This window comes from Urocitellus parryii, chromosome 5 (assembly GCF_045843805.1).
Source record: "Urocitellus parryii isolate mUroPar1 chromosome 5, mUroPar1.hap1, whole genome shotgun sequence".
NCBI lineage: Eukaryota > Metazoa > Chordata > Mammalia > Rodentia > Sciuridae > Urocitellus > Urocitellus parryii.
The window spans coordinates 204,779,066-205,067,423 of NC_135535.1; the positions used below are offsets into that span (position 1 = coordinate 204,779,066).

The window sequence follows — 288,358 nt, forward strand, 5'->3', positions numbered from 1 at the left end:
ACATGGCCGCGGCCCGCCTCCTGCGTCGGGAAAGAGACTGCCGCCCATTGGCTGCGCCACCGGCGGCCTCGGGGCCAATGACAGGGCGGCGAGCGGCGGGGTCTAGCCCTGACGTTGTGCTGCCGCCGCGGGGTTTATTTGGCTCCGGGTCCCTGGTCGCCGCCATTAGGAGTCCGCAGCGCCCGAGGCCGCCCCCCTCTCCGCCCCCGCCCCCCGGCGCCCCCCCGCCTCCGCGCCTCCTCTCCGCCCCTCTCCCCCCGCCTCCTGCAGTCGGGAGCCGCACGCGGGCCCGCGGAGACCATGTCCTGACTGAGGCGGGAGGGCGGAGGCGGCAGCAGCGGGGCGGGCGGCGGCGCCGAGGGAGGCGGAGAGGGGCCGGGCTCGGCTCGTCGCCGCGGGCTGTGCGGGAGTCGCCGCCGCCGCCGCCGCCGCCGGGCGCTGAGCCTCGTACGGGGAGGAGGAGCGGGAGCTGGAGGAGGAGCCGCCGCCGCCGCCGCCAGGTAACCGGGCCCGGGGTGCGGGCGCCGGCCGCAGGCCCCTCACCGCCCCGCCGCGGCCTGCCGGGCCTTGGCGGCCTGCGGCGCCCCGGCTGCCGAGCCTCCCGGGGCGGCGGCGTTGTGGGCGAGGGCGGCAGGCCGGGACCGCCGCTGGGCCGCGTCCATCTTGGGCTCCGCCGGCGCGGGGAGGGCCCGGCTCCGTGGGAGGGCGGGCGCGCCCGCTTGTTTACCGACATAGGCGGCCGCCCCGCCGCCTCTCTTCCGCCAGATTACCCCTCCTTCCCTGCTGGTCCGCGGCGGCGAGCGGGGTCTCGCGCCCGAGCTGCGCTAGGCCGTAAATACACGGGCCCGTCGCCACAAGTTGGTGCTGGTCTCTAAACTTGTATTTTGGTCCCTTGACCGCTTTCTCTCTAACTCCCGCGGTGGCTTCTTGTTGTAGCCATTTCTAAGAAAATCCAGGTGGGGAGCGACGAGGCGGATGGCGAGGAGGAGCTGGAACTCGTGGAAAGATTATCTGGCTCTCCGCTTGCAACAATGATTGCTCAGTGCAAGTATCTGTTGTTTCTCTGCTGTAGTTTGGTGCGGGTCATTTTACAGACAAAATAGCTGTAATTTTTAAGAACCAAGGGCAGGAAGTTTAGGGTAACTGCCTAAGTTTGAAGTTAAACCGGCCCATTATCTTTGAGAATTACAGGTGTTTTGAAACTCCGTTGCTGAGAATTTTTGTATTTCACTCAGTTCTCCCTTTCCTTAACTATGTAGATTAAGTGCCGGCCGTGTTCCCAATGCTTTGGTGTCACGATATAATCTATTTATGATAATGTAATAAAGGTAATGTATAAAATACTATTTTGAGAACACAGCTGAAAAGAGATCTTAAATTCTTGGAAGTGTTATGTAATGAATGGTTCCTGTACCTGCGGTCTCTCTTAGTTGACTTCCTTATCACTTGTGTAACCTCCAGTGTACCCCTGTGTTGATCAAACAGTTTGACTAGGTGGACAGACCACAAGCCTAGGGGACCGTCAGGAATTTTCATCTTGGCTGATGCCACAGGCCTTTGGAAAGTCATCCAGAGAGAGTTTGGGAAGAATAAAGCTGGATCTCGCTTCCTGGTTGTTATTGTTTTTAATTTAATGAGGTCATTCTAAAAAAGGTTAGAGCTCTACTGCCTCTTAATCTTTGGCTCTTAAGGTAGGCAGTTGTCTTATACTAAAATTTTATAACATTGTTTTTATTGGGCCATTAGGGGGGCAGGGGCTAGTAGGATAGTAATGACACATTTTACTCCTTGATGGAGGATGTTATTTTGGGAAGAATGTCATGAGGGATTTTTATTTCTGTTGCTATTTCACACCTTTTTATTAATGTCTCAGAGCATTGAGACACTCGTTTATTTACTCTTAAAATGTGCTTGGGTTACTATGATGAACTCATTCACAATAGTATATTTTAACCTCTTGGCCTTGATCCAGATCTGTACACTGATAGGTGCTATGGCATTTCACATTTAAAGTCTGAGAATTCACAGTTTTGGAACTCAGTTCAGTTGTAAAACATTTGAGGTAAATTTGCTTCATATGAGTAGTTGATACAATGAGAGCCATTCCATGTACCTTATACTTACTGCTTTTATGTAATAAATGTAAACTTTAAGAAATGGGAGGTGCAAAAGTAGAACTCTGTAGCTTTTTATTTAACTTGGTTCAGTTTTATTTATGTGTTGCTGTTCTCTCCTCCTCTTGACTCTATCTGCGCTTTCAACACTTTTTCTCCCAGTTAGGTTGTATTTCATTTTGAGTATTTGTGTTTCACTTATGCTTTGAGTAAATGATATCTGTGTATTTGAAAACTATCACCTATACAGACCTACAGTAAACTCCTTAGTAAATATAGAATAAAGTTCAAGCTCCTTGGTGTGGTGTTCATATTACTCTGTAGTAACGCCCTGACTTAGTCTTCAGTTTTAACTTGGTTTTTTTTTTTTTTTTTTTTTGTGAATCCTTAGTTCCAGCAGAAGTACATTGTTTGTGGTTTCTGTGAAATATCTCTAGAATCTTTTTTATGCCATTCTTTCTCTTTGATATTGTGAATTCATGGATACTCTACTCTGACTTATTTAATTGCTGTCTCTTGAGAAGTCTTTTTGATGACTTCAACCCCAAGAGATCTGTCTGCTCACTCTGTGAGTCTTTCTCCTTTTTTTCTTAATCTATTCTAACCTGTTCTTATTTTTCTGTTTTTATTCTGCTTCCCATCTAGATTTTCAAGACCTCTGAGAAATGAGTGATATAGTCAGCACTGAAAATATGGATATACATGTCTCACAAAGTATTTTTGGTTATAGAGGTAGTCTGAGATATAGTGTATAGACTCCTAAGTATTGGAGTTTCTAGGACTTCAGTATTCTGAGACAAAACACTTGAAATTATGGCTCTCTTAACAAACATACTAACCAAACTCTTTTTATCAGCTCAGTTCATCTTGTAGAGGAATGGTTGGCATTTTCAAATGAAAATAAGTACCACAATTGTGTGGTTTACTTTATATTTGTGTTTGGAGCAGATATTTGGTTTCGAGTTTGGCACCAGTGACTAAAATTTGCTATTCCATATTTGTATATGGGTAACATTTAGCATCAGAGAAGGAGAAAATCAGTAGCCTCAGTTCACATTCTTAACATGCTGCCAGCATCTGAGGTTATCATTGATAATAAGGCATATGGGACATCAGAATATGTGATTCACTGCTACCTGTCAACATTGTTGAAAGAAAACACAAATGAGCTGAATCAAAGTATTGTTATATTCCAAGAATAATACATGTAATTATGTACTTAGGTGGATGCTGATACATTTGGAAAATAGATAGTGTTTGTGAGAATAGGAGGTATGGTGTTTTATGGATACATAGTCTTTTTGCAGTAAACCATCCCAATTTACTTACTGTATCTATGTGAAAACTTGTTCTTTCTAGTTCATCAAAATAGTTTTCCTCTTCAGACTGTCCAGTTTTTTTTTTTTTTTTTTTTTTTTTTTTAATTAGAAAGTAGCCTATATGCTCCCAACCCTCCACTCCTTTCTGGTATAACTAAAGCTAAAATTAACATGTTGCTTTGTGGAACTAGTAGGCATTTTTACTTAGGCTTCTTGCATTCATAAAAGTCACTTTTATAGAATTGTACTAGTAATTTTACTGCTTGAGAAATATAGATCCCCTAAGCATTCTTTGCTCTCTGAGTGGTGGTATTTTGGTTAAGATGAAGTTTTTGATAAGAGCTGTCTGTTTGAATTTCAAAATGGAGATTAGCCAGCTAAATTGAATATAATATTGATAATTTTTCCGTGGCCTACTGAATGGAACCAGTAATAAAAAAGTGAAGTTTCCTTTGTTTTTATAATTTATATGTTGAAAACCAACTGTCCCTATTCCTTTTCAACTAAGACTATACAATTTTGGTTGTTTTGTCAAGTCATATTTTTATCCATAGATATGCATTACTGGAATTGGTTGCTTTTTTTCCAGTTTTATCTTAATTTTGTTTGTTTGTTTGGTGCTGGGAAGTGAACCGAGGGCCTTGCACATGTAACCATATATTCTACCACTGAGCTACACTTTGAGCCCTAGTTTTTTTTTTTGTTTTCTCTTTTTAAAGCAAGGGTTTCATTTAGGTATGTTTTATAATGCCATAAAATTTACCCTTTTAATGTATACAGTTCATTGGTTTTTAGTGAATTCATAGTTATCCAACCATCACCGCTATATAATTCAAGAATATTTTCATCACCCCAGAAAGCAAGCATGTACCCATAAGCCCCTATTGCTCTGGACTCATGGCCACTACAAACTGATTTTCTGCCTCTATAGATTTGCCCATTTGGAGATCTCATGTAAATGGAATCGTACAGTATATGGTCATTTGTGTTTGAATAAGTATCTTGTTCATATTAAGAATGAAAAATATTCCAATGTATGGATAAACCACATTTTGTTTTTCCATTCATTCATTTTCACTTTCGTTATTGCACCATATAATGCTATTAACATTGTGTACAATTTTTTGTGTGGACATAGTTTTCTTGGATGATGTATATCTGGGAGTGGAATTACTGGGTGATTGGGTAACTATGTTTAACCTTTGAGGTTTCCAAAAAGTAGTTGTAGCATTTTATATTTTTACTAGCAGTGTATGAACACTTATTATTGTCTTTTTAAAAAATTCTAGTGCTCCTAGTGGAGTGGCATATCCTTGGTTTTATCTGAATTTCCCTAATGAGTGATTATGTTGAACATCTTTTCATGTGCTTATTGTTGGTCATTTGTTTATCTAGAGAAGTTTCTATTCTGATCCTTTGCTTGTTTTTTTCCCCCCCTCCTCAGTTAGGTTTTGTTGTTGTTTAGAGTTCTTTATATATTCTAGATACAAGCATTTTTTTTATGGGGGAGTGCCAGGGATTGAACTCGGTGGCACTTGCCCACTGAGCCACATCCCCAGCCCTATTTTGTATTTAGAGACAGGGACTTATTGAATTGCTTAGCACCTAGCTTTTGCTGATGCTGGCTTTGAACTTGCAATCCTCCTGTCTCGGCCTCCCAAGCAGCTGGCATTACAGGCGTGCGCCATTGACCATAGGCATCTTATCAGATTAATGGTTTGCAATTATTTTCTTCTATTCTTTGGGTTTTCTTTTCAGTTTCTTGATGGTGTCCTTTGAAGCATAAGTTTTTTACCTTTGATGAAATTCAGTTTATTGGTTTTGTTACATGTGCTTAATCCAGAGTCATGATATGTAACTTTGTTTGCATCTAATAGTTTTATAGCATTAGCTTTTAAATTTATATCTATGATTATTTTGAGTTATGTTTTTTTAAATATTTATTTTTAGTTATAGCCAGACACAATACCTTTTATTTTATTTTTACATAGTGCTGTGGATCGAACCCAGTGCCTCACGCATGCCAGGTGAGTGCTCTACCTCTGAGCCACAACCCCAGCCCTTGGGTTAAGTTTTGTAAATAATGTGAAGTAGGGTTCCAAGGTAATTTTTTTGAATGTGGCTATATATTTGTCTCTGCACTGTTTGTTGAAGTTTACTTTACTTCAACGGTATAATTATTCTCAACTATAAGTTGGTTATTGTAAGATAAAATTCCTTGGATATATGAAATTATTCTTGTTCTACAGATGCAAAGGATTTTAGTGTTGTACATTAGGTTGTAGCAATACACTTGTGATTAGTTTCTGAAGACAGGGTTATTTCTGTGATTTATTTATTATTTTGTTACTAGTGATTGAACCCAAGAGTGCTTTACGACTGAGCGACACCCCCAGCTCATGGTTTTTTTGAGGCAGGGTCTTGCTGAGTTGCTTAGAGCCTTGCTAAGTTGCCGAGACTGGCATGCCTGGCAATTTCTGTGATACATACATATACATATATATAAAATATGTATTTTTTTTAATCACTTCCAAATCTTTTCCTTTTTTTGTTTGTGTAATTTTATTTTTATTTTCTTGGTAATAGAAGTATTTCTGACTAAATTTTTTGGGGGAATACTTTTCCTTTGATAACAGCAGAATATTGAGTTGCATTTTTTGACTAAATGATTAGTAAGCAGCTGTCACATGCAGATACTATTTATAGAGAGAGAAATAAATTTTCACAGTTGAGTGTTAGGGGAAAAGAATAGTCCACTAAACTAAATGCTGTGGTAGGTATTTGTCTTGCTTTGTTCTTGGTCCTAGTGGGAAAGCCTCTCACCATTAAGCTTGATGTTACTGTTGGTTTTTTGGAGATTTACTTGTATCACTGAGGAAGTTCTCTATGCTGATGGTTGATCATTGTTTCTTTCTCTCCTGGGGATGGAACCTGGACCTCAGCCTCACACATAAGCTGTATACCTCCAAGCTGAGTGTTTTCTCTCATTAGTTATACATAACAATAGAATGCATTTTGACACATCAAACATATATGGAATGTAACTTTTCATTCTGCTGATTGTACTTGATATAGAGTTACACAGGTCATGAGGGTAGTAATGTCTTTGATTCATTCTATCATTTCTAGCCCCATGGCTGTTGGTTTTTTTTGAGATGAATGGGTGTTGGACTTTAAGTGCTTTTTCTGCATTCATTGATTGATATGATCATGATTTTTCTTTAGCCTGTTGATACGATGGATTATATTAATTGATTTTTTAAAATTATTGAACTTGCCTTGCATGCCTGCAATATGATTTGATTTGCCAACATTTTGTAGAGCAGTTTTTCATACATATTCATGATAGAGATTGAGAAGACAATTTCTTCAGTTTAAGTCTGTCAGGTCTGAAGTATATTTGCAAAAATTTAGGATGGAAGAAACTTTGGTTTCTTTTCTTTGAACCATACCTATAAGTTGTAAAAAGAATCTATAGTCTTCAGTTTTCCCAAATGTTTTAACATTTCTTCTCAAACCCAAACTCTTGTTTTATTACTAGATTCAACAGTCGTACCATTATTCTGTAAAATTGCCATGAAAGTTTTTAGATCCTTTTAATTCTCCACAGTTCAGTAAATAGTGAATACTACCACAGGTCCCTGGACCACACTTTTGAGTAGCACTGTCCTAATATACAGTATTCTGATCCCTGTTCCTTTTTTAGCATTAACATTCCAAGTCATAATTGTCTGCCTGAATAACATTTGTTACTGTAATGATAGATTTTAAAACCTGTTTTTTTTTTTTTTCTTTTTTTAAATGTGTAGATGTGCTTGTTCACTGGGGACAAAATTCAGACTCATGCATGATTGGCAAGCACTTACCACTGAGCTATAACCCCAACCCCTAAAATCTTTTTTATTATGAAAAATTTCAACCATATGCATATAGAGAGACTAGGAGAGTGAATCCTCATGTATCCATCACTTAGTTACCAACATAAGGCCAGTCTTGTTTCATTTGTATTCCTTCTTCTCCGTGGATTATTTAAAGGAAATTTTAGGCATCTTATGCTTTGTGTGTTCATATCTCCATTCACCCCCACTGGACCCATGACCTTGTGATGTTCAGATTTGTACTTTTCTCCCCTGCATCTTGTAAACTGGTGTTCAGATATAGAGGCTTGATCAATTTAGATACCATAATTATTACTTGGTGCAAATAAGTCAGTGATCCTTAGTGTTAGTCAACTCCAAATTTTAAAATACTATCAATTTGTTGTAATAAGAGGAGGGAAAATTTAAGTTTTTTTTATTATCTTTGGAAATAGGGTATTTACAGAATCAATAAACAAGATTTTAAAGTGATATTTCACATAGAAAAATAAAGAGATCGATAATTAGCATTTGATACATGGGATGGGAATCCTAGAGAGCATCATATTTGCTCCCTTAGAGAAAATTGAGATTCTGAGATATACATATATTTCACTATTTCAAAGAACAGTAAGCTTTTCTTTAAAACAAGGTCATGCATAGGCCCTGTAATTCATATACATTACATGTGTGTGGACTCCTTTTTCGATTGGCAGAATGAAAATGGAAGGCTTTTCTATTCTTATTTGGTTGACATGGTATGGTTTCTTTGAATTATCTGGATTGATGTATATTAGGCTAAAGAAAGTTAGGCTGACAGTTATAAATAGTATTTTCTTCGTCAGTGATTGCCTCCAACCAAAAAATACTCAAGGCATTTTATAATCTAAAATTGTTGTGATTATTCCAAGTTGTCCTTTTCCATTCAATTCTTCATGCTAAATTTAGTGTATTTTGTTTTATGAATAACTTTTCTAGGTTCATCTAAATATGCTTTGGGAAGATTCATGTAATTTTGTCAAGTTAAATGTGAGAAAAATCTGTTTAAAAAAATTTTTTTTGAAAATATTCATTTAAATATTGCCTATTAGTAGTTATCTAAGAGGTACTACTCAGTAAGATACTCATGTGGTTTAATAATCCAAATTTTGGATGGTAGGAATAGGAAACTATAAGCAGCAGTATGTACATGTATTTATACATAGTGTATATAGTGCAGACTTGAATACAGAATGCCTGGTTTAAACTTTGGCACTGCCTTTTAGTACCTTGTGACTTTAGGAAAGTTACTCAACTTTTGTGTCTGTTTCCAGTCTTTAAAATTGGGCACAATTGTCTCAGGGTTCTGAGAATCAAATTAGTAAATATAGATAAAGTGTTAGAACTATGTTTAGCACATAGTAACTGCTTAGCAAGTTTTAGCTGTTGTTTTCTTTTTTTAATTAATAAGGCTGACCCTGGCAAAACTATGAAATTGACAAAGTTGGCCTAGGTATTTACCTACCTCTAATGATTTGAGTAAGCGGGGCCTTCGCTTTGTTGCTGTTTTTGGCATTTCTTTCCAGTTGCCTTTTATTAAAGTTTTACCTACCTGTTCTTGTACATACAATGATAGAAAAATCCTTATCCTATCTTTGTTAATCATCATGTCAGAAATAATGAGGAAAGTGATGTAACAAAATGACTTTATATTATTAATAAATAACATTTGTAAAATAGTTTTTTGAAATCAAATGACTTTAATGGATTAGAATTTAGGCAAAATAACAGCATTGGAACACATAACAGCGTTGGGGAAAAATATACTTTTGGAACCAGATGGTAGGTCTGAATTGGTATTAATTTTGAATATTTCATCCATTTGGTTCTGTCTTATTTTTGCAGCTTTTTCTTTCTTTTATAACTGATAAATTATCTAAAAGTTCCAAGTTTCTACCCCTCCTTTCTCTGTCACACAGGTAACACCTATAGCATTTGATTAAAAGGGTGGCCTAGAGGGTTAGGTACAGTAAAGACCTTTGGTTCTTAAGGATACTTTGTAAGTTGGAACTAGGGTGTTCACAGTGTTAACAGAAAATGGATAGAATAATGAAAAATTAAATTTTGAATATGGTAAACATGTTTAGAGTCATTGCAAAGGTTTTTTTAAATTATTACTTGTGGTGGTGGGAGTCAAACCTAGGACTTCTCACATGCAAGGCAAGGGCTGTACCATTGAGCTAACCTCTCAGTCCAGTTTTACTGTTTTTTTTTTTTTTCTTTTTTTGAGGGGGAAGAAAGGGGGAGCACATAACTTTTATAAATATTTTCATGCATTAGGATTTCCAGAAAACGCATTAGATACAGGGTTTTTTTAATGACCTAAGGAAATAGAAGGACTTGGAAACCAGCTCAAGGGAGGCCATGTAGACTGACCAGAGTGGAGTGGAATTCCTGGAGCCAGGTGCCATGACAAACTTGGAATGTGCCCTTTTCCAAAAAGTAGATTCATAGACTTGTTGTAGAAGGTGCCCCACTTACCAAAGCCAGAATTGAAGGGTCCTCTGTTAACTCTGTGAGAAACTTGAAATCATTCTAGAAAAAGCCAGACTGACCTCTAAAGTAATTTCTTTGTAATTTTTCTTGTCAGCCAACTTTGAGTAGGAAGAATGGAAACATGGGCTAGTCATTAAGGTCTGTTGAGTGCATGCAGTGTGACCCTTGGCTGTAATCCCACAACTCTGGAGGCCTAGGCAGGAGCATAGCAATTTCCAGGTCAGCCTCAGCAATTTAGTGATGACCCTACCACAGAATAAGAGTTTCAGGCTGCGTTTCTCACAGGGTTCTGTTTTACTGTTTTTAAAATGTTAGATGGAGCTGGGCGTGATGGCGCATGCCTGTAATCCAAGCAGTTTGGAAGACTGAGGCAGGAGGGTTGCAGGTTTGAACACACAGGTTGTGTTCAAACAAATCGCAGGTTGATCACAGCCTCAGCAACTTAGGCTGTGAGCCTCCTAGGGAGACCCTGCCTCAAAGTAAAAAGTAAAAAGGAGTGGGTATGTGGCTCAGTTGTTAAGCACCTTTGGGTTCAATCCTTGCGCCCCTCCCACCCCCAAAAAAGTAGTTGGATTGATATACACTCTTGGGGTGAAATGCTCCATTTCTATACATGTTTAAGGAGGCCATAGTCTTTCATCTAGATTGTAGGTTCCCTGAGCCACAAGGATAGTGTTTTATCTAGTTGTGTTTCTCTATATTCCTGAGTGCATATTGGACCTTTGTTTGCTACATTTAATTTGTTTTGTTTGGGATTATAATTTAAAGTGCTTGACTCTGTGGTATTGTAAAGTACCTATTATGCTAAGGTGAGTTCCAGCATAGCTGAAGACATATATGTATTGTTTCTGTTCCCTTTTCTTGTAATTCTTGAAGAACTAAAGTGTTTAATTTTAAAAAAATTGATGTTCTCCTGAAATGACAGAAGATACATGAAACGAAAGAATATTATTTCATGTTAGATTTGACACAACTGTAAAAAACTTCTAGATCTTATTTTATTCTGATCAAGTTTCTAGTAATGTAAAAGGAAAAGCAACCTAGTGTAATTATAACTCATATTATTATAGTTTTCTTAATTGATGCATTCTTTTTTAATGTAAAATTTAAAAAATATATACATATATGTATATATACATACATACACATATACATATACATACACACATATATATACATATATATTTTGGTTATAGTTGGACACAATATCTTTATTTTATTTATTTTTTATGTGGTGCTGAGGATGGAACCCAGAGACTCACACATGCTGAGCCACAACCCCAGCCCATTTGATGTATTCATTCTTGACAGACTAAATTGTAAACTTTAAATTCTTTGTTATACTTTAAGGATTTAGGATTGTTTTGAATGAGGTAGATGGAGTAGTCGAAGGGTGATTCCTTCAGTTAAGTATAGCATAGTTCAAGTAAGGCCAAGGTAGGTGATAAATTTCCTTTGTCTTGCTTGTCTACAAATTCCGTGGAAGAATTCACAAGCATGCTTAATTCAAATCTACTCATTTGAATCAGATATCATGGAAAATAGTGACCTTTTTGTACAGGAAGGCCAGCTCTCTTGAAATATACTTACTGATCATTGATTATTTGTACACAGTTTCACATAAGATTTAGTACTATTATAAGACACTTAGTGATTGCAAAAGTTTTGTCCTTGTCCCCTTTACATAGCAGAATTGGTTAATCAGTTTATAGGTTTTCACATTTTGAAGGTATAAGTTTATTGTAGAATGATGAAGTTTTGGACAATGAGGGGAAAATTTATTGATCGACTTTATGGCTCTTAGTGGTCTAATCCCTTCAATTTGAAGATGGGAAAACTGAGGCTGAGAAACATGAAATTCTGATAAAGAATTGGGTTTTGAATATGTTGAGGTATTTGTTAGAATATTTGAATGGAGGTGTCAGGTAGGCAGCTGGATTCATATATCTGGAATTGAGGGAGAGATCCAGCCTGGAAATGTAAATTTGAGAGTCATCCCCTTATAGGTGATATATTAAAACCCAGAGGTGGAATGAGATCCCCAAGGGTGTTGGTGCTTAGAGAGATTGAGAACCAAGGACTGAGCCTTGGGAGCACTTGGCTCCTTAAGTCAGGAGTATAAGATGAAGCTTAACTTACCTTTAAAGTGGTATAGGATTTGCTAGAAGCGAGCCTGTCTGTTGTGCTTGTGTATTGAAGGCAGTGCCTTCATGTGTATTATCTTCAAGGGAGGTGACACATTTATGAGTTGGATATGTGTGCGGTGTAATTTGGAGTGAGTATGTGGGCTGTTAGTGTAATGGTAAAGAGTTGAGAGTTTATGCAGTTAGAAAAGAGCTTCAAAAAGAGGATTGTCTAGTCAGCTGGATGGATTTAGAAAGCTAAGATGCTTAGGAAGCTATTATAGTAGTACTGACCTGAACTGAGAAAGGTCTGGTAGCAGTGGGGATGGGAAGGAAATAACCGAATGGATAGAACCAGTGCACTAGAAAGCATGTATGGGCAAAAGGCAGGATTCAAGGTGATTTTGAATTTCTCTCTTGGGAACAGGGATATGAATGGTGTTATTAATGTAAACTGGAGAAGTTAGGGTAGGAGTTTGTTTTGAGAGGAAGATAAAGAATTTAATGGAAGATTTGACAAGCTATTGGACCCCTAAAATGTAATCGGATTTCTAGTCAGTGGGCTAATCATATCATCATCTCTAGGATCCTGTTCTAACTCAGGTGTTTTTCCTGATGATTATTGTCAGAAAGATAAGTAGGAAGATACTGGTGAAAAAAGAAGAAATGACTATGTGGGAGTTTTAACTTAAGAGTTAACTAGTACTTTCAATTTTTTTTTGTTTATCTAAGTTTTGTAATTCAGAATTACTTCATAATATTTTCACAGAACTTGAAAATTGAGCATGCTTGGAATATCCTCTTTAGATTTATCTGTATTTCCCTAAGAGGTTTTCTGAGCATTTGTAAACCTCCACAGATTTATATTAGTAAGTATTTATGTTAATAAAACTAATAAAAACCCTTAAGAGGGCTGTTAGCTCGTTCTTTGGATAATTTCTCATCATTTGAAACTAACTAACTGGCACCTGAGCTTATCTCAGTTTGTTTAATGGGTTTGTGCTTGATGAAGATTATTTCACTTCCCTAGTTTTTTTTCATAGATTTTTTTTAAAGTACGTATTTGGGGGCATTTGTGGTATAGCTACAATTTTGAGGAATTGACGTCAGTGTAGCTAAATTTCTTGTACAGTGTTAGTGCTTTGTAAGTATGATTTAATTAATTAAACATGATAATATAAAAATGTATATACTAGCTCCTTCCCAGCCATTAATTATATAGACCATAATATTATTCTCTTTTATTATTATTTGAGTTGGGAAGTTTGTAATTAAAGGAGTTATGAATTTAATACTGGAAAATGATTGATATATTTGGAGACATTATTATTCTATAGGTAGAGCTTGAAGCACAAATGGATTTCCTGGTATTGTATTTGAACCAATGAATATTTAAGAGTAGCAGTTGTATCCAGTTTTCCTTAAAGAAGTCCTGTTTAACATTTTATTGTACCAGACAATTTGGCACAGACTAGTTATATTCCTATGCCCAAGTTAATTTATGTTAAAACAATATTTAGTTTTATTTCAGGGTGCAGCATTAATTCTTAGAACTGATTGCTTTGAGACTAGTTTTATATACCTTTTAGTATGTTTTGACATTGGGAAGAAAAAGAATACTCAGTGTTAATTTCTTCTGAATAATATAAAATTACATAGTTGAGTTGATGTTATCCTTCTTCCATTTCATTTACTAATGGCCACAGGTACCAGTGGCTTTCTCAGAAAATCTTCTCCAATGAATTTCACCTTTCAGTTAGTAAAAGACAATATTCCCACAAAGTTTCAATTCTCCACAATGGATATACATCATCATTTAGTATAATGCACTCCTCTTAAAACTCTTGAGCTTGGTTTTAGTATTGCTTAGTTACCTGGATTTTCCAAAACAGGCTTATCAGGCAGCTGTATGTCCATCATTTACCAGGCATATTTGGTGATTATCATGTTTTTGTGTTGCAGATTGAACCCAGGGCCTTGCAAATGCTAAGTACATGCTGTACCACTGAACTACACCCCCCAACCTCTATATGATGATGATGATTATTTTAATATGTATATATTTTTTAGTTGTCAATGGATCTTTATTTTCTTTTTGGGTGGTGCTGAGGATCAAAACCAGTGCCTCACAAATGCTAGGCAAGTGCTCTACCACTGAGCCGCAACCACAGCCCTGTATGATTATTTTTATGACAATATTTTTGTTTTTGTCAGCCTTGGAAATTTAAGTATATATACCTATACATTAGTTCCATGAAGATTGGCTAAGATAATGTAAGGTCACAGGCTGTTTAGTGAAGTTTACAGGTATATCATAGTAAGATTTATCAAAGCAAGTATGGAGTTTTGAATGTGAATATTAAGTGAAATATTGAATTTTCTTGCAGTAGTCCTTAATATACGTTCATTTGTTCTTATGGTGTTTCTCATGCTTGTTACAATTTCTGGTAGCATGAATAAGTAATTTACTTACATTTCATATCTGAGAAACTAAAGGAAGAACTGGCTAATAAACATGAAAATTGCCATTTAATTTCTACTGTCCACTTTATGAATGCTTATGATTATCGTTCCCTGCTCTTAAACACATATTTGGATTGCTGTCAGATTTCGAGTAGTCTTTGTGTACAAACTAAATTTAAAAAAGTCTTAAGTAAGAAATTTAAATTACCTGGGTATGAGGGGGGAAAAAAGCAAAAGCAAAGACAAAAACTACTGAAGGAGAAAGATTTCAAAGTTAATCAATTTTTTTCTTTTGCTCTCTACTTATTTGGATATACCACATCATATTCCTACTCAGTAATACAAATAAGGATAATATTAGTGCTTGTGTGTATACACACATTTAAATTATATAGAAAAACAACATTCTCATTTAATTTGGCTGACCAATGAATTAGCTATTTTTATTGTTGTTCAATAAAAATTTAAATGTAATAGTCTTATTAAAATAAGTGAGAATAATTAAATAGAACTGATTAAAATTAAGCCTTTAAAATACTTATGGATTAATTAGCAGGCTATAAGTGAAATTCAGTTTTGGTCTCCTTTACAGGAATAGCTATTCAGTCAGACAGAACCACTTATCACGTTTTGCAGTATCTCCTGAGGAAGTCAGAATCTGAGCCAGCATGAAGACTGAATCTTGTCTTTGGTCTGATTTATAACTGTGCTTTTATTCTAACCATGTGCAAGGTGGAGGTTATAGCATGGAAACTAAAACCTTAGTAAGTGTGATTTTTATTTTAGCTATTAAATAATAGCCTTTCTAATAGTGAAGTTGTCTTAGAGTTCACACTACATGGGGTGTGGGCTTGGCAGGCAGGAATATAAAAGACTTCCAGAGTAAAAAGACAGCTTTCCAGTTTTGGGAAGAATCCCTGAGAAAGAGAGGGAAAAGTATCTGTTACTCTACCTATGATTTCTTTCTCTTTTTTAATTTAAAATTGGTGGGAGCCAGGTTAGTGGCATATGCCTGTAATTAATCCCAGCTACTTGGGCAGCTGAGGTAGGGAATCTCACAATTTGAGGCCAGCTCCGGCAACTTAAGTGAGACCCTGTCTCAATGTTCTCCCTGCCCCTAAAAAAAGAAAAAAGAAAAATCGGTTAAGATCAGTAAAGAAAGGATTTAAGGAAATGAAAACATTTTAATGTCTAAATTTAAGCCATTAAAGAAGTCTTAAATTGGGGCTGGGGATGTAGCTTAGTGGTAGAGTGCTTGCCTACCATGTGCAAGGCCCTGGGTTTGATCCCTAGTAATTCATTGTTTAAACTTGCCATGTAAATTTCTTTATTTATGAATTAGTAAGCTCACTGTAGGATTCTAGAAACTTTTAAATAATGAATATATTTTAGTATGAGTTGAATTTTGAATATATTTTAAAATTTTAAATGTTAAATAATAGTCAAAATTATATTGGCATGATTATGCTGATAGTTATTTCAAGAAATGTTCTATCAATTTGATTTTCCCAAGTATTGGTAATATGGGTTTGATTTTTTTTTTTAAAGGCATTCTTTTTAATTAATTAATTAATTAATTAATTAATTATGTGGTGTTGAAGGTCAAATCCAGTGCCTCACATGTACTAGGCAAGCTCTCTACCACTGAGACACAACCCTAGCCCATGGGTTTGCTTTTTGTGCTCCACAGAGAACTAGATTTTTCAGATACAGGATATCAAGAAACAATCTATTTTATAAAGTTACTTTGTTAATTATGATGATTACTCCTCAGTGTCTTTTTTCTACTTGTGCTGATTAAAAGCAGTGAATAATTGATATTTTTAAGCTGCTTTTCTTCCATACCAATGAGGATAGAGATTACTTTGATCTTCTGTAGTCGTGAATCAAACATTATAGTAACCTAGATAGCATGATTGTTATATTGTTATGTTGTTTATAATTTGAGAATGATTATGTTTTGAGGTATTATTTAGTTTGTATGCTTTTCCTTTGAGTCTTTTTAACTATTGGATACTTTTCTAAATTGATGGTGATGACCAAGCTGAAATTATGACCAAGCTTTCCTATTATGACTTCCATGTTTTAATTTCTTCCCCTTTTAGAATAAGTGTCTTTATCTCTTGCATTCCAGAGTACAATTTCATTAAATCCTGAGATCTAAGAGTTTTCTTTGGAAATTTATCCCCTGTATCTCTATAGAAATCCAAAAAGAAAAGTAAAACAATTTAGTATAAAATCTTGCATTCCTCTTTTGAGAAATGTATATTTTATAAGTTGAAGGATACATTTATTTTGGGGGCAGATTTTAAGAGGTGGAAATAGTATTTTTTTTAATAACCATGTCCTAATTATTTATAGCTTCCTGCTTGACATAACTCACTTCAAGAAGTGCACAATGTCAGAACGTGGAATTAAGTGGGCTTGCGAATATTGTACGTATGAAAACTGGCCATCTGCAATCAAATGCACTATGTGTCGTGCCCAAAGACCTAGTGGAACAATTATTACAGAAGATCCGTTTAAAAGTGGTTCAAGTGATGTTGGTAGAGATTGGGATCCTTCCAACACTGAAGGAGGAAGTAGTCCTTTAATATGTCCAGACTCTAGTGCAAGACCAAGAGTTAAGTCTTCATACAGTATGGAAAATGCAAATAAATGGTCATGCCACATGTGCACATACTTGAACTGGCCAAGAGCAATCAGATGTACCCAGTGCTTATCCCAGCGTAGGACCAGGAGTCCCACAGAATCTCCTCAATCCTCAGGATCTGGCTCAAGACCAGTTGCTTTTTCTGTTGATTCTTGTGAGGAATACAATGATAGAAATAAACTGAACACAAGGACCCAGCATTGGACTTGTTCTATTTGCACATATGAAAACTGGGCCAAGGCTAAAAAATGTGTTGTTTGTGATCATCCCAGACCTAATAATATTGAAGCAATAGAGTTGGCAGAGACTGAAGAGGCTTCTTCAATAATAAATGAGCAAGATAGAGCTCGTTGGAGGGGAAGCTGCAGTAGTGGTGGTAATAGCCAAAGAAGATCACCTCCTACTACAAAACGAGACTCTGAAGTTAAAATGGATTTTCAAAGGATTGAATTGGCTGGTGCTGTTGGCAGCAAGGAGGAACTTGAAGTGGACTTCAAAAAACTAAAGCAAATTAAAAACAGGATGAAAAAGACTGATTGGCTATTCCTCAATGCTTGTGTGGGTAAGTTTCTCTTTTCTGCATTTTTAAAATTGAGATGGGAAAAAGTATTAAAAATTACATGAAATAGAAGCAGGGTTAATAGAAATATTAAGCTCATTCCGTGTGATAGTTGTACTTAAAAGTATTCATACACAAGAATTTATATTTGTGATCTTGTCAATTTGGTGCTAAATTGCATACATTTAATTGTGTACATGTCTCTGTATCATTAGGGGAGAAGTTTCGGGTTAAAGCAAACTTTTTACACATTGTTAGAAAAATATACCTGGAGTTTGAAACTGCTTCTCTATTTATTGTAACAAGATGTGACTGAGAAACACCAGCTGCTATTTCTCAGTGTTTGTAAACAGTGTGAGCATCTTGTGATGAGAGGCTTTAGTCAGATGTTAAAAATATCATAAAAATGTGTGACTCCAAGAAGTTGAACAAACATAATATTGACCTTGAAAGTGCTGATGTTAATTTAACATGAATGCCATGTAGTAAACGTTTGCAAACTTCACGGAACAGATGTCATGTAGCCAGCTGATCCTATAGTTCAAATCATGATTTGTGTATATTGTGTTTTTTAATGTTTTTGTAAGGAAATTTGAAATTTTCGACCCAGACACTGGGTCATAGTTGGTAAAGGACAAAGACATGAGATCAGGGTTTTCATCCAGTTATTGACATAGTTATTTGTGAGAATTCATTATTTGTGATATAATACAAAAGCTAAGACTGTACTTTTCTGTACTATACCATAGTTTCAAGGATTATTTCTGTAGTTCACTATAAAAGGTAACAAACGTACACACATATCTTGAGTAGATTGGATGTTTGAGATTTTATATATAAATTTATATATAAATTTTTAGAAACTAGGAGATACAAAAGGGATTTATTTACTGTCAGATTTTGAGATCAGATTCATATAACAAACCACACCATTGTAAAAGTGAATAATTCAGTTTTGTTCATATTTATAGTGGTATGCAACCACTACCTCTGTTTAGTTCAAAACATTTTCATAACCCCAAAAGGGAATCCTGTACCAATTAAGCAGTTAAATTCCCATTCCCTAACTGCCAGTCTACTTTCTGTCTCTGAGTTTACTTATCATGGATATTTCATATAAATGGAATTTTACATTATATGACCTTTACTTGAATGGTTTGGAATACTCTCAAAATAATATTTTCAGGCTTTAGCATACTATGCATCCTTTTACTACATGGTGGTGTTAAAATACATATATGTTTACAGATAGAAATGAGCTAAACTTCATTTTTAGTGATTCTTAACATTTCGGTGTCATAGAATCTTTTAGGAATTAGGTTTATAGTTTTTTAATTAAGTAAATCTCAGGTTGAGAACTGCTTGATATTATGGTTTATTGAAGCCTTAAAAAGCAATTTTCAAAGTATGTATACTAAGCATCAAATTGTATACTGAGTGTAATTTATAAGACTTTCTTGTTTAAAATTGGAAAAAACAATTCCATCCTCAGGCCAACTTTGTAGCTGATAAAATGGAATGAGGAAAGTTGAATTGTTGAGAAAGCAGAAATAAACTAAGCATCAGTAGTACTGAACGGGCATTTCTTACTAGTTGTTGTGTATGTTTCTCACCAGTCATCTTTATGTGGTGAGAGGATTGTGGGGGATGGGGGGATGGCAGTGCAAACCTGACATCAGCAAAAGAGGATTCTGGGAGCTAGGATGGTAAAGTCAGAGATGAGAATTTAAATTCAGTTGACTCTGGAATGTCTGTTGTTGGTGCCAAGTGTTTTCAGGGAGCTCACTTCAGCACTCACTGTAGTCTGCCCTTCCCACTGGATAGACAGCATTGTACTGAGAGAATATGGCAGCACTACTTACTTAATACATCGATTTTCTTTTGTTATTGTTTGGAATCATTCCCCTCTGGCCACCTCTCCCCCAATCCCAACGCTAAAGTGCTTTACTACTGAGCCTATCATATCCCCAGCTCTTTTTATTTTGAAATAGGGTTTCTCTGGGTTGCTGAAGCTGATCTTCAACTTTCAATTGTCCTACCTTAGTCTCCTGAGTTGCCACTGTTCCAGGCTCACTTTCCTTTTAACAGATGAATCTCTGTCTCCTTGCAGGATTTGCTATGTTGCCTCCTTTGAATCTTCTCAAATGGTGCCTTCTCAGTGAGATCCTCTTGACTGCTTTATCTAAAGTTTCATCCCTGTCCTATACTCCTTGCTCCCAGTTTTTTTTTTTTAATATTCTTAAGTTTAGGTGGACACAATATCTTTATTTTACATTTATGTGGTGGTGAGGATTGAACCCAGTGCCTCGTGCATTCTAGGCAAGCACTCTACCACTGAGCCACAATCCCAGCCCCTCCCAGTTTTAATTATATTCTTAACAGTCACTTTCTGGTACATTTGGTAATTTTGGTTATTATTTGTATCTCCTCTAAAATTTAAGCTTCCTCTGAGTATCAGGAATTTTATGTGTTTTGTTCACAGCTATGTCCTGATGCCTAGAACAGTGCCTGCTGTGTATCAGATATTTATTAACCAGTGAAAAGGCTTTTTAGAAACTGAGGTTTGAACAAACAGACCTGTAAGGATCCTGTCACTCTTTTGAATTTCTAGATTCATTGCTTTCTTAGCTTTCTCTATCTTGCACTTTACAGACTACTTGGACTTGACCCAGTAAAGCAAACTCTACTTTTCTTTGGCTGTCAGGATAACACTGAGGTAGTCAGTACAATAGTTTTTTAGTGGTTAAGGGTAGAGATACCTTAGTTCATTACCAGACAGTTCGTGAGAAGAGAATCTGAATTCAAGGTTTTTTTTTTCTAACATTAAATTTCTTCATCTTTGTACTTGCATTGATGGCAATATTTGATTTTAAAAAGTTATTCTGTGTGTTTCTTAACTTAAAGTTGTATCAGATAAAATTTTTACATGAAACCGTATTGTCATTGGATCTATAACTTCATAGTTAGCACTTTGTTTTCACTTTTTTTTTTTTTTTTGACTATGCTGGGGATCTAATCCAGCTCAAAGCTCTCTACCACTGACACACCCCCAATTTTGTTTCGCTTCTTAAACAACAGTTTTTCAGTAATCTTTGTTATATTTAATTCATCTAGTGCTCCTGCTAATGAAAATGTGAAGGAGTTGAGATGTGAGGGGTGTTAAAGGTATAGGGAAAAAGAATTAAACCAGGCATGGTGGTGCATGCCTGTAATCCCAGTTATTCAGGAGCTGAGGCAGGAAGATCCAAAGTTCAAGACTAACCTGGACTGCATAATGAGACTGTGTTTCAAAATAATAAGCTCTGTGGTGTAACTCAGTAGTAGAATGCTTGCTTACTTAACCTGTAAGGCCCTGGGTGCACTCCCCAGCTCCACAAGAAAATAACAGAAGAAAAACCCTTACAAGCTTAAGGGCTTGGTGGTGTGGCTCAGTGGTAGAATGATTGTCAAGCAAGCACAAAGCCATGTTTGATTTCCACCAAACACCCATATACATGTGGGTACATGTATACATGCAAACACAGAAGAATCAAGCTTATATAGTAGGTACGTGTTGAAACTGGAATTTTTATGCTCAAGTGTTTGGTTGCTCAGTAGCATGAGCACCTTTCAATCAGTGATGCCTTCTGGTGCTCTGAAGTTTTGGGGTTACCTGTATTGTGCACTAATATTTTCTGTTGAGAATCACTGATTTGTGGGCTAAACTCTTTTATGGAGGAGTAGGCTGAAATGGAATCATGAAAATTGTAATCTTGATCACTTCTGAGCAAGATTGGTCACACTTCCAAGATTTTGACAAGTCTAAAATATAGAAAATATCTTGGAATTGAATCTTTTTTTCTGTCAGGTTGTCTATGAAAATATTTGTTGGATTTGATCTAATTTCCTTCTTTTATAACTTGTTGAAAATTAGTATTTGAGGTATTTTCCATATTGGTGCCAATTGTATTTTTGGCCCTTTGCTAGAAACCTGTGTACTATGTCATATGCAATGTATCCATGTTAAGAGTGCCAGATGTAACTGTAGAAATATCTACATGTGAATAGTATTAAACATATCTGAAGTTTTTTCCATCATAAAACGCTATACTCATTTTAACAAAAATTGGCAATCCCTGGGCTTATTACATTTTAGAATATTCTTTCTGATTTTTTTCTGGTATCTGTATTAAGAAGTGTGTATATGGGTCAGGTGTGATAGTGCATGCCTATTAATCCTGGTGGTTTGGGAAACGGAGGCAGGAGGCTGGTGAATTCAAAGCCAGCCTCAGCAACCTCGCTAGGCCCTAAGCAACTTAGTGAGATCCTGTGTCTAAATAAAATATTAAAAAGGGTTGGGGATGTAGCTCAGTGGTTAAGCTCTCCTGGGTTCAATTCCCCAGTACACCCCCCCCCCCTCCCAAATGTGTATGGATGGGCGTTTGCGATTTGTCAGTTGAAGGTTTTTCTCAAGGAAACAAATTGTTAAAGTTGTTTTGGTGTTATTTTTCTTTCTCTGGAAAACTGTTGTAAAACGTAACCTTGTATATTGATTTTTTTTTTCCCCCTAGTTTTTTTTTTTTTTTTTTTTTTTTTTTGTACTGGGGATTGGAACACATGGACTCTTTTCCATTGAGCTACACCCCTAGCTCTTTTTACATTTTTATTTGGAGAACAGAACCTTACTAAGTTGCCCAGGCTGGCCTTGACCTTGCAGTTTTCTTGCCTCAGCCTACTCATTTGCTGGATTACAGATGTGCGTCATGTGCCCAGCTAATTCTTAGTTTTGAAATTCACGACTGGTCAAACAAAGGGGATATTGTACAGTCCAAAGGAAATTAGGTTGACCTTTAAGTTAGTTTTGGGAGATGGTTTTACTATGAACTTTTGTGATTAAAAGGTGATTTATATCAAAAGTACTATGTCAAAACAAAATGAAATTCCTGTGGTGATTTTACCTATTTAAGACATCTTTGGGAAGATTTTCTAATTTGAGAAAACTGTGGACATATAAATGATTTTGTAGAAATGAGAGAAATTGTGCAGAAATAGGAGGCTTCTATTCTTGAGTTCTCCTTAGCTTTAGAAGTTATTGATCTGCTTCACAAAGATATTTTTATCAAAGCCTTATCTGAAGATACACATAGTAGGGGGCTGGGGATGTGGCTCAAGCGGTAGCGCGATCGCCTGGCATGTGTGCAGCCCGGGTTCGATCCTCAGCACCACATATAAAACAAAGATGTTGTGTCCGCCAATAACTAAAAAATAAATATTAAAAAATTCTCTCTCTCTCTCTCTCTCTCTCTCCCCCTCCCTCCCTCCCTCTCTCACTCTCTTAAAAAAAAAAAAAGATATACATAGTAAGTATCTTGAAAAACATATTAATGAGATGAATTAGTGTCCACATTTGTATTTTGTTCTTGCCTACTATTGATCTTATAGGTTCATTTCCCCAGTGTACCCCTATGGTTTTTTTGGTGATTGACATGACTGATTCAAATAGCTGGGCAGGTAGGATAATATGTGGTTTCCCAATTATGTTCACAACCTCATCTCCAGAAACTATTGGTTTGCTACTTTACATGGCAAAAGATAGTTTTGCATACATGATTAAATAAAGGATCTTGAGATGAGAGATTATCTTGGATTATCCAGGTGGCAATGTAATCACAAAGCTTTTTCCTTACAAGTCAAAGAGGGAGAGAGGAGAGTGTGTGTCACCAGAGATGTGAGAGTGGAGAAGTGGAAATACAGGGCTATGAGCTTAGAATGAGGGTAGCTGCCTTTAGAACATCCTTGGCTTTTCTTCTACAGCTTCCTGAAGGAGGAATACACTTGCCAACACCTTGATTTTAGTTTGATGAGACCCAGGTTGAACTTCTGATTTTTCTCAGTAAGAGAAAAAGTCTGTATTGTTTGAAGTTAGTAAATTTGAAGTGATTTGTTAGGGAAGCTATATGAAATAAATACAAATAGCTGTTTATCTTAATTCGACAATTTCAGAAAGCATTTACTTCGCTTTCACCAGTTGTTAGTGGGATTGAGTTAATTGTTTTGTAATATAAAGAAACAAGTTGTGGTAGAAAGACTGACTTGCTCCATGTGAAGTAACCATGTCCTCACTCTTTTCTAGACAAAGGCAGTAGAGGTGCTTTTATCTGCTAGCTGTGGTTGAAAGGAACACTGTTACTAGAACTTTTGAATAATGTTTTATGCCTGTGAATATTACTGTTTTTAGTCTTGACTTTAAGTCATCAAAATAAATATGCCTACATGAAGCTGATTGATGTGGCCCAAGTTGATCTGTACTTGTCAATAATTTACAACATTGCAGGATGAGGCCCCATTATTTGAACTTGATTTTTTTTTTTTTTTTTTATGTGGCATTTCTATTCTTTTTGCTTTGTTTGTGTTGGCTTGTTTCCAGCTTGGTATACTAGAGCCATTTGGGCAATCTATTTTTCATCTTTAAGAATTTTTCCTGTTCTGTGAAATTGCATTGCAGTCATATTACTACCATATCGGTGGCTCAGTAGCAGATCTTTGTTGTGGTAAATAATTTTTAGAGCTCATTTTCTGGAAGCTAGAGAAATTGTTCACTATTTTGTTAGATTTAAGTTATGGTTATTTTTTGAATGCTGGATTATGAACTTTGGTTTTTATATTGATGCCAAATTGAGTTTTCTGTTGAAAGATACTCTTCTGATGTAGTGTTCTTTTTCTTTTCTTTTTTTAAATATATTTTTTAGTTGTCGATGGATCCTTAATTTATTTATATATGGTGCTGAGAATCGAACCTAGCTCCTCACACATGCTAGGCCAGCACTATACCACTGAGCCATAACCCAGTGTTGTTTTTCCTAATACATTACATTACATATAAACGAAAGAAGAGCCAGGTAAAAGGTAGCTCTTGGATCTTACTAATAGTCTCCTACATTTAAAACTATCCAAATACACTATGCGTGGTGGTGCATACCATATTGTCATCCCTGCAATTCAGGAGGCTGAGGTAGAAGGATCACAAGTTTGAGGCCTCCCTCGGTAACTTAGGGAGACCCTGCCTCAAAATCAATGAATAAATAAAAAGGACTGGAGATGTGGTTCAGTGTTAAAGTGCCCTTAGGTTCAATCCCCAGTACACAAAACAGCAAAAACTATCCAGTTGCTCCCTTTAAACAACAACAAAACCCCAAAACCAAAATAAAACAAATGTGATTTGATGGAAAATACTGTATTAAATACTTCTAGTAGAATCTAAAATATATGCAGACTCTTCTAACAAATCTTTGGCAATGTATCCATAATAGGAAACTCAACTCCTAGAAATGCTGGCAGTGCTTTGTATGTCCTTGGTTAACTCTGATACTCTAATAGGAGAAGTGTGTGTGTGTGTGTGTGTGTGTGTGTGTATAGTTATAAAAATTGCAGTATCTTTTCACTGTACACATAATTGCTTGTAGATTTGTGCTCTGTTTAAGGTAATTCATATTAATAGGTAGTAGAATTACTTTTAGCACCATGGAAGGAATATTACCTTTAGGTTATTTTTGTCTTGTTTGATATTTGGAACTTGGGATATAAAATAATAGTTTGTCATGATTTTAAAATGAATTGAGAAAATTTCCAGCAATATAAAAGATTCTAACCTGTAGGGAAACATACACATAATTAACTGATGCTGGGCAGTTTATTCTGGGATTTGAAAATATTTCCTGGTATGTGGAATAAAAACTTCTGGGAATTTAGTGTGTCTATTAAGGCAAATGGATGGCGATGGCAGGCATAGAACCCTAGCAGTTGATCTTCTGGTTGTCCCTGGTATGCTAAAACACAGTTTCTAAAATACAGTTGATTACACAGCCTTGCCAAATGGTAGTGTGTGCCTCCTATGCTGAGAAAGAGAGTGTATCTTGTGGTTCTTGATTATATGATACTGACATTTGAGTCTACATCATTGACTTAATAAATGATAATACTGAATTAGGAAATTTGGAAAGTCTTATTAAGTTATGTCTATTATAGTAGGGGGAAATACCAAGAATAGATACTTGAGTTTAATTTAAAGAAATGTAATAGTTTCTCCTTTTTTTTCTCCTCACCTCCAATCCTGCTGGAGATAATCACCTTTCACCATCAGCTGTTTATTCTATAATAGAGAAATTTCATAACACACTGAATACTACATACATTTGACATAGATTTTCCAGATACTACTTTGTTACATTTGATGTCTACATTTGATGTCTGTGTTTCCCTCTCACTGGTGCGTTTTTCCTGAAACACTTGAGAATTAGCTGCAGACGACATAACACATTGCCCTAGAATACTTTTGCATGTGTTTTGCAATAACATGGACATTTTTTCTACATAACCACATATAATCACTCAGGAAATTTAATAATTTAAGTCCATATTTAGTTTCACAAATAGTTTCAGTAATACTGTTGCCTCCATCCTATTCAGTCAAAGCCAATACACAGTACATTGTGTTTAGTTTTATTTGTTGAGTCTCTAATCTAAATCAGTGCCTTTTTAAAAAAAATTTACTCTTTTATAACAATTGGATTTTTGAAGAGTCTAGTTTTGCAGAATGATTTTCAATTTGAATTTGGAGGTTTCGTTGAGTCCTCAATAGTATTTTCTCCTGCCCTTCTCTCTATATATTTGTATAATTTTTTTTTGTTGTTTATTTTTTGTTATGGGTGAATGAGCCCTAGGCCTGCACATACCAGGCATGGCTCTGTCTCTGTGCCACATGCCTAGACCTTTTTAAAAATAGTTTTTAAAAATTTGAAATGGGGTTTAAGTTGCTGAGACTGGTCTTGAGCTTATGGTCCTCCCACCTTTGCCTCTGGAATAGCTGGGATTACATGTGTATGCCAACATTTTTTTTTTTTCTTAAAGGAGTGAGAAGAATACTACATGGGTAAAATAGTTTTGAGTGCAATGTCTCTAATATCTTTGAATAATACCCTTGTATCATTGAGTTTTTTCAGTTAGTTGTGGTAAAATATGCATGACACATTTTATCATTTCACTCATTTCAATTTAATTTATGGTGCTGGGCATTGAATTTATAGCCTTAAATATATCTTACCACTAACTATTCCCTATTCCCCACCCTTATTTTTAAGTGTATAACAGTGACATTTTACATTTATGTAGTCTTGCAACCATCATCACCATCCATTTCCAAAACTGTTTTCATCTTGCAAAACATTAAACAGTAATTCCTCATTTCCCCACCCCAATCCCTGACAACTGCTATTCTTTTTGTCTATGAATTTGAGTAGTTAAGTATGCCAAATGAATTAAATTATACAATATTTGCCCTTTCATAACTAGCTAGCATACTTCACTTAGCATAGTATCTTTAAGGTTTGTCTATATTTTGGCATGTGTTCAAATTCCCTTCCTTTTTAAGACTGAATAATATTCCAGTATATGTATATCATGTTTTATCTGTTCATCAGTCAACAGACATGGATATAACATTTTTTGTTTTATCAAAGTTAGAAATTCTGCTGGCTTCCTCTAACAATGTATGAATTTAGTGTTTTTTTTTCTTAATAGAGCAGACTGTGCATATTATAGAATATTTCGATGTAAGAAAAGCTATGAACAAACAAGAATTTATAATCTCACTGCCTGGAGGAAATTTTTGTGTATTTTCGGTCTTTTTATTTACTTACTTTTAATGGTTGAAATTTATATTGTATAATCTGTCATTCATTGAACCTTATATTTTCAGATAAAATGTTTTCATCTTTTAAAAAATGAATGTGAAATATAAAGAGGAGTTTTCGGAACTGAAGTTAACCTATTACTTATTAGCCAGCAGTCTGAGACTCCCTGTGGAGTTCTCTCTGAGGACTATTTGTTACTAAGGGCAACAAGTTATCCCATTTTATTAGTCATTTGTATTTATCTGTGAGTTGTTGATTCATGTCTTTTATTTTCTTTGTGATTTTTTACTAGTTATATGGTAGCTATATAATTATAAATAATATGCATATTAAAATACTACCAGTCATGTTTATTGCAAATATTCTTTTCCCTTTTTGGTGGGACAGTTTATTGTAATTAACTTTTGTCTTTTTTCTTTTTGGATTGGATATTGAATACAGAGGTACTTTACTCCTGAGCTACATCCCCATCCCTTTTTATTTTATTTATTTATTTATTTATTTTTTTAATATTTATTGTTTAGTTTTCGGCGGACACAACATCTTTGTTTGTATGTGGGGCTGAGGATCGAACCTGGGTCGCACGCATGCCAGGCAAGCGCGCAACCGCTTGAGCCACATCCCCCCCTTTTTATTTTTAAGATAAGGTCTGGCTGATTTGCTGAGAGTGTCACTAAGTTGTTGAGGCTAGTCTTGGCTTTTTGATCCTCCTGCCTCAGCTCTTGAGTTGCTGGGATGATAGACATGCACCATCACTCCCAGCTTATTTTAACTAATATTTTATTTTTGTTGTGTGCATTTTTTGGATTGAATTAATATTAAAATAATTGTTCTAAATATTTTTCACTAATATGATATATTAAATGCAAATGTCCCTCATTGATTTGGGTGCTTAAAATTGTTTTTATATCAAAGTTATTTTGAGGCTTTTATGTACATAATTTGCACACATATATTACATATATACACATATTTTTTTCTTAATTTTTTAGTTGTAGCTGAACTCGCAATATATTTATTTTTATGTGGAGCTGAGGATGGAACCCAGTGACTCACTTGTGAGGCAAGCACTCTATTGCTTAGCTACAACCTCAGCTCCTAAATAGTTTTATTTAAAAATCTGACAAAGTCATTTACTATATTTTTTAAATTATTATTTTAAAAATTATTTTGGAAGTAGCTACTCCCCCTCCAGTTATTTCTCTTTTTTTTTCTTTTTTTAAATTGGTTGTTCAAAACATTACAAAGCTCTTGACATATCATATTTCATACATTAGATTCAAGTGAGTTATGAACTCCCATTTTTACCCCAAATACAGATTGCAGAATCACATCGGTTACACATCCACATTTTTACATAATGCCCTATTAGTAACTGTTGTATTCTGTTACCTTTCCTATCCTCTACTATCCTCCCTCCCCTCCCCTCCCATCTTCTCTCTCTACCCCACCCCCCAGTTATTTCTAAAAATTGTCTGTTTTACTTTTTCATTGTTTGTTGGTTCATTGATTCATTAATGCATTCATTTATTCATTGAGTGTGTTCCCAAGCGTGGTGAAAGTCGTTGTGAGACTCAGAAACTGAGTTTATGGTCTGGCAGGAGACTATATTAATTCAGCAAACCATTGTGCTGCAGAAGTGTGAAGTGCTAGTGGAACATGTAATGTGATCTCAGTAAGAGTTTTGGAGAAGGCTTTTAGTGACATCTTGGCTGAAATCTTGGAAGAGGGAATGGTATTTCAAAGGAAATTGCATTAGTGTTAAGACCCCAGAATCAAGAAAGCATGTCATGACTGATAACCTGGGGGGAAAAAAAGCCATCAGAATGAGTGCTATGAGACATAAACCTGCAGAGAATGCTGAACTACAAGGTCTATTTACTTAGGTAAGGACATTTGGCTCTCGGTATAATGACAAAGGTAAATCTTTAAAAAGGGAGGTTCCATAATCAGATCTGTGGTTTAGGAAAACTACTCTGACCATAGTGGAGGAAATTGATGAGGAGGGTCCAGCACTTGAGGCAGGCAGACTGCTCAGGCAATTATAGCAGTTCAGGTGAGAGAACATAGTCTCGGGCTAGGCTAGAAGCAATGGAGTTGGGAAATGGGGATGTATTAAGAGGTACAGTTGGCAAAACTTGAAAGAACTTGGAGGGGAAAAGGAATTAAGAAAGATAACCAGGTTTTTGGCTTGGACGTCTGGGTTGGATAGTGGTGTCATTTTTCACGAGCACAGGAAGAGGGCAAGGTTGTTTTATTTATTTATTTTTTATTAGTTGCTCAAGACAATACAATGATCTTGACATATCATACATTTGATTCAAATAGGGTATGAATTATCATTTTTCCACGTATACAGATTGCAAGATCACATTGGTTATACATCCATGTGTATACATACAGCAATCCTAGTGTCAGTTGTATTCTGCTGCCCTCCCTATCCCCCCTCCCCTCCCATCACTATTCTCTACCCATTCTACTGTAACACTTATCTTTCTCTCTCTCTCTTTTTCTTCCTTTCCCCCTCACACCATCGTATATGTATTTTGTGAACCCATGAGGGTCTCCTTCCGTCTTCCGTGCAATTCCCCCTCCCTCCCTTTCCCTCCCTCCTCTTTTCCTTGTTTCGTGGTAATCATCTTCTTATGCTCTTCCTTCCTACTCTGTTTTGAGTCACCTCCCTTATATCATTTGTTTTTTAGGGATTGCCTAACTTCGCTTAGCATAATCTGCTCTAGTGCCATCCATTTCCCTGCAGATGCCATGATTTTGTTATTTTTTTAATGCTGAGTAATATTCCATTGTGTACAAATGCCACATTTTTTTAATCCATTCATCTGTTGAAGGGCATCTGGATTGGTTCCACAGTGTAGCTATTGTGAATTGTGCTGCTATGAACATTGATGTAGCTGTGTCCCTGTAGTATGCTCTTTTTAGGTCTTTTGGATATAGTCGGAGAAGGGGAATAGCTGGGTCAAATGGTGGTTCCATTCCCTGCTTTTCCTCGGAATCTCCATACTGCCCTCCAAATTGGCTGTACCAGTTTGCAGTTCCACCAGCAATGTACAAGTATACCTTTCCCCCACATCCTCGCCATTATTTGACTTCATAATGGCTGCCTTTCTTACTGGAGTGAGATGGTATCTTAGAGTGGTTTTAATTAGCATTTCTCTGATAGCTAGAAATGGTGAGCATTTTTTTGTGTACTTGTTGGGCTCCAAATTCCTTAATAGGACACCTATAGCACAAGAGTTAAAATCAAGAATCAACAAATGGGACATATTCAAACTAAAAAGTTTTCTTCTCAGCAAGAGAAATAAGAAGTGAGGTAAATAGGGAGCCTACATCCTGGGAACAAATTTTTACCTCTCACACTTAAGATAGAGCACTAATCTCCAGAGTATACAAAGAACTCAAAAAGTTAAACAACAACAACAAAAAGGCAAGGTTGTTTTAAACATGATGTGGTGAGGGGTGTCTAATGTGTTATGCTGTGAGGGCCTGAAACTGTTGGGCAGAACATACCACTCCATTTATGTGGATACATGTGTGTGAGCCATGAGTATTTATGAAACTTGTAGAACCTTCTCTTGCAGTGGCCAATTATAGGGACTTTCTTGTTTTGTGATTCTAGCTGGGGATCTTATCAAGATAATCTAATATTTCTTCTAATTTGGTAATTTTGTGTATATTTTTGACTAGGAGAATTTTAAGTGACTATAATATGAACAATATAAAGTTATGAAAAGTCATGGATTTTTTCCTTTTATTTTCAATAAATAACCCCCTGCCTATTGAAATGTTTACTTACCATAGTTTTCTTAATTGTAAAAGAGGGTGGCTACAGTCTTTCCAGTCCTAACTATTAATACTATAATCCTAATTCTAAAATTTGATTCCAAATTCAGCCAGGATGACTTGACAGTGTAGCAGTGAAATTTTTATTTTGAAGTCAGAAAAACTTTTGGATTTGATGGCTGTGTGAGTGTGACTCTGGCATATACTATTTATGTGAGTTTCAAAATATGCTTTTAGGGGCTGGGGGTTGTTGCTCAGTGGTAGAGCACTTGCCTAGCATGCATAATGCAGCAGCAGCAATCCCTCCCCACCCCCCACCCCCCCCAAAAAAGAAAGAAAAATATACAATTTTTAGAAAAATCTTAATTTCCTCAAGGGACCTTTATAATGTTCCATAATTCATTAGCATGTATACTTCTCTCTGATCACTTGTTCCAGAGATAACTTTTTCCTTTAAATTCTTCCATTATGCTTCCTGCAGTAAATTTTCCTGCTCTTCAGGATCTTCTTTCTTAGAAAGGTGTCTTTCATGACTTTGGGGATATATATTTCCACAGCAGTTAACAGTCAGATCAAAGATGTAAGGAGGTAAGAGCTCAGAAATATTATTGTTCTCTGACAGTTTGTCAGTTAATAATAGGACATTTAAAAGGCCTTAGAGACTATTTGACTCCTTATTTCATCGAGTCTTCTTGTTTTTCTAAAGAGAATTTTAATAATGGGGAAGTGAAATTGTTGAATAGGAGTTACTCTTATTATAGATTAGATTATATTTAATAATTTTTTTCCGATTTCTGATTATCACCCCTCTTTTTTTTTTTTGACAGTGTCACTATTTTATAGCATTATTCTGGCATCAGAAATGGTAAATCGTGTTACTATTAATTATTGTCAGCAGTGAAATAGGAGGGGTTTGTTTTGCTCAAAACTGTTTCTGGAATTTTCCCTCTGTTTGAAGGCAGACTTAAAAATATTGAGGTTATTTAAATTAAAAAGCAGCTTATGTTTGAGTATTGAAAGTTTGCTGTGAATATCTACATCAGGTTTATGATTAAAGTATAAATGATTGAAAAGAAAAGTGTTACTAAGTGGTCTTTTTTCTTATTAATATACAAAAACAATTAAATGAATTCAACTCTGGGTAGAGGAAAATGACCTAGACATTATAGCCAGCCTCATCTGCATCTTTCTACTGACCATGATATAGGACATTCTGAACATTACCACTTAAAACTAACTTTTCTTTTTAAGGGTTCCTGAAATTGTGCCTGCTGACTCCAGGTCCACCCTGACCCCACAGCATAAACCATGCTGTGATGTCACAGCTACCATAGAACTCCAGGGTAGTGTTGAGCTGGCCCATGTGGGCTCAGGTAAGTCCTGGCTTTTTTTTTTACCATTTGGCATTCTTTTCAAAGTGAGTTACCATTATGATTTTATGTCATAAAGGAAAATAAGGCAAAACTTTGAAAACCGTGCCATACATGGGGGAAAAATAAGTCTATTTTCTAAATATCTATGAGCCAGCTTCATATGCTAACCAACGGAGTTCCATAGTAGCTGTGAAGTCCTCGGTGACTTATTCTCTTGTGGCTTCAAAATACTATAAGCTCATGGCCCAGCTCATAGGACAACATGAGCTGCTACGGCAGGTGCCGCCATTTTTTTTTTTTTTTTAACTTTGTAGCTAGTAATGTATAACACAGTATTTTTCACTTACTCTTTAGATCTTCGGTTTTTAAAACTGTATTAATACTTTTCTTTGTAATTATGTGACTCTATTTAGCTAATTATGCATTTATTCAATCCTTTTGAATGAATGATGGTACTGTAGGTTAGTTTTATACTGGTAATCTTCTCAGAGCATCCTTAGTTGTTTTTTTTTTTTTTTTGGTTGTTGTTTGCCTTCATTGCATGGAGGAGGAAGGGACAAAATGTTTGCTAAATTTAAAAAGTATTAAGAGAAAGTTTCTTGAGTTATTCTTTAAGGCATTGTGAGTTGGAAGTAACTTAGAAGAAAGCCATGTACAAGTCATCTCTTTATTTTCTCTTGGAACATTTCAGTACACCTCCCCCCCCTTTTGTTCTATAAAGTGAGATTTTAGCACTTAACCTTTATATGCTATCTTTTCCTGCCTACCATTTCTTCTGCTTTTCTCTACTTTCTTTTTATCCATTATATTAAAAGTAGCTCAAAGTGTATTGTTATGTGAAGAACTCCGATATCTTGTAAGATTTTTTTGAATATACTATGATGTCCTCCCTCCCAGTTTAAATTCTTTGAATATGGTTCGAATTCTTTTAAACATCATGTTTGTAGTGAAGCGTCATGAAGAAATTGCCTAAGCTTTTCAGTAGTTCTCTTTGAACAGTATATAATAAAGACATAACAAAAATTGGGCAGTTAGTGATATTCTCATGAAATTTGTAAAAAGTTTACTGATCTTTGTAGCTGAAAATTCACCTGTCACTGAAACCATAAGTTCTTATTATGGGTAAAGAAAAAGAATGAAATCATATATTCCTCAAACATTAGACAATAAGATATTTTTTTAAAGTTATCTTTTGTCTATACTTCCATGTGTTTGTGCTAGAAAGTTTGGAAAATTTTGTGCTGTGAAGAGTGGAGAAGAGTCTATTCTGTTTTATCCTCATTTTCTATCCTCTTTTATTTATTCTATGCTAAGGAATGGGCACGTTAGCTTTTCTGCAGTTTAATGTAGAGTTTGGGATGAGAAGGAGTAATTGAGTATTTTTGTTATTTTGGATTAGCCAGATAGAAATTTTATGTGTGTGTGTGTGTGCGCGCGCGTGTGTCCCGCGAGTGTGTCTGTCTCTCTCAGCGTTACTGAGATATTGTTTATATACCATGCATTTCATCACCATTTTGCAGGTTTTTGTTTTTTTGAAGTATTTACTTTGAAGGCAGAATGGGTGATACTGTAAATCATAGGATTGTAAACTTCAGTGTGCTGTTTAGATTAGTCTTCATCTTCCTGCCACCCCTAATTTGAGAAATCCCTCAGAAAAGGGCTGGGGATATAGCTAAGTTGGTAGAGTGCTTGCTTCACATGTTCAGTCCCTAGCAACACACACATACACATACACACACACACACACACACACACACACACACACACACACACACACATACAACCCCCCAAAAAAGAAATCCCTCAGAAACATTAGAAAAGAAATAAATTCTTAAGAATTTCTAAGGTGAAATTCTTTTAGACTTCTCCTTTATGGTGAGTTAGCCAGGAATAGTAAAGACAGTGATTGAGAAGATCTCCTTCTTCCACCCAAAGAAGGAAGTCATTTTGGTATTTAGCTTTAGATTTCCTCATGTTTGTCTTTTAGAAATAAATATATTTGAATATAGAATATCACACATACGTAGCATACACATAAATACATATGTATATACAGATCTTCCTCTGTCAGGTGAATTGATCAAACTTGGATTGCTTTTGGGAGAGCATGGAATAATCATATGTAACAAATAAATTTTATAAATAGATATATTTTTAGGTTTAAGCTGAAGACCATAAAACATGCAATGATCCTGCTACATCCCGAAATAGTTATGGCTTTTTTTTTTTTTTTTTTTTTTTTTTTTTTGAGATGGAGAGTCTATATTGTGTAAGTGCTCTCCAGGGTGCTGGGACTATAGATGGTGTGCTACCACGCCTGCTTTATCTTGAAAAATGTATGTCTGGGGATAGGGGTCAGGGGGACCTTTTTGAGGCAAAAGCATATTGACTTGCTAAAAGGGTCCATGATCCTAGAGTTTGCAGACTTTTGAAGCTGGCCATTTATGACTCAAAAGTGTTATTAGAAAGGACTTTTTTGAATATAGGAGGTATGTTTTTATTGTCTTTGTGTTTCTCATATTGCCTTGAACAGTGCTCTTTCAGTAGATAAGGAAATTAAATTAAGTGGGGGTTTGGTGCAACCTGTAAGGAATATCTATTTACCTTAATTCCTAATGAAAAAATACTTTTTAAAAAGCATACTGTTTTCAGCTAGTATTATCATTCTACTCACCAAATTTAACAAATTTATTTTTCCTGCTGTAAGTTAGGAAACAAAATTGTTTGGTTTTATAATCTCGGGTTTGGGGTCCTCCCCTCTTATTTTTAGTAAATTGCAAGCTAATGTAGACGTTTCTTTTTAAAGGGTTGATTTTTATTGTCAATATAGTTATTACTTTTACCTAACATTTTTGTGTTAAGATTAATAAAATGATTCATTGGGAATTTTGAAGTTCTCTGTGGATTTGGAAAAAGTCATACTTGTTTCATTCTCTTGTCCCTAACTTGTTTGTAATGTTTTAACATACCTTATCAAAAATCATCTGGTTTAATTTTTACTTTAATAACAATTATCAATTTGAAATAGGTGTATAGATGTCTTGGCTCATATATATGTAATTGGGATGTTTTCCCACTCTCACTCATTCAGGCTGCTTTTAGAAAAATATGGAATGCTTCACAATTTTGCATGTCATCCTTGCACAGGGGCCATGCTAATCTTCTTTGTGTCATTCCAATTTTAGTATATGTACTGCTGAAACAAGCATTCTGAGATTTTGAAATTAAAATTTTTGCTAACTTCCACATAACAATGAAAATGGTTCCAGTCACTAAGTTGTTTCACAATTAAGAGCAGTATGGAAAACTCAGTTCTCCCTCCCCCTTTGAATTTTGCTTTAAGAATGTAGTATAAGGGGGCAGCAGCAGCCCAACATCTACTGGAAGCACCTCATTGCCTCCTTGGTTTCTACAGTTAGGATGAATGCAGGCCCAGAACAGGGGCTCAGTATGGTCTGTGAAGTCAGGTGTCTCACATTAGGTTACTGATTTTTCATCCATTTACTGTATCCTAACATTTCCTTTAAACTTTACCAGAGCATGGAGCCAGCACTGATGATGGTAAGGTAAGTGCTAACTAGGTAGTTCTGGCAAGAAATTTTTAAAGGGAGGGAAATGCTAATTTTTCTTATATTCTTCAGGACAATAAGTGATACCCCAGGATCCAGGAAGCACAGAGAAATGTTTAGAGTTTGGAGTGAATGCTACAGGTTTTTGCTTTTTGATGAAAAATAGGATTAAATGCTTTTCTATCTTGATGCTTGTTTTAGGAGTCGTAGAAGGTGATTTAGCTGCCATAGAAGCATACAAATCATCAGGAGGAGATATCGCACGCCAGCTTACTGCAGATGAAGTACGCTTACTGAATCGCCCTTCTGCCTTTGATGTTGGCTACACCCTGGTACACTTAGCCATACGTTTCCAGAGGCAGGATATGCTAGCAATATTGCTTACAGAGGTATGTGTGGCATTTTGATTAAATGTTCTTTTTAAAAATATACATACATACATACATAATGTTCTTTTTAAAAATATACATACATACATACATAATGTTCTTTTTAAAAATATACATACATACATATATGCATTTATTTATTTATATGTGGTGCTGTGGCTTGAACATAGTGCCTCCCAAGTGCTAGGCAAGTACTCTGTCACTCTTCACATGTGCTAGGAAAGCTCTCTACTGCTGAGCTACAACCCCATCCCTAAATGTTCTTTTATATTAATTGTGGTGTTAATTTTTATTTTTGATATAATGTTTCTCCAAACATTTCTTATGTTTTAGCTATTTTTCTCCCTCTTTAAAAAAAATCACATTAAACTCTTAACTGTTGATTTCAACAGTATAAATTTCAAGGGTATATTCTTTTTTCTCCTTCCCTTGAAATGAAGTGTGGTTATGATGCTTGGGTTGGCCTTGATCTTGTGGGTTCAAGTAATCCTCTGTCAGCCTCCCAGGTACCTTGGTCTGCAGGTGCACAACACATTTCACCCAGCAGTGTGTGCTTTTAAAGCATGATGTTTTGCAAGAATATTTGAATCATGGTATTTGATGGGATGTGTCTGTTACAAGTTCAAGTTATTGGGCCAGGAACATAGTTTTCAAAATATCAAACCAAATTTGTGATTAATAAGAATGCATTTTATTTTAGGCAAGGAGTTAGTGAAAATGAATAATTTAAATGTAATTAAAACAAAATTTCCATTTAAGTTCTTGGACCCTCAGTGAAGAACTTTTAGCTTAAGGTCTCATAAAGTTGAAGAGGTGAAAAGATGAGAGGCAGCTTCATATCCTGCTTGAGGATGATGGTGAAGGGGAATGCTTGGACGCCATTCTTCTTGAAATGTCTGAGCATTTGGTGTTATGTCCAGGTTATTTTTGGAAAAGTCTTTCTGGTTTTTGAAAGAGTCTGAGGGATAGCCTCTTGGAAAAAGCTATTTTTGAATTTACTTTTGGTATTCATTTTAGCAGTGTTGAAATGAGAGTTGTAGTCTGAAAATGTTTGATGTTTGGTTTCTGTGTGTGTGTGTGTGTGTGTGTGTGTGTGTGTACACACACACACACACATGTATATTTAATTTTGGTACTCGTATTAAACCCTGGGGTGCTTAACCTCTGAGACATATTCCCAGCCCTTTGTAATATGTAAAGTCAGAGGCTTGCTGAGTTGCTTAGGGCCTCATTAAGTTGCTGAGGCTGGCATTGGACTTGCAGGCCTCCCGCCTCAGTCTCCTGAACCGCTGGGATTACTGGTGTGTGCCACCATGCCTGTCTGGTTTCCCATATTTTGAGTGTTTTTTGACTGTTGGATTCATGGAGTTAAGATGCGGGAATTTGTAGCCAGCATAGTCTAGTGTACTTGCATTTTCTTGGTTACTGGTAATCCTGGACAATACATTCTGATAGGACTGAATTTTCATGTAGGAGCTTTCAAAATAGTTATGAATAGTTATGCAGGTGTTGGAAACTTTGTTACTTACAAATGAAGTTAAACTCTCTACATGTAAACATAGATGACATCATCAGTAAAACTTCTTGGAGTGGTTTGCCACAAGATTTGCTGCTCTAGACTCTACTTGTAACTGGAAGGCTGCTGTTAGGTAGGTGATGTTACATGTTGCTGTCACTGAAAACTGAGCTGACTGGCTCACTCAAGGATGGCACCAGACTCTTCTATTCACTAACAGACACCTTTGATTTAAAAATTTTCGATATGTATGTTTTTTGAACTCTACATACCAAATACAACTGAAACCTAAGGTGAAATCTTTGCAACATTTGTTGCTATTTAGAATTTTTTTTTTTTTTTTTTTGCTACTGGGGATTGAACCCAGGTGGGCTTAACCACTGAGCCACATCCCCTGCTCTTTTTTATTTTTTTATTTTATTTTTTTTTTAAAGAGAGAGTGAGAAAGGAGAGAAAGAGAGAGAGAATTTTTTTTAATATTTATTTTTTAGTTCTCGGCGGACACAACATCTTTGGTGGTATGTGGTGCTGAGGATCGAACCCGGGCTGCACGAACGCCAGGCAAGCGCGCTACCGCTTGAGCCACATCCCCAGCCCCTTTTTTATTTAGAGATAGGGTCTTGCTAAGTTGTTTAGGGCCTCACCAAGTTGCTGAGGCTGGCTTTGGTCTTGGCCTCCAGAGCCACTGGGATTATAGTGGCTTCTGCCACTGGGCCTGACGGCTATTGAGCATTTTAAAAGGGGAAGAAAGTTCTAGCCACCTGAGCCTTGTATTTCCTTGCTTTAGAGGCCTCTGTAGTAGTACTCACTGCAACAATGTGTACAGCTCCTCTGCCAGATTTAAACTTAGATTACAAATGCTTTTTTAAAAAATTCTGTGGTAACACATAGGGAGAAGGAAGAGTTTCAAGGCCAGTGTGGAAATAATGCTTTAAATGTTGTTTTCTTTATTCCAAGTCAGAGTTCTTAAAATACATGCAAGAAGAGCATTTGCAATTCCTTATTTTTACAAATGTTTTTAATGATGGCTAGTCCATCTAGGTTTTCTGTTCTCCCTCCCTCTCCTATGATGCACCTTTATAAACAATAGTCTTTTGTATATATTTAAAAATGTGCATCTTTGAGTCTTGGGATAAATATGAAGAGTAGAATTACTGAATCAGAGTAACACACTTGTATTGCTGTTTTTCTGGAAAGATGTACTGATATGTATTTCCACTGGTAAGAAAATAATACCAACACAATATAAGATTAAAAAAACAAACATAGCTTTGAATTATTGGGACATTTTGCTAATTTCTTTTAAATGCTGTGTAATGTTCTTTCACTTATGATAAATGAGATACAGAGGAAAGTTTGTTTTGTTGTATTTAAGGTGTCTCAACAAGCAGCAAAATGTATTCCAGCAATGGTGTGTCCTGAACTGACAGAACAAATCCGGAGGGAAGTCGCTGCCTCTCTTCATCAGAGAAAGGGGGATTTCGCTTGCTATTTCCTAACTGATCTTGTAACATTTACGTTGCCAGCAGGTAATTCCAAAATTTAATGTGAAAAGAAATTTTCATTTTATTATAGTTCTGTTTTTATAGATGGATCAAAAAATGTATTTTTTTAAAAGAAAGCAAATAATATATGTGCACCTTAAATGACCTTACCGTCCTGTTTATGCTGAAAGTAGTCAGTACAAGAGCTGCGTAGAAACAGATGCTTTCATTATCATTATTATTTGAAAGATCAGAAGTAACTGATCTTTGTGGGTCTTGGGTTGTTATTTTTTTCCCCAAGTACTGGGGGTTTAATCCAGCAGCAGGCACTCTACCCCAGCTCCTTTTTTAGTTTGGGTCTTGATAAATTGCCCAGGTTGGCATTGAACTTAAGATCCTCTTGCCTCAGCCTCCTGTGTCACTGGGATTATAGGCAAGCACCACTGTACCCAGTATTGTGTGTGTGTGTGTGTGTGTGTGTGTGTGTTGCCCATTTATTTCCCTCTTTGGTTTTATCTTACAAAGTTCTCTTTTTGGTCTATTTTAATTTTCCCTTTTCATATTCATCTGTTATTTTGAAATTGGTAGTGATTGGTTATCTTGTGTAAGCAGAAAGATTAGAACACAGGACTTTATGGAAAAGGGGTCATTTTTGGTTTAAAGATGCTGGCACTCTTGAGATGGCATTGCTTTTCACTAATTACACTGATTTCTATTATATTTGTGAAACAAATTTTTATTTTTCAATAATTGGCTGTTGAGAAAAATCTTCTAGGATGTCTTGTTAGTGGCATTGAATAAATATACCAAAACTCAAAGGCTTGTAAAATAAAAGCTTTCATATGGGATCTGAGTATTTTCAACTTTCATACTCAGATATAAACAGGGGCATTTATAAATGGTAGGTGATAAAAACTGAGTCTTCTAAAATTTGGACAAATATCATTTGAAGTGCACACACACTAAGCTAATCCTAAATTATTATTAGATTTTTATTTTGAATTTAAAATGCTTTTTTTGGGGGAGGGGGAGTACTGTGGATTGAACTCAAGGTGCTTTGTTACTGAACTACATTCTCAGATTTTAAATTTCTTTTTATTTTGAGATAGAATTTTGGTAAGTTGTTCAGGATCTTGCTAAATTGTTGTGTCTGCCCGCAAACTTGTGTTCCCCCCTGCCTCTGCTTCCCAAATCTCTGGAATTATAGTTATGTGCCACTCCACTTGGCTGACTTGAAAATGCCTTTAAAAAATATTAAGGATAATTTTTCTTATGGGTACAAGTAACCTGAATAGAGCATAGAGAATTTGAGGAAGATGACAAAAAGGCTGGCTATGTGCCACAATCATGCTTCATTTACTTTTAAAGAAGATTCAATTTGGAAGTAATATTTTGAACAGAAGTTTCCAGTGTGAGGAGAAGAAAACAACTAAAAGTTGATTTGTAATTATTGGTGCAAATGTTGTTGCAGTTTATTTATTTGTTTTGTTCAGTGTTGTGTGCTTAACCGCTGAGTCACATCCCCAGCCCTTTTTTATTTTTTATATTGAGATGGGGTCTCACTAGGTTGCTCACAGCCTCACTAAGTTGCTGAGGCTGGCTTCAAATTTGAGATCCTCCTGCCTTAGCCTCCCTACTTGCTGGGATTATATATGTGCAGCACCATATAATGTTATTAAGTATATTAAGAAGTTTTGGTAATGAAATACAGAAAGGAAATAATATACCTATTTTACCTTTCACATGTTACATGTGTTCATTAATAAAAAAATTCTGCTGACCTTCAGTGGAGAGGAAGTTATTTTAGAGGACATGACTATTAGAGGCTACCATAGTTTATCGAATTATGAAATACAAGAATATGTTTTCAGTCTGATTTTCCTTTGTAGATATTGAAGACTTACCCCCAACAGTTCAAGAAAAATTATTTGATGAGGTGCTTGATAGAGATGTTCAAAAAGGTAAGCATGTAATTAATGAATATAATTTACCTTTTATCTGATAAATTAAATTTTGATTTACTTTGTTAGGGTATGGAGTAGTTTGATGTATTTTTGTTTTAGATTAAAGATGTAAGATCCTTAAAATTTCTACTTTACAGTATAAATGTATTTCTGTATTCAACATTTTTTAGAAAATAAAATTATAAGGAATTTTGAAGTTGAATAAACTATTCCAGAGCCATGTTTTAACTACTAAAAATCTATTTCAGTTGATCAAATTTATTTAGGTATTTATTAATAAATTACCTGTTTACATGTAAAAGATGGATTCTTCACCCTACTGAATATTTTGTAACCACATAGGCACGAAAATGAATATGTTATTTAAATTCCTCAGAGTTAGAAGAAGAATCCCCAATTATAAACTGGTCCTTGGAGTTGGCTACACGTTTGGATAGTCGACTGTATGCCCTTTGGAATCGAACTGCAGGGGACTGCTTACTTGACTCAGTACTACAAGCTACCTGGGGTATTTATGACAAGGACTCGGTGCTTCGGAAAGCCCTGCATGACAGCCTGCATGACTGTTCACATTGGTGAGCTGGCATCCTTCCCTGTTCCACCTGGACTGGATTTGCTGGATCATTTCCTTGTAGTAGTGGGGTATTTTTCTGCTCAGTTTTATTTTCTGAGAAACTAAAGAACAAAACTATTGGGTTTTGGAAATGAAGACTGGTTGAGTACCCCAGTACCCCAGTAGTTTTATACCTTTTATCAGAGGTTTAAAATAGAAACAGATGAAGCTTTAAACTGGAAACAATATTCATTTCCATAAAATAGAAACAGTGTATTTAAACATTTCTAATATAACATTGTTAGTTTTATAGACTTAAATACTGATAGGGTTGGGCATAGTTTCGCTCACCTATAATTCCAGTGACTCAGGAGGCTGAGGCAGAAGAAATTGCAAGACTGAAACCAGCCTGAGCAGTTTAGTAACTTAGTAAGACAATATCTCAAAAAAGGACTGAGGATGTAGCTCAGTGATAGAGTGCCCCTGGGGTTCAGTCTTCAATACCCCCCCTCCAATAAAAAGATACCACCTTTGCTCATAATTTTGAGTACTTACTGGTATCATATTATCTTCAACTTTAAGAGAATTATGTTATATATAACTATATATTATAAGCTATTTTTCTTCCTGAGGAAGAGACTTGTAAAATCCCATTTTGCAAATTTTCAAATCCACAGAAAAGTTTAAAAGATAAAAATCCATGTGATATACCTAATGTCTCTTTTATTTGATTGACCAATTATTAATATTTTGGCACACGTGCTTCATCTGTGTAAGTGCTACCCTGTACTGATTTTTTTTGACATCAAAATTTTACCCTTCATTATTTCAACATGCACCTTTTCAGAACAAGAATATTCTCCTGCAACCTTATGAAACCTAAGAAAATCAACATTGATTTAGTTTTCTAGCATATAGTCCACTGTCAAATTTCTCTATAGTTGTCTCAAAATGTCCTTTATATTTTAACCTAGGATCTAGTCAGTCAAGTCTTGTTATTCTTGAAGTATAAATTCACTCGTGTTATCAAGCACAAGAGATAATTTTGTGATTTTCCTACCCTAAGTATTTTCTTGGTTCTGTGAATATATTTATCTCACTTAGCTATCATTTCATAGGTAATAAAATTGAGATTCAAAGAACCTAAATTTAATTACTCATTGGTAAGCATAGAAACCATTTAAAAACTCTTATTTTTCTTAACATTGGTATGAAAATTGCTTTTTCTTATTGAATGCTTAGGAGTAATGCTAATGGTCCTACTTCAGGCAGTGTTACTATCCTTGCATTTTTTTGGCGTTTTTTTCAGCATTTACTAGTTGTGCATTTTGTTATATTTTAGGGTTTACATGAAGTCTAGAATATAAAGAGAACAGGGACCGCCCCCCCCCCCCCCCCCGCCGCCATTGTAGAAGATCTAGTACCTGGAATAGCTTGACACTTGGTGCTTGTTAAAAAAAAAAAAGTAGTTATATGTTCTTGTATTTGAGAACTAAATTTGAAGATCAAAGCTTAATGCAATAGAGTAAAAGTTTGTGATTGCCTGAAAAAAAAACAAAATAGCTCCCTGACTGGCAAGCCTATATGTAAACCTTGACTGGATATATAATATGCTAAAAAAGAATTTGTCACCCAGGCAGATGGTTTAGTCCTTTAGTCTTTGTCCAGGAAAGAGGGCTTTGTGCCTTTCAGGAGAGGTGGGTGCTATATGGATTGATATGAGGGGGATTCATCAGGTTAGGTAAGCCTGATGCCATTAAATGTTCAGTTTTCCTAGCCTGTCTTTGTCAGATTGCATCTTTATCAAGCAGTAGTGTGGTGATTATTTGGCCTGCCTTTGAGAGGATGAGAATGGTCTAATTCCCATGATGGCAGTTATTGGCTCTGTGGTTTTACAGATCTGCCTTATGGGTTTGGTTAATGCGACTGCCCTATAAGGTTGATTTGTGTTATTCCTTGGTATTGACGAAGTCTAGTTTCCTAGCTGGAACAGCAGATCTGGACTGTGATCAGTCTACAACTTTGCAAATGCCCTTTTAAAAAAGCCTTGTAATTTTTTTTCTCTGATGGTAACACCATGATCTTGTTGTAATGTTTTTTTTTTTTTAATTTTTTTTAATATTTATTTTTTAGTTTTCGGTGGACACAACATCTTTGTTTGTATGTGGTGCTGAGGATCGAACCCGGACCGCACGCACGCCAGGCGAGCGCGCTACCGCTTGAGCCACATCCCCAGCCCTTGTTGTAATGTTGAAAGTACCTTGTAAATTTCAGCAGATGATGTTTTTTTCCTAATTGTTTTTTTCTTTCTTTTCTTTGGGGTTCCAGGGATTGAACTCAGGTGCACTCAACTGCTGAGCCACATCCCTAACCCTATTTTGTATTTTATTTAGAGACAGGGTCTCACTGAGTTACTTAGTGCCTCGCTTTTGCTGAGGCTGGCTTTAAACTCTTGATCCTCCTGCCTCAGCCTCCCAAGCTGCTGGGATTGGAGGTTTGTGCCACCACATCTGGCCCCTAATTGGTTTTTTTTTGTTGCTGTTTTGAGGTTAGTAATAATAACTTTGGGCCAACTCAGAGCTGGCAGTCAGTGATTTCTGGATTGGAGTTGCTGTCAGTATTTGTATTAGGACTGGAATTCTTAGGTATTTCTGAGTCATTTGAAGTTGTCAGTGTAGCACAGAGATAGGCAGAAATAGAGTACTGTAATCTGAATGAGAAACAAGGCTGTTTGCTTACAGCCACCAGGAAGTGTTGGAGCAGAACTTTCACTAAGTTGTCCTCACTCTGAAAGGATGCTTCAGGAGTTGGGATCCAGAACTGTCATATGGACAGGATTCCCAAAACCAAGTGTGCCTTGGGACCACATTCTCCGGTGCCTGCCTGTTTACAAAAGTAGTGATATAACAATGGACAAATGTGTGACTTCTTTGTGTATAGACTCAGATGATGTTGATTGTCTTTTTTTTTAAACTTGTAAACTGGTAATAGAAAATTGAAAGTAATTGTTCTCTTCACTAGTGTTTGATCTGCCACCCACCAAATTTTCACCAAATTTTGGCTGAAGATATTTTAAAAGATGTCTGCTAACAGAATGGGAGCATTTTTAATTTGAAAAAGATATTGCAAATAATGTAAAATTGGTCTATGAATTGCCTTAAGATTACATTAAAGAAATATTTAAAGGTAGAGTTTATAGAAGGTTTCTTGTTTTAACTGTGTAGGTTTTACACACGCTGGAAAGATTGGGAATCCTGGTATTCTCAGAGCTTTGGTTTACATTTTTCCTTAAGAGAAGAACAGTGGCAAGAAGACTGGGCATTTATCCTCTCTCTTGCTAGTCAGGTAAGCAAGGCTTGTCTATGAGAAAGGTAAGCCATGTAGTCAAAGTTCCTGATTTGCTTGGGCAAACCATATTGGGATAATGTGGTACAAGGAAAGGTGCTTGACTTGGCACCAGTCAACTTGGGTTTTAGGCGTGACTGCTATTAAATACATGAGCATAGGAAGTCCCCACTGCAGAATTTTGAGTAACAGATGTTATATCAAGTCAAAACGAAAAGTTGTGCAGTGATCTCGAGCACCCTGGTCTTGAGGTTGCTTTCCATATGCCTATTTTACTTACCTATAGGTTAGGTGAGACCTTACCAGGATCCCTTAATCAATGACAGGTGGAGCTGAGCTGTCAGGCCCTGAGGAAGAAGTGTACATTCTTCAGAATGCTCCCCAGTGGTGAGGCTGTACCCAGGAGATAGATATAGGCAAAGGAAAAGGTGCAGTCTGGCTTATTCTGAATTAATCGCCACTGGCAGGACTGACTTCTAATTGATGCAGGAGTGAACTTTTCCTGATAATTTTGCTTGCACATTCTTTAATAGATGAGATTGGTTGGTTCAGTGCGGTGTGTCCATAGCCTGACACACTTATTAAACTCTTGGTTTCATGTTAATTTTATTTTTATTTTGTGAGGTATATTGAGCATAATAAACCACAAAGTCAAGATACATGCATAATAGTTCATTCGAACATTGAGAGACTAGTACCTTCTCTTTGGGCCATTTGAGGGCCCACAGTGACCAATTAACATCTAACATGTAGATTGGCCATGTGTTGTCAGCATCACTAACTCTGGAAGATAAACCTATTGGATATGACAATTTGAGTTAGGTGTTACTTCCATTTAATGATTTATGACATAAAGCTCACTGTTTTCTTGTTGTAAGTTAGTACTTTGACAGTTAATCAGGATGTGATCACAGGAAGCTCCCTTGCTGTTTGAGTCTGTTTCCCAAGATTGAAGGAGTTGTGAGCCTGCATAGTAAAGGGACTTCTTAAAATGGTGTATACCTATATTATTAGGGACTTCTTAAAATGGTGTATACCTATATTATTAATACCTTTGACTTGCCAATATTGTTTTTCTTAAAAATGGACTGAAAGTCATACTGTGGAGATAGTGTTGCTTTTTATATATCACTTTTCCAGGATTGGTTATGTTTTAAAGAAAAAATGCCTTTTTTTGTTGTTCTGTACAGCCTGGAGCAAGTTTGGAACAGACACACATTTTTGTCCTTGCCCATATTCTGAGACGACCAATTATAGTTTATGGAGTAAAATATTATAAGAGTTTCCGGGGAGAAACTTTAGGATATACTCGGTTTCAAGGTAAGCCATTATTCTAGAGCATTTCAGAATTTTTTTTTTTTTAACTATGATGATGTAATTTGCACCATATCCTTAAGCAGTCATTTATGGGGGAGGTGGTCAGAGTGACTCTTGGCTACCAACAATAACAGTGGCCATGGGAATGAGAGGTATTCACCCTTGTGATTTTCTTTTGCCTTTTCCCAGGAGTCTATCTGCCTTTGTTGTGGGAACAGAGTTTTTGTTGGAAAAGTCCTATTGCTCTGGGGTACACAAGGGGCCACTTCTCTGCTTTGGTTGCCATGGAAAACGATGGCTATGGCAACCGAGGTGCTGGTGCTAACTTGAACACCGATGATGATGTCACCATCACGTTTTTGCCTCTGGTTGACAGTGAAAGAAAGCTACTCCATGTGCATTTTCTTTCTGCACAGGAGGTAAGCAGCATATTTCTTCTGTTAACACAAGTAGTAAGCTTTGTAGCAGAATCCAATCTCTGGTGCCTTTCAGGTGTGGTTTTATCTGTACTGCCAGATACATTTCTGAATGTGGTTGTAATGATTGCAGCTTTCTGTAAATACTAGTTGGTCAGACATTGAAATTATCATTTCAAAACTCCTTTGTGGGAGCATAGCAAGGAATTTGAAAAAGCAAGACTGAGGGATTTGTGAGTTAATAGGGTCATGGGTGAAGTGAATCTTCCAGTTTGGAGGAATAGAATTCTAAGAATTGCAGGGCCAGTTACATTAAGGGGAAGAAAGTAAGGAGGAAAGAGAGGATAGGCGACAAGGTGAGGTGATAAGGGTGAGAAGGGAAGCCAGCAGCCAGTGTGCCTTAATGGATACAGGCACAAACAAGCACATGTAGATTGAGCAGGGGAGGTGGGTGAGAAAGTACAAAAGAACACTCTCTCAGGAAACTCATATTCTTGTAAAATTATTGGTCTTTTATTCAGTGAAATAGTAATGATCATAGAATGTTCATAATCACAACATTGAAGGGAAAAAATTAAATACAAGAAAGACCACAGCGTGTAATTTAAGCCTGTTCATAATTTACTAAGTAAACTTACCTTGTTAGGTGTTTGAAGCTGTGACTTTTTTGGTGATTTGTTTGCCTTTTTCTATCCTGTGAAACAAATGATCTTTTGGGATGTTTTTCCCTCTGGCCTTTTCTGATTAATTAAGACTTAGTTTTATGAGGTTGAAAACATGTTAAAAGTTTGTTGCTTTGGCCTAATTGTCTTACCAGCTGTAGGTTGCTGTCAAATCTCTGATGTTGTATTTTCCCCTTTTCTTCACATTCCTCTAAAAGCTAGGTAATGAGGAACAGCAAGAAAAACTGCTCAGGGAGTGGCTGGACTGCTGTGTGACTGAAGGGGGAGTTCTGGTAGCTATGCAGAAAAGCTCTCGCCGGCGGAATCACCCCCTGGTCACACAGATGGTAGAAAAATGGCTTGACCGCTACCGGCAGATCCGGCCTTGTACATCCCTATCTGATGGAGAGGAAGATGAAGATGATGAAGATGAATGAAGAAAAACTTATGGAGCAGAAGACCAAGGCATCAGAATCTGTGATGACCCCCAAGTTAGCTTGGTGCTCCAAGCAGAGTGTCTAGCATGAAATGAACCAAATCTGGCAGGATCTGCTCAGAAGTATTTTTCTGATCCACACCCAGTGGAGATAATTAATGCATCTGCTGCATGAGGAGACAAGAGAACTGGTTGAACTACAGTTTGTATAAAACAAAAAAACTAATTTTATTAAGACAGAACTTTTTTCTTTCAAATTGTAAATCTGTCTATAAATGTAATGCATGTGGTTGTGTAAGAAATTGTGTAATAGGAAAAGTTGTACCAGCATCTTCATATTGAGAACTTTTTTCCAGCATGGGCACTTACAAAAAAGCACATGGCAGACCACTCTTATTCCTTTGAGATGTTCTCTTCATTAGAACCTGGCATTCTATTTTCACCTTAAAAGATCCATTTTACATTTAGTCTGAGATCTGAAAACTTTGTACAAATTGTCCACAGCAAAACATAAAAATAAATAAGCTTATATTTTATTAATTTAGTTCCTGTTGTGCCCAATAAAATCAAACCTCTTAGGAACAAACTTACAAGAAAAGCTAATAATCTTTGAGTGAACTTCATAGCTTCCTTGGAGAGTTTTTAGTTTGAAATTTGAATTTGTCATTTTTAGGTTTTATGATTTGCTCCTTTGAGCATTTAGATTCTTGTGGACTTGTCTGGAAGAATGCCCTGAAGTGAATGTTCTTGCCCCAGACTCTGGGCAGCAGTTGGGAAGGGAAGGGAGCAGGCTCACTTCTCACTGAGTAGATGGTGTCAGATTTGTTCCCTTCAGCTCCATCCACACTGTTCTACTCCTAAATTGCCATGCAGAGAACCTTTGGATTCTTCCCATCTCTTGTTCTTTGCTCTAAGCAAATGCTGTTAGGAGGCCGTGCCTTTGCTTAGACTGATTGGGAATACCATTCAGTGCAGAATAAAGATTTTAAAAAATGCAATAAGGTGGTAAGTGCATTGTATGAATTCTCTTTAAGTCCAAGAACTCTTGCATGTTGGTTAATTGTGGCCATTCTTATTATTTAATAAGTTAAATTATTGTGTAGAAAAACTTTTAAGTGTTATTTGACCACTTCAGGTATACATTCATTCAGTACTGGGTAAAAATTTCTGATCTCAGGAACACCAGACTTAGTTTCCTGACAAGCACTTTGTAACTATTGATATGGCAAGGAATTTGCAAAGAAGCAAATAACATAGACACATGTTTTAACTTTCCTTTGTTGAAAAGGCTGTGAAAACCTTTTAATATTTGCTTCCTGTTTAGATGGTATTGAAATGTGCACATCTTCAAATTTGATGCTGGAATACTAAAAACAGAAAAATACCCATGACCTGTCATGTCTTTGGTTCTTTCTCCTCTCCAAACACTGAGCAAAGTGTTCCCAGGATGATGGGATCATTTTTGCTGCATGCTAAAACCTGCGAGGAAGAGTTATGTTTGCAGTATGATTCCATATCAATGAATTTTGGTATATTACAATAATGGTGAATGTACTGTTCCAAGTGGTTACTGTCTTCTTACAAATTGACTGTGGTTTCCCTTTTCCTTTGTAATAGCCAAGTTTTTAGAAGCAGGGGCCATCATTCTGAGTGCTTAGAGTAGCACCTGTAGTTTACTGTTCTTCATGGATAAGGAGGATTCTTCAGGGGTCACAGATCCTGTTCTAGTTGTTTGGCCACCTCACTTGGGAAGGCAGAGTGCCTAAGAGAGGCATTAGGAAAGCATCTGGTCTCTGGGGTCTGCATTGCACTCATTGTTGAGCTGCTAGGTGTCCTTTCCCCAGAGTTCCCTCTTTATTTATTTATAATTAGTTTGATGGGTACAACATTCTTCCCTGTGGGAAAGCATTATATCTGGTTCCATTTTCTAGGTTTCAGACAGGAAAAGGGGCTTTAAGTGGTTTTCACAACAGACTGGCTGGCTGTTAAAGGCCAAATTTTTTGGTAAATCAATGCTATGTTAAGCTCTTGAACTATTCAACAGCCATAATTATCCTGAGATAGAGTGGCAAAGATTATATATGGCTGGGTAACAGACATAAATGTCTTTAGGTTGACTGTGAATAACAATGCCTGAATTGTGTGGACTTAACTTCATGGTTTTTTTTCCTAGGGTAAAATCAGTATGGTGTCTTCTATTGTTGTTCCTTCTTTGGATTCAATTATATAATAATTTCCAAAGAACTGTCTGAGCAACTGAAATCTAATTAAACAAAACCCAGGCACACCACGGATTCACCTGCCTTTTTCTATTTGACTCGTAGTGTCATCCCATCCCATTCTGAACATGTGAAGGTAAAATAACTTTTGTGCACAAATGGTTGGGGTCTTTTTGTGCATTTCAACATCTGTTTGGTAAGTGGTTATAAAGACAGTTATTTGACCTATTATTTTGGGAAGCTGTCTCCCATGGGAGTTTAAGGTAGTTTCACAGCAGAGTAGGGATGGGGTTGCCACCTACCTGAGTGATAAGAGAAGGCCAGGGAGGGTGATGCCTTACCACAGGATGTTTTGGGTTGTGACTTTGTGGTAGAGCGCTTACCTAGCATTTGTGAGGCCCTGCGTTTGAGCAGAGCACAGCAAAAACAGTTTTCTAACCAGAAGAGAAGGATAAGAAAAAGCTCAGAGGGAGTTTGACCTTGGAATTGTGGGCCTTCATATTACTAATATAAAAGGCTTAATGTTATTTAAAAAGAAAGGTCCCTTAAACAAACTATATGGTTCTCAGAGTAATACTTCTTTGTAAATCAGTTCTTATGTCATTGTCATGGGTCGATTAAGACCGAATTTCTTGAACAGCTTTTTTCTGGAATTGACTTCGTTCCAGTGCAGTGTTGCATCTTGAAGGGTTAGATGATTTAACAGTGATGGGCTTGTGTGAGGTCTTGCTCTATTGGGTAAATGCTGTAGCACATGAGGTAATTGTCAGCGTTTGAATCTGGTAATGGAATAGGTAGGTAGAACCTTGGAGTAACAGAGTTGGGAATTGGCGAACAATGCAGTTACCTCTAAACATCTCAAGTAGAGAACTTTTACATTGGTGAGATGTACTTGAATTTCAGAGCTTAGCAGAAATTTTAATTACTTTTTATTGAAAACTGCACTGAACGCTAAATGTCCACCTTTTACAATAAACAAGTACAGTAACGGTAACTCACACTAAAACAAAACATACTTCTGATAGCCATTTTTCCTTTTGGGACAGGTTAAAGTTTTTCTTTTGTCACAAAAACAGGAATGTACCTATACAAAGGCTCAAAATAGGCCATCTTTTTAAACAAAAAGGCAATGATTCACAAAAGACTATGAATAGAACATGTAACTAGTTGATACAAATCTAATAGGATTTGTTAAAATCAGTCACATCTAATAACACATCTGAAGTGTTCTTGTATAAAATATCACGTGAAGAAAAGAATTTATCAATGTCTAAAAAAGTGGGTTTGTTCATAGACAATCTGACAAGTTACCATAAAAAGTGTTTCCTGAGACATAAGGAAATGCAACATTATTCTTGAACCCTTAGCAGTTCAAGACTTTCCACTCAATAAAATAGCTGAGGATCTGAAACTGAGAAAATATATTTGAGTACAAACAGCTTGTGAAACTTAATACTTTTTTCTTTTTTTTTTTTTCTTTTTTGCATCATCAGAGGGTACAACTGAACTTACAACCAACTTGCCTGCTCGGTATGCAGTTCAGCTGTGAGGGAGACACTTCTGTACAGGAGCCTGTACTGTCTTCAATCCTATGCGTGCAGGTGTCTAACACAGGCAAACAGTTTTTTCCCCATTTTGTAGCAATTTTGTCTTCCTATTAGCAAAAAGAGGTAACAAGCCCCTGTAGACCAAAGGGACTAGAGTCATAAGATGGGGATTTCCTCTTAATATTTTTTTTATTTTGATGTTTGGAACTCTTGATGCAACATTCTAGAGCAAGGTGCTCAGGACCTGCTGTGCCCAAGGAACTGATAAAGGAAAAAAGCTCTATTTATTCTTTGTGATTTGATGCACAGATGGAAAACTTAACACACAATAACAGAAGTTGGTCGTTAATAAATCACGTCCTATTCTTTCAGCGCTTCCGGAAGCAGACGACATCTTCAGTTTTCTAGCTCTTGTAGCTTTTAACACTGCAACACCAACGATGCATATGTCCAGGGTCAGTTAAAAAGACTGTCAAATTCCTTGTCTTTTAGTTCATCCATTTTCACTGTCTCTTGGTCCCAAGTTTATCTGAATGATTACCTTTCAGCATTCTCTGCTATTGCTCGTTGGGGTGCTCTCGATTGTCCCCATGTTTTGTAGGCTGGTTGGGAGAGGGAGCTTGGGAAGGGTGTGCCACGGTGGGGAGGTTGTGAGTCACCGGGATGCCTCCAGGGATGATCCCTTCCATGGCTGCAGGAAGTCCTCCCGGAGCCACGCCTACTATGCCCGGCGGATACCTAAGGAGCACATGGAAAAGGGGCCTTGTGAGTGAGCAGAGTGCCTAAAAAGCTCTTGGCCCTTCAGGTATTACAGGAAATTTGTTGTCCTCTACCCCTAGGGGTGGATTGGGGGGAATAATCACAACATTAGAACTTTAGTTTTATGGCTTATAAGTATGGGCAAATACCTATCCAGGCTCTGAGTTTTCTGGCTGACTTAGGAAAGTGTTCACTAGTTGGGTTGATTTTGTGATTTGCCAACAGATTGTGAAGTACTATCGGAAAAATCAAGTGTGGCTGTTAATATTGACTGAGTGTTTCTTTTCCCAAGCCTTCTGTTCAAATTCTAATCCCCAAGGTGGTGGTACTAGAATTTAGAACCTTTGGGAAGACTTCTCATGAGTCAGATAAGTACCCCAGTCAGCTCCCTTATGTGGACATGGAGAGAAGCTGGTAACTCTCACCAGAACCCAAGCTTGCTGGCACCTTGTCCTGACAGCCTCCAAAACAGAAATTTATGGTTTGGAAGCCACTGGTCATTTTATTAGTGGCACATACTCTCAAGTTGCTGCTCTTGTGAACTGGGACAACAGCAGCAAACTGGTAACCTGCTGTTAGCTCAACTCCTGCCATTTTATGTATGCCAAGATACGGGTTCATGTTACATTGCAGGCAGGACACACAGTTCTTAGGCACAAGGCGACAATATATTTAAAGGGGATAAATAGATGCTTCAGAATGAGCACCAAGCTGTCAGACCCTGTAGCAAGGCCCTGGTTGCCATAGTTAAACTGCTAAGGAATCCCTAGGGTCTCCAGGGCCTTGATTGTTGGGTTCCTTGGCAGCTCTTGACCTTTAGAGCACATGTAATGTTCAGAGCCTTTGAGGGTGAGCCACCAACAGGAGTGAATTTGATTCTGGTTCAGAGATGGGCATAAGCAGTGACGTGATACTTATGAGGCAGAGTGCTTATGAGACAGAGTGGAGGCAGAGCCATGTGACCTGGAAGTAGCTACAAGCAGCAATGTCTGGAGAGACTTTCAGAGAGGAGGGGCTCCCGACTGTCTTTGAGTAAAGGCCCGGGAGGCTCCTGACCACCTTGGGATGCACAGAATGACTCCAAGAGAATTATTTGGCCATAAATGCAAGTGCTGCCAAGGGTGGGAGGTCCCAGGTTAGAGCAAGGCTACAGCTCTTCCTGTGTTCTTTCATTTTGCTGAAACCCAGCAGTAATTAGGGTGGGGAAGGGGACAGAAGACAGGACATTACTGCTCTCTTCTGTCCACCCCCAGTAGTCACACTGTTTATTCAGACTGTGTGCATTTCCCCCCCACCCCCTTTCTGGGGATATGACCCAGGGACACTTGACTTGCTATATCACTGGCCATTTTTGAAAGTTACTGAAGCTGACCTTAAACTTGTGATACTACCTCAGTGTCCCAAGTCACTGGGATTACAGCCATGCACCTAGTTAGAAAAGGCCATTGTCCCTAGTTGAATTTCACATTATTTTGCAAGAATAAACAGGCCTTTCCCCTTGACAGTTCGTTCTTCTAGAAACAGATTTTACAGTGGCTTCAGGAGGAGAGATTCCTGGCATGGTGGTCATACCAGTTTGAGTGACTGTTTCCTTCAAGTTATGTTTATTCTATGGGATTTGGCATCAAAAGTGAGGATAATGTACACAATTCCCAATAAAAGGCTGATTTTTCTTTATTACCAAAATCACTGCAAGTTTGGGCTGTTCTTGCCTCCTTTTGTCCCCAAGGGCACAATGCTAGTGTTCAAGACAAATTCAGTTTCTCTTCTCACCTGTATGTGGCACCATTGAGCTCAGGATGAATTGCTTGCTGGTCTATTACTGACCAAGGAGCTGATGTGACAAAGAATTCCTTGTTGACACAGTTTCTTAAGCTTTCTGGGATGCGACCTAGAGACAAGAGGGTTTAAAATTAATCATATTCATGTGCAAAGAGTGCAGTCACAGTGAGTTCAATATTACTTGGAGGCTTATGGTGCAGAGAGCCTTCAGCTGGATGAACCTCCTGCCCATCTCTGGGGGTCGCCCTCTGCAGTTTGTAACAAGTACAGTGGCTGAGGCTAGAGGGAAGGGATTTCCTCTGAAATTTACTTCAGAATTTGAGCCCAATTCACACACAATTCAATTTATTGACTATAAAAACTCATTCTGTAGCCACCTGTAGCCCTTGGGGAGCTCAGCTGTGTGGCCGTTTTCTCCTTTCCACCAGCTGGGCTGCAGCTGGCTTGGAAGTACGGAGGGCTCACCTGTGATTGCTCGGCGGATCTCTGTGGCAGCTGCCTCTCTCATCTCAAGTGATGCTTGTTCACTATACCAGGCCGTGTGGGGGGTACAGATGAGATTTGGTGCATCTTTCAAAGGACCCTGAGCAAAGCTAGACAAATGCAAAGGCACTCAGTAAATGGGAAAAGTTAAGTAGTACGGTCACCAGGTCTTGTCAGCTGGGAACTCCGGGCCACATGGACCAGCTGGGGGACTCTGTGGAGTGGGTGTGTTCTGTGCTGTATTTCATTGGGGGAATGTTAAAACAGGAGGATCAGACAGAAAAAGAAAGGCCAATTCTATTCAGGGTTGCCTTCCTCTAACCAGAAGGAATATGTCCGCAGAGAAGCGACTGCTGTCTACAGCTCCAAACCACCATATTGTGTTCGACTTTCCCTTCTCTGATGACCTTTGGGGGATCTTTTGGCTCTTTCACAAGCAAACAAGAACATCGCAGTCTTCAGAAGAAAGACCGTAATCTTCATCTGCACAATGTCCTACCCAAAAACTTTTGCCTAGTAAAGTGCCTCAGATTTAAAGTGTAGAGGGTCAGTTCTGGGTCCTGCACACTCCTGGCAGGACGTTAGAGTCAGGCTGGACACACACCCACCTAAAGGGCTCCGATTCATGCACATCAAGGGCTGCCCCTCGTATCCTGCCCTCCTTAAGGGCCTGCGCCAAGGCCTTCTCGTCCACCAGGCCACCGCGGGCTGCATTAACAAGGAATGCCCCTTGCCTCATCTGTGGGAGCAAAGAGAAGCTAGTTATATACTGCTGTCGCTGCTGCTGCAGGTTCTAGAATCAAGGTCTAATAATAGCTGCAGTTAAAGGATGGGAATGGGAGGTCTTGGTGATAGATGAGGGCCAGGGGTCAGTTTCTGTTGATACTGACAGGAGGTTGGATGTGTGGTTACTCACCTGCCTGAAGAGTGGTGAGGGACCAGCTGGGCCCTGGGCTAGCTCTGGGCCACCCCATGTTCCCGCCACCCCAAGCATGGATTTGTCCAAGGGACTCTTCTTCGTGGGTTCACCAGTGTGTCCAAGAATCATTTCCCATTCCCTCTTTGCCCAAGGCAGGTGCCCCTTCCTTTGGACAGAAGTGTCCAGGGTCTGAGGATGTCCGTTTTGAAATTACCTGCTTTATAGTAAAGTCATTGATGAGGTGGTGGTTATGTTCATTGAGATTGCAGTGCAAGGAGACACAGTCGCTCTGATACAGCAAGTCCTGTAGGGTGTAGACCCTCTGCACGCCCAGGGACCGCTCGATCCCATCCTGCAAGTAGGGGTCATAAAATATGACGCTGAATCCAAAGGCCTTGGCTCGAACAGCAACCGCCTGCCCCGTGCGACCTGTGCAGAGACAGAAGGTCCAGGTGAGTGAGATCTCCTGGGGGCACTGTGTGCTGCCCTGTGCTGCCCAACCTGCTGCTCATTACTTCTTAAGCCTGAGGTCACCATCCTTACTAGCAGCTGATGACAAGAGGACTGCACCCAAGACATAGAGGTATCTGAGCCAGCATTACGCCCCAGAGGCCAATGGGGTCAAAGTGGGGATGGGTGTTCTTGGTCAAGTCCATGGTGCTTGTTGCTTATATTTGCCACACAGCAGGAATTTTTTAAAGGACATTTTCAAATCTATACCCAATTAAATGTTCTAAGGACCCACCCATCACTAAAGGTCTCCTATTTCTGTTTACCTCTCCACTTATTGGCACAGCAGGCTTCTCATTATCATCATTACTTTATTGCTCTCAATATCTTTCAGGGAACATTTGTTCTCCAGACTAATTGCCTTTGGGTTTGCTTCTACCAGGAGTACAAGGGTCAAAACTGACCATTACTGTCCACCTTGAGCCTACAAATTGGCTGAACTCACTCTGAGGCAGGGTGTGTGTCTGCCAGGCCTGGCCCTGTCCCGAAGCAGAGCCTCATGTCTGGCTCCAGCATGGAGTCTGAGACTGTCACATAACAGGCAAGAGAGTATCCCCTGCTCCCTGGTGGCCATGATTCGACAAACCTGTAGACCCCTCAACACAGCTTCTGCTTCCCAGAACAGTTTTCAGCTTGAAAATAAAAAGGGATGAGGGATGCTTAGGGCTTAGAGTGATGATAAAATTTATCTAAAACACGTTTTTCAAATATGCAGGCAGGGAAAAAGCAAGGGAAGACCTACATTTCCAAACAGGAAGCCAGTGTTTGAGGGACAACTTGCTGGTAGAAGTCTCCCACTTGCTACAGCTCCATCTAACTGGGACATGGCCGTGGTTGAGGCAAAAGTTTCATAAAGTCATTCTGATCAAGATGGACAGCTGCATGTGATCAGTGGGACATAATCTAGCAAGCCATAACCTATTCACATTACCATGTGGACACAGTGACTGGGGTGGAGGAGCAGGACTGTGCCAAGGTACTGGGAAGTGTAGCACCTGTGCCAGAAGAACCCTCTCTTGGCCACACTTAAGACGCGGGGTTAGTGACCCCATTGTGTGGTTGGTGAGAGTCCATGTTCAACAGGATAATGTCTCCTTCACCCATGATGGCCATCCTTAGCCACCCTCCTGACTCCTGCATATTTTGATCTGAGGCTGTGGCTCTGTCTAGGAGCTGGTGGAAAAGCAGCTCAAGTGCCAAGTCCACATTTAAACAGAAGGGGGCTGGGTGTTAGTTCTCAGCAGTTTTGTTTTTCATACATTCACAAACACCCACGGATTCACCAGCTTCTACTTTTTCTGTGAGATTTTCTGATGAAAGACCTAATTATCAAAACTAGTCCTTATAGCAAAGAAGCCAAGTGCTTGGGCCTCTTGTTTAATTGTTTTTTTCCTTTTTATAATTTAGAGCATGCTACCAGTAGTTGCCTTTTCCTTCAGTTTGTTGTGAATGTGTGCAGCCTCCTCTGATCGGCAGCGTGAGTGGGGCTTTGTGGACTGCTGTGGATACTCCCAGGCTCAGTCCTTTGGTCCCTCACAGGTGGCTGCACCAGTGACTGGGCAGCCCACAACTATGCCTTCCTCTGTCCCCGCTAGTATGCTGGAAGGCTACAGAGACGATGACAGTTTGTGAGTGGGATCCAGGAAGATGGCAGTAGCTACCTATGGTCAGGAAAGCAGGGCTGAAGCCAAGAGGGTGGCCTTGGTATACTAAGAGGGCTCGCAGGGCCTTTAGAAATGGGAAGACAAGGGCACACATCCAAAGAAATGACACCAGCAAGGGGGTCCTGGAAGGAGAGCTGCTGTGGGGGTCCCAGCCTTGCCAGAGACCACACCAGGCCACAGGAGGGGCTTAGGAACTGATGAGGTTCTTAAAGCATCTAGCAACTTCCGCCTCAATTTAGCTACCAGATCCCAGCGAGGCTTGTGGGGCAAGAGGGCACTTGGGTTGTCAGACACTAAGCCAACTATCTAGAGACATGGAGCGTGAGCTGAAGGCTCAGCGTTTGGGGAACATTCCCTATCCCTCCTCAAGAGATGCATCCCACCCCATTTCTATTCACAGGTCAGGAAAACTCAAGGCTATGAACTGGCACGTGTTGAGGCTGTGATTTGGGGGACGGCTGAGGCACCATGAGCTGGGATGGGGTGTGTCCCTATTTTAGCCTCCAAATGGACAACAGCATGGCATCTGGCTGCCCCCTACTGCATCTGCCGGAGACCCTCCCAGCAGCTGCTTGCTGGTCTCCATGACAGCACTGAGGTCTAGGAAGATGCTTCCAACTCCTCTGAAGGGAGCTTCCAGGCTGATGGATAGTCTGCGCCACCCTCTGGCTTCAATCTTTCAATGACATCTAGCTGCTACCTCAGTCTAACATTCAAGACCCACAGAACCCAGGCCACCACTCAACCACCAGCCTGCTTATTGCCCATAAATGTGCCAGGCGTATCCTCCCCACCCTGGCCTCAGGAAAAGTTCAGATGCCTAGTCGTCCTGCAGCCCAACAGTAGAAAATGCTATCCTTGTCATCCCGAGTAGCAGCACAAACCTTGGCTTACAAGTTCGGATGTTACCTCTGAGGTTCCCCAGATTGCTTCTGACCCAGACCTCTCACCCCCTGCAAATTGGTGGTGGCCAGGCACTGGCCCTGCCCTCCTTTGGCAAACGCTGCTCCCTGGCTACCATTGTGAAGGCGAACTCTTGGAGACAGGACATTCCCAGCTCCTTGCGGGCAAGCCAGCTGCATGTTGGGCACATACCGAAGCCGATGAGGCCCAGTGTCTCCCCACGGATTCGTGCCGCTCCTGAGGCCACCTCTCGGATCTGTTCCACACTCTGTACCCGTGTGCCTTCCCGCAGGGCCTGGTACAGCCACGTGTTGCGGCGGTACAGGTTGAGGATATGGCAGATGGTGGAATCGGCCGTCTCTTCCACAGCTGCAGACGGGATGTTGCACACGGCGATCCCTGAAAAGGACAAAGGCAAGGCCCAGAGGTGAGAAAACCCTAGGTTCTATAGGTTAAGTCCCAGGGCTCCCAGCCCACCCTGCTGAGAGCGCAGGTTCCTGCACCCAACAGGGAAGTTAGGCTTCTTTAAACTTATTTCTGGAGCCTCCCATCCTCCTGAGCTTCTGTGCCGCCACAGAGATGGCTCAGAAGCTGGGCTCATGGGGCAGCTGTGGCTGTAGCCAAATGCTAGGGGTGCAGAGATGTGTGAAGCTGCCACTTCTGAGGACCCTGGAGGGAAACTGGAATCTGGGGTGGCCCCTTTTCCTTTTGCTGAGCCACTGCTAGGCAGGATGTGGGGAAGGACCATCTTGTGCCTCTTCCTTGGACCTCGCCTGTGGAGCAGCCTCGAGGGCCGCACAGCACTCAGGCCTGGCTCCCTCTGCCCTGCTCCTACCGCCAAGGCTACACTGTGGCCCAGGATGCTGTCCTCGGTGCAAGTCAGGGGGGCCCACCAGGGCTTCACTAGTGGAAATGCATGGGCACAAGTGTCAGTCGTGTGGGGTGCTCCAGCTCAGGCATGGAGACCCGCCGACCAAGAGGCACTGTGCACATATGGCTGGCCACCCTGGAGCACCAGAGGCCCTCTGGTACCTTGCCAACAGGGATGAGGTGAGGGCTAATTGGCAGGCCCTTGGCCCACTAGGTTGTCAGACCAGGTTGGTGGTTGCAATGCTAGTCATTTGGAAGTGTCCTTTAGCAGCCTCACAATATGGGGCCCCGTGTGCCTAGCGGTGCCACATCTCAGAGGGCCTGTCTTTGGGTAGCACCTGTTGCTTCTGGCGTTCTCTGCTGTCAGGGACTGGGCAGGGGCTGCCTATTTTGGCACTGATCTGGGCCCTGCTTCCCACAGTATGTGCTCCATCCCTAGATGGAAGAAACCTGAGACCCAGAGCCTTCCACACCTTCCTCTCCAGGGGTACATGGGCTCCTTTGGTCTTGGGTCCCTGCAGACCTTAGGCTGCAGTGCGTTCTTGGGGTAGGGGTCCTGGTGTCTGAGGAATGTGGAAATGAAGCCAACGAAGTACATCGAAACTCCCTCGAAGCCAGCCACGTACTCACCAAGCTCGCCGGCAGCCTTGATGTCCACGTTGTCATAGCCACTGCCGATCCGCACGATCACCCGCAGGGCCTTGAACTTCTCCAGGTCTTCCCTGGTGAGGGTGATGGTGTGGTACATCATGGCGCCTACGGCCTCATTTAACACCTGCAGAGGGAGGGCGGAGCACAGGTCAGAGCCCCAGTCCTTAGCAAAATCATGAACTAGAGACATGAATGTTTGGGGGGCGTGCCGGTGACCTGGCACAGCAGGGGGCAAAGGATGGTGGGGATGCCCGTAGTGGGGGCTTGAGAGCAACAGTGACACAGGACCAGCGTGGCCCACCTTCTCGTGGATCTCCTGAGTGGACTGTGCATCGCAGAAGGCCACAGTGGCCAGGTCCTTTAGGATGGGCATCTCCACGGTGCAGTCTCTGCCGTCCAGCAGTGCCACCAAGGGGCGGGGGTGCAGGGGGCCGTTCATGATCTGGGGGCGGATACCTGTGAGGAGGGAGCGGATAAGTGGTGGGTAAACAGGGTCCCAAGTGTCCCCCTCAGGACTCAGGCCAGGGCAGTAGGAAGCAGCAGAGCCTGGCAGGGCAGGAACACGAGGCAGGACCACATGTGGTTAGGACCAGGGCTCCTCCTCACACCACTGCAGGGCTATTTTGAGGACCCAGCAGGCTCCGGACACGGTTGTTTCCCCCGAGGCCTAGAGGGAGCATCTCCTGGCCTGTGGGGTGAGGACAAGACCTCCCAAGGAGCTCACGGGAAGCCCTGGGGAGCCAACTCTACAGCCACTGAGGAGGGCCTGCATTACAGCTGTCACTTTGCAGAGGGACTCTGAAGGTAACTGCCTACCATCAGCCCACAGCCAAAGGCCCCAAGACCCTTGGACCCCAAGGGCACGGCTACCAGGTGCCCCTCAAAACAAACATGAGGAGGGAGTGCTTGAGGACTTGTACCCTGAGGAACCTCCCAGAGAACCCCTCGGTGGAACCAGGTGGCCAGGGCAGTCTCAGTCCTCTCCCTGACCTATGAGGAGCCATAGTCCGTGGTGGGAAGGGCACGAGTGAGGCAAGAGGCCCTTGGCACTCAGAGCAAACTTCCTGAAGGGTCACAGAGCAAGCAGAACCATTTTGGGGGCAGGGCCCTTCTGTGCAGACCAACGCGGTGGCTTCTAGACCCTCAGCAGGGTGGCTGCAAGGCCTGTGCCAGCTCTCTGCCATGTGGCCATTATTCCCAGATATGCAGACAGGATGGACATCCTAGGTCCCCCCCAGGTGCCAGAGCAGGAGTCCAGACCAAGTGGGTGAGCATTCCCTTGCTGGACTTTCAGGGGCGTTGGCAGGACGGTTTATCAGATGGAGTGCATGATTACGAGTTCAAGTTGTTAATTAAGAAGGGGCCACAGTGGGGAATGACACCAGGCACAAGGCAAGGACCCAGGGTCATGTGATCTATCTGGGGAGGCCGAGCACCATCATTCAAGATGCCCAGGCACAGCATCAGTGCAGACCCGTTACCCAGGTAACAAACTCCAGGTTGCCTAGCGATCAGCTCCCTGCGACCCTTGGGCTACCTGACCCAGGTTCAATGCCTGGGTCCCAGCTGGAAGTTCTTTATTATGAGGCAGAGAACGACACAGCCTCAGGCTAAGTAGAGGTGGCGGGTGGGAGCAGAGGGATGCCCTGTGTCCCGAGTGAGGCACAGCGGGGCTGAGAAGGCCACAGAGGAGCCAGCACAGAGGGTGAGGGAAAGCGTAGGGACAGTTTCTGACCCACAGAACCTGTCCACTGCACCCTGGGGAACCCAGAGTTTAATACAGTCTCCTCCCCCACCTACCGTCTCAGTCTTGCCAGAGGCCGAGACAAGGGTCCTAGAGGGCCTCGCGCAGTACCAGAGAAGCTGCCAGCCAGCAGACCTCTTGTATTACCCGTTTTCTGATGTTTTACACAAATCAAACAATTTTTAACATATTAGGACGTAACGGACCCATGACAGAGTAAGGTTCAAATACAACAAGCGGAACACATCCCCGCCAGGACTCTGAGACTGGTCTGTTCCCTCTACCACTAGAAGGATCTGGAGGAAGAGAGTCCAAGGCACCATGGTCAATGAGGAGTCTAAAAACAGGACCAGGTGGAGGGCTCCGAGTCATTAGACGCTGTTAAACCTTTTCCACCGACACCACCAAGACTGACAAGGACCCGATGATGCTGCCACTGTTCCTGTTCCCAGCCGGATGGTGAAGCCAAAGCGGGTCCACAAGGCCTGGCACTCCTCCATGCTGAACAGCGGTTTACCACCTTCCTTCCCCAGGACGGAAGGCCGGCAACTCCCCTGTTGTCAATTACTGGCCTCCGGAATGGGGGGCCACATTCCCCTTCAGGAACACTCTTGGAGCACTCGGTGCTGCAGCTCAGGCCTGGAACTGCTGGAGCTGAAGTCGTGTGTAACTAACATGAACTTAGGGTACCAGCAGGCAGCATCGCTGGTGTTTGTGAACAGTGACCAGTCACCCACGAACGTCCCTGTGGAAGACAATGGTGGCTTTCTTTCTAGTCATCCAGCTGTGGTGCCACCATAGTTGGATTAAAAAAAAAAAACATCTTTTAGGAGAGTGAACATGGGCTGACAGGCTAGAGTCAGCTGTCTGGCGTGGGACTCAGGACAAATGGGACGTGCTCTCCAGGGTGGATCCTGCCACCCAATGATGCATGGTGCTGCTGGGCGTGTGTTTACGTTCTGGGATTGAACCCAGGGGTTCTCTAGCTCGGGGCTACACCCCAGCCCTTTCTTCTTCTGATCCTCCTGCCTGCATTTCCTGCATCACCGGAAAGGACAGTGTGGGACTCCAGGCACGGCAAACCTGCGGTATTCCTGAGGCCTGTGTTCTTGGTCACTGTGTGAGTTAAAGTGAAGAAACCTGCCGCATTAAAAAATGGTTCGAATTGGTTTCTGTCCTTTGCAGGTTAAGAGCCAACCTGCCCCCAGGACGTGACTTTGTTTTTAGGGATTGAGAATCTCAGGTTCACCCCCAAGGCAAAGCAGCCTCCATGGTCAGGTCTGGACATGTTCCGAGTGCACCTCGGAAGCCTTCTTGCACCAACAGTGTGGTCCTCAATGCAGCATGTGAAGAGCTGGGGGCAGCAGGCGGTCCACAGGTCCACCAGGGAGTCCTTGGAAGGGCTTGAATCCATTACTTCTCTGCAGAAGGTTGTTATGAAGAGGGTGAGCGCGGCCCCCTCCCTCTCCTGCTCCTTATTTTGCAATGTTGTCATCTGCTCTTGCAAATGCTTCCACCGTGATGCCATCTGCTGTTTGGTCTTCACCAGAGGCTGGATCCAGGGGGCTGCCCCACTGTGGATTTTCAGCCTCCCAAACTTTCAGGCTTAATAAGCATCTTTTCTTTAAAAAGTCAGCCTGCCTCAGGTGTTTCATTATAGCAAGGAAAAAATGGTCAAATGCAATGTTTGACATGGCAGTGGAGGCTGCAGTTCTGCGAAGACAAAGCTGGCGACATACCTAAGTGCCCCAAGGGCCCCACAGGGGAAAAGGAGCAGCCAAAGCAGTTGAATTCATGAAAACAATTTTTCCAAGTCAGAGAATGGTCTAATAGGTAGAACCCAGATGGGAGCATTGGTGGGCTCAAGGAACTCAAGAGTTCTTGGGGATACTGGCCCCGACCTATCCTTGACTGCTGGCTCTGGATGACGGGCCTGGATTCTTCCAGAAGGGAGGCTCAAACACCTCTTACAAAGATCCCGAGACCAAGAGTACCATCCAGAGTGCTGTGTACCCAGCAAGAAGCTGTCATAGATTAAATGCTTTGCCAGCGCCAAGCCTTGTGAGGTAGCCTGGGTGACAGGAGTCAGTTGGTACAGCCCCCGCCCCTCGCACAAAAAGGTAGAGAGAAGAGACAGCCTCAGCCTTGCGCCACCTTCGGAGTGGCACCACTTCTACCCTACAGAAGCCTTCATGGCTCATGGGCCCATGTCCCCCAACATCCTAAGCAAAGTTTCCCCTAAATTTTGTAGGGCTCCTTAATTCAACAGCCTCTTCTTGTAATCCAGCCAAACGGGACTTACTCTCCTTGGTGAGGTACAGCACCCGGAGAGCTGAAGGCCCCATAGACCCTGAGCTGGGGATGGCAAGGGGGTACTGCAGAGGCCTGGGTTTCACACTACAGACCAGACACGGGACGGGGCTAGGCCAGGGCCAGATCAATGACACGGGCAGGAAAGAGGCTCCACCTGGGACTCGGCACTGAGCAGCCCGGCACAGGGAGGTTGCAGGGGGCCTAGCTGTCTAGCTGAGGCCTACCCTTGTCCCACGGACACATCTGTCCACTTTGTGGGACTTCTGGACATCAAACCTGGGATGTGAACCACAGCACAGGTGCTGGAAAGTGACCCAGGCTGCCCCTGCTCCCACCCCTTGTTGCCGGGTGTGGTGCTGTTTTAAGGCAGAACTGCCACTGCCATCAGAATTAGCTTTATGTCCCTGTGCTTGCCACTGGCCCTCTCACCTGCCAGGTGCGCTTTCCTGCGATGTTGGGGAGGGGGTGCGCTCCAGGGAGGTCCCTGCCAAGCCTCTTGGGTGATCTGGGAGAGCGCCAAAGCCAGGCCCAATTTTGGAGACTCAGTAACCTTCAGATTTGTCATGTGCTTGGATTCTTCTCTGGTTCCCTCCCCTTGCAAGTCTCATTTGACACCTCTGAAGGCTCCGCAGAGCCTCTGCCCACCACGCCAAGCAAACCCACGCTCGGCCTTGTTCTGCGCACTGGGGGTTGAACCAAGGATGCTCTGCCATGGAGCCACATGCCCAGCCTGTTTGTTTATGTGCAAGCTGGCTGGGACTTGTGAGGTCCCCTTGCCCCACTCAGACTCAAGCAGCCGGGTGTGCACAGCTCGCCTTCCTATTTCTGCCTTCACAGTGGACATCACGCTTGATGACCCAGCACTTCCTTCTGCCAGGACTCTGGGCCTCAGAGTCCTGTGGAGCCAACGACACTCCAGCACCACCCTGCCAGGCCAGTTGAAATCTGCCCACCACGCCTAGGGAGCCCAACTGTTCCTGTGATGGACAGAGTGGGATGGAGAAGTGCTGAGAGCCACAGCCGAGTCTGTATGGCCCCTGGCATTTTGCCAACAGTATTGATTGACAGGCAAGGCGTTAATATCCGCCTCTGCCGCTACTTTTGAGTTCTAGCGCTAATTTTGAGTTCTCGCGCTATTTTTAGTTCTCACGGGGATTCCCCGGGAGTTCCCATTGGTTGTCGAAGGGCAGGAGGAGGGTTTTCCCGGATAGTTATTTTCCGGCTGGGGGTTGCTGGAGGAGCCTCGTGGCTTTTCGGGAGGATTCCCCAGGAGCGTGTGTGAGGTTTTTTCTTGCAGTAGAAAAAATAAAATTTGTTCCTGCTTTAGTGGCTCGTGATTTGTGCCCAGCCAGACTGCGGCATTTGGCGGCCCGCACGGGGAACGTCTGAAGCTTCGGGGTAAGTGAAATTGCTTACCCCTAAGGGAAGGCAAGAGAATGGGTGACCATTTTAAAAAACAATATGTTCTTGCTTTGATTTGTTTTGGTTTTGTTTCAAGCTGCCTATCCCTAGAATTTTCTCAGGCAGACTGGGAAAAATGGTTGGCTCAAGGTTTGAAGTTGTTTGCCCCTGAGGAAGAGATAGAAATAGACCACAAATGCACATGTCCAGAAAATAGGAAAATTGATACAACGATTTTTTGTTCCATTTTTGTTTCATTCTGTTTCGGTCTTGTTTTGTGTTATCTTTTTGGGTTGCGTTATCTTTGTAACAGATTAGAAATTAGTAAAAAACAAACTGAAAGAGTGTTAAATAAATTGTTAGAGGTTCAAACCATGGAGAAAGACAATTTAGATCAAGCAAAAGAGAAGGTCTCTCAAGCTAGTCAGACAGAGGAAGAAAATTTAAAGGAAGAAAGCTTAGAGGAGAAACAGCTATCAGGGGGGAAGCAACAACAGGAGGCTGCTACTAACACCGATCTATCACCAGAGGGCGTAATTCAGCCAACAGCTCCACCTATGGAGATAGCTGAGTGGCCCTCAACCCCCTCAACCCCCGTAGTTGATAGATGGGATCCTGAGACAGGACCTCAAAGATTAGCATGCCCTGTACTTGAGCAGGCAGGAGGGCAGCGAATTCACCGTGAGTTAGAGTTCAAAACAGTGAAGCAATTAAAGGAGGCTGTAACAACCTATGGTCCTCATGCACCCTTCACTGTAAGCATGGTCGAATCCATTACTAACTTGGACATGACTCCAGCAGATTGGGCTAGCATGTGTAGATCTGTGCTAAATGGAGGACAATATTTGTTATGGAAGGTTGCCAATGAGGAATTTTGCAGGGAGACAGCTAGACGAAATGCAGCAGCCGGTTACCCTCAAAGAAGTCTAGAGATGTTGCTAGGAAAAGGACCTTATGAGGGTCAGCGGCAACAAATTCAATATGATCCTGCTGTATATGCACAGATTGCTGCAGACGCAGTTAGGGCATGGAAGACTTTACAAGGACATGGAGATTTACAAGGTCAGCTATCTAAGGTAATACAGAGACCTAATGAACCTTACGCTGACTTTGTAGATAGGCTTATTCAAACAGCCTCCAAAATTTTTGGTGACACAGAACAAGCAATGCCATTTATAAAACAACTGGCTTATGACCAAGCAAATCGTTGCTGCAGAGAGGTCATTAGACCATGGAAACATGAAGATTTAAACACATATATTAAATTATGTAGAGACATTAATGAACAAGGACAAGTCTTGGCAGCAGTACAACAGGCTTTAGATGCCAGGCCAAAAACATGCTACAATTGTGAACAAACAGGACATTTTAAAAGGAGTTGCCCCATAGGAGGAAGGTATAACAAAGTTAGGTATCAAAGGAATAGAACACCAGATATTTGCCCACGATGCCGTAGAGGGAGACACTGGGTTAATGAATGCCGTTCTCAAACCACCATAGAGGGTACTCCATTATCAAAAAATGGACAAGGACCAGGTGGTTACCCACGATATCGTGGAGAAAGGCATCAGGCTCCATTGCCAAAAAACGGACAGGGGGGCCCAATGCTCCGGGGCCCACGACCACAAATGTACGGGGCACTGGAGGAACCCAGAAAAACCATGGAGGAACCCAGCAACCCCATCAGGGTAGTACCCAGGACACATTATCCATCCGATCTCTCATCAGACGAACCAGAGGGAGCGCAGGGTTGGACATCTGCGCCTCCGCCAGAGCAGTACTAACTCCAGAGATGGGAGTTCAAATCATTCCCACAGGAGTAAAAGGACCTCTTCCCCAAGGAACAGTAGGCTTATTGTTAGGACGTAGTTCTTCTACGCTAAAAGGACTTATGATAAGTCCCGGGGTAATTGATCCCGATTATGAAGGTGAAATAAAAATTATAGCTAGTTCTCCAAAGGGTATATCAGTAATTTCACCAGGAGATAGAATAGCACAGTTATTAATAATATCCAGCCTACATGATAAATTTTCCAGTACTACTATGGAAAGAGGTTCCAGGGGTTTAGGCTCCACAGGTGTAGATTGGGCTATGCTGTCTTTGAATTTAGATTCTCGCCCAATGCTAAAACTAAATATTCAAGGACATGCATTTAATGGGCTACTGGATACAGGTGCAGACCTTAGCATCATATCTCGTCAAGAATGGCCAAAACATTGGCCATTACAACAAGCCACTCAAACGCTTCGAGGCCTAGGAGTGGCAACTAATCCCCATAGAAGTGCAATGGTCTTAGATTGGAAGGATCCTGAAGGATGTGAAGGAACTATACAGCCATATGTATTGGATCATCTTCCCGTAAATTTATGGGGACGAGATGTCTTAGATCAATTAGGTTTGACATTAACAAATAATATCAATCAAAATGCACCCACTATTATGGCTAGACAAGGTTTTACGAAAGGAAAAAGATTAGAAAAACAAGAACAAGGTATAGCAGCACCAATACAAATAGATCAAAGAATAAATAGACATGGACTGGGTTTTCAGAAGGGGTCACTGAGGCAATAAAAATCACTTGGAAATCAGATAGACCAGTATGGGTTTCTCAGTGGCCCCTGACTAAAGAAAAGATACAAGCAGCCCATGACCTGGTCAAACAACAATTAGCGGAGGGACATATACAACCTTCTGTATCTCCCTATAATACTCCCATTTTTGTCATTAAAAAGAAATCTGGTAAATGGAGATTATTACAAGATTTAAGAGCCATTAATAATGAGATGGTTATTATGGGACCTGCTCAATCAGGGATTCCTCAATTGTCTGCTTTACCAAAAACCTGGTATGTTTTAGCTATAGATATTAAAGATTGTTTCTTTTCAATTCCAATTCATCCTGAGGATAGTCCACATTTTGCATTTACTATCCCTGCACTGAATCATGAAGGTCCTGATCAGAGATATGAATGGAAAGTGCTCCCTCAAGGGATGGCTAACAGCCCAACTATGTGTCAAATTTATGTTAATAAAGCAATCCAGCCACTTAGCAATCAAAATCCTGAACTACAAATATTTCACTATATGGATGATGTATTGTTAGCACACAAAGATAAAAACACATTGTTGGAATGTTATGCCACACTTACAAATTTGTTAAAAAATTATAATCTAGAGATAGCAATAGATAAAGTACAATTAAATTTTCCAATTAATTATTTAGGAGTTCTATTATCCTCAACCATGGTCCGTCCACCTAAAATTCAAATACGAGTAGATCAACTCAAATCGCTTAATGACTTTCAAAAGTTGTTGGGAGATATAAATTGGATAAGGCCTTATCTAGGCATACCAACAGGAGAGTTGGGACCTTTATTTGATATCCTAAAAGGTCCATCAGATCCAAATTCACCCCGCATATTAACTCCTGAAGCAAGAAAGGCATTAAAAATTATTGAAACATATATGGAAAATATGCATTTGGACAGAATTGATATAAGTTTGCCTTTATTATTCATTGTAATACCAACAAAAAATATTCCTACAGGAGTATTTTGGCAAGAAGGTCCATTATTGTGGATACATTTATCTTACTCTCCTAACACTATTCTTACTAGGTATCCTGAGGCTGTAGGACAATTAATACTGAAAGGAATAAAAGCAGCAAAGGGAGTGTTTGGAATTTCTCCCAATAAAATTATTACTCCATATACTATGGAGCAAATTGATGAGTTAGCTAATGAGTTAAATACATGGGCAATAATCATGTGTAAATCAAATGTTTCATTTGATAATCATTTACCATCTAATCCTTTGTTGTCTTTTTGGTCTAAGCATCCTGTAGTTTTTCCTAAAATGACAAGAAAAACACCTATCGTGAATGCTCCAAATATATTCACTGATGGGTCTAATAATGGTACAGCAGCAGTAGTTACCCCTGATCAAACTTTTACATTTTTAGTTCCCAAACAATCAGCTCAAAAGGTAGAGCTCAATGCAGTTTTACAAGCTTTTGTGATGTTTAAAGATTCTGTATTTAATTTATTTTCTGATAGTCAGTATATAGTTAATGCTATAATATCCCTTGAAGATGCTGGTAGGATTTCCCCTTCCTCTACTGTTTTCTCTTTGTTTTCCACTATACAAAGTCTAATCTGGGATAGAAAAGATCCATTCTTTATAGGACATATCAGGGCACATACAGGATTGCCTGGAGCCCTTAGTTTGGGCAATGATTTAGCAGATAAAACTACACATGATATACATATTTTTTCTACTGTAGAAGAAGCTACAAATTTTCATAAAAGGTTTCATGTTAATGCTAATACTTTACAAAAGCGTTTTAAAATAACTAAGGAACAAGCCAGGCATATAATAAAACAATGTCAAAATTGTGTGACCTTTTTACCACAAGTTAATCTTGGAGTCAATCCTAGAGGACTGATACCTAACCATATTTGGCAGATGGACGTCACACACTTGCCAGAATTTGGAAAATTAAAATATTTACATGTTACAGTTGATACTTCTTCCGGATTTTTGATGGGCTCCCTTCATGCCGGAGAAAAAACTAAAGATGTTATAGCTCATTGCTTACAAAATTTTGCCACTGTGGGTGTTCCTAAACAGTTAAAAACTGATAATGGTCCTGGTTACACTTCTACCTCTTTTAAACAATTTTGCTCATCTTTTGGTATTACTCATATAACAGGAATCCCATACAATCCACAGGGACAAGGCATAGTTGAAAGAGCTCATCAAACTATTAAAACGTACTTATTAAAGCAAAAAGAGGGAATTGGAAAGGGGTATATATCCCCCAAAGATAAACTTAAAATAACCCTTTTTACTCTAAACTTTCTAAATTTGGATTCATCAGGACTTAGTGCTGCGGAAAGACATATGTATCCGAAAAATGTACATAAGCCTAAGGTACTTTGGAAAGATATTCTAACAGGACAATGGAAAGGTCCCGACCCAGTTATTGTCTGGAGTAGGGGTTCTGTTTGTGTGTTCCCACAGGGAGAACAGCAGCCGATTTGGATTCCAGAGAGGTTAACCAAAACAATTTCTACAGAAAAAGAAGATGATTTGACTGAAATCCACAACAGCTGATATCCAGAGCTCCAGCTTGGCTATTCTTACATCTGCGACAGTGATTAACCACGGTGCCTTTTTTCAATATCTATTTTATTATTGCATTTTTCCCACATCATAAAGTTCTATTTTATTTTTTGAGCTCATACAAACCTAGGTTAATGTTTTTCTGATCAGTTTTGTTTTTTGACTGTTTTATTTTTTGACTGTGGAGTTTTTAAACATTGCAATGGAGATTTCACCTAGGTAAAGCAACAAGGCCTTTATTATTGTCTTATATGTTGTATGTTATGTGCGCACACTTCTGTTTTGTGTTGTATGTCTGTATGTGTATATGTCCATATATCTTATATGAGGAGCGCTCATGAATAAATGGATCCGAATTTTTTTTTATTCACGTGATTTTAATGGTTTAATTTAGATTGGGTAAACAGCTGTTGAAAATTGTTTTAATATGTGAACAAATAAGGAGGTTAACAGATCTGTTTGTTTGCTTTCACCTTTCCTTCTCATTATATTTAATAATTCTGTTCAGGATAATGTAAATTGTTCAAAAAATTGTTTTCTTAATGCCTGTTGGAATGTTACATAATTTTTTTCCTAGCATCATTGCCAGAATTCCTATCTTCATCCCAGTGCCGGTGAAGACAAAGATAAAACCAAACTACAGCTTCTTCGGTAGCTATCAACAAACTGTATAAACTGATGCATCAGTGAATAATAACTCAACAAGTAATGCTCAATCAAGGAGTAGATTTACTTTGGGAAGAAATGGACATATTGACAGATTCCTCTACTTTGAACTGCTTGCAGAACTTGCCTGGACTATGTATCACTTGTATGCATTGTGAACTATCTGTTGGTGCAGCGAATTGTGGTAATGCTGGCATCTTTGCTGATGGTGTCACTGGTGGTACAATTTTTCAAAGGAGCCCTCAATTGGCTTGGTGTCATGGCATTTTTCATCCTCCTCCCTTCTACTAGTGATGGTCTAAAATTTGGGGGCCAACAGAGGTGAGGCAAAGAACCTCACCCCCCCATTGGCACCAAGGACAAGTTTGGGGGCCAACAGAGGTGAGGCAAAGAACCTCACCCCCCCCACTGGTGCAAAGGCCTATCCACAAGTATGGCTGTATGCTGGACCGGTAGTCAGTGACGGGTATGATCCGATTGCAGTGGTACCAACCTAAGACAGGAGGCTGACGCCTAGAGGTCAGTTCATCCGATGACGGGTAAGGACCATATGTTGAATTGGACTACCTAACAGGCACGGTCCCTAAGCCACATTACTTGTTGTTTATTTAAACAGAAGGGGGGAGATGCTGAGAGCCACAGCCGAGTCTGTATGGCCCCTGGCATTTTGCCAACAGTATTGATTGACAGGCAAGGCGTTAATATCCGCCTCTGCCGCTACTTTTGAGTTCTAGCGCTAATTTTGAGTTCTCGCGCTATTTTTAGTTCTCACGGGGATTCCCCGGGAGTTCCCATTGGTTGTCGAAGTGCAGGAGGAGGGTTTTCCCGGATAGTTATTTTCCGGCTGGGGGTTGCTGGAGGAGCCTCGTGGCTTTTCGGGAGGATTCCCCAGGAGCGTGTGTGAGGTTTTTTCTTGCAGTAGAAAAAATAAAATTTGTTCCTGCTTTAGTGGCTCGTGATTTGTTCCCAGCCAGACTGCGGCAGAGAAGTGGGGTGAGCTCAGGAAGAGGCAGAATGGTGCTCCAGGTGGCCCGCCGACCTCCTCAAACACCCTACGACTCCCTTCCACAGTGCCGAGAGGGTGGCTCAGTAGCAGCCTCGTGCTCTGCCCCCACCTCCTTACAGCAGGTGCCTCTACTGTCCTGAAGCGCTCTTCTGTAGTGGCGGGGACTCCCACCTCCACCCACCTTGGGGCCCTTCTCCCTGGGACACTGGCCACTCCCCACCCTCACAGGGCGCTGGTCTTGCAGCTGCATTCTGGAGTTGTCTGCTACTCAACAAAGCTAACGGACACACTCGGCAAGAGCAAGGCCGGGGCAGTGGGAGCCCGGTGAGCCCCAGATGGGAGACACAAGGCAGACCGGCCCTTTGCCACTGCGGATTTCCTCGGAAGATGGTCCCAGGCAGTGGGCAATCAGGGGGTCAGGACCACCTCAACCCAGAAGCTGGAGGGTGTGGGAGACTCCTGCAGGGCAGGCTGCAGCGCATGGGATTCGCACCCCCAGGCTTTCTCAGGAGAGGCTGCCACATCCCAGGGTGGACTCAGAAGAGCCTTCTCCAAGGCCCCATCCAACAGAGGGTCTGAAATTTTTATGCAACTTTTTGAGAAGTGCTCCTCTCTTCTCACTTTCCCAGAGGAGCCACTATCTGTTCCCAAAGCACAGGGTTCAGGTCACCCGGAGCTGGTTTCAGAGGTCGCCCTCCCTCGTGGGCCTCTAACACCCCCATTCCACAGCTGGGAATGACAACACTTGGGGCCCCTACCTTCATGTGGGGAGAGCACAGCCCACTGCTATGAGGATCTCAGGAATGCTACCCATCATACCAACCTTGCCCAGCAGGAAACAGTGAACCCAACCCTGGCCAAGGCCTGAGCAAGGCAGGGGCTGGCCAAACAGCAAGTAATGGGAAAGAGCAGCTGGCTGAATACGAACCAACCCGCTGGTGAAGTCAGTGGCGGTGGAACCATCACCTGCACACGCTCAGCTCCTGCCGGTATCGCCCACCCTTTCTCCAGCGAAGACAACCTGGTGGGAAGGAGTTTTGCAGTTCTGCCCACCTGCCTGCCCTGTACGCGCCAGGCACCAAGAAGTGGATTGCAACATAGGCTCCCAAGTTAGGCTGTCCTCCAGCGTGGACATGCACACCCCCTCTACACCCCACCCTCAGGGGCCCCGGGGAGGCATCTGAACTACAGTCAACATAGTAACCAGGGGGAAAGGCTTCAGGAGATCTGGCCTCATCAGTCTCAGTCAGGGCCAGAGATGACAATGGAGGGACCCGAGTAAGCTGGTCCTCGATCAAGCTGCCAAGTCTGGCCTTGGCTGCAGAATGAGCTGGAGGTCTGCCCTAGGGCTGGCCTCAGGACACCTCCACTGCAGGCGATGCACCAGAGTGGGCCGCAGGGACCACGAGAGACTCCCCCACCCCCATGTACCCATCAGCCATGCACACCTGCTGCTCCTGCCCGGGCCACGCTCTGACCCCAGAGGCTTGCTGGGGACTTCTGTTCACCCAACGTGAGCTCACGCCTGCATGTTTTGGGGAGGCAGATGTCTGGACCCACAGGAAACACACCAGCTCATTCAACAACCCAGAGCACCCCGTCAGCCCCAAGCGCACAGCCATTTGTTGTCACTAGTTGGTCTCAGCACCTCAGGAGAGCTGCTTCTGCAGCCTATGCAGAGAAATGCTTTTCCGTCCGCGGCACACACACACCCCCTCCCCCCCCCCCCCGTACGTATGTATCAGCACGGCAGGTGCTGCCTCGGGTCGCTGTCCACCAAGGGACACTACCAGAAAGTACCTAGAAACCCGTCTTGACAGGCCAGCAGCCAGGACCCAGGCTCTGCTTCTGTTTTCAGAAGGTGTAGCAGGGCTGAATTCCTGTATTCTGGTTTCTACGATTCCCTGGAGCCCAAAGGCCTAGGTACTGGCTTGGGGGCCAGCTGATCTCCAGGTATGAGATGCACTAGCTTCCCGTGTAGTGGCAGGTCCCTGGAAGGTGTGTGACCAAGAGCTGGTGCACAGGGCTGGGAGCCCTTCTGTTTCCCTCTGCTGCTGCCACCTCCTCAAACTTTCAAGGCATCCTCCTCCCAGAGGGCTGGGGCCACCATGCCCTTGGGATTGCTAGACAAGTGGCCCCCACGCCCCCTTCCTTCACGTGGCAGAACTTCAAGCCTCTGTTGAAGAGATGAACCACACACATGATTTGGCCAAAGAGGAAATCAAGGACAAAAGGGGGCTCTCAAGTGACCAGATGCGAGGACCCCGGTAAATTCACTTTTCACGTCAAGATTCTGCAAAGTCACCAGGCCAGAGCCAGGGTCAGCTGTGAGGTCCACTTGGCCATCCTGGGCCTCCTCTTCCCAGGGGTGGCGGCTGCCCTACAAGGAACTCATAGCCCTTGAACTCAAGGGCCCACTGAGCCTGCTGGGAAGACCACCACGCAGACCACCCCTGTTCAGCCGCAGCTACAGATTCAGCTGCCTGCAGACAACAGGTCTCCTGGGATTTCTCTCCTCAGGCACACTACACCTAGTGGGGGGTGGGGACACATTCTGTGCCCCAGTAATTAGACATACAACAGACTTTCCGATGCTGTGCCCGAAAAGTGGGGAAACACGCAAGACTGGTCTGAAGTTGTAAAACAGTAAGTCCCACGTCCAGGGCCACGGTCGGTCAACTGCCACTTTCCCATAATTGATTTTCAATATTTTATCGAAGCAATAAAATCACCTGTGTACCCAAGAAACACAACACACCTGGAAATCAAGTCCCGAGTAACCTGGGGAGGGCGAGCAGCCAGCCCTTCACTGCTCCCAGGTGCAGTGACTACGACATTGCGCCAGCCCTCTCAGCCCCTGTCTGTTCACACCACTTCTCCTCCACCTTCTCCTTTAAATCCTGATTGAGGAAACGGAGATGCAGAGGTACACTGAACTTGCTCAAGGTCACAGCGAGCAGGTGGTTGAGCCAGGATTCCAGCCCAGGTCTTCCTGGCTCCAGAGGCCCGACACTAAACCCCAGGGCTCCCCAACTGCAAGAGGAAGGACCACCTCAAACCCATGACTAACTCTCGAACCTCCCTGTCACATTGGATTGCTTCACCTTGGACACTGGGCAGACAAGCCCACCCCTGGGATAGACCCAGTCAAAGGAGAGACACAGGATCTTGTTTTCCTGAGCTCAGCTGTCCTAAGGTCCCCCTTCACTAGGCAAGGCTATAACCCATCACTCAGACATTGTGTGCACTCTCCCTTCTCCCCAGACTCCTTACAGGGGCCTAGGACCTGGCACATACCCATGCTGCTGGCTGATAAGAAAACTGGGCCCCCAACATCCACACCTGACCATCCTTATAGGAGGCAACTTTGAAGTGGCCTCTATCGAGTGTCTGCACCTTAGATGCTGAGCTCTCAGGCCTCTGGCCAAGGTGCTGGCTGGGGGGAAGGACTCCCTGAGGCCTCAGGAAGGGGGACCACAATGAACAAGGCCAGGGAGAGCTGCGGCCCGATGTTCCACTATGGGGCTTCCCATGAGTGCTAGCCACTTGGTAGATGTCCCTTTCAAATAGAAACTGGACACAGGGTCAGGCCATCAGGCCTCATCTGAGAGGATCAAGCCAGGAGCAGTGAGCATCCGCCAGCCAGAGCCCCAGTGGCTTCTTCTTGGAAGTCACTCTCGGGGGCAAGTTGGTGACCAGCCACCAGCTGTCCACTTCCTGGGATTTCAGTTAGACTGGAGGGAAAAAACATGCTCCGTATCCCTCAGCAGGAGCTCTGGGGGTTCTGAGCCCGAGAACATCTCCATGGTCATCTCCTTCACTGTCCCAAGACTCACATGCCATGTGGTCGATGAAGGGAACTGACCCCAAGCCAGCAAGGGGGGAAACCGTTCTCATGAGTGATGACCAACCCACAGAGGGACCAGCTCGTCAGCTTCTCTCTAGAATGTGCTGCAAAATGGAAGAGCAGAGGTCCCGAGGGACATGTGACAGTGATGACAGATCACCATTAACCACAGGGGGCACACACCAAGTCCGTTCCCTGAGCCAGAGCCTTTGCCCTGGGGGTCCAATAGGGCTCAGCCCTGCATCTGCCTGGCCTTGGGAGGATGAGATTCGGGGCACAGGGACACTGTGATGCTGTGCCACCTGCATGGTCTGGCACCTCGATCACAGGCCAGGCTCCTGGTCACTCTCCACCCACCCTGCTCTCTGTGAGGAAACCTAGGAATCCTCTGCGGCCAGGTCCACCTGAGGGACTGGTGGGACCCAGGGCCCAGCCCCGCCTCCCAGTGCCCCACATGGCCACCAGAGCTGCGGCACTAGTACTTTTCCCCAGCTAAAATGTGTCCTTGACAACACGGAAGAGATGCCTGGGGGAGGAGGAGGAAGGGCTGTCCGGGCATCGCCAGAGGCGCAAGTTCCCTACACATGTGGCAGCTGCATGCGGTTGTCACCAGTGATGCGGGGGTGGGGTGGGAGTGGTGGGTGGAGATCTGCAGGACTCTGAGGGGCTACAGTTGGCCCAGGGAGAGCACAGGCTTGTGGCGTGACCTCTCTCCAGCGAGCATTTTAGAGCACCAGCGGTATACCAAGTACTTGAGTGCCCACACCCACCAGAAGGAGATAGGACAAAATTCAGGGGTCCAGAGGGGAAGGAGACTGTGTGGACAGGGCGAGATCAGGGACCTCAGGGAGGCCTCTGGAGGGTTCCTGCCCAGGCTAGGAAGGCTGAGAGGACACGCCTGCTCCTGTTGGTGCCCGAAAGGGCCTCACTCAACAGAGGACAGGGAGCAGCAGCAAGCAGGAGGGAAGGCGTCCCAGGAACAGAGTGGGCTGGGCAGCCCATGAGTGCCTGGTGCCATGAGCTCTCCTGGGTCACTCTCTCTGTTGCTGGTTTGTTCCTTGGAATCAGACCAGTTCCACCGGTGCACATGGGAACAGGCACCATGCCCCTCCAAAGGCCCTGGAGAGGCTGGCTGACCCAGGCTCATTTCCCACCACATTAGCAGGCCAAGTGCCCGCAACTAACAATGTGACGTGTCCTTCCTTAGCTCAGGCAGACGCAGGGGACGAGCCCCAAGCTTTCAGCTCCCCGAGTTTCTCGTGTCATCCCCCAATCCAAAAGGAACACAATTCTTAAGAACGCTCTTGCAGGCTTCCTATCCAACAGGCCCGAGGCCAGGAACACTGCCCACGACCTGGGAGAGGTCAAGAAGCTGACTGCCAGCCCAGCAGCTGGTGAGACGCCCCTTTCTTTTTCAGATGACCGAAGCGTTCCAGGTCAAAGCCCAGTTCACAGGAAAGCACAGAACCCACCACACACTCACATTTATGTCTTGATCTAGAAAACATCAGCCCAGAATGTTCCCCGCAGGGAAGGCTGTTCTCACCCTCCAGGGAGAGCTCCCTCTCTGTGGTCGGCAATCCCGCCCTTCAGTCTGGAAAAAGAGCAGGCCCCCAGGTTCCTGCACCAGCTCAGGGAGGTGGGAGCTATTCACCAAACCACTCCAAATTGTACCGTGAGCCTTGAGGCTTGAAACGAGGTGGCTTTGGTGTATCTAACAAAAATTAGAAGACAACATGGAGGTGGCTGTACTAGGGCAGCTGAGGTCACAAAGGAGGAGGTGTGGGATGGAGAGAGGGTGTGATGTAAGAAAGCAGATTGCAAACCTAGAGCTGACACTTAGACTAGGGCAGGATTCACCCCAGACCAACAGGGAAAAGCCCTGCCAAGCAACAGGCTCACTGTCCCATCTCTTGCACAATGTGAATCTTTTAAGTGACTTGTTTCTATTTTTACTTTGGATGCTAGGAAGCTCAGAGCAATTCTCCCTCATGCATGGGTTTGTGGGGAAAGCTGGTTCTGGCCTTATCCCCTGGCCTCATCCTCTCCTGCATTTATTTCTCTGCCTGTTTAGTTTTGCCCTTGTGTGTGTTAGAACCATTCCTATTAGTGAGGGTCAGATCCTTTTAGGACCAAAGAACATGCTACACTCCATATAACCCTACAGGATAAAGTTGTTCACTCTTCAATGAGGGATCAAATCCCTGCATTGAGACAGCAGCATGATGCAGAGGGAGGAGCATGGCCCTGAGGTTACCCGTTGGGGACAGGCATGCACCTAGTAAGGGCCCTTGGAGCTACATATGATCTGAGATGGGCCATGCATAATACTTGTGGTTCTCGGAGCTGTGTGTCAGCAGAAGGTCGCAGAGCAGAGAAGTGAGCCCCTCTGGGCACCGTGGGGCTCCTGCTGGCATGGACCTTGGCCTCCAGTGGACTGGCTGAAAAGTTGGGGTATTTCCCCAGCTTTATACCGTTATGGATTTTCCTGTGCTGTTCTGAACACCGTCCTGGGGGATCACGATGGCAGGTTTGGAGTCAGGCTAGCTGAAGTCCCAATGCTGCTGTTAGACCTATCGCAGGAGGCTGACCTCTCTGAGCCCCGGATTGTCATTAAAGTGAAAAGGAAGGGGGCAGATGCCATGGGAGGGAGCCCTTGGTAAATGCTCCAGGGTGATAGATAAGGCCCTGCCTCCCTCCAGATGGGGTCGGCTGCCCCTCCCCAGAGCACAGCCCTGGGCTCTTTCTCACAGTCCTCCCAATCCCTTCCTAGGGTCAAGTTCACTGCTCCCAGACACAGCCTCCAGGGGACAGGGCTAACAACCCAGTCAAGCTGTGTCCTGTCCGCCGACCCCCTGTGTGGTCAATGTGGCCACAGTGCAGTAGAGGGAGCAGAGTCTTGACTTTCTCCTTTATGTAGGAAGGACTAGAAGCCCTGCACAGGGGGCAGCGGGCACCCCACCTCAGTGTTTGATCACCGTAAGTCTATGTGGCTCAGGTGGGCTAGTCAGTTGTGGGTTACAAGTACTCTTTTTCTTTTATAAACCTACAAAATTGCCCATGGAGCAGCAAGCAATCTGTGAAAATGCTCTGGATTTCTCACCTCAGATGCTGTGCAGAGAAGAAATTGGCTCCAAACACCTGAGAAGCTTTCCTGCTAATACACGTTGGCTCCCTCACATTAAAAAAGATAGACGGGTGTGGTAGCTCACGCCTGTAATCCCAGCGGCTTGGGAGGCTGAGACTGGAAGATCGCAAGTTCAAAGCCAGCCTCAGCAACTGAGAGGTGCTAAGCAACTCAGTGGGACCCTGTCTCTAAATAAAATACAAGATAGGGCTGGAGAAGTCCCCAAGTTCAATCCCTAGTACGGGGGGGGGGGGGAGATAAAGAAAAAAAGCTAAAAACAACCAACTTAGAGGAAAACATGGGAACATGGGAGTCCACCTTCAGGACCTTCCACTAACCAATGTTTTCTTAGGTGACATCAAAAGTGCAGAAAACCAAAAAAAATAGGACCCTAAAAATGCAAATCTTCGTGCTTCAAAGACACTACCAAGAAAGTGAAGAGGACCACGGATGGGAGAAGCCGTGGCCACCCTGTACCTGACCCCAGTGGCCAGGAGGGTCCTCCTAGGCCCAGGGCCCATAGACAGCGCCTAAGCCGAGGGGCGGAAACATGGGGAGTTCCCCATGGGACAGTGCATGCTCAGCAAGGGCCACACTTGAGAGCAGAGGGGGGCCCATAGGCCAGCCGCTTCTCCCTTCCAGTCTGAGAAGGGCCTCAATACGGTGCTCAGCATCGAGCCCGGCCCTGCGGGTCTTCCAGGACCTCCGACCTGCACCTGTGATGGGAGGGTGTCTGTTTTTTAGGGTCTTGGAGAGGCATGTGGGGCAGAGGGGGGACACCAACCCTAATCTGCTATTTAGCAGTCACAGCTGATCTGATGGGCTGCTCCTGCAGGGGCCTCACAGGTCCTGCTGGACAAAGCTCACTCACTGTGTGGGGCTGCCCTCTAAACCAGGGACGGCCCTGTAGAGAAGCCACAGCGCACTGGTGCCAATCACCTTCAGCACATCTAGCGACAGGAGCTCAGGGCTGGCCAAGTCCCAGCAGCAGGCATGGCTAACTTGTCCTCCCAGGAAAGCATGGGTCAATTCCTTTAAACTGACCAGCAGCGAAGCACAGCAAGAACCAACCCGGGAGCTGCCCACTGAGCCTGTACCGTGCGAGGCAGAAAACAAGATCTCGGCACCCTCCCAAGCCAGCCAAGGCCAAGAGCCCACGCGGCTCTGGAGTGACCACCTACTCACATCACTGCCAGAGTGGGTCGGGGCCATCAGGGCAGTGTCCTGCAGCAAGGTGAGTTTACAGAGATCCCCAGACAGCCATCTGTGCCCACCTGGGGACAAAGCGGGTTTGCTACCAAGGGGCAGAGAGGTTGCTGCAAGGGACAGAGAGCTGTAGAAAGAGGCCAGAGGACAATGGGGCCGATAGAAGCAGCACTGTCAGAGCAGGCCCAGTCCTGGCCAGGTGCCTCCAGTGACTGTGACCTCTGGTAGCCACCACCCCACAAGCCCCAGAGGCAGTTCAGTTCCTTGCCGCCCTGACAGACAAGGACAGAAGCACAGAGCAGGAACACACTGGCCCCAGCATGCAGCGGGCAGAGCAGCGAGCGGAGCTCGTGGCTGCCCTGGGTGAGTCCCTGGGCCGAGACCCGCTGCCTTCCCGGGAGCAGTGTCGAGAACCCAGTGTCGAGAACCCAGGCCTCAGCCTGGTGCGACAAGCTGCGGGAACAAAGGGTGCAGCCGCTGCAGGCTGCCGGGTTTTCTCAGGGCAGGAGGACCACAGTGGAGACAGGGCAAGGAGCCATGGGCACTGAGAATAGGGATAGCCTAGGGGGCTGAAGGTGGAGAACAATGACCCAGAGCCCCAGTGGGAGAGGCGGCTCCTGGATTTGGAGGCTTGGCGGGAGGAAGGGTCCTGGGAGAGGCCTGCTTGTATACAAACCCCTTCCTGCTCCCAGATGCCAGAATGGCTGGACCACACATGTCTACGTCATACCGCAGGAAGAGATGCCCCGGGAGACAGAATGCCAGGCCTCGCACACGCCGGCTCAGGTACACCAGCCTCCAGGGGCCTCCCTTGCCCTGACCACAAGTTGGGCTGTGATGCTCCTCACAGAGGCTGCTCCAAGAACAGGGTGGCTGGGCGACTCTGGTGCTCCCGACTCCAAGGGCCCCACAAGGGCCTCTGTGACACACTACAATCACAACGACTGTCTTTTTATACCACGATCTTTCCTGGACCCCCAACTGAAGGCAAAGAGCGAGTCTCGTCCCCCTGTGAAGTCCAAATGCAGCCCCTGAGCTTACACAGCACCTGCCTGTCCCATCAGCTTCCTCCAACTTTGGGATCCTGAAGGGCTGGAGCCCTCAGACCCCTTCCCCAAATGCCCCTATGCAGAGCTGCATCTTCCCGGGCTGGTCCACCTAGAGGTGGGAAGTGGTGGAGCCCAGCTGCCCTGGGAGGCCTTCTCCATCATCCTCCCATCTGAGGGTTCAAGAGTTGAAGACCCTCCAGGCCAGCGGCCTATGCTCTGTCCAGCACAGACACCAGTGTGCAGAGGATGCCTCAAAGCCGAGGGTCATCAAGCACCTGTGATGGGGTCTAAGGGAGGCACCTCCTTCCTCAGACTCTCAAGTGGTTGAAAGGTTTCTCCTGGGGCTAATTTCTACCCAGGAGATGGGTGCCCACACCCATGATGCTGGAGTCCTGTATCAATTTTGGTGCCCCCACTGTCACCCCACTGTCAGCAGTCAGCCTCTTAACAGCCTGGGCTCCTCCTCTGACCTGAGGAGTCCTCAGCTGGGCCCTCAGTGGGGGGCCCATGGTGCTTTATCCATCCAGTTGCTTCAAAGACAAAAAGCTGGAGGCAGAAGCAGACCTCCCAGGGAGGGAGACAGGACTGCGTTTCTCACAGGGAAACCGAAGCTGCGCTGCCCCTCGGCTGAGCCTCCTGCAGGCCGCCAGCTTTGCTCTATGTTAGGAAGACAAGGATGAAAATGGCGCTAGCACTAGTAGCTGACTGGATGTGCCCCTTGCCACCCGGCACTGGGAGGCTCAGGAGGGAGCAAGCCCTTGACCACGGGTGACAACATGTGACAGCCACTGTTGGAAGGCTCTGCAGTTTGTGCCACAGCCAGCCAGGTCAGCAGGAATGGGAGCAGCCCCACCAGGCGCTGCTCACATGGGGCTGACCACAGCCCATTAGTCCTGCACATCTCTGCTGGCTTCACCTGTCGCTCTGAACCATTGGGTCACAGGCTGCACTGTGCCAGCAAACAGGAGCCCATCGTTTTTGTGCACAAAGCCAACCATGAAGAAGCAAGCGCTAAAATATCCAAAGCATGGAAAAAAGAAAAGCCGACACTCTCTCTCCTCTCCAAAGGGCACAGGAAAACAAGTCCACTTCCTAGGCATTCCTGCTCCCTAGAAGGATGACATACTCATGTGCTGCCAAGGAGGGACACAGCTGGACTGAGGATCTGAAGATCGCCACCTGTTGGCTGGGAGGCAAGGTGGGCTCCCCAGCAAGCAGCAAGCATCCCTGGTCCAGGGTGCTTTCCTTTAAGGCAAACATGACCTCCCAAGGCTCAGCAACCCTGCCTGGGGCAAGTGACTACAGGCACACTGTCCAGTCTCCTGCTGCCTCCAACACACCCAAACCTGCTGCACAAGTGGCATTTGCACAGCGGAAAAGCTACAGGGGATGCCAAGCCCCTGCCCCCACCCCGATGAGGAAGAGTCATAATGCCACACGGAACGTATAAGGCACAGGGATGACAACTGCTGCTATGGGACAGATCATTTGACAGAGAATTCGCTTGCTGGCAGACTTCCGACTGCAGACTTCTTCAGCACTGGCTGGCTGCCATGCCAAGGAAATAAAAATCGATATCCTCGGGTCTGCAAAACAGTGTGTTAACAATCACACTCCAAACAACTCACACAATATCCCTCGCCCTAGACCCAAATAACAGTGAGTGTTTTTGTTAGGAGGCAGTGCTAAATAAACAGAAAGGAGGGGGAAAAATAAGGCAATTTTGCAGGTCCTCCTTCAGCAAAACCTTTCCACAACTTCAATGAGGAGATAATCTTTCTGTGATTATGACCAAACCTTCCCGTTGCTTAGCAACACATAATTAAGGAATATGTTTTCAGATCCGCTTTGCAAGCCCAGCCATTATCAGATGAAATTACTGGAGCAACAAATGTCATCGCCATGCAAATTAGTTGGTTGCAAAGAAAGACTGGCGGAGAAAGAAGGAGCAGGCCCTCAGAAAAATTATCTGACTCGCCTCCTCTCGCGCATTGATTAAAAGTCAAGCAAAGTATATGATCAGACTTAAAAAAAAAAAAACATCCACATGACACACAACCAGAATCTCCAGCAAGGGAAAAACAGAAAAATTACTTGGTCTTTTTTTGGAAGAATGAAGAGCCTAGAGGATCCTCCTGGGACAACAGTGGCCATGACAGCCACCCGGGGCTCAGCTGTCCTGGGGGGAACCTAGGAGTGCACGACCCGGTTCCCGACACCATCTGCTACGGTCAAAAGGGTGCATCTCGCTTTTCAGCATGGTTCCACCCTCTGCCCAATAATGCCAGTTACTGAGGAAAAAAAAAAAAAATTGTTCATTCGATAAAGGATTCACTATGTTGTGAAGGCAAAGGGAGAAGAAAGGAAGAAAACAGATTTACTGTGTCGATTTTCAATCAAGATTCTAAAATTAAAATTAGAAATTCTGACGGCTTAGGTTAGCAGCCTAGAAGTTTAGGCCCAGCCCAAGGAAACACAGGCAGTAAATCACACGTGGCTCATGCTTTGAAGGAAACCAGTGAGCACCAACCTCCCTTTCCTCAACTTGGAAATATATTCTTCCCTACAAGCAAACAGAATTCCCAACTGTATTTCCCAAAACGAGAGACTAAATCTGTTTTTGAAACACGGAGTTCTAAGGGATTTCAACATCTTGCTTTGTTTAACCCACAAGTGTGGAAACACACATTTTTATCTTTATGGTGGGTAATCCCTGTCTTCAAGAGCGCGTGCAGGCGCTGTGGAGGTACCCTTCCACACCAAGATGTGCTCTTAATGGTACAGGAACGGCGCAGGATTTATGGGAGGTGTTTGAGCAAACATCCCTGCCTTTTCCAAAGCCACCCAGGGCAAACTGGAGAATCGCCAAGCCTTGTGCATGGAAGGTCACAGCCTGTTCTGAATGTCGAGTCTCTCCAGGACACAGCTCCAGCACTACAAAGGGAAATCCGCAAAGCAACCTGGATTCCACAAGAGATTGGCGAGGTGCTGCTGCCCCAGAGGGCCAGCCTGGCAACGTGACTCTACGGAACCCAGGAGAACCCATGTCCATTGTCCAGCCTTGGAGCTGGACCTGGCACTGTGGCCTTCCAGCTTGGCAGAGCGAGACTATGTGGGTATATGTGCCCACGGCCCAAGTGGGACCTGTAGGAACCCATCTCCCTTCTCAAAGCTCTGCCTCCCCCCCACATCCCTAGGGGCCCTGCCAGGAGAGGTGGGAAGGGTGCATTACTTGGCTCCGGTGTGAGCATGGTGGACACGATGATGGGTGCTCCAGTCCGCCGGGCTACCTTCTGGTATGGTGAATGAGGTGTGTGCAGGCTTTGGCTGACTGGCGTCAGGGTAGATGACTCCATGGAGACCCCAGGCTTCCGCAGGAGCTGGGGGCTGCTGTGGGGGCTGGGAAGTGGAGAGGTGGCCATGCTGCGCTCCCGCTTCAGCAATTCCATGGGTACCGTGTACGAGGTGGAGTAGGCTGTTCTGGGGCCTGGGTGGAGGGGGGTCGAGGGCCCTGGGTTAGTCAAGGCCGCCCCAGCCTGTGAGGGGTATGTGGGGCCCAGCCGTGTGGTCAGGGTACAAGGCGTAGGAGAGCTATACCCAGAGTTGGAGGAGACTTGGGGTCCTTGGGGGGCTACACCAGGGGCAGAGTAGGTGGCTGCCGTCTCCAGAAGATGCTGAGAGGGTGCACTGGAGGGGCGGCGAGCCAGGTCTCCGGCCCTGGGGGGTGCCGCCTGCAGGGGTGTGGTGTCCAGAGAAGCCAAGTCACTGGGCAGCAGTTCACTTCGGTGGCTGAAGCTGCTGGACCGTGTGCGGGGCAGGGGACCTGCCTGGTCCTGCCTCCGAAACTGCATCTCAGTCCTGCAGCTGCTGGCCAGGCGGCTCAGGACTCGAGCCTGGCCCAGGTTGGGCGCAACAGACTTGATATCCGCATCCTCCAGGGTGGCCAGGACGGCTGGAGAGTCAAAGCCTTGCTGCAGCAGGGCCGCCAGAGTGGCCTCTGTGAGCCCCTCTGCCCGCAGCAGGGCCAGGAACTCAGGGACAACATTCCTCTTGCTGAGGGGCCCCTGGAACGCCAACAGGTCAGCTTCATAATTCTCATAAGCCATTTTAGACTGGACGCTGTCCCTAGCAGGCCCATAGCCTCGACTCAGAGGACCAGGGGCCACCCCGGTGCTGCTCTCAGAGGGAGCAGCCGAGCCAGGGTCCACGACCAGGCATGTTGGGGCCACCTGTCTGACAGGGGCAGAATCCACAGGTCTTTCGCCAACATCGTTGTAGACCTGGCTTGGGGGGTAGGCAGGTCCCTCTGCCCCAAACCTGGTGTCTGGCAGTTCCCTTCCATACCGACCAGGCGACGGGGCCCTGCTCTGTGGCCGCTGCCCCTGAGACATCATTTTGCCCCCAGGATCCTGGTACAGGTGCCCGGTGTCCTGCAGGGCAGGTAACTGGCCTTGGACATGCTCCCACGGCACTCTGCTGCCGAGCACTCCGTAGCTGGGCATGGGCCGGTTGATACCTGCGTCCCGATAGTAAGGTGGCTCCCTGGGCACCCTAGTTCCTCTGGTCGGGTCGCCATAGTAATCCCGCGGCAGCAGGGCGTGGCGACCAGACATCACGGCGGCCTGGGTAAAGTCGGGAGCAGAGCCCTTCCTTGCAGCCAGCGAATTGTAAAAGGCTTCCCGGTACAGGTAGGGTTCTGCGGGCCCTGGCAGGACAGCGTCCTGCCCTTGGTGGATTGGCGGTTCACACCAGGTCCCCTCTCCAGGGCCATACGTCAAAGAGCTTCTCCTCCCTGGGGGGCGCGCGGCCTCGGTGTTCTCCCAGGGGCCCTGGTACCAGCCAGCAGCATCCCAGCTCTGCGATCGGCCAATATTGACGTGCCTGCTGGGAACCGGCATCGGTAGAACAAGTGACTGCAGACGAGGCGCGGGGGACGGCTTTCTTCATAAATCTTCAATTACATACATCAAAACCAGACCCGGCTACACGCGAACCCTTCCGAGATGGCAGCAACAACCAACTGGGGGTTTCTGTTTCAGAGGACGGCCTAAATTATTAATCCTCCGAAACCTTAGTAGGCAAAGCAGCAGACTCACGGTAACTTTGCCTCCCTCCCCGGCGGTGGCCCGAGGTCTGTCCTATGTGGCTGTGTGCTCCAGCCAGCTGGGTCCCCCTCCTGGCTTCTGTGCTCACGTGGACCTTGGCTCTCAGCAGACGGATTAGGGGCTAAATAAAACCCCTAAAGCTTTTGTTCCATGTGACATCTTGTTAGCCTGATGAAGCTGGTGCTTGCTCCACCCAGGCCTCCCAACCTGTGACTGGGAATTATCTCACACTGAACTTCCGGCTGAGGTCCCTCCTGCTCCCTCCCCAGGGTGCTTTGAGGTCGAGCTCAACCTCTCTCCCCTCCACTCCCCTGGGTGATCCCCAACTGCCGCCCGGATTGCCTGAGAGCTAGCTACAGAAGCAAAATAAGACTGCTTCCATGTCAGCCCAGCCTTAATCCTCCCTGATGAAGCGCTAATCCACTGCCCACGGCTAAGAACCAACCAACGTGGGCGGATGGGAGTCTCATGTGATTCTGGAGGGTGGTGCCCTACCCGGGGGCCCCTCTGCAGCTACCACTCTGCCAACACGGGATGTGGCTTTGAGGACGCTGCTGACAGATCAGAAGGGCCCTACTGCTCAAGTCCACATACCTCGTGATCAGAAAACAGATCCTTTCAAACCACTCGAGGAAAGTAGGACTGGTGACAGGGAAAGGGGGAGGGGGTGGGGGCACGACACTGCACACCTTCCAGCAAATGTGCCAAGGGTCAGGAGAAGCCCCACGGCAGCCACAGGACGGGCACCAGGGTATTCACCACCAGATGGCCAGGAAACCACAAAGACCGGCCGCATTTAAAAGGTTTTAAATAAAATCATAAACCAGCCCCGAGACGGCTCTGTCTCACCCACAGCCCTCCCAATCCAAGAAGCTTCAACTACTAAAAAATACTATTAAAAAAAAAAGTTAAAAATAACAATGTGAGAAGTACTAAAGATGACTATGAAGTGGGAGGGTGGGCGTGATTCCATTTCTAGGAACCACAGCCCACGGATGCCAGACCGTCTCATCCCACCCACCCCAGGCACTCAACAATACGTATTAAATTTGAGACAAAGTTTGTTTAAACATTCACATTCCCCCAGGAAATGCACCAATTCACCCAATACACAGAAATTCTGTGGCCGCTTCTGGACTAGTGAGCCCCAGGAACTAGACCAAGTGCCACCAAGCCACCGACCAGGCAATCCCAAGACCATGGCAGGTCAGTCATCAGCTCCATTGACCCCTCTCTGTTCAGAATATGGGTAGAGCTTTCTCCCAGCCAGAAAGGAGAGGTGCCCCATGGACAACCCTTCTGGGAAGGAGGACCAGCTACCTGAGGAGGAAGGCCCGAGACAGAGCATGAGCCCACGTCTGCCTGCTCACCAGCCTCTCCCTGTACTGGAATTATTACTACTATTTTTGGTGGAGAGGGACCCACAGGTGGAATTCCACCTAGCTGAAGCCACATCTGATCCCACTATGGCCAGAGAGGATGGACACCACTTCAACAAGGCCCTCACAATAAGATGACAACTCCTCTGTCATTAGCATCCATGGAATGCCTACTGTGTGCCCAACCCCAAGGGGCGCTATTCAACTGGGATGACATCACATCACAGACCCGGAAATGCAGGGGTGAGGGTTTTGTCCAAGGTCATCGGACTTGGATGCAGCAGTGTTGGGAAAGAACCTCCAAACCTGGGGTAGCTCTGCCCTTCTGGTGATAAAAAAGGAAACATGTTTACAAAAGTAATACTGGCAGTTTCTGCTACACCCAAATTCCTAAATCCAAACAGGACTACACAGAGGACTGCTAACCGAGAGCTCACAGGGTATCACTAATTTTTCTTAGGTGGATTTCAAAGGCGAGCTCACAGGGCAAGGTGGCAGTGGAAGATAGTCCCACGGGGTACCGCCTCCACGTCACACCTTCTTGTGTGGCGATCGCCCAAACTACACAGCCTTGGCTCTGAAATTTGCCAAATATTATGATAGAGGTTTTCTTTATTCTCTGTTAGGCAGAAACACCTGAGTGAACCTGAACTGTCTTTTTTTTTTTTTTTTTTAAACACATTGGGGTCTTTCAGAAAGAGTTACTGTCCTGAAATATCTCACACTGACTACGAAAGGCAAGAGGGGACCAATTTTGGAAAAACTCTCAAATCCTACTGACTTCTTAATCCTGCCAGGATCCTCTCTAGAGGACACTGTACAAAGCAAAAATACAAGTATAAAACTATTTTGAAAATTAAGAAAGACAACCTACACTCTTGCAGACAAAATAAACCCAAGAAAGAATACCCAAGAAAGAATTAATCTTGGAGGAGGACCAAATGGGCAACTCAGGGTTACAAGCTCACTCTGGATGCACGGTGCAATGGCAGGCAAAAATTCACAACCACAGAGGCCTCTGTGGAGAAGGGTCCAGACAGTTCCAAAAGAGTGGGGAGAAGAACAAGAACGGGACCAGCGCCGGCTCACTAGAGCAGCCCCCGACCAAGCCCAACACATGTTTTGTGCCTGATGGGGACTGTCAGATTGGAAAAGGCCAAGCTGAGGGGCCATCACTTAAAAAAGGGAGACTAGGCGGAATCAGCGAATCTCAAGGTCAGGCCAATAAGAAAGTCGCCTAGCTCAAAGGCCTGTCCATTGACAGCTGAGTGGTTCCCTGCCCACGAGGTGGACAGACGCTGCCAGGTTGGTCCAAAGCCTCCTAGGAGACGGTTTGTGCTCAGAAGTCGGCCAGTCCCCGCCTGGGGCGCTGTGGAGAGCTGCCTAGGGCTTCCACCCTGAGCACAGGGGGAAATGAGAAGCTCCCCAGGAGGTTTTCCTGCACCTCCCCAGGGAGGAGGCTGAGGTTAGTGGGTTATGCACTGCTTTCCAGCAGAGAGGAGGCCAAGAATAGGCCCAGACACACCCGCTTCCTACTTTTAAATGTGGACAGCCTGTGTGTATTTTTTTGGAGGTTTCCGTCAAGAATAAGTGTTCTAAAATTTAAATTTAAAAAGTGCCTTCTGCCTTTAAAACAATATTCCTTTTAAGAAGCCCCAGCCCCCACCCCCACCCCTACCAAAGCAATTTACTTACTCATCTAAGGCGGGGGAGCCCCAAAGGAGGAAGAAGCCACAGGAAGTCTGGCGGCCCTCATCCAACCCTCCTCAGCACCACACAGACACAAACAGAAAGCAGAACCCTGCAGACACCACTGCAACCAGCAGAGGGACCAGTGCAAACTCCCAGGCTCAAGCACTAATGCCACTTTCCAAGGAGAGCAGTGAGCCAGGTGTACCTTACCCATCCAGCCCCTTGCAAAGGGCTGCACTCTAAGCAGACAGCCCTGGTGTGACTCGCCCCGGACTTCAGGCCCACTTCTCCCACTCCACCACGGAGCTCTGGGAAGCGTGTTGCAGAGATTAGCCCTCATTCCCACTCACCAAGGGGCAAAGAGCCTGTCTAGAAGCATCTGGTGAACAGACATGCAGAGACCCCACATCCAGTGGGACAGCTGCGGGCAGAGGGCACATCTCACTAGAACTGCAGGCTGCAAAGGCCACTCAGATCCTGGGGAGCTCCTGCCCACAGCTGGTGTCCAGCTCACACCCCTTCCCTCCTCTAGCACCAACACTTCCTGCAGCTCCCCGACCTCAGGCTCTCTCAGGCTCCTCGCCCCTCCACACTCCACTGTTCAATGCTTCCTCCTCAGAACTGGGCTCAGGACAGAAATTCCAGAATGTCATTCTTCCCGTTTGGTTTAGATGCTCCTATCATTCCACAACCACCAGGACCCAGCTCAAGTAACCCTCCACCACGAAGCCTTCTTGTTCGACTTTGTCACTCACTTTGTTCCCAGTTCAGATAAATCACCATCTACTGAGATGACAAATTCTCCCCAAGAACAATCCCGGGGATCTAGCTGCAGAGACAGGCCATGATCTCTCACGGGGGCTCGGAGCCTGCTCCCCCACCCCCACGTGGCCTTCGGAAGCTCAACACTTGCTTTTCATTTCATTTGACTTGTGGGCCGTCAGCCAACCTGCCCTGCAAGGTACTGTTTGAGGCATAGAGTATTCAAGGTGATGGACAGTCCCTGACCTCAAGGAAGGTACAGCTGGGTGGGAAAATGACAGACACCTGCATATGGTCCCCCTCCCCAGGACCGCTTAGTGGTCCGAATCTATGTGCACGAGGAAGCCCAAGCAGATCCAGTCACAGGCACCAGCAGGGCCTGGGCTGCAGCAGCCTCCTTCCTCACAGTGAAGCATGACCCCTCACCCCACTCAGTTTTGGGAGGATCTGCTTCCCTCTTTCCAAGGTTATCAGTTCCTTTTGATGCCAGCTGAGTGAGAGACATGGAGAGAGGAAAACCCACTGTACCCCAATGCGTATCAGCATCCAGGACACTTCCCCGGACAGATTACCTCCCAGTCCAGCTGGGGGAGCGCAAGTCTCAGGGCGCAGGTGATGTTCAGGACACTTATGAAATAATGGCCTGATGGACTTGGTAGAAAGCAGTCAAGAACAAGGAGTCTCACTGTACACACTCTAAACACTCGTAGGTTCTGAGATAGCACAGAGAGGGCAGGACACCGGCAGCCACGCATGTTTATCTCTGGGTTCTAGTTCACTCCAAGGACTTGGGAAGGCATGCGAGCCCAGAACACTCTTCGCATTTGGGTGGGGCACTGTCTGCAGGGTGACTGCTGCCCCCAAACGAAACGTAAGCAGGGACTTTGCTGGTTCTTAGGAGGAAAACGGACACTCAGAGCTTAGAAGCGCCATGACTAGGAACAAACAGAGAGCAGGAGGCACTGTGCTGGGCCAGGAGCATAGTGCCACAGCAGCCACACATGCTGCACCACACGCCTGCGAGCCCCACAGCCAGGCCTGAGCAGCCTGCACAGGCTGCAGATGTGGCAAGGGACAGACCGTGCCTCCAGCAAGCGGAAAGCGCAGAGAAACAATCAACCAAAATTTAAACACTGAGCATGATTCTCGGAGCAGAAAGTGAGGGCCCAGAGACCGTGGGGGAACAGGGTGGGTGCACCCCCAGGGCAGCGGTCAGTGCTCCAAGTGCATCTGAACACCAGGACCATATACGACAACATGGAATGTCGTCCCTTGCAAATAATCACAGTCCTGCCTGTGACTGTTTCCCTGTTGTGACATTAACAGAAATGTTTTGGTATATTTATTTGTATTATGGAGTTTTGAGCCATGTCTAGTTGACTATTGACTATTTAGACTGCTAATATAATTATGGTAAATCACTTAATTACTGGAAATGTGCATAATTGCCCGATACTAACATATAATTAAAATGTATAGCAACATTATTAATTCCATTTTTAAAATTGACTTTTTAGGGCTTTTAAAAGATATTTATTAGGAATGATCATGTAGTACCCATGAACACCAGGTTCCAATACTGTTGCTCTAAAAGTGCTCAATACACCAAACAGGCAGGGATTATCTAGAGCATTCTGAAGAGGACAAGTAAAAAGTCCAGGCTACCCAGAACAAAAACAGAATCATTCAGGCCCAAGCCTGTGGACACTGGGCATCACACAGGGGAAAAGACCACTCTTTGGCTCTGTGGTCTCTGAAGGGCACACACCAGGCAAGGAGGACGCTGGAAGACAAGACCCAATGGCTCCTCCCAGCAGCCAGTGCTCAGCAACCCTGGAGGCCTCTGCCTTCCTGGTCCCTCAGCCACCTGGAGGCCCGCCCATGAAATGCCAGGAGCACCCAGGCACTTTCTTTGGAAAGTTTGCTGAGCAGAACTCTTCCTGTGAAATAAGTCACGGGCGAAAGTGGGCTCCCCCCCACCCCTGCAGAACTCTGACTTCTGTTCTCCTCGATGACAAAGTACACACAGAAAAGCCTTCTTCCATCCTTTTAGTGTATGCTTACGAGAGCATTCCTTGAAACCATTTTTTGACATTTCTAGGACATCTGAACAAAATGAAGTAAAAGGAAATATTTACTTTTCTTCAAATTTCATTCTTAATAGCCACAGGGGAAAAAAGTGTTTAGTAATTGATTCTACCAAGATCCTCAGCGAGATGATCCAGGAAGAGGCCGTCAGCAAAGCCACTGAGGTGCATTACCACTCTACAGACTCAGGGCTGCTGAAAATGCTTCTCTGGGTTACTTGTGCATGCTCTAGTCTCTGATCAACAAATATCTGAGCTGAAACAAAGCAGCTCTGGCATGGTATAATAAGACACGCAACTCTCGGGTGCAATTCACAAGTGTCATGGGTCAACTACGTCAGCAAAGTCACGTCAGAACATAAAAGTCATCACCTAAATTATACATCAGAAAAGAGAAGCTTGCAACCTGGGTCTACCCAGCCCACACTGTCAAAGGCTGATGAATCACAAGTATCCTCACACAATGGCACTTGAGGACTGGTTGGTAAGGGGCATCCAAAAAGAGGAGAGGACAAATTTAGTCCACTTGAAAGCCTATTCATCATTCCAACTGATTTGGGTGGAGTCTGGGTCTTGGGTTATGTCCTCATCTCTGAGCAAAGAGGACAGCCTGGGCTCAAGCTCCGAGCCCTCTTTCTCTGACTCTGAGTCCAGAGGGGAGCGGCCAGAAGTCCCACCAAGGACAAAGAATGGAACCCATCACTGAGAATGGGCTGGACAGGTCTTACCAAGCAGGTACCTGATGGGGAGAGTCGCTGCCTAGGAACCGTGCTGAGATTTTGACGGGCCACCTGGAGGAATCATAAGAGGTGTGTCCAACTCAGGCCTGGGACCCTGGAGCTGGGTCATGTGGGGTGGGGAGGATGGAGGAGCCAGTATCCCCAGAGACCACCCACAGAAGCTCCTCGGAGCATTCTGTCCATGGGGTAACTACTTCAGGCTTCCTGCTTCAATCCTTTAAAAGCAAAACACTCCTAAGGAAACAGGCTATGGGGAAGGGCCAACAGGACAGGCTCTCTGGACTTTAAAGAGGTCAGGTGACAGAGGCAAGGCTGATGAGAGTGCAAAGCTGTGTGTGTGTGTGTGTGTGTGTGTGTGTGTGTGTGTGTGTGTGTGTGTCTACACATCCTCAGGCAGAACACATACCCAAATCCAAGACTGACCTGGGGGAAAGGCTGTACAGAGAAAGCATACTGCCTGGTACTGGGTACACACGGCCAGCTGCCCAGTGACTACCAATCCCACATCTAAGAAGTTGCTACAGAACCCTAACAGCTTATCAGTGGGAGTACCGGCAAAACACCTTGGCACAGCTATTGATCAAGCACAGTGAGCAGGCTTCTGGGCCGAGAGCTGTACCTGTAGTTTATGCTTATATCTGTGCACAATGGTCGTTATCAAAAATTTTTTAAATCTGACTGCTACTGTTCCTGAAATACACATACACAGATGACACTGTACTTTAAATGATGAAAAAACAAATTGGCTGCAAATCCCACATCTCAGATGCCAAACTGGGTGGGAGGGTTGGGGAACATGCTGGCACAGAGGATCTGAGAGCACAGGGAGGGAAGGTCACCGCTCTTCCCTCCTGACCTCATCCCTGGTGTAAGGCCTTGAGGAGTGGCTGGGTGGGGATGTGGACCCGCCCTGGCTAACACTAGCCCAGCAGGGCTGATCCACTAGGGCGCTCAGGAGAGAGGACTCAGCAACCTCAAAGCAGCCCCTTCCTCCAGAAAGTCAAAAGCCAGTTTTTAACAACCTGCCCCAAGCGATGAACCCAGATCTTCAATTACACCATTGCGTTTGAGTGATTCAAGGGCCAGGGGATTGTTTTAGATTCTCAAGACTGAAGATGTATGGCAACTAAGCAGAATGGGTGACCCCTGCCTTGTTCCTACACAGGCAAACCAAAACAACCAACCAAACTAGCCAAACAGATGCTGTCTGTGTCAGATTCCTAGGGGGCAACTGTTGCCACTGTGGTTAGGAAGGAAAAGGCCCTAAGAGGGGACAAGAGGCCCCAAGAGGGGGCACAAGCTGTAGGTACAAAGAATAAAATGCTGCATCCGCTAACTTTCTGGTGGTTCTGGAAAAAAAAAAAAAATCCCTCTATTCATCTCCCATGCACACATGCACACATGCAAAGCTGGATCTCTAGAAAAAGAAATCAAATGTTATCCAGCGGTAAACAGAGTTGAAGGACACGCTGGCGTTCATTGTACTATTCTTACAGACCTTTCTATAGTCTATAAGACTATAAGTGATTTTTAAAAAATATTCACATTTTTCAAAAAGAAAAACATAAATGCCAAGCTCCTTACACTATAGCAGAACCCCAGGGATGGGGGCGGGGGCCCTCACTGCTCCTACATCCTTAGTACAGAGCTCTCAAGGGGTGTGGAGTCACATAGCAGAATATCTTTGATGTCCCCACCCCATGTGGCTTAAGCTACAATCTATTTAAAGGACAAACAATTCCATATGGGTGGCTGCAGAGGAAGGCCCGTGGGGGTGCACACTCCTGCCCAGGAGCTGGTAGGCCAGGCGTGGTGTGCACTTGGAGGGTTATTACACCCATTTCAGTTCCGTTTGCCATAAATCCTGCAGGGAAGGCACTGGTGACCACTTGGAGCCAAGGCTAGCCCTGGAGCACTGATCTGGGCTGGCAGGGACCACTGAGCCCCCAGCCACAAGTTCTGGGTTTCTTGCCACTCACTAATTAGGAGAGGATGGTGCTTAATCAACATTTCAGTTCTGCCCCAGGTTTCCATTAGGTTTTTAATTATGTTTATTTTTCCTTTCATGATTAAAACACTTCCAGACATTTTCAAAGATACTCGGGACTCGGACACATCATGAGGGGGCAGTGCTAGGTTCTTTAGGAATATCTTGGAATTCACTGTTGTAAATATCTTAATTTAAAACAGATAAAGTCTACAAACTTCAGGAAGTAAAAAAACCTGGTCCTAATATACAGCGCCTTTCATATGTAAAATAACCTGAGGTGTATAAAAGAAGCAAACCCCCAGCGGACCCCAGCCCCACCTCAACCCCAGCAGCCAGGCTGGGTCCTGCATGAAAGGCCAGGGGCCCCTTGTGGGTACCTGGGCGGGCGAGGTGTTCAAATGGGAGGGGCTTGGGCTTGAGAGGGCGGGGTCCTGGCCTTGGGTGTGCTAGGCACAGGTCCTGGAGGATCTGAGCGAGGGCTACATGTCTTTCGTTACAAACCGCCAACCACGCTGGCTCTTACCTTCACAAATCCTGTCCAATCGCTGCCGCTTCACTTTGTGCTTATCCACAAGGGCCATTCTTTATCGAACTTTGCAACTCTGAGTCAAAAGGCAAAGCGGTCCTCTAAGAACTTAGGGGAACTCGCAGGAGTCTGCGCGCATTACGCCACTATGCACCCTGAAACAAGGAGAAAAGAATCCTTACTCTCTGGAGACCTTCAGGACACAGGCCATTCAGGACTTTACTGCCACTTGCTACAAGGGGACCTGCCATCTGGCACGTGGTGCTTGCTCTCCTCCCGAAACACCGGTGGAGGAGGCTCCAAGTCCATGTTCGCCATCTCCTGCTTTCTATCTTGAAACAGCAAGCAGTGAGTGCAAAGACGACTGTCGGTTATTTCTGCAAGCAGCAAACAGCAGCACGCGGACCTCCTGCCTTCAACTTCAGAGCTACAAACGCCAAAGGCCAACCAACCTCCACGCCCAGAGGCTGAGCAAAGCTAGCTGGACCTGCCCTTCATTCCTGAGGATCTGAGGTGCTGTGTGACAGGGGGTGGAGGGACCGGGTCACAGACAACTGCAGAAGAGCACACTTGGCAGCAGGTCCCAGACACAGTCGCTGAGATGCAGACAGTCACCATGGCTACGTGGAAGCTTCGAGGCCTTTCGGGTGCTTCACAAACCCACTTTCCAGGATAGCCTCATGGGGGCCAGAAATCTAAGCCAGAGCTCAGCACAACACAAGCCCCTCCACCCACTGTGCCCCTTGACCCAATGCACCACGGAAGTCACGGCATCACCACCCAGGTTTGCCCATGCCATCTCCCTGAACCTTCTCCAAATACAGAGGGGACTTCAGCCAGCACACTGCTGGCCTTGGTAATGGGACTCAGCTTTGCAGGCTGGAGGTGACTTAGACTGAGGAAGTGGCTGGTGCCTGGGAGCAAAGATGTCCAAGCTGTCTCCAGACCTGGCAAGGAGGCAGCAGAGGGAGGGTATCCCATGTGGGTTGCAATAGGTAGGACTCTTCAGAGGGAAACCCCAACATAGCCTGGGAGCTGCTTCCCAGTCTGCTTTTGGCAGGAGTTGGGGATGCAGAGTCTGATCCGCAATTGGTTTCATGCAATTCGCCTCTGAGGCCCAGATCATCAACCATGACCTAATGCCTAGTGTTTGGTTCATGTTTCAGAAACTACATTATTTCCATTGATTACCACGTGAAGAATCCCAACAGGAATTACGCAATGTTTGGGGACCCATTTTCTGGTCTTCTGTATTTTATTAAAAAAAATACGAGACTAATCAATCTTATTTTAAACCAACACCAATATCACACACACACACATTCTTCCCCCAGAAAAGGTTGCCCTCAGTTATCAGGCCAACTAGAGAAAGAAGAGATAAGACCAAAATGAAGCTCCAGGGTTAAAAATGAGGATTCTGATGTATGCTCATCAATTATGCAAAAATGCTAGGAGTTACTTTATCAAGGGTCAGGCTGCAGGTCTGACTATTAAAAGGTAGGCGAGTTCCTGGTAGTCAATGGCTAATTTCCCAGCAACAAGGGTGAAAAAGCATCCAAAAGATTTATGGCAATAATTATATGATTTTCAAAAAAGATCTAGAAAAAGATCTAGGAAACGGCTCAATTTCCAATCACATAAACGTTTAATGCAACATCAAAGGACAGCAAAGTCTTTCCCAAGAACAGGAAGTTTCCTAAAACCTGGGATGACCACATGGAGCTCTGTGCTAAAATAAGTGGGGTGACCACGTGGACATGTTTGTCCAGCTCTAATTTCGCTATTGCTAGGCTTTTTGAAAGGCAGGAATGCAGGAGAAGAGGCCCAACTCCTCTGCCAAGCTGCAGGAGGCAGAGAGGCCAGGGCCTGCTAGGGTGTGCATTGGCCCTGGTCCACCACAGAGCACCGGGGTCCACCTGCAGCCTGGCCCCTCCTTGCCTCTGGTGAGAGTACGGAGCTCCACCCCATCCAATGGGTGAGAGAATTAATGAGTTAATATTTGCAAGGTGCCGTGGAGATGAAAAATGACAGCATTAGGATCCCGGGCAGGATGGGTTGTATGACCCCACCCCCACCCCCGAGTGAGGCATAATCATTCTTTTTGCTTTCCTTTGAATTTTAATTTGTATAATTAGATGGCTTCCTGAAAAATTGATAAGTAGAATCTCCATCATGCAATCAAAGAGAAGATCAGCCGGCAGCTCCCTCCGCTCACACCAACGCCTGTGTAAAAGAGGCTGCAGTGGATTCCGGTGCTGGGCTTTTCTGGAGCCCTTCTGTGGAGTTGTCTCTGCAGGCCCTCAGCTGTCCCTGTGTCAGGTCAGCCATTTTGGCAGTGAATGCAGACTCTGGCCGCCAGCCACTGGGTCTGGCCCACCCATCCCCTCGCTGTGATGTTATTAAAAAACATACGTGGTTTCCCTCCTTCACCTTTCAAGGAGCAAGCTATATACAAGGATGTAATTAACAGGGCTGTCTTTCTAATGACGGGTGGTCAGTGCATGGTGGGCCCCTCTTGGCACCGATACCACCAGCACCTCACCCACCATGCTGGGTGTGGCTGCACTGCAGGCTGCTCTTTTGGGTCTGCTGCAGAAAGTCAACCTTAGCCTTCATCATCATCTACTATCACCATCAAGACAAAATGTATCAAAACCACAAAGGTACAGAGACAGACGAAATGGCAGGAGGCATGTGTCCCACTCTCCTGCTTGAGCCGAGGACAGGATCCCAGGACCCACTTGCACAGTGACTTTGGATCTGCTCTCCTGCGAACTCAGGCTCCTGCTCATCGAAAGGTGACAGTGTCACTCTTGCTCTTGGTGGCTGTGACAGAGGAAAATGGGCAAGAAAACCCTTGGTGGAAAGCAACAGGCATCTGATTCTGAGGACTGTTCCTGCCATTCCCTGGTTCTCAACACCAATCCTTCCAGCACTGAACCTCTGGCCGAGACCGGAAACAAACCAAAGCACCATTCTGCACTGTCCCCCCCCCCCCCCAGGACGTGAACCACTGATGCCTCTGTCCAGCTTGTCCACACTGTGTAGGCTACCTGCATATACATACACCTGCATAAGCATATACCTCATTTATCAGATTGGCTTTTGGACTATTGAAATGCATGTGTTCAAGTAACCCTTATCTTACTAATAATTGCGAGCTTGACTATTTGGTTGTGCAACAAAAGGCCATTGAGTGCTTTCTCCGAGTGAACAGGTGAAAAGTTTATTATGGATATATAATGTTAGGAAAAAAATGCAGCACATAAGATTCGGTTTTATCCAGAGTTTCAGGCAGCCACTTGGGACAAAGCTTCCCTGCACACGGGAGAGTCTATTATATTTCTAAAAGATGCCTGGGTCAGAAAACTACTTGGGAGATTTCTGGTCACTCTGACAAGCTGCAGGAGGAGGAGATGTGTTCAACGTGGGTGTCAAGAAAAACAAGGAATGCATTTCACAACCACTTCCTCTGAACTAAGGGCAGAAGGAAGAGAAGACTCCCAACATGCAACACTGTCTAGATGAGTTTTTTTTTAAATTGTAGATTGTCACAATACCTTTATTTTATTTTTATGCCGAGCTGAGGATTGAACCCAGTATCTCACAAGTGCTAGGCAAGTGAGCCACAACCCCAGTCCCCAGATGAGTTTTTCCCAGATGATCACCAATAGCCATCACCTCCCAGGACCCAGCACCATTGGATGGACAGAAGAAAAACTTAGCCCTCCTCAATTTGCATTTCTAAGTCTCACATTCTGAGGATCTTCTCAGCTTCTTTATTCTAGTTCCCTCCCACCTTCAAAGATTAAACAGCTGAGGGATTTACAGAGTAAATGCACGTCTTCAATGGTGTCTTTCAAAATGAAAGTTCTCCCCCAAAGTGGTTAAACATAATGATAGCTTTCAGTTCTTTTAAGGAAATCTACATAAACATTATGCTAATGAAGGTCAAGTCTAACGAATGAATATTATCCTAGTTAAGCAAATACTGACAGTCTTGTGCATGGACCCCTGCCCACAAAGTCCTCAGGGTATATTCCCTGAAGGGCACTTAGACTAAAAATGTGGGAGGTGAGGGTGATCCCATGTAGGTAGAACAGGCTCCCTGCAGCCAGGAGCAGCTGGGGTGCCCACGGGTCTACAATATCCAGTCTGTGGTCCCCCAAGGGCAGGACATGCTCTCAGAGAGCCTCCTTTGCCCAGCCTACAAGCTCTGTGGTAGCAAGACCCAGCTGGGCCACGGTGGGGAAGCGGCACGGGTCCAGGCACAGGTGAGCATCTGGCTGGCACCTTTCCACAGTGTCTTGAGCTTTCTGGCCCACCAATGACACCACCCTGATGCAGTCTCTGCCTCTGCCTCTAGTCCCAGAGAGAAAGCTGCAGGTGTCCGTGGTCCCTCAGGGAAGCCACTCCATAACCTTTAGGGGTCAAGCATGCCCAATGCATGCCTTCTATGTAAAGAGCTGGTCTGACCTTCAGTCCTAACAAAGACAGTTCCAGGAGTCAGGGGATGGTGGGCACCACTGGCCTAGCTGTGGTTAGATGGTGGTCAGAACACCATAATTAATAACAAAATTATTAATACTTCTTTAAGGGAGGAAAGAAGTTTTATGGATGATGAGTGGAACATGAGCTCACCAGAATCAATTCTCAAAATTATGCCACCTATCACAGCCCGAGCCCAGTCACTAACTTTAGGTTAGGAAAACAAAGTCCCCTTGGAATTCTCCCTTGAGGAATACTGAAGCCCAGCTCCCAATGTGATGGTGTTGGAGGGGCGGCCCTGGGGAGGCGACTCGACTCTGGGGTTTCCGTCTCAGGAATAGGCTCAGTGCCCTTGTAAGTAGACTGTTATCCCTTTCAGGAATTAAGCATGTGGCATTTAAGCCCCACAGACCCTGGCCATCTTGCTACAGCAGCCTGACCTATCAACAGACAGCTCCTTGGTCATGGATTCAGAAGGTTTTTGCAAATGGATGTGTTGGTGGTGGGGACTGAACACACAGTTGGGACAGAGAGTAGCATAAAAGGTGTAGAAGGAATCCTCCCTTCCCCACAGTTCCCCAACCAGCAGCGCCCTTCCTGAGATACATACTGAAGTTCAGCTCAGATTCCAGGGGCCAGGCCTATCCACCATCCAGCAAGACTAGGGAGCTCCTATTTCCCTGCAGAATGCCTAGCAGCCCAACCTTAGGGTAACCTGGTCACACCCAGATCACATGTCTTCCAGCTGTTCCAGGAACTCCACCCTCTGTCCCCCAGGGCTGATGCAACACAGGGCACCCTAGAGATGTTCACAGCAGCTTGGCTGCAGTTATCACAGTCCTTTCCCAATGCCCGGAGGCTCGGGATGCCTCAGGATCCAGAAGCACAAGACACTGCTTATGCCACCTATCACAGCACCAGCCCAGCCAATAACTTAAGATTAGAAAAACAAAGTCAATGAGACTTCATACCAGAACAGGATCAGGCCCAACTGGATCAATACAGCAAATATAAAATAACTCAGGATAATAAATTAGCACAGGTCAAATCTACCACCTAGGGCTTTTATTTGTTTTAAAGAATTTGGGCGTGAGACTTTAAAAAAGCACCCCACCCCCAAGTTCAGACCCTGTAAGTTACATAGTTCGTAAAGTCAAAGAACTTGGAAAGCAAGTCCTCCAGCAAGCAGAAATCAGGGCGCCAGAAGCTAACACACCACCCGGCCAAAGGCAGCTCAGTGGAGGCAGGCAACTTAAAGGCCACTTAAATGCTGGTGTTTGGGCTCAAACAACCTAAATATTTTCACTTGCTAAATGCTATACTGAAGGACAGAGGGTGTAGGCAGTTGTGGTAGCTCCCGCCTGTAATCCCAGAGGCTTGGGAGTCCCAGACAAGTTCAAAGCCAGCCCAAGCAACTTAGTGAGAACTGTCTCCAAAAAAGGACACAGAGGTTGAGCAGGAAGTCATGATTTTTCCACTGGTTGTTTCTTTTGGGTCATGATGGAAAAGAAAACACTCATGTTTAGAATTTTCACACATTTTAGAAGTACCATCTTCAAATTATGCCTTGAAAGAATACAGTTTTAATAATAGAGGCGGGGTTCGGATAAAAGCAAATAAGCAGATTTTCATTCAAATTAAGAGGCAAAAAACTGATGCCTCTGTATTCCCATTGTGTTTAGACCCAGGAATCGCGTTGCACAGATGAACGTCTGTTTGTCTGGTTCTCTATTACTCTGGCATTAAAACTTTGATCGGCGGCGGAGGAGCTGGGTCAGGCAGGGTAAAGGGATTAGTGATCTTGAATTCAGTGCGGACAGGAGCTCCTCTCTCAGCAGCTCCTCTTTGGTTACAGGCTTGGCACCGTGATTCCAGAATATTTATGTTTCACCAACTGGTGCCCCACCAAGGAAGGACCCAGAATACCTGAAAGACCTTGCAGGGGTCTTCAGTCCTAAGGCTGTTGGGCTGGATGTCACTGGCTAGACCGGGACTATTTGTTAAATTATGATATAATAGGTAATATATCAATTATACACAGAATATTAAGACATTAATATACACTATGAACATACACTGTAGAATAAACCTTATGATACTAAAATATGAATTACTAAATTTGTTAAACTCGAGATTATTTAAGTCTGTGGAGCGGGGAGGGAAGATATACATTTAAGGCAACCTTGAATTATTTAGCGTAATCTAATATACATGAAATATACCTGTATTTAAATCACATAAAGGCAATGTATAAAAAATTGCTTACTTATCAAAACTATAATGATAAAGTCTTGAATTTTTAGAACGCTTTTTTTTTTTTTTTTTAAGATACCTGCCTCTTCAATCCCCGACCCAGAGATGCCTCTGTCTGTGGTGGACTGTCAGCCCTCCTTGGGGACACAATTGCCCTTCTTAAGCCCCAGGAGGCTCATTTCCTGACACTTGAGGTCTAGAATGCCCATCCCAGGCTCACAGTCCCCAATCACTCTCAGAAGCAGGGGAAACTAGGCCCATGGGGCCACCTTCCTCCTCCTCCTGGTGCAGACCTTCTTGGGAGCTAGTCCAACCAGGGAGGCCTGCTACTGCCCAGCGGTGGGCCCTGTGGCCGGCAGAGGGCACTGTTCACCCTGCCTGGTCTTCCCCAGGCTGCAGAGACTCAGCTGCTTGGCAGTGACTGGCCTTCCTCATTTCTGTCCCCGTGTGGGCTCTACAAGAATCCATCAGCTTCCTAAGGCCTGAGGAGGAGATGGCACATTCACCTCTTCTCAGCAAGGAGATCAGAAGGCACCGCTGCTCTCTTGCAGCAGAGACGTTCAGTGGTGGAAGGGAAGGAAGGGAAGAAGTGAGGAGCACTCCTGGGGTCTCACTCCTGCACTGAGAGCTGGAATCCCTGCTCCTAGAGCTCAGGGATCACAGCTCAGGTAGAGAAGTGGGTGAAGAAGCAGGAAAGCTCCTGTCCCAGCATGTGGGGTTCCCCAACCCCAGGGCCACCCTGAAGGGTGGTTTTCCATTATGCCCCTGCCTCTTATTTAAGGAATGGTGAGCCACAGAGATGACAAATGGAAACAACTCCTCAGCCACAAAATTAGGACAAACTGTGGAGGGAGGGGGTTGTGCAGCGCCCGTCACGGTTTCCATGACCAGCTACAGATTCTGGGCAGGGCACGCGCCTGATAAATTGGTGACTGCTCACACCTCTTGGATCCCCGAGACCCTTGCTGTGAGACATGGATGACCTCAGAATACATCATTTTTTTTTTTTTGTTTTTCTGGCAGACTCTACTTTGGAGAGAGTTGAGGCAAAGGGGATTTTCCAGTCTTATTTAGAAACGCATGGAGACCAGTAAGGCCGCCTCCTGCCTGCTGACCAGTCTGACCCACCGGGTTCTAAGAAGGCAGCTTCATCAATGAGTTCACTAGCTCACTCACCACGAGCAAGGCACCTCAATGGCTCGGGAAAGGAGGGGCTGGTTTAGCTCACTGAGGCTACAGCAAGAGGGTGGCATGTGCCCCATCCAGTGCCCACACTACCATGGGATGCCCTTGCTCTCTCTGACCATCATTTCAAAGCCACAGTGGCCATTTCAACAGGATGCGGTCGGTTCCCCTGCCGACTCCTGGTTTGACCCGACTTTGCTTTTGGAGACAAATGCCCAGCAACACACTTGGGGTCCTGAAGGGCTCCTATGAGCTCCAGTTCCACTTGCTCCAGGCAGCCTCCGAGAGGAGCATCCTTCTTCCCTTTATGGCTCCACCATCCCAAGCAACCCCCCATTTCTTCAAACAATATTTTCTTGTTAAACCTAGGTGGCTCCTCTGTCCAGCCCACTTGAGTGTGGACAACTCTGGGAGTTGTGTGGGCTACATGGTGGCCAAGGAGAGACTGACAGGACCAGTGGCACCATCCTGGTGGGCAGGAGGGGGACTCTGGCTGGACAGGTGAGCGCCGATTGGGGTTCTGCATCTGCTTTTCAGAAATCATGTATCCGGAGAGGTTCTTTCCAAAACAAAACAGAAGGAAAAGCTCACTTCAAAGGGGCCCACCTGTTAGGAGGGGCAGGGACCACTCTCCAGTATTCAGTATTGGCCAGGTGGCAGACAAGGACCCAAGCAAAGACCCCAAGGAACCCTGTACCCAGCTTAACACGCCCAGGACAGGATGGCCACTGCTCCAATGCGGGGCCCAGCTCCTCTCCTCCCGTGTCTGAGCCAACGTTTCTGGGCACCAACTTCAGGCCGTGGTGGCACAGATAGGTTGACAAGTCTGGGGGCAGCCCGCCCTGTAACTGAGGTACACAAAGGGAGATACCTAGCAGAGTCACCTCACAGCTTGGGAGTAAAGTGTTTGTTTTACGACATATATTCTAAAGATGGACCGCTGCGCATATCCAAGTTCCATGGTTCTGACATTCTTGAATAATTTTGCCCGTTCTGTAGTGAGCTCCAGTCCTGGGGTCCAACTCCATTTGAACATTTACCCACAGCCTGCACAACAGGTAAGATAGCCCTTAGTGGAGAGCGGCTGCTGAACTGTGGCAGGGAGGTGATGCTTGTGGTGCGCCTTTCCTGGGGCATCGTGGCTTGGATCAGGAATGTCCCCCAAAGTCATATGTTGGAAGCATTTCCCTCAATGCTGCAGGGTTCAGAGGTAGGGCTCTGGGGCAGTGATTAAGTCACTGGGTTCTGACCCACAGGGGATGAATCCACTCAGAGTGGACAGGGCTAGCAGGAGGTGGGACCTAGCTGGAGGAGGCAGTCATCAGGCCATGCTCCAGAAGAGCGTGTCTCCCTTTCCCCCCACTTCTGGGCTGCCACTCACCATCACTCCTCTGCATGGTGTTTCCGCCACGGAATCCCCGATCATGAAGTGAGAGCTCTGAAACTGACCTCTCCTCTACGTATTCCTGACAGGTATTATGGTCACAGTGATGACAAGCCGACTGTGTCACAGGGTGGAAGACTACCACGGTGAGTTGGCCTGCACCCTGACCTTCCAGGGTCAGACCACCACCACCTGCTTAGACAATTACAGCTCACCTGTGCTAATGGCCAAGGTGAATTCTGCATAAAATCCCATTAAGGAATACCTGGCGATATAAAAGCCACTTCAAAAACCTGCTCTAATTTCTGGGGATGCTGTTCATATTAGAGGAGCTCGGAGGACTTGTAAGACACCTGGTTGCCAGCTATATGCCCCAGACCAGACACCAAGTGAGAACAGCACAGCAGGGTGTTTGAGGCCAGGCCCTGGACACCTGCTTCTTGCGGCCTTCCTGACCAAGCCTGCACACTTACCTATGGACTCAGTATAGCACCCCAAGGGAACTGAACTAAAGGACTGTGGGTCACACTGACCATAAGGGTCTTGTTAATGAGCTGACATGTGTTCACCTCAAATCATGTTGAAACTCTGACTGAGTCCCAGTTCCCTCCAAATGTGACTACATTTGGAGACAGAGAGAGCAGCAATCAAGTTAAACAGAGGTGCCTGGGCTGGGGATGTGGCTCAAGCGGTAGCGCGCTCGCCTGGCATGCATGCGGCCCGGGTTCGATCCTCAGCACCACATACAAACAAAGGTGTTGTGACCGCCGAAAACTAAAAAATAAATATCAAAATCTCTCTCTCTCAAAAAAAAAAAAAAAAGAAAAGAAAAGAGATGGCTTGGCTGGGTTCTACCCCAATGACAAGTGTTCTCATAAAAAGCAAAGTGGGGACAGAAATATGGACAGGAAAAGGTTGATATGAAGACACAGGGAGAAGATGGCATCTGTAATTCAAGAAAAGCCTAGAATGGGTCCTTCTCTCAGTCCTTCAAAGGAACAAACTCTGATCTCGCACGTAGTCTCTAGAACCCTGAGAGAATAGGCTTCCGTGGTTCATGTCACCGAATCTGTACTTTCTTATAGGGGTGCAGGCAGACTCCTGGCAGCCTGCTGATGTTAGGGTCTACAACTCAAAAGGAACGCCCTGGGGGTACTGCACCATTAGACTTAGGGAAGTTCAGAGCCAGGAAGTCACACACCGTGAAGGAACAGCCCCTACACAGTGAAAGGACTGGGGAACCAGACCTTCTGCTTTCCTATGCTTAGAACTGGTCCTCCAACACAACTATTAAACCTGAGCTCTCCAAGTTGGAGAGAAAGAGGATGCAGGGGAACACTTAAGGTGGTCTGCAAACACTGTCGGGGCAGAAACAACCACTCCTGTGATGGGAAATGGTGGACATGAGCTCTGAGGTGTGGACAGTCCCACCTGGAGCCCCAGCTGCAGAGAAGCCTTGGATCACAGCTGCAGATGCACAGAGTCGGGCAGGGGTGCACACGGCTGCAACCAGGGGCCTAAAGGCCCGCGTGCCCTGGCGTTAAAACCATGAAACCAGGGTGTTTCTGGGGCCTTGAGATTTCAAAAGTCATCAAATCCAACTGCTCCTTTCACACACAGAACCTGAGGCTCAACCAAGCCAGTTCACTCCCAGGCCATGTTTTTGTGGTTCCCTAGGACACCCCATGCCCCCCCCCCATCCTGTGCAACCCCTATTCCCCTAGAAGAGCTCTGCCAAGGCTTACGGTACAAAATCCTGGAAATCAGAGAGGGAGATGGAGTCACGTCAGCCAGGCTCCTCAGTGACATCTCATTTAGCCAAACCCCATGGCCACTAAACCCCTCGAAGGCAGTGCTCTCCAGACTGAAGGAGAACTGTTCTGTAAACTCATCAAAAAGAAAAGCAGGACTGCGGTTGTGGCTCAGTAGTAGGGTGCTCGCCTAGCATGAGTGAGGCGCTGGGTTTGATCCTCAGCATCATATAAAAATAGATAAAATAAAGGTATAAAAATATTTTTAAAAAAAGAGAAAAAGGAAAGCAAAGGAGGGAGGGGGGAAAAGCAGAAGCTAGGGAGACACATACCTGAGTGCCAGCCAGCAGGGACACCCACAGAGAAGTGGGACTGTGGAAAGAGGGGAGGCTTCCAGCGCTGGGTGCTTAGTGTGCACCAAGACCTGCTCCACGTGGCACTGAGGCCAGCTCCTGCTACCCGTACACAGGCAGCCTCACATACGCTGCCGAGATGGTTCCAGCAGATACAGCATCTGCACTGCAGAGAGGCCCCGGCATGACAGACACCTGGGTTTTCACACCTGTTCTGCAGGCAAGTCGCTGGCAAGATAGAGATATCCCCTCCCCACCCAGGTACTTTTTAGGAGAGCACACCACTGGCTCTGAGGAGCCTAGGCTGTCAAAGCCCATAAGATCAGGACACAGGTGCTGAGGGGCCGGGCAGGGTCTGCTCGAGGCTCTTTCCCTCTGGTCACTCGCTAGGCTCAGCAATTCCTGGGAAAGCTAAAAGCCAACGCTGTCTTCCTGTCTGCTATGGCGATCGCACCTGGTCAAGACTGCAACATGGGGGCTGGGGGTGTGGCTCAAGCGGTAGCGCGCTCGCCTGGCATGCGTGCGGCCCGGGTTCGATCCTCAGCACCACGTACCAACAAAGATGTTGTGTCCGTCGAAAGCAAAAAATAAATAAATAGATATTAAAAATTCTCTCTCTCTAATAAAAAAAAGACTGCAACATGCCATCCTGGACTGGGGGTGAGATGCAGGAACTTTTGGGTGCTCAGGACCTCCAACTTCTTCATTCCACGTTGCCATGGCAATGACTCACGCCATGGGGTGTGCCTGCTGGGGACCCACTGCCCAGGGCACATCCCTGCTCCGGAGAATGACAAGCAACAACCACAGCACACATGTATCCACATGCAGAATTCTGGAGTGTTCTCTCCCATGACCCGCTGGCCCCTCACTGCATTCTGTGCGCCTCTCCATCTCCATCTCACCTCTCCATGGAAAAAGCCAGCTTCCTTCTGCTCCTGGGAGCACCATGGGAGCTGGGTCAGGCCCTAAGTTCCACTCCAGGTCCAGGGACCAGAAGTGAGACCGCTAAACCACAAGATGGAACCATCTTGGGGTGTGAGGCTCAGAAAGAGTTAAATGGATCTTTAAAAACAAAACATGAAAATGGCTTCAGTTCAGTTTGATGAGGTCAGTGAATATGAGGCCTAATGACACGTGTAAGAAAAAACATCTGTCAGTGTCAAAGGTCGGCAGGAAGTGAGTGGGGTCTGGGCAGCTCCAATTGGCTGGACACATGCTCCTCGAAAGAGACACACATGGCTTAACTTAGCCCTAGGGGAACAACAAAACCCCCTTTCAATTGTCCTGAGCAGCCCCGCCTCTGCCTCCAGAGCAGCAGAGGACCCTGACTGGCTCTTTGTTCACTCTCTGCCCCATGGAGGCCAAGCCCTTCGGAGCAGCCTTCGGGGAACTGGGACAGCAGGCCACAGAGCCTCCTGCTTCACTCTAGAAACACAGCAAATGCCTCAATAAATCCATCACCACCAAAACAAGAGGCTCCTTTGGGAAAACAGGAAGTCCTGGAACACAGCACAGCCTAAAACAGGGCGGTTTACTGAGGAACAGCACCAGCCTCCTGAGCCTCTGCACCAACTCACCTTATACCGGTCCTGCAGGAGCCGGGGCAGACCCCAGGAGGGAGGGGCCTGGTCTTTGTTACACAGGTCACAAGTCTGGGACTTAGCCAGTCCTGCTTCCTGTCCACAGGCCCCAAGAAAGGCCTCAAGGGAAGCCATGCCGCCCTGCTGCAGGAATGAGGCCTGGTGCTCTCTATAAACAGGGGCCGCTGGGGCCTTTAAAGTCTGGGGTCTTCTGGAACCCGCCTGCCCCTCATGGACAGCTACAGTTCCAGGAAGACCTGGCAGCTAGGTGCCAACTCCTGGGAACACACTGAACTTCACCACTGTGCGGTGGGCAGGTTTCATCTGATATGAAGACCAGGCAGGCAGGAAGACGAGAAGTTCCCATTTCCCCCAAAGGTACCCAACTTTAAAGGGCATAAGTACAGGAAACCTCCTAAGAAACCGTAAGTGTCTTCCACAGACTGTGCACACAGCTTGTGTTCCTTATGCCGGCTCCCGCCAGCTGTGCCCAACTGTCCCCTCCTTTCCCACTGATTTTGTTTTGTTTGTTTTAATAACGGCCAAGGATGCTGAGGGCAGTCAAAAGCACAGCCTGTGTACCAAAACTCTACCCTGGCTGCAAGGGAGAGCAGAGAATCAAGTCAGCTGACCTCCACACGGAAGAGTCCAAGGCCCCAGAGTAAATCGTCCAAGGTCATGCTGCTTACAGTGACCTTCAGCATGTTCCTTTACCTCAAGGAAAGACCCAGGTGGTTCCTGCCCCCAGAGCTCCTGCAGATTCACAGGGACAGCTGCCTGGGACACTGCATTAAATAACTTGTCAACTCCAAAGGGAATCAAAGTTCGCACTCGTTGGGCGTGGTGGCACAGGCCTGTAATCCCAGCCTCCCTGGAGCTGAGACAGGAGGATCCCAAGTTCAAGGACAGCCTGGGCAATTTGGTGAGATCTCCAACATCAAAGAGGGTAGAGGATGTAACTTGGTGGTAGACTGCCCCAGGGTTCATCCCCAGTACAGGAGGGAGAGAGGGAAGGAAGTAAAGGCCAGTCCAGGCTTAAGTAAATAAGAAAACGTGGGCAATGTTGGGTATTTCGGGATTTTAGTGAGTTTTGTTGGTTCACAGAAAAAAAAAAAAAAATCAGCTGAAGATAAACATCAAGGCACACAATTCTGTTTAAATGTGAATTTAGTCCACCATCGGGGCAACAGAAAATTGAGAAATGGGGGAGGGGAGACTATGGTAGGTAGAACTGAGAAGTAAAGTGATTCAGATGAAATGCAGTTTGGACCTAAGCCTTGCCACCACCCAGCCATCCTGATCCACGTGCATCCTGGACTCCAGTGAAGCAGCCCGACCTGGTGCGACCACGCCCCTCTACCTGACTTTGGGGTCAAGACTTTTACGGGGTTCTTTACCCATGACCTCAGGAGCAGCGTTCCAAAGGAGTCACCTCTGAACCATGAGTGCAAGGCCCTCCTACCCGTCTCCAGCCTTTCTGAGGGCCAGAAGGTTGTGTTGGGGGCTTGTGCTAGGTCTAGCTTTGCAGATGTTCCAGGGGAGACATAGGCGACTCTCTCAGGACCTCCAAGTTAACCCACTGTCTGGCCCAGGGTTCACCCTCCCAGGGGATCTGAGGTTCCAGGTCTTCGGTGCCTAACTGAGGCCATCTCGTCCAGCTCTGTTCTTTTTAGTGAACAATACGGAGAAGCTGAGCACATGTGACCACGCAGCTGATCCACACAAGCATTTCCCCACAGCCATTTATTTTAAGGCACCAAGCGCTATTTTTACACTCCACAGAAACACTGCCAAGGGAATCCACAGAGGAAATCAGAGAAGCTTCAGCCGCCCGGGCTACGCTGGTTTCGCACATCCACAGCGCCAGCGATCTTGGTGCACTATCCGCCTCCCTTCCTTGGAGACGAGTCTCATAGCTACAGTCACCAGACATTGTTGAAGATCAAGAATTAAAAAAAAAAAAATGTTGCAAATGGCTTTGAAATGAAAACTCAGTCTCTCTTCCACCACTGGCCAGGATATCCCACCTGCAACCTCGTGGTGAGCAAGTGACAACATGAAATTCCCAGCGTAGGGAACAGGCAATGCCTGGGACCCATCAGAGAGAGTTCTTAAGTCTTGCCCTCTGCCAACCATTCTGGGTTCCGCAGTTGAGGAAAGGCTGACCCTTGCAGCCCCACCCAGAGGGTGTGGAGCCCCGCCCAGGACTGCTACACTGGCTGGAGATCCTAGCTGACCAGTGCAGGCAGAAATGCTAGGGCAATCGGAAGGAGGGAAGAGGAAAATGTAGTTGCCGGTTGTATATCAGCCTGTTCCAGACTCTTGTGGTCAGCCCTGGAGGTGTGCCTTAGGATGCCCAGCAGCCAGTGCCTATTAGATCCTGCTTGCCCCCGGCCTTTAGAATGCTGAACTCTCCCAGGAATCCTCAGAAAACAGCCCTGGTATGTACCACTTTATTTGCACTCAAAACATCCTTTCTGGGCCCAAACTAACAAGCTGAGCTTACTATTTTTGACGAAGGCCTTGGCATTGTTTAGGAATGTTTTCAGGGCTAAGCACATCACTAAAGCAAACATCTTCTTTCCGGCTGCTAGGCCAGCGGAGCTGTGAACGTGCCTCCCCACAGGGCTTCCAGTGGAACTGCCCCCTCTGGTGGAGCCACTAGCAACAGGCGCCCTGGCTCCAGGGAGCTCTGCTGGGCACCAGAGTCCAGTACACATGCTGTCTTTGAGGGTGGCTCCTTCAGCAGCCTCTGGCCCCTCACCCCAGCAGCATGGGAGAGGACCGAGCCTCCTAGGCCTGTCCTCAGCACCCTGACCATATCACTGAATTTTCCCAATGGTGCTAGGAAACAGGCATGATATTATTTCCACTCAAAATGGCAAATGTGATGCCCAGGGCATGGAACAACTTGTTCAAGGAGACTTACAGGTGTCCCCCAAAACTCTGTGAGAGACAACATAAGAAAGTTTCGAGGTGAGGCGACCGAGTCATGCAGCCTTAACTTAATCTGTGCACTCACTACTGATAGGGACACTTGGCAGGTGGGGCGTGGCTGGAGGAGGTGGGTCACTGGGGCTGTGCCTCTGGTGAGCAGAACTCCACTTCCTGGTGCCAGGCCCTGAGGTGCCTTCCTCCTCCACACCCCCCCACCATGACGTCCTGCCTCACCAACAATGGAGATGGCCAGCTATGGACTGGGCCCTCTGAAACAGTGGATTCACATAAATATTACCTCCTCTAAAATTGTTCTTGTCAGGGTTTATAGGTCACAGCAGCAAAAACAAATACCCCCCCCCAAAAAAAACCTTGATTAAAACCGAGACTCCATGAGGGGTAGAAGTAGGCAGAGCCATGCAGTCCAGCTGCAGCTATACGCAAGGTCCTGGAGAGCTCCCAATGCACAGTCATGTGAGTACATTTATTTTAAGTGCTACAAGGAGAGCACCTTCCCATTGGGCAAGGAGGGAGGGCCAAGAGAGCATGCAGCTGCCCACAGAGAAGAGCAAAGGAGCAGGGGGCTAGAGGCTGCACCCCTCAGTTCTAGACAGTGGAGAGAGCACCCCCAAACAGTGGTGTGTACTCACAAAACCCTCACATTGCTCGACTGCCTTTTAGATAATTTAAATAAAGGGGTGCCAGTATGTAATATTTCTAGATTTGAGAATTTCAGGCACAATAAAAAGCCTTGAGGGCGCCACAACCCACAGCCCACACCTGCTTTATATTCTGCCTATTCACTGATGTAATGAGGTGACGGCTGGACTTGCTTTACAATGAGGATGTAAGTATCCGTGTGTGTGCGGACAGCACGCGTGAGGTTGCCATCAGTCACCTGTTCACCTGGCCGGTGGGCACACCTGCTTTTGTACATTTGCAACTTCCCATATGTTATTACTTTTCTTTTTTTTTTTTTTTAAGAGAGAGGAGGGAGAGAGAGAGGGAGAGAGAGAGAGTGAGAATTTTTAATATTTATTTTTTAGTTCTCGGCAGGCACAACATCTTTGTTGGTATGTGGTGCTGAGGATCGAACCCGGGTCGCACACATGCCAGGTGAGCGCGCTACCGCTTGAGCCACATCCCCAGCCCTGTTATTACTTTTCTAAAGCTGCAGTCTGTTCAATGGGACGGGGCTGGCTACTTAGTAAAGTCGCTAGGAGGCACAGCTTTATGCAAATGGCTGCTGCTTTTGTGGCTCTCCTGAGAGGTCAGGAACGTTGAGCCAGCCTGCTGCACACCCATTTTTCTGTTGGTTCTAAGGAGGACATATGAACAGATCACTGTGTTCCAGTCACCTTTTCAGGCTTCCAGAGAGCAGGCCAGTCCTCTGCATGAAGGGAGCTGGACCTGATGGACACCCTGACCCCCAAACCAGCAATGTCCTGGGCAGCAATGCACCAAGGGGCAGTGAGAACCTAGACCTCTACCACCACGGTGTGCTGACCTCGGTGTGCAGTCATTGTTAGCTGAACCAAGAACAATGAGCAAGCCATCATCATCCATGTGGTGAAGCTGACTGCGGGCTATCCTGAGGACGTCTTCATTTCAGATGTGGAAGGAGCTGGGGTGAATTGCTCTGGTGGGCAGAAACATGTTTGAGAGACGAGGATCGTTTATCCACCTGCAAGCCCCATGCGTGTCTCGCACGTGCACCGTGGGACCAATTTTACCCCAACGAGGAGTGAGCATCTGCCCTCAGCCTGGGCTCTGGCCACTTGAGGAACCAAGGAAAGATGCTGAGGCCACCCGGGAGGGGCCCCAAACATGGCAACCTGATCCACAGGCCAGGAAGGATTCCTTCCTGCTGTAGCAAAACTGTTAAGTTCCTCTCAACGTACACAAAACCAAGGCAACCCTCTCGTCCTTTGGCTCCCCTCCAGTAGTAAAAATTAATTGCCACATAAAATTGCTGATTCCTAGCAAATGAAGCTATACGATTTATCAACTCACGGATGGCGCAAACTCAATAGTGGTTTAACTACATCACCTGAGTTATGGCTGTGTTTTCTACCAGTGACAGCTTTACGGGGAATAGAAGTTTAGCAAATTCATTCACGTAGGACAAACTCCCAAAGTAAACAAAGGCATCAGGCGGATGCAGCTCCCTGTGGCTTTGTCACACTGATTCTCAACCAGCACCAGGAGTGGACTCCCCTTGGGCCCTTATCTGACCAAGCTCCCCTTGGGTACCGGTAAGTACCCACCTGTCCCTTGCCACCCCCCAGGCTCCAGCACCACCCCACCAGGGGCCCTTTCCCAAGATGACCCAAAGCCTCGGCACCCTAACTTTAGAATCCTAGTTTTATTACCCGATGCAACTTTGTAGAAGAATCCAGTTATTTAAGATGCACAAGAGACAAATTACTGCCAATCGCGTTTTAATTTTCTGGCAGGGTGACGAATTCACAAGTAGCTCACAAGGTGCAGCAGACCCTCAGACTGAGAGCTGCTCCCTTGACACCCAATGACAAGCAGCACCCGGCTTTCCAAGAACATAGGCACCTTTGTTTCACTGGAATCACTCGCGAGATCTGGACATCCCTGTCATGTCTTCTCCACCCCACCCCCACCCGCCACCGCTTTCCTTGTCCTTTGTCCCCTAACATAGTGTCATTCTTTCTTAACTGAATGAGACTGGCCTGGGTGGGGGGTTGGTCACCTTCTGGTTCCGTGGTTCCTAGAACAGGCCAGCTCTTCCCCACACTCTGTCTTTGGAGAAAAACACCTTTGGGAGAAATCCTTAGAGAACAGCAACCTCAGGAAGGGTACCTCGAGGGCCCCCTACCTGTCCCTGTCCGCAAAGGAAAACCAACGCTATGACTCTTGGGAGAAGCAACCGGATTCTGAGAATTCCAGGCTCATGGAAGACGCAGCAAGCCTGGCTGGATCTGTCTTGTTTTCTACCTGTAGCTGTCAGCGCGGTGCCTGGAGGCGGTCCAAGAACCCCGATTTGAAGAACCCGACATAAGAGGAAAGTCACAGGTCATTAACCCGCATGTGGATTTTCCCCATTTCTGGCCATTCCACTTTGTCCCTCTGTCAACCCCAGACTCCTCCTCCAAGGATGTGGAGATTCTGCCCACGGTTTGTGGTCAAAGTCACAGGAAGAGAGACCAAGAATGCAGCCTTTCTGGTTTGGTCACTTACCTCAAAGCTGGTTTTGTCCTTTCTTCTTTCATTGGCCAAGTTGTGCATTTTTAGGATTTTCGTTCCACAAGTTTCCCCACCTCACTGGTTTTACTACTTAACGAGCAGAGACTATTCCCTCACGATTATCTTAAATGCACCCGCAGGTCACCCCAACTATTTGGCACAGAACACGAAACGCCCAGGAGAAATGTTTGCCTCCAGAAAACACACTGCTGTCCCCACTGCTGAGGGGTAGCTGAGCCACTCTGTGCAAAATCTGTGGGCGAGGACTTTCTTCAGACAAGGTCCTCTGGCGGGGTTCCCTGCCATCTCTTCGTGCCAAGGGGGCCAGGCCCTCAGAGCCCAAAAGGAAGCCCTGAGGCTGTGGCCTTGCTCGCCTCTTACGTAGGACTGAGCACACCCCAGGTCTCCTGGATGCAGGAGGCTCTCTGAAGAGCTGCAGAGAATCCCCAGGGAAGCCAGGGCTGGGACTCGGCTCACCACACAGGGCGACTCCGACAGCTGGCAAAGTCGCACCCTTTTTCCTTTTAAAGAATTTTTTTTACTTAAAAAGCATGCACAACAGTCCTCTGCAAAATCCCACACCAGGTGACCAAAAACTGGTGACCAAAGACTGGGAAGCACAAGGAGGACACATGAGGCCCAAATGTCATGCAGGGTGCTGGTTGGGATCCTGAGACAGGAAAAAGACATTAAGTAACTGAATAAAATCTAGACTTCAATCACTTCTCACCATGCCTCAAGATCCTTCAGCTCAAGGAAGGCTACTCCATACACAGGGCCCAACAAAAAGCGCCTGAGCAGGGGCCTCAGCTGACCATGCTGACCCCAGGACAGCCAAGTGTAGTGCAGGGCCAGTGTTAAGGTCAAGGCCTAGGAGAGTGTGTGCAGCGCACTCTAAGGGGGCCAATTCCTTGGCGGGACTCCTGCCTGCCCACTTTACAGGGTCTATCATTCCCTCAAAGGGGCCCTTTGGTGCCAACACTGGATTCATACTACATCCTGTGGCGGGATGGTCCTCAGCTCACATGGTGTGCCCAATAGGAACCTGGGAAACAGCGGGAAGGAGAGTTAAAGGTGGATTCCCTGGCTGGGCACCACTGACCCTAACTCCAGGGGATGCTCCACAGAGAAGCCAGAGTTTTCTCCTCCAATGACCTTCTTGGTCTGTGGGAGACATGTCCCTTCTGACCTGATGTGCGCTGAACCCCTGCTGGACATAGGACCAGCACCACAGAATGACCACGCCCCAACTCTCCAGCCTGACCTTCTGTCAAGGAATCCTAACTCTCTGGTGCCGTGAACCACAGGAAAACAGCATTTGCACGTACAACTCCCAGTCCACTTTTGTCAGAATAGTAAGTTATAAAAGCCTAGAAAGCAAAGAACATCACAGTCCCATTCTGATAGCCTAAGGTTTAGGGATCAATTAAAACAAGAACGCTCATCCAGAAGTGAGGCTACAGTCTCAGGGGGGCGGGAAGCAGAGGAACACGCGCGCCACAGGGGTGGCGAGTTAACCTGGACTGCACATGGGACTGTAGCCTGCCCCACCAGGAGGGGACCCAGGTTTTCCAGTGTGGTCTTTGGGGGTGGGGGTGGGGGTGGAGGACTGCACTAGATTTATCAGTGGCCCCAGACACTGGCGCTCCTGGGCCAGCAGGGCCTTGTGCGGGGCTCACTGCATTGGGGGGGGGGGGGGCTTTTCTAGCAGGTGGTCCCCCTCAGCAGGCACACCACGCCCGTCTTCCTGGGCTCTCTGGATTGAGGTGTGACCTCACACAAGGCAGCTTTATTTCTGATCCTCCAGGTCCCAGTGGAGGCAAAGAGATAAGGCACAGGAAGGAATGGCGCCAGGGCAGGGCTTGGGGCGGAGCAGGTGCCCCCATCCTCCCCTAGACAGCCTAGGGGCTGCTCGCTTCCAGACTTTCCTGTGGACAAGGCTCCAGGTCCCCCGGCCTGCTTGCGCAAACCCCTGGCCCACCCACAACAGCCACGGGCCCTTCTGATGACAACACTGACCCTGCAAACAAAGTGGACAGTCATTTCCTGAGCTTTTAAGTCCCCAAGTCAAAATGGGGATGGATCTAATCCATAAAATACCCCAATGCTGAATTTAACAAAAAACATGGCTTGCTCCAAGATTCCACTTACACAACCTTAGCTCTCGTGTTAAATCCCCAAGGCGGGACCTCGTCACTCCGGCTGACTCCCCCCCATTTCATACAGAGTACTTTATGGATTCACCCCCTTCACTAAAACATTCCCAGAGGAAGTGGAAAAGAAACCAAAGATGTAAAATTATTTCCTTTTCCTCACCATAAAAAAACAAAACGAAAAAAATCACATAGAAGTTTGCCTCTCTGAGTAATAAACATCAGCTAGTAACAATATTTCAACATTGTTTTATTGGCTGTAACAAACACATCATACCAATGTAAGAGGTCAGTAGGGAACACTAGGTGGGCAGTATATGAAAATTATTAAATTTTTTTCCCTGTAAATTTAAAATTACTGTAATACAAGTTATATTAAAATTATTATTATTTTTATTTTTGGTACTAGGGGCACTTTACCACTGAGCCACATCCCCAGCCCTTTTGTATTTTGAGACAGTATCTTGCTAAGTTGCTGAGGGCTTTGCTAAATTGCTGAGGCTGGCTTTGAACTTGCAATCCACCTGCCTCAGCCTCCTGAGCTGCTGGAATGACAGGTGTGCATACCAAATCCAGCTAAAATGCTTCTAATCAAAGAAAAACTCACCTATGCCCCCTCCAGTTACATTCAGGACAAGAGGAGAGCCCCTGTGTGCAGGAAGCCCTCCCCTCCCCCACTTCTGAGCAGCCTGGCTCAGCTCTCCACTGTGCATTCCCTCCACATCCAGATGCATCTGTGTCCTAAGCAGGACCAGCAATGCCCCGGCCCTTGGTGCCCCACTCACCTGGCAGCAACGGTTGGGGCATCCTAGAAGTGGAAAGGAAATTTGAGGAGAGGCGCCAAACACAGGAGCCTGTGGAAGATGACAGACAGCTCTGGGCATAGGAAGAGGGGCCCATAAGGACAGGGGGCAGGACAGAGAAACCAGAAGACAAAACCCACAACGCTGGTGTGAGCTGACGGCCGAGCCCGCAAGCAAATCGGCCATGTGTGTCGTGAGCTTGAGCCCAAGTAGAACAGGAAATCAGTTCGACATCACAAGACTCACATCCCAACCGTTGGAACCAGGTGAGGGGAACCCAACCCAAAGTGAGCTAGGACCAAAAAGATGGCAGTGAAAACCTACACGACTCAAATTAAAACACAGCAAATGGCCACGACAGCCAGCCACGCAGCCAGAAAATGATTTTCAAGAGCAGGCTCACTAGGGCCACTGAGGGAAATAATGGCAAAATAAAAACCTCGGCCAACAGAGGATAAATCTCTAAAGCCACGGTTAATGGCCCAATAATTTTTTCCTTCAATAACAAAAGAATCAGCAAAATCAATTTCCCAGATACCCAGAAAAGCACCCCACGGCAGCCTGACACTTCCCAAACAGATCAACACCTTTGCAAAGATGGCCACCAAGTGCTACAGGTTCAAAAACAGTGCGAGGACAGGAAGCGGAATCTGGCCATTTTCACAGAGGAGGACAGGCCAGAACAGCCAGCTGCACACACGCAGCAGGCGGGGTGTGTGGCAGGAGACCAAAGGTCAGGAACACTCCACCTCCTCCTCCAAGCTGGAGGGGGCCTGCCTGGGCCCTGGACAGACGCGTGACTTCAACCCTCCGGCCTGGCCAGGGGGTTCCCTGACCAGACACAGAAGGGCCAGAACAGAACCCACCTCTAGCCCAGATTTATCCTGCAAGGAAAGGCAACCGGGGAGAAGGACAGATGCCAGTTCCTGGGGTCCCTCGTGGCTGCTGGGCAGGGAACTCAATGCCATTCACTGGGGGCTACCAAATGGAGGCGCCGACTGGCGATACACACAGAACAGGTACGGGGCACAGGCTGGGCAAGGCCTGAAAGCTCAGGTGCAAAAAGAAAAAAAAAAAAAAAAAAAGCTGCTCTTGGAGATTTGATGTGTTCCCCTGGATATGTGCTTCAGGACTAATCATTTTACAAGGCCCCAAATCATTAACAAAACGGTTGATTACAGTTCTGGCAATCATTATTTAAGTCATTACTTAGACTGTTGGATGCAATAAATAGAGAGATGACAGAATGGCAAACAGCTGAGATTCCACCTCCAGAGCCCAAGAACACAGTGTCAGGGAAGGAACAGAGCCGTGGCGGAGCCACATGGGCTCATCCCAGTCTTCAGATGCGAACCGAGCCAGATAAATCACTCTAAGATGCCTTCCTCTGCCTCAACTGCAGGGGCCACTGCGCTCAATTCTTACATAGCCCCCCATCCACTTAATTTTACTGTTGGTGATGTATATTCAGAGGCTCAAAAATACTTGATGATTCCGGTGGACCCACACAATTTTGAACTGTTTTTAAATATAAAAATGGACATATTAATGAACTAGAAATCAATTAGGACGTAGCAAACCCTTTTTTGGTAGCAAATCAAGTGCCTTGGTTCATAAAGCGGTGTACACATAGTACTGTGGCTCTGACAGTCAAGTTTTACCAAAAGATTCTCTTAGAATATGGGCTCATCAGGGCTGGGGCTCAGTGGTAGAGCGCTTGCCTCACATGTGTGAAGCACTGGGGTCCATTCTCAGCGCCACATATAAATAAAATAAAGGTCCATCAATAACTAAAACAAAAGAAGATAGATTCATTAGAAGGTAATGGCCAACACGGAGGCTTCCTGCTGTGTGGTTACCTAAGACAGAATCCTCCCCCTGGCCAGTGTCTGGAGCTGGGCTGGAGGCTGTGTGATGTCATCTCACCTCCACAAGAGGAGGCTCCGTTCTTGCCCACTGCAGCCCAGAGGTGGAATTCCTGGACCCTAATCCTCAAATCCCTCAGACACCGCCGGATGCCGAGGATATTCTAGCACCAAGCCAAGTGCCACCCTGGGCACCGCCGACATTGGGGCTGGATAACTCTGCTGGGGGCCGTCTGTGCACTACACTACATTTTATGGCATCCCGGCTTCCACCCAGTGGAACGACTTGGGTGACAGGGGTTTCCTGCACACATTCCTGGCAGGAACCTTGCCTGCAATGATGTCCTCCAGTGGCCACACTGAAGTCGGGGTGGCCTAAGGACGCACTGTGAAATGTGCAACATTGACTCTGCTCTCAGCTCCTGTTCTTCCAGGAACGCTTGGTACTACCTCCAACTACCCTGGCACCTGCTCCGGGAGCTGTTCCTTCCCCACCGCTATGGGTTCAACTAGAGAGAGAGGTCTCGTAAGCGAGATGGCAGGGCCACACAGCTGGTATTGCCCAAACCGGAATGGCTGGCTGCCCTCAGGCACAGAGTCCACTTGTCAATCTCTCCTGCAACTGGACAACCCAGCCAGCCCTATCACCCACAGCCATCAGCCTTAGGTGCTCAGCCATGAGGGAGGTTGACAGGGCTGTCACCTCTTCTTGCTCCTACTCAGTCCATCTAGAAATGGCGGCCTTCTCAGGGCAGGCCTCGACATTGCAGCTAGATGCCCGACTCCTGTCCCAACTCCAAATTCTGACCTGTTTGCAGAGGCCAGGGACTGACCCGAGATGTCTGCCCCAGCCTGTCAATACAGGGCCACAGGAGCAGCAGCTATGATGGTGCCACCTGGAGAACCAAGAGCCTATGCACCCGATAGTGGTGCCACATGCAGAGTGGAGAGGAGCAGGAACCTGGACTTAGCACCAGGCACAAGCTGACCAGCACGGAAGGAGAAACCATCAAACTGCTAAAAGAAGACACCGGAGAGAGTCTTTGGAATCCTGGGTGGGCAACGATGACAAATGAGCCATAAAAATACAATATTCAATACGGGACTTTACAAAACTTCTGCTCATCAACAAGATTCCATCAACAGAGTGTGATTGCGAAGTAGGAAAAGATATATTTTTGGTACCAGGGATTGAGGGATTGAACTCAGTGGTGCTCGACCACTGAGCCACATCCCCAGCCCTTGTTTGTATTTTATTTAGAGACAGGGCCTCACCGAGTTGCTTAGCAGCCTCACTTTTGCTGAGATGGCTTTGAACTCACCATCCTCCTGTCTCAGCTCTGGGACACACAGGTATTATCACCACACCCGGCAGGAAAAGAAATCTCAATACAAATATCCAACTCAAGACCTGTATCCAGAATCTGTCACAGGTTTCTACAGTTTTCGTGTGCTAGGGTTTGAACCTGCCTCCCAAAATGTGTGCACTGGAAACTTTATCCCCAATGCAAAGGTGTTGGGAAGAGGGCTCAAGGAGAGGAAATTGGGGCCATAAGGCTACACCGTCATGGATGCATTAAGCCCTTCATCATTGGGACCACACACATTTGACACAAAAGGACCTTGCAAAGCCCAGGCAGCAACTGAGTTGTAGCAGGGGTTAAAGGTTTCGTATCCATGCTGGCCAGAGGTAGCTTACTTCTCAGGGACCATCCATGGCCTCCGGATATCTCCCTTAAGAGTCTGAATGTCCAGAACGCTCCGTCCTCCTGAACCTCTTTTCTTCCTCCCCCTTCAAATTGTCCTTTCTGCCAAGAATCACTTGCCTCGCTACTTCCTGCTGACACATTAATTACAACAACAAATAACCCGAGTGATGTCATCTAAACGCTCACTTCCTGTAGTGGACTGGCTGTGGCAGGGGAGGGTGGGGAGGCAAGGCCTCTGCCCCATGTCCAGCACCTCATGCCTCATTTTAGAGAGGAAAAAAAGAGCGCGGCTCTCGCTGGGCACGAAGCCCTTACACAGAGGAACTCACCCCGAAGGGTAAGTTAAATAAAAATAAAATGTGTGTCAGGCACCGCTGCCACCAAAACACAGCTATTGTAGTGGGAAACAGGCTGGCGATTGTGCGGAACTATGTAAGTGTACGCACAGAAAGGGGAGCCACGTTGGAGGCGTGGGCAATGAGATGCAGGGTGCGATCACATTCCCTGAGAGCGGAAGTCTCTGTGAGGACAGGGAGGCACCTGCGGGGCCTGAGGCCGGTGCGGGGGTGGTGGTTCCCTGTCTGTATTCTTAGCATGATGGATAGACCTGGAGACAGGGAGGAAGGGCCAGCTCCAAGGGCCCCGGGCTCGGGGGAAGGGCCAAGGACCAGCTCCGAGCTCCCTGGGCTCAGAAGGCAGCTTGGCCCATCGCCTTCCCCTGTCCTGGAAGCCAACACTGATGGGTGTGTTTGATTTTCTGAAGGGAACAAAGACTTAAGCTGGATCCAATAGCACCTTCTAGAAATGCTGGGGACTTCCACCAAATGGGCTCTGTGGCAGACAAAGAGGAACGTGACCAGGAAACTGGAAACCCAGGTTGGCTGGTGACATCACGGTGAGGACCTCCGGGGGCGACGCAGCAGAGGCCCAGCCCTCCGTGTTCCACACTCTGCCCGTGGCCCTTCACCGTTTCACCCGAACTCACCTCCATGTGTTTCGTCCTAACGGGGCCACCAGCTGGAATCTGACCTGCAAGCCTAGCACTTGGTATCACAGTTATCTTGGATTATGGCTTCAAGAGCCAAGTCTGACCTTGGGTTCAAGGTCACATCCCTAGGCGGGTGATCAAAGGGCAGGGGTGGCCACTCTGAGGCCATATGTCCCCAACCCACATAAGAAAACCGATCTTGTCACTCCAGTTTCTCCAAGACCCCAAGCAGAACCCTCCTCATGGAAGGCCACGGGCTTGGGTACCCAAATCCACAATCCAGGAGACTTCAGGATTTATTTTCTAGGAGACAAGAGGTCCCAAATATTACCAAGACCGTTTTGTCTGTAGTCCTCTAGCTACACGGTCTTAGTGTCAGTTATTGTACACATATTCAGCTGAGCCCAACCTACCCCATCCTTAACGTCACTCCGTCACTCAGAACTACCTGCCCTATAGCCACCAAGACTCTTACACTGCCACTGGCCAGTCTCAGAACAGTGTTCCAAGTTCCTAGCCAAAGTGCTGCTCCCACCTGCTGGGAGGTCACAGCAGGTCCAGCTGTGAGAACAGCTGCCCAGGCAAGGGACAACTGAGGTCCTGCCTGCAGGGGGTCCGACCACCTTTGGGGCAGTTGACTCCCAATTCTTCAGCTGACCCTGACCCCAGTGATAGAGCTCCTTTCTCCTGCTCTGTCTTCTTGTTCCTGATCATGCAGAGTGCTCCATCAACCCGGAACATGGGAAAAGCAGCCCAGGCTCTAGACCTTGATGAGCTGAGAATTCTCCAGGCTCCACAGGGACTTTCTGGGAGCCAGCAACAAACACATCACCCGCTCTGTGGGCAGGGCCCTGGCTTGCTATCGCACAGTGAGCAGATGACTTGGGAGGCAGAACCGTCCGCTGAAGCGGAGGCTGCCCACACTCACCAGCAGCAAAGGGCCCCAGGGAAGTGTGGGACATCTGCACTGATCTGCCTGGGCGACCTCCCTCCAGACTTAAACCCCAGCCCCGTGGTCTTAGGGATGCCATGCCCTGGGGTTCTCTTTACAGGGACCGAGATATACAAACAGTGGATCCATTTCAATAAGATATGAAGAAACGAGAAAAGATCATTTTGAAACAGGCTGTTATATATGGAAAATTAAATCAAGTGCCTTGGCTGTAAACACCAGGGTGGATCATGCACCAGAGTGCCATTAATTATTAACTGTCCTGAAATGTCCCAATACGGTCTAAATGGCCTATTCCCAGAGCAAAATGTATTCTCATTGACAAAAGGAGACCAAAATATTTGTCATGGTTGCTAATTTGAATAGAATGGGCTCCAAAATTAGAAAGTGGCTACTTCAATGTTGAGCGTCTTGACAAGGCATTTTGCAGTTGGAACAGGGAGACCAACAGGCTGTCTCCCCAAGCACTCCGTGCAGTGGGCCTTACTACCAGCCTCCCCTTTTGATTTTGAAGAATTTTAAAGAAGAATTTTAAAGCCAAGCCACACTCCCTCCATTATTGGTAACCATGCTAAACGGTTCCAATACCGCACCTGAGCATTTGCAGCGATCCTGTCAAATAAAATCTTCCTCCAAGTTAACTCTGCTCTATATTTATGCATTAATATCACAGCTTACTGCAAAGCGCACAAATCATTTTAACAGAGTGTAAATTTAACTACCATGAAGGCATTTTATACTCTGCTTAACTTCACTAAGGGGCCCATATTTTTTGGAGCAGATAAATCAGGTTTCCATATAACTCTACTTAAGGGAACAGAAGTCAAAACTTATAAAGAGAAATATGCCCTGTGTCCCTGGATTACAGAGCAAATAAACATATCTGCACCCCAGCCAAGAGTCTACTTTTGTCATCTGTCACTCTTACCAAGCATAGAGCACCCACTGGAATACCTGGCCCAGGGAAGGTGGAAGGGCAGGAGGGGTTGTCACCTTCCTCCCAAGTCCGGTCCCTGTCCTCTTGCTATTCTGCAATGAGGACTGACCACTGTTGCCCTGAGAACATCTTCCCCACATCATGAGGAGCCGACATCTGTATCATCTTGAATGTCATCGATAGAAACATGATCTCCTCTGGATCTTTCCTAAAGGGAACTCATGCCCTGATGTCACAAGGTCCCCAGATGCACACAAGAAAAGTAAAAAGAAAAAAAAAACAACAGGGGCAAAAGAGATCCATCCACACCCACAGCAGCTGAAGTCATAAATTATTACTGAATAAGGGAACCTTAGCCACGGCCCATCTGGAAGGGCCAGACGGGGCCTCACACTGTGCCCTGAAGGTCGACAGAGGGAGGGCCCCAGGCCTGAGAAGCCGTGGTCCTAGCCTCTGAATCCAGTGCAGGACGCTCCCAGGTTCACAGCACAGAACCCCGAACATGTTGCACCCACCAGTGAGGAGCCCTGGCCACTGCCTCCCACATCCCACGACCAGACACCCAAGACCTGTGCAGGGTGGACAACAGCCACACCTCCTCAGTTTCTGGGGAAGAGAAAAGTCAAAGACAAGATAAAAAGACACATGAAAATGTGGCCCACTCAAAGGGCCCAACTGGCCAGTTCAGAAGCAACCAGAGTGAGCTTCAAGATAAACCATGGCAGGACCGGCTATGACAATGGGATGAAGGAGGAAGCCAGGGCTGTGGATAAGCACGCTCGGAAGCAGGGATCACGATGAATGCCAACAGCTTAGCAAAGGCGCCAGCAGATCACACTACCAATCATCAGGCTCAACAGAGGGAGGGTGAAGATCACAGGGCTCGATCCCCAGGCTTGTTAATTACAAAGAGAAAGAGAAAAACATCAGCCTTACAGCGGAGAACAGTCAGGCCACCATAGCCATGTGATCAGAATCAGCTGGCCAGTAAGGACAGAAACTGGGCAAGGCTTAATCCGTCTCCCCAGGTGGCTCAGGGTGGCTGAAGCCTGGTCAACTGCCCTCCTCCCTGGCCAGTATGTGTTACAGGCCTGAATGACCACATGGCTCCCAAACTCATGTTCATGACAGCTCACTGACATCCTGTTTAGATTCATCCCTCTGGAAAAGACAGGGAACTATCAGTAGCTTCCCCCTGAAACCTTGTTCTTCTGTTAACTAACCCCGACTTTCCATTCTAATCAATCCTTATAAAAATTTAACATGCCTCTAGCCTCAGGTAACATTTATTTTTAGCTAATTTTGACTGTTCCCAGTGACTAGCCTGTGGTGGCCACACCAGTCCTTGGGCAGGCAGGCTGTTAACCACGATCACTCTACTGTGATCAGTCGTCCATGGACACGTGACCAAGGGCCTTTGGTATTACCATCTACTTAGAAAATTCAGCTCCAAAGCCACAGCTCCAGGAAGGTGCTTCCCAGAGTGCACCAAGAGAGTTAGGAATCCCCTTTCTCCAAGCCAGCCCGAGGACCCTCTCTTGCCAGTGTCCCCAGACTGTTAGGAGGGCCAGCAGGGTATGGACCCCCAGCTCATCAATGCATCCCACCGGTTAGTGCTGAACACCTCCTGGACAACCAGGTTAATATTTATCTTAAGGTTCCAAGTGTACGTCTGACATGGAAATCGAACATAAGACCACCAGAGCTTGCCCACGTCCTCTACACACTTTCCAAAGCTGGAAGTCAGAGCCAATTGCTTGGAGAAAGGTCTTTGGATTTTACTTCTGAATGCAACCAACAAGTCTTCCCACTATGTTGTAGGGAAGCAACTCCTGAGAACACTCGGGGTCCACCCCCCAGGCTCCACAGGAAAACCCCCAGGTCAGGGAGCCGAATGCCCAGCACTGGGCATGTCAAGGACGCCCAGTGACCAGACCACCAACCATATGGTACATAAGCTCCCTGATCCGGGGACTTGGGCAAGGACGCAACCTGCAATATGGTTTCCTTGTCTGCAAAAGAGGGAAAAAAATGCCACATTTGGAGACTACGAACCTAACCACCCACAGCTAGGCTGGAAGATAATCCAAGCTGCCTGCACAGGACCCAGGACCCAGGACCCACTGGCTGCTGCTTCTAAATGCATTTCTTCTCCACAGGCTGTGAACATGTACCAGCCCACAGCTCCAAGGCCACCACTGCAGGGTACCTCAGTAACGCAGGGCAGGAGCCGCCGGGGAGCTTGGCCCAGTCATCCTTCTATTTCAGGCCCTCGGCAGCCACATGGAAAGGTGACTGATGAGTAAGAGTCTGACTCAGAGGGAGGCGCTCTGCAGGCTGCTCTTGCCAATCTGGGAGGGGCTGTCTGCTAGGTGGAGGCCCTATGTCCAGTAGCAGGGTACCCCAGCCCTCCTTTCTGGGAAAGGGACACTGGGAGCTACCTCCATCAAAACCACAACTTCTTGGGCCAGAGGGGTTCTCAGAAGCAACCTCTCTCTTCCTGCCCAGCCTCTGTTCCCTGCAGAAGGGCGAGTGCGGCGTCCACAAACCAGATCTGGACCCCACCCAGGAAGCAACAGTAACCTACCCACTGGTGCTCTTTCCCACCAAGGCCCCTTTAGATGGCCCAATTTGGCCCCCAGGGATGAAGAACTCGCCACCTGTTACTGCCCGTTTTGACACCCAGCCATGAGTTCCGGCTTCACCCCATTATCGAACCTTTGCCCAAGTGTACTTCCCTTGAACTTTCCCCAGGCTCCATGCAAACCAAGCCCTCTCCTTAGCAACAGTGCACTGGGCACAACCCAAAGATGACCCAAACTGGAGCTGCTCCAGCAGCCGGGGTGTTGGCCATGACCAATGGCACGGTGGCCAAAATCACCTTCATCCCTCCCGTCGCCACCCATTGCCGAGCCGAGACAACAGTCCATCGGCAGGAAGAGAGACAGATTGCAAACAGCTGCTGAGTCCTGAGATCAAGAGTTTTATTTTAGTGGCTACAGGGAAAAGTAGGGAAAAGCCGCCAACATCTTCACTAACAGCATAATTATATCAGAGAAGACGCCCTCCTCCAAGACTCCCGTGCTGCCCTGCCGGCAGTTTAATCAGCGGAGGAAAGATGGTGAAGACAGTCATGAGGCAGGATTCCGTCTCCTTCCCATGCACACGTCTGACTCTCTTTAATGACAATGAAAGAAAGCTACACGGCCATATGGCGAGGGGAGCTACCCCGGGTGCGGCCGTTACATAAAGCGTTTAGCAGAGGATTTAGCTGCTGTAAAGATCCCATTAACCAGAGACGGTTTCCATCTCCGACTCCAGGCAGAGCTGGTAGTTTTACTTCCGAGATCAGGGCAAAGAGTCTCCCTCAGCAAGGACTCAGGGAGCCCTGGCACTCTGGCCTGACCTGGGTGACAACACTCCAGGGTGCCACCTAGTCCCGTTTCCCGCCAGCCACCCACCAGCTCCCCCATGGTGATCTCCTGAGTGTATATTTTTACCCTTTCCTACATCACTTCCAGGCACACCAGGGCTGGGAGGTGTCTGACGAAATCACACAGCCCTTGCAATCCTGTGGGGGTGGGGATGACTTGGTGGGTGAGGTCGGGATTCTGAATGCCAGCTGACCTGCCCCTGGCCTCCTGTATTCCCCCCACCCCTGAAGGGCCCCAGCCCCAGGCTGCTGCTTCCTGCCTGGGAGCTCTGCAGACATGCCCACCTCTGCCCAGAGGCTCCATCCCCTGACCTTCCTGCAGCTGGCTGCCTCCTGCTCTTCCAATCTGTGTCCTCCAGAGGCCTGCTGCCAACGCTCCCACCAAATCTAAGACTTGAGGTCCTGGTCTGAATGTTTGGGTCCCTTCAGGTTTCTATTGATATCCTGATAGTAGGAGGTGGGCTTCTGGGCATCAACTAGGGGATAAAAGCAAACTCAGGATGGGATGAGTCATTATAGGAGAGTCCCTGGGAGCTCCTCTGCCCCTCCACCATCTATCTGCACTACACCAAGAAAGTACTATCTATGAACCAGAAAGGGGACCTTCATTCACCAGCCCCCAGATCTGCTGGCTTACTGATCTTGAACTTTCTGGCTTAGAGAACAGTGAGGAGGGGCTGGGGATGTGGCTCAAGCGGTAGCGCGCTCGCCTTGCTACCTCGTGCGGCCCGGGTTCGATCCTCAGCACCACATACAAACAAAGATGTTGTGTCCGCCAATAACTAATAAATAAATAAATATTAAAAAAAAAAAAAAAAGAGAGAACAGTGAGGAAATCAAGTCCTGGCCTTTATCAGCCAATGGTATATGGTAGGTCTTTCTAGCAGATAAAGACAAAGGATCTTCCACTGGAGAGGTAAGGCCAGCTCACAGAAAGCCCCTGCAGGGGGATGCCCGACCTCTAGGACATGGCTCAGTGAGAGCTGGTCCACTGCAGTCTGCCGAGTCTGGACATCCCTAGCATGCAAACACAGTTTCTGAATGAAAGTCTGTGGACGGCAACAGGCAGCCCCCATTCCTCAGCCCTGCAGAGATAAGTCTGGGCAAGTACTGAGTAAGAATGGAAGCACCTGTGAGGGCCGGTGGTCACCAGGCTCCTCGGCGCAGGTGTAAGATGATACCCCATGGCGATAGGACACCCACAGTGACAGGGTGTCCTACCAGGCCCACAGCTGCCTTCTCATTCCAGTGGACACACCCCACCCATAGGTCTCAGCCTCTCTGAAACTCATTTTCTACTTAACAAGTGAGAGCCCCCATTTAGGAATGTGCCAGACAACTGGAGTGTGCCTGAATACATGAGATCTTCATACTTCAATGCAGACTGCTCAACACGCAGACCCCTCGGGCGAGGCCGGGTGGCCTGCCATGCAATTCAGCAGCACCCAGATGGTCCACCTCAATGGTGGACAACTTGCATGTGCTCAAAATTCTTCAGATTTAAATGAAATGCACCTCCTCATCTCCCAGCCCTGCTCAGCCCTGCCTCCTTCACAGGACAACACTGAGGACAGGTGTTTTCTTCTCTGGGCTCAAAATCCACAGGTCCCTGAGATGCCATCCCCGCCCTCCATTCTACTTCCTCCAGGGAGTGCTTCAGGGGTCCAGGTGCTGTTGATGCCTGGCCCTGGAACCTGACCAGCATTCTGGCCACTGAGGACACATCCAGGAATTTCCTGGGCCCAAGATACCTTGGCTCCTGGAGCCACCAAGAGTTGCAGGAGGGCTGGGGAGGTGGCTCAAGCGGTGGCGCACTCGCCTGGCATGCGTGCGGCCCGGGTTCGATCCTCAGCACCACATACCAACAAAGATGTTGTGCCTAAAACTAAAAAATAAATATTAAAATTCTCTCTCTCTTAAAAAAAAAAAAAAAAGAGTTGCAGGAGTGGAACAGAAATCCAGTCCTTGAAACCCATCAAGAGAAGTGCAACCAGCACCTGCCGTGTGACTGGTGCAGCCGGGTCGGCAGTCAGCAGGAACAGAAGAACCAAGAGAAAGGAAAGGGAAAGGGAGTTAGTGAGGGGCAGGGCCTGTGCTGGGCAGGACAACTCAGGAATGCCAGCGCACAGCGGGAGTGCCCCACATGAGGTGGCTGCTGTGCAACTTAGGTTGGCCTTTGATTCTGGCTGTCACCGTGCAAGCAAAGATGGCCAGACACAGATGGTGCTGCAGTGTGCAGTCTACTGCTCAGCACTTTGGGGCTCCGAGTCACCCCACGGACTGGCCTCTGAGCTGTATGGGATGAGTCAACACCACCTCCTGGAAATTACTCCTGTTTCTAGCTGCTAGGAGCTGGTAGCCCCGCCCAAGGCCTCACAACTCGGAGTTACTTAAAAACACAAAGGGGGCAAGGCAACCTCCATGATCTCCATCGCCTGCTGCTGCGGAAGCCAACAAACATGCGCCACGGGGAGGCCCAAATGGGAGGGAGGGAAATGCCAGCCTGAGCCCTGCCCACCCTCCCCCAGAGTCCGATCCTCAGCAGCCAAGTGGGGAAGCATCAAAGCCACCCTTTCACCTGCCTGGCCCATCCTGCTGGGCCTCGGGCTGCAGCGCTGCTGCAGACAGTCAGTAGCGGAGACGCGGAAGCTGTATTCTCCCATCTCCTGGAGCTTCCAGAGGAATGCAACAGCTTCAAAGCACACGGAGACCGACACAGAGCCTTCCTGTGTCTGATCATGTGCTGCCAAACACTCCTTTTACTTGAACACATGTGCTCTTGACAACACATTTTAGATGAGAATAAAAATCGCTTTTTCACAAGAGGATTGAAAAGGAAAACAAGCACCACTGATGGGAATTTGTTTTTAAACATCTGGAGATTTCCAAACTATCAGAGGTTCACAGGAGAACTTCAAATCAGAACAAAAATGCCCGAGAGAATCAGGGAAATTATCCTGCACGGTTGAGCGGCTCTACTGAGGGCTACACTTTGGAAGTAAGGCTCTAGCCCAGGGAGACAGAGGACAGTTAACCCAGGGCTATTAAAATGACGACTGTCAACCCAGGGCTTCACTTGCACCCCAAGTATGTCAAGCAGGCCATGGAGGACCCTGTGCTCCAGGCACAGCTTGGAGGGGTACCCAGAGCCGGCACTGCTCAAGAGACAAAACCTCCAAAGCAGCCCACCCGCCCTCAGAGTCCCTGTGCACCCTGACGTACAGCAGGCTAAATCCATGTCTGTTCAACGGAAGACACCACTACTTAGGGTCTGGCTGCTCAGCAAACCCATGACTGGGACCAATGGCAAGAGGATGATCCTCTGCTGGTTCCATGCTCACCAGGCCCGCCCCTTAAGTCACCCATCCTCCCTGGGCACTTCCTCTTGGGCTGGGCTACAGCTTTGGGTTCTGCTGGTGGGACTCCCAGGGGCAAAGCAGCCTCAGGAATGAGCCACCCAAGGGGCGGCTCCAATGCCGTCAACCTTGACAGCTGATCATAATCCAACTGATCACAATCCAACCCAAAGGGCTGTAGATACCATCTCCCCAAGTGGGCAGGGATGGGCAGGCAGGAAGCACAGCCAAAGGGACTTTCCTTCAAAAAGAGAATTGTGAGAGGGACCAGACTCTGTTAGTTAAGGCTGTTATCAAAGACAGTTCAGGGCAAAGCATCTGGGTTAGGCATGTGGAAAGAATTATATCTTTACATGTTATTTCTCAGGGGAAGACAGTAACAATGTATGAGGATAGTAACCACCACACTAATAACCAGTGGGTTGGCAATGTGGGTACTAGGTACCATGTAGGTACTGCCCCACTGCGCAGCACATTAACTCATTCTTTACAAGCCAATGAGACAGATAGTGTTATCATCTTTACAGTCATGGAGAAATGTCACGCAGCTTCCAAATGGCAGATAGAATTTGATTCCATGCAGGTGGGTGCTGGCGTCCACTGTCCTGCCAAGAAAGACGACTGAAAAACCAGGATGGGACTTTACATACACCCAGACCACAGCAAGCCCAGATTGCTCTTCTGTGAGCTCATGGGTGTGGGCATGAGCCTGTGCCCAAAGGTGAAAGGGGGAGAGAGAAGCGGTGGGGGGCCTGCCTATCTGCACAGCATCTGAGCACCAACCACCGTGCCAAACGAGCTCGCAGGGAGCAGGAGTTTTTGCCAAACCAACACGGAACACCATTTTGACATTCAGAGGCACTTCTATCTTCCAGGAAAGGCAGGAAGAAGGGGCACAGAGTGCCCAGAGGACTGGGGACGGCAGGCTGCCCACTCAGCCTTTGGAAATCTTACATGATACCACTTCCTTCTTCAAGTTCTGGGGTGGGCAGCAATCCCCCCCCCCCCCAGTTAAAAAACAACATACTTCCATCACACAACATTTGAGAAGGGGGAGGGGAATAAAAAAAAAAATCACCCACCAATTCTACCATGTCAAGATAATCACCACACACTATTCATCACAGATGTCCCCTTAATGACTTTTATGGTTCTTTTCACAAATGTACCTTCAACACTGAATCTTTTCTCTTTAAGACAATTGTTCTACTTATGCTATTTCATACTGTGAAAGCATCATTTGAGAAAGAATTAGCTCTTTTCCCCCACTGTTGGACGCTGGAGGCCTCTGTCATTAAGTAACACTGCATCAAAAATCTTGGTCTATTAAAGTTTTTTTTTTAAAGCAATTAGGGGAAGAAGATCATTAGGTCAAAGGGCATATGCTGGACTTTCCTGGAAAGGTGACCTTGGTTTCCAGGTCAGTTTGAAAGTTTCTGACCAGTCCTAGCACCTTATCTAACGTTCATCCTGCCTACCAGCAAGCACTTGGGGGCAGACCTGAACTGAGACAGACAGACAGACAGACAGACAGACAGACACACACACACACACACACAGCAGTCCCTTCTCACTAGGGGTAGTTCTAACTAGTAGAAAGCCAGGTGCAGCCATAGAGCAAAGGTGGCCACGTCACCCTGACACAAGTGTCCCACGTCCAGATGAGCCTGAATTCAATGGGACAGCTTCCTCCATCAAGTGCCACTGTTTCCTCCATCAAGTGCCAGTGTGAGGAGCTGGCTCTGTTTAGGATACTTGAAAACTCCCACCTTCATGTTTCTGCATTAGTGACACAGCAACATGCTCCCACAGGGCACGGCACCAGCCACAGGAACACCCGGGGTGGCAGGGGTGGTGTCGGCAGCTCCCCCACCGCAGGGAGGGGGCAGCAGCACATGCTCTTTGAGTTTAATGGCAGCTCACAGCTCACCCTGGGGCCTGCCCACCAGACAGCACAGTGCTCTCCCTGCAGCTCCCAACCCCCAGCTTACCCTCTCCTTCCTGCCTCAGTGTCTCAGCCCTTCACCTGCAGCTGCCAAAGCCTGCCTCCTGGTCAGGTCCCTCCTGTCCTGTGCCTTCTCAGCAAGGACCTGTTAATCTCTGATACCGGCGGCTTCAACACATCCTTCAAAGGCTGTGGCTGTGGCTCAGTGGCAGAGCCCTTGCCTGGCATGTGTGAGGTGCTGGGTTTGATCCTCAGCACCACACTTAAAAAACACCCTTCAATTTGGAACTCTTCACTGTGCCCTGCAGCTTGGGGTGGGGACATCCCTGGGGCGCATAGGAAAAGAGAATTCTCATGAAGAATTCCAATGATCAAGCATCCTTTCCAGTCCTGTTGGCTGCCCCCAAGAACATGCTCACCACCTCTGTGTATGACACAACCAACTCAGCGGGCCCTGTTTGGGGTAGTTTCCACATTAGAAGGCACAGTGGTTAAGATGCTTGTACAACACACGTCCTGAACAAAGCCAAATACCTAAACAGGAGAGCAGACTGCTCCCCGCATGTGGATGTATTATAGATGGGCTTGCTGGTCACCCAGGCTGCCCCGCCCCCTTCCTTCTTTCAGAAGCAGCTGGGTGGGAATTCACTGACCTAATATCACTGGACAGATAATTCCTTGCCTTGGGGAAAGACTGGCAAAGCCCATGGCATCTGCCATTTCCAATCTATGCTTTGGAACAGTGACTTGGGGCCTGTGCCAAGCGGGGGCAGGGCAGCACCGGAGGCCTCAACAGGGCTGCGGGTGAAACCTTGACAATCCAGCTCCAGCCTCCTTGGGAGTCCCTGCTCTGCATGGGAGAGCCGGGCATTTGATCCAGCTAAATCATCTCAAAGCCTGCTCTGGAGAAAATAATTGAATTAAAGAGTTGCCATAACTCATTCCAGCGAGATAAAACCATCCAGTGGGGAGCAAGGAGACACGCAGGACGTCGTCTCCCCAAGACGGCGAGGAAAAAAGCAATATGATGTGGTTCAAAGGACAGATGGGACTTTCCTAATTGTCCCCAGATTCCTAGCAGCAGGAGGGGTAACTAAACGGTTTCAATTAAAAGTTAGAGGAACAGGGGAAGGCAGGCAAAATTTTGCCGGGTACTGATGAGACTCTGGGATGCATTGTCCCAACTTCAGATGGCGAGTGGCAATGGCACATGAGCGGTGAACCCACCCCAACATGTCACCATGTCAAGGTGACAAATCTGTCAAAACGCACTGGCAGGAGAATAAGCAGCCAAGTACCAAGCGCTAGCAACTGTTTCGGGGCAGGGCGCCTCTGTCTCTCAGGAGGATCCCTCCACCAGGCCTGCTCCTGCACAGGAGGGTTGGAAAGGGGACAAAAGTGCAGTGGCACTCGCCTGTGATCCCAGTGATGTGGGAGGCCAAGGCAGGGTCACCAGTTCAAAGCCAGCCTAGGCAAAGTCCCACCTCAACATCCAAATAAACTGGTGTAGCCCCTTGGTAGAGCACCCTTGGGTTCCATCCCCAGGACCAAGAAACAGATAAAAAGGAAACGTGCTAGCAAAGCCAGGAGGCAGCCGGCTGTGGTGCAAGGGTGACAGGCCCCAATGGGGGTTTGAGGCCATTTCCATGGGCATTGAGTAGACTCCAACATGGAGAATGGACTTCCAGGCACTTCAAGCCGATGGTCAGGGTTGCAGGAGACTCACACATCCACCCCTGGAGCCAGTGGTTCTCAGGCAGGGGACAGCTCCCACCCCGGGACACCAGGCAATGGCTGGAGATGGTTTAAATTGCACTCTGCAGTGAGGGGGGACAGTGTTCCTAGAATGTGGGTGCCAGAGGCTACAGTTCCCATGTCCAGGGACTACTGGGCCCAAAACAGTAACAGTACCAAAGCCGAGGAACGATCGCAGCCTCTGAAGCTTCAAAGGAAACAAGAATGCTAAGGAATAATGGCTGGGTGTCACTGATGCCAAGGTGGCTGATGAAAGGGACAATGGGAGATGGTGACAAAAGGCATTCTCAAGCACCGAAGAGCAAAGAAGAAAAACAAGAACGGGCTCCAGTCACCTGGAACAGGAAGGTGGTGTCACGGGCCGACCCAGCCCTCAGCTCACTCCAAGTTCATGCCTCCCGTCCACGTCACCACGCAGGGAGGAAAAACTTGACACATGCCTACACACAGATCTCACAGAAAAAGAAGAAGTTGTCGTCGTCCCTAGCTGACAGAGGTGAACAGAGACACTGAAGCACTGAAGGCCCCAGAAACCCAAGACCAACGAGCCGACTCTCATCGCTGATGGTTCCTATCTACCAGCCCCATCTCCAGAGTAGCTACAGCAGTCAGATGGTTCAGCTAGGGGTGCAGGGGTGCAGAAGTAACAGCAAGGGACCCGTTGGCCAGGGGCTCTTCTTCCCACGCAGATGAGGTGGGTTTGTGTAATCCCACCCATCTTCACTGGGACTGGGGGTATACTACCACCACCAAAAGCCCCAGGGATATGGCTCTAACGGAGCGCTTTCTGCCATTCCCGCAGTGTTCTATCATGTCCCGGCTGTGAGGAACAGGTGTGTTCAGGTGCACACAGACACAGGGCCTGCTAACAAGGAGGAGCAGGTGCTGAGCTCTACAGACAGGACAGATTCCACAGGAAATAGATTCCTCCCCCATCTACCACAGGGAGGCTCCAGGATCAGGCTGTCCATGACCCCAATCAGGAGTAACAATGCCTCATCTGGGCCCAGCGGCCATTGACCAGGGGCTTGAGAGTCCTTGCATCCGCCAGGAAGTCTGGCCAGGTCTTCTAGAACACAGTCCTTCTAGGAAGCCCCGGGAACAGGGGGCTGGGTTCAATTTCTTTCCCTGCTCTTATTGGTCTGTTTCAGGGCTGGGGATCAAACCCAGGGCCTCACAGGTGCTGGGTAAGTACCTACCACAAACAACAGAAAACACATACATGGTTTAAGCAATGGGATCACATTTACCACCACAACTAAACTAGGGAATACCCCCAGCACCCCACCAGCTTAGCACTCTGCCACCAGAGTTAATGCTTCCTTCTCTTCCTTTCTCTGAAAGTAGGACAAGAGAAGACTCTGAACTCAGTGTCACAGCTGTCCTATGGGGGAAAGCCCTGCGTGTCATAATAAAGTGGCAAAAAACCAAAATTGCTAAATAAAACACAGTCCTGGCGATAAAACCCTAGCACGAATTGAGACTAAAGCCTCTGGAATTGAACACTGACCGATCGATGCTTCCTAGTCCCAGCTCAGCAACGGGGACAACAGATCTACAAGCCCAAACCCATGGCCCACCACAGCCCAGTAAGAGACAAAAGCTCGCAGCCTTGAGATTGCAGGTGGGGCCCAGAGGGTGAGTTCCCTACACCCCACTCTCCTGCTGAATCCCCTCTCCTAAGACAGAGGACCACGAACATGTTTAAGTATTTAAAAAGAAGAAAGCAAACTCAGTCCCTGAGCTTGGAAAAACCAAGTCTGGCTAGCGCGAACCATCTCCAGGTTTGTTTAGTGAAATTAACTAGCGGTTTATCGGGGGGAGTCTGATATACAAGAGTGCCCCAATTTCTTCAGAGAAATTAACATTTCAATCCTGTTTTTATCTAGAAGTCATTAAACTGTGCAACATGAATTATTGGAAGTGGAGTAGCGAATTAACTCTATTCATCAACTAAGTCCAAACACTTTAGAGTGCATCGGTAATGAAAAAATAGCTCTACAATTCTATCTCTTCTCATTAAAGTAAACCAGTTTTCCCCTCTCTCAGTATATAAAACTGTCTTCTCTTCATATAATTTATATTACCATAAGCCGGCTCACATTCTAAACTATTACACGCCTCCAATTAATTTTTGCAGCTTTTGCCTGAAAATTTAATGAGATAGTAGAGTATGAACCTGCTGACTTCAGATTACGTGTGCGCTCCCAATATTCATGTTGGCATAATAAAATAATCTGATCTGGACCTGATGAGAGCATCTCCCATTGCCAGAGCGGTAAAGGTAATGTGTAAACCAGGTCTGCACGTTTTACTCTTTTAAATCCAATTACAAAATTTACTGGCCTCAAATTAAACTGCTCCTACTCATCAACCTGGGAGAAAAGAAAGACGTGGCCTAGTCTAATTACTGCCCAACACCATTTCCATAAACATTCCAGTGAGTGGTTAAGACGAATGACTATTTGTGCAAGTCCGTAGTTCTCTACCATGGAAGCAGAGGCCAGCCGCTCGGGCAGTGTGGGTAAGAGGAGCCCTTCGCTCTGTTCAGCAAGTTCCCTGGGGTATGTACACCGCGGGCAGGGTCCTAACCAACTCCTGTGTCCCAGGTGTGTAAGAAGGTGTAGCCGTTTTGTGTAATACTGTTTATATGTGCAGGTGTGCACACATATTTGAGCATGTGCAGGACTGTGTCTGTGGGTTCTGAGCAGGTGCATGTGTGCGGATGTGTGCAGGAGTTTGCACTTGGTACTTGACGTGCGCCAGAGGAATTTAGGCAGAAATGCATAGGTCAGAGGCACTGGCGACCCGTGTCTCATCAGGCCCTCTTATTACTAACTTTTGGCCAAAAAGATTATAAAAAATTATAAACAAAGGTGTTCTACAGGGATAGGTAGAGAAAAACCAGCAACCAATGGGTGGTCATACGCATCCAATCCCATATCTCACCCAACATCCAGGCTTTTGGTGGAGGGGACTACGAGGGCATGCAGCCCAAACCCAGTTCCATTTAAATCCCACCTCGGCTCCTGCCAAATGCCAAGAAGTCAGTGAGCTTTCCTTATCCATTAAGTTAACAGGAATAAAAGAAAACCTAGCCTTGCAGGGCTGCCCCCCCCCCCCCGCCATACGCGAGGCGGGAGGCCTTGTTTAGTGCTCAACACACTCAACACTCAGTTCACAAGGCTTCCTTTCCGACGTCAGCAGCTAGACTGCTTTGGGCTTCTTCAACTCTGCTTTCCTGGTCAGGGATGGCCAGGGACATGAGCCCTGAACCCCGACCCTCAGCTTTCCCCAGGCTTGCTGGGCGCAGCAGCCCAGCCATCCTTTGGAAGACACTCCTTTTTAAAAGGGCAGATTCCTCACCCTCAACAGGGAAAGGAGCCCTCATAAGGAGACCTCTACGGATGTGTGCAAAGGCCAGGCTTGACTGGCCAAAAAGCCCTGGCTTGAAGGACAGCACAAAGGTACTCTGCTACCAGGGGAGGTGGCAGAAAGATCCCTAGGACTGCCCAGGTCCACAGTCAGTGTTGCAATCTGTCACTCAGCTGGGCCAGCGTGGGGTGGGCACCCAACCAGGATTGGTCAAGCTGGTCTCTTCCCAGAACCAACAGTCCTAGCACACTCGAACCACATGCATCTGAAATACAGATGCCACACTGTCTCAGGCCCATTCCTACAGGACCCCAAATTCCACAGGGCAACACCCCCCCATGTGTGCAACAGCAGATCTCTCACCAAGATCACACAAAAATGCTACGAGCCTTCCTGTGCTGAAGAATGGAAGCTATTAACTGTGTTACTGGCATGCACAGATGTTGTCTATTTCTAAAAATTCCCAAATAGATCAATTAGCATATTATAAAGAATTTACTTCCATTCTCCCTTGACAGATCATAAAAGCCCAAACATAACGCTCAGTTTGAAACTGACAAGTGTATATAGCAGGAGGTTCTGTATGAACTGCAGACAACAGCAAAAGAAAATGGTATTTATCATGATTAGACACCTAATTAATTCTAAGAGTAGAATGTCAAAAGCTATATATACATTTCTTTAGTAACCGAAGTTCAACATCAAACAAGTCACTTCTGCTCTGCAAAGGGAAGTCCTAACATTTTCCAAACATCTGTACCCAGCAATAAGGGCTATTCCGCCCGCTTTCTAGGTAAGTTAGACAGTAAAGGCAGGGGGTGGTCTAGGGTAAGTAAACGAGTACTCGCGCAAAAAAAGAAAAAAAAAAAGGTAATACATTTTAAAATTAAATCAGCTTAAATACCACAACATACTTAAACAGGGCTCTAGGATACTCGCCCATCCCCTACCGTGGCAATTAACTCAATTTAAATTAAGAATTCTTGAGCTTCCACAATGTGAAAATTCTGGAGGCCTTTTGTGTTTGTTCGATTTGGGTGGGTTGGGGGTGGGTTGGGGGGTGGCTCTAAGGCGGACAGACAGAGCGAGGACATTATTCTGAAACTTTAGGCATTGTTCTTACTTGGGTGTCTAGCAATGGCCCTAGGGAGAGGGGTAAAGGAGATAAGGGCAAGAGGAATACGAGCAAGAATAACAGGCAAAACCAAAATTCAGTTAATAGATGCAGAATTGTCCTTCTCCCCATTCTTGCAGAATTCTCTTCCTAGATTGCAAATCAAAATCTGCATTTAAATAGAATCTTTTTAATGTAGAAAAGAGGAAGCCCTAGGGTACAAAGGTATTGCATTCAATATCTATGGGCACAACATTGCATTTTAAACGAGATGCCGCATTTTGAAATTTACTGAATATATTATGCACTCCAAAATTGTCTTGTTATTACTATTTTTACTAAATTCTCCTTTCTTAATGGGTTATGTTTCTTTTACGGCTAGGACTGTTAATAAAAGTAATGTGATATTACATCATTCTATCAATTTCATCGAGAAAAGACTACAGGGTCCTGGATCTCAAAAGCTGTGGGCTCTGATAATTCCAGCCATTATTCAGTGTGAGATTCAAACAGTCTGAATTCATTAACATTGGTTGTTACAAATCTGCATTTTTAGACTTTGCCATAAAATGCAGCAGTCCAAACCCAGTGACCTGAATCTAACAGCCTTTCACGTGAAGTGGTCGCGTTCACCAGCTTCTGCCGTGGCTCTAGGGATAAAGCCCCATGTCCTCTCCTCTCCCTGGATGGACAGAGATGGGAGCGATGTGGGTCCCAGGCCTGCTGTGGTCTGAAGGTGTCCCTCATAGCACCAGGTGGACACAGTCCCCAGACTCAAGTGCTGATGGTTCCTGGAACTGGGCACTTTAGTGGGTAAGCAGGACTGGGTGAGGCTGTGGTCCTTGGTGGCTCTAAGCCTGGCCCTTTCTCACAGGTCCTCTGCTGACAATGTTTGGGCAACTGCGAAGATCTTGGTGCATCAGCAGGAGAGTGGGAAGGAGGCCCATTATTAGACAGGTAGGGTCCAGTCAAATGCACACACCTGGGTACAGAACAGGTGATTTGGGCACAGCCACCTGGAACCTGCACTTCACCTTTGCTGGGCTTCCACAGTATTTCCTTCCCAAAGTAGGTGAGAACTGGGATCCAACACAGGACACTGGGGAAAGGCTTCCTGCTTGGTGAAAAACCATCAGCACCAGGCTGGTAGGAAGGGGGTACATCCCAGTCCCAGAAGGAAAATGGAATCTTCAGAGCCACCAAAGGTAGGTGAAGCTGGGGAAGGCAGATGAGAGCTCTCCTCTGTCACATCTACTAACCACTCATGCTAACACAGACCACGGTGCTGCCCTGATGAAAGGCACCCTTCCTTCCTGCTAGCTTGGGATGGGCCCCATGCAGAGCCTGCGCTGTCAGCATTGATGCTGCAGCCATTCCTCCGTGCACACGGCAAACCAGGGCCTTGCTAAGCCCTTTCCAGTATGTTGAATGGGCACAACTCAGGTTATACACCGTCATTAACCCCATCCTGTGGCACAGAAAGGTTGTTTTCCGAGGTCAGTGGCATCAGAAGCAGCCAGGGTCCAGTGGCAAGAGCATCTCGTGGTCATGCCATCAGGATTCTGCTCTGTCCACCGTCAAGCCCTGGGCATTATGATCGCCACTGTTCCCATGCGAACACAGAAGGAGCCAAAGCCATGGGGCTACTGATGGGAGCCACTGTCATGAGCAATGCCATGAAGAGGAGCCAAACCGCTTCCTGGCCACGTCTACCGCAGCATCAATCTGCTCCGTTCCAACAGGAGCACAGAAGTCTTTCCTTTCCGGCCTTGAACAGGCCTTGCAATGCTGCCCTTACGCCTGTGGCAGATCAGAGCACAAATCAATATGGATGCTCCTTCCTGGAGGAAGCTGCAGCCCAGCGTCGTGGTTTAGAGGTCATCTTCTGCTGTAATTAGGGAGCGGCAGCGAGTGGCAATTGAATTATGAGAAGCTGGAGCACTGTATATGCATCTGAGTGAGGAGCTGGGACTATCAGTTACACGCACAGCAGCACCAGCTGCCGGGCCTCTGGAGGCAAGGTGAGGCAAGCAGCTGCTGAGCTGGACCCACGGACGGAATTTGAATCACAGGCCACCTAAGCATTGGTGCCAATGGATCTGGGGCTTTGGGACTTGGGGAACCAGTTGGACCTTTGTGCCGTCCTTATGGTCACAGCTTGATGGACCAGTACAACTGACCGCCCCCTCACCTACATGGCTGGCACAGGCACGGCAACCCCAGATGATGAGAGAATACAGCCAGGTGCCCTCGCCACACAGGGCTCAGATTCCCCACTCCACCTGCGTGTAGGAGAGCCAGGCACATGCCTTTGCCTTCCCGTGGAGGAAGGCTCCAGAACACAGCTTTGTTATTTCGGAACATGTACACTCCCCTGGACAGGTAGTACCGCGTGCTGGTTTGCCTTCTGTCTGTGGAACACACTCCAGGCTACCACAGAGCAAGGCAGCCCTCCCGACAGATGCTGGGATGGGCTCCTGCCTGCACCCAGCCCACTCCACCCCCCCCCACAGGCAGCACTGCAGCCCAGATTTACTCCTTCAAAAAATACTTGGGGGCACCTGCGCTGTTAAGGTCCCCCAACAGAAAATTATGGAGATCATAAGTGCAACGGACACAGGTCTGCCTTGGAGGGCTTGCAAAAATCACTCTAGAAGGTTCTACGTTACCAGAACTCTGCCCCCTAATCCATTAATCTCACCCGAAGCTCAGGAGAACCCAGTCAAACAGAACAAAATCCAGCTATGGGCTCTCATGGGACATGAGGCCACTTTCCTGCACTCAGGGCACATGAGCAAGGACCTGAGCAAGTGAGGTGGGTGGGGGTGCCCAGGCAGAGATCGCAGGATGTACAGAGAGGCCAATCCCAGGGTTCCTGATGCAGCCAGAGACAGAGAGGAAGCCAAGTGTCCAGGAGCACTGGAGTTGAGGTCTCCCAGGACAGAGAACCCATCTCTTCTCCGCCCATCTAATCCTGTATTCTGGGAGGCCCATGTTGTGGAAATGAACCACTTTTGGTCAGCACGGGGCAGGACACCATCACCGTGAGCCAGCCCTTGGCCCAATCCTCTCCCTGGGAGAGAGGCACCCGTCCCCGGCTCTGGGACCCTGTCTAAGGCCCAGTCCTATAGACCTGCCTCCCCAGGCCCCAGAGGAAGCCATCAGCGGGCTGCCAGCTCCAGCTCAATTCTCAAGGAGCTACAGGGTCTGCCCCATGCAGGATGGTTTCCATCGAGTTAAAGGCCCTATGGCTGAATGGAAGAGGGAAGGCAACCACAGGTAGAACAGGTGTCGTTACCAGTGACAGGACCAGATGCCTCACCACCAGTCTCGTTTTCTACAAAACTATGTCGAAAGACAGCAAAACGCAGTTCTGAGAAGTCCAGGCCCTCTCCGAGCAATCCAGCTGGAAGTCCACTGGGACACCCGATTCACCAGCCCAAGAATGGACGAAGGGGAGGATCCTGCGTGGGAGCCAGTTACCGAGTACATGGATAGAGAAATGGAAATTCAGCACGGTAGTCGGATGCACTGAACTGCTATTTGTTCACGGGTTATGTTTTTTTATCCTTGCACATTAACATTTTTTCCCTAATGTTCTATCTTTTTGCCATATATAATTAATTTTAACAGCCTCTGCAACTTACCCCACAGGTTGTTTCTGTTTCTTTTAAATAGTGTACCGCTGAGAAATTGATTTGTTTGCGCCGCGTGCCTAAAGAAACCACATTATGAAATATGTATAAATGTCACTGTTTGGGCCGTTTCTCAGGATAAATACAGAAGAACGTCCCACTTTACTCCTTACATGGGAGTCCGCTTGAGGAAGAGGTTCTCGTGGATCACCCATGTTCCCACACACAGAAACCAGTGAATTAGGCAGCATTTTCTTTTAAAACCTGCTATTTATCCTTAACTGGTATAAGTCTGGGAGAATTATCTTAATTGCTACATGGAAAGAATGAATTGCAAAAGAGTTCAGTTAACCAAGACTTTACTTGTAACAGCTTGGGGCCAGGTGGGAGTTGCCAAGTTTGCCAAAAATAAATGAAATCAATCAATCAATAAAGCAAACCTGTTCTATCGGTGTCAGGAGGATGCCAGAGAAGGAGGAAACACAGGCAGCAGCACCCATCTTTCTGCACCAGATAAAAACACCAGGCTGGGGACCCACTTTCTATGAGGGCCCTTTCCTAGAATGTTAGTTGAGAAAATACATTCAGGCTTTTGCTCTTCAAGCAATACTGAAATTAGGAGTAGAAATGTCACCGTGACGAATTCTGAAAGTACCTGGGTACTTTCCTATCATGTGGGCTGGTTGAGGCCAAATCCTCTTTCTAGCACTGTCTGGATTACCTTGAGCTTGTGCAACTCACAAGTGGCTGCAAGCTCAAAGTTATGCCCTTTACACTTGAACCTGGGCAAATCCCTGGAGTTTCAGTGAGGTGATGGACGCCCCCACCCCCACACATACACGAAAAACCAACTACGACTGCCTAAAAACAAGGCCATGCTGAAAACAGAAGATGCTACTGGTCTTCCGCACTCTATGAGCAGTCATAAAACCAGGAATGGTGACACACAACCACTACACAAAAATGCCTGCGGAAAGACAAATCCCTTTCCTCTGCCATTAATCACCACACCCAGGAACTTGACTCCAGATCCAACATTTTTAACAAGAAAGCTCATTTCCCTGCCTCCTCATTTACACACCAACATGTGCACCCTAAACCTCCTCAAACTTCAATTTCACCCTAAACACAAAACTCTTTCAACACAGTAGGACCCTCACCCTGCTGCACCCATCTATTCCCACTCTCCCCTGCTCCAGCAGGGTCACTCCGAGCCTCAGAGGCCCAAGGCCCGTGCTTGGTCACTGACGTTGTCCTCTGGTTGTCCCACAGGACGGGGTGGTGGTTCCTGGGTGCAGTGGGAAGACAAGTGCTGGGGCAGGAGCTCAGAGGGCCTGCTGTGCATCGGAGCCCTAGCCACAGCCACAACATCAGGGGCAGAAGCAGTCTACAGTCATCCCCACTTTGTATGACCAACACTATTCTCCAAGCTTGGGGTGGAGACCAATGCCAGACACTTGAGAAAGAAACTTCCAAGCACATCTAGACCAGGGAAGTTGGTCCTTGATATTGTTGGCACAGCAAGTCACACCACCTCAGTGTTTCTGTAGGCTCCCTCCAGGCAGGGGAGCAGGAGAAACCTGGGTTTGGGGGTACACCAGCAACACCTGAATCCCAGGTGTACAGGAAGGTCCCAGGTACTGAGAGGAGGATCTGAGCCCCTAGCTCCTCACACAGGAAATGGAGATCTTAGCTCAGGTGCCAAAGACCTGGAGAGGGTGGGCCACACACCCACACTTTCCGGCATGGCATCCAAATCGGGTGCTTGACAGTGATGTGCACGAAGTCCCCCAAGGAGCCAGAGGCCAGCAGGCTTGCCACCCTTCCTGAAGCACTGCTCAGAGCCACCTGTCGCAAGGAGGGCCTTGCAGTGGGACACTCGCCCTAGCAGGGAACCTCAGAAAGCACAGGTAGGCTTCTGCTGCAAGGGTGACAATGAAAATTGAGGCCTTCTGTTTCACTCTGCTCCTCCTGACTTTGGTTGAACCAGCAGCCGGGGTGGGTGGGTGTCCTCTATAAACAGAGCAGAAGATCAAGCCCACCGGGAGCAGCCAGGGCTGATCCACCAGACCTGGAGAATAAATAAAGGGGGTGGACTGACGGTGGTTCTAGTGTACTCAGGAAGCAATGCTAGGACTCAGAGTCTCAGGAGGAAGGCAGGCTGCGGCCAAACCTTCCATGTATGCTCGGGGGCTGAGAATGGCAATGGAGTGCTCAGATTCTGAGGCACAACCCACATCCTGCAGGCCCAGGAGTAAAATCCATCCAAACAAGACCCAGAATTTCACAGGGACCCTTTGCTCCTCAGAGAGGGCAGGCCAGGGTGGCCAGGGCTCTGCAGCATGGCTGCGGGCTCTGCCTCAGCCTGCTGACTGCTTCTCATCTTGACAGTCTCCCAGAGGTGAAAGGCCCCAGGACGATCCTCTGACCTGTGATTTCCAACATAGGCAGTTGTGCCTCTGGCCTAAACATTGGAGCAGGATCACTCGCCCCCAGGTGGACATACTGGCTGACACTGAGCACCCAGAAGGCCCTGGGAGGCTGCAACACTGGGACCACAGTGCCCATGGCCAGACACCACACGGCTCCACAGTCCACGCCACCAGGTCCTGAGGTTTAGGTACTGTGTCTAGAATAAGAGAGTGTTGTACTTTGCCTTCCATTTTATAAGGTCTGTTCTGCCAGAAACGGGTCAGAGATCCTGACTAGGGAGAAGACCTTGGCTGGCACTGCAGAGCTCCCGCTTCAGACGGTCAGTACAGCCTGGGTCCCTGACAAGGCAGGGCAAGGTCTCCCACCACCACACACTGAGTGACCCTCAGATTGCCACCTCCAGGGTCCTTGTTAGGCAGGTCAAACTTCCACATCATTATTGCAATCTCTCAAGAGCCCTCAGTGTGCACAGGCCGCCAGACGCACCATCACATTGTGCGTTTGCGAAACCACGGCCAGCATCAGCCCACCATGACTTGACATAAAGGCAAAGGGCTGTGACTTGCCTTCACTCACTCACAGACGTTCAGCCAAAGGGGCTTCTTTTTCTCTGACACTCGAGTTAAAATTACAAGATAACTAGATGGCTGCACAGAGCACAGCTTAATGACAACAGCATAAGAGAAACCACAACACAGGCGAAGTGATGAGAAAGTTAACTCCCGTTCCCGAGTAGCCAGCAAGCTACAGGGCACACTGGGTCTTCACTGCACAACCGACTGCAGAGAGAACAGCAGTTAAAGAGGACAAAATGTGACAGGTCTGAATTCAGCACGTTGCCCTTCATTATAAATCACAAGATGAGCCTTCCTTGGGACGAGAAAGCTGACCTGTTTGATGAAAGCTTTCATAAAAGGCCACAAACCAAAATATGAAGCCTGGTACAACAGAAATCTAATGCTATTAAATTAGGACATGCTCAAAACTACCAAGAATGACCAAAATGACATAAAAATGGTTCTAGTGCCTCGCATGTTTGCCATTCTGAATTCATGACTTTGATGGAGTTGTGGATGTTTTCATCGGCCTCCTTCTGGGTCTCCATCAGGGATCTCAACAAAGGAGTTGAAATTGTCATGCGGTTCTTTAGGAGACAATTTAGCAGCCGAGGAGTTGCTGTACTTCGACTACAGGTAGGTGGAGGGAGTGGCTGCCCGCAGAGTGGGGTACATCCTACTGGGCATGATGCCATGCTGTAGAGCACACTCAGGCTTCCTGGAGACGTGAGAACATCATTCTGAGGGGTTTGCAAGTGTAGTCAGGGGAGAAGGTCAGCCCTGGCGCGGGGGCAGCAAGGCAACCTGTGTGCAGACTTTGGAGATCACAAGGCACCATCTCAGCACAGTGGCCAAGCTCCAATGAGGGCCAGCTCCATGACTGCTTGTCCAAAGGGCCATCCAAAACTCTTAGTCAGGTCAGGCATCCCTGGAATCCCAACAAGTTGGGAGGCTGAGGCAGGAGGATCAGCAAGTTCAAATCAGCCTGGGCAACTTAGGAAGATGCAGTCTCAAAACAAAAAGGGCTGGGGTGTAGCTCAGCAGAGAGTGCTTGCCCAGCTTGGGCAAGGCCGTGGATTCCATCCCCAACATGGAGAGGGTGGGGGGGGATAGCAACAACAAAAAGCTTATTCAGAAGTATGCCAGAAACCCAGGTGTGCTTGTAAGCACTGTACAGGCTGTGTCGAGGCACACTCGGGGCTCAAGAAGCATCTGCTAACGAATGTTGGGACCTCATTCTGAGACTGGATGCATTGGTAGAATAATTCTTTTCCTCCGAGATGGGGACCAGTGCTAAGCAGGGTCGTGAAGTGGCTCCAACTTGAGTCAAATGAGGATGCCATCATTCACACATGCATTTTAAAAGGACATTTTGTCCTTTTCTGCATCCTTATCTTTAGGCGAAATGAGTTCACAGCCCCAGCCCGAGTACCCATGAACACCCTGGATGTTCCTCGGCAGTGCTGGCTCTCCAGGGGCGCACACCCGGGTGAGCGCAGGCAGGAATTGGGCACTGCTGGTGCTGGCCCATGGCCTGGTCCCCTCAGCAGACCTGCCCGTGACACCTCCAGCCCCAGCACTGGGCACAGGTATTCAGGCACGCCAACCCAGAGGACTGTGTCTCTGCCTGGGAAGGCCAGGAAGGTGCTACGAGGGATAACGGGAGCCAGAGGCCTTGAACGGCATGTTGGCCTTGAACGGCAAACTGGATGGCGACACCACAATGTCCTCGTGTTCCCCTGGAGAGGCCCCAATGACCCTTCTCTGTTCTAAGATGCCTAAGGGCTCCCTCTGGAAAGTACCTGGACGTGAGGGCCACCTCTGCTGTGATGGCTTTTGCCCCGCAAACCTCGTCTAAGCATTCCTGGGGAAGGTCTCCAGGTCAAATTAAATCCTGGGGACCATCTTGGCCCACCTACTCAACTGACAAAGAAAGGTTCCATCACACCCGTCTCTACCACTTGAAAACGAGGAAGACAGCTGGCAAGACCTTCCCAGTCCTGACCCACTGTCTGCTGTGCTCAACCTGACAGCTCAGCCCCCCAGTGGCTCATCCCACCACACGGGACTTCAAGTTGCTATTGGCCTCCACCAATTCAGGAGGCCAGACCCTCCTCCTGGCCAGCAGACACCAAGTAAACTGGCTTAGACTTTTCTTGCTTTTGAATGACACTGTTCATTCAAGGATAGAAGAGGGCTTTTTAAAAAGGTAGGAGAAGGGGGGGAAAAAAAAAAAAATCAATCCCAAAGATGTTGCCACTTGGAGATCTTGAGTAAGACCCACATCTTGTGTGAATGGTTGAAGGCATGTTAAAACTAAACTCCAAACCTTGCAGCAGGTGCAGTCTGATCTGTTATCAATCAATATTCTCTCTACCACACTCCAAACGAGTGTGGGCAGAATTGAATGCTCTCTTTTGCCTATACCCAAATTCCCAATCAACTCCCCCAGAAAAAACATTCTGTGTTAAGACAGCCCAGAGGTTAGCAAGTCTGAATATCTAAGCTGATCCGCGAGTTGCCCTCACCAGCAAGCTGCTTTCTTTATAAAATGTCCATTTAACTGTTTTACAAGGGGCTGGGGTGGCATGAAACCATCTCCCTAATTCATTTTTACTCTTTTTAATTAATACATCAAGAAGTCCTACCACTATTTCCACCCTGACTTGAGTTCCCTTGTAGTATAATTTCCGTTGACTTATCTCTATAGCAGCAGCAGCAGCAGCAATCACTTTACGCTGAACTGTACTGCTTCAGAGTTAATTACATGAATTTTGCTTTTGATAAATGAAAATACCAGATGCAATTAATTGAAAGACAATCAATATGATCCTGCTATTAGACATCCCGGTGATACATCCAGAGGCTGCCGCGATCCATAGTCATCAACTAATTGAAAACACGTTCCAAAGGGGGTTTTAGAAAACTGAACTTTTACCTGGAGATGTTTTACAATAACTCACCAATATAAATCTGTCTGCAAATTCTACAGTTCACTCGACGGGCTGTCCGTCTTCTTAAGGGGATACAGCTTCATTGGCTCAAAACCATTTAAGGTGGTGAAACCCTGAAAGCAAAATGAATCAAATCAGTGAGGCTGAAGCAGGGGTGTTGTTTACATCTTAGCCAGCCTTTAATTGCATCTTCCAATGCTTTCGACTCTACGCTACTGAGGTTATTAAATGGTTTCATTAAAAATACTATTTGTCTTGCTGCAGTCGCACACCAGATCAAATCAACCAGTAGAGCCCCAGAAAAAAATGGACTCTTTCCATCTACTGTGACATGAAGCCAGGAGGGCAAGACCAGAAGGCCAGGTTGTGTCATCGCCAGGAAAATGTCATTTAGCTTTCTTTACATCTCCAAGTGGCAAGCAAAGGGACCAAACAATCAATACCTTCAAGCAAAAAGTATTACCAACTGTTTTGAGAAATGCAGAATTATGGAGCACAATTCATAAGCCCATGGTTTCTCAGTGCTATTAGCATAAATGCTGACAACCGTTAATCTACTGTAAGTCTGATGAACGGTTGCAGTTGTCCATTAATAGAAGGTCATTTTAACTTACTACTGGAATTGATTACTCAGTTAAGAATTCAATCCTAATGTTCAATAAAATCGCACTTTCTTAGCAAATGCAGTATGAAGTGAGGTGACGCATTAAACAGCACTCACATTTATTTCACTGTACAGGAGGAGAGAGGAAATAGATGGTACCATTCATGTCATCTGAACCACTTCCTACACACACAGAGCAGCAGGAGAGAGCACCCGAGTCCCTCCTGGGATTGACAGAAAAGGCAAAGGTCCGGGCAGCGGCGTGGCCAGGGGGCTGTTCTATGGCTTTGCAATGCAGAAAGAACTTTTCAGCATGGGTATTGCTATTCAACAGGAGGGTCCACACAGCAAGGTGACCCTTCTCCAGCCTCAGGAGAAAGGACAGGACTGTCCAGCCAGTCCTAGCCATGCCCCACCCCAACTTCCTTACAACCAAGACACACAAAATGCCATATATCACCATGACCAGCTCTAGCTACACTCTAACTTTCCAATCATTCACATCTCAGGAAGGTATGGATTCCTAATAGTTCTCATGTAAAACAGAGGCTGAGCCCTAGGACCCAATCCTGTTTAAAAAAAAAACATACAGGAAGTCACAAAGAAGGACCACAGGACCTCCCAGGCCCTCCACCCACTTCAAAAGAAAACCAGGATCCCGTGTTCACCTCACTACTTCACTTTAGGAGTGGGGCTTTGGAGTGAGACCGCCAGCTCCACTCCACAAGAAAGCCCAGGGAAGGAAGGCCTCTGAGGAACCATCCCTCGGAGGCTCGAAGCCCTGGTGTAAAATGGGGACTGTCTGCATAAACCCCAAGTCCTCCCACATACTTTACTCCATCTCTGTCAATCCATGCCACATGAATAGCGGCTACCCTGTACTTTTTAAAAGCTGTACAATTTCTTATTATTGAGCTGCGTTTTATATTGGGAGGTTCCCCCGCAACAACCATTTTCAATCTGAGATGGGTTAAATCCACAAACGCTGACTTTGTAGACATGGAGGGTTAGTTGTACTTGGGCAAAGGGTGACCTCTATCCCCAAAGTTATCACCCAAGATTAAGAAAGACCTCATGGTCCTAGGCACTGCACATGGCATTATAACCCTCAAATCTACAATTTAAAGAAAGCAGGGACAAAGCAGACATCCCAGCCTTTTAACATGAGAAGAAGGGAGGGACTAGCACAGACTTTCAGTAGTCCCCAAACCTATAATGACACCGTCACCAAGAGCCAAGGAGCCATCTCCCGTTAAAAACAAAAACAACTGATACTGGAAATTAAAGCCAGGGCCTTGTACATGCTAGGCAAGCTCTATCACTGAGCTACACTCCCTTTTTATTTTTTTGGTCTTGCTAAGTTGCCTGGGCTGGTTTCGAACTTGCTATCCTCCCACCTCAGCCTCCAGAGTGACCAGGATTACAGGAGTGCACCCCCATGCCCAAGGAACCAGGTGGGGGAGCTTCTCTGGAGAACTTCTATCCACACTCCCAAGCGCTTCCCTTCCAGGATGCTATGTACCCTGCCCATCTCCAAGTCTCTAGATGTTAAAACACCTTGATCACATTTTATTCATCTCTGGAACACAAGAGGAAATCAAAGATTTAGTTAATTGTGTAACAGAATTTATATTCCCTGCTAAGTCCTACTTGTCCTAATTGGCGAGGGACTCTTTTCTTTTTCCAGAGTTTTGCACAAGAGACAAAAATGTTCACTGATGCACAAACATATGAAATCAGTTGTCAAAAATGTAAGGAAGTTGTCCCTTTTGGAAAGGAGGAAAAGAAATTGGGGGAAGATTTAGTGATTTTGTAAATTACTTCTTGATTTTAAACAAAGGTCTGAGGACAAACAAAATAACCTGGTAACATCTACCTAATCTTGGTGTTGGGCACAGGCTCTTACTTGAGATCTTGACAGTGAAGATAATTACACAGGAAGCACAGCTATACCTGGAGAAGGCTTCCAGAGAGGTGGCATGCCACAGAACTTCAAACTGGGGGATTCGGGGAAGCCTGTGGACTGCCAAGTGAACAGTGACGGCTTATTTAGTGGGTTAGAAACATGAAAAGACTTGGAAGACTGTCAGAATCTTTAAAGCAAGTGCCCATTGTTACTTGAAGGTCGAAAGAAGTACTTAAAAAGACTGCAGCTACAGAAAAGCTAAAAATTCAAAAATACTTGTTTCGGCAGATACTTGCTGACAGTGCAGCGTGGAGGTGTACCCCGAGGACTTGCCAGGGGAAATTTTCTTGGCAGGATTTCTCTAAGAACTTCCAGGAGGATACAACCAGATGCAGAAATGACTTAGCTGATTAAGATCACCACTGTTCCCAATGCAGCGGCTGTAGGAGCCCCAGGAGCAGGGCATCTGAATGCCAGTCGGCATAGCCACCACATCTAGGTTAACTGGGCTGCTTCTGGCAGAGAGGTTCTGCCTTTGGCTTATGCCACTCACCTGGGAGATCTACTAAACATCCCTTGGCCTGACGTGCTCCCCCCCCCCCACCCAGGGAGGGCAGAGGCACTGGCAGGCACAGGCATCCTGAGAGAGGAAGGAGTACCAGGGAGGTAGTTGGAGCCAGCAGAGCTGCTGGGTTTCTAACTTGTTCTTTTACAAAGTCAGGTATAAGAAAAACTGCATTCTAGGTGGAAATAGAATAAATATTCTTTTCTAAAACTCAGTGAAATTAGCACCTTGGGAAACCTGCAAGAGCTCGTGAGGAGCCTAAGCAGATCTTGAAAAGGCACTGAGAGGCTCTGCCTGCTCATTCCACAAGGGCAGGTCCTGTCCATGAACTTAGGCCATCCTTCAGAATGGCTTCTGGGCTCTGCACGGCACTGGAGGGCAGCCACTCACCACCCAGCCAGAGACAGTGGAGAGGGCATGCAGGCGGCTCGGCCCACCCGGCATGAGCACTGTTCAGAGTGCCCACCTACCTGCACCTACTGGGCACGGGGGATTTCTGCAGCTACTTCTCCCAACAAAGGCTTGGGTAGGCTGGCTCTTCTCAGCATGCGGGGCTTTCCTGAAACCTACTTGGATTCTTTGTCCAGACTGAGTTGCTGAGGCTTTCCAAAACCCATCTACGGTCGCCGAGGCCGAGTCACACTGGCCAGTGAGCAGAGCACAGCTCAGCTTGGGCAGTTATCAGGAGGAAGGTCTTTAAGAGGCAATGTGGACAGAAGGAGGTGGCCCATTTGACCTGCTCCAGAAGGAAAATGTCCTCCAGGCAGAAACTTTCCTACACAAGCTCTTTGAGAAGTGCTTATGGAAACCTAGAGAGATTAAATGTACTCATCCGGTTTTAGGTGAAGACTGGAAAGGCCCAACAGCCAGAATTTGAGAACTCTGGTCTTGAGCAAGGGACAGCCATGGAACACTGGAAGGCGCGACTTGGGACTCTGCCATGTTCTTAAGGAAAATAAAATGGGTGTTGTCTCAGAGGCAGCCAATTAACCCTGCTCTGCTAAGTCTTTCGGCTGTTGACTTGTGGACGCCACAGAGCCCAGGGCTGCCAGGCAGGCCAAGGCCAGGTGAGGGGAGAAGCTGCCTGGTGGCCGTAACTGGGCCTCAACCCGCTGGAGCGCCCTATGCCGAGGCTCCAGGAGGGAGAAACAAATGAGGGCGTGGGAACAGCAGATGGGAGGGCTTGGCAGCACCAGAGAGGAACACGGAGCGCAAATTGATAAATGGGTGCTGCCGATCAGGGCTGGCGCTGGCCAAGTTTTGAAAGGGGAAAAAAAAGGATAGATCCATGAGCAGCAGCCCACACAATGACGTCACTCCGTGAACTCAAGCTGTGTTCCCACACCCCAACTGCCCAGCTGGCGGGAAAGCAAGAGCAGCTGCTGCGGCTGCGTGCGCTGACGGCGGCTCCCAGGGGCCTGGCCAGGCCCCAGGTCGGCCCGTAAGTGGGGGTGCCACGGGCCTATTCACAGTGGCACCTCAGCAGACCAGAGTGGCGAGGGGTGCCTGCCTACCAGAGGGACAGGCCTCCATCAACTGGCCTAGCACAAGAAAGCTTCTACCAAACTTACCAGGCTGGGGGTCCACCCCTATCCCAGAGACCCCAAGGGGCATCGTCTCTGGCCTTTTACATCTCCAAACAGTAACCCAACCAGACAGCCACCAGGTGAGGCGCCCATACCTGTGACACGGCTGGGAACTATCTCAGAAGAAACGGAGGGCAGAGATGAGCCCGGGGGTCTACGAGAAGTCGGTGACTACTAACGAACTGGGACGTCCTGACAGGAGGTGTTTCCGAGTTCCTCCCACCAGGCCCCCAGGACACCAGTCTAAGGGGGGTGGGGGCAAGGAGCAACAGACAGTCAGCAGAGGGAGGGGTCTTCAACACACTAACCAGCACAAGGCGAGATGGAACCTCTGTGCCGACAAGCTTGACCCAAGAGGGGACCATCCAATAGCGGGACACTTCCTGATCTTCAGGCTCTGGGGACAGTCTACAAGGCAGACCCCTCAGGCTAGTGGGAAGGGCACTGGACATCTCGCAGTGGGCAACATCTCTGGACAGTTTAGCCCCTGCTCCACTGACCCCCAACAACAGGGGAGGAGATAATCCTCCTCTGATAAACTAGTGCTACTCAGGATACCATGTTCTACATCATACATTTTGATCTTGAAATCATGCGATTAAAAAATTTACAGACACGGGAAAAAATAACTATAGGTCAAATGGAAAACGAAATACAAAACATATTCAAATCTTATATTTAGAAATATTCTTTAGTGAATTTCACTTTCTAATATATACATATATGCATAAGAGGCAGAAAATATACCCAAAGTGTTGTTTCTCCATGCTAAGATTGAAGAGAATTTTTTAAATATATAACATAAAAATAATTTAATTTAGTTCCCCCCCCCATACTCTCCTGTATTTCTCCATGTTTTACAAAGAGCATGATTTCCTTCAATCTGGAAAAGGCTGTGGGCTATTAGGTCAGGAAGCAGGACAACGCTGAAGGCGAGACACTGCCCAGGTTGCCCCTGCAGGCTCCCAGCCCGGGTGCAGCCCCACCAGGACGCAGGTGGCACAGCTGCACTCCCCACCAGGTAGGTTTCCAAAGCAGCGTTCTTCCATCCGCCTGCCAGGTTCAAGGTCCAAGTTCACCTTACAAACTACACATGGATGCTGCTTTTAAGACTTTCAAGGCAGAAGGCAGAATCCCAGTGGCCAAGCAACCTGAGAGAGAACGGTGGCTGACAGGCACTGTGGGAACCCAGTGGGTGGCTATAGGGCCCAGCAGGTCTCAGGGGCTTCGGAAAGGCGGACCTCTCAGCGGGCTCTAGCCAAGCACCCCCCCCCCCGGGGGGGTTGATGGAACTGCAGCAGAATGAACAGGAAGAAGCACTAAGAAAAGCAAGAAAGCTCAGGAATCAACTCCAAAATCCCTCAACAAGAGGGATCAACAGGCCACATGGGAAATACTGACCAGGAACACACAGATGGGTAAAATGAGTGCAGCCAGGTACTGGGCTCTGGTCACCTTACCATAGCCCTTCACATGGCAAAGGCCAGGCTGCCTGTCCTAGCGACCATTTCAGGTGTTCACCTCCTTGACAGCAGAGACAGAATCTGAATTTTACTCAGAGACCAAGCAACAGTCAAGAAATCCCAGTGACCGAGGCAGGAGGATTGCAAGTTCAAGGCCATTAGCAATTTGGTGAGACCCTCTTTCAAAATACAAAATAAAAAGGACTCCTGGGGATATAGCCCAGTAGTAAAGTACCCCGGAGTTCAATTCCTAGGACATTTAAAAAAATGAACTTGGGCTGTGCATGGTCAACATTATTGGCCTGAGTCCAGGATGTAGTCGTGTGGTTATCCTTGCCTCTGGTTCCCTGGTGGGAATGGGATGCCATAATGCCGTGGAGTGCTCAGCCTAAAACCAGCACACCAGAAGCCCCAAAACATTAGCCCTCTCGTTTAACAGAAGCTTTCCTAACATGGCTACATGGACTGAAGAATCCAGAGACCCGGAAAGAAAGGCTGAAAGAAATTCACCCTATTTTATTTCAAAGTAAACTAAAGCTTGAATTGAAAATGAAGACCTGTCCTCGAAGGCAGCAGCCTCAGAGATTGTCCTTATTAAGAGTCCATTCCCAAACCAGGTATACCAGAGAACAGCACACAAAGAAATTCTGTAAACATCGACTCCAATGACACCCGAGGACCTAACTGAATGTTATTTCCTCTGGAAGCAACAAAACGAGTCACAGTGCCAGAGGAGTGCTGCGAGACCCGGGAATGGGGTCCAGGTCACCAGCCAGGCACGTCCAGGGCAATCCCCCTCGACTCAGTCTTTTCCGTTCCCCACCAACACCCTGTCTGTAGGCAACACTTCAGTGGACCAACTGCAGATGGCAACCAGAGCAGGCCGGCCTCCCCCACGTGAGGGTCCCAGATACAGATGCTGCCGTCTCTCACCCAGAGGATCTGGGGCAGGGAGAGAGGTCAAATGCCCAACTGTCCCATCGCCCACCTCGCCAAGTGAGCCCATCTCAGGCACCAAATGGGCTTTCCTGTTCTGTCACCTAACATCCCCCAAAAGGGCACCATGCCCAGAAGCAGGGCTGGCTTAGCAGTCTCCCTTTAGCCAAACAGCAACTAGCAAACCGCAAAAACCAAAACCTGCAGAGCCCCTCCAGCAGAGGGAACCTGGGAACACTGTGAACACCGTCCACTGATTCGAGCACACAGGAACTCACCCTGGGAGCGGGTGAGCCTGACCCAGCCTGCACACACAGCCCTTACTCAGTTACATTTCAGGGACAGACACCCTTTAGCTCGGATGTTCATGAGGGCCATAATTCAGAGATGCTGTCCTCACTCACTGGACGAACATGTAAATGCACATGGACTTTCAAAGCCCAGTGCAGGGGAGCCTTCTGGAGGAACACAGGCGGCTGACGCATAGCTGTGAAGGAGATTCTGGAGATCCACTCTCACTCCAGCAGCCACAGCCACGCAGGGGAGAGGGCATCTGCCTGAAGAGGCATGGTGACACAGCCTCTGATGGCTTAGCACCCGTGCCTCCACAAATATTCGTGGAGCATGACCACTAATGAACAAAGTGGACTTGATTAACATTCATCCAAAATTGGGTTTCTTCACATATTTCAGCCAACGTGTAAAAGCACTCAGAGGAACAAAACAAGCTAAAGGTGCTCTTTGCTGGTCCCTAAACCAGACGGCCCATGCTGATGCAAAGCTGCCCTGGGCATCACCCCATGGACCCCAAGCAAGCAAGGGCCCTGGAACATTCAGTCTCCATGATGGATTTCCAGCTGCCCAGGGCTCCGGTGTGAGACTGAGTCACAAACCTGCAGGGTGGGACACTCCTCATGAGCATAGACACAAACCAGGGACACGTGCAACCTGAATGAGTCTCCAAGGGAACGAAGCTAGACAAAGCTGATCTTCAGAGGCTACGTGCTATGTGATTCCATTTGTGTAGCATTCTTTTATGACAAAACTTAAGAGCTGGAAAACAGATTAGGGGTTGCCAGGTTCAGCACTGGGAAGGGGAAAGACAATCCAACTCCCGAACTTTGAACGAGTGGGTCAGTTTCAGGTATAATGAGCCATGTGCCAGTCTAGGACTGTCCTAGTCACCTGTAAGTGCAGTTACAAAAGGCTAATTGGGGACTCTTGGGGTGAATGCATACAGGAACTTGCACGTGTGACAATATTGTGCAGAACTAAAGATACACCCAAGTGCATGCTTGTAACACCAGGGAAACAGTATTTGAGGGTAGGAACAGTGTCAATTTCCAGGCTGTTACAGTTACACAATGTTTCTTTCCACTGAGGAGCTTCAGGAGCTGGGTGAGGGATCCGGGTTTACTTCAAAATAAGAACTCTAAAGAAGTAACAAGGAAGTTGGTGCCGTTTTTTGGTTATTTGTGTAGTTTGGCTTGTGCTGACAAGTAGGGCACCTCCTTCCTTGTGGCCACCAGGAGCTGGCCTTGTTGATACCGCTAAGGCACGGGGCTGGGACAGGTGTCTTTTAGCTCCCGGGGCCCAGAAGAGCTCCCAACTCCTGAACCCTGGCCTTCTCTTGCTGACGCGGGCCAAGACGCCTGCCTGCTACTTCAGTTCTCTCCTGGGAACAGGCACAAATGCCCAGCTTGCTCTCTCCCAGCAGCTACCAGCCACCCAGGGCCACACCCGACAGATGGCTCCTTCCCTGGCAGAGCAGCCTGGGGAGGAGGAGAGAAAACCAGCCCAGGGTGTCTCCGTGCTGGGCAGGTGGGCCACTCTGGACTTCTGATCCCGCCTAGCTGAATCGAAACCGCAGGCAGCAGGCTGGAACAGGCCAGGACCATCCGGCTGACACACACAGTTGTACGCGGGGCTGGCCAGCTTCCAACAACCAGCTCGTTCAAAGAAAGTTCTAGAGCTGGGGCGTCCCAGCAGATGAGAGAGCTGCCTGCCATAGCTCTGCCCCTGCTCTTGCAGCAGCCTGGGGACCTGGCTGGTGCCTGTGGACTCCACATCAGCCTTTTGTACCAGGGGAAAGGTCCGCTGTGGGGCCGGTGCCCAGTCTGTCCTCCCAGAGCCTCTGGGGCCTCCCTTTTAAGGAGAGCTGGCTTTCTCTGCCGAAGCTCCCAGTCACTCCCTGCTGATTCAAAGAATCCAAAGGAAGAAAATTACAGGAGTGCCTTCCCTATTTCTGTCTTTATTGTCTTCAGGGTTACACTTTTTCCAGTTCCCTCGACAGGAGTTTATCCTCACTAACTCCCAGCAACAGCAATGAAAACACCCCCATCCCCCATTCAAATGCACACCGACAGGCACAGGGGTGGACAAAAACCTTTTCAATAATACTATTTTCCAGATTCAATAAACCCTTAAATGGCCATTTACTCAAAGATCTCAAACCGCTTTCAAATCAGCACTGCTCAGCTTCAAAGCTCTTGAGAAAAAAAATAAATAACCAGTGAATCTCCTCCATACGAATAAAAATTACATTCTACATAAATTAAATATATAATTTGATTAAACATGTTTATGTCTTTGTGATGACATTTAAAATAGAAGTAATCATTTTCTTTTTTAAAAGAAAAACTCTTTCAAATATAATTCGAAGCTGTCAAACCAATCTTCTGCTACAGATCTTTTAAATGTCACATACCTTCAAAAGGGGATGGCAGTTTCCTTTTAAATATGCAATTCCAAACAGTGTGCTCTGAATCAAGAATGTATTAAAATACACCGCTGGCATTTATCCCGATTTAAGTATCGCCCTTTCCCCCTCCCGATTTGCTCAGAAGCATAGCACTGTGGCGTCTCTCCCCAGGACAACTCGGGGCCGTCAGTGCCACCGCCACTGGCTGTAATCACGGGGTTGAACACCAAGTCATACTCCTAACACCTTAGGGGGGGGCAAAGGTGTCCTCTGCTGATTCTACCAGTTTCCCTCCCAGATGGCTCGCTGAACTCTGTGTAACCCAATTTTGGCACCGCATCAACGGCCCGATTGTAAGACAGTGTTAATCAGATGCAAGGAAAACTCGGAACTCATTCTCATAAGTCAATGACCTACATATTCAATTGCTTATTCGCCATCTCAGTAGCAAACACTGTGCTATATTTAAACGCAGAGTACAGATCTATCTTTCTTCTAAAAGGCTTAGAGAGACAGATAAGCTTACACTCCAGCCCTCCTCTCCTCAGCACAGGAAGGGCAAATCTGTCAACATCAAATGTTTAGGGGACCCTGGAGAGAACACATTGTCTATCTCTCTGCTGTTTGGATAGAGAGGTATGAAGGGCCTTTTTTTTTTTTTTTTTTTTTTTTTTTTTTTTTTTTTTTTTTTGGGTAAGCAGCAAACATGAGTCAATGCTTCTATTGAACTTAAGGAGACTGAGGTAGGGTTAATGCTGCCTCCCAGCATCTGGCAAAAACATGTGGGGAGGGGTGGAGGAGCCAGACAACTCCAAGTCAGTTAAGCACAGGTAGCAAGTATACCGAGTGCCCAAAGAAGTTGAGATAGTGACAGGATGTGAATACTTCTCAACTGCAGTTTCCCGGCAGTATCTGAGTCATCTTGGAGCCAGCAGGGGCAACACCAAAAGCAGTAGAGACCTCTTGAGATCTGGAGCAGGGAAGCACAGCTCAGGGGCTGGCTGCTCACATCTCTTGGTATCTCAACCAGATCTGATGAAGTGCGGGCATGTCGGCCCCTCACCTGGAGGTGTAGGGCAGAGCGCTGGACAATCCGCCCCAGGCCAAAGCAGGCACCCCCTACCTGGGAAGGGGAAGCTGCACCCAGGACCTTGCCCTGCACAACTCCAGGGGAGCCTTTCACATAGTCTGTAGTGCAGAGGTGCTGGGGAGAGGGCTTCAAATTGAAGTTGGAAATGGTCAAGCTGGGTGGCAAATGCTGTGGGGCCAAGGGCAAGTAACTAAGCCTCTCGGAGCTGAGGCTAACTGCCACCAGGCAGAGGAGAGGAGGGATGCAGCCAGAGATGCACCAGGGTTCCACGTAAAGCCAGGCAGCCATGAAACTTAATGAGTCTCAAAAGTCGCTGGGGCTTGAAGGAAATCCAGAGGGTGGAAAATTAAGAGTTGGGAAGAAGACTCTCCTCCTCTTAGGATTCAGACAAAAGTCCCTACTTGGGTGGCAAACCCTGCTCCCAGGAAATGGACAGGAAGACCCAGAAAACACTAAGGCCACACCCCACGAGCTGACACCAAAGGCAGAAAGTCACAGATGACCAGAAAGACTCGGCAGTGCAGGGTCCATGCATAGCTCTTTAAGCACTTGCTCCCTTCCCTGTGAGGCCAGATGTACTTGCTCTCCTCTCCCTGGGCGGCCCCACGGGACTGTCACCACCTCTCGCAGGTGACAATGTTCCTTCGTGTGACCCTTACTATCCTTACTCCAGTTATTCCCAAGGTAGACACACAGCACACCCACGTACCTATGTACATACACACAGAGGGTCCCCGAGTAATGATTTGACTTTACAATGGTGTAAAAGTGATTTGCCTTCAGTAGAAGCTGTACCTTAAACTTGAAATTTTGAACTCTTCCTGGGCTAGTGATACGTAGTTCAATCCTCTGACGTGGTGCTGGGCAGCAGGACTGGGCCTCAGCTCCCCAACAGACACGGCTGATACAAATGTTTTTTTAGAAGGGAATAGACCCACATCAACTGTCAAGTCCTCCAGGTGTTTCAAGTTCTATCACAAAAGATATTCCTAGCTGAACATGGAGGCACAGGCCCATAATCCCAGCAACTCAGGACACTGAGGCAGGAGGATGGCAAGCTTGAGGCCAGCCTGAGCAACTTAGCAAGGCCCTAAGCAACTTGGTCAGATCCCGTCTCAAAAAAAAAAATTTTTTTTTTTTTAAAAAGGCCCGGGGCTGTGGCTCTATGGTAAGCGCCTCTGGGTTCAATCCTGGTGTTTTAAAAAAAAAAAAAAAAACAAAACATTCCCTGGAAAGGCTCCTTACAGAATGGCCTCGCCTAAAATGTCCCTCTGGGCACAGGTATGGGACTACAGGCCTGGCATGTCACCAGGTCCCGGGCTGTGACAAAGCTTACAGAGCAGCTGCCATCCTTCTACACCACTCCCTATACCAGGCACTTACTCTTAATGACAGCTCAGTGACACATACTGGGTATCCCTAGACTCACAGCTGCCCCCCACCCAAGACATCTCTGTCTACAGCCAAATGTCCCAAATTTGCAGTTGTTTTATTTGTATCCTTTTTTAAAAGTCAACTCTGGTCCTCATCCAATCTCATCCCCTCTTACAGCTTTTTTTTTTATTTTTTTTAAGTCCTCAAAGTACTTTCTCGAAAGAGGAAGGTTATAAATAAGTAAAACAGAATCCACTCAAGAGGACACTCTAGGAGCCCTATAAAACACGCCTCTGAAAGTAACGGCCCCAGAGAGACTTGGTAAGCGGGCAGCAGCGACTCGAGGCTGCAGGGCCAGCTAGCCAAGGCCTGGGGCCCTGGATGGCCCAGGTCCCAGTGTGGCTGAACAGGTGGCCCCTGTTCAGAACCCCTGCTTAGCCACTGTCCTCACAGTTCTGAGGCAACCTAGAAATACAAGTGCTCCCACGTGATCATCAGGGGCTCCAAGGCCAACTGTCAGTCATAATGTCAACGGTGGACAGAGATCTTAAACAGACGCAGGACCACACCAAGAACCAAAGGGCCACAAGACCCTCCCTCTGGACTTGCTTTGTTGGAAAGCAAGGTGGCGTGGGCCACGGGGGAGCAGCGTGGGCCGGAGCGGCGTGGGCCAGGGACTGATACCCATTCTGAAAACTCTGACTACAGAGGAGCGGGTGCCAGTTGGCTTAACAGGGAATGGGTGTGTTTTCTGGGGTGGGGAGTCCTCAGCCCACCTCCAGCATAGCAAAAAGTATAAACCCTGCACCATCTTAAGTGGTGGGAATAAGGGAGAGCACGGGGCTCCACCCACTTATACCTGCAGGAAGCCAACATTCTGATTAAAAAAAAAAAAAAAAAAAAGGTAGCTCTAAATTCCATGATTAGTCTTAGAAGATTTCATGCTTCCACCAAACAGATTTCTGGGCCATGGAGTAGGTATCTATGTCCACAAAAATGTTCATAAATGGTTTGTAGCAGTAGTTGTTTTTTTTTTTTTTAAACATTTTTGTTTATTTATTTATTTATTTATTTATTTACTTATATGTGGTGCCGAGGATCGAACCCAGCACCTCATGTGTGTGTCTAGGCAAGCGCTCTACTGCTCAGCCCCAGCCCCAGTAGCAGTTCTATTCAGAACCCAAACCTTAAAAACAGACCAAATGTCCAAAAATAGGTGAACAGGTCAAGAGGCTAGTAAATTCGTTCAATAGAATATTACTCAGAAGTGCAGAGGAACAAGCAACCGAGATAGGCCCCCAAATGGGCTTTTACATCTAGAAAACATTGACTGAAAAAGGCTCTAGGCAAACAGGTGTGCATGATACATAATAAGCACATCACAGATATACACTATGAATGATGTGTGTATATCATACATTCTATGGAGTTCTAGAACAGGCAAAACTAATCATACTAGAAAAATAAAACAGTGCTTGCCTGAGCTGACCATGGAGGTGGGAGAGGGGACGGCCTGGACAGGACCATAGGGACTTACATGGAGTGACGGTATATCCTGTCCCTTGATGGATGGGTATGGGATGGCCAAGTGCGCGTCCCTATTGGAACCCATGGACGGGCATATTGAAGATCACCTTGTTCCACGTCCCTTCCCAGCCAATCCCCACTCCACCCCACACTCCCCAAAAGTTTTAGCTCAAAGGAAAACAAAATAAAAAGAACCACAAACAAATGGACCTTGCTTGGGGAATGCTCCCTCCCAGGGATTCGCGGCAGGTCTTCTCTGGACTGAGACCCTCGGAACCAATTCAGCACACAGCACAGGTAACACGAGCTTCCCCCAAACACTCAGGGCTTCCAGGAGGTCAGCCGTGCTCAGAACTGTGTCAAACGCAGGTGGACAGCATGGACTCCTTCCTACACAGGAAAAGGGCCACCAGGGGACTAAACCCCCAGGACACCGGCATCTGCAGTTCCACAGGGCTTTGAGACAGGGGAAAGGACAGCCCAAGGGTTTCTGATGCCTCCCGCCAGCCTCCCCAGTGGCAGAGCAGCCACAAACAGCTCCCCAAGAGCAAAGCGACCCCCTCAGGTCCATGTGGAAGCAAACTGCTAAGTGCCTGGTGACTTCTTCACCTGGCTGCCGTCACAAGCTGCGTCCTATTAAAGGGGCTTCTGGATCTCAAGTTGCGCTCCCAGCGCGGGTCATGCGCAGGCTGTACTTACAAGCCTCTCTTATTACCCAAGAGGCTTTTAAAGTATTAAGTACAGAAAATGCATGCAACTCCCCAGTTAAAATAGAGCGCATGGACACTCAAAAAGGTCAAGGCAGCCTCCACTCCATTTTCATTACGGATGCTTCATCCAGATGACAGGGATGCTGCGATAAAAGCAGTTAGAGACGCCCTGACAAGGACTAAAACCTGTGGCGGAATCCTAGGAGTCTTTGAACTGGCAGATCCTGGAAATCCCCGAGCATAGACCCTCCCTCTAGAGGGAGGCAAACCCAATCGCTTGCAGTCCAAAGTGGGGGGAATTTCCTGGGCACCACTTCATTTGAATAAATTCAATGCATGCTAGCTGGGGTCCTCCAGAAACCAAAGACTTCTTCCAGAACAAAAGACTTCTTGGAGAGCCAGAGGGGGCTGGAAGGCAGAGGGAGATGACCAGGATGCCCTGCAGTACCTGAGATGGCAGGAAGGAGGAATCACCCAACGGTCCCTGGCTGTGTGCGAGCTGTGAGTAGGGGCACAGGTTGTAGGTAAACTTGGTGTTGGAGTCCAGTGTTGGGACCACCAATTACACTCCCAGAAATAGAAGGTCATGGAGGAGCATCCTCATGGCTACCACACCAGGCCAGGTCACCGCTACGACAGTATACCCAAGACTTGCTTTTCAACTTCGTCACGGTTTTGATAGTTAGACTTCTAGGGCCACCTGGCAGAACCCAATGCATCTAGGTGGACATCACTGGAAGGTATGGGACTTTCATGCTGCCCCCAGTATGCGCAGAAGGGATGGAGAAGTGGAAGCCATGAAGCTGGGACTGGTGACAGGTGGAGGTGACACGTTCTAATGGAAGCAGAAAGTGAGACAGAAGGGGACAGGGGCTCAGAGAATTGACAAGTTAATCAACTACCCAATCTCAATGTATTAGTTAGGGTCATACACTTTCTCTGCAAGCCTGAGCGTGTGTATCAGTTCAACACATTAGAAAAATAAAGAAAAAAAGAACAATTGTTGCTCTATCGCATGCAGATCAATTGGGTGTTCTTGATGGATGGACAACTCAGTTCCAGTGAACCAGGGCCGAGGATCCTCCTCCTTCAATTCCTGGCATTCCCTGCGCATTTCCCACATCCAGCAAAAGAAGAAAAACTGGGTAAGGCACGCTGACCTCTCAACTACTTCTGCCAGAAGTGACACATATTCCCACCCACGTTCCACTGGCAGAACCACCCGGTGGGCTCATGGCCACGCTGGCAAGAAGTCCCCCAGGAGGAGGGGAGGAGCGAAGGATCTTTGGTGGACAGGGTGTTGGCTCCTCTGTACCCACCTTCCATCCCAGCCTAAGATGGGCTTATCTCAGAATCTGCTGGGAACTCTGTCTCTCCAAGCACAAGAATCCTAGATTGTGTGACCACTGAACAAAATCAGAAGAGATGCCAGCTACTCCACAGACTCATCTATTCAGCCCTCTCCTTACCACACCACTCGGGATTCAATACAAGCCTGGCCAGGACTGGTCTTTCATTCACCAAGTTAAGCCCAGCCAATCATGACAGCATACGCCCGAAGTCCCAGAACTTGGGAATCTGAGGCAGGAGGATCGAGCCCAAGAGTTAAGATCAACTGGGGCAACGTAGGAAGACCCCATTTCAAAACTGAATAAAATAAAACAAAAACCAAAACAAAAAAACACCCCTTTTCTTGTTAAAAAAAATGTCAAACTGTAAACCCTGGGCAATGCTTTCACGCCCATCAAGCCTAAGACGCCATGACATCTTAGATCAGCACCACTTCATAAACCACTAAAGAAAAAAAAAAATACTGTCAAGCTACAGCGTATCATCAATTTGGTGACACAACAATTCCAGAGATGTTAAAATGTCGGAAAACAAGTTAATATCGTGCTTCCATTGGAGTCTTCCCATACCTTTGGTAGAAACACAGAAATAACCATTTCACAAATAAGGACCTGGGGCTCCCATGGGTTGGGTGACCTGCCAGTAGTCAGTCACAGCTGGCTGAGCTAGGAGAGGGGGATTTCCAACAAGCGTCTGACTCAGCATGGGGTGCAGGGTCCAGCTCCCCACAGCTGTCTCCTGGCACCCAATTCTCAAAGCCCAAGCCAAGCTCTAGTACTCTTGCATCCACAGAATTCTGATCCAAATGGCAAATCGAGCACCTTGGAGATATAATATCCTTATAAACACATTTGAATTAAAAAAAAACTCCACTAAAATATGGGTTTTCATCTGCATAACACTTTACCAACAAATTCTACGAAATTCAAGTGAGAACAGATGATGTACGAAAATATCAAAAACAAGGATCCGATTTGGTAAACAGTTGAGCGCTATTTTCACATCATCCTAATGAATTTAGTTTCAATAAACACAAATCAAGCAAACACTCTACAAATTTTAATGGTATGGTACAGAATGAATCTCAGAATGACAGTTCTGGAAAACAAACTCTTTTCATCAAATGACAGATATCACAAGAGAAGAAAAAAAATCACCACGGGAGCCTTGGTTCAAAGGGTCTGCTCCCAACCTGTGCATCTGAACTTGGCCCTGGGCTGGCTTGCCTCAACCCAGGCTGAAGAGGAAAGCTCCAGGTGCCAGGCTCGTTCTGATAGCAGGGTCTGGGGGCAGACGTACCGCAGGCAGGTCACACAGAGGTGAAACACGGCCACCGCATTGAGTGAACATCACTGGGAAGGTATCTGGGGCTGGCATGATACAGGCCAAGATGGGCCCACCCATCCTCCCATCTCAGCCCCATTCACACTCTGAGGGTGGCATCCCAGCTGACGTTTCAGCAAAGTTTTAAAAAGTAGAAACAAACCAAGTTCATGTCAGGCTAGTCACATCACCTGGGTGCAGGAAAACGTGTTCCTGCCCCAGCAGGCAGGCCTTCCCAAGCCTTCTCACGGCTCCACCTGAAAACTGAGGGTTGTGCTTGGAGGCTATAATTAGAACACATGTGAATGGGACTGTAAACCCTAAGTCATGACTGGATGGGTCTCTTGAAATGGTGGGGGATGGGCTCTGGGAAATAACAAACCAACAGGATCAACTCCACCAGTTGTTTCAGAAAGAATCCTGGAGCCTGACACCACCTATCCCACCACGAGCACCCTGAGCCCCAGGATTGCACAGGCAGGATCCTTCTGAGCCCCAAGTGCAGGAAATGGATACCGAGGGTCTGGCAACCCCTGGCCATGGCTCCAAGGTCTTCTGTCATTTTCTATTGTGCACGTGAGTGATTGAGTCCCCAAAGAAAGACTCAAACGCATTTAAGACTTCACAAATACGGCATTAAAAGGCAACAGATCAAACTTGAAAAACACACGATAGGAATGCCAATACTCTAAAGCCACCAACCGGAGTGCAGGCCCTTTCCCACATGCACAAAGATTAAGGCAGCCCCAACCACCAGATTCAAACACCTGACCCCTGGGCAAACCCGGTGCAGGCACCACTTCAGCAGTTAACTGTTATCACTCCGACTCACAGGTGGGGAGCCCGAGGCTGGCTCGGGCCAGAGCTCACAGTGAAGCTCAGACGCAGGCCAGCCCACGGCACCAGTGTGGCCGGAGCAGAGGAAACTTCAGTAAGGACCACCCGGTAGGAACACAGGGCCCTCGGCTCCCTGTTGTGCCCCCTCTACCCTGGGGGGGTGGTGCAGTGAAGGCACTGTTCTAGCTCTGAGCTGGGGCTGATCCAGGCAACCCCAGGAGGGGGCCACAATCCTGGTCCCATCACCTGCTGGAGACCCTCTGAGAGAGAAATCCTGCCAGGGAGGACCACCAGACCACAGAGGCATCTGCTCTCCTGGCGCCCTGTGGTAGCCCTGTACCTAGAGCTGGAGGCCAACCAATCGGGGCCACAGAGCTCCAGGCCCAGAAGCCACCTCCAAGAGGCCTGGGGTGGAGCTGGGTTTTCCCTTAACCTGACCCCCCCCCCAGCCTTTCCTCCTCGTTCCTTTCTGGAAAATTAAGTCCACCGTGCACCCCAACAGCTGACCACTCAGGGTTTTACGATTCTCAGACCCCTTCCCGTCAGAAGCAGCAGCAAGACAGTGTCACAGGCAATGGACCTGAGGCTCCCCGCCAACTCTGCCCAGCTAGAAAGCAGCTTTCCTTAGGCCAGGTATCACTCTTCTCAGGTTTGCATCCTCCCGTCTAGGAGGACGCCTGGGGAGAAACCAAGTCCCAGCACCCCCACCCATGCCCTCCAAAGCCCAACGCCCTGCAGCAGAAGAGTCCTGGGAACTCCTACCCGCCACCTGCACCTCACTCCCTGCTAGCCAGGGGGCACCTCCCCTCACCCCACCCCATTCTTTGTAGGCCAAGGATCCCTACACGGGGGCTCCCAAAAGTGAAGTCCTGGTCTCCTTTGAGATACCCTGAAAATTGGATTCTTTTTCTATGAAAAATGTATCACCTCATGCATTTCTGGGGTTCACCCTCCAAGCAGGCATGGTGCCCTGAGAGGTCTCTGCCCGAGTCCAGCCCTCCGGATGGGTTTCCTAGGCAACGGAGACTCTGGCCTGCTAGCTCTGCATGGACTGCCGAGGCAGGTAGATTATGCTGCTCCAGGTTTCTTCCACGGGGAGAAGGGGCGGCAGCTGTCTTTTATTCGGTGGGGGCAAGGGCCCTACCAGGCTCGGGCCGCAGCAGCTACCTCATCCACGAAACTAATTCCACGTTTTCTTGCTTTCTTTTTTAAAGCCATGACTCTCACCTGTTGATGGAAAGCCAGGCCACAATCCACCTCCAAGTCCAACCAGGGTTTCCTGGCCCTGAAGGGCAGGTGTACCTGTCTGTCGAGGTAACTGAGCAGCTGGGCCTCCCAGGGCAGCCCGTGCCTTCCAGCCCAGGACAGGAAAGGGGTGCTAGCTAGGCCAGGGCTCCCCACCAGGGCTTCTATTAGAACCACCTGGAGCTTTTGAACCATTGAAGGCAGGCCCCTAGTCCACTGATGGAACCTGGGAGGGTGGGTCTGGGCTTGGATCTTTTTGCAAAGCTCCTCAGGTGATTCTCAGGGCCAGAAAGGGATGAGGATGATGGGGTAGAGGGACGCAGGTGGGGAACCGGGCAGGAAGACAAGAAGACAACTGGGAGGGGGGCCCAAGCTGGCCTCCTCAGGCTCGCAGCCCCATAGCTCACAGCCCATCTTCTGGAAGAGGTGCCCCCTGGCCTCAAGGCATAAGGGTGGGGAACCCCTAACTCCTACACTCTCCTACTGGCGGGCTTGCCCACTTTATTTGCTAGCCTAGTATGTGCTCTGGTGGATGGCCAGCTCCTTTGGGTCAGAACTGAGTCAGGCCACCCCCTCAGTGCCCAGCACAGCAAATGCCCCGCTATCCTACCATCCCCTGGGGGACTCACTGGCCCTGAGTCAAGGAAGGTCCACCGCTTGAGTGTGCCTGATAGAGGACAAAGACACTGCAGAGGAAGTGAGCAAGGAAAGAGAGCAGCTCACCAAGCGCGTGCTTGCAGGAACTCAGCGCCTGGCACCTCCTGAGCTTCCCTACTTGGGTCTGATTTGCTTCTAAAACAAACTCCTGCAGAGATTGCAATTCACTTAATCCTCACTGTGCACCTACTACATGCCAGGGCCTGATGAACTTGAACCTGGCAGTCTTTTACAAAACGCCATCCAGAACACAGACTCCTAATCCCCTCCCCCGCCCCCCCAATGGCTTTGAGAGTCCAGGGACATGTAGGGGCAAAAGCACTAGACACATTCTCCCAAAACAGCAACAGGATATTTTCCTGATGGTGCTGCCCATGGCCTTGAAAGAGCCAGGATATTCAAACAGGCCCTTGGCAGGCAGAGGGTGGGGAGCGGCAGATAGGAGTGTCCCCATGCTCTGACTGGGAGTGAACCCAGGCTCCCTACAACGGAGCTACACACATCCCCAGGTCTTTTTGCTCTGTAAGACAGGCTCTCACTAAATTGCCCAGGCGGGCCTTGAACTTCCAATCCTCCTGCCTCAGCTGAGATTACAGGCAGGCACTACTTTCCATGTCTCCAGCACTGACGTCACTGCGAGGAATGGAGGTGTTTATTTGTTGCAAGGTCTCCTGTTTCTGCTTATTCTTCTACTTCAAAAGTCTAAAATTTCCCATCAGGGTCTTCACATACCTGCCACGAAATCATAATTCACCAAGATACTGGGAGCACCCACAAGCACCAGAAGAAGAGAGATTTAAAAAGAAAAGCGGTGAGGAAATCAAGGTGATTGACAGGTGTAGGAGGAGTGGGGTATTTTTACATAGAGGTGTAACATGGGCCTACAGAGACAGTGACCAAACCCACAAGAGTCTCGGCCTCGGCCCGGGGCCTCCTTTCCTGCCAGATCAGCCTTCCCAACCCACCCAGGTTGCAGGTGGTTCTCCTCAAGGATGGTGAGCGGCATTACAACATCAAGGGTCAGACTTTTATCTTTTAAATGCACAATGTTCTTGGGCCAAAAACAAAACAACCTTTCCACGATGCTTTCCAAATTCCTGAAACACGCTTGGTGGAAAAATGGAGCCTGTTTCCTCTTATTTTGAATCTTACATTGGCTGTGTTTATAATGAAATAGAATAACTTATTTATTTGCTTACCTTACTTGGAAAGACAATAAATTGGAAGGGCTTCATAAATCTCACAGGGAATTCCTTTAAACAAGGACTGTCAGCAAAAATTCGTAAATAACCTCCTGCCAGCCTTGAGCAACCCCCCCCCCCACTGCACATTCTTGTTCCTTCCTGCGTTTGTACTAATCTTCTAGCAAACAAATCAAATCAAGCACCAAAACGTTTTTATTCTTATGGAGGTAGAGCTCAGAAAACATCCGGAGTCCACAGGGCTGCAGACTCTCATGGTCTCAGTGAAGATGAGATGCAGGTGAAGCCCCCCAAAACCAGCCACACTACTCTCACTCATTTACAAAACCTGAGTGAGTTTTTGGCTGGCTTCAAAAATAGAGACTGGGCTATTCTAGTAACAAGCACAGCACAAATTCCCTCTGAAGCAAACCTTCTCTGCAGAGCTCTGGGTGAAAACACCTGAGGAAAGAAAGTCCAGGGCACGGGGTGGTGAGAGGTCCTCAGGCCCCCGGCCTCCTGGGCTAGGCAGGTCCCAATGTGGGGAGCCTCTGGATCCAGGAAGTTCTGGTCCAGTCGCTTCTCCCCAAGCAGATGAACTGTCATGCTTCAAGACTGTCCCCAGCAAACCCAGACCTCAGGCAGCCGGTCCTGCCCTGCCACACCACAGGGCTTGGTGGGGCCGATGAGAGTGCCCTTCTGCACAGTCTGGATGGACAGTCTCACACTGAAGTTTCAAGGACTGTGCTAAAAATAAGTTTAAACAAGAGGCAGAAGGAGGCTTGTGGATAATCAAACGTGCAAGACTGGAAAGGGCAGCAGTAATCAATTTACATATCAGGAAAATATAATTACCATAACCAAAGGGAGAGTTTCCCAGCCAAAGGTTTAAAAGAAAAAAAAAGTCAAGACCAGCCAACCCAAATGTAGAACAAACGTGTGTTTTCTGCCAGGGCCAGACTTCTGAGTTCCCCGTCAGTTCCCAGAGCCCTGTAACTTCACCCCGTGACCTTGATTCCTGGGTGTAAGGAGCGCGGCTTAAGCAATCCAAACATACTAGTTCACATCCGTCTCTTCACTCAACTGGTTCACTGTGCAGAGCCCAGCTTTTGATTTAAGTCCCATGGAGGTTCCCATACAAGCAAAAAAAGCCACCGAAGAGCTCCCACTGCTGCCCAGGTCCCTGGGCCTCCGGGAGCCAGCTGTTCTGCAGCCTCCAACTCCTACAAGTCGCCCTTCTCTCCAGAACCCAAAGTGCTCCAAAGTCTGACATTTTGAGCGCTCATATAACACAAGGAGAAAATTCCACACCAGGGCACTTTCATGTGCGATATATTACAAATAATGTGCTATTATTTTTAATATGTGTCTAAAGTGTACATAAAACCAACGAAGGGCTGGGGTTGTGGCTCAGGGGTAGAGCTCTAGACTAGTACATGTGAGGCACTGGCTTCCATCTCCGAAGCCTCATAAAACCAAATAAACAAAGGTATTATGTCTATCTACAACTTGAATATTTAAAACAAAACATAAATGAATTTTGTTTGGATGTCTGTCCCATCCCCCAGATAGCTTATTACATATTTGCAAATACTCCAAAACCTGGCGGGGGGGGGGGGGATCCAAAACAGTTCTGGTCCCAAGCATTTCAGAAGAGATCCAGGGCCTGTCCTATTAAGGAGCCACAAAATACATTTCCATCTTCTCCTCTGCTGGGCACATTCCTGGCAATCAAAAAACTATAGCTATTATTATTATTCCTTAACGTGTGTCTCAGAGTCTCATACATCTAGTGGTCTCAGTGTGGAGGCAGAGGACCTTTTGGGAAGGCTCCTTTCAGTGCTTCAGTCACCCACACAAAGAGCATTGTCCTGTTCTCCCCTCCTTGGCAGGGCCCTGGGAGCTCTCAGCCGGCTGAGCCTGAGCCCAGAACATCAAGCAGGGAGGCTGTGAACTCCCTTCCCTCCAAAGTCAGATGGAATTTCAGGATCCACCCAAGGAAGCCTTCCCTACCCAAAGTGGGAGACAGGAGTGGAGCCCACAGCGGAAACTGGGACAGCATCCCATGCCAGAACACCCCGGGCCCTGCTATGCTCAAAGACATGTGGTTCGGAGCTGCTGACCATGCAAGAAGGCCCCTGTGTGGCTGACTGACTGTTGGGGACACAGTACAGAACAAGCCTATGGATGCCCTTCACCACAGCACAGCACCTTCTCCCTTGGGCTTTTTTTAAACAGTGGGTATGTAAAAGCCTCATACAGTTAACGCAGACAACTCGGTGGGTGTGGACACACACATGCACCTGCGACGCCACGCCAAGGGGAACACAGCCCTCTCCTCCATAGACGCTCTTGCCTTTCTCTGATGTTCAAATAAAGCCCAGCTTTCTGCTTTCCCCATAATAAATTCCAACGTTTGGGCAAATGTTTTAGCTGACCAAGGATCCAGGGGGGAACTGCCATGAGGGGCCCCTGGTGTGACAGTGGCCAGGAAGCAGACTAGAGGTGGCCACACTCTGCACAACTTCCACCCAGGTTCCGGCAGACAGTTTCCGACAAGAGCTCTTGCCATGGTCCCTAGAGCCTTCAGGACAGGACCCAATCCACTTTCGGCTATGAACCTAAGACTCCAAGGTCTCCTTACACCCACAGCAAGCCTCCCCTGACCCCACCAACATCAAATGCTGTAACCAAGGCGTCCATGTCTCCACCGTCACTGCGTGGCAGCTCACAGATAAACACCCCAAAGCCAAGGATGAACAAACATCAATCTCAGACCAGGAGTCAAGGTCACATTCAGTCTGAAGTCACAGACATCAAAGCGTTTTCTCGGGCAGCAAGTGCACACAGACAGGAAGCAGTGAGATCACTTCGAGGTGGTCGACCAAAAGATGAACACGCTCACCTGCCCCTGACCCCATCTGAACGATGGGGGGACCAAGCCTGAGCCATGAAAGGGCTCTTCTGGCAGCAGCCAAGAACTTAAATAACTGCAGCCATCCCCAGTTAACAATTTAAAATACTCCCAAGACATTTCTTAAAGTTTCCCCCCAACAAACAGAAATAAAAGAACATTGAAAACTGCAGAGGAAGCGAGTTAACTGCTGCTCACATCCCAGAGCGCAGCAGGGCACCTGGCCAAGCACTTCCTCTGTGCCCCGCTCCTAAGGGCACCTGGGCTGGGAGCATGTCACCTCATAAACACCTCTTTCTGCAAAGCCTGACCTTCCTATTCCACACCGAGGAGAGGAAGCAACAGTCACAGGAGTGGGACCCAGGACTGGCCTCAGGGGATGCTCGCCCAGGTGCTCCAGGGCCACACTGGCCTCCAGGCAGCCTACCTTCCCAGCCAGCAAGTTCTCTAGTTCCTTGGGCTTTCCACAGACCATGCTCCTTGACCTCATGAAGATGGCAGACCTCTACCTTTGCAAAGAAGAAGCTGCTTAGGGGTCTTGGGAACACGCACAGCCAGCAGTGGCACCAGCATGGTCAGTATGCAGCCTGGCTCTCTCCAAAGCCACATCCCCCACAGAGAAAGGAGGAAGCAGCCAGTGACCTAGCAGTCACTTGCAGTCCCTCTGGACCTGGAGCCAATGGCCGTGGCAGACGGAACAGGCACCTGTTCCCAGGCCCTTCCAAGAGGGGCTGGCGGGACACCGCATGGAAAGACAGCAAGCCTGTGTGTGCATGTCCCCAGGGAACCTGGGACAATGGCCTTAGATGCACCTAGGCCTTCAAGTGTGGGTCCAGAACTGTCCTTTTGGGACTCAGGTGGTTTAACAAAACAGACAAGATTCTGAAGTGATTGCTTTTGACCTGACCTATCTAGCTAGCATAAGCCAAAGTCCTTTAGTCTCAGGCATCCCTGGGATGACACTGCTGGGAGGTCACCTAGGCACATGCATCTGCTCTGACCAAAACATCCTTGCAGACAGGCGCAATCCTTAGACATTACAGATATCCCAGAAATCCCTGGCCTCTCACACCAACACCCACTGACCTTTGTCAAATTCCTAGGCTGGCTTCTCTATTATCCAAAAGGAATGATTTGGCAGCGATGGGCAGGGCTGGGGTGAAGGGAGGCACCTAGGGCCCCAGGAATATTCCTAGATGAGGAGTTTGCTATGCAGCCAAGTGGTACCTCAGTCTTTCAAAACTGACAGAACTGTGGCCACCTGGTAAATCCAGCTGCTCAGGAGGCCTAGAGAGGAGGATGGCAAGTTCAAGGCCAGTCTGCACAATTATGAGGATGGCAGCCACACACAGGTGTGGACCTGGGGTGGGGGGAGAGCACTTGCCTGGCATGTGTGAGGTCCTGGGTTCAATCTCCAGTACCTCAAAAAAGAAGAAACAAAACCCTTGCAGAATCGCAGGCTGAGACTGAGTTTTGCTGCACATAAATTATATCTACATAAAAATTTTTAAAAGCTAGTATCCCTCAAAAAAACAAATAATAAAAGTAAATGACTTTCCCTTTTCCTATTCAGTAAGCTGTGGAGTCCCGCGGCCGCCTCCAGGCCTTTTCCAGCTAAAAGGAGGGCTGGCCCTTCACCCTCCCCACCAGCTTCCCGGAACCCTCAGCCCAACATCAGTGGCAAGGGTTCTTTCTGGTGGAGGCACACAGTTTGCCTCGCCTGCAAGTCAGTTACACTTTAATTTCGTCAGGGAAAACCCTTTTTATCTCTGGCCACAGTGCCCGGGAAATGAATTCCCTCCAAGAACCTTTCCTTAACTGCTCTCAGCTTAGAGTTCCATCACATTTACCCCCACCATCCCCCCTGCAGTCTAACTCTAAACCCAACAGCCTCTCTTACAAGCAAGAAGGGCACAGGTTCATCCTGGCCCCTCTAAGTCTCTCCAGGAACAGCCCTGGCAGCACAAGGTCCACCTGTGTGTGGCTGCCGTTCTTTCTCCGGCAACCTCAGCCCCTCCAGAATCCTACCTTGTCCCTTCTGGGGAAGTCTGGGCAAGCAGTCATGGAAGGGGCAGCCCAGCTCCCCTGATCCTGTCCTTGCCTGAAGTTGCAGGGGCCAGGGGATGCCCTGAGCTGAGAACCCCAGGACACACGTGGATAGGGAGACTGAAGCTCAGCATCCAAGTTCACCCCAGGGCACCGGCAAGTTAAGGGCAGAGCCAGGACAAGACCCTGGCGATTCCTTCTACTGGAGAGGTTCACTGCCACCCTGTGCCCCCTGTAGATGTCCTATGTGGGGAAGGCCAAAGTGACAGTGACAACATAGCTTTCAGCCCTACTCTTGGCAGGACACAGGGGGATCATGACCAGGTATCCCAGAATGAGACAGAAGCTTGAGCCTCATCAAGATGAGTTGGGGCCACCCGATCACTTATCCTGTACCCTGGAGCAGGGCTCCTATCACACCTCTCTGGCTCTCAGGGTCATCATTTGTCAGATGAGAGGAAGTTTAAAAGGCCCGGGACAGTGCCTGGCACATAGCAGTTCCCCTAGAAGCTGCTATAGCCTGTATCCAATAAGGATACCAAGGACCTTGCCAAACACCAATAAAATCTGCAAAGCCCTCCAGCTTGAATATTCTAGAATTCTGTGCCTGGATGATTCAGGCCATCCAACTGTGGCACCAGAGGCAAACATCTTCAGGACTAGGTGAGGCAGCCCACTCAGGACACCCTTACCCTCACCCTCATGGTCTCCAGGACCTCATACCTTCTTCCACCCCAGTGAATGCTGCAGCTGAGGGCAGTAGCTGCCCACCCTTGGGATTCTAGATGCTTCCAACTGTGCCTCCAGCTCTTCCAGGGCGCGGTCCTAATTTAAATGTTAAATGTCACTTCTGGAGATAGAAACTTCTGAGTTTGCAGCTAAGTCAGAGGCCTTCGGATGCTCTCCCAGCAGCCTACTCCCCACTCTTGACTTCACAAAGAGACAATAACGACCCACATTTGGGATCACAAGCCCTAGCAAAACTCATTTAACCTTCACCATGCCCTGGGAGTCATTTGCCCAGGGCTCCCAGCTAGTCATTGGACAACCTGGTAGAACAAGTGCACGTCCTGAGGCTGTGTGCTTACCCACCACACTTCAGAGGAGCACCAGGGACGTCCTCAGCTCTTCCAGTGGGTCCCCACCCTTACCCCAGGCCTGGGAATGACCCACCCCAGGCACTTTCCTACCCAATATATTCCCCCATGACTGCTGTGAATTAGAGTGAACTCACTACTACAGCCTACAGAGTGAACTCCTCCCTACAGCCCTAGGCTGGCCACCACCTCTGGCTACTGCAGGGCCCCATTCCAGTCAGCACCCAGTAGGAACTCCATTCTATTCAAAGCAGATCTTCCTTACGGGCAATTTTCAGAAGCAGCAAATTCCAACACAATGTCACTGCATAAGTTTCCAGCAATCAATCCAAATTGAGTTACCTTATCATATAGCATGTATAAACCCTATGCCTAATATTGCACAACTATTTGTTTGATTTACTAAATTATAAAGCTTTTCTAAATCTCTTAAAGGTAGTTTTCCTACTAATGCATAACTGCTTAATTGGGAAGTGTACAAAACATAATTACACTGCCTAACACTCCGATATTGCTTATGGGAATATCTCCGTTCAGGCATTCTGCTTTATTTTGTACTTAATCTCTATTAAGATGTCTGTATGGAAACAGATAGGTATGCTACTTTTCATAAACACCATAAATCTTAAAGTCATTGCTTGGTTAGCCACCAAAGTCCAAAAGGAGCCCCAAAAGAAGATGTTTGGGCCCCCAAGCCTACTATTTCTCATATTCAATCTGACAAACCTCTTGCCTTTTCATAGGTAGCCAGGACCACCTAGTCCAGGCTACTTAGCCAGGTAACCAGAGTTCAGGCCAGGGCTGTTAATATGCTCCCACGGTGATAACTCAAACTTCCCCCAGGAAGCAGTTACCCAAACCAAGAGTTAGTCCCTTCTGCCTAAGACCTCAGTTACAAACCTCGTATAAGGGATAAATGGAGGCCCCTTCCGTCCCCCCTTTTCTGAAGACACCTGCGGATACCTATCAAGTTCACCCCTTCACTCTGGGCTCCCATGGAAGGTGCTAGCTCTTAAGCTGGATGGTTTTCTCCTGTCCTGCTTCTGGCCTTCAAATCCACACTTTTCTCTAGAATCAGGGGGTCTGAACACAGCTGCCTGTGGCGGGCCTGGCTCAGGTGGAGAAGTGACCATCTGGATCTTGCTCCACCCTTCCTGAACCAGAGGCCATCCACGAGGCTCTGCCAATTCCTCAGGTGGGAAATAACCACAGTGCATTACTGTCTCACAGTAGGGATGTTAATGTATGACAAAGAACTTCTGGAAACAAAAAGAGAGGTAACCTGTTGGCCTCACCCAAGCCAATTAAAAATTCTCCAAAGAAGATGAAAAGCCTTTGCTAGGAAATGTTCCAGAGTGTCATCCCCAAATGTCTCAGAGCACTGGCATCACAATAAAAAAAAAATGCAATTGGCACAGGTAGGGGCCTCAGCTGAGCCCCCAAAGATCGATTTTATCTGCCCTGAACTCTGTGTGCCTATCTCTGACTTGAGAAGAGAAATTTTCACAGTGTTACTTCACTAAGTGGTTCAGATTTTACAAAAATACAATTTGTAAAAACCATTTCTTTTCTAGCTGGTGTGCTGTGCTGTTCCACTCTGCCTCATCTCAATAAACACGCTCACTGGTCAGGAGACACAGTTAAATGTCATGTGCATCTGCATATGGAACTCGCTCCCCAAGTGTCAGACAGACAGCAAAAGTCCTCTGGGAAAGTGTGGTGAGGTTTATGGAGGCGGGGATCCCTCCTACACCAAATTAGGGTAGGGCAGAAACATGCATGTCAATTTTCAAATCTATGCATTTATTTGGGGGGTGGTTATTCAAGGTCTATAAAATTTCCTTTCAAAACACTCTGTAGGCCAAGTGTTCCTTCAGGAGGCCCAGGGTCCGGGCCGTCCTGAAGGGCTGCATTAAGAGCAGCCTGGGCGAGTTTGCTAAAATGCAGATGTTAGGGGCTCTCCAAAAGGACCAAGTGGGCCCAGGAGACAGACTCCCGGCTAGAGTGCCCCAGGGATCCCCCTGCATGACGGCCTCTCTCAAAACACCCAGGCACAGGTCCTCCCTGGGGACTGTGTGGTCTCTCATGTGAAAACCACCAAGCCCGCAGCTGGTCTGTTACCACCAAATTCTGGGGCTGGAAAGGGCTGGGCAGGGGATGGGCTGGAACCCTTCCGCTCCCTCCCAAGGGCCTTCCCCAAGCTCCTGAGCACCCTAATTCTAACTGTGTGTTAAAGATTTCTGAACCCGAGTTTCTAGATGGAGGGAGAACTGGAACGTCAAGTGCAGCTCTCACAAGGCAGAGGCGAAGGGGACGTGTCATTCAAGTCCATGAACAAGGACTGGGCTGCCCTTATTCCTACCACGGTCACCACCCCAATAATTGTAACAATTAGCTAATGTGAGCGCCTCTCAGGTAAATCAGCTTCCTATGCACTGTACACTTCCATGATTCGCAGCTGGGACTACGTGGCGGCCTTCTGGCCCCCATGCATGGCCTGCTGGGATGCCCTGGCTTCCAGTCACTGTTGCCTCCCAAGGGCATTTTCAAGGACCCTCTTGCTTTCCCAATCTCCAAACTATAAATTGAACCCAAGAAACTGCTGGTCCATGCAATGACCAGCCCCCTGTGACCGTATCAGTCCAACAGACATCTGTCTACACATGCCCTCTCTCACCAATTCACACTCACCCACACTTACAACTCACACTTGGAGCCCACCATGCTGCTTAGCACAGCAACACCACCCAGGGGAGAGAGCATCTCCCGTTGGTAGCTCCCGCTTGGAATCCCAGCTACCCGGGAGGTTGATCCAGGAAGGAGAATTGTCTGTTTGAGGCAACTCATTGAGGCTCTGTCTCAAAATTTAAAAATAATAAGAAGGGCTAGGGATGCAGCTTGGTTGAGAGGGCCCTGGATTCAATCCCCAGTGCCTCTTAGTGAGGCACCGAGCACATCCATCCTGTTTGTGGCCCTTTGTGGGTGGCTCAGTCAGCATCTGTGAGTGAATGGGTACCCTGGGAGGAGATGATGGATTACCACCCCATTGTCAGGGCCAGGGTCAGGAAAGGGCTCAAACACCCCCAGCAAATCTGCCACCCAACTGGACCTGGGCCAGTTACCAAAGCACACAACACCCACCACGTGCCAGGAAGACAAACCTAACAAGAGTCCAGGAAGCAATCGACTGCCCTGACCAGGGTGCAGACCCTCCTACCACCTGGGGACCTGGAGGAATTAGAGACAAATCCACGAAGGGAAGGGGCAGGCAGAGTCGCTGGTGCCTCTGCAAATGTGGCCACATTCCCACCTGCACCCTGGCTCACTTGCTCTAAAGTGGGTGATGAGCCTCAGGGGTACAGAACTAAAACCTGAGCTGCCCTTCTCAGCAGGCTCCACTGTGGAGGGCAGCCCGGGCAGACCCACACCCCCATCCTGGCCGCCCAACAGCCACCAAGACAACTTGTTTATTCCTTCTCTGGGAAGGGAAAATAGATCTAAATAGAAAAGTAAATATTTTACTGGGTATTTCTTGGAGTACGCTAATACAAAGTGACATTCCATAGACTAAAAACAACCTTCTGAGTGATCTGTAGTCTATCACTGTAGTCTCCTTGTACATCTCCCTGTAGACTATAGGTAGATCTGTAGCCTATCTGTAGTCTCCCCACCCACTGCCCTTCTCTATCCAGGTGCCCTGCACATTCCAGTTTTTTTTGTTGTTGTTGTTGTTTACTCTAAATACTTCTCACTGTGACCCCCTCCAAAAAAACCCAAACAGCTCACCAGGCCCCATTAAGAGTCATCCATCTATCCTTCATTGCAAAGGATAAAAATACCCTGCACTGCAGGTCTGCCCCTCCAGACAGGGCACAGCCAGCCCGCCTGCCACCAGTGACCACCCAGCTCACTCCTCACCCTGTGCTATCCACCCAGACCCAGGGAGCCTCCCTGCTGTCCCCAACGCTGTCCCAGGAAGGAGAGCACAAAGTGCCCAGAAAGTCATGGCCCCTGTGCTGGGTAAACCCCCTGCTCCTGTCCTGTGGAGGAAATTGGTGCTACCAAGCTCGTGGCTTTTCTGAAACAAGACATACCCCCCATACCCCAGACCCACCTAAGCACAGTTCTGAGACCGCCCACACCCTGGCTCCTTTAGGAAGCTGCGCACAGTGGTCGGCCTGCAAAGGCTGAGAAAACTTACAAGTGCCATCTGAGCATTTGGGACCTCAACTGCCTACAAGACCAGCCACTCCACACCACAGCCTGAGGAGCAGCCCCACCCTTCGTGTCTTGAGTCTGAGGGGATGAAGCCCACCCAGAGCTGATCCTGGCCCCGCGGCAGCCCACCCACACACCACCCTTTCCGTGTGGAGTGAAGCGGAATGGAGACCTGTTTGAAAACTGCAGGGGGACTTAAAATAGAATATAATCATTACCCAAGCTGGAGCCAGGCCAGGACACCGGAGCTAACATGACTAATTTGTCAAGAGACACCTCCCCGCGATTCCCTCTGTTGACCTGAAACAGGGAGGGCCTCACTGCGTCCCCCCAGCCTCCCTGGGGCCCAGGCCCCAGCCAGACGGCAGAGATTCCTGGGCCCTCGCAGGGTCACAAGCCCACACGTGTTCCCGAAAGGAAGAGGAGGGCGGCGAAGCAGGAAGATAGTCTTATAATTAAAGGAAAGCCTGTTTTTCAGGAAAATCTCCACTGCAGGAGGACCTGCCTCTAGGGGAAGCCAAGGTCAAGAGCTCCTGCACCACCTGCCTGCTCCAGACTTTCTGGCCAGGCTGGGCTCTGGATCTCAGGACACACCCAATTTTGGGCTGTGCCCTTCAGATCAGATAGCCTGTTTGAAAAAAAAAGCCTGTCCCTTTTGTTCCAAAGAATTCATTCAAATTCCTCTCTAAGGCTCCCGGGACGCAAACTCAGGGCAGCAATCAGAAGGAAGCGCCCCCCTCAGACAAGTTTCTCACTGGTTTTGATAGGAGTGGTGCAGACAGAATACCCCAACGGGAGAAATCCTACCCAGCTTCCCGGTTTCTTCCCCTGCATTCCCCCGTGAATGCAGAAACCAGATCTTATTCTAAGATGTGCACAATGAATCCAGTTGAAAGTGAGAAGCAGCCAGAGTGCGGGCGAGGGATATCCCAATCTAGCCCCTCCCTTTAGAGAGGGGCACACCCCAAAGGCCGGGCTCACTTGGAGAAGACATCACACCAGCCCAAACCTCAGACACAGAAATCGGAGTCCGATCTACAGAAAAGGTACCAGGATACCTGACCATTAATCCAGATGACCACATACTATCTACATAATCCCAGGTGGGGTGTGTGTGTGTGTGTGTGTGTGTGTGTGTGTGTGTTGAGGGCGGGAGGTGGAGTATTACCTTGGACACAACCAGATGGAGGGCAAGGGAGGAAGACTGTAAGATGTCTAATCTTGGAGCATGGCAGTCACCCCCAAACACCCCCAAGTCTCAGTTAAAAAGCAAAAAGAAACCTCAATCAAAGACAGGAAAAACCAGAGCCAGACAAGGCTGTAACTAGCTCACTTCTGGCTCCCTTACTTCCCTAACCTCTCGACCCTCAGTCTCTTCATCAGGTAAGTAGGGACTATCACTTCTACCGCCTGGAGTCAAAAGAACAGAAGTGAGAATATGGCTGAGGCTGGAGTCTTGACTGGCCGGACAGTGAGAATCCAGAGAATTCTCTCCCCACAAAGCCAGTGAGAACTCTGCCTACCAGGCCTGGCAGAGGGTCCCGATCACAAGCCTTGGTGTTCTGAACATTCATCCCCAAAGTACAGTGAATCTAAAACTGGCCTGGAAACAATCTAGAAAGCCCTCCGTGGCATTAGACCGTGATATTCTAACAAACAGACCTAACCAGAAAACTAGCTGAACTTATAGCTCCATATGCTCTGGGGAGAAAAAAAAAAAAATCAGGAGAAAGATATTTCCTTCTGAGATGAGAATTTCAATCTTGCGGACACATGTCTGCTAGGTGCTCAACCCAGCCCAACCCTCCTCACCTCTCCCTCTACTTGGATCCAGTGGGTGAGAGGGGGCAAAGAACCCAGAAGAAGGCTCCAGAACCCACAGTTCTCCCACCAGGGAGTCCTGCCAACTCTCTCCCACCCTCTTCCAACAACCCTGTTCAAATCCCAGCTCCGCCACTTTTAGTGGGTTGGGTCCTGGACAGTCACCTGAAAGTGCCTGTCTGGCGTCACTCTTGTGAACCTCAAACTCCACGGCACACACCAAGTTACGTAGCAAGCGAAGCACTGATACCAAGTAAGCGCCCGATGGCTGCCCGCTACAATGTTACTTCAGCAAAAGTTGGTGAACATATTTAAATGCCGGCAGGGAACCAAATAAAGTCTGCACAGGGTAGAAAGGCAAACAGAAATTCCTCCAAGGAGATGCAGGCTAAATGAAAAGGCCTGCATTGGGCAGGCCTCACCACTTAGTGCTTGGGCAAGAGTCCGGAGGCTCCAAGTATCCAAGAGCTGCCACACAGAGTTAACAGTACAGCTTCCTGCATATACACCTGCTACAGCAGCAGGCGCAGTTTCCCGCACCACGGCACTATTTTATAGTACAAGTAAAATACTCAGAATCGGGAACTGCGACTCCAGACACTGCCCAAACCACGGGATACAAACCCGCCTGGTCTTAAAGATGCCGCTGTTTACCGTTTGCTGGCAATTGATCACGATCGCTCAGTCAATCAACGAACCTCCGCAAAAGTCCACTAGAGGCGCCAGGGACACCAAGACTACAGGTCTGGGGCATCGGAGGCCGCGATCACTGGAGCGGGGATGGCCCGAACAGGGTCCTGCCGGGTACCTGGCTCCTGTGAGGCTCAGTCCTGGGTACCCAGGCCACTTGGGCGTCCCGCGGCGCCAATCCCCGCCCAGGGGCCCCCGCTGGTGTGGGCCCTCGTGGAGCCCGACCCCCACCGCCCGGGATGCCAGCCCTGCACAAAGGCCTGCGGGAGGCAGGAGGAAATGAGCGCAGGGGCAGGGACCATTTCCACCCCCTCTCAATGACTTCCCCGCGGCGGGAAGCGATTCCGATTTACACGTGAAAAGGCGACCGCAGCGGAGGGGCGTTTCCGGGGGGTGTCAGGTACCGCCGCCCGCGGAGGGGGCGGGGCGCGCGCGCCAGGTACCGGGCCTGCGGGGGCGGGGCCTCCAGGTGCTCGGGCCCGGAAGGGCTGGCTGAGCCGCCAGGTGCGCGGGCCCCTGAGACGTCCCACCTGCGGCCCGGGGTGGCCCGGAGTCGCGGAACCCCGGCCCCAGGATGCCCCGACGCAGGAGGCCGTGGTCGCGGGAGGCCCGAGCTCCGGCAGGTCCGGGGAGCGCGGCGGAGGCGCAGCCCGGGAACCTCGGCCAGACCCCGCCCCCTCCAAGTGCGGCGCGGCCAGCGGTGCGGTGGCCTTCACCCAGGCCCCTCCGCCCTCCGCGCCCCCACTTCGACCCAGGGGTTCCCGCGGTCCCAGGCCCTCCAAACTGGGCGCCACTGAAACAAGACAGAAACCAGCCTCTTTCAGTCTTTCTTCCTCGCATTGAAAACACGGATTACTTTATTTACCCAGCTCGCAGGAGGATTAATGGCCGTGAAATGTTTTTCAAGATCAAAACCATTCCCAGATTTTACTTGTGGGCACCTAGGTGCATACTGATATCTGTCCAGTGAAATACACTACCCATTGCTCTCCCGAAATGACCTCTCTCCTGTAACCTGAAACATAGGTAGGGGACTCCAATTCACCCACGTGCACTGGGCGTTTGAGCCTCACTTGAAGACCTCTCAACATCTAGAGAAGGCAGAGGGGAACGTTTAATGTTATTTGTCACCCGCACTGAGAAGAAGATGTGGCCTGTCCTCCTAGGCAGGTGTCCCCAAGCTTGTGCCTCCATCCGGGTCTCCTTTGTTTGGAAAGCCTTGGTCCACACAGAACCCCAGCGGTCAGCCAAGCTTTGCCAGTTCTGGGAGGAGCCCACGCAGCCTGTCTGGCCTGGCAGCTCCACCAGCTAGGCCTCCCTTGTGTCACCAGTACTGTTCCTCAGAGCAAAGCCAGGCCACGTGGCTAAGCCAGGGAAATTGTGGCCCGGCAGAGGCCAGGGGTCTACTCCAGGTTGAACCGCACCCTCAACTGTTCCAGGAAGGTGGTTTTCAGAGCTTTCTCAGACCCTGCCTGATGGTTGCTTTGGCCTTACTTCTGCGGGAGCTTACGGCAACAGTATAGGACATCCAGGACCCAAATAAGTGAGTAGGCACTGTCCTACTCTTCCTCAGGCCCACTTGGGCCTGAATAAGAGGATAAGCAGTTTGCACTTCCACTCAGATCACACTGAGACCACCAGTCAGCAATACAGCCACAGCTCAGAGTTCGTTTACAAGGAAAGGTACACACCTCACCCCCTCCAACAAAGAACTTCTGGCAGCTCAGCAGCCTCAGGCCTCTCCCCTCCCATCCCCCTCCTCACCTCCCCCAACACACACACATCTGGAGCAGGTACAAGACTGTCACTTCCTGGTTTGATTCAGGCCCCTTCCAACAACTCTTGGCTAGCCTCAACACTGAGGTGAGACTTTAAAACTGCCATAATGGGGAAAAAAATATCCCATTAAGCAGAGAAGTTGACCTCTGATTTAGGTCTATGGTTCCTTCCAGAGAAAACTTCCTGGGTTCCTTCCAGAGAAACTTCCTGGGATTCCGTGCCTCCAATAATGAAGTTTTTGTTTGTCCTGGGCTGGGACAGACTGCAGGAGGCCAGATTTCAGGCATGGTTGGCAGCACAGCTGCAATTAGGTGCCTGGCACTGGGGAAAGACCCCCATGCCCATCTATGTCCACAGTCTTTCCAATGGTTCTCCCAAGCGCTTTGGGAGGAGACAGAGAGGGTCACCATTTCCCACTGGAGGGCTTGGTCTTAATGCAAGGAGCACATTTCTGCTATTAGAGGGCTGATTTTGAATGGAGTAGAAGTGAATGACTTAAAGAAGAAGCATGGCTTTCTTTCTGCATTTTACTTACAATGAGAAGGATTTTTAGAACCACAATGGTTGAAAGGCAATGCCCTCCCCAACCCCCAGGACTTTTCTGGACTCAGAGGCCAACAGATCCCAAAGTGAGCCTGACCACCAGCTCAGGAAACAGCAGCTATTCAGGGTTAACATCCTCTAAACACCAAATGACCTTTGGGTAATATTACGTAGGACACAAGTCACAATTCCCCATAAAACCAAAATCACCACTTGCCCCAGTAATAAGAACTCAACTGTTTTTAATCACAATTTTTGTGGATATTGAGCCCATTTTAGGCAATCATCTGTTAGGTAAACAACTAAAGCAGATCATTTCTAAAACACTCACTAAAGGACTGTTAGATAATGAGGTGCATGGGCTAGGGTAGGTACATGGAGAAACGGCCACTGGCCCCCAGAGTTCTAAACTAATGTATGTGGCTAAACAGCAGAAGAGGTGATGGTCTCAAGAATGTTCAGCTATCTAGGCCAATCTCGCTTAGGTGGGGGGTGAAGAGAAGGTGGTAGGCATGCATATCATCTGGGTGGGACCCTTGGTTGGCTCCTGCTGGCCCTAGGTTCTCCGGGTGGAAGTGAGAGGGCTTTGAGTGGAGAAGAGAGATAAAGGAGTTTTAGAAAGGGCAGCAGGCAGGACACTTTCCCTGACACTGCAAACAGCACTACTTCAAAGTGAGAAAAAATAAAAATAAACACACCTTCTTCCTGGGACGTGAGATGCCTCAGCTTTGGGTGCTGAATATTACTTTGTCACTCAAATTTCTAGGGGGAAAAAAGTTTGATTTTTCCCACTTTCCTGGAAGAACAGTACTATTTGCTTTTGGCATCTTTCCTCAAAAAGCAAACACACAAAAAGTCCAAACAAGCAACAGCAACAAACCAGATTACTGAAAAGAGGAAGCACACATTCCCTAGCAGTCCAGAAAGACCACCTTCTAAGAAAAACTCTGGAAGCGAGGCAGTCCAAATTTCCATGCCCGGCCAAAGCAGATGAATGCCAGGCTGGTTCCCACCCCGCCTGCAGCTCCCGGGGTTCTGTTCTCCAGCAGTGAGAATGGAGGCGCAACTGCCCCTTGGCTCTCATTGTCAACATTCCACACAAACAATGGCCCGGCTCGCTCTCCATTGTACATTCTGTATTCATTTGTGAATCCCCCTTTTTTACACAATGTGCAAAGCCCTTCTTTTCACAGGCAAAGTTCTGAATGCCCAAGTGCAGCCATAATTTAGGCCTTAAACATTAATAATGACAGCTAAAAGCAAACTCTGGATTATGCCGAAACATTAATTTGTGAATATCTTTAGAATCACATTGATGGCTTTTGGATGCTTTCCATTAAATCACGATCAAAAGAACCACTGAATACCTTAAAAGTGTTTCTGAAGTTTTGAGCAATTATTAAATATAATTTTCCAAACCTGGAGATAAGGAGATCCTTTCAGAAGTCTTTGATACACAGTCTATCAAACCCAGACTTGAATAAAAATTAACTTCAAAAGACAGGCCTAGGGAGAAGCCTTGCATTTCACCTTTTTTTTTTTTTCCAGGAGTGCTGTAACTTTAATTTGCAGCCCCGAAAATTAGGGTAGGCTTACCAGCTGTAAAGGGGAAACCTGATACCTGCCCAGGCAGCAGCCTGGGAGAGTTCATCATCCAGCACTGAAGTGCCTACCAAAACTTTTCACTAGGCCGCATCTTCACAAGCATTCCTGAGTTAGCAATTCTCAGGGAAGATTCTTGGGGAATAAGATACCCTGACATTTCACCAAATAGGGTCACTTCTGTTAAGGACAAGGACTTCTTTGTAAAGGATGAAACTGTGCTCCCATTTTTTAATTACTACAAAATGTGTTCCACACTCTGTAATGGAATGATCCCTCAGACTTAGAAATATTACCTGAGTTGTGCCCTGCCCAGTGGATAAATTTCCCTTTCCAACCATGTGCTGCATGAATACCTATTTGTGGCTGGTATCAGGGACCCGGGACACTTGGCTGCTGCTTTTCACTGATGGAAAGACTATTAACAGAGGGACCCAGGTTGCACTCTCATACATTATGATGACAGCCTCTCTATATTGAAATGACAGTGGTAAAAAATGACAACTGGGGCCACCGTTCTATTGCTGCTGTAAACTCTTTAAAATTTTTCCATTTAGGGAAAGCATTAGGTGCAAAGGGTATAACTTTGCCTTCAAAAATGATTCATGATGTTGGTGATCCTTTGGCAAATGGCATTCCTGTGCTGAATCTCAGCAGGGCCCCTCCCTGAGAGCTGTCCTTTTCTGTCCTTTTCCTCTTTAATAAGTGAATCTCAAGAATTTCAAATAACATGAGCCACCCTGAGCTCCCCTTCTCCTAGTATGTTAACAGTTCCCCACGCTGTTCCCATTCTTAAATCCAGTCCACTTCTCCTTCAGTGGACACCCAGTCCACTCACCAGCTTCAAGACCAGAAAAGTTGCAGGTTGGCTTTGCAGTTTTGTTTGTTGTTGCTATTTGTTTTACTTAATCTCTCTTTAAAACACTTTCCAGCCTTAGGAATAACATTTCTGTTTGGAGTTTTTGAAGTCAAGAGTGAAGTTATTGATTATTCCCTGAAAAGGCAACTGATGAACTAGTTAATAATTATTCAGCTAGCAAGTTTTACTGTTTCATCTTGTGTGTGGGGCCAGATTAACAATGCCAGGGAAAGCAAACTCAACTCAGTGGGACAGGAACAGGTGTGCCTGAGTCTTAAAAGGCCAAAATATGTCACCGGTGGTGTGTTTTTACAATGGCAGTTAGTGTTTGTTTTTAAGTAGCCAAACTTTTTACTTTCTTAACTTTTAGACATACTTTGCTAATATTCCTTCATAAGACAATGACTAAATATCGCACATAAACTGCAACTCCTGCCTAGCAAAGAAATGCATTTTGGGGACAAAGAGTTTTTTTTTTTTTTTTTCAGTCACAGCTAAGTTACCCTGCCCATCCCCCAAGAGAGCACCCATTCAGGAGTTAGTTTCAAAGATCCCAAATGAAATCGTAAATAACTCAGGAGGCCAAGCTCAGTCTGCAGAGCACACCACCTTCCCCTCTGCCTTATTAAGGTGCCATTAAAGGGGGGAGGGTGGAACATATCCCAAGTTAAGTGTCTTCCCAAGCAGGAAAAGAAACCAAAAAGCACCTTGTCAGGTTCAAAACAAGCGCCAAACCCTAATTCCCTCTAATCACTGCTTTCCATAGGGACAGAACTGGGGTTCCCTACCCCTGGGGCACAGAAAACCAATCAACGCCATAAATCCCTTTGCCTTCGACCCTCTGGGGCAGGGTGGGGGAGGGGTGACCCAACATCAACACTTACACTAAACCCTTCAGTGCTCTACAGAAATATGCTGGCTTATTTCCTTTGTTTGGTCATGTTATACTTGATCAAGTGTGAACGATTAAACTGGTTTCATTAAAGGCAAGTGCATTCACGGCGAACATCCAACTTCGATGGCAACTGTAAGCATATTTTGCAGGAGGGAGGGCCTCCTTGCTTCAAACCTAGCATCTCATTAACTTTTCTTTGGGGGGCAATAAAAAGGGCACTGGGGGTTTTTCCAGGAGAGTGTCAGAGCCAGACAAAAGGATATTCAGTGTTTCAACTTTAAGATACAGTCCCTGCTACTTAGAAAAATAAAAAGAAACCTTGTTTCAATATTAAAGCTGCTGACTGAAAATGTTGAATTAGCATTTTAAATATTACTTTGTAATTGCTGTAAGAAGTACTCTTCGAAATCAAGTGATTATAAACACAAGATCCTTTAAAGTCCCATTACTTCGAAATGTAAAATACTTTATTTATTAAGATTTCAAAACAGAATTCTCCGAAGTGGATGAGAACTAGTTTTACTTTTGAGAACCGCAGGCAGCAAACCAATCTTAGGGGCCAAATACTGGGTACTTTTAAAACTGTCCTTGAACCCCAGCACTGAGTAGAGAAAGAATATTTTCTTTGAGAGTGGTTCGATAGTGGATGTATTTAGTCAAAAAGTTTAGAAGGCAGAAAGAAATCACTTTGTAAACTTCCCTCAAATATAACGTCCCCTCAAAATTATCCATATCAGATAAAAATATACCAGTCTCTAGAATATCCAACAGAATTGCAAATAAGGCATTTAGCATTTTAAATTCCCAATGCATATTTATAGAATTCTCTTGTCTACCCTTCAAGCCACTCGCATCTGACTCTCTAAGAACTTAACCCGATCTCCAATCTTTAAAGAAAAAATGGGGAAACATAAAGATCTGTTTACCCCGCGTAGGGAAAGGGAGCCCGGCGTGGCGACGTAGGCCACTGCCAGCAGCCTCCACCACGAGCGCGCAGGCAAGCGGAAATTTCTACGAAAAAAAAAAAATTCCTCTTCTCCCTTATAGAATCCTAAACGTGGGGTCCCCAGGAGCCAACTGCTGTTTGGGCCGCCTCCGGAAAAGTACGGGGGTGGGAGGGATAACCACAAACATTCGCGCGCGCACGCTCTCCGGGTCCGCGACCATCGTCGCCGGCGGAAAGCAAGCCACTGGAGGGAGTGTGCGCGCGCGAGTGTCTCGGCGCGGCCCGCGGTGACCGCGCTGAGCTCTTGGGCCCGCGGCCTCCCAGCCCCAGGGCGCAGCGTGGGCTGCAGGCGACCCGCCACGCTGCTGGGCCTCCCGTAGGAGAAAGGCCTGGGCGCGCCCCGGTTCCGGCGCTCCACTGCCCAACTCGCCCCGGGCACTGGGGAGAGAGCGGGGAAGAGAAAGAAAGGCGCTTCCCCTTGGCCGCGCGGGGCCGTCCGGCACCGCGGAGGACGAGGAAAAGGAGGCGACCGCCGCGGCCCGGCTGTCCCTGCGCGGCGCTGAGTCCCCGCCGCCCAGGGCGCGCCCCAGCCAGCCCCTCCTGCGAAACTTTTTCTTTTTGATTCGCCCCACCCGAAAAGTGCGGCCCGGGCGGGGGAGGTGAGGGAGGCGGGCGGGCCGGGCTCCCGGCGGCGGGTGGCGAGAAGGAAGTGGTGCCCGCGGGAGCGCGGCCGGGCAGAGGAAATGCCCAGCCCGCCCGGCCCCCGCCCGGCCCGCCCAGGCCCCCCGCCCCGTCGCGACTTTGGCGGGCCGAGCCCCGCGCGGCAGTGGCGGCGGCTGCTGCTGCGGCGGCGGCGGCAGATGTGGCCCGGCTGCCCGGAGGAGCCAACAATGCCGGGCTGGCAAAACAAAAGGGTTCCACTTCGTCTCCTTCCCGGTCTTTCACTTGCGCTCTCTGGGCGCCGCGCGGGATCCCGGGCAGGCAGGGGCCGCGCCCCCAGGGGCCTGAGTCGCGCGCGCCCCGACTTCCCCGCAGACCCCCACCTCTCTGCACCCCCCCACTCGCCTCGCAGGCGCAAGGCCCGCCGCACCCCGGCGTGCTCGGACTCCTGGTCCCCAGGGATCCGGCCGTATTGTCCCCGCGGCGCGCCGCGCGCTCCGCCAGGGTCGCCCGCGGCCCCCGCACGCGCACCCACCGGGCTCGGGGGGCAGGAGCCGGGGGTGCCTAGGAAACCGTCGCCGAGACGCCGCCGCCGCCGCTGCCCTCCGGACGCCGCTGCGCTCCGGGTTTTTCTTTCCTTTTTTTTTTTTTTCCAATCCTGATGGGAAGGAAGGTGACCGCCTACTTCGCATTCATCAACTCTCATCACAACAAAAATCCTGGCGCAAACGCGACCAGCGGGCGCAATCGGTGGCGGGGGGACCGCAGGCGGGGACCCCGGGCCGGCATCCACCCCCGGGCGCCGAGGAGAAACCCGGGCCGGGGTCGCGGACCAAAGATGTCCTCGGAAGCCGGCTCGGTGTCCTTCGCCCTCCTCCTCCTCCTCCTCTTCCAGGAGTGGCGCAGTGAGGCGCGGGCACGGCGCCCCCAGCCCGCCGCCGCAGGTGAGGCGGGGGCGGCGGCGGCCCCAGCCCTCCCCCCTCCCCAGGTCCTCCTTACCTCGTCCAGGGCCGCCGGCGTCCACCGCGAAGGGCGCCCACCCGGGAGGCGGCGGCGGCGGCGGCGGCGCTCCCGCCCCTCCCACCCCACCCGGCGGCGGTGGCGGTGGCGGTGGCTGTGCTGCCCCCCCTCAGAGCGGCATGGCTCCCGGCTCCGTCCCTCGCTCCTCGGGCCGCCTCCGGCTCCTCCGGGCCGCTCCCGAGCCACCTTAAAATGACACACGCACACAGGGACACACACACAAAAACTTAATCTCTCCAGCTCCCCGCCCCTCCCCCTCCCGCCCTACCCCTCCCTTCCCTTCCTCCTCCTCCCCTCGCAGCCAAGCCTCTTCCTACTTCCCCACCCACCCCACCCCCTTCCTCCGCCCACCCGGCTCCCGATCACCCCCACCCCTAGTCCGGGCCGCGCGTCCTCCCGCCAGCCCGCCCGCCGGGCGGGGGCTGCACTGGGGGTCCCCGGCCGGCGCCCGCCCCGCGCCGCGCTCACCCCCAAGAGGATGCTGATTCCAACTTGGATCGGGGGAGGGAACGTCCTGGATGCAGAGCGCCTCCCGGCTATTTGCTCTTCTTTATTTGTTTTCTCCTCCGGGAAAGGAGGAGGAAAGCCGAGAGAAAAGGAAAGGGAAAGAAGCGGCTCGGACCGCGTCTCCCGAAGCCTGCAGGCTGCGCAGGAGCGAGGCGGGAGGCGAGGTGAGGGTCGCCGCTCGCTCACTCCTCGCTTTTTTTTTTTTTTTTTTTTTTTGGGCAAAGGCGGGGTCTCTCTTTGCAAACCAATGACACAACCCCACATGGGCCGGTCTCGCCCCCTACAGATACTCCTCACTACAAATCGGCTCTCTCGGGGGATTAGTGGCTGAGCGAAAGTGCACACTGGCGCGGCGGGCACTCCCCGGCCTGCCCCCCACCCCCGCAAGGTTCTGGGGAGGCTCGGGGCCGCAGGAGCAAGGGCGGGGGTCCAGGGGCTGCGGCCTGGAGTCCGGGCTCCCCTCTCCCTCCTTCCTTCTCCTCCGGTTCCACGTGGGGCCGCAGGCTGTCGGCCACGTGGGAGGACGCGAGTCCGGGCGGGCCTCGGCGCAGATCCCCGGGATGGCCCGGACCTATAGGGCCCCCTCCAGGCCCCCGGAGCCGACCTGCCCCTGTCCCCGCCCGGCGATTCCAACTTCCTCCTGGGCCCCGCGCCGGCGGTTTCTGCCTTCTCAGGCCCGCGGGGTCAGACGAGGGCCGGCCACAGGGGGCACTTGCGCTCCCCAAATCCAGATTCCGGAGGCCGTGCCAGAGAGGCGGCGAAGGCTGAGGGTGCGCGGGGATAGGGCCCCATGTGCTGGAACTTGCAACGGTGTGTTCTCCACAAGAAGCAAAACATTTTTACACATTAAAAAAAAATGTTCCTTCCTGTTGCCTGGATCTCGCCGGAGCTATTTTTAAAGCCTTGCCTTGAACGGGATCCCGAGGCCTCACGGGACCGATGCGCGCTGCTGCCCAGGGTCCAGGGGTCGGGGTCCCGGGCTTGCGCGGCGCTCTTTCGCTACCCCAAGCCCACGCCGTCCTGACGTCCTGCTGTTGGAATCTGGACACCAAATACGGATCTGGGCCCAGCGGCCGCTCTCGGCCAGACAGCACCTGGACTGGATTCCGTGCCCGTGACCTGCAACATCCGAGCTCCTTCTCCGGAAGGGAACCAGCGGTGCGGAATGGGGAGGCTCTTTTTCCTGCGCCCCAGGGCCCCCCAAACTCTGATATGATCCCCTGAGTCCTCAGCGCGTCGTCCAAGAACCCCTGTGGGGGCTGCACAGAGCCCTTGACTTGATTTGTGTAAAACCCGTATTGAGATGTTAGGAGCTGGATTGAGACGTTGAGCAGGAAAGGCGCGGGGAGGAGTCTGAGGTCTGGCCTTTGAAGTCGGGGACGGCCATTCCTTGGACCAAGTGAAACGAAGCGCGTGGTTTGGCTTCCTCTGAACCTGAGGACCCTCAACCTATGTGACCAAAGAAACTTACTGCCAAGGCCGGGCCGGGGGGGGGGGGGGGCGGGGAGGGGGGTGCAAAGAGGTCACGGAACCGCGGAGCCCTTCGCTGCTCCCACAGCAGCCCTGCTCCAGGCCTCCCAATCCATCTCTGCCTGTTGCCAAAGCGCTTCCAGATGCCCCCTGTGCGATGGGTCGTGTGGGGCCGTGGCTTCTGTGATTTGCCTTATAATCAAACTGGAAGTACTGGACTGAAGATCTCCTGTTTCTGATGGCATCACGGAACATACAAGATGTCCGAAGCACGTTTTTTTTTTTTTTTTTTTTTTTTTTTTTACTTGGCCCTAACGGAGACAGGCCAGTTATGTGGCTGTTATGGGCCAGTTATGAGCCTGCCGTTCCGGTTCCATGGGTGAATTCCCAGACATGTGCTCCCAGTTGTCTCCATCTTCTGGTGACTCTATGTCCCCACCGACTTATCTTTAGGGCTCTCTTCTAACCAGCAGTTTCCCCTCAAGGTCATGGTGCTTAAGACTTGGTTATAACTGGCTTTGTCCACCACTAGGCTACTGGGCTACCAGTTTCTGCTTCTCTGAGTTTCTTGGACATAAACGATAATAATTATAAAGAATTTCTACTTCCTTATTTCACAGAAGATCTTTGGTTCTGAATGGTTGTCCATCCTCCCTGAGAAACCATAGAAAGTCAGTTGGTTCTTCATATCAGTTGCTCAACTTTTGAGCCTTCTATAAATTTGAATTCTCCCTTAGAAAATACTGTCTTCTTTGTTTTGAGAATATTAAAAAGAAGGCCTTCTCAGAGCTGAAAATTATTTCCCACTTCAGCTTGACACCCTGCATTTTAAAATACAGAGCCTGTTGCCTCCAACATATGAATTATTTCAGACTTTTTTTTTTTTTAAAGATGTTGCAAACAAAGAGTTCCATTCAAAAATGGGCAAAGACTCCAATAGACATTTCTCCAAGGAAGATATACAAATGGCCAATAAGCACATGAAAAGATGTTCAGCTTCACTAGTCGTTAGGGAAATGCAAATCAAGACCACAATAAGATACCATTTCTTGTCTACTGGAAAGGCTATTATCAACAAAGCAGAAAAAACAAGGGTTGATGAAGATGTGGAGAAATAGGAACCCTGTGAATCGCTGGTGGGAATGTAAAATGGTACTGCCACAGTGGAAGGCAGCCTGGCAGTACCTCAGAAAGTTAAACATAGAAATACCATATGATCCAGCAATTCCATTTCTGAGTATGTGCCCAAAATAATTGAAAGTAGAGACTCGAGTGGATATATGTACACCCATGTTCATAGCAACAACATTCACAATAGCCAAAAGGTGCAAACAACCCACATCTATCAAGGGATAAACAAAATGCGGTGCCTCCGCACAACGGAATATTATTCAGTCTTAAAAAGGAATGACACTCTGTCAGGTGCTACAATACTAATGAGCCTTGAAAACACGCTAAGTGAAACAATCCAGACCCAAAAAGACAATGTCAATGTGTCATTCCACTGAACTAGAATAGGCAAAGCTATCGACAAAGTGTAACAGCAATTACTGGGGCTGAAGGAAAGCGGAATGGGCAGTCACTACTCCAGGACACAGGGTTTCTCTTTGGAATCATGATAAAGTTCTGGGAATGAATAATGGTGGTGATTTCACAGTATTGAGAATGTTTGATGTTTCCCGGGGCCACGCCGCTCTGGCCTGTAATCCCAGCAGCTCCAGAGGCTGAGACAGGAGGATGGCGAGTTCAAAGCCAGCCTCAGCAATGAGGAAGTACTAAGCAACTCAGTGAGACCCTGTCTCTAAATAAATACAAAAATAGGGCTGGGGATGTGGCTCAGTGGGTGAGTGCCCCTGAGTTCAATCCCTGGTACCAAAAAAAAAAAAAAAAAAAAAAAAGGAGAGAATGTTTGATGTCACTAAATCATGCACTTAAAATGGATAAAATTTTAAATTCTATGTCACATTTATCTTACCACATCATAAGAAAGTTACAAAGTACCTTTGTCTTACAAATGTCCTAGCTGTATATTTATTGCTATGTCTAAAAGTATTTTTTCAATAAAGAAAAAAGGATAATAAAATGTTTCAAAACCAGTGCCAGTTAATTTTTAGAATAAATATCATTTACTAATTGGTGTCTGTGTATATTACTTCTATAGGATATGTTTGGTTTTCAGAACTTCCAGTGGTCTCTTCCTATCTGATGAATTGGTCAAGTTGAATTTCTAGTGTTTCAACATGGAATTGACAGACCCAAAAAACAGGGGAGTCTTAAAACTCCTAACAGCAGCAGGTGGCAGAACTCATACTGTTCTAGACTTGCCACCATGCTTAGCCCTGTGTCACGTACCTGAGACACATCTTCAGTCTTCATGGCAGCCCCTTAAGAGAAATTCCAGCATTATCACCATTTTCCAGTTGAGGAGACTGAGAGTCAAGGACAGAACATGATGCCCCACCCGTGCTGCTGATGAGTAGGCACTGGGCTTGGATGCCAGTCCTAACACAGACACCCCTGCGAGCTAGAAGGGGACTTTACACTGCACTGTCAGCAAAGCTCCAGAAAAGGCAGACTAGTTAATCTTGAAACATATACTTAGCATCACCCTACTTGAAGGGTTTTTTTTTTCTTTATTTAATAGTTTAAGAATGAGTCTTCAATCTTATCTTTAAAGGCAGGGGAAGCCCAAGAATTGTGGGGTCAGAGACTGGTTAAAACGGAAAAGACAGAAATGGGCATGATATAGTGGACTTTAAAACTCCTAAGGGTCAATTTTGGAACAATAACAAAAAGCCATGATAATGAGAAAGCAGAAAGTAAATTTTTAGTAACTGGGAATGAGTAACCCATATGCTTTCATATTTGGGAAGGAGAGATAACATGGAACTTACAACTTTGCAACTAGTGCTTTTTTTCCTTATGAAATATCGATATTCATGTTTTTCTGATTGTTCGAGTTAAGTAGCAAATACTACTTTTTTTTCAGACCTTATCATTGATCAAATTTCTTTTTATTTGTTTTTATTTATTTTTATTTTTAAATTTGTTTGGGCTGGGAATGTGGCTCAAGCGGTAGCACGCTCGCCTGACATCCGTGCGGCCCGGGTTGGATCCCCAGCACCACATACCAACAAAGATGTTGTGTCCGCCAAGAACTAAAAAAAAATAAATATTAAAAAAAAATTCTCTCTCTCTCTCTCTCTCTCTCTCTCTCTCTCTCTCTCTCCTCTCTCACTCTCTCTTTAAAAAAAAAATTTTTTTTTAAATGAGGTGAATGATATCCATCCATCCATCCATCCATTCACCCATTCTACACTCTGTTTTAAGCATTTTATTTATTTATTTATTTTAAAGAGAGAGAGAGAATTTTTTAATATTTATTTTTTAGTTCTCGGCGAACACAACATCTTTGTATGTGGTGCTGAGGATCGAACCCGGGCTGCACGCATGCCAGGCGAGCGCACTACCGCTTGAGCCATATCCCCAGCCCCTGATCAAATTTCTTGAGTGTAGATGAGTTTGAAACGGACACACTGCAGTCAGATGTATATAGAACAGGCGTTTCTACCACTTAGCTACATCCCCAGCCTGCCCCCACCCCCTCCTTTTTGCTAAATTGCTGAGGTTGGCCTCAAACTTGGGATGCTCCTCCTCAGTCTCTAGAATCACTGGGATTACAGGCATGTGCCACCACGCCTGGCTAAGACTTTTTTTTATTATTCTGGGGAATGTAACTTATCTGCCTAGAAGCCTCCATTCGTTTATTTATTTATGTTTGTTTGATTATTTATTTGTTTTTGCGTTTCTGGGGATCCTACTCAGGGCCTTGTGCATGCTGGGCAAGCCCTCTACCCCTGGATTACATCCCAGCCCTGCATTCCAATTGATCTCAGAGTCCCTGGTTTGATTCTGTTTCTCCTGGCTCCCTCCATCTCTTTGGGGGGTGCATGCAGTTTGAACTCCCTATCAAAATGAGTCTCCCCTTGCTCCAGAGTCTGCATTCTTTTTCTGGGTGCCCAGATTGGGATTCAGAGGAGTGCATTGGAGGAGAGGGTCCCAGTTTTCCAGTTCAGCAGTGTGGCCTGGTGGAGCTCCAGAGCTTTAGGGTTGACGGTGGGTGTACCTGGCACAGGTGTGACTGACTATACAGCCAGGGCTGAGACATTTTGCCTGGGGACCCAGACACTCCCCACTAACTAGGCCGGCACCACTAACCCTGAGATGCTGCCTGTCCTCCATAGGCTCCCCTTCCACAGCCCGAGGACAGGGCCACTCCACCTCCAGGGAAACCTTTTAACTTTGGGGTGCTTTCTGGGTTCCCCTGGAGGGCACTCCTATCACTGGCCATCGATCCAGTCTCTTCCCTTGCCACCCACAAGCAGGGCAGAGAGGAAGGGAAAGGCAGTAAAAACTAGTCCATCAAACCTTGGAGGTTTCTATCACCTCTGCTCTGCACTCCTCCAAGAGAGAACAAAGTGCGTTTCTCTTGAAGATCTGATGGGTTTGCTCCGAAAGATCATTAAAACCACGGGAGTGATCCTCTTTGCCGGGGCTCATGGGAGGCTCAAAGTCAAGTTAACGCTCAAAGATGCTACACCCTAATGGCATATTTTAGAAGGCCACATCCTCCTTCCTCTTTGAAAACTGATTTTGTTTGTTATGGGAGAGGATTGGTTTGTGGCATTGGAAAAGGCATCACAAATATGTGCATAGATTCGTGTGCTTGGAAAACAATATCAATTATCCTTTTAATACAAATTAAGGAAAGGTTCAACACAAAAAGTTAAAAAGAAACTGTATTGAGGAAGTTCTGATTTCCATTTTGGCCTTTTGATGAATTGTAGCATCGTACAAGTTTTTACTGTAACCATGGATAGCACTTTTTGGAAATTGATAAAATACATGTAAAACCCAACCATATCAATATTCCTGAGTTAGGGCCAGGGACATTTTTCCCCTTGGGAGAGGAGGTTCAGAGGAGGCAGATATTGTCCTCAAGGGCAATTGTCACATTTGTAGCTCTGGAGTTGAGAGAGGGTTTGTTCAGTGCTGTAGAGCTGGACCCTGGGGGGTGCTCAGGAGGTATTTCCTGGGTAGATGGATGGATGGATACATGCGTGAATGAACAGACAGACAGACGGTTCGGAAGTGAGCTGAACCCTGATGTCAGGATGGATCAGTTGCTTAGTGAATATATTTCAAGAGATCTGAGCTGTACAAAAGTTATGTATGCAAATGGATTAAGAGAATGAGAAGACTTTCAACTGAACATCTTAGTGTTGCGGTGGTAGGATTTGGGGTGATCTTTAACTTTTTAAATCTTAATTTTGTTTCATTATTTGTATAATTTCCAAAAGTAAAGGGGCTTAGGAAATGAAATATATAGCCTACTCTGCAAAGGTTTAGAAAATGATAATATGCATAGAATAGAGAACAGCAGAGCGCACGAGGCCTTGGTAAAAGGACTGCAGCGAGAGCCATCTCGGCGTTCTTGTGCTGGGGATCAAACCCAGGGCCTCCCCCTTGCTAGCCAGGAGCTTTACCACTGTGCTGCAGCCACAGCCCTTCTTATTACTATCCTAACAACTTCTCTATAAATCCAAATTAATTCAAATTTTTTTTTGAGGCACTGTAGAGTGAACTCAGGGCTTTGAGCACACTAGGCAGGTACCCCAGCATTGTGCTAAACCCTTTGCTCCCCAAATGATTTTTTTTTAAGGAATGGGGAAGGATGAGGTCTGCAGCCCCAGTGTGGGGTGTTGAGTATAAGGACTTCTTTTCTTCTATTTAGGCTTTAAACGGGATGTTGTGATTCCTTCCTGCTTTCTACCTCCCTGGGAGTGGCTTTGATGTCTCAGGGAACCAAGGACCCATGAAAGGCCCATGGGACAGGTCTGCTGACACAGTTCCGCGTGTGTCCCCCGGGACAATCAAAGTCCTCTAACTGAGGTCCTTACTGCTCTGTTCCCTATCTCTTCTCTTTCATTTCCAGAAAGCAACAGTTATAGAGAAAAAGATAGTGGCCCTAGATAATAGTGGGTACTTTTATTGTGACTGTTTTGTGCAATAAAATGGACTAGTTATGTGCACTTGAGGATTTCAAGGGTCTCTGCAGAGAGTTCCTGGGAGCGGACTTCACTGGGTTGTCATTCACCTGTCTCCCCTGTTCAGGGTTCAGCTCACTTCAGAACCGTGATTAGCTGGAGCTCTCCGTGGGTGCTGTCCTCAGAGGTGGCGGGTGGGAGCGGAGGATCCTGCCTCGATGCTTGGCTGCCTAGCTGCGCTCACTGTGGCTACAGTACAATCACTACACGATTCATAATTAATTCTAATCAGTGAGTACATGTTGCCTTTACAGATGCTGCGGCCCTTCTCAACCATGCATTAAAAGTCCTGTGCTCACAGCCTACACAGTAAGGAGTACAGATGGAGACTCTCACAGATTCAGGATTAAACTGGCATTTAGGTTTAAAACCATCACTTTCACCGGGCATGGTGGAGATCACCTGTAATCTCAGCAGCTCTGGAGGCTGAGGCAGGAGGATGGTGAGTTCAAAGCCAGCCTCAGCAACATCCAGGCGCTAAAGCAACTCAGTGAGACCCTGTCTCTAAATAAAATGCAAAATAGGGCTGGGGGTGTGGCTCAGTGGTTGAGTGCCCCTGAGTTCAATCTCCAGGACCAAAATAAAACAAAACAACAACAAAAAACCCATCACTTTTATTTTTAAAACACACACACACACACACAGTGCCTGAATTCTTTGAAAAACAGTTTGCATGGTCCTAGGAAAACAAAAACAGACGTGCAGATTCGCAGACACGATGAATCTGTAATGTAACATCCGGAAGAAATAAACACCCACTCAGAAGCACGACCACTCAGTGAACTGGGAGGAGGGCCTGCTCTGAGCCTGGCCTGGCCGGACCCTTGCAGCAAAAATTTACCCCAGGGATTAGGACTCCACAGTTTCCTGTGTGAAGGGTGAAGCTTCTAGAGAGCCCAGGGGTAGGTCTGGCTGCCCCCCAGGGATGGTGGGTGACCTATGCAGTCACACAGAGCTCGGCGCTCAAAACGGCTGCCGCTGGAACAATAGGCATCACGGCCTCATGGCACGGAGCCGTCCAGGTTGTGTACCTCGTTCTGAAGGAGTGCTGCACCTCAGGTCCCTCTGCCACTACACGGCCAGCTGAGTACAAGGGGTTCTTAAGCCTCCAGTTTCACTGTTCGTCAACCCCCTTGGAAAAGGAACTTAGACACTGGATGAGGCAGGCCTGTGAAGATTCAGATGGGGACGGCTCCCTGAAGCGCCTGGGTCAGGCAGCGCAGCAAGGCTCAGAGGCGAACAGACTGGATGAGGAGCACTCTGACTTGTCAGTGGGTTAATCCACTTGATGGATTTACGATTTGAATGGACCACTGGGTGGTAAGTGCGGGTGGGTGGGGTGTGGCTGGGGAAGTAGGTCACTGGGGAGCATGGCCTTGGGGATTACATCTGTCCCTGGTGCCTTCCTCTGCCCACCAGCTGCCACACCTTCCACCATGATGACGTCCTGCCTCATCCCGGCCCAGAGCAATGGAGCCGGTTGACCATGGACTGAGATCTCTGAACCCATGAGTCAAAATAAACCTTTCTTCTTCTAGTTGTTCTTGTCAGGTATTTTACTCCCAGTGATGAAAACCTGACCAACAGGCCCTGTCCTCGTGGAGCAGGTCCCAGGGTGGAAAAGCCTAGAAGCCTTCACCAGTAGCTTTTGGAGTCAAGTAGCAGCCAACGTGAATGTCAAAGGCCCCCTGGCCTCCTGGGAGGCCGCTGCCTTACAGGTCTGGCGTTGACCATACCTGGGAATGTTAATTTTCCTCTAGCAGGGGAGGCTGGTGCAGGCAGACCTTCAGACATGTGACCGATGGTGACTAAGGCCAGAGTCCCGCAGGCTGCTGATGTCACTCAAGGACCAGGGGTGAGGCCGTGGGGGGCGGGAGTTACCGCTAGCAATAGCCAAGTGTGGGACAAAGATGGAGTGGGTGGACTCCCTGGGAGCTGGGCACTAGGGGAAAGACCCCTCTTGTCAAAGGAAATCATTGAGCCGCAAGTAGACTGGTTTTAGTGTCTAAAGCTCCTGATAGTCAGCTGCAGTTCAATCGGCTGCAAAATACCCAATTAACAGACCTTACTTCACTGAGAGTCTGTCCTCCCAGGGGAGCTCTGTACTAAAAAATAAAATAGAATTTAAAAATCCATGTGACCCTGCATTTCCCTGAAAATCTACAAATCAGGCCCATATTTGTGGGGTCAGCTGCTGGCCAGGGGAGCCCACACCACACTTGCTAATACATTGCTCACGGCACCCTTCCTGCCCCTAGACAGCATGGCTACTTCCTTTGGGTCTGGCGTGGCCCTTGCATGTCCCTGAGGTGGGGCTGCTGGATTGGACAGGTGAAAGCCCCCGACCTCTGGCTCACCCTTGCCCTCACACTTAATTTGTGCTTCGGAAAAAAACGAGGCAGGGTCTGCTCGTTGTCTTACCCACCCCTCCAACTTTTTTTTTTTTTTTTTTGGTACCAGGAATTGATCTCAAGGCCACTCTACCACTGAGCCACATCCGCAGTCCTATTTTGTATTTTATTTAGAGACAGGGTCTCACTGAGTTGCTTAGTGCCTTGCTAAGTTGCCGAGGCTGCCTTTGAACTCGTGGTCCTCCTGTCTCAGCTTCCCGAGCTGCTGGGATTACAGGCGTGCGCCACCACACCTGGCATGCACCAACTTTTCATTTCAAGATTTTTTGAATCTATAGGACATTTGAGTTACATAGTACAGGAATGCTGCCCCCCAAGGCTGCTGACTGTTGGGGCCATGTCTTGGTACCAGGCATGTTTAATTCAGCTTTCCCCCTCTCTATAGAGAAACAGCTTCCTGAACCATTTGAAAGAATGCTGCAAACGCCCTGCATGTTAAGTAGTCTAGATAAGTGCCCCCCCCCCCAGTCTGTATGTTCAAATCTGGTTTCCAGGGAGCCCTATTGGGAGGGGTGGGGTCTTTAAGAGATGGGCTTCATGGGAGGTCTTCAGGTCACTGGGGAATGCCCTTAGTGGAGTAGGGGGAACCACGCCTCTTCCTCTTCCTGGAGGTCTTGCCCCACCTTCATTCCTGCCGCAGAACCAAAAGCACTGAGGCCAGTGAGGCATCGAGTGGAGCCTCAGAGTCTGTGCGCAACCAAACCAAACAACAACAAGAAAAAGCAAACCCCAACCATCAGAGAACACTTCTCATAGGTGATCATCTCAGGTACTATAGTAGCAGAAAGCTAACACAACCCCCAAATACTTTAGCTTATTTTTTAAAGAAGAAAGTCCTAAAAGCCTTAATATCTTATCACACCTATGAAAATTAACAGTACTTTTCAACACCAGGGCTGTGAACTCAGTGCAGCCCTACATACAGCCACTCTGTGTGGCTGACCTTGCCCTATTTGTTACAGGTGAACAACAAGCTGACTTTAAAAACTGAGAGCAAGTGTGTAGAAACCTTTGCAGAAAAGTGACAGGTTGAATTGAATTATTATTGAATCTAATAATAAAAATCACCATGACTATGTCTTGTATATTTTTCATTTTATTTTCCTAGAAATTCACTTTTTATTATATTTTACAAAAGCATCAGTTTGAGACAATAAAAAACAAACAAACAAACACAAACAAACAAACCTGTTTCTTCACTGAACTTGTTTGAAAGGCACCAGTGAACACCCAGGCCATGTGCAGAGTTGCCTAACTGTCCTGAAATGTCTTTTGTAGGATGCGCCTCTGGATCCAGGATGTGCTTGATGCATTTCTTGGTCACGGGCTCTGCTGGCCTTTCTTAGCAGTACTTCTTCTTTTTTTTTTTTTTTATATATTTATTTTTTAGTTCTCGGCGGACACAACATCTTTGTTGGTATGTGGTACTGAGGATTGAACCCAGGCGAGCACGCTACCGCTTGAGCCACATCCCCAGCCCAGCAGTACTTCTTGCTTCCCTTTGGGTGGGTCCAGCTTAGAGCCAGGAGTGTAACTATCAGGGGCCCCATCCAAGTTACTGTTCACAAAGCAATGGAAGTCTAAGCCCAGTGATTTGACAAACCACTTTCAAATGTCATATGAATGTTTTCTTGATGCAAAGAAAAATTATATCTGTAGCATTTTGGCAGATGATACGGAGCAGGCAGAGAACCTGTGTTCATGTGAATCTCAGCCAAACCAGGGGTGGGTGATGACGGGCAGGAAAACCGCACCTCGGGGTGGGGGAAACTTTGCACAAGAAGAGAACATTGTCTAGTTTGGGCAGCAGTGCTTCTCGGGCCTGGAGTGGGCATCCTGCTGTGGACTTGGTGCTCCTCAGATGGCAAGCAACCATGTTTCTCTAAATCCACTCCCACTGAACAGAGCAGTCATGGGATTGTTAGAAAGCATCACAGAAATGCCTGTCATTCATCATGTGTGATTGTTCAACACCGGGTGTGGCACAGGTAGGGGCTTAGAGTGGATGCCCCTGGGCCTGCATCCAGGGCTGGTTCCCAGGCTGCAATCTGTGCAGGTGCAAGAGGCCTCGTGCTGAGAAAGTCTCTAGGTTTACTTTAATGCTCTACAACCACCATCCTCCGGTTCTTCATACTTTTTAAACAAGGGCCTTATGCTTTATTTTGCACTAGGCTATGCAACTATCCAGCTGGTCCTGCCCCACCACATCTGGTTGACCTACCTCTGATTGCAGCGTGGGGGCTGTGGACAGGGGCGCGAGAGCTCAGAGTCCACTCTTGCAGTCCATAGATACTTCCAAAACAGAGAGCCCCATATTCTGCAACCCACCCCTGAGGCTTCTCCAGCACCTGAGGATCCCACTCACCAGCATTTGTGACAGTCCTGAAGTACAGGAGAGATCACGGGTGGGAAGGGAAACTTGCAAGCAACCGTCACTAGTGGGGACAGGAGCTGGGGGAGAAATATGCTGGGCTCCTGCCCTTGCAGAGGCAACTCTGAAATGTGTTCAGGAAACTTCTCAGAGTTCCCACCATCATTCAATGCTCCCAATGCCCCTTGCCCTCCCTACACGGACTCTCCTGCACCCAGAACATGACGGAGGTTCTGCTTCTGGGGGACCTGTGCTAAGACGGTCCAGCAGACTTTCGCCTGTCTACTTTGCTGATAGGAGACAGGGGGATGAGCGAGGAAGCGCGAGGCCCAGGGCCTGGCACATAGTAGGAGTTCAGTCAGCGACAAGTGTGGCTTCCTGTTTCGCCTGTCTACTTTCCCGTCAGCAGAACTGACATGAGATGCAGGACCACATGTGTCAGAAACGGCTAGTGTCCTGGGCTGCAGGGACAACTCACCACACACTGGGTGGCTTGACAACACATCTTTATTCTCTCACAATTCTGGAAGCCAGAACTCTGGACTCAAGGTGTGGGCAGGACCACGCTCCCTCTGGAGGGTCTGGGGGAAGGGTCTTCCTTGCCTCCTTCAAGGGTCAGGCGATGGCCATTCCCCACGTGTTCCTGGGCTTGTGGACGCGGGCTCCGGTCTCTGCCTCAGTTGCCGTGGGGACTTCTCTTTGGGACCTGAGCACACATTCTTGTCTTCACCCTTAGAAGGACAGAGGTCATTGGATTAGAGCCTGCCCTAATCCTGCCCTCACCTCGACTCAGTTACATCTCAGTTACATCTAAGACCCTGTTTCCAAGTAAGATCACATTCCCAGGTCCCGTGACCTGACACACCGCTAGGGGGAAGAGTTCTCCCCACTGTGGAAGACGAGTGGAAGTTATTTAAGGTGAAATGCAGAACACTCTGGAATCAGTTCATGTGTCACCTTAGAGTCACACTGTGACACCATGAGGTCTTCATGGGAAAGCCAGACTTCCCGGGTGGAGTGCAGAGATGTTTTGACATGGCCTTTTGTAAGTGAGCTGAGAATTTAACTTCTGACACAGGCCATAATCCCAACTGGGCTTTTCCCACGGAGCTATTTATAAATAGCCTCAGATGTTAATTATTAATATGTATAAAATATTTATTAAGCACTTAATTTATACCAGGTTCCTTTGCCAGGCACTAGACAGACAAAGAAGAATCAGGCACAGACTTGGCCCTCAATAAGCGCCTTGTTCACTGGACACTGGTAGTAAAAACTTGCAAATCCATGTATGAGCACCTGCTGAATGCCTACTGCATGCACAGACAAACTGGGCTGTGAGGCCTTGCTGTCTGCCTGTCTGCCACCCAGCTGGGCTGCCTGGGGAACTGTTCCTGGGCAACACACTAACACGGTGCCACCCCTGGGAGCTGTGGGGTGTGCTCGGGCTGCAAGCTGGGTGCTGCTCCTGACTCTGCCTTCCTACTGACCCCGTGGTTTGATGGATTGCAGCCTCTCTGGCCTCCCTCTCTTCCCCTGTGAAGATGAGCCAGTGAAATCGACCGTGGCCCAGGAGCTACTGTCATCATCATGGTCAGCAGAACCAACCAGACTTTCATAAGCACTTACTGTGTGCCAGGAACAGACTGAACCCTTGCCACGCACCACTCCCTTTAGTCTTTGCAACTTCCTATGACGTGTGGGTTTAATAATTGGTCCCATTTTAGCTGGGCATGCACCTGTAATCCCAGCCACTCAGGAGGCTGAGGCAGGAGGATCACAAGGCCAAGACCAGCCTGGGCAACATAGTGTGACTCTGCCTCAAAAAATAGTTGTTACTGTTTACAGATTAACAAACTAAGGCAGAGAGGGAATAAGTCCATTTCCACGGGGAGTGGAGAGTTAAAGGTTAGAGCAGGGGTCTAACCCAGTGGTCTGCCAACAGGTTGGAGCCCTTAACAAGTGTGCTGGGCCATCTTCCTGTGCGTGCTATGACTTTTCAGTATTGAGAGGACTTTTAAAGCGGGCAGCAGTCCACCAGGTGGGTGGGGAGGGCAGGGGTGTGCATCTCGAGCTGTTGGGGAGGAGCGGTGGAGTCTTGTGTCTTTCCCACACCATGGCAGAAACTTGCTCCGCCTGGAGCCGCCTCTCTGCTTGTCCTCTGCAGTGGGTTCTCCCGAGCTCCCTTTGGCCTGCTGGACAGCACCTCTCCCTCTCTGTCCATGCGCTAGAGCTGGGCAGCTCACACCCCACCTCTGAACTTCCTCTAGCAACTACAGACTACCTTGCAGGATGCATTTCATGTCCCCTCACTGCTCCTGGCTTTAGCTCCTTTACATATTCTCCCCCACCAGCCCCAGTACTGCGGCTGGAACCCAGGGCCTCACACACGCCTGGAACACGCTACGTCCCCAGCCCTTTTAATTTTTAACTTGAGTCAGGATCTGGCTAAATTGCCTAGGCTGGCCTTGAACTTGTGATCTCCTTGTGTCAGCCTCCAAAGACATTGGGATTTGTTATGGTCTGGATGTGAGGTGTCCCCCAAAAGCTCACACGGGACACAATGCAAGAAGGTTGGGAGGAGACATGATGGGGTTATAGCCTTAGCTCAATCAGTGAATTAATCCCTGATGGGATTAATTTGGTGGTGGCTGGAGGCAGGTGGGGTGTGGCTGGAGGAAGGGGTTCACTGGGGGCGAGGCTTTGGGGTGTATATTTTGTACCTGGAGAGGGGAGCCTCTCTCTGCTTCCTGGTCATCATGTGAGCTGCTTCCCTCTGCCGCCCTCTGCCGCCATGATGTTCCTTCCTCCTCACCTCCCACCCTGAGCAATGGAGCCGGCCCTCTATGGATCTTAGTCCACCTCTGAATCTAAGCCTCCAAATAAAGGTTTCCTCCTCTGCAATTGTTCTGGGTGGGTCCTTTAGTCCCAGCAGCAAAAAATCCAACTAAAACAGGATTACAGGCATGAGCCACTGGGCCTGCTCTGATTTTCCTTCTACTCTGGGCTGCAGATGTCTCCCCTACCCCCACCCCCAGACCCACTGCTCGTCCTTCCCACTCTGTGCTATCTTGGGAGGTGGACCCCCTCTGGAGACAGCGATTGCCTGCTTGCCTACTGGCTTCCAGTGGGTTTGTCCCACAGGAACCATAATCAAGCAGAGGGAAGAGGAAAGCTAGGTCAGGGCATTTATTCTCTTGGTCCCCCTCATCCTCTCCTCCTCCAATGGCCCCACCAGATTGCCTTGGACTGGCTGTGCTTTTCTTCTAAAGGTCAGGCCCCCACCCCTTTAAAAAAATCATCAAGTCATGTGCAATGGCACATCTGTAATTCTAGTTACGCAGGAGGCCCAGGCAGGAGGATGGCAAATTTAAGGCCAGCCTCAGCAACGTAGGGAGTCCCCGTCTCAAAATAAAAAATAAAAAGGACTGTGGGTATATCTTAATCATAGAGCACCCCTGGGTTCAATGCCCATCACCTCAAAAGAAAGACACAAAGGAACAAAGAATGTGCCTACTGAGCATTTTACCATTTTAAAGTGCAGCATTTTAATGGTTTATAAATCACTTATCAGTTTGGGTGTTGATCATGCCAATCTAATTCCAGAATATTTTTATTACCCCCAAAGAAACCTGGAACCTATCAGCAGCCTCTTTTCGTTCTTCCTCCCCTGAGCCTCTGGCCACCACTAACCCACTTTCTGACTCTGCATTTACCAGGGCTGGGCATTTTGTATAAATGGAGACACAACACGTGGCCTTCCGCTCTGGTTCTTTAGCCCAGTGTGTCCAACGGCCGTCCACGTAGCAGCCGTGTCCCTGCCTTGTTCCGCACAGGCGTCCTTTGGAGACTGTGCACCCCTCCCTGGGTTCTGGTAAACTTCTTCCTTTCCCCACTCTTTGGGCCGGGCATGGTAGGAGCCCCAGGCTGCTGCACGATCTTGGATCTTGTGGGGTCCCCTGCACCCATGTCTTTGGAGGTAGATCCCCCTCACATCATCTTATTTGGGAGGGGTGGGCTTGTGCTCCAGTGGGTCCCGTCTGAGACCCAGCCTCTTTGCAGGTGTCTGTATTTCCTATGGATTGTCATGTGTGAGTCATATGCTTTTCCATGATGAGCTGGGACCAGAACAGTCCTGACCAGGTGCCTACGGTGCGGTGCTGGGTGTGTGGCCCGTTCTCATGCCTACCAGTTACCAGGCGAGTGCGTGGGTTTAAGAATCTCGGGGGGTCTCGCCCCCTCCAGCCCTGCTAGTTCTGGAAACACCTGTCAGGGAAGGTCTGCTCCCTGGTGGCATTTTAGAAGCGGCCACGTTCACTTGGTTCACATGAATATAGAGGAAACTTCTAGTGAATGTCTGCGTTGAAAAGCGGCTGTGACTGTTGGGTTCACACGAAGACACATTCGGGAAACTTGCGAGGCCTTGATGGGGGCGGGGAGATGGGCAGCTGACACAGAGCCATTTTCTTGCTTTCATCTCGTCACCACTGGTGGCTGGGAACAGGCCATCCAGCCTCTGCCTACTCAGGAGGATTCTCAAAAGAGTTTTCAGTAAATTTCATTTATTAACAAGGAACTGCTCTACTAGAAAAGAAGAATAACATTTGCAAATAACCTCCTATTACTTAAGGCTTTGATTTTTGCTGTATTATGGAAGAATTGGCAAGAACAGCAGCGTAAGACAATGCGCTCCAAAGCTCAGGACCAAGAGGAACAGGCAAGGGTTTCTTAAGCCTGTCACTCAAACCCGAGGGCTTCTTTCTGGAGCAATCTTTGATGTGAATGCCCCAAATCCAACGGTCATTTAAATCTTAATGATTACACTCAGGAGCCAGGCAACTGTTTACAACACGAAAGCTCTACAAAATAAGGACTAGGATTTCAATGTTACTGGCCAGAGAAGAAAACTGAGGTCAGCATGTCCAGCTCAGAGCCATTTTATCTCAAAGATAGTGTTACTGCCAGACGTAGTGGTGCATCCCTGCAATCCCAGAGACTTGGGAGGCTGAAGGGTGAGCTCAAGGTCAGCCTGGGCAACTTGGCCAGACCCTGTCTCAAAATAAAAAATAAAAAGGATTGGGGTGGTGCACGCCTGTGGTCCCAGTGGCTCAGGAGGCTGAGACAGGAGGATTTCGAGTTCAAAGGCAGCCTCAGCAAAAAGTGAGTTGCTAAGCGACTCAGTGAGACTCTGAGTGGCAGAGTGCCCCTGGATTCCATCCTCAGTACTGGGGGGAAAAAAAAAGAAAAGAAGAAGAAAACCCTACCATTTTCAACAACATGGATGCTTCTGGAAGACATGATGCTAAGTCCAGTGAGCCAGTCAAGGGAGGCCACTTATATGAGCATCTCAGACTTAAATCAGCAGAATAGTCAGTGGTGGTTGTTAGACAACGGGGTAGAGGGGACCAGAGAGTGGACCAATGGGTATAAGGTTGCGGTTACACAGCACGGGTAAGTTCTCGATACCCACTGCTCAATGTAATGCCTGTAGTGAACAAGAAGGGGTTGTTCTCTTAAAAATTGGCTAGGTGGGGGCTAATGGTGTGGCTCAGAGCTTGCCCGGCACGTGTGAGGCTCTGGGTTCCACCCCCAGTACTGGGAAAAAAAAAACTGGCTAGATGGGAAGATTTCATCTTAAAATATTCTTATCACCAAAATAAATTAATTAAAAAAATAAAAAACAGCTAAGGGACTTGAGGACTTGTGGAATGGAGGGGTGGGGGATGTATCTATTCCCTAGCTTGTGGTGATGGCCATGAGTGTGTGTGTGTGTCCACATGGCAGACGTTAAATATGTGCAGTTGTTTTATGTATCAATCATACCTCAATAGATGGTTAGATTTTTTAATGGCCTCAGAAAATAGTCATATCTCATGAAGTTAAAAGAGCCTGTTGGAATTATAGTGCAATCCCAATTCTGCAATAATTTGGGTGCACAGACATAGAATAAAGATGGGAAGATATATATTAAAATATGAACAGGATATGGTCCTTGGGCTTCAGGATTAGAGCTGGCTTTTATGAATGGCTGTCTGTCTGTCTCCGTTCTTTGAGATGAATACACACCAGTTTTCTAATCAGAAATAAATAAGCAATTTTTTAAAGGTAGAAAAACAAGAATGAAATTCCAAAAGGATCACGTCACACTCCTGGCAGGTGAGATTGGAGCAGTTGAGAAGCGACTTTCATTTGCTACTTTACATGCTTTTAAAATGTGTGTATTATTGTCATAATTAAAAAAAGAAGAATGACGTCAAAGCAAGTTCAGCTCCTTTTCTAGTCCAAGCCCCACCAGATGTGTTTTCAGAGTCACGGCTTAAGAGAGAGTCAGTATAAATAAAAAGCACCTGACCACAGCGGAGGCCCCCAAAGCCTTCACAACTGCGACTGTCAAGTTCTGCAAGTTTCAAGGTGTGTGGCACTGTCCCAGCACAGGCTGTTGGGAGGTGACAGGAGCTCTGGTAAGCAGAGGGTGGGCAGAGGCACCTCCAGTAGAGCCTGTTCTGTGGTCGGGGGCGTTGGGGACCAGAGAGAGAGCCACCTGGTGTCTCAGACAGCAGAGGGCAATGGATAGGCTGGAGCATGCTCCAGCAAGTGTATGCCACTGTCCGTTTCCAGAATCCAGACGTCCATTAGCAGCAAAGAATGCAGGGGGTGTCTCTGTCTTGACAAAGGAGGTGTTTGGGTTTTGGAGTTGCTGTCCAAGTGTGCAGAAGCAGCGCATCGTCAACATACTTGAAGACACCCGGTCACCCCGGCTTTCCCTTTCCATTGTGAGCCTGGTACGAACATTGCAAGAACTTCAAGATCTGGCAAATTTTGCCGTGATCTTTTTGCTGCGTCTGGTGCTGGGCTGGAACCCAGGGCCTTAGCATGCTGGATAAGTGCTCTACCCGGAGCCACACCCACTCCCCTGCAGTGACCATTTTGAAAGAGATGAGGAGTGGTCTATTTCCAACTTGTCTAAGGATTTATTTTACTTCATTGAGTTGATCATGCATTTTTCTAAATGGGTCTCCATTCTTAGGGCAAGTCTGCTTATTTTGATCCTGCTCTTCAATTTAGTATGACAAGTATATTTTTCATATTAATACAAATTTTTCAAAAACTTCCAAAATGTCATACAATGGTCCATAGTATGATTGTGCCATAAATTATCCCTTTGGCTCCCATTGAAGTTGCTGGCAATTTTATTAATATTGATACTGCTGTAATTAATATTTTTGTGCCATTTAAGCCTTATTCATGTTTCAGGCTATTTCCTAAGGGGTGGTTCCAGTCGCAATCACTAGGCCAAAGGCGTGCACATTTTTTGGTGTCTTTTTTTCTTGTGGTGCTGGGGATGAAATCCAGGGCCTTGAGCATGCTAGGTAAGTGTCACGCCACTGACTGAGCTACAATCCCGGCTCCTACCATTTTTTTTTTTAACCATTTGGTTTTTATTTTATTTCTTGGTCAAATTTTATTTTGGGTTTCCAGGTTATATTTTTCTTTCTGTCTTTCTTTGACAGAAAGAAAATAGCTTTCCCTTCTAATCATAAAGGAAATACCTACCCAAGGTAAATGATTCTGGTAAAGAAAAAGAGGTAAATGAAAAGTCCCAGGGATTCTACCACAGAAAGAAAAGTACCAGGGATTCTACTTCAGGCATTTCTTCCAGATCTTTCCTTATGTGCTCAGGCACACACATGTGATCATCACGCTTGTTCACCTCTAACTTCTTCCCTTAACACATCACAAACATCTTTCTAATTATTTGTTTATTTATGTGTTACTGAGGATGGAACCCAGGGGTGCCTTAACACTGTGCTATATTCCCAGCCCTTATAATTTTACTTTTTAAATTTTAAGACGGGGCTGGGGATGTGGCTCAAGTGGTAGCGCACTCACCTAGCACGTGTGAGGCACTGGGTTCGATCCTCAGCACCACATAGAAACAAAATAAAGATCTTGTGTTCACCTAAAACTAAAAAAAATAAATATTTAAAAAGAATAAATTTTGAGGGGCTGGGGATGTGGCTCAAGCGGTAGCGCGCTCGTCTGGCATGCGTGCGGCCCGGGTTCGATCCTCAGCACCACATACCAACAAAGATGTTGTGTCCGCCGAGAACTAAAAAAAAAATAAAACATTAAAAATTCTCTCTCTCTCTCTCTCTCCCCCCTCTCTCACTCTCTCTTTAAAAAAAAAAAAAAAGAATAAATTTTGAGACAGGGTCTCATTAAATTGTTGAAGCTGGCCTCAAACTTGCAATCCTTCCACCTCAGCCTCCCGAGTCATTGGGAGGCTGTAGCTATCAAACCTAATAGAGGACTCTATAAATTTTTTTTTTGGCTGTACTCTGTCCCACTCTATGGAGACATGCATCTTACTTCACTTTTTTGTTGTTGTTGCTATAATCAGATACCATAGACTGAGCAATTTACTAAATACTAGCACTTGGCTCTGGTTCTAGAGACTGGCATGTTCAAGAGCAGGGAGCAGGCACCTGTCCCATGTCTGAGAGGGCTTACTTGCTGCGTCCTCATGTGTTAGAGGGTGTCACATGCTGGGACAACTTCATCTAATCCTGGTTACTTCTGAAATACGCTCCCAAATACAGTGAGCAGGAGCTTGCGGATTATGTTTCTAACTTTGGGGACACATTTGAATCAAATTTGTGCTTCATGAAAAACCAAATTTGGGCATTTTTAATGTTCTTGACTCATCACCAAAATACTTTCCGGCATGGAATACCAATAGTAGCGACTTCCGGTGCCAGCACGCGCTGGTCACTCTCATGACCAATGAACATCATTGGCAAAGGGGAGTGCAAAGTCGGCTGGTGGAGGGGCTACCTTGGAAGAACGGCTAGGAGTCGCGGCAGCCACCTGGGCAGCTGGCTTACTTCCATGGAGCACGCTGAAGGGGTGCCGAGGAAGGGATCCGGGGGGATGGTGGCTGCCCGGAACACAGCTGTGTATTTATCGAGCCCGTGATCACATCTCTGAGTTCACATGGGGGGCTTATTTACTGTAATGTGACGCATCTTGGGGGAACATTGCATATTGATACTAGCAATCAGCTTGATCTAAGAATCACAATTCTTGCAATTAATGGAGCACCAGTCTGACACTCCAGTTACCAGCTCTGCCCAAAAGGCCAGTTGAACGGGAGCGGGGAGACTCCTACTGAGGCGGGACTTGCAACACCGACCAAAAACTGAGATACTGAGGGTCAGACAGGGAAACATACCCATCTGCACCACTTCACCCAGGCCAAGGGCACATGGCAGATAATGGCACTTGCCTGTGACAGTGATTCCCCATTTGCTCTGCCCATGAGAACTGTGTGACACCGAGGTCCCTGCTCACATCCTGACTGTGTCCATTTACAGGGCAAAAGGGGCCTTGGACCACCGTCCACGGACTGCGGGGCCTTGAGAGCTCTGGAGGGGTCTTCCCACAGTCCCCTGGTGGCCCGAAGGCTGCATTTATTCCTGAACTTTTCTCACCCCAACTTGTGCTGAGGGAAACCCGTGCTCCCAGGGCAGCAGAGTCTCTGTGCCGTCACCCCTCCATAGGGATGGGAGTCCTGGGGACTGAGGGCCTCTGCCTTCCCTGCTCCTGGGGAGGGAGGGAGCGCCAGCCACAGGGTCCTCAGCACAGCCTGGTTTTCTCCCGGCACTCACCCAAGGTTTCCCGTGGCCTCCATGGTCTCCCTGATCCTCACAGGACTCCGTTGTGTTTAAACTTTGGTTCCCCTTTCCCTCCCTTTCTTCTTCCCTCTTTCCCCCCACTCTTCCTGGTGCTCTACCTAGTGAACTCCTGCTCATCCCTTCGAACCCAATTCAGAGCTCAACTCGGGGCTGCTTGCTTGTCCCCTTGAGCTGCTCATCTCAAAGTGGGTCCCTGTGTCAGGGAACGGCGGGAGGCTTTCTTAAGCAGTCTGGCCTCATTTTGCATTTGAACCCGTCATTGGAATTCATTAAAACTTTCTCAAGGGCCTGAAACTGCAAACCAGAGACACGGCAGAATGCTCCGCTCTGTTGTGAGTCTCTGGGGCTTCTGGATGGCTGGTGGCCTTTGGGACCCCACAGCAGCACCAGAAGACAATGGGGCAGCAGACCAAGGGACTGTTGAGAAGAACCCTAATGAAGGAATGCAGCCCTCCCTCGCCAGGGACCCAGGGCTTCAGCAATTTGTGGGGTCTGCCTCCCAGAAACAATACGAAAATCAGCAGGACAAAGAGCCCGGCTTCGTAAATCTGCTCTGGTCCTCTGTCCCTCAGGGCAGCCACTGCAGCCGAGCCAGATGCCACCCTCTTTGTGGATGATGCTCTTTCCCACCTCTGCTATTGGGATGTCCATGCTGCCACCAAAGGTGATGAGACTCGGGAATAGAAAGTCCAGACAGGTTCTTCCCTCCCAGGAGCCAGTGCCTGGGGAAAGACAGGCCACTGTCCCAGCAGCCAGCATTCTGGGATGTCTCCTGGAGGCGTCTCCCTCCCAGTCAGACACTTGATGTTCTCAGGAGGGAAAAATGCTTCTTAGGGGCTATGACAGAGTGGAATTTAGAAGGGTCGACAGAGTTTCAGTGAGTGACAAGGAGGAGTGTCATGTACCTCTGGTCCCTGACAAAGCTGGTCCAAATTCTTCTGCTGGCATTGAAGACCTTCCTCTTGTGGAGTCTTCCATGGCTCCCTAGCTCAGTTCTACCAAGCTTAGCACCAAGGCCTAGAACATGCCATTCCCAGTGCCACCATCTTCCAGGGCACTGCCATCTCTTCCTCCTCCAGCTCTTTCCTTTTGCCTTCGGCCTGGAAGGCTCCCCTTGTGACCGCCCGAGTTTCTTCCTGCTTCATCCCCCTACGGGGCTGTGGGCTCCATCCTGATCCCTGGGCAGCCCCTCAGCCTCCACGCAGGACGGTGCTCCTGAAGGTTGGTGGCTTGGAGTCTCTGCAGCCTCGGGAGTGAGCTTGGCTCTGCCAGGGGAAGGGTAAGCACCGAGCCCCCAGGACCCCTTTGGAAGAGGAGGGTTGAACCCGTGGCTTCCTCTGCTCTTCGCTCCCACACAGGGGATGAGCCAGAGGATGCCTCAGTGTCCCTGGCAGGCCTCTTCCAGAGGGTTTCCAGAGGGACAACCCCAGAGCAGGACCCTAAGCCCTTCCCTGTCCACTCAGCAATTCATGCCCCCCACACATGGAAAGTGTGCATGTGCCAGGCACCAGAGGGCTTTCACAGGCCTTCCACCCCTGAGGGACTCAGAGCTGGTCACCGAGAGGAACAGCCAGAGCCTGGCCCAGTGGAGGCTGGGGACAGGGTGGATGGGAAAGGCCCTGCAGGCACGGCAGTGTTGGCCTCGGGACTGGGAGGAGCACAGACTTGTGCAAACGTGTACAGGTGTGAATGAGCTCTGCTCTCCTGTGCCCCTCTTGTTTTTACGTGTGTGTGACTGAGTGTGGTGAGTTGTGTACATATGGGTGTGAGTGCATGGGTATGTGTATGAGCACGTGCTGTGTTGGTGTATGCATATGTGCATGGTGAATTTGTGTGTACCCGTGTGCAAGTGTTGGTTTTGCATGTATGTGTACGTGTGAGCACATGTGCTTACATTTGTATATGAGTGTGCTCACTGTACCTGTGTTGTGTGTGTTGTGTGTAACGTGTGTGTACACTGTGTGTGGGAGGGCATGTTAGGCAGAGGGAACTGCATGTGGGAAAACAAGGGTGAGCAGTGAATCACTCCCTGATTCACTTTGGGCTTCGGGGAGAAGGGCGTTAGCAGCGGCGCTGGGTGGGCAGGTGGTGGGGAGGGTTTGAGCTCCTTTGCTCCTTGGAGACCACCTGGAGGGAGCCCTGAAGAGTCTGAACTGGAAGGTGACATGGCTGGAGCGGGCCCAGTGCCCCTCATCCTTTGGAAGGACGGTCTCCGTGGAAGGGTGGCTAAGCTGGCCATGGGCAGGTGAACTTCAGGTGAGGGTGAGACCAAGGAGACTGGTACTGGTCCTCCAGTTTCGGGGGGTTTGACTTTGACGGAGTTGGAAAGAGACACGAGGGAGGTGTGCGCCTTCGGTCCTGCCCGTCCGTCCTGCTCTTTACATCCCAGGGTTCCCTGCTCCCTCGCCAGACAGTGCCCTGCACTGTATTATGGAGCCCGGGCCCCCACAGACTCCAGCCCTGCCCTCAGGTGACCTGTGCTTGGGAGGGACGCCCCCACAGGGCCCTGCACATCTGCGTCAAGCTGGGGAACCTGCCACAGGGCTCTTTAAAAAAAATAAAGGCCTGGGTTTTGAACAAACTCTTTTTTGGGGAATAATTTTTATGCTTCCAAGTATTTGTGGGTTCAATTTTGCACACAATTAATTGTACTTACAAATGCCTCCTTGAGGGCACAATTAGTCACCGACAACTCCTTCTAAAGGCGCCAGAGGCTAATTGTACCCCCAAGTGAGAAGTTCCAGGTGTAATTAATTATTCTTTAATTATTAAATTTATTACTCATTGGTTGGATGCACAAAGTTGTGCTCGGATGAACCGGCTGGCACGGGGCTGCTGGGGCCGTGAGGCCCGCACTGCCCTCGGAGCAAACCTCTGCCGGGGAGATGTGTGCGAGGAAGCGAGCCCGCCAGCTGCCTGGTCGGGGGACTTCCTCGAGTGACACTGAGGGGCCAGCAGAACTGGGTGGGCAGCAGGAGGCCTGCCCAGAAAGCTCTTGCTTCTGCCTCTGGCTCGAGAGAGGGAAGCAGCTGGGGCTGCAGTCATCCAAGTCTGCCCTGCAGCTGTGACACCTGGGCAGCCCTGTACCCTCCTGAGCCTCGCCTGTGAAGGGCAGTGGCACCAACTAGGTCCCCCAGCACTCAGCACATGCAGGGGGTTTGCTGCAGGGCCAGCCTCCTGGTGGGCTGACCTCAGGAAAATATCCTACAATCAGACTTACCAGATTTTTAATTTTAATTTTTTTTGGTGGTGCCAGGAAGGGAACCCAGGGCCTCATGCAAACACTCTACCACTGAACTCCATCCCCAGCCCTTTAAAAATAATTAAAAATAAAAAATCTTGTCAGGTGTGGTGGTACACACCTGTAATCCTAGAGACTCAGGAGGCTGAGACAGGATCACAAGTTCAAAGCCAACCTCAGCAACTTAGCAAGGCACTAAGCAACTCAGCAAGATCCTGTCTCTAAATATTTTTTTTTTTAAAAATGGGGAACTGGGGTGCAGGGGATATAGCTCAGTTGGTATAGTACTTGCCTTGCATGCACAAGGCCCTGGGTTCAATCCGTAGCACCACAGAAAAAGAAGGGGAGGAGAGAGTGGGGATGTGGCTCAATGGCCAAGTGTGTCTGGGTTCAATCCCCAGAACCAACCAACCAACCAACCAACCAACAAATAAGTAAATAATCTTGAGACAGGGTTTTGTTAAGTTGCTTATGCTGGCCTTGAACTTGTAATCCTCCTGCCTCAGCCTCCTGAGTAGCTGGGATTACAGCAGACTTATCAGTTTTGAAACCTGAATATATACATCAGCCGTGTAATCTTGGGCAGGCGATTTCTCTTTGTGGGTGTCAGTTTCCTCTGTGAAATGGAAATTCATAACAGCAATCCCCTTCCTGGGGCTTCGAGGGTTGAATGGGTTTGTGTATGGAAAGGCTCAGCTCGGCACCTGTCCCTGGCAAACTTCAGGAAGTGTTTGCCATTTATTTATTTTGTTACTTCAACGGCCACCAAATTGTTTTCAACAGAGAAATCACTGCACAAATGGTGCCTCCCCAACTTTGTTTAAAATATCCCTAAGATATTGGGTGCCTAAGAGAATAGGTCTTTTGCATACCAAGTCAGTAGGAGTTACATAAACATTCAAAGTGGTCCCAGGTGGCTGCCTGATTATCCCAGGATAATCATGGGTGGCCATTTTCTTCTTGACTTTTTTCAGTATCTTTCAAGTTTCTTAGTTTTCTGTTTTGTTGTTGAGAGCCACAGCCAAAGGGGCCCCAGCAAACTTCCAGCTGCCAGCAAACCTTCAGACTGCCAGCTGATGATGGGCTCACAGCGGCCCCAGCAACATCTAGCTGATTGGCTCCTCCACGGAGCTGCTCATTGGGCTGTTTCCCTGCCCATTCAGACCACGGAGCTGCTCATTGGGGGACTTCTTTGGCTCTGCCCACGCGACCCAGCCAATCGGCCTCAAGAGCAGGAGGATTGTGGGAGGTGGTGAGGTTTGTGTGGGTGAGAGGCTTGTGGAAGCCGGTGGTGGCAGTTGGGCTCTGAGGGTTTTTCCTGAGGAGCTGTTTTGTTTGGCCTGTGTGGTTCTAAAAATAAAGTTCATTTCTTTTGACAAGTGGCTCCTGAATTGTGCCCAGCCAGACTGCGGCATTTGGTGGCCCGTAAGGGAAACGAACCCGCGACCTTGGCGTTATCAGCCAGACTGCGGCATTTTGTTTTTTTTTGGGGTGGGTGGGTGGGTGGGTGGTACTGGGGACTGAACTCAGGGGCACTTGGCCACTGAGCCACATCCCTAGCCATATTTCATATTTTATTTAGAGACAGGGTCTCACTGAGTTGCTTAGTGCCTTGCCAAGGCTGAGGCTGGCTTTGAACTTAGGATCCTCCAGTCTCAGCCTTCTGAGCTGCTGGGATTACAGGCATGCGCCACTGTGCCCGACTTGGTTTTAAGAACGCAGTGTGTTGAAACAGAGACAACAGAATGATGTGAATGCTGCCAGCCGGTTACGCACACCCTCTGCCAGCCCTTCGGCAGGTCCAGGCCCTCAATGCCCTTCTAGGACCAGTTTTGTCCTGTGTCCTTCCCTAACCACACCACCCTCACCAGGAGTGGCCATCTTCTCCTCCCCAGGATCCCAGGCTTTCACATGCCTCCAGGACGGCGCTCGCACACAACCTGCCTCTATGCTGGCCTGGCCATCATCCCCCCAAATCAACTGCCAGGATCTCCCCTTGCAGCATCCCACACCAGGGCTCAGTCAGGAGCTCAGCTGACAACCCCCTGCACCTCGGACCTGCACCCTTCATTTGATTTTATGTTTTCCTGGAACAAAAACTCAGAGCAATCCAGAGAATAATGCAATCAGCACCTTCAGCATCCAGCACCAGAAGCAGCACAGTAATCCCTTCACTTTGGTTTGTTTTTTTTGGAAATGAAGCCTACAGATGCAGTTACTGCCTCCTCCATGCTCCAGCCCAGTTTCTTTTCCCTCCATCCCCGCCCAGATTTGATTTGAATTTGGTGTATCTGTGTGTGTGTGTGTGTGTGTGTGTGTGTGTGTGTTAGTATTTTTACTACATGTGTCTGCATCTCTACACATATCAGTTTTTGAAGATGTTCATGGTGATCTCATTTTGCAACATGATTTTTCCCCTCAACTCTCTGTCGTTGAGCCCTGCCCATGGGGAAGTGTGCAGATGCAGGTCTTCAGAGAGACAAGGCGAGGCGCTGCCGAGACACCGGCAACAGACCCTGGGATGCAGGGATTCGCCCAGCCGACTGCTTCTTCATGGCATCAGAGAGTTCTGGCCTCAAGCAACAGAAGCCCAGCAGCCCCACTAAGTTAAGCTACAAACAAATTTATGGACCAGGTAGCTTAACTCACGGAAGGAACTACAGAAAGTCAAGTTTCAGGACACACATCAACAGACAGCCCAGGCATTTGGCCGGCAGGAGCTAACCCACAGCCTTGTTGGGAAGCCACTGGCTAAGGTTTTTGTTTTTTTTAATCTTTGTCATTTCACTCAAGATTCAGGGTTCCTGGGCTGGGTTTGTGGCTCAGTGGTAGAGTACTAGCCTAACGTGTGTGAAAGCCAAGTTTGATCCCCAGTGCAGGCAAAAAAAAAAAAAAAAAGATTAGGGTCCCTCAGAAAAAAACCTCACTCAAACTGGTTTACACAAAGACAGAATATACAGGACTCACACATTAAAAACATACTGATCAGAAGTAGCTTCAGGTATGGCCTGATTCAGGACCCAAATGACATCTCTGGGACTCCACCCTGCCCTTCTCTCAGGGTTCCTCCTTGTCTCAGGCTCGTGCTGGTATGACGGTCCCTGAAGTTCCAGTCTCTAGGCTCTCAACTTCCCATGGACACACAAACTCTCAGCTTCTACCCCAGCTCTCCCAAGAAAAGGCTCCTGTGTCCCTTGGCCTTGGTTAGGGCATGTGTTCACATCTGAACCAATCACAGCGGCCAGAGGCCTGCAGTCGTCTCATTGGCTAGTGCCTGGTCACAGGCTCTGCCTCAGGAGTTCTACCTGAAGCAGGGGGCTGAGATTCGAGGAGCAAGCAACTTTTCAAAGAGAAACAAAGGGAAATTCATGTCCAGTTGGCCAAAACCCATCACATGCCCACTCTGCAAAGTGAATAGATAAATAAGCAAGAGAAGAGAGGAATCAAATGAAACGTGGTAGCAGCAGGCTGGCCACGCAGGACTGGCCAAAGAGGGAGACCGCAGGACCCCAGAGGCAGTGCTGGGAGACGGACAGGGAGTCAGCCACTGTCCTCAGACATCGCGGCAGTGCCCAGGCTCACCGAGCCCCTTGCTGCAACAGGGTGGGCGGTGAGACCCTCCACCTGCTCCCTTCCACCTTGCTCCCATCCATTACTGCCAAGTGATTAACTTCAGCCACATACTACATTTTCCTGGGATTATCCCCTCAAATGAATTATATGAATAATAAAGTTTCAATATTTTTCATTCAGCAATTAATCTTGGTGAGCATAAAACTTCATTTAAAGTGCCGGCACAGTGGCTGGAACCCATTAATCAGCGGGGAAGGAGCTGGCCAGGCGCAGGATCAGCCTGGGCTGTGAAATATGGGCACTTCTCAAAAACCGAGGTTCCCCCCCAGAGTCCGCTGCCGCCTCGGAGCCCTGCTGGGCTGCTTGGCTGCAGGGCCTCTCACTCGGACTCCACGTGGCAAACCCCAGGTTGGCCTTCACATTCACCGGGAGCCTTCTCCTTCCTCACCGGAGGAAAGAGACGATCGAAAAAATAGCTCATAAACCCAAACCAGTCATTATTAGAGCAGCAAAAACACAGTGCTTATGCACAGAATAGTTTACGTTAAATTAAAAACCATAACTTATCTCTGAGACACTCCATTTAGTACATCTGAGGTTAAATATGGTTCAGAGCAGCTCCTTCAATTAAATTGTTCTTCCTTTGCTCTAGTAAACTATATTAAACATAATTTCCTGAAAAGTAACAGAGATCATTACTCTGTTTGCAAATTGATACCATGCTATTAAAATAGAAAATATTTGCAAGGATATTTAAGATAACTGTGTTTTTACAGAGACTCTGGGATCTGCCCTGATTTCTGGCTTTCTGGCCTGGGTGCGGGCAGGAACTCTGGACGCAGCAGGACAGGAGGACTGGACGGGCCAGTGAGTCTCCAGGATGGTCCTGGGAAACCAGGAGAAGTTTTCTAGAGACTTCCTGCTGTGACCCCACCCGGTATCTCCCTAGCAGGAGAGCTCGGGTTGGTTCTGAGCTGTTCATTTCTGTTGACTGCGGTTCCTGTACTGAAGCTGACTCCATGGCCGAGGCTGGCTCTTCTCTTTGCCGCCTGTCAGGGAGGCCGTTACAGTTACCTGGAGCAAGGCTGTCTCTCACCTCTGCAACCCGAGTCTTGCTCACAGGATGATTGCAAGTTCCTAAACAGCCTCTGGTTGGTGTCCCCAGGTCGGAGCACCAGGATTGGCGAGCCCATCGTGCAGGTCCGGCTGCCATCTGGAGTGACTGGCCATGGGAGGAATGGAAGGCCCTGGTGAAGGACTGGAGGACACTGCCTGGCTGAGCTCTGGTACTTTGTCAGGGACAGAGGCTCTGGGAACCAGGTGGCTCACCACGTGGAAGCCACCTGTCCAGGGCAGTAGGGTGCCCGGTCCCGCCTGCCAGGGACCCTGTCACCAGAGGCCGAAACTGGAGACTGATGGGATTGCAGAGGTAAGAGGAGGGTAGAGCCCTCCTTTGAGGGCAGGAGTAGACAGGATGTGTTCCTTGCTGCTCTGGCCACGCTGTGTCACCTGAACGCCATGGTGCAGGAAGGCAGCGCCTCACGTTACGTGGAGAACATGCAAGAACAGTCTTCAGAGCCACCCACTCGCACAGTGGAGACTCAGCCCACCAGGGGGGTCACTGTCCCTGGGACAAGGAGAGATACTTGAAAACCTGGGGCCTCCAGGCTAGAAACTGCTGCTGGGGTGTCCGGTGGCCGCTCTGCAGGTGCCTGAGTCCAGGCCCCCTGCCTGTGTGCCCCAGCATGCAGCAACTCCCAGCTCTGTCCCGGGTCCCCTGGGCCCAGCCGTGACCTGGATGGGGTGTGTGGTCTATAACAAACATCAGACAGTGTGTCACGAGGGACACTGAGCCGTGGGGAGATTCCAGGTGTGACAGCCGCACTGCGCATTGTGCCTTCCCCCGAGCTCTCGCCAACATCTGACGGGGGCTGAGGGCTGACCAAACCTCCAGCCACCGGTGAGTAAAAAGGTATATTATTAGTGGCTTCCTCTTGCTTTTCCCAACACCAGTGAGGTGCAGCGCCCTTCATTGCCTCTGGGCCTTTTCCATTTCTTCTCTGAATGGCCGTTTTGGGCCCGTTTTTCCGTGGGGCTGTCATGGAAAGCATTTCTTCGTGACCTGACGATGAACACCTTGTCTTTCACGCATGTTGCAGATACTATTTCCCAGTCCACTTCTCTTTTCACTTTGTTTCTGGTTTCTTTCTTCCCACAGAGGTAGGTACTCACTGTTTTCTCTAGAAGGACACTCATCTGTGCGGAAGAAGCCAAGAGGGGCCCGGTGTGGTGGCACGCTCCTGTGATCCCGGTAACTTAGGAGGCTGGGGCAGGAGGATCGCACATGTGTGAGGCCAGCCTCAGCAACTTAGAAAGACCCTCCCTGGCTCAATATAAAGTGAGATGAAATAAAATAAAGTAGTAAAGGGTTGAGGATGTAGGTCAGTGGAAGAGCAGTTGGCTAGTATGCAGAGGCCCTGGGTTCAATGCCATGCACCACACACACACAGAAGCCAAGGATACCCATTGCAACCTTATTTTTAATAGTGAAGCACTGTTAAAATAAAAAATAAAGCAGAATCTCATATATTTATCAATAAATGACTAGTTACACAAGTGAGTGACACATCCCTACTAAGTAGTGGGCCGCCACGTCGTAGAGAAAAGACAATTGAGGCCAGCGTGAGCTCACTGATTGGGAGCACCGTGCAGAGTGAGGTGCAGAGCAGGTTGGGGGGCGAGAGCGTTTGGATTCATCAAAGCCCAGCAGATAGGAAACTCAGCGGTGCGTTTCCCTGTGTGATATGTTTTATATTTATTTAATTTTGTTTTCTGTGGTGCTGGGAATGAAACCCAAAGCCTCATGCATGTGAGGCAAGTGCTCTTCCACTGAGCTGCCCTCCAGCCCTTTCTGCTAATAGTTACAGATGCACAGCAGCACAGCTGGAAATACCCCCACGGCACGCACGCATGCCAGCAGCCCCAGGGAGTCAGATTCCTAGGGAACTTGAGTTGTGTGTCCGTATTATTATCCGTATTATTTTATCCGTATTATTTGAATATTTCAGAATGGGCTGCATTTCTCTTTCACGTGAGTGGTTGATGGAGAGACGCTGGTGTGTAACCCAGGCTCCAGCAAACGCTGCGAGATCAGCAAGGAAGCCAGTCCGCCCGGTCCACCTGCTTCACCTGCGCAGCCCAGAGGAGGGGGAGGAAGGAAGCGGCATCTAGTGAGGGACAGCTCCTGAGCGTCCAGGCTGAGTCAGGGTCTGCCCTTGCGTGGACATTAGTTCAGAAATCACTCTCCCTTAGTGCACGTGTTAACCTTGCTGATCTGTTGACCTGTGTGACCTGGAGGGGACACCACGCCATTCGCTCCTTTGGGTCTCAGCTCCTTCATCTAAGAGAGGATGCTGTCACCTGGGTTGTCCAGGTGGAGCTTGAGCTGCTACTAGAACAGCAGCCTCAGGGAGCCCATAGCCCCAGGGAGAGAGGTCAAAGGCCTGCAGGAAGGGAATCCAGGGGCTGGCACTGCTCAGTGGCCACGTGGCCAAGGAATTTTCCTGGAGACACCGTCAGAGGGTGCTGTTTATCCTCGGGGAGGGCAGAGGCTTGGCCAGGGCCGAGACCCTCACTGTTCCCTTGCCCTTGAACCCTTGATCCCAAAGAGGCCTGCAGACGACAGAAGAAAAGTGAGTTCTGTGGGCGGCGTGGCACTCAGAGAGTTAAATCCACTCAGGGACATCGGGAGGGTTCCAGATGGAGAAGACCCTCCAGGGGGAAAATTAAGACGAGAAGAGCCATCCATTAGGCGCCGCGTCCTCCCTATCGGAGGCTGTCTCCAAGGCCATCCGTCAGTGCCAAGGCCAGCGAGAAAGACCTGCAAAGATCAATTCCTCTGTGCAAGATAAATAGTTTAAAATAATTGTATATATGTAAAGGGTTTGCCTTCCATAATTGAAGAGAAGAGAGGGAGCCACGCACATTTCAGGGCGACTTTCCCCTGCTCCGAGCTGCCGAGGCTGCAGCCTTGTACAGATGGGTTAGTAGCTGGCACAGAGCCAAGACGCTTAATCAATCTCCAAAGTTTATTATGAATAACCCCCAAAGCTCATGGATCATTCTTAGCAAGAACACCATCCTGGTTATTTCCTCATTTTTATAAATTGATCTATAACTTTGAATCCGGGTCCTTGAGAGCTGCAGGGGACATTAAAAATCAGCAAATCCAGCTGATTTTATTCTTTTATTCTCGAAGAAATCAAAGCAAACTGTTCTTGTTGACGTCGGGGCAGGTCCCTGTCCTCTCAGACCCCGCTGTCCTGTGCCCTGCAGGGCCTCACAGTGGACCCAAGGGCTCTGAAGGATGCACTGAAAACCACTGGTTCATCAAACTCCCCCATTTTTCAGATGGGGAAGCTGATGCCCAGAGAGGGCAAGTAACTTGACTAAGGTCACACTCAAGGTCAACGTGGTGGTCATGATGGGTGGCTCCCTCAGTAGCCTTTGCCCAACCACCTTTTTTCTTGACTGAAGAGCCTGTTCCAGCCAGACACGGTGGTGAGTGCCTGTAATCCCAGCTATCTGGGATGGCGAGGTGGGAGGATCTCAGAGCCCATCTCACATAATAGGGACTGAAAGTGCTGTTTCTTCAATTTCCTGACCTGCCTTCTAGCTGGAGCATGGGCCTTGACCTAATTCTGGAAGGGTTTACCTCCTAGCAAAAGACTCAAGCAAAGAGAAATCATCATTCTTCTTGACCTTCAATGTGGCTGTGATGAGGATGTGTTGACTGGAGCTGTGGCAGCTAACTTGTAGCCATGAGAACAAGCTTGAGAATGACCACTGTATGCTCTAGGAAATATAGACCACTCTAGGTGTTTAAAGTAGAGGAAATTAGGGATTGCTTACAGAGATGATAGAAGAGCCAACAAGTCGAATGGAATGATGAGGTACACCTCTCCTCCAAGAGGTCAACAATGTTAGGATACTGTGAACACTCCCAGGGCTGGAGGGACAGAGGAGGAAGAAACGAGAGCTCAGGATCTGCACTTGGGGTCTAAAATCACGGCCAAGAGCCTCTTGGAAGGAGCTGGGGCACCAGGTGTGGGTTGAGGGGAGGCTGGGCCATAGTACATGGAGACCCATGCACTGCTGGGGTGCCTCAGGAAGCCAGGGAGGGGGGGAGAAATGGCCCCACGCCACTCCTCTCTGTCCTCCAGTCCTTCATTGGTGCCTCCTGTTGGTTGAGCGTCCCCAGAATCCTGGGAACTGTAGTTCCTCAAAGTGTAGGTGGAGCAGGGAAGGGGCCAGGGGCACGGCAGGCAACCCTTGCCAAGGATGGAAGGGTCTCACCAAGGCCTGGACCAGTCCGTGCCTCGCCTGCTCCTGAGGACAGCAGGGTCTGAGGTCATCCTCTTGGACTTGCTGGGCATCGAATTCTTGCAGCTGAAATAGCTCATGGTCACAGCCAGATCAGTACCAAACCCAGTCCCCGCCTGGCACCTGCACCTGCCCCTGCCCGGCAAAGTCAGGGACAGGTCAGAAACCTGCATCTTGCCCACTTTGAGCAGAAAGATGCTGAGCAGGCGGCCGGGCGTTGGGTTCCAGCTCAGAGGCAGGGAGGGCAGGGTGCGGGGCCACCCACGTAAGTTAAAGCAACAAATAAGATCCCTTTTAACTCATGTGCGTGGCCTGAGGCTTTAGCCCTGGACAGAAGGAGCCTGCAGGGCCATCCCCGGAGCCCAGGTGAAAATCAGGATCTCAGCTGGACAGCCCACCTGAGCTGGTCATTTCACATTTGTTTAGACTCAGAACGTTTCTTGGAAGCCCAAAGTGGGGCTCCCCCTCCTGTTTGAAGCCCCCGAGGGTCTTCCTGGTACTTTGAGGGGGCAGGTCAAAAACAATGAATTTAGTCCCAGCTCAGCTGACAGACAAGGAGACTGAGACACTGGTTCTCTGTTATCTGCTGTGGGACAGAAACCCCCTGGAGCCAGCCTGTGTGGTCAGGGGACTTACTGGGGTGGGAACAGGCACAGCTGGCCTCAGGGACGTGGACCTGGGGCCCCAGCAGCTGGTGCCGTTCGCTCTCTCCCCCTGCCCACGCCCACCCTTCCCCTCCGCCTTCGCCAGCCTTGATGCTGCCTTCAACTCTGACCCTGACCTGATTCTCTTTCACGGTCAAGAACGTGGCTGCGTGTCTCCCGACTGGCCTCTCCAGCCCAGTCAAGGTCAGAAATCTCAATGTCCCTCTCTCCACTCCAGGATGAGAACTTCTGAGGACACACTAGCAGGGTCAGGGACATGAGCTGTCTGTGACCCCGCCTTAGCCACAGGCACAGCCTGGGGGGGGGGGCGGTGAGACCAGGGAACTGGCAGACGGCACCTGGGAAGGACTCAGGTGGGACGGCCCTGGCTGCTCCCATTCCCCGTGATGCCCCAGAAGAGTCGGTTCAGAAAACCTGCCCGAGCCCTGCTGGTCACGGGATGCCACTTGATCTTGACGTCCTGAAACTCTGGTCCTTGCTGTCCTTGGCTGTCAGACAGGAAGTCATTTCCCATCTCTTGGTCCTCGTTTGGTCAAGTAGGATCAGAATCGCGGAATGGTTCACACTGCCACTGAGGAGGAGTGTGGACAGCGGTGGGCTGGCCCTGGCTGGCCCGGCTGCCCCAGGTTCCTTCCCAGAGCCCAGGGAGGAAGGCAGGGTGAGGTGGTGCCCAGCCCGGCGCCTGCTCTCCGGGCGAGGCCGCGCCTGCAGCCTCCTGGAAGCGTCTCCCCCCTGGGATGGGAGCGCTGGTTTCCAGCATCTTTATTTCTGGGGCTGTGATTCTTATTTGGTTAAATAACACATTTTTAAAAATTGTTGTGATTCCATACTGAAGCTTCCCATATGGTTAATTGGAAGTGTTCTCACCAATATTGCAGGCTGTAAAAACTAATGAGGTAAATGGAAAATTTATCAAGTGCCACAGTTAGAAATTAACTTATAGCTTGATGCTGCGATCATGGCTAATGCAGTCAGAGGGGAGCCGGAGTCAGGCTTGGCCACCCTTCTGGCCCCGGGTGGGGAATAAGCCTTCCCCCTGCCCATCTTGAGCTCTGTGCCCACCTACCTTCTGCACACAGCGAGTGAGTACAATGAATGGCGTAGTAGTCCATTTCCTGTGGCTGAAAACACAACACAACACCTTGGGCTGGGTGTGTTGTAAAGAAAAGGGGGTTTATTCTGGTTTATGGCCCTAGAGGTGCAAGGCTGAGCCATCTAGTGGCCCTGAGCCATCTAGTGTGAGAGGACAGGGCATCCCATGGGAAGACACAGGGAGCTGGGCATGTGGGTCCCTTCTGGTGTCTCTCCCTCTTCTTATAATTTTTTTTTTTAAATTTTTGGTACTGTGGATTGAACCCAGGGGCACTTGATCACTGAGCCACACCCCCAGCCCTATTTTGTACTTTATTTAGAGACAGGGTCTCACTGAGCTACGTACATCTGGCTTTTGCTGAGGCTGGCTTTGAACTCACGATCCTCCTGCCTCAGCCTCCTGAGCCGTTGGGATTACAGATGTGCGCCAACCATGCCTGGCTCTCTCCCCCTTCTTATGAAGCCACCAACATTCCATGGTGGGGGGCTGTGCCCCAGGACCTTACCTGATCTTAGTCACCTCCACAGCCCCACCTGTAACACAGTGGGGTTAAGTTTTCATGCTTAGTACCCCACGATGGGGACGACTTTCCACACAGGAAGCCTTGGGGACCCTCGAACAAGAGCAGACCAGGCTTTCTAAGACGGTGTCACTCACAGTACATGTGTAGCCGGTCATCGGGTCCCCAGTGGTGACTGCAGTCAGCAGTTATGGTCCGGGCACCTCCTCTGCAGTCTCTTGTGCTCCCCTCCCCTCGGGGCTGTAGGGAGGTCTGCGACTGTGGTCATCTTCAGGTCAGGAAACGCAGTCTCCGAGGGGCGTGAGTTGTCGGAGGTCACGCGGCCCTAAGAGGCGGGCTGGGATTTAAGTCAGCTCTGGTTCCCGTATCCGTGTGTCCCCATCCATGCAGGAATCAGTCCTTTAACCCAACCATACACAGACGCAGGGAGCCGTGTGGTGTGGGCACCATGCTCTCCTGGAGACACCAGGAGGGAGCAGGGTAGTGACCAAGATCTGGCTGCGAATCCCACTGGCTTTGCCACTCGCTGGCCTGGGTGGTGCCCTTTTGGCTGCCCCCGGAGATCTGTCTTACCCTCTCCAGTCTCCACTCTGTGCCCCGGGAGGCTGGCCTGTGGCCCACGGATGGACCCCTTGCCTGTGCTGCAGTTGAGCTTGGTCGGTGGCAGGCGTTGGCTAGAGATGGAGATGGCAGGAGGGTGAGGCGGGGCCATTTATTCTTGGGTCCCCAGTAGTGACAAGTCCCTCCTTGCCAGATGCTGTAGACTGTATCTCTCCCATGAAGAATGTGGCCTCCCCTGTTAGTCCTTTAGACCCAGGAGGGGGCGGACCCCTGCCGTCGACAGCCCTGAGAGTCTGTGCCGTCCCTTCTGGCTTTCTTAAACCTAGCCTCCGCTTCTGCCATTTACTCCTTTGAGGACCTCCTCTCAGCTGACTACTTCGAGTGACGTTTCTTCCTTGCTGGGACTGTGGGACGGTGGGAAGGCGATTTCACCCAGGTGACTGGCCTGGGCCTTGGTTCCTTCACCCCCAAGGTGGGTTCAGTAAAGAGCTGCCATGAGAATTGCAGGAATTTTGCAGAAAACATTTGCACATAACAGAGGCTCAATAAACACCAGCTCTTTTTGCTAAGACAGGATTCTGCCTTTAAGGACAAGCGCCGAGGGACTCCATGCTGAATGTCCCATGGGACCACCTGCATGTGTAGAATCCAGCCCTAGATTCTTGGCCCAGGACAAGTCACACACAGGTGACGCTGGAGACCCTCAGAGGCAGGCTCCAGCCATACCCCTGGGAAGCCACAGGAGACTGGGCTGGGAAGGCTTTCTGGGAGCTGCTGGAGAACCCACAGGAGCTCAGGGAATGAGGATGGGCAGGGGGCAACCTGAGGTGTCGGGAAGTGGGTTGCGGCGGGGCTCTGGCCACTCTGCTCTGTGGTCTAGACAGCAGCACTGGGTGGAAGTGGTCCTGCGGGTCCTCACTGGAGAAGCACCAATGGGCAGCAACACCTGCCGGGGCAGGGTTCCAGGGTGTGGGTCTCCCGCCCCACACTGTTAAAAATGAGGGACTCATCAGGGTGGGTGGTCAGCAGAGAGAAATCTAACTCCCGCAGCCCACCTTAGACCCTCTGATTTGGGGGCTGTCGTAATGTGGAGAGGACTGGGTGGAGGGGACGGAGGGCAGGATGCCGGGTCTTGGCTTGCAGGACATGTCCCTGGAGGAGGTGGAGGAGATGGCTGAAGGGGTGAATTCGAGGGCTTCTGCTTGCAGCTCTTCTCTCGGGGACTTCCCTGCCCGGCCTGCCCCCGCGGTTGACCTTTAGTGCCAGCTCTTTCCACCAGCGTCACTCTGCGCCACCATCACCCTTGTCCCAGGCCCCCTCCTGGGATCAGGAAGTGCATCTGATGGCCACAGGGTCCCCTCCTGGGAAAGCCAACAGCAAAGCAGCGTCTTCCGTCAGAGCCCAGGCCTTGGTTGGGTGCCCATGGGCCCTACATTCTATGTGGGGTGCAGGGTCTGGAGCCCACCAGCCCGGGTTTCAATCTTGTCCTCAGACAAGTGGTGTGACCTCTCTGGTCCTCCGTCTCCTACTCTGCAACACTGGGTAGCAATGCTGACCTTATCCGATGGCACACATTGTCACCTCGTTGACTAGTCTGAGTGCCGAAGGGGGACAATCCCACTGTTTGAATCGGGGTCACGATGCTGCGCTCAGAAGAAGGTCTAGGATCAGACCCTGACAGGGTGGAGAAGGATGGAGGTCTTTACTGTTGTGTTCCCGTGTTAAGCTCACCACAGCCCTAGGCAGAAGCAGGGATGTGCAGAGGGTCATTCCTGCTGTTGACCACTCTGGGCCGGGCCTAGCTGGCCACCTGGGCTGGCGTGGTTGCCTCCAGCGGATCCAAGAAGGGGTCTGTCTGCCTTGGGCCTGCTCGACCTCCCTGGGCACCCCCACACCACCCAGGTCGGCTCTAACACCGCCCTCTATGGGCTCAGGACACGAGTGTGCCCCATTCTCTGGCAGGTTCATCCTCCTCCAGGTCCCCAGCACTTGACTCTGGGGAGGGGCGTATCTGGGACCCATCTTGGCTCTTCTTCCTCCGCTCCTCTGTAGCTCGTCCTCTCCTGCTATCTCCCCTTACCTCTGTCCATATTGGCTGTCCCCAGGTCTGCTCACTGCCACCACCCTGACCACTCCAGTCCCTCTTCCACCTCCCACATGGACAACACCACAAAACAAGAGCCCTGTCCTCTCGGCCCTCCACTGGGTTCCCAGTCTCTCTAACCGTGGCTTTTCCCAGAGAGACCACGTGCCGACGGCTGATGGCCACAGTCACCAAACACAAAGGCTCAGCCGGCCAAAGCGCCCCCCTCATGAGCCCTTGGCACAGGGGCCAGAGGTGTCTCCCAGGCCTGGAGGTGCCGTCTCCCCTGCAGTCCCTTGGGCGGCGGCCACACCTGAGTCCTCGGGCCTCCAGGCAGGGAGTCCCGCTTCCTGGGTGCTGCTCACAGGATGGTTGAGTGCGTGAAGCCAGATGGGGCCTCTCTCCGACTCTGAGGCTCGGGACTGCGTCTCTTCTGCACTGTGCCGGGAACTCTTGACAGAAGAGAGGGACTCCTATCTGCCCCGAGCAAGCCGACAACCCTGCAGCAGAGAACACTCAGTGCCCACGTCCCTCCCGATGCTCTGGAGGCTCTGCCTGTGGCAGGACACCAACGTCCCAGTCTTGTTCCATCTCTGAAGTTTCCTTGCCTCCCCCTGGCCTGCGGCACCACCTCCCGGCTGGCCTCTCCTCTCCAGTCCTGCCTGCCAGACTCTCTGAGCCGACAAGTCTTCTGGAAGAAGGCAGGTCACAGCACGACCCTCCTGAGCCTCAACAGTCGCCTGTCATTTGTGGGGAACCCACAGGTGGCCACCAGGTGGGCGCAGGCCTGTCTTTGGTCTCCCCACCCTCCAGTCATTTCCTCTGTCCTTGGGATGTCCCTTGCTTAGAGCAGTGCCCCACCCGCAGCTCCACCCTTCCCGACAGTCTCCTGCGCACCTTTTAGGCCCCTTTGCCGATCCCACTTTCTCCTGAGAAACTTCTGATTAAACAGGTAGCAGGAGAATTTTCAAAAACCGAGAGCACTCCAAGTGGCCCAGCAGGCAATCACTTCTGTTGCAATAATTCAGAAATCCAAATTTGTCATATCTATCCAGAGATTTTAGAGTTCTCTGCTTAAACCCAGTAAATCCACTTGTGAGAATCTATATTACAGAAATACCTGGAAGTGCTTTCAGATATTCCTACAGAAGGAGGCTTGCTGCAGTGCAGTGTGCGATCCTGAAGAGAAGCAGTCTGGGATGCATCATGACCTAGCTGGTCAGCGGCAGGGCTGCACCGGTGACCCTCCCGCTGACAAACGTGTTCTCAAGACGTATCCACGGACGTGAGCAACTGCTTGTGACCTGCGATGTGCACAATGTAGGCTACTAAGAAGATCTCGATATTTACTACGTGTGTGTTGATACGCGTGTGTACAGGCACAGAGACCGGAAGGAAATAGGAACAGGCCAAACTGTGGACAGTGGCTTTCTTTAGTTGGTGGTTAGTGGATTATTTCAGATTTTATTTTCTATAACTTTCTCTTTGTATTGCTTCATGATGGAAAATAAAATAAACGCCTTTCACTTCAAAAGAAAGCAAACTCCAAGGAGCTCTGTGCATCTTTTAAGGAGGGGACGTTCCTACGATGATGCAGGGTTTTGGGGTGTTTGTCTCGTTTCTTCTTAGAGGCCCACTCCCTGGAAGCACATGGACTGGCCTTTGCTTCTAGCTCACCTAGAGAGCCCGTGCGCGCCTGGACTGCGGGACGTGGGAGCTGGTGGGAAGAACTGGTGCTTCCTTGGAAAGCAGCCCTGGCCGGGGCCTGGCCGGAACCTGGCCGGGATGGCCGCAGCATGAGTGCGGCTGGAAGCAGCCCCCGACCCGCGCCCTGCAGCCCTTGGAGGGCCCCCCACTCTGGTCATCCTGTTGATCCATCTGGAAATAGCTCCATAAATGGAGTCATGACTGCTGCACAAGATCTTTTTGTTCTTTAAGGACTTACTCTTGTTTTTGCTTAACCATCCATTTTTATTTCTTGCTGATTTGGGGGTCTATTGTTGTGGAGATTAAACTTTTTTGTTGTTAAAACCCTCCAGTCTCCTGCCTTTTCCCTTTCCATTTCAGTTTTATTTTCCGATCACCTGATGGAGAGGGCTTTACCGTCTCAGATGGGTGAGTGTTTGAAAGTGAACCTGAACAGGCGCCCCCACACAGGGACCAGGCGGCCCCACACGGGGACTAGGCGAAGGTCCCTGGACCCGCAGGGCTCTCCCCCTTGCTGTTCTCTTGGCTCTCTGCTGGAGACAAATTCCTCAACTCAACTCACGTCCGGAACCCCAGGGGAAGTCAAGTGCACAGTCTTATATCGTGGCTTCTCTAAACTCTGAAGTAAAGAAGCCGCCCCTCTGATCCACGCGGCCCACCTCTCCCTGCAGAGAACCCAGGGACATTGGTTCAGGGGCCTGAAGACACAGAGCATGCTGCTTCTGGACGCTGGGCACTCCCCCAAACAGGAGAAGGACCTGACCCTGATTTTTAGGTGACAAAAAGAAGTTGAACTCAAGTTGGGGACAAATGTGGGACCAGTGCGACGGTAATGGCAGTAGCTCAGTTGAATGCACCGCACATTCATTCAGTCCACAAGAATTTGTTGAGCACTTTCTAGGTGCCAGGGGCTGCTACAGACTCTGGGAAAAGTAGTGGGCAAAGCCAGGCTGGCTCCCGCCGCCCCCCAGGAAGCAGTCCTGTGGGCATTCATCAAAACCACGCAGACGACATTGGAACTGTGGCAGGCAGCTTCCACGACACCCTGTGGGCCCCAGGTCAAGGGCTTGCTCCCTGAATCCGGCTCTGTGAGTGGGCCCCTTACCCACACCTCTGCTGCTGAGGCACCAGGATGCTCCAAAGAAAGGAAAGGAGGCTCACAGCGGCAGTCTGTGTTGGGCTGCTGTTCAGAAAACCAGGCAGCGGGCAGTTTACAGAGACAAAACTTTCACTGGCGGACAGTGTTGGAGACTGGGGGCCCAGAGCAGGGGTCAGCCTCTGGCAAGGGCCTTCGTGCTGTGTCATCCCGTGGCGGAGGGCAGAGGACAAGAGAAGGGGAGGACCAGAGGGAGCCCACCCCGAGGTGACCTTGCTCCTCCTGACCTAGCAGGTCTTAGGCCCCACTCCCAGGACCATTGCACCGTGGGTGAATCTTCCAGCCTGGGAACTGGGGGCGACACCTTCAGACATGGCATCTGGTCGTCCCTGGCATCTGAAGGCAGCTGCCTCCCTGGATGGCACCTACGGCTCGGGCTGCCGGAGTGGGGGGGGGCTCATGGGGGCCCGGGTTTGGAGCCCCAGCTTAATGGAAGAGTGTCAGGGAACCTATGTGGGTCCTTCCAGTCAGGACTCGGCCACCCTGGGACCAGAAGTGGCAGCCAGAGGAACAGCCGGGCTGCGGGGGCTGCAGGGGCTGCGGGGGCTGCTTCTCCCAGCCAGGTCGAGAGTCCTGAGCACGTGGCCCCATCCACAGGCCCCTGGGGCAGGAGGCTGGTGAGCACCATCCCATCAGGCCAGAGAGGAGGAAAAGGCAGAGAGTCTGTCCAGCGCGTGGCCACGCCTCGACGGAGCCAGCTCTGAGATTAGACAAATGGGTTCTGGCTCCCGGACCTGCCGCCAGCCCCAGACCCACGCTGTTTCTTGGCAAAGTCTTTCCACATTCCTCTAACTCAGACCCACCCTAGTTTCGTCTCTGGAAATATTGTAGCTGTCATAATCCTTGTTCTAATAAAATACTCATCTGACGACCTATTAGGAAGGCATATTGTTGTCAGGAGATGTGCATTTGCCACATTTCCTATTATATCGTCTATTTCCTGCCTCATTTTTCTTGGGAGGGCAGGAGTCACTGGAGATAATAGCATATTGACAGAAAGAGAAGGCGAGGGAAAGGGATCGTTGGAAGTGGGGAATTTAGTTCTTTTCTTCGGCAAAGGCTTCTAGCAGGAAATCCACCACTCATTTCCTGTCGGTCTGCTCAAAATAACATCTGCCCCTTCTCCCCTTAACAGACTGTCCCCAGCCCTGGAGGCCAATGCCCTGGTAATACGTGGAGGCCACGTCTGTCTTTTCTGGGGGTGACGGCCAGATGAGATTCCTTGTCAGGTGAGAAGGTGTCCCATCAGTCAACAGGACCTAGTTGAGGCTGGTGGAATAAGAAGAAAATTCTTGAAAATTCTAGAAAATTCTTGCCCCACACCTTTTCTCTCTCAGTATCAAACTGCAAATAGTAAATTGCCAGGGTATCAAAACCCTCTTCCTGGTGGTGGAAACACCAGTGGTTGTCTGAAGACTGCAGTCTGTGGATGGGGATGCCACCGGCTTGGCCCCCTTCTGGAAGGATCCTGCCCTGCACACACCAGTGGGGCTCTGGATGGCAGAGTTCTGAGAATGGCCAGTGGAGTGTCCCCAGGAGGGAGGGGGCTCAGACCTGCCCATGGGGCTAGTGTATGAGGAAGCCAGAGGCTGACCTTCCCCTCCAGGACTTCCTGTCTCCACGTTTCCCCTTAGCAGGTGCAGGTGTATCTCCAGCTGGGAATGTTGGGGGAGAGGGGAGACAGAGCAAATCTGGGTGGCCCATCATCCCGGTTTGCCCAGACAGTTCCTCTTTTAGCACTGGAACTCCACAGTCCTGGGAAGAATATGATGGTGGGTCACTCTCAACAGGTGAATCTTTTGTTTATCAGTCATGTACAATGCTTTCTAACTCCATGCCAGCCCCCGGGGCTAGGCTCCGGGGAGCAAGAATCCTACAGGTCTGGGAGGGATGGAGATAGATATCTAGATGTCTGCCTGGATATCTAAGTAGGTAGGTAGGTAGGTAGGTAGAGTGGCGCTGGGGATTGAACCCAGGGCCTTGTGCATGCTAAGCAAGTGCTGTACCACTGAGTTACATCTGCAGCCTTCTTTGTTTTATTTTGAGGCAGCATCTCCCTAAGTTACCCAGGCTGGCCTTGAGCTTGTGATCCTCCCGCCTCAGCTTCCAGAGTAGCTGGGATGATAGACGTGCATCCCTGTGTCTGTGTAGCTGAGAGAGAGATATGGACGCAGGTTGTGCAAACTACTCAGATGGTATTAGGTGAAGAGTTGAGTTTCTTGGTTCAGATAATCTAAAGTGGGGACAGGTTGCTTCTCAGGTATGGCTGGATGGGGTGAGTGCATTGCTGTGAGGACAGCGCCCCCTGTAGAAGATACCCAGGGAGACAGTCAGCTCCATGCCAACTGAGGGTGGTGGCAGGGGGTCCCCAAGGATCATTAGGGTGTACTTGCTGGAAGCAAGGAGCTGATGCTGTAAGGGCACAGATAGCAGAGGACCCTGCTCATCTGTCAGCGCTCTGCCTTCCCCAGCCTCCATCCCCGGCCTCCATCCCCGTCCAACCCAGAGTTCCAGGCATGCTCCCTGTTTCTTCTTTGAAACATTTTCCTGCAGATTCACAGTTGTTTGTCCCAGGATCTGCACGTCCTCCAGGGCCGAGTCCTGTCTCTGGTGAACTTCTCCCATGCCTTAGGAGATTCTGTGTTCTGAGTTAGGAGGGATGTTGGCCATGGTTTGCCTTTGTCACTTATCTGGCTTTTTCCTTCCAAAACTCAGTAGGATGTTGCCTTTAAGGAATCCACAGTGAGCACGATAGAGGAGTAAACAGAGGGAGACTCATCTGAGCACCTGCTGGTCCATGGCCTGGGCAGGGCTAGTGGCTGGGTGAGAAGGAAGTTGGCCCCTGGGCCTGGGAACTGGGCAGGAACATTCTAAGCCAAATTGAGGGCACCTGAGTGAGTTCTTGCTCTGTGTCCACAGGCTCCAGGTCCCAGTGGGATGGGAGCCTCCTAGGAGCTTCCCAGCCCCTGCTGGGCACTCCTTTTGGAGCATGCCCCTGCCGACAGTCTGGCTCCTGGTCTGGCTTATTCTTCTCCCCAACACCATGAAAGCAGGAATAAGCTCTGTTCACTGTGGGAGCCCAGGACTTGGCATGGTGCCAGGCACATAGTAGGCACTTACTACATGTCATAGTTACTATTGCTGGGATTATGCTGTCACACTGAGGTAAACACGTGACATATGTTATTCGGTTTAGTATTCGCATTAACTCCATAAGGTCAAGGTCGGTCTTTATTTCTTAATTAAAAATAATTAAAATACATGCCAAAGTCTCCCATTTTATCCCTTTTGAGTGTACACTTTGGTGGTGTTAAGCACGCTCACACTGTTTTGCCGTCACCACCACTGTCTGTCTCTGGAACGCTTCTTCTTCCCAGCCTGAAACTCTGTCCCCATTGGTCGGCTCCCTGCGCCTCTGCCCATCCCTGTCAACCGCCCTTCTGCTTCCTGTCTGTATGAATGTGCCGACTCCCGGAACCTCAGAGAGTGGCTCCTACCATGTGCGTCTGGCTCCTCCCGTTGGTGTGGCATTTTCCTTCTGGGGTTGAGTCACATTCCACCATGGTCCACCCCACGCTTGTCTGCCTGCGACGGACGCTCAGGGTGCTATTGCCCATTGGCTCCTACAGATAAGGACCGTGAGTTTCAGAACCACCATCTTAGGGAAATGAATGTGGACGGTGAGGGAAGGTAAGTGACCCCCCAGGTCTCCCCCGTCACACGACCCCCCACGGCAGAAGCAGCTGCTGGCTTCGCCTGTTGGAGGCTGCCACCCCACAGTTCCTCGCAGCCATGAGGTGAGAAGTCCTGCAGAGGGCTCTCCATCGTACCAGTAAGGATCAGAGCAGCTGCTGTCATCTACGCCACCATTCGATGGGCTTAGCCGTGGAGTCGAAGTTCCCTTCTCATTTAGGTAAAGTGCAATTGGGGGTTGGTCCCGAGCGAGGGCGCTATTTCTCCATGGGGGTGACTCAGAGGCCCAGTGTTCTTCCTTGTTTGGCTCCACCATCCCTAGGGTCCTGGGTCTCTGCCTCCAGATGTTGGAAGGGGAGGGAAATCAAGGTGGAAGCTTCTCAAAGCCCCTGGCCTGGAAGCGAGCACCCCACTTCTCATCTCTCGGCCTGGAGGGGCACTGGGAGATATAGTCCCTGCTGGCTGCTATTCCCAGCAGCTCTACCTGCTGCAAGTTGGGGCATCTAGTTTTGCTTGGGTCACTTGTGCCTCTGTCACACCAACAAGTGCTGTGAGAATCTGGGTGTGATTTCTCACAGAGGGAGCTGTGTGTGTGCAGGAGGCCGAGATCTCGGGGTGCGCAGGAACATCGTTGGGATCCGACGCGGTCTCTGCTGGTGAATCTCACTTTGCAGGCTCCCCCAATGTCCCGGGTGATCCCGAAGGTGACTTCTCGGACGGCCTCGGTGTGGAAGCGTTTCCATAGGCAGTAGATAAAGATCTCTTAACCTTGTGTTTCCCTCATATCATCATAAATAGCTCATGCAATGCCATTTCAGTGAGCCTGACAGTTTCTACAATGAGATCTGGATGCAGCGGCGTATCTTCTTGTTATATATAAAAAAGAGTGACAGCATCCATCGTTTACGGTGACACCAATGAAGTCTGCTCCTAGAGGTTCCCTCTCCATCCATTCATAATGCCGTTTATGACTTCAGGCTTTTAAACACCGCGCTCCGGTCTATTTTTCAAATGTACCACCATTATCAGCTCAGGAAGCCATTCTTCAATATTTCATTTTTCTAAGAATATCTGGAATATCTTAATTCCTATGAGGTTTCTCTGTGGGCGAGGCTGTCAGATAGGCCTTTAATGTGAAAAAGGGGGAAAGGAAGCCGTGGCCGGATCACTCTCTCCTTTGGGAGGCTTCCATTTCCCCTTCTTGTCACGTTCGCCCAATAAAGACCCGCAAGACGCGTGGCTCCCGAGCGCAGCCGCCCACGCTGTCTGGGGAAGCAGAGGACAGTCACCACAGGGGCCGATCCTGCCCCGGGTGCGCGGTACCTCACCGAAGCCATGAACCTGCCACCAGGAGGAGGGAGCAGCCGCTGGAGGTGAAGCAGAGCCCCCTGGTCCCAACGGGGGCTTGGAGTGAGGAGACCTGCTCTCTGCGTCCCGAGAGACCCCTGCTGATTAGAAATGCCCACTTGCACCCCCAGGAAGCAACCATATGGATCCAAGGAGAATCACAACTGGCATGGCTTCCGGATGTCCCAGGCCTTGCAGGCACATGGTGTCTCCCTTGGGCCCTTGTCTGCCCTTCTTGCCAGAGCTGGGCACGAGCCACTCCAGCGGGAGCAGAGTCTCCAGCAGCGGGTCTCTCCACGGGCTGAACACAGTCGAGGCAACTCCCACAGAGACGCAGAAGGACCCTGACCTGAGTACCCTCTAGGGAGGGAAGTTGTGGAGCACCCGGAGCTGCCCACGAGCAGCCACTGAGGGTCTGAAATGGACATGCCGGGCACTCCGAGGATGGGAACGTTTGACCTATTTTAGCAGTAACAAATCCTTTCCCTCACTCGTCCGTCTTTAATTACAAATGGGTTCTTGGTAGGCTTAGCAAGGGTAAATAAAATTGATTCTCTCCACATAGTATTGGAGATGATAAATGTGTTCAAGCCAGGGCTTCAAAAGCCTGTTTGCTGATTAGAAAAGGCAAAATAATTGTGAGATAGTGACTAATAGGTGGAAGGGATCGTGGTGGCGGAATTGGTCTCCTTGCAGAAATGTCACAGGTCTGATCTTTTAGAGATAATTGCCACCAGATGTCTGTGTTTCATTTTCTACCCTTGGGTTGGCTGGGGCATTACAGGGACTCTGTCCCCCGGGGGTTCTGCCTCTCTTGGCTTGAAGTCTGTAATGGAACCTCTCTGTTTCCTTGAAAGTAAGGGCTGTGCCCCATTCATTTGTTCCCTGGTGCCTCACTGGGTCCAGCCGGCAGTGCCGTGGAGAAGTAGCTGGCAGGTGCTGTCATGGCTTCCCGTCCAGCTGCGGCACACACCCACCACAATCTGGGAAGTCACATGACCTCGGAGAGCCTATTCTACATTTTTGGAATGAGGTTAAACAGCACATAGTTTGCAGGATGCATGTAGAATGAATAGGATAAAATATTTAGTTTGACTCATAAGAAATTGCTGATATTTAACTTTTTAAAACTTAATAAAACAGGGATTCTATATGGTTCCACCTAAGATGTATTAGTTGTTCATTACTGCATAATAAATTGTCCCTAAACTTAGCGGCTGGAAACCACAAACATTTGTTATCCTGCATTTTCTGTGCATCAGGAATCCAGGTTGGCTGAGGCTGCTCCCTGTGCCTCATGGTCTCTGGCAAGCACAGCCAAGGTGTGGGCTGGGCTTCGTCTCGTTTGAAGACCCGACTGGGTGCACCCCCCCTGGTGACGCAGGCTCACTCACCTGGTGGTGGGAGGTTTCAGTTCCTTGTGAACTGAGGGAAAAGGACCCTCAATTCCTTGATGGCCACTGGCTGGGGTCCATGCCCTGTCAGGTCTGCAGGGTGGACTTCTGCAGAGGCTGCCCCAGGGCATGGCAGCTGGCTTCTCCTGGAGTGGGCGGTTGTGGGGCACCAAATACAGAAGCCATATTCTTTATAATCTAATCCTAAGAGTGCCATGTCCTCACCCCTGCCATGGCCCATGTGTCAGAAGTGAGCTGTGAAGTCCAGCACACACTTCACACTCAAGGGAGAGGTGTTACTCAAAGATGCACAAGCCAGGAAGCAGGATCACTGGGGTCACTCAGGAGCTTCCTCCCACAGTGTGTGACCCTTAGCATGGAGTCTGGTACATGGATCTCAGAAAGAAGATCAGAGAGGGGAAAAAGTTGCAGTTTCAGAGGTGTTTGCATTTCCATTTGTGTGTGTGTATGAATAGGTATATGTGTATATGCATGTGTATGTGTATGTGTGTGTATGCATGTGTATATGTATGTGTATGCATGTGTATGTGTGTATATATGCATATGTGTGTGTATGTGTATGCATGTGTGTGTGTGTGTGTGTGTGTGTGTGTGTGTGTGTGTGTGTGTGTTTGGTGCTGGGGATTGAACCAGGGCAATATCTCAGCATAGCCCAGCCTCCATTCACATATATTTTTTTAATATTTATTTTTCAGTTGTAGTTGGACACAATATCTTTATTTTATTTATGTGGTGCTGAGGATCGAACCCAGGGTCTCGCACATGCTAGGCGAGCGCTCTCCCGCTGAGCCACAACCCAGCTCCTCCATTCACACCTTAATTTAATTGGAATGGAACTTTTTTCCATGTGAAATGATGTGGATGAGATAATCTGGAGTAAAAATTCCCAGTAGCAGCAGTCTCCAACAATCCCTTATGGAGTGCCTTTGGCCTGCTCTGCCTTGTTCTCCTGGGGTCTTCTCCTCAGCATTCTGAGCACCTGTCTTCTGGGAACACCTCCGTGGCTATCCAAGGGACCTTTCAATGCCCTGGGTCAAAGCCTGGGGTGGGGGTGCTGCCAAGTGCAAACGAGGTAGAGACTTCTAAAGGAGGGACCAGGGCTGAGTTGCCTGACCTTGTGATGTTGGGGTGTGGGCAGGACCTTGCTACTCTGAGGTGGAAGTTCCAGCTAAGGGACAGACCCCTCTGGGAGAAGATGCTGGGGAGTGGAGGGAGGAGGAGGGGGAGGGGATCCTGTGTCTGTGCAGGTACAGGGCTCCCTAAGATGGCTCAGCACTTCCTGAGAGCACCCGCTGTTCCCTTGACCCCCGTTTACACCCAGCAGGAAGCTGTGGGGCGGAGCCTGCTGGAGCTGTGGCTTAGGACCACCGGAGCATTTGACACTGGCAGCCGCCATTTGTTGGGCGAGCTCCTCCTGGGTTCTCCAGAGCAGCTTCTCTTCTGGGTTCACAAGAGTGGAAGGAGGGGAGAGCTGTCATTTCCCATTCACAGGCGAGACTCAGAGAAACAGGTCAATTGCCCAAGGCCACTCAGTGAGGCTGCGAACCCACGAACCCACGTTCAGCTGAGACAGGGCGTGAGGAGAGCATCCTGCAGACCTGCAGCGCTGGGGAGCTGGGGATGCTGAAGGGGCCACCCAGGGTGTGGCAGCCTGGACTGCTTCTGACTGCAGCACTCTCTTCTCCAGGACCTTAAATCTGAATTTTGCTGCTTCATCATAACCAGCCTAGACCACCCAGGGGCCCAGGCCAGGTGGAACTGTGGAAGGGGAGCGAGGCAGGAAGTGACACAGAAGCGTGCAGGGAGCTGGGCTGGCAGCTGGGGACCCCTGACTTGATCTTGACTTCTCCTCCCCCTGGGTCGCCTGGGCAGGTCCCCTAGCTTTCTGAATGGGTCTTTCCCACGTTCCTCTGATGAAATAATCATACTATCCTGAGGCTGGATACTACGAGTTTCATGGCCTGTGTGGCCCCAGGAGGACAGTGGCAGCCTCCTGAAACCTTGTGTCGAGGACTTGGATTTGATCCCAAGCTCAGATGAAAGCTTTGGCGTTGGCCAGCCCTGTCTGCCACTGGCAAGGGAGGGCAAAGCAGGGGTGGTACATACACCTGGCTTTTGCCAACCTTGCCCTAGGCTCCCGTGAGGGTCGAGAGCGAGGATGCGTGCGGAAGGTCCTCATGCCTGCTTGGTACCAACGGATGCCTAATATTTTTCTTTCAGTTCATTCTGATGCAACTTATGACCAAGTCAGTACTTCACTTGGAAAGCACTGAACGGGCCACAGCAGGTGCCCAGTCAGTATCCCCGGAGTGCTGACAGAATCCAAGGCAGGCCAGGATCTCTCTTGGCCATGCTGACCCCCACCGGGGATCCCTGTACCCACCGACTTGGCAGAAGTAACCAACCAGGACCCCAGGGCTGCCCACGCGAAGCCAGGGAGGAGGCATCAAAACGGCCAAGGTATTAAGTTGGTGTATTTACACCCCAAGAGCTTCACTGTCACCAGGAGCAGCCCCTTCATGAGATATAAATAATTTGTGCAGGCTGATCCCGGTTTTCTCATTAATATGCAAATGAGGCATGCCAGTTGTTAGGTTAGAAGAAAGCTGTCATGTTTATTGTGACAGATTTAATGGATGTGTTTGGATTGTGCATTCAATGTGTTTTCAAGAGCATGTCTTATCTTTGTTTAGGCAGTAAATCAAAAATGTAAACAACAATTCATTAGCATCTGTCAGAAGCTCAAAGCCACATTGTTGTACTTGACAATCTTCCCAGAGGTGGGGGAAAACCTATATCTGACTTATTCAAGATTAGTTAGACATCGCGCTGGTATTTCTCCTCTTTTGCTCACCAGTGGGCAAGTGGCCGTTGTGGGACAGCAGGTCTCCTTGGAAAGCTGCGAGGGTCGCAGGACACGGCAGAGACCAGGCAGCTCTGTCCCCACTCACCTTGCAGTGCCTGCAGAACCTTGCAGCCTCCAAGTGCCCCATGGTGACCAGGGTTCTGGAATGGACACATTGGTTCATTCCACCAAACTCCACCAGCAGCCTGTCGGGAGAGAGAGTGGAACAGAGACAAGTTGAAAAGTAAAAAGATAAATTAGGGACCAAGGGAAACATAGACAGAATGTCATGATGTGGCTAAGGAGAAAACGAATTCAGACTTTTATTTTCTGTTCTTCCATGTGATTCTTTCATTTGGCTGCAGGCTTAGCTCTGAGCTTCCTGGGGGCCAAAGCAAAAAGGGGCATTTGAGGTTATAGTGTTTCCTTTTAGGTTGTAACATTTACTTTAAAAATAAAAAGCAAAACCCGGGGAGGGCAGCCTATCATCCTATTTAGGAGAGACAAAGATTGTCACGAGACTTGGTTCTAAAAGCTTCCTGAATTGTGCAGCCCAGGGTAGGCACACAATTGGAGAGTCTTTAGAGTCTTTATAAGACAAGGACCTAACATCAAGCCTCACTTGGTTCCTCTCTCTCCTGGCTTCTCATCAACACTTACACCGTCCCTCTACGCTGGTCCCAGATCTTTCTTTGCCTGCCCAGGCAAGCTCCTGGGCAGGGCAGGCTGTCTACCCCGTCCTGTTTCATGTCCTTTCCCCCAGCTGGTTGTCCTGCTGTCCTGGACTGGCTCCTGCCCCAACCCTGCCCACAGTGCTGGCGGCTCTTGCCTCCTCCTTTGTGACTGGCCGGGACCTTCTGCCCCTAGAGCTCCCCCCTGGGGCACAGTCCTGGTTTCCGCTCCCTGGTGTGGCTCTTGGTGGCCTGCTCCTCTTCCTTGGTGGCCTTCCAGCCTCTTTCTTGGAGTCCTGCTCAGTGCTATTTGTCCTCTACCCTTTGGTCACCTCTTTGGGTCTCATCTGGTTCTGTCTTCTGGATTTCAGTCCTCACGCCCAGTGTCCCCTGAGGTCCCTGAGCTGGTACCACCCTGGCTCACAGCCTCCTTCTGGCTGCCTGGTGCCCAGGTGTCCCCTGAGGTCCCTGAGTTGGTATGTACGGAGGAGGCAGGGACCACGCCTCCACCTTCCCTGGAGGCCGGGCTCATGGGCTGGGGGTGGGGAGCACGCAGTAGGGGGGCTGTTGGGAGCTTCTGGTGTCCACCCTACCTCTTTGGGCGGCCCCTCCCTTACCTCGGCTTCTAGGCGGTTGGCTCTCAGTCTGGTGTGTGGAGGTGCAGGGGGGCAGAGGAGGATGTCGGGGGTTCTGGGGACCTGGGGGAGCACTGGGAGCAGGCTGTAGGGAGGGGGCCCTCGGGACAGGCTGCGAGGCTGTGCTCAGCCAGTACCGAGGCTGAAGCTGCACAAAACACCCCAAAGGTGCAGAGGCCCCGCCTGCCCTGGGGTCTACAGAGCCACCCAGCAGGGGCCTGGGCCTGGGAGGGGCTGGGGGAGAAGGTTAAGAGCCTTCACTCTGAGCCTTCATGGAGATTTAAACCCAGAGCTAAAAGGGTGCATGAACCTTCCAGCAACTGTGGAAAGCCAGCCCCATGTTCAGCAGGAGTTAAAGTAATTGATGAACTTGTTCTGCAGACGTAGGATCACATAAATAAAGAGCTACGGGTTCTAAAAATAACACTTGGGGCCTTTTTTTTTTTTTTTAAAGTAAGGTAAAGATTGACTCTCAACACGCCCCGCCCCGAGGCTCCGTATCAAGCATTAGGAGAAAGGACGTTGAAAATGCTGATTCAGAAATCAATCAATTTATTCTAAAAGGGGTTAGAGAACCACGTGAGAAAAAGCTGGTCCCCCTGCAGCCCCCAATCGCTCTGGGCAAGGGAGGCTCCGGGCAGGAAGGGGTTAAGGTATGGATTTTTTTTTTTTTTTTTAAACTCTGGATTTGAAGGAAGACCCCTGGGTGAGCTTTTCATTGTGTCGACTAAAAATGTTTTAAAAATCAATATAACAGTATATAAAAGGATCTTCTAAAGATTGAGACAGCCCAACCACGGCCCAGTGGGCTGCAGGGAGCAGAGCCAGAGGGTGTCTAATCCTCCCAGGTTCCCAGGCAGGAGCAGGGAGGATTTGGGTGATACTTAATGCACCGGGTGGAGAGACCATTTCTAAAGAGCGCTAATTACTTCTGCAGAAGCTGGTGATAAGACCCGGCCCTTCCCACTGGCCGAGTTTGTGCCCAGAGATGGTAATTACACACTTTCCCTGACCCCAACTGGGTCCAAGTTGTACGTGATGCTGTCACCTAATAACTATGATAGTGACAAGGATTCAGTCAACAAACACTTGCTGGCCTGGGCGCTGCACATGGGGATGGCTATCAGGCTCAGGAAGCCAGAAGTCTGCCCTCAGTGGCTCAGACTCAGGGGCAGTGGACTTCCCATGTTATCACCTTGACCCATTGACAGAACCGTGGCTCCCCCTGTGATCCAGCGCACTTTCATAAGCTTCCGGAAAAGCCACTGGCAGCCAACGCTCACTCTGCTTTGTGTGATGTTCTGATCTTTTCTGTTCTTGCCTGTTATTTTATTGAAATTGATTTCATGACCACTACCAGTAGACAGTGACCCGAAGTTTGAAACATTCTCATCAATGAGTGGGCGTGAGTAAAAGGTGACTCAAGGGGAATGCCATGTGATAGAGTGGCACTGGCCACGGTTTCTAGCTGGGGCATCAGGGAGGGTGTCACAGGGAGATGGCATTTGAACTGGGGCCCGGAGGACAGGGTGCTGCTTCCTCTTTAGCTGGGCTGTGCTGGGCAGAGCCATGAGGTCAGGGCTCGCCTTTCAAGGGCTTTCCCACCTGTGGCTCTACCTGGCACACCTGGGACCCACTTAGACAAGGTGTTAGTCATATTGTATCAGTGGGGAAACTGAGAGTCACAGAGGAGGGACTTGGCCAGGAGACACACAGCTTCTAGGCTTGGGTGGGGCCACTACTTTGCAGCCCCTGCCCTGCTGCACAGCGGGAACCCTGGGCTCTGACTCTGCTTGGCTTCGGGTGCCCAGTGGCTTACAGCTGGGCTTGGGAGCAAAGCTTGGCTCCTGTCCTGGCCCTCTCTCCTGCTTAGACAGGGACAGTGAGTGACGTGTCTCCCAAGCATCACCTGATAAACCTTCTGCCTTCTCCACAGGGAGATCTGAGTGAGGCAACTCTAAGTGTCCCACCCTGACTGTGGACACCGCCCCTCCTTCCCTAGACATCTCCTGCTCCCTGTGATCTAACGTCAGTTTGGAGGCCAATGTTAAAGTCACGTCTCTCTGTTCCTTAAGCAGAGGATCTCCTCTCTCCTAGCCACCAGGCTGAATCCCAGCTTCATCTATTTGACTTCCTTTCTCTCAAGGAACTTACAATTTAATCAGGAGTCCCTAATAGTACACGCATTCTAAATTGCAATCATTTATTGCATCTAGCCTGGGGCTTTTCTGTCTGTTAGAAATATCAGGGTTATTTCCTTCTTTTTAAGAGTTTATGTTGGGAAAAAAAAAAAAAACTTTACAAATAATGTTTGCTGTTTAATGTTCTCCCCTGAAATATCAATCTGCAAAAAATAGAAATCCTTTTTTACAATTCATCTTAAGGATAGAGTTCCAGTTTCTTATAATGTAATGAATGTACTGCAGATAATGGTCCAATCGTGCAAATGAAAGGCGCATATAATCAAAATGATAATGGAGCGTATTGTACTGCTTGTATAATAAAATCCATACCAATATGGAAATCATATCTCAAGGCAATATTCCTCTCTTTGATTTTTGTAATAATTGTACATGTAGGAGCAGGGCAGCGACGGGTGGGGGGAACACAGGCCTTTATTGCTTCATTAGGCAGCTGGCCTGTCAGCAGCCGGCCCTTCATTTCCAAGGGAACTTCTCTTCTTCCCAGGGATGATTTACCGCTCAAGTCAGCTCCCTTCTCGTCCTGGTGGAAAAGAGTCACAAGGAGAGGAAATGGGCTTGCAGCACCCTTGGAAGGGCCCCTCGTGCCTGCTGGGTCAGGGTCTCGGTTTCACTGGGCAGGAGGCAGGCGGCCAGAGCTCTGAAGGGAAGAGGGAAGTCGTCCCCATCTTTGGTGGGACCTGAGAGATCCCGGGACTGGACGGTCTCCCCTGCCAGCTGGGTATGGGGCGCAGGCAGGGTCTGAGCCTTGCAGCGTGCTGGGTCAGCGCACACCAGCTGGCGGAGAAGGTCCCTGCTCACTGGTTCATGCACCAACTTGAGTATGACTTTGGGTTTGACCTCTCCACCCCACAGAAGGAGGCGGATCCCATACCCTCTGCTCTTTCCACCGCCGCAGGGTGGGCTTTGCTGTGTGCAGCCTGGGTGGGGAGTGCGGGCCTGTGGGTCTGGAGTTTGAAAGGCAGCCTTCAGAGGCTGGGCTCTGGCAGGGTCTTGGTGACTGGTGGGCCCCACTCAGAATCTTGCCCGTAGGTCCTTGGTGTCCGACCCTGTTCTGTGGTACCTGTCCTTAGCCAGTCTTGGTCTGACCATCCAGGCCTCCCTTGGCCCCCTTTGGGCACCAAGGCTTTGGGCATGGATGGGGCAACCCTGCCCTACAGGACTCGTGTGGGCCAGATCACCAGCTCCTTCCTGGATGAGTGTGGAGTACATGACAGCAGCTGCCATCGACACCTGCTGGCGCGAGCTGGGTAGCATTAATCCTGTGGATTCTTCACCAGCCCTTTATGTGTGCTTTATGATCCCCCTGTTGCAGATGGGACACCGAGTCCATGGCCAAAGTCACAAAGCTGGCAGGCAGAGGCTAAGGGAGAGTCTGACTGCCTAATGAGGTCGACTCTGGTTTCCCTAGAGTCCTGAGAACAAAGGACCCGGGGTGAAGCAAGTCAGACCTGTGTGTCCAATGCCAGAGACGCAGATGCTGTGACAAGAAGACTGAAAGTTACTCCAGGATCAGGAAGTTGCTCCTTGCTCCTCATCCTGAATGCCATGTGTCTGGCCCCTTCTCCTGGCCCAGTGGGGCCTGGGGCTGTGTCTTCTGGGATCCTGGACAGTGTGGGTGGGCTTGGCTCTGGAAGTCCCCATCGTTGTGTATGTGGGGGGGGGGCAGATAGTGCCCTTCGAGTGCCAGGTGTCAGCTCTCGGCAGGGACAGGAGGAGGAAGCTGGGAGGTCCCGAGCTGCAGCTGAGTCCATGGAGATGACCCAACTATTGAAAGGCCACCTGTGGCCCGTCATAAGCTGGCTGAGGGACGGCAAAGGGGTACAGGAATCTTGCTTATGATCGGGCAGGATGCTGGCCCACTTCTCTGGAGGGATGACTTTTTTTTTTTCTTTAAGGGGGAAAGTTTATCTGCTACTCAAGGTTTCAGAGGTCTCATTCTGTAGATGGCCAACCCCATTCCTCAGGACCTGATGATAAGGCAGGACATCATGGCAGAAGAATGTGGTGGACCAATGTGCGAGCAGGGAACTCCACTGGTCTTTTCTCAAAGGAATTTTTACTTTCACACCCTTGAGACTGAGATGGGTGTGATCTTGTCAGGCCCTGAGACCCCTCAAGCCATCTTTCCTATTTCTCTGGGCAAAGTCTTTAGCATTTCTTTAGTGTCTGTGATGACTTTAACAACCACATATTCCTTAGCCCCAGTTTTACTAACTAGCAGATTTCTGGTCAGAATGAAAGTTTTCCAAATCTTTCTGCTTTGCTTTCTGCTTCTTATTATCACGATAAATTTGACTAAAAACTGCCAGCAATTTCCATGTCACCCCCCAAAGGCTGTGCTGCCTTAAAAATTTCTCCATTAATTAGAATTAATTAGTCTATTGCCTTTAAATTCAGTCTCACAGAAAGTCTCAGGACATGGGCAAAGTGTAGATAATTTCTTAGCCAGAACTAACAAGAATGGCCTCTGGTCCAATTTCTAAGAGTCCTCCTTCTCTGAAACCTCATGACCCCAGTCTTTACTGTCCAAAGTCCTATCAGCATTGGTCTTCTAAATTTCCACCAGAAACACCCATTAAGCTTCACTTACAACAATTTATAAAACCTTTACAGCTTGCATCTGTAAACTCAAAATTCCTCCCACAAATTCCAAAAAGTTCCAAAAGCTTCTGAACTACATTAAGTAGTTAAGTAGTTAGGTTAAGTTATTCAGAGCAACAATTTAACTTCTTGGTACCAATTTCTGTTTTAGTCAATGTTTTTTTTTTTTTTTTTTTTTTTTTTTTTTTTTTGCTGCTGTGACCAAAATAACTAACAAAAAAAAATTTTACAGGAGGAAAAGTTTATTTGGCATTCACAGTTTCTGAGGTCTCCGTCCACAAATGGCTGACTCCATTCCTTAGGTCTTGAGGTAAGGCAGGATGTCATGGCAGAAGAGTGTGGTGGAAGATAAAAGCATCTCAGAACACAGTACCAGCAAGTAGAGAGTGGGTGACTGTAGTTTGAAGTAATACTACTTCCTAACTTTGCCCAGGGGATGCTGCCAGACAGCCAGGGCTATCTGACCCCTCACTATACGCTGAACCCAGAGTGGGGAGGATGGCCTTTGGCCACATAGTGAAATAGGACTCAACAAAAGCAGTGTTTCCACTTCCAGGTCCTTTGGCTGGAGCACGATGGCCCACTGACTTCTCCAGTGTGTTCTCAGAGCAATCCCGTGGGCAGGCTCAGTTCCAGGGGAGATGAACCTGCCAGGTCCCACCCGGTCGTATTGTCTTTCCTGCCAACATCCACTCAAGCCTTGTCATTCCCAAGTCTGTAGAGGCTCAATGGAGGGCAGGAGAGATTAGTGGTTAGGTGTGCACCCTCAGGGACCGGACTTGCTGAGCTTAAGTTGTAGTTCTGCTGTGGTCTAACTGGGTGGTGTTGGCCAAGCCCTGGCCCTCTGAACCATAGTTTCCTTCTGTGAGACACAGGGCTTGATGGGAATAGCTCCTGCTGGGAGGCGTGAAGGGCTGAGTGAGTCCATTAGGCAATGGACTCTGGCCATACATGCTCTAGTGCCTCAAGTGTCACCTGCAGGGGCAGCAGGCTCACCAGCCTGGGGAAGTCCCCAACCTGCTGAAGGTGGTGCACCTGCAGCAGGAGGAGTGGGAGCTGGGGAGGGGTGGCTGTCTGGTAAGCAAGCACCAGCCAGGGTAAGGTGGGCACTGTGGCCCCCCAGAGCCCCTTACAGTGAGCCAGGGTGATGGCCTGCTGGCAGCTCCTTGGCTGCCTCACTTTCCTGGAATTGCCCAGAGCCAACTTGTCCAAGGTTGTGCCCACTCCCCAGGGGTATCTGGTTCTCGGTGGAGAGGAATAAAGACCTCAGAGCCCCAAACGTACCGTGTACTCCAACGAGACCACTGTGGCAACTTCACTATCCTGGTTCTCCCATGGTCCAACCTTTGCCTTGTATAGGTGCTGATCTCGAAGGGATCCCTCTGCCATGCACACCTCAGACTATTTCTGGTGCCCACCTAGGACCTCATTCCAAGCACTTCATATCCTTGAACCCAATTACTTTCCTGTGAGATGAGTACTATTATAATCCTCATTTGCAAAAGAAGAAACGGGGGATACCGAGTGATTAAGTAACTTATCTAGGGTCTAATGTGACTACACTTTTTTTTTTTTTTTTAAGAAAGCTGTACAATAAGTAAGCCCAGGTACTTCTCAAGGTGTTCCAAGGAATCCTGCATTGGAATCACCTGAATTGCTTGTTGAACGAGCAATTTCTAGACTCTGATTGATTCAGACTCTCTGAGGGTGGAGCTCAGGAATTGTATATATTATAAGCAAATTAATGTAGGTGCCACTGAACTCTGGGGATGTTATGGTTTAGATGTGGTGTCCCCCAAAAGCTCACTTGTGAGACAATGCAAAAAGATTCAGAGGAGAAATGATGGGATTGTGAGAGTCTTAACTCCATCAATGGATTAATCCCGTGATAGGGATTAACTGAGGGGTAACTGAAGTGGTGGGGTGTGGCTGGAGGAGGTGGGAATTGGGGGTGTGGCTTTGGGGTATGTATTTGTTTCTGGAGCGGAGTCTCTCTCTCTGCTTTCTGATCATCATGTGAGCTGCGTCCCTCAGCCTCACTCTTCTACCATGTTGTTCCTGCCTCACCTGGAGCCCCAAGGAATGGAGCCGGCTATTTCTGGATTGAGACCTTTGAAACCGGGAGCCTTTAAATAAACCCTTCCTCCTCTACAATTGTGTGGGTCAGGTCTTTCAGTCACAGTGGTGAACAGCTGACTAAAACAGGAGAGACCCTCCTGCTGTGGTAACTAGAAGGGATGTTGAGGATTGTCAGATGCTTTGGGCTGCAGTTACGGAAACAGGGCTTTGAAAGGCAGGAGTCTCGTCCAAGTTCAGGAAGGCACCAGAGAGCCCGGGTCCAGACTCCAATTCTCCCAACTCCAAGGACAAGCAACTGTTTCCACCCAGGTGTGGACATTGCTCACCTGATGCTGCACATGGACAGGATTACAGCCGAGACTTAGAGGACATCTTCGGTATTTTAAAAAATACTGAACCATAGTTTTGGGGCTGGGGATGCAGCTCAGTGGTAGAGAACATGTGTGAGACCCTGAGTTCCATCACTAGCACTGAAAAAAGCACTTTTTGATAGTAAAATAGACAAAATTCAACATTTTAACCACTTTTAAGCATGCAGTGGTGTTAAGTACATTCACGTTGTTGGACAGCCATCGCCCCATCCGCCTGCAGAACCTTTCATCTCGCCAAAGTGAAGCTCTGTGTCAGGAAGCACTCCTCATTCTCTCCTCCTCCGGCCCCTGGCAAACCCTCTGCTTTCTGACTCTGGGAATCTCATGGCTCTAGGAACCTCACAGAAGTGGCCTCAGTTAGTATTCATCCTTTCAAGACTGGCTTATCTCACTTGGCGTGACGTCCTCAGGGTCCTTCCCTGTCATGCCAGAATCAGCCCCCTTTGTTTTCGAGGCTGGGTGACATTCCACTGGGATCCATTCCTCCACCTGTGGACATGAGGGCTGGTCCCACCTTTTGGGTATTGTGGACAGTGCTGCTGTGAGCACTGGTGCAGAAGTCCCTGCTTTCATTTGTTCTGAAAGTATACCCAGAGAGAAAGCTGCCAATCATCGAGTCATTCTGCATTGACTTTTTGGGGAAACTGTCAACAAGTTCTACAATATTCTGTTTCCACAAGAGCCACATCCCCACTAGCAGGGCACAGGGGCTTTACATCCTCCGTGTCCTCCTTACCCACGCTGGCTCTTTCCTGTTTTCGACATTAGCCATCCTCAAGGGTGTGACCATAGCATCTCACCATGGTCACTTTGGGCATTTCAAAGCACATCTTGGAGACCACTTTCACCATAAGCTGCTCATTGACACCCAGCCAGAATGTCAGGTGCCTCCAGAGCCAGTGTGGATGGAAGGGGCTCCATCCTCTCGCCCTGCTCTGGTGGGAGTTCCATCCAGCTCTGTGGCAGAGGCCAGGTGGGGAGACCTGGGTGGGCTGCAGTCCCCAGAATGGCAGCCCCAGCCTTGTCACTGATGAATGTGGGCTTCAGATGAGTCACTGGCTTTCCTAGTATCTGGTTCCTCGTGTCCATAAATGTCTCCCCTCCTGGTTTTGGGATCGTCAAAGACAGCCGGGTGGCCTTCACCCATGTGCTTGTGCGTCTGACTTAACATAAGACACGAAGTTGAGTGAGATACAACTTCCTTTGTAGAAACTTGGGAAGCATCCAGTCCCCAAAGGAGGTAATACCAGGGCTGGGGAGCTCCGTAACTGCAGTTAGGGGGAAGCTTGTCCACTAGATGCTGTGGCCCGAGAGTGGTCCTCTGCCTCTGGGCCTGAATCAGACCTGGGACAGCCCTGCATGGTGGAGCTGCCCCTTCCCACCTGAGCCCCTCCAGGGGTGAACCTCAGGTGCATGTGGAGGCTGTGGGGCTGGGTGGTTTTCTAGGTCAGCCGGGCCAGAATTCCAGAAGTCGGGACCAACCAGCTCAGTGCTTCTCAAGCTTTGCGGACATGAAGCCCCAGGGCTCCTGTCTGTTTGCCGATTCTGGTTCAGCAGGTCTGGATGGGGCCAGACCCCGACAGCTGGCCGGCTCTCAGGGATGCTGCTGCTCCCTGGCCCACCTTCGAGTCCTGAGGACCTGGCTGATCTTGCTGGTGCTGCCTTGTCTCCAAGGCCTTCAGCCCTGGGACCTCTCTGAATACTGCTTCCCAAGCTCTTTCTGATGAACTTTCCCTGCAGCTCTGACAAAGGGTATGATGTTATAGTTCCTGTGGCAGCTGACCCCCCTGGGGCTAAGGACATTTCATTTATTACGTATGGAACCTTCTCTAAGGATGGGGACTGGGTCTCACCTGTCCCTTTGCATGTCCCAGAGGACCAGCAACGGGCTGCACAACGAGACTTCTCAGTGCTATGTTTTTGAGTAGTGGTTACAGCCCTTCCTTAAGTGTAGATACTTTGCATTCAAACACCTTCGTGTACTGAATTCATGACCTGCCGTTTCTCTTCCCATGAACCTAGCAGTTCCTCCTAGCCTACGTGCTGGGCGTGAATTTTCTCATTTTTATCATCACAACAGTCCTGTGAGTTATTCAGACAGGTATTGACCTGCCTGCAAATAAGGGGAAGCTATTGTTTGGAGAAATGTTTAATGTGCTGCCCAAGGTATCCTAGAGGACAGTGGCAAAAATGGGATCTGTCCCCAAGTAGCTGCTACCACTTCCCCAGGAGAGAGTTGGGGTCACCAGCAGGAGCAGGGTCTTGGCTCCAGACAGGGGTTATTCCTTCTCACTGGGCCATCCTAACATTGGCTGGCCAGTGTTTCTAGGTGCCAGTCCTGTGGGCCTTCTTGCCTGGTGGCATAGATGACCCCACATGGCTTCTTTCCTGTCCTGGCATCACAGGCCCTAGCCCTGCAGGGAGACAGCTTGGCAGAGTGGACACTGGCCTTGCCTCTGTCACTTTGGACCCTGGGGTTCTCTGAACTTTGGCTGTGTAGGTGGCCGGGCAGCTCCAGGTGAACATGCTTCGTGCGTGTCCAGAGACGCACACGCTGCTTGCTGATCGAGAGTGCACGATGTATGATAGAATTGCTTTAGCGTTTGCAAAGTTGGATGGTCTCAGGTGGCACTGCCACACGTCTTCATTTGAGCGGTTCATGCCTTGCTGTGTGGAGCAGTGAGACCCGAACCCCTGTGAAGTCACCAGCATCTCCTCGCAGCTCAGAGAGCCGATTTCCTTTGTCGTCCTTACAGTTCCCCAGGGTTAGCCTGAGTCATCCCACATCGATGGCAGCTTCAAGTTAAAAGTTAATTATTCTTCTTCATCATATTGAAGACTCTTAACATTTTTAGTGATTTACTTTGCTTTGTAATTATAGATGTGGTGATTAGAATGTCTTAGTGTCTACATTAGATTTTTTTTTTAAAAAAATATGATTTACCCCCATTGCTGATTTAAAACTCTTCCTTAAGTTTTTATTCCTGTTTCTGTGTCAGGTTTAGGGACTCTGGTCCAGCCCAGTGCCTCTGAGGGAATATTAAAGTCTCTGTGTACATATATAATTAAGGAATTTCAAAACACAAATTACCGCCTTTGGGGCCAATAGCCAGCGCAGTTACCATCTATCATGTCAGCTCTTGAGACGGTGCTGTGTGTGTTTGGCAAAGTAAATTAACATACAACAACTTTGCTTAAAACAATGCTCACATTTAAGATGCAGCAAGAATCAGGAAAAACAAACAATAAAGGGTCCCAGGGACAGCCAAAGTTCCATGTTTAAAGGAGGAGAAGATTCCTGCCTGGCCCCTTTTATTGTCTGTAGATTTCTGCACAAAGCTGTCTGTCGACCCAGGCTCTCTGCACCTCTTTCTGTTCCTGGCCAAAGTGTTTTGTTTACATCACCTCTGAGCGGTCTGGGCTTGGAAGAGACTTTGGAGCCTCATCTGTGTCTCCTGCTTCATCAGGACTTATTATCATAGAGACCATGGAGCAGCTTTTCTGAGTTTGGAAAGCAGGAGGGAAATCTCCCACCGCTGTCTCCAACCTCAGCACCATGGGAGGGCAGCCTCTGGCTTTTGTGTCCCAGCTGGGACTCTTGGCCTCAAAAGCCTGCTTCTGGTTTTCAAAGTTGGTCCCTTCCCAACATCATTGCATTAAAAGATTTTTTTTTTTCCACCAATAAAACCACATTCAGGGCTAATACTCATGCTTTAAAAAATTCAATTGTTCTTTGGAGGCCAGTTAAGAGAAACACATTTTTTAAAACAGATGTGTTTGTGGTCCGATGCTGATGTGGACAAGGTCCTTCTGTTGGGATGAGTGAAGTTTCCCCATCTCAGTAAGAAAGATATAGGTGATGGTTCCTCACACACAAAAGTCAGGGATCAATGGTGTTGTATAGCTCAGCTAGTATTTTGGTGCATATTTTTTAAGACCTACTTCTATAGGGATTGATTGATTGATTGATCAATTCCAGTACTGGGGATGGAACCCAGGGTGCTCTACCACTGAGCTACATCTGCAGCCCTTTTAATTTTTACATTTTGAGAAAGGATCTTGCTAAATTGCCCAGGCTGGTCTTGAACTTGTATCCTCCTGCCTCAGCCCCCTGAGTAGCTGGGATGACAGGGGTGGCCACTGCTCCTGCTATCTATACATAAAGATTCATCTGTTTAAACTGAAAATTTGCTTCATAGCCTTTTTGCTCCACTTACTTACCTTGAACAGCTTCACGAGTTAGTGAATTTTTGATTTTTAATGGTTGCACATGACTTTATCCCTCAGCTGAGACCATCATTTCTATAGTCTTTGTTGCTGATGAAAATTTAGACTCTTCTCTCTTTTTTGGGGGGTGGCTATTAAGGATAATGCTTCAGTGAACATCCTCCTACATGCATCTCTGTGCATGTCTATGATAATTTCCTTAAGATAGATTCTTAGAAACGGGGATACTGTATCAAAGGTTATGCACATTGACATTACCATTTATTCCTCTTAAAAATAGCATTTTCCTTGGTAAAAGAAGCAAATTGCTTTAAGACAGATGTGCTGCACTTCTTGTGGTATTCATGCAGAACATCTTGGCAAGAAGGGCTCAAGGCATGTTTTTTGATGGCAGCCCGACTAAGGAATGTCATCCCAAGAAGAGACTAGCCACCTGCAGGAGAAGTGGGAGCTGGGAGGGCAGTAATGGAGACTCTTTCTCCCCGGAGTGCTGGCACCAGTCCCTACCCAGGAGCAGAGACCAGAAATGACAAAGGGAACATGGAGCCACAGCTGCCTGGGTAAGAAGATGCCAACTGCTCCCAAGCCACGGGCAATCCTCATGGGGAGGGCAGACACCAAGGATCTTTACCTTTGGGAGGCTGTTCATCTGAGATGGTCCAAGAGTTGTTGTAGCAGCATTGTGAGGGCATCACAGTCACAGAAGTTTCAAGAAGTTTTACCAGTCAGACAGTTGCAGAGTGTCAGATTTCCATTGGGTGGAGCTCTTCGGGATAGGGCACTAGGAAGTGAGCAGTAGGTAGCAGTGGCAGCTTTGGCTCAAAGCTTTTTTTTTTTTTTTTCCCCCCCAATTCATTAGAGAACAGCTGAGTCCCCAGGGGTAATTTACTGGCTGGGTTAGATGATATCCTTCCCGATGGGCTATCACCTCAACGAGACAATGTGGTTTCAGCCCTCTCCGCATGCTGCCATCCCTGTCTTCTGATAATAACCCCCTGAATTTTCTCAGGAGACATTCATCACCCCATTGTTGGTCCTTGGGTTTGGGTAAGGTTGACCCCACTCACCTGGACCACACAATTCTCATCTTCCTCATCACTGTGATTAATCTAGGGATGGGCACATGACCCAGTTCATCCAATCAGAATGTTCTCAGAATTTTTGCTTGAGCACCTGTAGAAAAGTGTTCCTTCTTCCCCTTGGAAATTAGCTCCAGCAGAGGCAGGAGCTTCCAGGAGCCCTGGTCCAGGAGAAGCACTGCTTGGTTTGGGAAGCATTAAAAATATTTTTAGTTGTAGATGGACACCTTTATTTTATTTACTTATTTTTATGTGTTGCTGAGGGTTGAACCCAGTACCTCCTACGTGTGAGGAAAGTGCTTTACCACCGAGCCACAACCCCAGCCCCTTGGGAAGCATTTTTAGAGAATAAAGTCAATGCAAAAAAAAAGTGAAACAGAGATCTAGAAATACAGCTTTGTACAATATAATCTGAGCCCCTGGACCTAGGTGTACTTAAAGTAGAGATCCATGTGGAGTGTTCTGTTACTTGAGCCAATATATTCGTTTTGTTTTCCCCCTCAAGCTGATTTGATTTGGGTTTCTGCCACTTACATGGAAAATTCCTGACTACTACAGTGTATTAAATTTCAACTTGATCCATGCTCTAGATGAGATAATGTTGCCCCTGAGCTTCTGTGAAAGGGCTAAGTCCTATGCTTAAGGTTTCAGGCAGGAGTACAATGTCTCAGAGACAAGGCAGTAGTTGGTGAGTGCTAGATCACCAGGGAAGGGAAGAATCCCATTCTTCTGGTAGAATAAAGACAGGGCTCATGCAGAAGGTGATATTTTTGATGAGATTTGGGAAAATGTCTCCACTTATAAATGACATGATGTGTACATAGAAAATCCAAAACAATCTATAAATTTTTAGCATTAATAAAACAATTTAATAATGTCTGGATACAAGATCTACATATAAAAATCCTTTGTATTTCCTTATAGCAGCAGCAACAGTAGCAACAACAACAGCCCAAAACACAAAACAGAAAAAGAAACTATTGCCAGTAGGACTCAAATCAAAACCAACCCAGTATAAACAAACATTCCTTCCAGATAGGTATCAAACATCTCAGAATTAATCTAACAAAAAAGTGTAAAGCTTCAGCACAGGAAGTACAAATTTATTATAAAGTGAAAATCAAGAAGATCCAAATAATGGACACTCTGTGCAAATAATGGAAAGAAAGATATACCATGTTCATGGATTAAAAAATTCAATACTGTAAAAATATCAATTCTCTCTCAAATTAATTTGTAGATTCAATGCAATTTCAATCCCAATTTCAGGATGATTTTTTTTTTGGAAATTGTCAATCTGATTCTTACATTTATATTTATACAGCAAAAATGAATGAGCAAATAAATAAGGCAGTCTTAAAGAAGAACAAAATTAGAGGACTTACACAAATAGATATCCAGGCTTATTATATAGTTAGAGCATGATATTGCACAAGGGTGAACAAATAGTCTATCAGAAGGGAATAAAGTCCAGATACACACCCACCCATACAAATTTAGAAGATTTTTCTCAAAAGTGAATGGCACTGGGGAGTATTAGAGATAGGATAGCCTTTTAATAAATGGTACTGAATTATTGGGATATCCATATTGAAAAAATGGAAACCTGGGTCCTAACTCACACCATATACAAAGAGCAGTTCTCAAAGGAATGATTCCAGAGTGATCTTAGATCTAAATTGGGAAACTAAATTATTAAAGCTTCTAGAAGAAAATGTAGAGAATATTTTCATGGCTTAGGCATAATTTCTAAAAAAGGTCAGAAAAAGCACAGATTATAAAAGGGCAATTGATATGTTGAACTGTGCTAAAATTAAAAGATTTTTGTTCACCAAGGGGAGGAGAATGTAAGCCTCATATAAGATATTTGCCATATATAGATATAACCAAAGGCTCATGACCACAATACATGAAGGACTCCCACAAGCCAATAAAAAAATAACAACCCAGCAGAAAAACAGGGGAAAAAGTTGATAAACATTTTACAACAGAGAATATTCAAATTACCAAAAAATAACTGAAAAGGGGCTTCATTTGTTAATCCTCAGGGAAATGCACATTAAAGTCATAGTAAGGGGCTGGGGTTGTGGCTCAAGTGATAGAGCACTCACCTAGCATGAGTGAGGCACTGGGTTCACTCCTGAGCACCACATAAAAATAAAATAAAGGTATTGTGTCCACCTACAACTGAAAATATACTTAAAAAAACTCATAGTTAAACATCTACCAAAATGGTTGATATTAAAAAGGCCCACATAAGCATGAGTTGGAGAGTATAAGAAGCCTTTGAAACTTTTATTCTCTGTTGGTGGGAGTGTAAATCATCACATCTGCTTTGGAAAACCTTTAGGTTTGTATACTAAGTTTGAACATAACACATACCCTGTGGCCAAGTATATGCTCAAAATAATTGTGTACATTTAGTCAATAAAAGACACCTCACACAGTACTATTTGTAACAGACCCAAACTGGCGCTATCACACATGCCCATTGATAGTAGTATAGATAATTAAACTGGGGCCCATGGAACATACAGGCAGGATCTTGGCTAGTGGACGGTGGTTCCCAGGCCTTTAGGGCTTCTGAGGTCATTGGACACTGACACTCTGCGCAACAGCTTGCATATTTGAGCATTTTTCTGAGAAAGAGAGCCAGAGTTTTTTCTTTTCTTTTAAAGTACACTTTATTTTTGAGCATAGTCTTAGGCTCACAGCAAAATTGAGGTGCAAGACACAGAATTTCCTATATACCCCTTGCCTCCTTCACACACAGCCTCCCCCATGGTCAACATCCCTGCCAGGACGGTGCCTGTTACGAGAAACCCACAGAGACACGCTGTTTCCTCCCCACACCACAGTGTACCGGGGAGTTCACTCTTAGGGGTGTGCACTCTATGGGCTTGGACGTGTGTAAAGACATGTACTCACCCTCACACTATCATACAGAATATCTCAGGGCCTTATAGTCCTTATCTCTCTCTCCTGACCCCTGACGATGGCCATTCTTTTTTACTGCCTCCGCAATTTTCCCTGGATGTCATCTTGTTGGAATCGTACTCTAGGTGGCCTTTTCACACTGGCTACTTTCTCTCAGCCCTATGCACTGAAGTTGCCCCCATGCCTTTGGTGGCTTGATTGTGTTTCTTTTTGGTGCAGAATAATGCGCCTCCGTCAGGATGAGCTCTTGTGAATTGGCTTACGAAGGTCTTCTTGGTTGCCTCTGAGTTTTGGCAATTACAACTTGAGCTGCTATGAACCTCTCCACCCTTGGCTATGCACCAAGGAGTGGGATCTCTGGACGGCGTGGTGAGGGTCAGTTCTGCAAGAAGCTGACAGACTATTTTCCAAAGCGGCTGGGTCATTTCGCATTCCCAGCAGCTGTGACTGAGAGGTCCTGTTGCCCCTCCACACCCTGCCCAGCATTTGGCATTGTCAGGGCAGAGATTTTTTTAAAATCAAGTTTTTAAAGGTGCCTGGAGCCTACAGAGGTTAAGAGCCACTGTAAAGATGACCTCCAAGACACCTCCAGCTGTGCTGGCCACTGGGACTGCAGGCAATCTGGAATCCGGACGGTCAGCGGTCAAGGTGAGGCTAAAGCAATCTGTGGCTGACGGTGGGAGAGTGTGTTGGAAGGAAAAGTGGGACCCCTTCTGTCTCAATTGCTGGACACACAGAGGCAGGTGGAGAAGAGGCGGTCTCTGTTCTCGGGCAGCACTGTTACAACTGTGATTTCTCAGGCCTTTGCAGCAGCACTGCCTAGTTTCTGCAACGTACAGAGATGTGGCTTTGAGGGCACCCAGAAGTTGTCATAATGGATCAAGTCATCCATGAACGCTGGATACAATGGGAACTGCTAGACGCCATCCCAAAAGGGCATCTTTTCTCTTAGGAAACAGGTCACACGACCCATTACATCAGGAGGAATTAGAAGCAAGTTGCTGAGGCCTGAACTTGGCCTGAGGATCGGGAAGAAACCTTTCCTTCCGCTTCTGACATGAAGTGATCTGACTTCTTTGATGACAAAAATCTTGTTGTAGGTGATGGATAAATGCACTTTATTAATATTGACTCATGGCACTGTTCTGGAGTTTTTAGCAGATTTCACATCTGCATGCTCAATGTGGCAATTTCTAAATGAAAACAGGCCCACGGAGGGGGGTGGCCCGGGGATGGGACGTGTGGCTGGCGTGTGGCAGAGTTGGGAGAGCCATTCACACAGCCTTCGGAGGCTTCTAGCTGTGGCCACAGAAGTCCTCCCGGCTGGGGTGCCTGTCTGACCTCCTCCCCGGATTGCAAGGGGCTTTTCGTGGGGTTTCACAGGGAGAAAGACGTCTCACAGTCTGTGCCCACAGGTGAGCCTCTCTGCAGCCGTGTGAACTGGAATTCTCTCCCCCTTGGCTTTCTCCTGGGTAAGACGATGCAGAGGTGCTGGGCTTTGGTGAAGTTTAGGTGGCACACCTGGATGACGGGCCACCAGGCGCCATCAGCAAGGGCCCACGTGGTCATGAAAGACAGAACAAAGGAGGAGCCTCCACAGCGAGGACTGGGGGAGCCCAGGAGGGACAGTCTTTTCCTCGGGACAGTCTGTGGAGACCTCAGGGACATGATATTCACGATGAGCTTTGAAGGATAAGGAGGGTTTTGGTGGAAGTGGCAGAGAGAAGGCTTTTAGGCAGAAGGAAAAGTCTTGAAAAGAAATGTGGAGACTGAGAATCCATTGGAGATTTGGGGACTCTTGGTCCAGGCCACTCTTTGAGTTGCCTGACGTGACCAGAGCCGAGGGCGTAAGGGAGGATGCCCTGGGGCGGGATGGTGAGTAGATCCGGAAGTCCTCAGTCCGTGGGCTGAGCAGGCATGGGGGGGGGGGCTTCACATTCCATTCTGGAACCATGACTGTCCTCCTAGTTAACGTGCCAGCAGTACCTGGGGCTGAGGTGGTCCACTCTCCGGGCCACCCCAAGAGGACATGGCGTCATGCCTCTGCTCCGCTGGCTAATTTTATCCTAACATTAAAGCAAAGGCTAAATTAGACTGTGAAGGTAAATATACACAGAGAAAGCTACAAAATTAAAAATAGAAGGGAGGGGTTGAGTTGTTAATCATATTGCAGCATTTCAAAAAGAATGGGCTGAGTTTTCCTACCAAAGGATGACTCCGGCATATGAATTAATCTTTTGTATAGGAAGAAATGAAAGTCATTAAATGTCATTGTCTTATTTTAAAAGCAGCAATATCCTGCCTGATTGCAAGTGCTCAGGGGAGGATGATTAAACAGAAACCTTATCTCCGCTGTCGCAAGGAGAAAATTGGAGAAAAGTTATCCAATTACAGATGATAAAACTGAGAAAAATTCTGAGAAGAGGCCAGCTTGGGTTGGTAGGTTGTGCAAGAACATGGTCACCTTGGTCCTGCGATGTGCTCACAGTCAACAGCCAGAAACACACAGCCTTGGAAGTTACAGCCTCACTCCAACCTGTGGTCGAAGACATTCAAAAAGTCTTGCTTCCTTGAATCCTTCTGCAAGTTCCTATTTTAACAGAAGAGGCCCATGTTGTCATGTGCTCCTATAGAATAAGCTCAGGACTTTCAAACCTTGTTCATGGCCCCTGCACTCGGCCACCCTCTCTGTAGCCTGGGTCTACAAGTGCCCCACACTGGGTGTTCCCGATGGGTTACGCTGGGTATTAAGTGACATCGGGTACAGTAAGGTCGCTCCTCTCACCCTCTTGACATTCTGGGCTGGATGACCTTGGTGGTGGGGGCCTATCCTGTTTTTTTGTAAAATGTTCAGGAGCGTCCCTTGTCTCTATCCCCTCAAGTCCCATTCCCCCCACCCAGTGTGACAACCGAAAAATGTCATTGGCTCTGGCCCTGATGGAGAGCCATCTGGGTAGTCAGTGCTCTGTCTCTGTGCTTCCTGGAGTTCACCATCAAGAGTAGCTGGAATTCTTACTTTTGTTACTGTTGTCACAACCTCCTAACAGTGGCTTTCTAGCCTAATGTTGCTAATGTACCCAGTACATGATTTCTTTTCTTTTTTCTTTCTTTCTTTCTTTCTTTCTTTCTTTCTTTCTTTCTTTCTTTCTTTCTTTCTTTCTTTCTTTCTTTCACTATATCAAAGCATTTAATTTCTAACTTGTCAATCTAGGATTCTGATAATTTTTTTTTCTGCAAAGGAATAAATATTTTCCTAAAAATTAAAATTTGGACTCCACATTTTCCTTGTGAATAAAACCTCAGGGGCAGGTATCATCTCAGAAGAGAATATCACATGAATCCCATCTGGTAGTATAGAAAGTTATTGAGCTATCACCACTTGAAGCTGTCACCTCATAGGTGACCATTCCAGGAGAACGTGGGCTTTACTGGATACAATCATAAAAAAGCACATTTTAAGTAAAAATCAGCCGGATAACACAGATATGAAAATGGGAACATGGCCACAGGGGTCCCTCTGGCAAAGGAGGGACAGAGCTGCTGTTTCTAAATATTTACATCTATTTAGGTAGTTGGGACTCTATTTCCTGGAAGAAAAAAATAATTTAACTATAATTATCCTTTTACTTGGACCATTCCCATTCCCTTTAGATAAGTTTTTATCACCAAGGAGAAGTTAGGGGAAGAGGAAACGGGTTTTATCAGAGTTGGTCCACACTGGCCACAGCTCTGTTTGGGTGATTTAGAGAAAGGGGCTGCTGCAGCCGATCACCCCAAGTGTGGTGGCTTTCAACGGCAGAACTTGACTCTCACCATCTGGTGGTTGGAGGTCCCAGATCAAGGGACTTCTGGGCTGAGCTCCCCCAAAGCCTCCAGAGGACCCCTCTTCCTTCCTTCCTCTTCGAGTTCCCAGTGGCTCCAGCCCTGGGCTTGTGGTGGCATCTCTGCCTCTTTCTGTACAAGGCCACCTCCTGTCTGGGCTCTTCTTTTCCTGTTTCTTACAGGACACTCATCACTGGGTTTAGGACCTACCCTCATTGGTGCTTCGTAACCCTGACCACCTCTGCAAAGACCTTCATTTCAAGTCAGGTCACATTCTGAGTTTCAGGGTGCACAAGTGTGTTGGGGACAATCTGGTCACTACATCGTGTACTTCCAGGTGGAGCCCTTGAAGGCTAAATCCACATGGCTGGTCACACGAAGAAGCTCCTAGCAAAAGGGGACCCTTTTTTCCTCCCTCAGCCTTCAGATTTCCTCTCCAAACAAAGGGATCACAGACAAAATGAGAAGAATATTAGGCACCCCCCCTCCTCAGGGAGTTTCACCTCTTCATGGGGCTTTGAGGGAACAGGGAACCCTCTGCTGATGGTGACAGCTCTGTTAGGGGAGTCAACAGAAACTCCCCAGGGCTCCTTCCCCTGTCCCCCAGGCAAAGCTAGAGGGAGGGCAGCCTTGAAACTCCAGTGCTTCTAAATTCACTGATAGTGGCTGACGCGCTAACCAAGACGGGAAGTTAAAATAAATGGTGGACCTTAACTGGAACACTGACTGACTGGCCATTTGTTTCCCCTGCTTTGAATATCAGTTAACGTCTGCTCTGTGACTACCGTGGTCTCCTCATAAGCATTTCCTTGTGGGTGGCTCAAAGATGGAAATTCTCCATCTTCTGCTCAAGGTCCCTTCCAACTAAGGTAGATTTTTGCATTGTACAAACTAACTTAAGATGGAACTCCTGCCCTTTAGTCAAAAACTTTCAGGTTCTCCTTAGTTCTGAATGTTTCCCTGCCTTTTACCCATCCATCCATCCATCTATCCATCCATCTATCCATCCATCCATCCATCCATCCATCCATCCATCCATCCATCCATCCAACTATGCATCCATCCATATTTCCTTCCTTATATCCATCTGTTCATCTTTCCTTCCTTTCATCCATCCACCCATCCACCCATCCATCCCTCCCTCCATCTATCTAACTGTCCCTTCATTTTATTTCCTCCCTTCCATCCATCTGTTCATCCCTTTCCTTATCTGTTATGATTGGGATTTGGAATGTCCCCTAAGGACTCATGGGTTGAAGGCTTGGTCCTCAATGAAGCAATGTTAGAGATGGGGCTTTGAGAAGTGATGGATCGTGAGGGCTTTGACTTCATCACTGGATTAATCCAGTTGTAGCTGAATGGACTCTTGGAAGGGTGTTCTTGTCCTCATCCCTCTCCTCTCTCTCCTTCCTGGCTGTCATGTGCTGAGCAGCTTTAGTCCACCAGGCACGTTTAGCATGATGTTCACGCTCAAAGCAATGGATCCAGCCAACCATGGACCAAGATCACTGGAAGCATAGGCTTAAATAAATCCTTCCTCCTCTAAGTGGTCTTTCTCAGCTATTTGTGATGGTGATGAAAGCTGACTAACACATTCTCCTTTCATTCAATCAACTATTTATCCACATTCCCACCTTCCTTTCCTCCTTCCTTCTATCCCACTATCCATCCATTTATATTTCTTTCCTTCTGTCTGTCTATCCACCCATCCTGTGCACTAAGTTAAGAGTTGCCTGTGTCCAGGGACAGTGCTGGAGGACTCCAAGGACATAGTGACTACACAGAGCGGACCCAGGGATTTGTGACCTGAAGCTAATGCAATTTGGGGGTCCTTTTAAAAAGGGTCCTGCAAGTGAAGAGCCCTGAAACTTAGGTTTCAATGGCTTCTTAGCAAATCCTCCTTTGCAGGTGTGGCCTCTCCTGGAGCTCATACCCTGGTGCCACCGAGGAAGGCTGGGTCTCAGCCAGGAGAGGATTTTGGTAGACATGGATGAAATCCCCAAGACCATGGCCCAGGAGAATCCTGAGTCCCCTGTCCCCCAGCTTCCTTTTCAGTGCCCCGTCTGACTCTGTTCAGGGTGCCTCAGCTCTCTCCCCACTGCTGTACACAAAGCTCCCCCTCCCCTTTTATACAAGATCACAAGTGCTTCCTGGTCACTCTGCTGCCCCATTGTGCTTTGCATAGCCTGGCTCCCGTGTCTCTCCCACCCCTCCCCTCCTCTCCCTGTTTCTTTAACTCCTGCCCTTGTCGGGCATCTTCACAGCCCCTGGGTCCTGGGACCTTCTGTTTTAAGCGGGTTGTCAATTGATTCTTCCCATTAACGATAGGCGTCTGTCTACCTGAGCGGGATCCACGTGTCAGCTGCAGGAGGACGTTTTCTCCATCTTGTCACACTGGTTAACATCAAGTTACTGCCAGGGTGACACTGGACCAGGAAAGGGGAGCTCTGTTTCAGGTCACCTTTGCTTTTCCATCCATAAGAATGGGAGCCACACTGGTGAAGCTGCGGGACACACACCTTGAGGTCCGTGAGTCCACAGGGCTCAGTGTCAAAAACAGTCAAGGTGTCCTCATTTCTCATGCTTCTCTTGCCTGGCGTCCAGGTAACTGATCTCCTCTGACCTGAGCGTGGACTTGCCAGAACTATGCAGTTCCAGTTGGGATTCTCGGAAGGCTTGGATTCATCTGGGCTCCTTTTTGCTGGTGTTTTATTTCTGCTACTGTGCTGGAATCTTCCAACTCTGCTGGGGCAGGGCTTGCTCTTTGTTTAAAGCATGCAGTCATCCACAGTATTGTGTAGCGATGCCCATGTGGCTTATATAAATAACAGCAGAAATAACTGTAAAAACTTTGCTCCTCAATAGCGCTTTTCATCATCAAAGCGCTTTGAAAATATTAATTAATTAATAAGCAAAACAAAAAGCCATAAGTATATTTTGAGCAAAACAGACTTGGTGTTCCTGGGTGGGAGACCTCGGCAAGTTTGCAGGTGCAGGTCTAGTGGTCTGGTCCAGGGGCTACTTGATGAGCTAGGGAGTCAGGTGGAGCAAGGCCTGCAGGCCACTGGGCAGGTTGAGGGATTCTGACCTTGTGTTTCCCGAGGGATCCCTACCCAGCTCTGCCTTAATGGGGGGACCGCCATGTTCTTTCGGTTCCCAGCAGAGAAAGCTTAGAGATGTCAAATGGGTCCCCAAAGTCTGAGTGTGATTGGTTCCAGATTGCCCACAAACCATAAACCCAACTTGAAAATCACCCAAGGTACAGCTTAGCCTGACCGTGTCCCCCGTGGGCTCAGGGGGCAGGCCTGCTTCTTTTCACCCTGATTTATCTGGCACCCAGTCCCCTGATCTTTCTGATACACAACCTGAATTGAGCCCAAGATCTTCCAGTTGCCTGAAATGGCAGATATAGAAAGGCATGTGTGTGACTTTAGAGCTCAGAGTCGGGGTCACTCTGAACCTCTCTTCTTTATCACCTGGGAGTGGGGTGGGATGTGGAGGCTTGATGGTCCCTCAGTCAGGGCTTGGGTGGGGTTGGGCCTCACTGTGGTGACTGAGCCCAGCGCTCCTCCTTCCATGACCAGTGTGTACTGTGCACTGATCTTTGTTTGCATTTTGTATGGGTGCGTCATAGTTAGTCATCATAGTAGGATTGATGATGCTCTGTTTGTACTTGTGCACGACACGTTCAATCAATCCCATTCCCCAGCACCTTCCCTTTCTCTCCTTTCCTCCTTCCCCTGATCCACTTTCTCTACTGACCTCTCTTCTGTTATTATAATTATTATTGTAATTAGTGCATTATAATTATATGTGTGGGTGAGATTCATTATGGGATATTCATACACGGACATAGCATAACTGGGTAGATTCCTTTCCCCAGGGCTTCCTGGTTCCCTCCCCTACTCCCTCCCTCTTGATTCCCTTCTTCTTCTCTATTGGTCTCCCTTTTATCTTTGTGAGACAACTTTTTTAAAAAAAAAATCTTTCTTTTTTTTTTTTTAAAAAAAAAATCTCTAGTGTTTACATGTGAAAGAAAACATTCAATCCTTAACTTTCTGAGTCTGGCTTATTTCATTAAGCATGATTTTTCCATCCATGCATTTATCAACAAATGCCATATTTCATTCTTCTTTATGGCTGAGTAAAACCCCCTTGTGTATATGTACCACATTTTATTCATCCATTTATCTGTTGATGGACACCTAGGCTGTTCCCATAACTTGGCTATTGTGAATTGTGCTGCTGTCAACATTGGTATGCTTTGGTCACCATCGTATGCTGATTTTAGTTCTTTTGGATAAATACCACGGAATGGGATAGCTGGGTCATATGATAGTTTCATTCTTATTCTTTTGAGGAGTCTCCAAACTACTTTCCAGAGTGTTTGAACTAATTTACATCCCACCATCAATGTAGAAGTTTCCTTTTCCCCAAGTCCTCACCAGCGTTTATTGTTGTTTATTTTCTTAATGACTGCCACTCTAACCACAGTGAGATGAAATCTCAGTGTAGTTTTGATTGCTAATGATGTTGACCATATTTTCATATGTTTGTTGACTATTTGTATTTCTTCTTTTGAAAAATATCTGTTTAGATCAGTTTCCTATTTATCTATTGGGTTATTTGTGCTTTTTTTGGAGTTTAGTTTTTTGAGTTCTTTATATATTCTGAATATTAATCCCCTGTCAGAAGAGAAGGTAGAGAAGGTTTTCTCCCATTCTGTAGGCTTTCTCTTTACACTCTTAATTGTTTCCTTTACTGTCGGATTTGATGTCATTTGGTGTCATTCTTGATTTTATTTCTTGAGCTTTAGGAGTCTTGTTGAGGAGATGGGTGCCTGTGCTTATATGTTGCAGGATTAACCCTGTGTTTTCTTCTAGCAGTTGTGGTGTTACCCATTACCCTCGTAATAACATCCTGACTGCACCCCCACCTGGACTTTTAATCTAATCTTATCACAAAATTAAAAAAATTACACTCCAGATACAACACTGTAAAACCCCTGACTTACTACTGATGCTAACTTCTAGGAGTTTACCCTACAAAAGCCGAGAGATGAAAGGAACCAGTAAAGTATTTAGAAACATTCAACCCCAGAAGCTTTCAAATCTGACTCTACGTGGTGGCCTCTCAACCAACTAAATCCTGCACTTTAGAAAAAGTGTTTTATCTGCAAAGAATTTTATCAGCTACGTAAGAATCCGTGCAGATTGTATACTGAGGCTACTTACTGATCTTGCACTTCTCTCTCTTTCTCTCCCCCCTTCTCTTATCTTCCTCTTGCAAGCAATCCATTGCAGCCAAGCAAAATTCTGAACCCAGGCCTCTCTACCTGCATGGTCCCATCCTTTCCCTTAACTGGAAGTCCAGGTCCTTGAGAAGTCTTCCCTGCACTCTGCTGTGAGATCTACCTGTCTCGGCACTTGCCTCTTCCCCCTGGAAAGGGGCAATTTGCCTCACTTGAGGGATCTTTCTGGGCTGGGAGCCTCTTGAGAGCCACGGCAGGTGTCCTTCAAGGTCCCCACTCACTCCCGCCACTGCCCAGCGAGGTCGTGTCCTGGTGGGCACTGGGAGCGACACTATCCCTACTCAGTGTCTGCCTTCCCTGGTGCTCACCCACCCAGCTGGTGGCTCAGATGCCTGGGGCCATTTGTCTCCAGGGTCCAGAGGGTGAGCTGCGGTTTCCATGACAACCCTCACACGTGGGTATTGGAGGTCATGTCTGCACAAAGGAAGGGATAAGCCCACTCTGTCGACATACGTGTTTTCTTCGCCTGCCACATCGCACAGTTTTGTTGCCATAACATCCAAAGTATATTTACCGGGGCTCCGGCGAATGCGGCTTCTGCTGTCTTCTGACCTCTGCATGCAATTTTAGAGAGTCTATTTATAACACCTTCTTAAGGCAATTCGGCCCCTCAAGTGTATGTTTTAAATACTTTCAAGGAATCAGAAAAGAAAAAAAATAGGTGGATTCGGTAGTGAGTAACGGAACGGAATTCTACCTTCTAAATAACCACTCCAGGTCTCGCCGCGACCTGTTACTCTGGAGGGAGCGGAGACCAGGACTCTGCCTTTGCTGAAGGGAGGCTCAGTCTCCCCTCCCCTCCTATCAACCCCACCCACCCCCAGCTGGCTTCCCACCTACTTCCCAACAGGGCTTTCTCCTTTCTTTTCATCTTCGCCAGCGATGGTTAGGAATTATCATCCGCGTGGCTTTAGAAGTGTATGGATGTAAAACAAGCACTTTCTGAAATCACAGTGGTGGCGATCCGCTCTGAAATTCTTGTTTCAAGTGGATGTGTGATGTTTTACTTCTCCTTGACTGAGTTGGGGGTTAGTAATTTCTGCCTATTGGTTTTCTTCAAAAGAAGAAAATTCATAGCTGTATTTATAAAATTTAGAGGATGGCTTTTAAAAGGACATCAATTATGCAAATCTTCTGAAAGTCTTCTGATCTGAAAATGAACTTGGGGTCCTCCCCACCCATCTCCCATCATGCCAGGACCCTCCCTCCCAACCCCTCTTCTTTCTCTTAGCACATCAGGCTTGTTCCTGTTTGGGGGCCATGTCTCCTGCCCTGGTTCTGGCCACAGAGTAGACATCCAGGAGCTTTTGTTAAGGTAGACAAGTGGATTTTGCAGATTTAAGATAAGTGCTATGACACATAGGAAAGCTAATGTGTTGGGAGTTGGGGCCCAAGTTCAAGTCCTGGCTGCAGCCCTGCCCGGCCTGTCTTGGGCATCTCGCTCCACCCCAAGAGCACCGCCTTTCCATCTGAGATGGGGTTGGTGGCACCTCGTTCCCCAGGACAAGTTGAGGGAGTGAAATCCTGGACAATGTGTTGGCAAGTGTGGTGCAGAGGGGAAGGGGTCTGTCTGTATTGACAGTCACAGTGACAGCTTGGCAGGGCCTGGGGACGATGAGCTATTGTCTTGCAGATTAGGTTTCATCTCAGTTTTTGTTTTTTTTTTAAGCACCTTTGGAATTAGTTCCAGAATGATCTTCACTCCTGTTGAAGTTGGGCTGATCAGGGACAAGAACTGTTGTATGATTGTGGAGGGGTGGAGTCACCCAGCCTCCCCATGTGCTCTGGCGAGCCCAGGACCGCTCCTCAGAACTCACTTATCTGTGCCAGGAACTGTGCGGGGGACAGAGAGGCAAGCTGACCCTGAGCCTGGGCACGGCCTTGCCAGGAGCAAGTTCCCTCCTGGTAAGAGTCTCTTGCTGTTTAATGCTCCTGTAAAATGATACTGACACTGGGAAATTGATAAAGAACAGAAAGTCATTTCCTCACAATTTTGGAGGCAGGGAGGTCACAATCAAGGTGCTGGCATCTGGCAAGGGCTTTCTTGCCACACTTCCAAGGGGGGGAGCACTGAGTCCTTGCGTGGTGAGGGTGGATGGGCAAGGCCATGGGTGCCGTGAGAAGCAGCCACCGTTGTTCAGCCTTGAACACTCACCAGGGTGGGCACCTGAGTGGCCTCACCACCTCCTGAGGTCCCCTGCACAGGGCTCCCACACACAGAGCGACACCTGGACTTTGGAGGAGACATGCGTAAAGCACAGCTGGAGTGTCATGGGGGGGGGCTCTTTGCACATCTGCCAGCATCTGCCCCTTGTCCCATCAGGGCCGCAGGGCTGTGGCAGATATGGACTGTCACCTGCACCAGGCACATGCCTCCCAACAGTGGTGGGACTCAGAGGAGAAGAGAGCAAGATGTGTGCACAGGATTGGGGGATGGTGGTGAGGCCAGCCTGTGAGGGTGAAAGGGCCCCTGACTGCCATCCAGCAGGAATGGGAAGGGCCTGGTAGAAATGCAGAAGAGGGCTGGGGCTGGGGCTCAGCGGTAGAGCGCTCGCCTAGCATGTGTGAGGCCCTGGGTTCAATCCTCAGCAACACATAAAAATAAATAAAATTAAGGTATTGTGTCAACTACAACTAAAAAATAAATTTAAAAAAATGCCGATGAAATGCCGTTTCTCATCTTTCCACCCTTTGTCCACCCATCGTCCATCTGTCCATCTGGTAAACATTTGAGCTAAGCATCTACCACATGCCAGGCACCATGATTGACAATGACACCCCCAATTGAAACGATTGCCCATCGATTGCCCATCCTGGAGGCTTAGTGGACACAGTGGCTCGTATTGAAGATGCCACATCAGTTCAGAGTCAGGGAGGCTGTGTCCATTGGCAAGTGCACTAAGTGGAGGTCAGGGAAGGCTTGGGGAGTTCAGTGGAGAAGGGCCTCACAGATGAGGATGGGCAGGACTCGGGTGCGTGGAAGAGGGTGAGGGAGGAAAGGGCTGCCGGGAGGAGGCTGTGTGTGAGCGGGGACCTGTGGGCAGGTTTGGGAACTGCAGTGGGGTTTGCCTGGAGAGCCGGCCTTCGGAGCAAGGTGCCGGCATCTGGCAAGGGCTTTCTTGCTGCATTTCCGAGGGGAGGAGCACTGAGTCCTTGCGTGGTGAGGGTGGATGGGCAAGGCCACGGGTGCTGTGAGAAGCAGCCACCGTTGTCTAGCCTTGAACACTCACCAGTGGAGGAGGGCGGAGCTCATGGCCACACCCAGCTGGGCTTCCCCCTGCCCATCCTCCCACACTTGCCTGGGAGGAGCCTTGGTCCCCCTTCCCCTTCACCATGAGGACGCAGAGGCACACCAGATAACTGCTGGGGAGCTCCCAGGGGCCCCGGGATGCACACCCAGGCTCCTTTGGGCCCATGAACTGCACTCAACCACTCTGGGGCCACCTCCAGCAGCCGTTCCCCATGCTCCTTGGCTGACAACCCCCTTTGGGAGTCACTTGGCTTTGGGGGTCCTTCTTGGAACACCCCCACATACAGTCACACATTTCTTCCCGGCAGAGGGGAGAGGCCAACCCCAGGCTGCTGAGCTCAGCCCTTCCCAGCCCACACCGACCCTTCGAGAGTCCTTTCTCCTTGCTGCCTTCACGCCAAGGTGATCTGCTCACGGATGTACAGAGTAAATGAGGTTGTTTGGCTTATGGATACAAATAGAGACTGCTTTTTGACTTGCAAAATGAATTCCACCGTGACTGGCTCAAACTTAAGTATGCTAATGCTCAATGAACCAGTTGTCTATTTATTTCTGTTTACGCCTGCAGACCCATTAGCAACTTTTTCTTGTTTTCTTTTGGAATATTAAACGGTTCCAACATATTCTAAAAATTAGTTGATTAGCTTGTTAGGGCACATTTTAACTGCTAGCTCCGCCGAACCAAAGGAGAAAATGAAGGTAATTTTGTTTGCAAGGAATGTATGATTCGGAGCTGACTGTTGAAAGATGTGCGGCGTCAACGTAATGAGGGAGTGTAATATCTTAGTTTGCATCAATATGGAAATAACCGTGCGCTTTGACAGACCTGATGCTGAAGGCATCACCAGCCTGCTCATTATGCATGCCGGCTCTGATTATGAAAAATAGTGTGTTTTCTTTTAAAGAGGAATCCACATTATCAATCAAACCACACCAATTATTTCAGAAGGGGATCACAGTGAAACAGACATGGGGGCTTCTCATCGAGAGCAGCGCCTGATAGGCAGGCGGATCTTAAGGGGTGTGATATTTTCATTTCGTGACAGTTGTTAGTATTAATTAGGAGCGCTAACGAAGTATTTTGTGTGGTGGCACCCAGACAACCTTCTTTCCCTGCTATCATCTGGATCTTTATTATTTTGTTTTAATGAGCCCTGTCTTCAGTAATATCAATGCACCTCTAATGATACCTCTCATCCAGTCTGACTCCTGCAACGCTCTTCTCACGGGGCTGTCATGTCAGGGACCCATGGAAAAGAAGGGAGATGAACAGAGAAACAATAGGAAAACTGCAGCCTGCCAGGCGCAAAACCCAAAGAGGTATGCAAACAAAGTGACGTCCACTGCAGTGCGCAGCCTTTCCGTCCACTGTGAGCTCGCGCAGGGGTGTGGGTGTGTGAGCTGTCCGTGTGTGGGGCAGGTGCGTTTGAAGATTACTCAGTTAATATTTTTATTGCAACCTTGCAGATGGGTCATCAGAAGACAGGATCATCTTTAGGTACAGTCACCTGGGATTGCTGCTCTTCCCCATGGTCCCCCTGGGTCTGTGAGCTGCATGGGGAATGGACAGGTCTTATGATTTTGGAGGGAGCCCAGCCACTATTCTCACTCAGGAGCTGATGTGCAGTTGGAGCTCAGGCCTGGCTGAAAGAAGGAGCTCTCTCCTTCCGGTTTAAGCCTGCATCTCCATACACTTGTCTGTTTCACTGTGGTCCCCTTCTGAAATAATTGGTGTGGTTTGATTGATAATGGGGATTCCTCTTTAAAAGAAAACACACATGTTTATCTAGAAGGAAACACAATAAAAAGCTAATGACAGGGGCTGGGGTTGTGGCTCAGTGGTAGAGTGCTCAGCTAGCATGCATGAGACACTGGGTTCGATCCTCAGCATGACATAAATGTAAACTAAAGATATTGTGTCCATCTAAACAACTAAAAAAAAAAAAAAAAGCTAATGAGAGGTGCTGATGAAGTGTGAGGATTTGGGCAGACCTGGACACACTCATCTGGCGACCTGGCATTGCGTCACTTTTCTGAACCTTAATTTCCTGAAGAATAAGCAGGGGTGTGAATTAAGGATAATACACCGCAGGGTGACATGTGACAATACACGCTCAGGGCATCCATCCCCAGAGGGTCAGCACTCTGGGAATTCTTCTTGTCGCAGGAAACGTGGAGGCAAGAATGCTGCACCTCTTGGTGATCTTCCTCTCGAGTCCCCCAGCAGCTGGACAGACCGACCAGAGTGGGTGTGATGGTCACCTTGTAGCACTGGGACTGCTCGCGGCCTGGCATGTTCCAGGATGGGGACCAGAGAAAGCCTGGGCCCTGGCACCCTGGACACGCGCTGCCCTCCGTGGCGTCTCAGAACTGCTGCCCAACCTGCCCTGCTGCCCCCGCTCACCCTCCCACTGAGCCCCAACCTGGGCTTCAGGGGTAGTGACACCCCTCCAAAACAGACTTTCTCTGAGTAGATTGTGTTGGGTTGGGGATTCCGTCTTTCTGGGGTGTCGATGTGCACAGCGGGGATTCAGGCCAGGGGAGTGGCTGCATAAACCTGGGCGATGAAGCCAGGGGTCTGAGTTCCAGCCTGGATGGAGAAGCCATGTGAAGTCAATGCTGAGAGCCTTGAACTGTGGTGTCCTTTCCCAAAGCACTTCGCCGGCCCCAGGGACACAGCCCAATTGCCTGCACCTGCTCATGCCTCTACTGACGCGTGCATTCAAAACACACATGCTCGTAGTCTGCACAGAAGACTGCAGGCTTGGGTTCCACCTTGTAGAGACTTGCAGTCTAATGGGAGGAATAAGACATACTCTATAATCCCAGTCAGAAATGGCAGGTGCAGTAGGTAGCTCTACTCTGTGCCAGGCAAGCTTGGAACCTGGAGGGATCGCAGGCTGCTGGACAGCTTCCTGGTCGAGTTGGCATGGCGTTCATTGGATCACAGCATTTTTGGAGCATGCTTCCTATGGCTCTGTACTTGCCAGGCCCTGGGTTATAGGGTCCCTGCTCTAAGGGATTGACTCAGTAGCAGGGATGAGGTGCAGAGACTAGCAATGAACCATCCAACAAGTGCCTGGAAGGGACACTTTGCAGAGTGGAGACAGCGGCGGGCAGGAGGCATGTGCTGAGCTGGGTCCGTGAAGAGGAGCAGGCCAGGCCCTCTGGGAAGTGTACAGGGAGCAAGGTCAGGAGCAGCACCGAGCGCAGGGGAGAGAAGACGGGAGGGGAGGGCTGGGGTATTGGGACGCTGGCTAAGGAAAGAGCATTTTATCCAGCGATAGTGGGGGACTTGGGCAGGGTACCATGCGGGAAGGCACTTGCAAGGGGCGAAGGTCCTGCAAGCTGGGAGTAGCTTGAGGCCCTCTGAATGGGGAGAGGAGGCAGCTTCCTCAAAGGGTGAGCAGGGGTCACTGCAGAGGTGGGGCAATGGAGGGAGATGCGGAGGCAGCCAGGGACAGGGTGCTTGACAGCAGTCCACTCTTCAGGGCACCTTCGGCCTGCTGCTCCAGGCTTGGTGACCCCAGAGGGACATGCTGTGAGTGGGAGGCAGGGATCCCTCCATGGGCCTCTGCAGGAGCAGCACACCACACCCCTCCCACCCCCGTGGCCACGTCTGCTCTGTGCCTGAAGTCATCAGCAGCGGGGAGGGTGAGATGGTTAGCCTTGGTCGTCAACTTGCCTGGATTGAGAGATGCCTGGGAAATGAGAGCAGCTCTCTTCTGGGTTTGCCTGTTTCCAGAGATAACTGGCATGTGGGGTAGGAAACTGAGGGGGGAGCCTGCCCTGAGTGTGGGCAGCACCGTCCGGTAAGCTGGGGCCTGGAAGGAGCAAAAGCGAAGGAAGAAGGAAGCCCCTCACCCTCCAAGTGCAAGGTCTTCTCAGGCAGGTGTGTCTATTGCCGTCGGCGTGTCTCCACTTTTTGGTATTGAGGATGAACCCAGGGGCTCCCTACCACTGAATAACATCTCCAGCCCTTTTTAATGTTTTATTTTGAGACAGGTTGTTGCTAAGTTGCCTAGGGCCTAGCTAAGTTGCAGAGGCTGCCTTAAACCTTCAGTTCTCCTGCCTCAGCCTCCCCATTGCTGGGATTAGAGGCGGGCGCCAGGCAGGGCCCAGCTTGGCTATGGACACCAGAGTTCAGCTTCTGCAACCTCTCATCCTGGACTCACACCAGCGGCTCTCCAGGGGCTCTCAGGCCTGCCTCAGCCTGGGCTGCTCTGGGTCTTCCAGCTTCTTGGACTGAGCTGTCCTGGTCCCTCCAGCTCTCCTGCCTGCAGACGGCCTTTGTGGGGCTGCCCAGCTTCTCACCATGTCAGCCAACCTAATCACCCCCCTTTATAGGTCTACGTATTTTCTATTGGTTCTTCTGTTCCTCTAGAGAATCCCGACAAATACAGCAGACTCGCCAGACTCAGGGTAAAAATGCAGGATGTCCAGTTAGATTCCAAGTTCATTCAAATTTATTTATTCATTGCTTATCTGAAATTCAAATTTAACTGGAGGCCTTGTGTTTTATATTGTCTCTACTCTTCAGTAAAAAGAATAGAGGAGCCAGCCACGTCCTGGGGAAGAATGTGTTTGTGGGTGTAAGCACGAGAGAGAGAGAGAGAGAGAGAGAGAGAGAGAGAGAGACGGGGTTGGGGGGCAGAGGGAGAGAGAAGGTCTGTATATCTGTATATATCAGTTTTGGGAATAGAAACAACAAAAATTAAGAATAATCTTACCAAGATGGACACTTGGACACTTTCCCAGCAGCAGCCTGACCTGTAGGAGAGCCCATTCACTGATGGTGCTTTTGCTCAGAGCCTGGGCCATGGAGTCCCTTGCCGACAGGCTCCCTCCTTCCATGGTCAGTGGGCACCACACCTCAGGGGCGAGTCTGAGGAGGTCTCAGAACATGGCCATGTTCAGACTCCTGAACCCCAGGAATGAGCAGAGGGCTGACATCCCTACCTGCCGAGTGCCTGGGCTCAGGAGGTAGTGATGGGGAGTGATGGGGTAGGAGCTCCCGGGAGGCGCCGGTGTCAGGTTGTCCGTGACTGTCCTGAGGACAGCAGGACCCCCTGGGTGGTCCGAGTGTACCAAGCTACCCAGCAGGGCTGGCCAGGGGGTGTTGGTGTGTCCTTAGGACCTCCTGGGTTTGTCCTTCCACTGAGATGCTCAGACATGACAGCTCTGCAGGCTTTGAGGCAAACCCAGCCCGGCACGTTGTCGTCACAGAGAATGAAAAGGTGAATTTAATAATGGGCTTGCTTGGGTTCTGGGTGCTGCACAGCCTGGGAAGCCCCTGGCAGTGGGTGCTGAGGGTGGGCCCTTCTTGGACGTGGGCAACCTGGTGGTGCAGGAGGGGAGGCAGGAGATGGCTTCAGGAGCAGGTGAGAGGCCTCCTGCTGCACAGAGAGCCCTGAGCCCCTTCCAGGGAGTGATTTCAATGAACCCAATGGGTCGATCTTCACCCTGGACCACATCTCACACCACCACCCACTTGGACGCAGCTGTGGGGCTCAAGGTGGGACCAGGCAGGACAGCAGGGCGGAGGGTGCCACCGTGCCGCTGTGATGGGAATTCCTTGACCAGGGCATTTTTTTTTTAAAGAAAGGGCGACGTCCCTCCTCGAGATTCAGAAAGGGCACATGGTCAGGCCAGGCTCTGGATAAGACAGGGACGGCCTTAGCTCGGGGAGTGGGCTGGGTGGAGGAAGGGCACTTGGATTCAGAGCTAGGAGTGGGGACCCTGACTTCTACTGTGTCAGTGGCTTTGGGGAAGCACTTGACTTGGTGTGCCTCAGTTTCCCACCTTTGAAGGAGCTGTGAATGGGGTGGGAACAGTGAGGCATGGAGCACGTAGAGGCCCCTGACCCCCCGCAGAGCACCTGCTTGTGCTGGGTGCCTCCTCCAGTGCTCCGTTTATACCAGCTCATCCTCTCCCGACGACCCCGTGATGTGGCTAGGCCCATTTTGCAGATGAGAAAACTAAAGGAGAAATGTTCTTTCCCCCCTATGAGTTAGGATCCGGTGGCAGGTGCAGACGCATATACAGGTCTCTTTAAATGGTGTGTGTGGCCTGGCAAGTACCATCGAAGGGCTGTGAAAGGCACGTGGATTAGGGATCGGGCTTCTTGGCAGGGGTGGGTTTTAAGAGGACCTTGAAGGATTAAAGGGACCTTGCTGGGGAGAGACAGGAAGAGGGCGTCTCAGACAGAGCCTGAGCAATGGCAGGGAGCAGGAGAAGATGTGCCGGTCCTGCTGAGCTGCAGCTGGGTGCAGGCTGTGTGTGAGTGTGTGAGTGTGTGAGTGAGTGTGTGAGTGTGTGGGCTGAAAGCTCAGCCAAGCCCTTTGGGTGTCTTTCTGTGGAAAGTGGGGCTATCTCCTCCCCGCTGCAGACTGACCCTAAACTCTGCTTACCTCTCCGATACTGGATCTGTCCCTCTTTTTAATATGGTGTTTTTGGTGTGCTGCAAGTCTGCCCTTTCTGAGCAAGATGGGCTGCCAGACTTGACATTTCAAGAGAAATAGATCCCTGTCTGCAAGAGAAGGTGAGTGAGCTGGGCACGCGCTCTCTGCCACCTCCCTGAAGTGGTGGGCAGGTGCGGTTGGTGCCAGGATCTTTGCCGAGCTCAGCCACGTTCATCAGTAGAGAGCTGAGTCGCTGCACACCCACCAGCCCCTGCAGGCACCTGGGAGACCCTGCCTTCTCCAATGGCTTGCTCACAGCCACCGCTGTGGGAAGATTGAGGGACAGGGTTGGAAACAGCTGTGACAAAACCCCAACGTGCCAGGTGTTCTGAAGTGTGCATGTGGAATGCATGGGGGAGGGGAGGTCCTGTCCACCTGAGGGGGACAACCCTGTGTCAGGTAGTCCCAGAGCTGGCCTCTTAGGGTTATAGGGCTGTTCTAGTTCCTGGGAGCAACTGAGCAGGTGTCACTGGCCACGTGGGGTGACCTTGGGCAGCACAGCAACTTAACTCTGATGAGACAAGTTTACCGGGGGGGGGGGGGATAGTGGGGGAGGACTGGTGAAGGTGGAGGCTGGGGCAGGAGGGGGCTTGGCGGGGGCAGGGACTGCGGGTGAGCAGGAGGAGGTTCTCACAGCTACTCCTGGCTCGGGGCTTCTCAGCAGCCTCTGAGGACCTGGGAGGAGCAGCGGAGCCCAGGCCCAGGTGCACACAGTAGAAACTCACTCTGGACTTAAGCACCTCCATTATTCCTGCACACCTGGGCTCCCTGCTCAAGACTTGCACTCGGCCAGGGCTCAGCCCAAGAGCCCTTGACTTGGAGAAGACAGGCCCTACCTCTAGTCCCTCAGGTAAAGTAATTCCACTCGGGGAGACAGGTGTGCCCTTAGGAAGCGATGGGAGCTGGTCACCCAAGGCGCACCAGAGTGTGCTGCTTGTCTGGGGAGCCATGGCCCACCCTGGTTGCCCAGAGAATCATCAACAGACCTGAGTTCTCCTCTGCCCTTGAGGGTAACCTCAGAGTTTTCGAGTGCCTCACCTTTGGGTGGTGGGCCAGGGCTCTGGGCAGGATTGTCCAAGTGTCCCCTACACTATGGAAAGTTCACACCCTGGCAGCAGCAGGCCCAGGGAAAACAGGAGAGAACCCACCCGAGGTGGCTGAGCCGGGAGCCAGCAGGACAAAGTTTCAGCGGGTTTTAAAAAGAATCTTGCAGCCTAAGCTGTTATTCCCCCAGGAGTACATGTGTTTCATGAGAACTGCAATAAAAGCTGGGAAAATATGACAAGTTATGATAGACTGAGCCGTACGGAAATGACAAGCCATGTGACAAGATGGTATTTTGGGGTTGGGGATAGAGTTAGAAATAATTACAGTATAACCAAGCACAGCTTTCCCACCCCTCTCGCTGTGCCACTGGGGTCTCGTGCGCGCGGATTGGAGAGAAGGGGGAGTCGTTTGACTCTAATTTCAAGCCTTGTTCCTCTAATGGTTCCTTGTGGAATGATGTTAAATAATGATAATTATTACAGAGCCCTGAGCTCCGAGCTGGTCTTGTCATCTGCAGCTGTGGCCCGTGGGGTCTGCCATCTCTCTCTGAGCCTGGCTGGTGAGGCTGGTCTCCAGATGTTCGCCCAGGACTCCTCCTTCGTCCCTGTGACTGTGATTCGGTAGGTGCCAGCCGATGAGCACAGGTACCTTGAGGTGGCATGGCACCCACAGAGCCAGGGTGGGTGCCGTGAATGGCAACAGGCAGGGGTACTAGCAGCAGGCACATTGCAAGAAGAGGCGAGGGGCATGAGATGCCAAGAGAAGGCCAGAGCCTATTTTAAATTCTGAGACAATTGTGTTTTCTGGATTATGTGATGTACATGATGAGACCCATGGCTGTGTTGGGTTCTGCTCTCTTTTCTCCTGCCCATACCCTTCCTCTCTGCCTCTGCCCCCTTCTGCTGGGGTGTCTTCCCTCAGTCAGTATGTCTCCTTCCCTCCTGCTCCAGAACTGGGCTGAGTCTGGGCAGATCCACTTGCTGTCGGGCTTACTGATCCGGAGGGCTATCCCCCCATCTTCAATACTCCTCCGAGGCACCGCGGGGAACGGCTCGGAGTTATCACCCGCTATGATCACACCGTTGTTTTCTAAGCTATTTCTACGCTGTGGAACATTTAGTTTGTTTTCAGTGTTCTGCTTTATAAATAACACAGCAATGAGAGACACTTTTGTCCATGATTCTGATGATTTCTTTGGGATGAATTCCTAGAAGTCTAGAAATGAAATTAACGGGCACGACTGTTTCCAAGTTTCTTGAGATACATTTTTAATTGAGCTCTTTTTCTTCCCCCACAAAAAAGTTCATACTTTTTTTTTTTTTTTTAAAAGGAGCACATCCCTTCAACTCGCAGGTAAAGATGGCAGATTGGACATGCTAAATTTGTCCCCCCAGTACAGAAAGCTGATTTTTAAAAAGGCATAAACTTTCCAGAATGTGCGAGGAGAACAGCAGTGCTGTCTGGAAGCCTGGGAACAGATGGACAAGGGGCGACCGCTTCAGCAGATCTGAGAGGGCCGAGTCTCCAGCCGGTGGCTGAGAAAATGGAAAATCAACCAACGTACACAGCGGAGCCCTCAAGACACGCGGGAGTGGGCGGCTGCAGCGAGTCTCAGGCTGGCCGAGGCCGACCCTCCTCATTCCTGGATCTCTGCCCCTCCCCGGGGGCTGGACCAGGGTGCTCCATCTTGCCTCCCTGTTCTCTCCTCTCAGATTCCAGGGACGCTGACATCAAGGCTGAGACGGAAGGGATCTCCTTTGGGGAGTCTGGCCAGCAGAGGACAGACTGTGAAGGTACCCACGTGCAGGTTTTCCTGATGAGAGTTCGAGGCCACTCCCAGGTGATTTCCGGTTCCCACATACTTGCAGTTACTCTAGAACGAGTTTTAGTTCCTCCCGGTCAAGCATGAGAACATGACCAAGGATTGCCCACCTTCTAGTTTCCCACCTCAAAGAGAGAGGCCAAAACAGACCATCAGAGAATACTGACCCCACCTTAGGCCACGCACAGAAGCCAGTTGGAGATGGACAATAGAACCCCACTTGAATGACCGAAGAATAAGGCTTCTAGCAGAGAGCGGGAGACTGTGGTCATGATCTTGAGGTGGGCAAACATTTCTTAAACAGGACCCGCAAAAAGCACAAATCAAAAAATAAAAGACTGGTTGTTTGGAGTTCACTAAAATTTAATATTTCTGCTTCTCAAAAGATAACCATTTACAGAATATAAAAGTAATCCAGGGAGTAGGGCTAGATACATACATTAGACAAAGGCTTCTATCTAGATCATACAAAGAACTGCCACAAATCAATAATTAAAGCTGCCAGTCCCCGCAAAAAAAAAAAAAAAAAAAAAAAGATTGCTCGAAGTCTAAAAGTCTTCTAGAAGTGAAAAACCCGGAATAAAGATTGGAAGAAAAACTTGAGGAATCTCATGAAAATTGAACAAAATCTCGAATGGGTGGAAAATTAAAAAGACTAGAAAATGAGTGGACCAGCTCTGAGAGTAGGAAGAGAGAAAATGTAGATAGAGTTCAAGAAAAATCACCAAAACAAAGGACGCACGTTTCAGGTCCAAGGGCTCATGAGTTTACAGTCCATCAAAGCAGACCCAGGTGATGAAGTTTCAAGGCGCTGAGGACCAACACGGTGGAGAGAAGACGTAAAACACAACCTCCTACGGGAGGAGCTGTGTTTGGGGACCAGGTGTCCTGGCGGCCTCAGGTTTCTCAGCCCAGAGGCAACCCCCACAGCTGAAAGGCAGTGAGCAACGCTGAGGGGAGGGAAAACCATCCCTCAACCCAGAGTTCCACCCAAACCATCGATCACACTTGAGGGCAGAATAAGCAGATTCCGACTTGAAAAGCCTTAAAATTTTTATATCTCATGCATCCATTTCCCAGGAAGCTGCAGCAGTTTGTACTTCACCACAATAATTAGTCAACATAGGAAAAAATAATCTGGGAGATGAGGAGACACAACAACGGGTCAGACGAAAGGATTCCAGAATGGTGTGGAGAGTGAACCCGGCCCTGGTGGGGACCAAGCAGAGGACCCAGATCAGGGCCGTGGGAGCCAAGGTGGGCACAGGCTGTCACCACCAAGATGACCTTTGCTCTTTTTTTTCCTTGCATTTTTAGAAGTGGTTTTTTTTTTTTTTTTTTTTTTTTAGTTTTAAATAGACACGGGTTTGGGCCCTAATCCTGGAAGACACAGTCCCAAACACTATAATTCTGAATGTTGAAATCCTGAAGGAGACACTTACCTCTCAGAGGAGACACTCTGATCTCAAAGGTGGTTTTCCCCAGGCAGGGCTTATCCACTGCAGTCCGGATGTGCTGACCCTTGCGATTTCCCCAAATATCTTGGCTTAAGAACCTGATTCCTCAGTGAGGCTCCTAAAGCACAAGAAGTAACAGCAAGAATCAATAAATGGGACGGATTCAAACTAGAAAACTTCTTCTTAGCAAAGGAAACCATTAAGACCATGAGGAGGGAGCCCACAGAATGGGAGAAGATCTTTACCCCATGCACCTCAGTTACAGGGTCAATCTCCAGGATATATAAAGAACTCAAAAAAATGTAACACCAAAACCCCCAAATAACCCATTCAATAAATGAGCCTAGGAAATGAATAGGCACTTCACAGAAAAGAAATACAAATGGTCAACAAATGCATGAAAAAATGTTCAACATCTCTAGCATTTAGAGAAATGCTAAAGATTTCATCTTACTCTGGTCAGAATGGCAATTATCAATACAAGGAACAATAAATGTTGGTGAGGATGTGAGGGAAAAAGGCACACTCATACGTTGCTGGTGGGACTGCAAATTGGTACAGCCACTCTAGAAAGCAGTATGGAGATTTCTCAGAAAACTTGGAATGGAACCACCATTTGAACCGGTTATCCCACTCCTCGGTTTATACCCAGAGGACTTAAAATCAGCAATACTCTAGTGATACAGCCACATCAATGTTTATAGCAGCTCAGTTCACAGTAGATAAGCTATGGAACCAACCTAGATGCCCTTCAATAGATGAATGAATAAAAAATACCACTGAGCCATAAAGAAGAATGAAATGATGGCATTTTTTAGTAAATGGATGGAACTGGAGAATACCATGCTAAGTGAAATAAGCCAATCCCCCCAAACCAAAGACTGAATGTTCTCTCTGATCTGCAGATGCTAACACTCAATAAGGGGGTGGGAGAATAGAAGTCCATGGATTAGACGAAGGAGAATGAAGGGAAGGGAGGGAGGATGGGAATATAACAGACAGTAGAATGAATCGCACATAACTTTCTTATGGTCATATATAATATAGGACCAGTGTAAGTTCACATTATGTACAACCACAAGAATGGAAAGTCATACTCCATGTATGTATAACATGTCAAATACATTCTACTGTCATATCTAAAAAAACAATACTAAGAAAAAGGAAATCCTGAAAGATCAAAATTATATCCAGATAATTCTGGAAGACATGATTTTAAAATTCTTTTAAAAAACTTTTATTACATTTTAAAAGGGGATTTATTTGAGAAACATAAAAATTCAATAGAGCACTTCATAAGCCATTTTGCACAATAAAAAGGGCGATGATAGATATTTTTGCAACATAAACACTCAGATATACCAACAACAGATGCACAAGCGTAACAGTTATGAGCTGATGGACTGTATTCGCAAGGAAGTAGGTCAAAAAGAGAAAGACACAGACGCATGTTGGGATGGCTGGTAATTGTGCACCGGCTTTATAACCAGCGTCATCCAAAATGCCCCGACAGACGACCCAAGTCTTTGAGGAGATCAGTCAAGAACCCCCCCTGGGTCATCACTGCATGTGAGTCACCAGAAAGCCGATGTCTTGAGAAATTTTGCCTTTTGTAAATGCAATGTACAAAAAGGACATCTCTTTATCTATTGAAAGAGTTTCCACATTTTTATGTCCAGGCACAATACTTACACACAACATCAGTGCTCTGCTAACGTACTTTCTCAGCATCCAATTTGTGAAAAATGCATAAAGCAAATTACAACTCTCTAAAAGTCTCTGCACAATTTACGTCTCTGCCATTGGAAATGGGACACAGCCATGCAAGATGAAGTGCGCGGAGCTGAGCCTTGAGAGACGGTGCTGACGGGAGGGGAGCGTGGCTGATGGCATATTTGTAAAAATGATTTGAATTCATTTATACGGTATTTATGGGAAAGCCTACTCAGGGGTCAAGACCTGTTAGGGAGAAAATGAAGGAAAGGGTAGAGGTGATCCATTCGGGCTTTGTGGAGATACAGCTCAGAGGAAAGAGGAGAGGGTCAGGCTCCGACAGTCATAAAAACGAATATATCGTTACAACCTGTGATGAACACCATAAAGAAGAATTTCAGGTTGTAAAAGGATTGTAAAACAAAAGAATTGACCTGCACATTAACATTATATCAGTAATATGTTTTCATAAATTGTTATCTATTTCATTTTCTTCAGCTTTTTTATTCCAATAAACTGATGTCAGTGCATAGAGTAGATATAAAAATAGCTAGCTATTTAAGTCTCTAATGTCAGAGAAGAGTTTGGAATCAACTTCTTTTGCTAAGGTTTTATCTCTAGAATTTACTCCGATGACTTGTGGTGCTGGTTACAATCTGGAAGGATACAATCCTGGATGCGGCTTTTTTTGAGTGGTTTCTAGGATTTTATCGTTGGGATGGCGATCTTTGGGATTTTAGACTTTAGGCATTCTGCCTTTTGGGATTTCAACAGTCAGGATTTGGAGGCTGGGAATTGTCTTTCGGGATTATGATGGACACAGTGCACACACACACACACACACACTTACAGATGCATAAAACTTGCCATTTTGACCATCTTAAGAGACAGGTCAGCGGCCCTGGAAATGTTCACAATATCCTATGACCATGGCTGCTGCCTATTTTCAAAATCTTCGTCACCTTCCTTAGAAGCGCTGTACTCTTCAGTAAAAACCGCCCCTTTCTCCTTCCCCTAGCCTCCAGTAACTTCTATTCTACTTTTGTCTTTCCGGATTTGCCCACCGCAGGAGCCTCTCGCAGGTGGAACCCGTGCTTTTGTGACTGGCGTCACTTTCATAATGTCTTCAAGCTCCTCCAGGCTGCAGCCCGTGTCCAAGCTCCAGTCCTTCAATGGCCGCATGAAATCCACCGCACGGAAGGCCACACGTGGTGGGTGCTATCATCCGTTGATCACCGCCCCTGTCATATACTGGTGGGTCTTTCCTGCCTTGACTTCCTCGTGGGGTGCCCTGGTGAGGTGCTTCTGCTGTCCCTGCCTCGTTTCAGAGCTGTCTGCTGTGACCGATCGCTGATGGCCGTTATATGAGTCCAGGTGCAGGAAACCAGGAGCAGCCCGTCTTCCACACCGGTTCCTGTGGGACGCCCATGTGGATCCGCACCCTACCCCTTGCTGATACCTGCGAGAGCAGGCTGTGTGTCACTTGGCTCCTGATGGCTTCCTCCACCAACGTCTCCAAATGGACTCAGTCTTTCTCAGGGAAGCTGGAGCCAGACTATGACCAGCGACCTGTCCATCTTCTCTCTAGGGACCTTCACACCACCCTACTCAGTGAGCTTTATGCCTTGATGTTCAATTTTCATATAAATTGTCACACCCGTTTACATAAAAGAAGCTGTTGATAAAATAGTAATATCCTATTGAGAAAAAGGAAAATTTAAACTAATCTGATTCTAAGAAGGGTACTCATTTACAGTACAATGTAAAGTTTTAATATTTGCTAATTTGATAACCCTGGCATTTGGAAAATGTTCTCATCCAAAGCCATGACCCGTGGGTAAGGGCAATGTTTTTTAAGAATGGCCTCCCTTCCGTGTGCTCCTTTCCGTCATCTAATACATTTTGAGAGGAGGCAGAGTGCTGGACCCTGCACTTCAGGCAATATCCTGCTGAAAAAGTGTCTGAGATGCTGTCCTGCTGCCCTGGAGAGAAGAGTTAGAGAGGCCAACTCGTGGGCTTCACCTGCTTGTTTCCCACGGGTGCCCCACCCTGCGTGTGCCTTGTCTGCTGTTTGGTGGGTTCTTCAATTACGGGCATATGTGTTCAGGGCAAGAACTCTTGAGACAGGGGCACGTGCCGATGTCCTCTGGATGTTGCTTATTGGTGCACTGTTGTTGGTCATGCAGACTGTAACTACACATCGCGCAGGGGAGCAGGTCTGCTGTGTCCCCGCCACTCACAGGAGGAGTCTGCACTTGTTAAAATTAGATTGCTGGAGTTTGTAACAAGAGTCAAAGGTGCTTAGAGTGTGTTGGTAAATAAAACCACACACCGTCTTATTACAATGGCAGAACTGATCTATCCACAGGGGAAAAGCATGGAAGGAGGTCCAAAGCAGTGCTCAGTTGGCTGATTGTGGAAGTGGAACTCTGGACGGGAGCCTGGCTCCCGTTCTTTCCACTTCCTCAATTTTTAATGAGAGAATGGCAATTATTCTGATGGAGATGATCTGTCAGAAATAAGGTGCATGCATGGGTCAAGATGTGGAACCAACCTCAGTGACCATGGACAGATGAACGGAAAAAGAAGATGCGGCATACATGCATGATAGAATATTATTCAGCCACAAAAATGAAATTCTGTCATTTTCAGCAACGTGGATGGAACTGGAAGACATTATGATGAATAAAATGAGTTCAGGCACAGAAAGACAAACACTTGAGATTATTACTTATGTATGGAATCTAAAAAGTGGATCTCAAAGAAGTGGAGAATAATAGAACAGTGTTTTTCAGAGCCTGGGAAGCGGGTAGGCAGGGAGGGATGGAGAGAGAATGGCTAATGGGACAGTTGGATGTGAGGAGTAATTTCCAATGCTCTGTAGCACAGTAGGGTAACTGTGGCTGAAAGCAATTCATAGAATATTTCAAAAGAGCTAGTAGAGAGGGCTTTGAATGTCCCACACACACACACACACACACACACACACACACACACACACACAATCTGAGGTTTTAGATGTGCCCAATTGCTCCGATCTGATCATGACACATTATGTCCATATACTGAAATGTCACAATGCAATCCATAAATGTGACAATCATTGTGTGTCAATTAAAATGAAAATACATTTAGAAAAGGAACTAAGGCATGTGCTAATACTCCTACATTTGTCCAGATAGCTGGTGTGTGGACGGGTGCCTCCTCAGAGCTGCCTCAGCCCTGGCCCAGCCCTGCTCACCCAGGGCAGCCTGCAGAGGTATTCGACCACCCCTTGCTTCTGTCCCTCTGCTTCTCTCCCCTGTGCAGAGCACAGAATTGTTCTTAATGAGGCAGACAGGCCCTTGAGACTGGAGTCCAGGCACGTTTTGGAAATAGACACTACT

At 48.1% G+C, this 288,358-nt stretch overlaps 2 protein-coding genes and 1 non-coding gene across 12 annotated transcripts; 1 reads left to right on the forward strand and 2 right to left on the reverse strand.

Moving 5' to 3' along the window:
* The first annotated feature begins 206 nt into the window (after positions 1-206).
* Positions 207-50,046, forward strand: Zranb1 (zinc finger RANBP2-type containing 1). 5 transcript variants are annotated; one of them, XM_077799193.1, is made up of 12 exons: positions 207-500; positions 937-1,044; positions 15,004-15,175; positions 16,773-17,626; positions 36,233-36,420; positions 39,312-39,465; positions 41,310-41,381; positions 41,761-41,959; positions 45,162-45,282; positions 46,473-46,602; positions 46,789-47,018; positions 47,896-50,046. In XM_077799193.1, exons 3-12 carry the CDS (start codon positions 15,135-15,137, stop codon positions 48,112-48,114), a joined length of 2,208 nt encoding a protein of 735 aa, XP_077655319.1. In that variant the 5' UTR covers positions 207-500; positions 937-1,044; positions 15,004-15,134; the 3' UTR covers positions 48,115-50,046. The 5 variants fall into 5 exon arrangements, with proteins under 5 accessions (XP_077655319.1, XP_026240067.1, XP_026240068.1 ...); XM_026384282.2 differs by lacking the exon at positions 937-1,044; XM_077799192.1 differs by lacking the exon at positions 207-500 and having other exon boundaries at positions 695-1,044.
* LOC113179623 (U6 spliceosomal RNA) lies at positions 35,565-35,671 on the reverse strand. The gene has a single exon (XR_003300372.2). It is a non-coding gene; the product is annotated as a U6 spliceosomal RNA (small nuclear RNA).
* Positions 48,476-191,922, reverse strand: Ctbp2 (C-terminal binding protein 2). Of its 6 annotated transcripts, none has more exons than XM_077799190.1 (11): positions 191,912-191,922; positions 149,308-149,411; positions 96,182-96,339; positions 60,722-60,876; positions 60,400-60,544; positions 59,092-59,298; positions 56,037-56,251; positions 55,512-55,642; positions 54,886-55,013; positions 54,412-54,529; positions 48,476-52,617 (listed from the first exon to the last, which is right to left on the reverse strand). In XM_077799190.1, exons 3-11 carry the CDS (start codon positions 96,237-96,239, stop codon positions 52,437-52,439), a joined length of 1,338 nt encoding a protein of 445 aa, XP_077655316.1. In that variant the 5' UTR covers positions 96,240-96,339; positions 149,308-149,411; positions 191,912-191,922; the 3' UTR covers positions 48,476-52,436. The 6 variants fall into 6 exon arrangements, with proteins under 6 accessions (XP_077655316.1, XP_026240081.1, XP_026240082.1 ...); XM_026384296.2 differs by lacking the exon at positions 191,912-191,922 and adding an exon at positions 191,423-191,595; XM_026384297.2 differs by lacking the exon at positions 191,912-191,922 and adding an exon at positions 159,066-159,212.
* Positions 191,923-288,358: the final 96,436 nt, after the last annotated feature.

Bases quoted from the DNA above. Each gene is read 5' to 3' on its own strand.
- Ctbp2 (XM_026384295.2), bottom strand. From the start codon at position 86,801: ATGCCGGTTCCCAGCAGGCACGTCAATATTGGCCGATCGCAGAGCTGG. The intron at 60,545-60,721 runs GTGGGCCACGCT...CTCCCTCTGCAG, and splicing joins CTCAGGAGATCCACGAGAAG to GTGTTAAATGAGGCCGTAGG. The intron at 55,014-55,511 runs GTGGGTGTGTGT...GCATTTGTCTAG, and splicing joins CATGAATCGGAGCCCTTTAG to CTTTGCTCAGGGTCCTTTGA.
- Zranb1 (XM_077799193.1), top strand. From the start codon at position 15,135: ATGTGCAAGGTGGAGGTTATAGCATGGAAACTAAAACCTTA. The intron at 39,466-41,309 runs GTAATTCCAAAA...TTTCCTTTGTAG, and splicing joins AACATTTACGTTGCCAGCAG to ATATTGAAGACTTACCCCCA. The intron at 41,382-41,760 runs GTAAGCATGTAA...TAAATTCCTCAG, and splicing joins TGATAGAGATGTTCAAAAAG to AGTTAGAAGAAGAATCCCCA.